Below are 230,000 nucleotides of genomic sequence, written 5' to 3'. Positions count from 1 at the left end.
TGAGATGAGTTCAGATTTTTTGTTGAGAAGTGTTTGTTTGTCGGCGTTGAGGATGCAGAGTTTTTCAGTTAGGCAGATCTGATTGGCCAAAACAATAAATCAGATGATATGTAGTCTGGAGTAATAGTTTTGCAACACAGTTGACATAGCCATTTCCAACGAGGGGCCATTTTAGACCATCATTGATATAGCTTGTAAACGTTGTTCTATTCAAATACCTATTGCTGTCAATTCGCCGTACTCTTCCCCAGCCTTTGTGTAATACTCCTTTGATATATTGATTGCAGTCTTGATGTCCTCTTCAATCTCTTTCGTTTCATCTTCAGAAAGGCTTTCCCCGTGCATCTTGTGGTTAAGCTGCTTTGCCCGAGCCAGGATGTAATGATCTGATTGGTCAAAACAATAATTCAAATTTGTTTGTTTGGTTTGACCCATGTACAAATCATTTTATTGGAGTTTAAAAAACGATAAACAATGTCTATTATTTCCATTTGTATGAGACACATCTTTTGTAGGGGTGGGTTGTGGTGGAAACACAAACCATTGAAGTAACAGTTGTCAAGAATATTGTGAACATGAGTGTCACCATAATCATCAGAAAACAATTCTGTGTGATTGATTTATAATCTGAAGATAATTCTGAATCAAACAAGCAAAGCGGCTCACACCATTAACAGGAGTATTTACAATGGCAATACTATTTCTTACCTTGAAAAGACCTTCTAAAGTAATAATATAGCCAGATCCATGCAAACTTACATTTAGCAATATCTATGTCAGAATTCTTTTCCTCTTCTGAACAGAGTTTTGAATAATGCTCTTTGGCTGTTTTCAAATGGGCAAGAGCATCTTCTGTTTTGCCAAGTTCAAGGAGATTCCTGCCAATCAGGCACTGGGCTGCGTGAAACAAATAAGAAGGAACATTTATTAGCTAAGCTACAACCAAACTTCTTTGACTCAAGTGCCCTGTAACATTGGGCAAACTAGTCTTGGTATGGATATAATTACACATATTAATTAACATATTATACACATAGCACATAAATTAAAAAACACACCAAATATACGACATACACCCCATCTCTTATTCACACATACATACCCACAATTCACAAACAAGGTCACATTGATCGGTTGTCAGGGACAACATGGTTACGTCATTGATACAGTGATAAACGGTCTGTTTTCCCATTCTCCCAGGACTGGTGCATTGCTTTATGTCGACGATATTATTGCATTTTAATACAATATTAGAGAAGAACGTGACTACTCATCTATGTTTGATTTTTGCTCATTTAAATTTAGTCTTACTGTATCTCTCTCCAATAGAGAAAATCGTGGAATGGAGATAATCTGATTATGAGCATACACTATTCAATAGTTTACTGATGCCATCAAACCTTAAAGTAGATGATCGGATGTTAAGAGTGTCAAATGATCGACTGTTTTTGAACAAGATTGCAAAGAAAAATAATCCTGTTGATATACCAAATCTGAGCTATAATATGATTGAAATAATAGCGTTTGCTCGATGGCGGTCCTGCAGTGGTGATGGCAGTGGCGGCGATGGTGGGGTTGGGGGTTGGGTAAAAATTGAACTCACCATTTCCAAGTTTCCTTGCGCTGCTTTGGGGATCTTCTTGTGTGGTGAGTATGGCTGTACATTCGAAGGCTTTCGCATACAATGCTTGCGCTTCCTCCGGTCTCGACTTAAAACACTCAAAGTAGAGGGCGGCAGCGTTGAGGAGTGGTATTGAATCTTTGATTTTATCTTTTGCTGATTCTAGCCATTTCTTTCTCAGGTTACGAGAAAGACATTTCACATGCATGACAATCTCTTCCTGTAACTCTGACAACGGTTTACTGCGACGAGTGAAATTTCGGTGAATTTCTTTACAATCTGTGATTAGGTTGTTGAGCAGTTTACTCGCACAAGAAATGACTTCGATAATCTGCTTGTCATCGATCTCTATCTTGACTGCTTTTCTGACCACTCGATGGATGCTGAAGGTATGTCTTGACCGAGCCTTCTTTTGGGGTTTTGGTAATCCTTCGACCAGTGTATATCTACGTAAACATTGCAGAATGTCATCTAAATTTCTTTGAATTTGTAAATGTTGGTGGTGCAAACTTGGATAGTTGTTCACATTGGCCTGTAGTTCCTTCTTCAACTTCTCCAATGTGATGAATTCTGCTCCTTTAATGATAATGTTCTCTGAAACCGTTGGTGTGAGACAGGCACAAAGCTGTAGTAACTCCATCGCTGCAGCGCCATGGGTCTTATCAATAATCTTGCGAAAGGTAAGTTTCCATGTCGCCAGGACTCCCTTTCTGCAGTACATCCATTTGTTGATGTTGATATCATGACTTCTTGCTTCCATGAATTTCGTGATTTCGTCTGCGTCCATGCCATCGTTCTCCCAATGGAGGTCTTCTTCTTTGAGTTTTAAGAAAGCCGTCAACGAGTTCTGTGTTTTCTTCCTTAGTTTCGTGGCATACTGAACCAGACCAATATCCCTCAGCCAAGCCTTCAGAGGATCGTCTTCAGATTCAGGGAATAGCAGTGGCGTCAGACACGACTGTGAGTACTCTTTGTACTCCACGAAACACCTGTTGTTTTCCTTCATATACCGTGTGGCGGTGTTAAGAGCCAGGGGGAGACCATCCAAACCATCTGGGCCGGCAAGCCAACTGAGTGCATCATACTCCTCTGGGTCTTCCTCTTTCATTGCTTGGAGTTTCTGGTTGGCCTCATCTCGACTGATGACGTCCTCACCAGCTTCTTCGAAGTAGGATTTGACCAACAACATTTCAGCATCTTCATATTTCAGCGGTTGAACATCAAATGGCGCCTTAATTGTAGGGTAAAGTGAAGACTTGAAATTTCTGTCACGTGATGTTATGATGATGTGTCCACCATCAGGAAACTTTGGGAAATAGTCGTAGATGCACTCGGCATCATCAGCATTATCCAATACGAGTAGCCAGTCAGATTTTTCTTCCAGCCAATCGATGATGGCCTTCTTTCTGTAGTCAGTACCAAAGTCGACATTCGTTTCAAATTGTTTCAATTTCTTATACTGTAAAAGAATAATATCTACTTACAATTTCTTCAAATTGATATTATTGGCAACATCGGACTACAGAAAATGTTTAATGAATGAAAGAGTATGAATGAATGATTTCTAAGGGACTGATTGAATTTGTTACTGATCATTTGCTTAAATACACTACTCGTGATTATAAACTCATATTAGATAGCCTAGAATTCAATCACTGGTTTTAAGATCTCTTGAAGAAGACATTATATAAAGAATAACCTTTGAGAAACTGACAGAGTTATAGACAGACTGTATGTATGTATGTATGTATGTATGTATGTATGTATGTATGTATGTATGTATGTATGTATGTATGTATATGTACGTCTGTCTGCCTGCCTGCCTGCCTGCCTGCGTGCATGCGCGTGCCTGCTTGCCTGCCTGCATTTGTGTCAGTGAGACTGTGTGGGGAAAGTAAGCAATCCAACCTGCATTCAGATGGGTCCATAAAATAAAGTCATCTTTGGGTATGCCATAGTAGAATAGAACCTCATAAGGCATGTATGAACATAATTCATCAAAAGACTTACCGTCTGCTGAAATGCATAGTCCAGTGTGTCAGTAGAACCAGCAAGAATCCATAATATACCACTGGCATACAGATTGAAATATTTCTTGACATATTGAATCGCTATTTCTGATTTGCCACATCCAGCAAGGCCGTTTATCACCTTGAGATTTGATGAAACAAATTTAAGAATATTAATATATTAAATATTTAAATGACACAAAAATGACGGAAAACAGTATCACACACTCTATACGATGCATATATTATGTTGAGTATATAAACCTTCATGGTGCATACATGATATTGATTGTATCAAATTACCCGTATGTAACGTATTCGGCTATATATGGAAATCTGACATGAACAGATATCTTTGAACGTCAACAGCTGATATGTTAATTTTATAATGATTTTCCTCACACTTGTAGATAAAGAGGTGTACCTAAAATAGTAAATTTAAAATTACTAGGTTCGCAAGTTGAATGAAGAAAGTGATTGGCAGGCCTTCCATCTAATCTACTGTAATGGACACATTCTAATAATCTATTTTGGTTTTTTATTTTATTGGCAAATGTGAAACATTCTACATCATAATCTTCTAAAGTGTTGGTTATCTCTTCCAAAATTTTCACTTCACAAGTGAAAAATACTTCTAAACAAAATAATTGTTATCCCAGATTTTTGAAATGTTGCATTTTCTATCAGCAAGATATCATATCAAAAACCCTAATTTTGATCAGAAGGTGTTGACGCGATGTATGGGACAAAGTTAAAGAAGGAACTGATATCATGTCATGTCATGTCATGTCATGTCATTAATGTCTGGTTAAACCTTTCAGTTGCACTTCGCGACATTCATGAACTTCAGTCGTGGGTCCATTAAAAAAGTCGAGTTTAATGCATGACTTACATGAATAACAGTCTTTCTTTTAGTTGGATCGATGCTGTCTCCTTCTGGTTTGTTCTTCTCATAAGACTGATGAATCTTATCTATGATATCATCACGTCCAATAAACAAAGGATTTGCGTCTCTCATCCATTCAAGTAAATCTGCATTTGTGGAGGAAACAAGGTAAGAGTTTGGTGTAGAAGACAAAGGCAAGTAACAAAGTGTAAGCTTATTAGTTGCTCAAAATGTATGTTTTGCGCCATTTTCGCTAACCAGAGGACTGAAACAACTTGGCGCGCCTTGTACAGTTGCCGTAAATAAGTCTGTGGTTTTGTCTATTTGCCGTAAATAGGCTGTGCAGTTGCCGTAAAGAGGTCTAAGATTTTACAGCGCTGCTTTTACTCACAAATCACAAAAGCTTGTGAAGAAAATATACATACATAAAATATACATACGTTGCGACTGAAAGCAAGAGCACACTCGTTCTTCAAATATATAATATAATAAATATTATGTATACAGACAAGATCGTGTTTATCTCGTCCCATTTTCTTCAAGGCTTCAGCAAAATATATAGTAGAGAATTTACCTGCTGCCTTTCGAGCAGAAATAGATAATTTACGGCGGCTTGCAATTGGAGAGAACTGTTCATATTCATCATGGTAATACGGCTCTTCTTCAAGAGCTCTGGGACTGCTTAGGTCAAAAGCCGACTTTTTGCCGAAACGAACTACAAAGAGAAGGAAGCCAAATCAACATTACCTAACAGCTAAGTTTTCCTAAAGCTAACGTGAAGGGAACCTCGCAAAGGAATGAATGAATGAATGGATGGATGAATGAATGAATGAATGAATGAATGAACACACGAATGGACGACTGAATGACTGAACGACTCTAATTAAATATTGAATGAATGAATGAATGAATGAATGAATTAACGAATGACTGAAATAATCAATCAATCAATCAATCAATCAATCAATCAATCCAACCAACCAACCAGCCAGCCAGCCAGCCAGCCAGCCAACCAACCAACCAACCAACCAACCAACCAACCATCAATTCTGTGACGGTGATGATGATGATGATAATGTTTGTAATACTTATCCCCAAAAATGGAAATTTAAATACTTACAACGTTCTTCAATCTTCTTCTCCACCGAATCTTCAATACAAAACGAATAAGAATTTCTGTATCCAATTCAATTCAAGACACTTGTACGACGTTAATAATAGAATTCACATATATAGGGCTATGCCCTCATAATACCATACCACCTAAAATGTGCAACTTCTATACATTTAGTGTCATGGTAATACTCACTGAATATACATGTGTTACTTGTATGTCCCAAGGATGCTAACTGCAGTAACGAAACATTATCAACGCGATTTTTCCGAACACTGTTTGTTATTAGTACAATCAACTTACCAAGTCTCTCTTTAAGATCGTCACGGTCTTTGGCAATTTCTGTAAGAGCAAAGATGGATAAATTTAAGCAACTCCTCTTTACAGTTTAATAAAGTGATTCTGTTTAAAACCTGTATTAACTGCAACTGGGACATTTTGTCATCAAGTAACCAAAGAATATATTCTCTAAACATTGTCCAATTACTTATATAAACACATTAGTGTAGTGGCAAGTTTAAATCTTCAGCAAAAGCACGGTTTTGAATCAATCACCATGATAAAAATGGACTAGTTGTAACCGGAGTATCATTAAATTTTTCGATCAGACAAACTCAATATATTGACCATTATGTACCATTATGTATACAGCTACAGAATACGTGCACTCACCTGTGATTCAGTATTATTCACGGTGTACAATATTAAGAGTACAGTTATCGTATCTAACAAAATGTTTATTTACCAAAAAAAGTTCTAAGTTCAGCTAGTGCTGCTGTAAAATATTGTTATTTTCAACCGATCTGTATTAATTTTTATAATGATATCTAATCAAAAGATATGGCAATAGGGAACTTGCAATCCAGACTGAGCATGCTCAGACACAAAGGACTGTGGGATTATCTGTGGTTATCGCAATACTTAATCTTGAGTAACTGATAAAATTAACCTCCCACAATTGTCTGGGCAACTATGAATCGATTATGTGTGGTTACAAACAATGTGCCAACATTATTTACAATACTAATTTGATTAGTATTCATTATCACATTTCCCATGATGCAACATTCAACATGGCGGGTTTGCAAGTTCCCTTAGTAACTCACCTTGTATCTGTTTCTTGAAATCCTGTTCTAGGACAACTGTAACGAGAATCACACGAATTAAATGGTATCATAAACCCCCAACCCAGTGATTGTACGGCTGCAAAATGGTCATGAAATCAGTGAAAACTGAAAGCGAGCTGATCATGTCTGATAAACAGGACACGAAAATACAAACAAGAAAACAAACGAAAAAGGATTCTCTGAAATAAAACAAAACAAGCAGTTACAACAGCAAACAGTTTCCATGAGAGATAAAAAAAACAAAAACAACCTCTGTCATGAAACGCTTATGTGATTGATTGATTTTTATTACCTGTACAAGAAATAATTACAGATCACTTGGAAAAAAATATATATACACAATTTATACAGACAATTGGAGTCAGAAAATAGCTTTGCTAATCAAGTCTGACCCCTTACATTAATGGTTAGAACTGAGATTGTTCCTTAATCGGAATAAATAACATTGAAAACTACTTACATTATGGCCCAGCGTCAAAGTGTTTTCTATACATGTATATAATGAATTTAGTATGATGATGATACACATCTAGTGTTTGTAGCACTGTACGTTATACACAAAATATATTTTAATGAAACTAGCTTTCCATGACGAGCTACTTACCAAGTTTCTCTTCAAGTTCTTGTCTGTCTTTGTCATTTTCTGTGTAAGAAAAATCACGAGATTGAAGGAATATCCTATAGAACGTCATGATCATATCACAAGCTCCTTTTTTTAGTCGTATGCTCAGACTGCCTCCATTTTATTATCAGAATTGATATTCATACAAATAATTCGCAACATTTTTGTTTACTTTCAATAATAGAATAAATAAATACAGTAAATAAATAAAGTAAATAAATAAAGTAAATAGAATATAAAATCGAATACTTACTCTCTTTTTGTTCTCTTAAACTCTTTTCTAGTGCATCTATAGGAGTGTAAAATAAAGTAAACGTATTGTTGATTTGAGGCTATTGTAATTTGAATGATATTTTAAAAGTGACACAATTAGTTTATAAATCATTTTACTCAAGTGAAAATACTTACATAAAACCTTGATTAAACTTTTCTAGTATAATATTACTGTCAATGCACACCTTCTATGATATTACATTTGTCTTCTGGTATTCATTAGAATAGTTGATTGCATAGTAGGATTTCTTTGACATTTTTTAGACGTATAATCACAGTCCCTCTACTACGTGATAGCTGGACTGTGGCATAATATATTACGTCATCGGATCGTTATAAGTTATATCTAAATACCAGGTTTGAGTTGACAATTGCAGGTGGTGATTAAGTATAGTTCAGAAAGTAGAATCCTGCGATTGATTGATTGATTGAATGAATGAATGAATGAATGAATGAATGAATGAATGAATGAATGAATGAATAAATAAAAAAAAATAACATAATAAATAAATAAATAAATAAATAAATAAATAAATAAATAAATAAATAAAATGATAGATAATAAATAAATAAATAAATAAATAAATAAATAAATTAAAGGTAGACTAATGAAGGCAAACCAGTGTAACTAACTGACTAACTGACTGACTGACTGACTGACTGACTGACTGACTGACTTATTTATTTACTTACTTATAGATGAATGATGGATGGATGGATGCCGGAAATGATAAACAGATATCTAATTTCTTGATGGGCGAGTTTTAAAATAACTTTTTTTCAGCAAAACTTGAAACTTATTTTTTCAAAAAATAATAAATAACAAAACACTTTTACCTTTGCGGATTTTATCATAGAAGACGTAGAGGGCGATTAATACAGTACAAACAGACGTAACTATTGCTGATCCAGTGGAGTTGTCCATGATGATGATATATTTGCATTAACACATCAAAACGCTGTGAAGAGTGACATTTGACTTTCATAAAGGCATCATTTTTGTGTTCTCTGTCTGTCTGTCTGTCTGTCTGTCTGTCTGTCTGTCTGTCTGTCTGTCTGTCTGTCTGTCTGTCTCTGTCGTATGTATGTATCTATGTATGTATGTATGTATGTATGTATGTATGTATGTATGTATGTATGTATGTGTGTGTGTGTGTGTGTGTGTATGTATGTATGTATGTATGTATGTATGTATGTATGTATGTATGTATGTATGTATGTATGTATGTATGCATGCATGCATGCATGCATGTATGTATGTATGTATGTATGTATGTATGTCTGTCTTTCTGTCTGTCTCTGTCATATGTATGTATGTATGTATGTATGTATGTATGTATGTATGTATGTATGTATGTATGTATGTATGTATGTATGTATGTATGTATGTCTGTTTGTCTGTCTGTCTGACTGTCTGTTTGTTTACATGTTTATATTACGCTATCCTTGAAACCCATGGTATTCCACCTCTTTCATAAATATTAAATGTTCTATTATGGTATGAGTTGATATGACCCTACATGGTTAGTGAAAGTGAAAGTAACTGAAATCAAAACATTTTATGTCTGACTACACCATATACATCAGATCTACGTCCTGTAGGTAAAAAATCATAAAGTGTTCACCTCATATGCCTACCCACACATAAAAGGGGTGCTCAAGGTTTTGTGTGAATGACATGGATGGCCCAAGATAAATCAAATCATGAACAAAACACAAAATAAATATTTTCGTACGTTCGTAACTTTCGATAAACAAGTAAGAGTTGAACGAGGGGTTACATTGCGGTCATTGAAGTGTGTAGTATTTCTGGTCGTATTCAACACGCAAATGGTCTCTCTATTAATATCAAATTTAGCATATTTAAACAACAAGTGACATTAGGAGCTTGTCCCTCCCTACCCCTACCCCTCCCCCATTCATGTAAGATCGAATTCAATGTTTCCCTATCTGCAGTGAGTCACATGTGCCACTAACTGTGTCAGTACTACCCTACCTGTTCATCCCTGTACAAACACACAAAATGGCGCCGAAGTGTCACCCCTCATTCGATGGATCACGCATACACTCCGTACACTCAACTTAGGGGAAAATAATTCCTTCAGCAACGAATCTTAACCAGTTTCCACAAGTGGTTGAACGGGGAGATTTTTCAGACGACCAATGGACTTGTACGTAATGAACAGTATGAAACGACAGGCAGTGCGCATGCGTTCATTTCAAACGCTCGGCAAGGATTCAAAGAAAAGGGTTCAAGCAAGGGCCATATTTACTTTGGAAAGGAGATTAGAGAGAGAAACATTCCGAAGCTAATCTCTAGCTAAGCCATCTTTCGTTGTAATCAACATATAAGTCAGACAAGATAAAATCACTTTCATTGTATTCCACGTATGAAACTTCGTTCCGCTTTTTAGCATCGAGGAAATAATACGCGTGCCACTGTTCAGGTCGCGAGACCAATTCCTTCCGAATAGGGATGGGATGTTGCATGGTTGTACTTATAAAGACCAAAATATTTAGATTTCTCACTTAAGTGTGCGATACCAATATTATAGTTACCTCTACATGGGCGAATTAATGCTTGTTGTATAATTTGCAACCTGAAAATTTATCAAAACTTCGCCGCGTTGTTTTCCCTGATTTTTTAAAATAAAAGTGACCTACCCCCCAAAACATCTACTTATATACTATTGTGGTCTGAGATATATATGAATAAGAAGTACACCTGACTGCAGAGACCACGTCATGATTTGAACGAAAAGAAAGTAGGATGCATATTATGTGTTTGTTTTGTTTACATGTCTTGCCAAGTCCAACGTTATCAACGACCTTTGACATGTTGTTAAGTATCAACATAGGTATGTATGCATTTAATACCTCTGTTGACGACACACTACGTTGATCAAGCAATGAGTCTTCTCTGAAGCCATTCAAGCTGTTTGTCGATTGAAACCTACAGGTTCGTGACGTCGTCATGGTATCGGCTTACAAATTTACATGTACCTGCCACCACGGGACAGTATTTCAAACCATGTACAAGGTTTGAATTCATAATTTGGATTTGATGTAGTTTACAAACTCAGCTAATAAAGAGCGTCGATTCTGTTGCTCAGTTTTCTTGCCTATAATAGGAACGTACACGTACCATTGGTGGGTGATACATCATATTAGAGTTCACGCTGGGAAACACAGATTTAGTTCCTTTCAGTCAGAAATGGCATAATTATAGTACTATCAACCTTGAGTGACCTTTTCGGTCAAAAGTCTGGGGGTTCTACTCCAACCATCCACACTATTTTGCATTCTACAATTAGAGTAGAATCGGTAGGTGTATCTGGGTATTTGTGCAAAGTAATTACATTTACGAGACATCTCAAGTCACGATGACCCACAAATGGCTGGTATGTTTGTGAGCTAGTAAGTCTACTATAACGAAGTCATAACCTCGCAGGTTTCGATAAACAAAAAATACTGTACATGCATGCTGATTGATTAACGAAGGGTTACATCAAACATTCAAATATCGAGCAGAATCCACGAACCTTTCCTCACAGTCAACATGTGTATGCCTAAGCTTCTTTTAGAAATGAGCAAACCTGTGATATTCCCGGGAGCTAGGCAATTCGAATGATGATGATGATGATGATGATGATGATGATGACGATGATGATGATGATGATGATGATGATATATCTTATACACCGTTTACAGTTTAAAGTTTATTTATTTTATAAAACGCTATTTCTATTTTTCAATATTGATTCAAAAGCGCGGCACATAATATAATAAAACATGGTGAAAACATTAAACAAATAACAGTACAACAAAAATGGCTGAAAATGACTGCAAAGTATAACACATATGGAAATAAAATTAATATAGAGTTGATAATACCATTTAAAAAGATGTGTTTTAAGTTCGCATTAAAACACATCTGGACAGTGGACCAGGGACAGGCACGAACTCTGCGATTTATTTTGTTAATGAGATGATACCACGACAACAGTCGTCACGTGGTTTCATCTCTACCTATCTAGTCAGAAAGCTGGGAACACAATGACACATACTATGACTGTTAAAGTGGTTTGGAATTTTATAATACTCCACGCAAGAAATATTCACTTCATACTCAGTCACTTTTAACAATTATTAGTCATTTCAGCTTTATGAAATAATCATTGAAGTGTACTAAACAACTTATAAAACAAGGTTCTTCCTGTGAAATTAATATCCAAGTCACCTCTATTATTTGAACACGTTAACAGTAACCAGATGACAAAACAATGACTTAGTGTGTGTTCCTTTCATCTTGTATGAGTCACTGTTTGTTGGCTAAACACGCCACTACAAGAGTCCGATGGCTTCAAGTGTCTATGTAGTCTCTCTGCCTGACCCTTCGGTGACCCTAAACCAACGCAATGTGATAGCCATAGAAAAGGATAACCTTTGGTAACCTCCACCTGATAGAGTAGTGTTTGGAATACATGAGAAATTGCTGTTTGCAGACTTTTTATAAAAGACACAATCAATGCCTTACAAATTGCGTTATTACATTTTTTGTCATTATGATTTACATTTACTACATACATAACAAGGCCAAAGGTCAACTTTTTTTATCTAAATGCATACATCTGATAGGTAAGCATAAACATTCTACAACTTACTACACAAAACTGAAGACGACTACGCTTCTGAAGATAATAAAACAAAGATATTATTCATGTTCAAAGATTGAAAAATAGGTGTTGCTACCACAGTTCTGTTTATAGTACATATTTGAAATAAAATGATGTCCAATTTTGCTATATTGATATCACATTACATTATAATCATGTGTTCGATCGTAAGTGTGGTCTTATAGCCTGTTTATGCTATATATTCCGTACATTAGTTATGTGCTTAAGTCTGCTCGACTAAAAGCCTTACATGTCAGAGTTAGAGACAGAGAGATAGACCTAAATGGACGACTAAACTAAAGGAGTAATTGTAGTTAATGTCACTACTTTTTTATAGTCATTCAAGTCCAAACTCTTTTCATAGTGGTGTCCATCGTTTCAAACGCGGTCACCACTTCTATCCTATAAGTTATAACATACTGTTAGAAATGTTCTTTCTACACTGTTATACGTTTTGCAACGTGACTGTGTCCAATGTGAGTATCGGCTCTTTATATATAGTATACAGAGTTCGTGGGCCTTCCGGTTATGTTCCTCATATGCTTCGTGACCACAGAATGACGTCAGGTGGGTAGGCTAGATGTAATCAAACGAAAAGGGAAAATCAGTTTATCATATTTTTTATAAGACTACCACTAGCTACGTACGTGCACTAGTGTCTACTGAAAAAAATATTCAAAATACACAACACTATCAAACAACGACATACACTAAGACTGGTCAATCTGTAATGTTAGGCTATGCTACTGCTTGTGTTCAAACTGCACTGCGCTATTTCGATATACAACCGTAGTTATTAACCTTTGATAAACGTGTTTGGACATGGTAAGTAAATCTTTATCAAGTTGGAAACAGCACTGGAAACTTGTAATTCTTTTACCATCTGTAATTTTCTTTTGCAGTGTAAATGAGATTGCACATATACGGATTTTAAGCGTGCAGTCTGAGTGGGGTACCCTGTTGAAGACGATATATCAAATCCAAACATCAAAATACCTTTGTATGGGTCGCTAGCCTCGAACAGTTCGTCAAATGATCCTTCGGTGTCCACTTCCTTCAACATTTTCCTGTATCGCTTCTCCTCATCTTCCTTTTCTAGTAACATATACAGTCTCACCAGGTAGTAAACCCCTGAGAACACGTGTGAGAGAGCATATCAGGACTAATCAGACGTAAAAAAAGGAATTAATCACACTGCAATGAACTTGCATAGTAAAGCTAGACAAGTCGTCGTAGAAGACAGTCTATTTCAAATACTTTACTTCTGTGTGACAATGGTGACATGATTTGATTTTAAAGAAATTGGTTACAACAAATAAATACTACAAAGTGTCTTTGATGTGCAAGAATACATGATTGGTTATGGACGATATAATCATTGGTTCACTTCATTAGTAATTACATTCAAATCATCTTCTGAGACAAAAATCTTATTAATAAATGTTGCTACATGTTACGTCTGGCTTGACCAAAACCATTCTTTTCATTATCTGGAGTAAAACCAAAAAATCTTACCAATATTGCTACATTTTCTTTGTGTGAGCTACGATTCTCTTAGCAGATCGTCACAAAAATATGTACATTCTAACAAACACCCTTTTTCTGACATTAAAATTGTAACAATTGTACTTCAAATGTTTGCCATGCTAGCCGATATGTAGCAACGTTAATATATTTTTGTGGCGCCAGACAATACGTATATACGATTTAGTTACATCATGTGTGTTAAATATTTTGTCCAGGCAATCAATAAATTGTACCAATATTAGGTAATATTTTTGTTTAGTCAGACGATGGTTTCGTTCTACTGAACTGTCCTCCATTGCCAATATTTGATGAGTGTCAAATTTGCTTCCGCCCTTGACCTTGAGTCGCTGAACTGAGGAAAATCACCTGCTGGCCAGACAACGTCTTTAAAAAAAGCCCACATCAGAGTATATTGTTGTAAATATTTACAATTACCTAATTGCCAGCTTTTAGACTGTTGTTTATGCGGCAAAACGCACTCTTTCATCTTCAAAGCCTTCAATAAGAGATCCTCTACTTCGTCATATTTAGTACCATCTTGATTTAGGATATAGAACCGTGCCAAATCCGTCATACCTAGAAGAATATGAAATCACCTTAATAATTATGTAACTATGGGCATATAGGTTGACGTACTCCGTCACAATTATATTGCCTCAAGATATGAGTGAGTAAACAAACAAAAAGCCGAACGAACAAATAAGTGCAAACAGTCACGCAAACAAACCACCACAACAGCAGAAATCTACAACATAGATAAACTTTCACACAACGTAATAGGGAGATGCTTAATGTACCTTTTAAAATGTATGTGCTTGGGGAGTTGGTGCAGTTTATTGATCAGTGATTTTAGACATGTTTTTCGATAAATATCAGATAATCGTCAACTTTTCAATCACACGTATATGCCAAAGATTTCTCTTTCTAGACATACCAATAGCAATGCTGACGTGTTCTCCACCTTCTTCAGTTCCCCAAACACTTTGTTTTATCTCCAATGATTCGTTCAGCAGACTTTCTATATTCTTCATGTTACGTGGTCCCATTTGAAGACGAAATAATGCTAATTCATGCATGCCTAGATATAATGCGAAAACAAAAGGATAACACTGCGTACCATACCCATTCTGAAGAAGCACTTCAGACTATAAGACTTTATGGTACATAATTAGCAATATTGTTACATGAGCGACACACCAACTGCAAAATAATTCTGTACCTCGCTATAACTTACACTGGTTTTAATTAAACATTGTAAACATCGAAAACTCCACTATCACATGGTATTTACCTCGGAAATAAAAGTCCAAATCTGTTGCCGCGTGTTTGTTCCCAAAAGGAAATCCCCCCCCCCCCTCATTCTCAACTCTTGTAATAGAGGTCAAAATAATACCATTTTAATTAGAATCCAATATTGTCACCGACCATGTGTTCACTCCGATGGAAGATAAAGACGACGAGCCCTGATTTTTCTTATTATTTCAGCAGGACCAAGAACAAGCTTTAATTTCATGTCAAGGTTTGAGATTTCAAGAACTTTGATTTTCATGGAAATTAGTCAAAGAGGTGCATACTAAAGAGAGAATCAAAATAAACACATACTAATAGCTGTCACTTCGCCATATTCTTTGCCAACCTTCGCATAATATTTCTTAGAAATGGAGATGGCTTTCTCGACATTTTCCTCGATCTCCTTCTTGATGCGGTCTGGTGGAGGTTTATCAAGTCTCAAGTATTCGGATTCATGTGCTCGTGCCAAGAGGTAGTGATCTGTTTGACAATGAAAAGCTGGGGTTATAATCGAAATTAGGAGAACAGAGAAATGTTTCGTGTATTTCTCAGTGATAAAAACAAGGCAACATATTAGCCTGACCGTACTTCTTCCTTAAATAGTCACCGTCGAATGAAAATTTTAAAGACCTAGTTCACGTATTGATAAAAACTTATGGGTGAAAGACAGTTGCCTTATATAACTCTACGAAGAAAAGAATGACATCAACACTGAGATATACTAGTAAATAACACTACTAAGAGAACATGAGAATGGCCTTTAAGAGTGTCGACAGGTTGTATGTTAAAGATCGGTTGTTATTAGTTTTTTTAAACACCAGACAATGTCATTATTTAATGGGCGAGCTTAAAAGACAAAACGTTTTCCCTTTTTGAATCAGAATTGTATCGAGTGTATTTCTCACATATGCAAATCCAGTGTGATATTCAAGAATGTATTGCAGTGTAATTGTACTCCTTGCAGACATGGGCTGTACTATATCATATATTGATAAAAACTAAATGTCATTCGATAAAAGTTGGCAAAGCCCTGTCTGAAGACAATATTTCACCTACAGTGCATAAGTAAAAGCTCTGAAGTATCTCAGCTTACATTTAGCTACATCTATATCACTGTCATATTCTTCATCATCAGAGCAACATTTCTTGTAATGCTGTCCGGCAGCTTCTAAATGAGTTAACGCCTCTTTTCTCTCATCAGTTTTGAGGAGAACTATCCCTAGTTGACACTGTGCTGTAACAAAGAAATGAGTCTATATGATGAAACAGACATGAAGAATAAAAATGTGGATTAAAAATTGAATATCTGGTTGAAAAAGATTGAAATCACGTTAATGATGAATCCAGTAGCTAACTACAACGAGTCAAAGAATTGAGGGATTTACATACCTTCAGAGATGTTTTTGCTCAGGATAATTGTTATCCTGGTTTATTTATTCACTAAATTAATCATTGAGTACACATATCGTCTGATCATATATACAACCAATGTTACGTCATTCTAAATCACATGTTGTCATTCGAACTCACCATTTCCAAGTTTTCGATATCTTGTTTGGACATCCTCCGTTGTTGTTAGTATTGTGGTGCATTCGAAAGCTTTTGCATACAATATCTGAGCTTCTTCCGGTCTCGATTTGAAATTCTCGAAGTATAAAGCAACTGCATTTAGGAGTGGTACAGGATCTTCTATCTCATTCTTTGCTGACTCCAGCCATTCCTGTCTTAGATTGCGTGAAAGAATCTTGACATGCATAGAAACCTCTTCATGTATTTCCTGAAGGGGCTCATAACAACGGGTAGACCTTCTTTGGATTTCATCGGCACTGGGGATGAGACCGGTTAGCAATTTTATGGCACAGGAAATGGTTTTGATTACCTCTTCTTCTGTTAGATTTACCTTGATTGCTTTCCTAATCACCCGGTGAATGGTAAAGCTACGTTTTATCTGGCGTTTTCCTTGGACAGTTGGCAAGCTTTCAACCAAAGAATATCTTCGCAGGCATCGCATGATGTTGTCTAAATTCCTCTCAATTTGCACATCCTTATGCGACTGCTTTGGGTAACTTTTGACATTAGTCAGCAGCTCTCCTCTTAACGTTTCCAGTGAGATGAACTCGGCTCCCTTGACGATGATGTTCTCTGAAAGTGTAGGTGTCAGGTAGGAGCAGAGTTGCAGTAACTCCATGGCGGCACGGCCATGTGGCATGTCATCAATCTTTCGGAAAGTAAGACTCCATGTGGCAAAGACACTTTTTCGTTTGTACACCCATTTCTTGACATTGACATCATGATTTCTCTGTTCAATGAATGTGACGGCTTCAGTGTCATTCATCCCGACATCTTCCGAGCAGAGATCTTCTTTAGTGAGGTCCAAAAAGGATGTCAAGGACCTCTGTGTCTTTTCTTTGAGTTTGTCGTAATATTGCATCCATTTATTTCTTTTTAACCAGGCATTTAGTGGATCCTCCTCCGAGTCCGGGAAAAGTTGAGGCGTGAGACACGTCAGAGAATATTCCTTATATTCCACAAATGATCTGTTGTTCTCTTTCATGTACCTTATGGCTGTATTCAGTGCTAGAGGGAGACCATCTAGGCCATCTGGACCAGCAAGCCAACGAAGAGCTTCGTATTCTTCTGGGCGATTTTCTTTCATGTCTTGTACCTTTTTGGCTGCTACATCGTGACTAACAGGGCCTTTACCGGAAACTTCAAAGTACGATCTAGCCAATAACAACACAGCTTCTTCTTGCCGTAGCGGTTTCACATCAAACGGAGGTTTGATACTTGGAAAAAGCGATGACTTGAAGCTTGTATCACGTGATGTTATGATGATATGTCCTCCATCGGGTAACTTCGGAAAGTAATCATATATGCACTGAGAATCATCAGCATTATCCAATACAAGCAGCCAATCAGATTTTTCTTCCAACCAATTGGTGATGGCCTTTTGGATGTAATCAGCCCTGAAGTCTTTTACCCCTTCCACAATCTGCAGTTTTTCGTACTGCAAAAATAATACACAATACCTTTGATTAACTTCAGGGTCCATTATACACATTAATTCCCGGGCACGTATTTTTTTACCTAGTGGCCTGTCTACGTCATGACAACTTGGGTCTGCCTCATTGATTATATGGACTTGGTGCTCGAAATACCAAAACGTTCCAAATCGCCTTTATTTTACTCGATTTTCCATAAAACATGCTTGAGAAAGTATGATTATAGCTTATTCTAGTGTACACATTTCTTCATTCAGCCGTAAAATGCTCGTGACCTAAGGGTTGTTTTTCTCATCGTCTACCGCTTTGTTCTGACCATGACCCTAGTGTTTTCCTCGGCCAAACAAGAGAATGACATCCTAATAATTCCTTGAGTGATTTCAATGGTTGGAAATGGAGATAAAATGATGAAAGGATAAAAGGATAGAAACTGTCAATACGCATGAAGGTGATCATGATTTCATTTTCAGGAGGAAAACTTACCGTTTGTTTCAAGGCATAGTCCAATGTACCAGTAGAGCCTGCAGGAATCCATAACACACCACTCGTGTATTCACTGAAGTATTTTTTGACATATTGGATAGCGATTTCTGATTTGCCACATCCAGCAAGACCATTTATTATCTGGTAAATATAGTTTCGAAAGTAAAAATCGTTAGGCTTACCAGGGAAATCGAAATAGCAAATATTGGTCGTTCATTTTTTCATGATGACAGCCGCTATGTTTTGACACCAGAAGTAGGACGTATACGTCACTATACCGCTCGAGAAAAATCTATAGTGGTCTGAGGACGTATTGAAACATGAAGACCAAACGCTCATTTTCATCGAAATGTTGAAAATGGAGCCTTTTTTGAAAATAGAAGTAATAGAATAGAATATTCGTTTATCTGTTCCAAAATTAATAACATACGCACTTGATGCCAAATGGCTCAACAGCATGGGTTTGTCGACACGGGTTGGCCATACCACAGGATAGTATACAGTCTCTAAACATCGAAAAAAAGTTCGAGGTAATACTACTTGGATTCATAAATTGATAAGAAGTAGGACATACATGTACAACTGTCTTTCTTTTGGTTGGATCAATACTTTCCCCTTCAGGTCTGTCCTCTAAATAAGAACCGTTAATGTTGTCCAATATGTCATCACGTCCAAAGAACTGAGGGTTTGCGTCCCTCATGAACTCAAGCAGACCTGAATTGAAAAGAAACAATTATCGTATTTCGCGGTTATAAATGGAATGGAAAGTAAGCATTTAGCTAATATGTTAGTATTGGTATATTGTATGAAATGTACTCTGTGGAATATAAGTTAAGCAACACGAAGGATTGAAGGGCATTCCAACAGACAAATTGTGTTCATCAGAACACCACAGTCCAGGGTCTCTGCTGGTTAGAGGGACTGTGGTTAGACAAACCTAACCACTAGGTGGCGATGTGATCAAGTTATTGTTATTCTCACCAAACATGAGCTGCCAAAATTGCCGAATGATTTTGATTGACGATAACAATTACAACATGACGATAGAACTTTTGCTATTTCAAATTTGCAGTCCACTAGATATAGACTAGTGTACTTTGACATAAATATCTACCGTTGTTGGCGCTCGTGTTAACCATTAGTTAAACAACTTGTAATGAGTGTACATAACGATGAGTCTGGTTAGTTACCATGATGATTTTTATAAATTTTACAATTCAAATATGATTTCAATTCAATTGGTGATGATCTGCCTTAAGAATTGAGAACTCACCTGCTGCCGTCTTCGTGACTGAAATCTTACGCATCCTAGGACTGAGATCGGTTACAATCGGCGCGTCTTTCCCTGGACTCATTGGTGTTACAAATCGTTGGCCTGATATTTGTTTCAAGATAGAAAATATAAAGGGTTACCCTATTATTTTTTTTATGTTTCTCATTACCAAATATAGATTTTATGAAAAAAGTAAAAATATCACCTTCATCATGTGTCTTCCTCCCGTTTTAATCCACTCGCTCTTTTTTTTATAGGATTCCTGGTAACAAGCCCTTTCCCAGCTTCTCTATATAATTAGCACGTTCCAAGGCCCTCCCCTCCCTACTTGAATAACTTCCGTCATGAAAGAAATGCTTTGTTCTTGATGGACAAGTGTCGGCGCTGCCACCACCATGACCGTAGATGACTTCGACAGTCCAAACACTTGCATATTCTTGCCAGAGAGGGAGCTGTTCCGCAAAATATTAAGGGCGGGCGAATTTTTCTTTCTTTTTTCTTTTGATGTCGGTGCTCAAAATTTTGGTCGGTCGGGTAATGAGAAACAGAAAATAAAACAGGGTCACCCTTTATTATAAATTAAACCTAAATGTCCCAATACATAGACTGTTGCCCTCATACGATCATGAATGATAATTTATTTACTGACAAATATTTTAAATTAATAAATTCTAGTCATTGAGCTGATGTTGACATCCCAAAGCAACATTTTTTCTTTTAAGAAAAATAATAATAATTTATATGTATTTCAGTAAAACTTACGATTATCAAGGTCTTGTATCTCTTTTTCTAATGCGGCTGTAATAACGAATGGAAACATTTTTAAAATTAAGAATAGCAAAGTTAAGCATTTCTGAAATTCTAAATCTTATCTGTCCAGTTTGAAATAAAATCGCCTTTCGCCTCAATTTTGATTTGAGTATTTGAATTGATGTTAATGCACTGACAATGCAAACATTTCGTTCACTTTTAATTACAAGTAGTAAACACAAGAAATCAAACAATTTATACATCCATGGTAATGTTTCAATATATGGAGAAGTGACAAACGCAGGCACAGACAGACTGGACGTGACGTGACGTGACGTAGTGATTACTAAGCCTTGTGTTTACCCAGTTTGGTTACAAATCACTTTCTTAGCACAATAATAACTTTAGTTTTAGTTTATTTCAGTAAAACAACAAATTGACAGCACAGATGTCAAATAAAAACTATATGTTAGATTTGGTAACTTTGTTATAAATAAATTTGTGATACAAATACAGACTCGGACTATGTTGATTTACGACATTTTTCGAGTACAGTAGAAAACACAGTCAACTTGCTTTACTGATTAAAAATATATACAATTCTCATCTATATGAACGATTTTCGTACTCTGTGTGGAGGTGACGGATGTGTTCCTTCGTGCAGAACATTACATACGTACGTACATACATACATACATACATACATACATACATATACACACAGCACATTGTAATGCAAGACTAGGTTCTATAAAAGTAGTTAACTTACCAAGTTTCTTTTTTTCATCTTCTCTGTAAACTTCATACTCTAACATAAATACAATATACATAGAATATTATTGTAGAATACATTATATATGTTATACTGTCATTAGTCTGTAATGTACGCCGTGACGGGGTGCCCTCACTCATCGGCCAAACCCTGTCACAGGCCGGTGAAGGCGGAACGACACGACATACAAGTATCTCACAGTCTACGTGTACACTCAGAAGACTTATAGGGGTCAGAGGTGTACATGAGCTGGAATCAAAGTTAAGTTCCTTTTAAGTGCGTGGAACATTAAAATCGAGTCACTGAATTGCTTGAATACATTCACTAGTAAAGCTCAGTTCGGATTAGAATGATACACAGTAGGAGTAACGTATGCGGGAACAAAAAAGTCAGAACAGATACAACTGTCCGTCTCTTGCAGAGGGTGAAGAGATAGGTATATATATCGTCGATAACTTACGAATTTTCATCTCCAGTAGAACCTTGTCAATGTTGTCTGTAACGAAAGAAAAGGGAAATTTAGTTTGCTATCAGTCAGGTTTCTACTGTGAAACATGTAGTATTGAAGTAGTGATAACTAACTGAAATGTCATCCACAAAGAGACTGTTTTAGAGTAAGATTTGTTCATTGAAAGTTTCAATTATTTACCATTCACGCTTACACTCATTTTACGATCCGTATTTTCGGTAATCACATACAATATATGTCAATTTGCATTGATGTGAATATATATAATCGTTGTTGAATTTGAATTCACTGCCACCAAGCATCATATATCAACAAATTGCAGTCATATGTTCAATCGCTACTTCGTTGTGTTGCTACTCACCAAGTGTTTTCTCCATCTTTTCCTTATGAAGGTTATTTTCTGTGGAAATTAGGAAGGAAATTAAAGAAACTAAGTCTACGTTATGATTAGAACACACCTGATTGTCATTATTTGGTGGCAGGGGAACTATTTATGTTTGTCACACCTGTTGTCACCGTGTGTAAACTTACATAAAACAATCATATCATCAAATGCCTTAGATTTTATCGAATGATTGAAAATCGCACCCTGTCATATAGATGATGGCTATTTATTAACTACCATGGTTCAATTACATTCTCCGACACACGCTAAATGAGTATATGCAACCCACGCTTATGGTAAGCTTTTACATAACGAATAATTGGCATGGCAGATGGACGTCGACACCCTCTTTTAAAACCCTTTCATTTATTCGTCTAGTACACGTCTACGTTTTACACCTCATCAAATTCTCTTGGAAGTATTGTGATCGACGAGTATCTTATGGTGGGGGTCGAAGTAATGTTTGTTTTTTTTTAAATCAAAAGTAAAACAAAATAGAATTCTGACCTCTTCCTACCCTTTTTACGAAGTCATGTTATCGGAAATAATTTTTTTTTTAATTTGCCTAAGGACAATTATCCACACATTCCTTTGATATTTGTTCTCCCTTGTTTTTCCAATCCATACTGAAGCGAACAATAAGGATGGCTTCAATTAAATTCTAAATTAGATCAACTTACGGTTGGTATGTTCTTGAAATCCCATTTGGATAGCAACTGTGAAATAAAAATAAAGTTAAGTTGCTTTAGATTTGTGGTAATGTATACACAACGAACCTTGTACTTCCCAGTGTTAGGATGTGATCATATCCTTGTGCTAAGAAGAAGAGCACAGCTATATACCAGCTACGTGCCTCACAGCCCCGTTACAGGGTATATTTTTCCACAGCCCTGGTATACATGGTTGTGAAAAATATGCCTGTTGCATGGATGTAGAATACTGGTTATGCACATTCCAGCACCATAGCCGTGTACTGTACACCTAAGCACACAGTTGTGCACATACATATAACAGCCATCATCATGGTGGAATAATACCCTGTAGCAACCTTTTGTTAATATCTGACTAACATTTCTCACAGCTGGTACATGGATGTGGGAAATACTGCTGTTACAGCAATGTCGACCGGGAATGTTGACACGGCTGGTGGATGGCTTTGGGACATGCCTATGTTACAGCTATGCTAACATAGCTGGTACATAGTCCATTGTACTATTAAAATGTTATATAAAATATAAGTATTAAGTATACTACGAGTCAGGTCCTGAATTCGTATTCCACTAGAGGTTAGGAGTCCGGAGGTCCGGAGTTTGTATTCCACTAGAGATTGGGAATTTTTCTGTAGTAAGATCCCACCACATTGATAGCTTTTAAAGGTATTTGTTCTTTCCCACTATTACCACCTCTGTGACCACTGTTCCCCCTTTACTGCTAGTGAGACCCACTGCTCTCCTCACACCACAACTAACTTTTAATTCTGATATTATATTACTTTACAATGGTGGCAGTGGTGGGATGTGATAGCAGTAGGATTTGGAACTGGTGGCAGCGGTGGGATCATGCAAAAATTACAAAATAATGCAAATCTAGATAAAAAAAGTGAGTCAAAGTAAAAAGTGACCCCCCCCCAAAACCCCCCCCCCCAAAAAAAAAAAAAACCCCAAACTTTCCCGGCCCTTCTCTTCTTGTAATTACTGCAGACTCCCTAACGATTTGTACACACCAAGTTTCAATTGAGCAGTGACATTAGTTCTTTATGTAGAAAACAAAATTCATGCAACTTACCAATTTTTTCGTCCTGTGCCTTTCGTGTTTTTACATGTTCTGTCATAAGAATAACACATTATTAATTTCCATTATGATGACAAACTTCTCAAAGCAATTACTGAATTTTTAAGGTGGATTATATATATATATATATATATATATATATATATATATATATATATATATATATATATATATATATATATATATATATATATATATATATATATATATATATATACAAACTTGACATCGTGATTGCTTTGTTCATTTATTTAAAAATCACTTCCTGTTCATACAATAACAAACTTTGATTTAGCTTTAGCTTTTTATTGAGTTACACACATAGAGTCTTTGTTCACATTGCTTCTCTAAGTGGATACAAAAAATCATTGTCGATCGACCTGCTTTATTTATTACAAATCTTAAATACCTACAACTCACTTTAACAAATATTGAAAAACAATAATAAAAAAGTAATAAAAAAATAATAAAAAATAACAAAAATTAAAATAAAATAAAATAAGATGAAAGATGAATTCGATCACAAAGCAAATGCATTTATCTGAAAAACGGTGGCAAATCAATTTACCTCTCCAGATGTTATTATACAAGACGTAGAAACAAGTTACCAAGGCAATAATCATAGGTACAGTTACGACTGATAATAGCTGGAACAGTACGGTGTACATTTCCATGTCCATGGTTGTCAAACATTAAAACTTCAAATTTCTATAAAAGAAAATACAGGTCATGTACATGTCAATTTTTAGAGGGATGACTGTTGAAGAATAATAACACTATTTAGTGGTTTTATGAATGGTCATTTTCAGCGACTACATGAACACGAAGCGGTTTGCCAAATGAGATCTTCGTTCGTGGTGGGAGTGGGGGTGGGAGAGGGAAGAAGGATATTCTTAAATACCCACATCTCATCTCAATGACATGTACCGATACTGTAACAAAATTGGACAGCTCATAGGTTTGGCCTGTATATTTGTGACTTGAAAGATGTAATATTTTGCATTAAAACTAATCACAAGTTTAATAAGGGATCAGTCTGTAGCATTATGGTGAAATATAGTGAAATATACTTGTTTCATTACTCCAACTACAAACACATGCTAAATCATGCCTTGGCTAGGCCACTGATGATGTTCTCACCAAGTATTCGAGTATGATATAAAAATGACATTGACATAATATTATGGTCACCAATAAATTCGAAAAAACAATAGTCTCAGTTATCAAACCTCTTTGTGCATACTGAACAACCATTGTATAATGATTTGTGGATGTCAGTTTATACAGCGAATTTCACAATGCCGTTCACCTTTTCTGTTTGATACAACCTAAACCAGTAGGAAACTGAATGAATGAGTTGTTTCTTGCTACATTTTGTCTAACTGAAATGAACTACACATGCCACCATACAGACATCAAATGAACAAAGGACATTTTACGCTCCCTTCATCGGGGTGTTTGATACTAAGAAAACCATTGGCGCCCGAATGTCTGCATAGAGTAATATATTTAAAGACTAAAATGTACAGTAGCGATTGCCATTGAAGTGTGGCATATGCAGTTTCTAGTTGGTTTCTGTATGCTTGTATCAAACAGAAAAGCTGAATGGTGTTGTGAAATTCACTGTAAGTGTTTTTTTTGGGGTGTAACTTAGTACATATTATGTACATATTTTGTACACCGACTTTGGCCGAAAATGGGACCACAGTTACAGACTGTACAACTCTTCACGTCTCCTAGTACATGTATAAAGCTTATGTGAATGAATAACCTGTTGGTGTATATAGGACATTGACATGTGAATCAACAGAGATGAAGTAGGGCGCCTATTAATGGTAGACAAAGATGTAAACGGCAACGTTATCATAACAGCATCACGATCTCATTATTTTCGGAAAAACAACCACGGGTTCAGAAAAAGGTTATCCATTGATTGATTAGATGTGTCATCGGGTCATGATAACAAACTAATACAGACGAAAACGACCACTGCCTTAAGTACATTCATCGCGCAATTTACTGTAGGTATTCACCGTTATACGGATAGAACTGAAAGACACTGAACTTTTTATGATCATGTATCCTCATCAAAGTATCACTTCTTTTCAAGTTAAAACATTTATTTAATCACTTTAATTTGCGAAGCTAAGGTCTGGTTGCCAATGTACTATGAATTAAACGTTGTGCAACATTACTGTTTGCTTAAATATTTGTTGGTTTCGAATTCCATGCAGTTCTATAATATTTTCATTAAGAGAAGCCAAAATAATGTAATATACATGACCCAAATTAGAAAATCTTGTCTCGCGAGTTTACACCGAAAGGGAGGCATGGTGATTGTAACGATCATATTCCATTTCTTAGGAACTGACATAAATTAAAATCTCGTCGGGATATTGACAAACACGTCACGTGCATAACGAACCATTCATGATGTAACGAATTTGTGGGGTTTAAAAAAATGTACCAGTGGTTGTGATACAAATGAAATACCAACGTTGTAATTTTGGTTTAGCAGACCATGCAGTGGAGAATGCTTGTCTCTCGATAGCTATGTGTTGGCATTTAATCTAATATGTTCAAACAACCCCCTCCTCCGCACGTATCAACAGAATGATAAGTTTGTCACGCCACACCACGCCACGTCTGGTTATAGATGACGTCATCATTATACAATGCAAAGCACGATTAATGCTCAACAGAATGAAACGAAAGCTAGAAATAACAAAACTGCCAAAAAGTGGTGTTTTAAATTTGTGACGTCACCAAATGTAAATTATCATTAGAATGACGAAATACCATTAATTGGAATATATAGACATAATTGCGGGGTATACGTATATCAAAATTAGTCTGTGAGATACTAACTTTGCTTATTTCCCATCGTCTCAGAGAACAATGTGCCTTATACGTCAGAATTGGCAATTATAAAATTATCCAAGTTCTACGTCAAATGTTGGTTTGACAGCTGCTTGAATTCCTTGGAATGTTAACCCCTACCATTGCCAGTTTCTCCTCCACTGTCTTTGCCCCTACATATCTCCTTTCATAAGGATTACGACAGCTGTTTATTTTATATAATTGTATTTACATATGTACTCACGTGAACGAGTCCTCTGATACATAAGCTTACCTATGATGTGTGACGTTATCCCCTCATTGATTAACAATTATCTGGTGTCTACTGTAGAGAAATAATTCAAATTTAGGTTATTAGTATCTAACGTATTTATTCCAGGGCATCAACCATGGTGATATGTCTGGCATGTCTAGACTAGTCTATTTTTTAAAAAAAAACTCCCATTCCCACGACAGCCATTTTGAGTAAACTACTAACATACAGTCAAGACAGGTGTTAATGTAGGAGAGTTAACTGGGCATAAGCGTGTACTTCATGATTTAAATGTTGACCTGAAACACACTATAATATTTCGAATTTGTTCTAAAACTACATTACACTATTTTAACCAAGTTTCTCGAAGACTTATTCAAATCGATTGTTGTTGTCAAACTTTAACGGATACTGCAACAAAAACATAGTGTATGCCATAAGTGGTTTAACTGAACGTGATAAAACTTACACACGTTTGTGGACGTCGACATCGACAAGAACTTCAATATTTACGTATTCTTACCTGTGTAGTAGTCATGTAAATATCTTCCAAGCATGTCTAGAGAATCCAAAACGGCTAAATTACTCGAACGTACGATGTCATTCTCTGCCCACACTTTGATACTATGTGTTTACGACACCTTCTGCTGTCAAAATGATCCACATGGTATAGTAGTCTCGAGTACCTGTGAGTCACAAAGCCTGACCCGTGTTGACCATTTGTTTACGGTGCACGTAGATACTGTGAGTACAGATGGTGTTAGGTTGGGGATATTAAAAAAATAAGCAGTACAATACCGGATTGAATCTTCGACTAATTTCGCACCTATGTTTTTTTTTCTCTCAAGAAGTCCGATTCAATTTGATTTATAGGAGCAATATCAATAGTTAATGTAGGATGAAAAACTAAATTATTTTAATTGGGGTGGGGAGGGGGTGGGCCACTTTAGTTCTCATCCTACAAAATCATTTTCACTTTTAATGGGTGTTTTGTAGCCCTAAATACAAACATTTTTAAATGTCAAATTGAGAAATGAAATTTTTTATGCTATCACTAAGATAAAGTGTCAACAAAAGAACTATGTTTTCCTCTCTACGTACTGGATATGTATTCATAGCACTACATACTTACTGGTTTGAAATTGATTATGCTGTTTGAAGCAATTTTCAATTTTATCCAAGTTATTTAGAAGGGGGTGGGGGGTTCTGAGGCTTAAGTATAAGAATTCAGTTTTTTATCCTACATTGATCTATCTGTTGATCTCGCCCCTTACAAGGTGTCATTATATATATAGATATTGACCAAACCCGAGTGTAAGTGGATGATAAATTTAGGGTTTAGGCACTATGTTTGCTATCATGGATGACAGTCGCCTCGCCGTTTTGTCTTCTTGTGTTCTTAACAGGTATTTTGGACAAGTGGACAGGGACTCACACCCATAAGTGATGGTTATAGGGTTAGAGGTCACAAAGTTCGGTCTCGGGTCGGTCAGTTCGACATCATTGATTTATATGATACGTCTACTAGCACACACTGTTGTGTTAGGCAAGAAAAAATAATTTATTTCCAAACCGTGATCTTGCACGCAATTTCCATGCGACCATAAGTAGCTATGTAATTGTGTGCGAAAGCATACACAAACCAGACGGCACTTTTCAGGGCCACCACGTATTCCAAAAAGAAAACTACCATATACCCTGCATATACCGAACTGACCCTTTACTATAGTTTGCCTTTCGAACGTTGAGTGTTATATCGTAAGACGGATTCTGATTGGCTACTCGTATGTACGGGCTTGGGTTTGGCAAAACCTATGGTGCATAGTATTGTGTCATATGAATGTAAAGAGCGCTCACAAAAGAACAGAATCGAGCCAAATTTGTTGATGCATGTCACATAGATGACTTGGGCCACTTGGGTGTGCTTCGGTCCGGGATTGGCTGATACAATTTCATTTGTTACAATATTCCCTCATGTGACATTTACGTTGTATTCTATTTACCCGACTTAGGCAACTTATAATTTAAGTCCCATAAAAAATAAATAATCAATCAATCAATCAATCAATCAATCAATCAATCAATCAATCAATCAATCAATCAATCAACACAATGTAGTTTTCGGTCGTGACAACGTTAATCAGTCACGTGATATTGCGTGTTCATTTCTCTCTCGTCATTGCAGTACCGGGTGTAGAACACACGTTTGGTATTCGTAAACATGTCCGTAATAATGTATAGATAATGTTTTGAATTTAATCAGGGTGGTTTTAAATTGTGGACACATGAGTAATATATGTGTAGCAATGTCTGGATATCAATCATAAATGTAATCATACATTGGCACTTGGTAGTAATGTTATTTGTGTCAATTTTGCCAGCTGCTTTCAATATTGGTTTATAGACTAGACTTATGAATGTTTTTTTTTCGTCCGACAGCGTCGTCGTCATTAGTCTTACTAGCACCACAGAGCCAAAGCAAATCGAGCCAGGAGATATCAAAGTTGAGACTAGTATCAGAAGGTATGTCAGACATATTTCAGGTATCAGTCACATATTGCAATAACTTTATGTTATTTCTTTGTGTCACTTGTTTATGATCATAGTTAACATGCACTTACAACAACAACAACAACAACAACAACAACAACAACAACAACAACAACAGATATGGTTAACAGTATTATGTTAATCATACCAAGCACATTATTTGACCAGATTTGTTTAAGTTCCAAAGTTAACAGAACTTTGCTTACTTTGAGTAATGTCATTTTGTAAAGTGTATCATCTTGGTTATTTCTATAAATTTATTCAAGTTAATTTTATCTGCTGTGTATGCATGGCTATATTTTATTATGATCCATACAAATGTTTTTGTTTTATTGTTATAGCTATCATGCTCTCCGTATCTGCCCCACATGTGTATGGATGGATGTTCATCCAGAAGTCGACAACCCTTGTGATCCAACTGCCGTTTATGAGGAATACTGATTAGAATTTAACAAAAAACTGGTTGAAACAAAAAAGGTGAAAAACGAAAAACACATTAAATTGTACGAGGAAGTCAATGACCTTCTCACTATTGAGATAGTAGAAATAAACCTAAAATTCAAGATTTGAGTAGCTGGGAGCATGCACAACAGTCCCATATGGATATATTTATGAACGGACAATCTATTTTTCAACTTATTATATTAATCTTCTTCAAGACCAAACATTACCAAGCTCCTGTATATATTTGTTGGTTTCAGTAACACAAAATTCAATCACTTCTCTTTCTGCCTACTTCTAGCTTGGACCATTTACTAGGTTGATCTTGACTATGTCCTTGTAACACACTAGGATTAGTGCACTCTAGACTTAGATTACTATTTCATGTAGCAATGACAGCCAATGTGGGTACCACAAATTTAATTAGTTGTGATATTACCATATCAAACATGTTTCTCTATCTATGATTGGCTTATCTGTTCTATTGATGCAGTCTTTTGGTTGATAATTCATTCAAACTTGGCTTGTTTTTTAGAAGACTATTATGGCTCAGTAATAAATTAAACACTTTATGGGGACCATGGGCTGTCAGTTGTACTTTCAATACTTTATTTAACATGGAGAAAATAAATAAAAATAGCATCAATGGCATTGTAGCACAACTGTACAGTTGTCAAAAATGTTTACCCACATGCTGATGCATGCTACATGTGGGTATAGGTGTTCACTTGCTGAATGACTATCCAGATGCCTATCCAACCCTGTTGTTATCTTTGCAATATATGTGATTACTTGACTGTTGCTATGGGCGGGGTCATGTTGCTAGACATATTTGCATACATTTTTTGAAGGTTCGTTCACTTGTCTATGAATCCCTGATGTTATATTTGCAATATACATAATCATTTGGCTGTTGCTATGGGCGTGGTCTTGTTGCCAGATATATTTGCATATATTTTTTCAATGTTTATTCATTTGTCTATTAATCCCTGTTGTTATCTTTACAATATATGTGACCATTTGGCTGTTGCTATGGGTGTGGTCATGGTTGCTAGGGTTATTTGTATACATTTTTGAATGTTTACTCACTTGCCTACAAGATGATGCTGTTATTTGACCAAAATATACTGTCATTTGGTTGTTGCTAAGGGTGTGGTCATGGTTGCTAGGGCCAATTGTGTCAAAATGATTTGAATAAATACTGCAGAATAACACTTTTAGAAACATCTCACCAAGTTTCAGTCTCACTGACCAAGTACTCGAGATAATATTTGGACCAAAATTCACATTTTTACACCTAATTTGCATATTACTAATGAGATCATTATATGCTTAATATTTCATCATCTATACACCCCTAGATGCATCCCCATTAAATTTCAACCCATTCTGCTCAGTAGGTTTGGAATTAAAGATTTTTGACCAAAAAACCCCACATTTTTAGCCCTAATTTGCATATTACTGATGGAATCATCATGTTGTGAACAATTCTTTATCTAACCACCCCTAAGAATGTTTCCACCAAATTTCAGACCGATCTGCCAAGTAGTTTTTTTAATTTTTAGGTTTTTTGACCAAACATCACATTCTTTAACCCAAATCACACACCGGTGGTAAAATCATTTTGATTTGAACAATATTGCAACTAGACCCCAAATATCATGGCAATCGGTTTGGCGGTTTTTGACTTTAAGTTGTTCACACACACACACACACACACACACACACACACACACACACACACACACAAATCCACAGACAGACAGACACTTAGCAATGCCTATAGAACTACTGAACCTTATCAGATAAGTTCAGTTGTGCTAAAAATGAATATATATATATATATCCTACACTAACAACCCACAAGCAACTAGAAAAAGAACCCGCCAGCGTAACATCATCTGGTTCAACCCACCATTCAGCTCTAACGTGAGAACAAGCATTGGAGGAATATTTCTAAAACTCATCAGGAAACATTTCCCAAAGAAATCAACCCTACACAAGATCTTCAACCAAAATACAATGAAAGTCAGTTGCAGCTGCATGCCAAACGTCGCCAACATCATCAAAACACATAACAACAAAATCGCGAACAAACAATACAACGACCAAAGAGAAATCCTGCAACTGCCGAAATAAAAGTACATGCCCCCTACAGGAAAGCTGCCTGACCACCAGTATAATCTACAACGCAGAAGTAAAAAGAGAGGAATGCAACCAACCCCCCAAACTGTACATCGGCCTGACTGAACATGCCTTCAAACAAAGATACAATAACCACAACCTAACCTTCAGACACGAAAAATACGCAAACAGCACTGAACTTTCGAAATACATCTGGCAGCTGAAAAGAAATAAAAAAAACGTTCAAAGTAGACTGGTCTGTATCACAGAGAGCACGCCCATACAGTAACGAAACCAAACGATGCGACCTCTGCCTAACTGAAAAACTCTGCATCCTCAACGCCGACAAACAAACACTTCTCAACAAAAAATCTGAACTCATCTCAAAGTGCCGACACGAAAACAAGTTCTCCACAGCGAACTTCAAAAGTAACATCACCTGACAAATCTTAGGACCCCTTGTATGCATAGAAACAATACACAATTAACTGTCAATAAATTCTTTCACACCATACACATATAAATACAGTAACACAACGAGTAGCTGCCAGTTGTCTGATGAACGCATTGAGCGTGAAACTCGGAGTTACAACTAAGCACCTCAAGTTCCAACCAACTTACTTTGATTATATATATATATATATATATATATATATATATATATATATATATATATATATATATATATATATATATATATATATATATATATATATATATAAAAGATATAAATATATAAAATGTATCATCTGCTTCAGTTTAGACTTTGTAACATGTATTAAACTTCATTTGTTTTTTTCATCTGTTGACAAAAGAGAACCTGATATTAAAATTAGAGACATTGACTTCAATTCAAATCACTGCTGAGTAATTTCACGGGACAACTGTGGAAACTGTTTCAAAACAAAACAAAAATATAGGTGTGCATGCAAAATCTTGCATATTGAAGTGTTGATGTGATGGAACAAATCAGATGATTTTTTTACTAATTGTCAATCACGGTCAACCAACAAGAAACCCCAAAACGCCAATCAACTAAGTGTGCTGATGAGTATTTCTTCACACTGATACATGTAAAAGAAAACGTTTCATTGGTTGCAAAATGAATTAATCAACAAAGCATATAATCACAAGGTTGGATTTTCTATGATAGTGAATTTAATGTACGGTGAGTGTGTACAAAATTTGCAAATTACATCAATAAAATGGAATTTATGCCTCACTATTAATATATTCATGCACTTAAGGGGAGAAATCAATAGTTCGATGTAGGATAAAAACTAAATTCCTTTAGTTAGACCTCGGACACCCCCCCCACCCCCCATCTAACTGAAGTGGCTAAAATTGATAATTTTTCAGCCAGCGCAGTCAGTATCAAATCAGTATGTAGTAGTAGATAGTACAATGCCAGTGTGTATTGAGAAAATTGCTCTTTTATTAACACTTTCTTGTTTTTGTAAAAGGCTAACATTACAACTTTAATAACAACAACAGTAGCGAACCAGTATACAACTGTGAAAATTCTGCTAAGATCTCATGGACGGCCTCAAAAATACTTTTATTGCCGAGTTCAGAAAGTACTTTTTATGGACGGCATTATTTTTTAATATTGATTCCCCAGGGCTTGTTTTTTAGAGTCTCTCAAAACCATTTGATGGCGTTTTGTACATCGTGTTAGTAGAACATATATATACATGTACATGTACACCGGGACTGGTCAAATGACTTGCCAAAGTTACCCGCTGTCCCTAATCGTCCGTCGTCCGAACACAGATACAGCGACATTGAAAAGAGTGAGACATGTGCACACGACTCGACGTATCATCCAGCTGTAGCGAGCTATACAATCACCGGTCGTAAAATTTGAGTCGTAAATTCGTCAGTTGAATGTAAGCATATTTAGTGTGAAACAAAATTAAACCTCTTAGGTTATACTATTTGATCTTATTATATTTATGAGTTATTTAAAACGAAATGTTTAGTAGAAATGTGAAAGAAAACGTCATTTTATGTTATGAATCCTGGGCTATGAATTACTGAATACGTTCATAATTTACGTCGCAAATGTAAACAGATCACAATGTATAAAACTTCGTGTACGTCGCTTAAGGTTGTTGTATAGGCTATTTTTCATGTAGCGAAAATCTTACTCTTATCCGACAATGAACTATCGATTTCGCCTCTAAAGCCTCACCGTTCAGGTCAAAGTGAGGCGATCAGAAGTTGTAGAAATACAGTACATGAATCAGAGTACGTTATTATTACCTCGATGACGTGTAACATTTTCTTATTGGCTAGAACGGTTTTGCTACACCCGGTAAAAGGTTACGCCGTACTTTGGGACATTTTCAACTCGCCGTAACTGTCACAATAATTCATCATTTTGGATACTATAAAAGCGAAAATCTCGACTGATATTTCTCCCTCTAAAATGTAGACTTTTGACCCCTATTTTTGAATTTTCGTAGAGTTTGTGGTTGTAATTTTTGCCCACCACGGTACACATGTATACCCATTACCCACCCGAGTACCCCCCCCCTCCCACCCGGGACTAAAATCAGCAGCACTGCACTCACCTTTTACCTTTTCTGCTCACGAGTCACATACAAACACAAAACATCAAAGCAAAACGTTGATCAGTCCGCGTCTTGTCATTGGGAAAGACAGTACACGTAGTCAAGGCGAGAATCGATGATGCCATCTTTGCAGTTAACCGATCAGAGGTTAAGTACGTTTGTTCTTAATACATATCATTACTCATCTCCTTGAACTTTCTGTCTGCATGTTCGAGTACTTCATTGACCAGTCGCGTCGTTCAGTATGGTGTATGGTTCGTGGCTTACGGGAGTTTTCGTGGCTGAGCTGGTTAAAATCAGGGTAATTATGGTGCTATTGTTTCTCAATTTTAAATTTCGCTCCCTGCTTCTTGACGCCTTAGAGCGCATTGTGGCTGGTTGAAGGGTTTATATATATTTTTGTGTCGGTATGCCAATACTAAAACGAATTTCGAGGTCCGGTTTTCGAGTTCGAGATACGTTCGAAGCGAACATCGAGTAAGTCCAACTCATGTCAGCTGATTACATGTGCTTCATACTACTGAGCACGTCACTTTGTCTTATTTGAACACTTATATCCCGTTTCAAGTCTCCCCATGCTATAAGAATTAAGCAATAACCCCCGCCGAAGGCGGGTATACACGAGATTTTGGTACAATTCGCGACATATAGCACGAGCCGAATGGCGAGTGCTATATGGAGCGAATTGTATCAAATCCAAGTGTATACCCGCCTTCGGCGGGCGTTATTGCTATTATATTATATCAAAATATGTATCTATTTCTTCTAAATGTGATTCTGTGGTTATTTATATGCCCGAAAAGGCGAATTCGCACGTACAGAAAAAGATCGTCGGTAATAGATCGTCGGGAACGAGCATATTTTGATGAGTGGATACGTTCATGTGCCCCCCCCCCCCATACACACACACAGTCACATACACTGCATGAACACAAACCATACACTGCATTACATTGTATTGATAAATTACTTATTTAAAACGAAATGTTTAGTAGAAATGTGAAAGAAAACGTCATTTTATGTTATGAATCCTGGGCTATGAATTACTGAATACGTTCATAAACATAATTTAAAGTCTTACAAAGCTTGAATGTGGTTTTAAAATACCAGAATTGAGAGACAATTATGACATGCAGTACATTTTATCTGGCTATGAAGTGTATTTTGTTGTGGCAAAGCTGAAAAATATTTTGCAGATGTGGTAAATGACTTCTCCTGAACTCTAATTTGATTCCAAAAAAAAATCATGAATAAAGAAAGAGTAAAACATTTGAAGACTTTCAGACTATCAGACTTTTGATGGCCCAATGACTGCCCTTCCCATGGTCATAAAGTTTTGCTCATTTCGTTTTAATAGTGAATATTGGATATGCAACAGTTTAATTTTATCTCAATTCATGCTTGTATGCATCATCAGAGCCAAGTAAACCACTGATAATACATAAGTTGGAATTGACTCAAATGTATATTGTTACATGTACCATTCAGAAAATATAAAGAAATTCCCTTAATTTTGAATCAAAGTGTGCATTTCACTGACATGCAAGGCCAGCATGAGGATATTTTGCCCATTACCAAAAAAAAAAAAAAAAAATTGAAATGCCAAAAATATGGGTAGGTAGGGCCCGTTGAACAGCTTTTTTTTCTGGCCTTAAGCCTCCGTAGTAAGCCAATGGCAGATGCCTACGCTTTTCCAGTCTGGGCTTTATTTTCCCCCAAAAAATGTAAACATGTATCGCGAAGGTCAATTCAAACAAAAATACCGAGATAAAATAATAATGAACGATTAGCCAACATCTACAACGGATTTTAATCCAAAACCTCAACAGAGGGGCATATTCTGACATTGGCATAGCAGATGGGTATTATATCAATTATTATGGAATGGATGAATACCGACACGTACACAGACAGGAATATATAGCATTTTTAGGACGTATATATATTTGCTTGCATAGTAATTAGAACACAAACTAAAGCTTTCAGGGCAAGGTCACCCTTTTCCTTTCTGACCACAAGCTTGAATAAATGATGTCATCAAATGTCACCAATTCGATGACCATTTAATGAGTTTTATTAAAGTAAGCAAAAGAGCACAGCACTATAATGTATCTACAACTTTATTTGATCCCTATGCGTAGGCATTCCTTCCTATTTATTCACCACATTCTGAACATTTTAAGCACTTTACTACACTCAGGATGTACATAAACTATGATGACTGATGGTTCCTGTCGATTCGATGGTGGGTGGAACTTCCATGATTCGAAATACTATGGCTAGTATTTTTACATAAGTAAACAACATTACCAAAACAGTATCACGGCGCACTGGTTCAATTTGTACAAATCAGACAAAGCGTAAAACACCATACTAATGTAGTATTGATTTACTGAGGAGACATTCTCTAAGCAGCGACGTTTGGCTTGTCCTCGGGCTGGTGGAATGAACTGTCACGATGTAAAACTACTTTGGGTAGTTCCCAAGAGCATTTATAAAGGGCAATTTCTCACTTTGCTATGAAACATTTGTAATTTATTCAGATATTTAAAGGGAAATATACAAATCTTTATTTACTTTGAGCAATTTCTGCTCATCAGTTACTGTACTAGAAAAACAAAAACAAACCGTCACAGATGAAACGTGGTGGACAATGTACTGATACAAATCAGCTATACAATTTACGCTGATATAAGAACAGAACGTAGTATTTCGTAGGGTAATGACAAGACTTGATTAGGTTTTGGTAAAAATCCCGTGAATATTAATGAGCAATTTACGTAATTAATGATTTTCGGTAATTAGGCTACATTTATATATCAAGAATGCAGGCTTCAAATTCATTATAACTTGGTACATACATTTGCGATACCAAAGCGCACCTGTCCTGAAAATATTACTAATGTAGCTTTTAGTTTTGATAAGTTATTGGCATATTTTCGATTGGCCACAAAAAAGAAAAAAATAGTTTCTCGTCAGAAAAGGTTGTCTAAAGTGGTGCGACTTTATCACCATTTTCTAAAACACGACTGGCTCAATTCAAACGAAATTTATTGCATGTGTTCTGTTGGGTAGTGACAAGAACTAATTAGGTTTCGGTAAACATCCCAAGAATATTAACGAGAAATTTACATAATTAATGGTTTTCGGTAATTAGGCTATATCTCAAGAATGCACACTTCAAATTGAATATAATTTGATACATGCATTTGCGATACCAAAGCGCACTTGTCCTGAAAATATTATTGATGTAGCTTGTAGTTTTAATAAATTGTTGGCATATTTTTGTAGGCCACTAAAAAAGAAAAATAGTTTCTCGTCAGGAAATGTTGTCTAAAGTGGTACGACGATGAGCTTATTTTTTTTTACATTCTCAACAAATGTCACAGTACATGTTGTGGTTGGCCAGGAGATCACTATGACCATTTAATGAGTTTTATTAAAGTAAGCAAAAGAGCACAGCACTATAATGTATCTACAATTTTATTTGATCCCTATGCGTAGGCATTCCTTCCTATTTATTCACCACATTCTGAACATTTTCAGCACTTTACTAGCCACAATTATTTTTCTCCGTAATTAAGTTCTCCTCGTAATTCTGGCAAACTATTTAGGTCTGGGTCCACTGTACAAGATTTTACCCACAACGCTCCCTGATTTGTACTGTTGGACATCAGCTCATTGAAGTCAGACAAATCTCACCTGTGTACAGGATTTTGTATGAATATTTTTGCCATTTTCAAAACGTAGAATTGACACTGATGAGTTTCTGAATATATGTTTTCATTGGTTTTGGTATCAATGATTTATTGTAGAGGGAGAAGCAATTTTAGAAATTTGTCAACAGATTTTCTTGAAAGACATGCAAAATATTTTCCACAAAACTAAGGAAAATATATGCACCTGTTATGACTTTGCCAAAGATATAGATTTATTTGAATAGGTATGACAAAAGAAATTTACATACTAAAACACATCATACACACTGTCTACCCAATATATTGATACTTTGACATTGAAAAGTGTTTTATTTACAGTTTATGTTTCATTTACTTGTTAGCACATTTTATGCAAAATTTAGAACTTTATTTTTGATTCCCCAAACGTACTTTTGTTACATATTAATTAAACGTAATTACTATGCTTAAAATGTTGGCAAATATGGGTTATTAAAGAAGTTATAAAATAAGGAACTTCCAAGCATACCAATCAGAGAGAGTTGTGGGTAAGATATTGCACAGTGGGGTCGTACTCTTGCATTTCATTCTTCAGACCATGGAGGATTCCCTTACACTTCCATGTTCAGGCATATGGTTTCTGACTTCGCTGGACTTCGTTAGTGGTCTGAGTTTTACTTGAACTACAAAGATCAACCCAATTCACACCTTCTAAATCCCCCTTTGTCTTACACTATCCAATACTGATAAGACTTCAGCAGCAACTCAGACAAGGAGTTGGTTATACCCTGCTACACAAACTTTAATATTAGCTCCGGTAGAGGACTACTAATCCTGTACATGTCAAACACTGAGTCAACATTTTGACAGCTAAAGGGTATAAGTCAGGTCATGTTGTTCTATGTCATTATGTAGAGGTCACGAGTCTCACAGTAAGTGATAAATTACAACTTAGATGATATCAGCTGCTGTATTGATACGGGTGTTATTATGCTGTTGTTTGTTTTCTTAATCTATTAAATCAACTGTATTGTATAAACATTTTCCTACATAGGGAAAGAAAGTGATTGTTTGTTTCAAAAGGATTGTTTATCAACCATATTTGTATTATGGAATTAAGAAATTCTGATTTTGGGATTCGAATAAAATGTGGAATTTAGATATACACAGAGGTTGTTCCTTGTGACAAGAGGCTATCAGAGGCAAATTCACATACAACAGAACGTTGTTATTTTGACTGTAAGTAACTTGAAGAACTGAGTTGAAATTGTCTCATGAACTATTCTGCGTATATTTACTTTCACCAAACGTAAATCTCGAGTTGTGGTGAGTTTTTCCTCAGGTCCTAATGAAGAATCCGGTACCGCTAAGTGTGGAATTCAGTGTGGTATGTAAGGAGTTTATGATCGGAACGCACAAGCCACAGGCAAACCCAGACAAAGCGTAAAACACCATGTAGTATTGATTTACTGAGGAGACGTTCTCTAAGCAGCGACGTTTGGCTTGTCCTCGGGCTGGTGGAATGAACTGTCACGATGTAAAACTACTTTGGGTAGTTCCCAAGAGCATTTATAAAGGGCAATTTCTCACTTTGCTATGAAACATTTGTAATTTATTCAGATATTTAAAGGGAAATATACAAATCTTTATTTACTTTGAGCAATTTCTGCTCATCAGTTACAGTACTAGAAAAACAAAAACAAACCGTCACAGATGAAACGTGGTGGAGAATGTACTGATACAAATCAGCGATACAATTTACGCTGATATAAGAGCAGAACGTAGTATTCCGTAGGGTATATATATATATATATATATATATATATATATATATATATATATATATATATATATATATATATATATATATATATATATATATATATATATGTATATATATATATATATGTATATATATATATATATATATATATATATATATATATATATATATATATATATATATATATATATATCACTTGCACCAGCAAATTATCTATACAGTCCGTTAACCATCAACTTTTTGACAAGTATTGATAAGCCACTCTGAAATTGTTTCTTGAAATATGAAAATCAACATTTTTTGCAAAATGATATGCAAACCAGAATAATTAATGTATGAATTTCGCTCAAAATTTATAGTTACTAGACTTAACTACATATTGTATTTGAACAATATTTCTTGTTTCTGTGTTACCACTAAAGGCATTTACGTGACTCTCTAATCATTACATATAAATGAATATAAATGAAAATAAAAGATACATTATGTGTCAATAATTGCATTGTATACGTCGTAGCATAACATCATAAGTTTACCATTAGGGACCGGTCAGTTTCTTCGGCGGGGGGGGGGGGGGCGGTGGATTTGAAGGGGGTCACCCTGTTTTTGAAATTGGCAGTAGGGGGGTCATGCTGTTTTCGAAATTGTGGATAGGGGGTCATTGTGTTTTGGATTGTGATGGAAGAAAAAATCCTTTTTCTACAATGGCATATAGCCTTGTCTGAAATGTGATACATGTAAATATTTGTTCTTATCCTGATTTCTTACATGAATTCTTTAATATTACTTATTAGTTCAAACATAATTAGACATATGCACAAATCAAGATTGAAGGGAAAAGCCCTGCTAGCTAAGTATGTCCAAGTACATGTATAGGTTACAGCAGGGAGATTCTCCTTGTAATACCCACGTCTATTTGTAAAGAAATATCATATCACATATGGATCCTGAAGTCGACTGCCACTGTTACTTAATTTTGCATTGTAATGTAGTTTGTCATACATTATTACAAATCTCCAAAATGCAGGATTATATCCTGAGGGCACCACTTCCACCATATCAATTCAATCTTTATCGACGAGTCTGTTGACTATGCAATACTTGATATAGCATGTGTTCCCATTATTGGAGAAACAAAACTCTACTGTGTTTAAACACATACTTACATGCAACTCATTAATATCCGGTGATTGACTGGTTAAAGAGTTAATCAAATTGAAATGGGCGTAAGCACGTAATTGATCGATCGATCGATTGATCAATTTATTGAAATTTATTATTTCTTTGAATGATTGACTGTTTGAATGATCAATTTTTGTGGTACAATATAATTTAATTTGTGTATGTGATATTGATCAATTGACTCATTTTTATGGTATAATTTTTTTTTCTTTTTTCTGTCCACTTTGCTCTTTCAGTTTTAAATAATTCTCTCTTTATTGACTAAATGAAGACATCTTGTCCATTCTTCTCCTCTTATCTAAATTAAAACACCCCTAATCTCATAACTAGCATGAATCTGTTACCGCGAAAAATTGCTACTCTTCTGGGAGATTATCACACCAGACAAACAGTCAATCATGCACACACTCTCTTCTATATTAGTTAATGCATAAATAATTGTGATAATACCCCAGAAGATAAGAGATAAAGCAAACAGTTAATGTACGTGATCTCTTGCTAATTGAAAGAGAGTAAAGTGCCCCCCCCCGGCCATAAAACTGATCGCTCCTTAAATTAAATGCCTTCCGTAATGGCAAAGTCTTTAGATTTTCTTTCATACACACAATAATGCAAAATTCTTACATTATATACCCTTTTAATGGCAATTAAATACACAGGGAAACTTATATCTGTGTTAAAATCTTATACCTAGGACAGGGTTGTGTACATAGCTGTACCAGCCCTATGGAGCCACAGTGGCTGTACCAGCTATGTGAAAAACATCCCTGTAACAGTTCTCGCCAGCACACTAGGTGTAACATATCTAGATTTGACAGATCGATGTATATCGTATGTCAACATCAACGTAACATGGAGTGAAAAATGGTAATGCAGCATAGTTTTTATAACACCCATGTACAATAGCATTTTCCCCACAGCCATGTACCAGCTGTGTGAGCACTGCTGTATAAGGGGCGTTATGGTGAGGCACCAGGCATATTTTTCACAGCCATGTAACAGAGCTGTCGAAAAATACACCCTGTAATGGAGCTGTTTAACACATAGCTAGTACATAGCTGAGCAAAAGAGTTTTTCATTATCATTGAGTTTGTCGTTGGTACAAATTACAAATCAATTATTGAGACAGCAGCATATACAGACTAGATCCCACATACACGACTAGTAATAATGACACATTCAGACCTATTGATGTGTATTTAGTTTTACTCGTTGATCTTCGCACTCAGTTGGAAGATCATGTAACTATACTCGAATCACTATCACACCCTAGACTGTGTACCAGGATCACTTGGACTTTAGAGAATTAGCTCAGACGACATACAATTTTCATGGTTAACTTGGATCATTTTAGAAGTAGCCATATTCCAACATGACATTTTTATAAACATAAGATATATAATACTCAAATGATTGGATGATAACATAATCGGCACCATAAATGAATAAACCGAAGTGTTGTTGTTGCCGACAATTTTGAAAACTAGCTAAACAATGTGATCACGTCATTGTTCTGCCAACTGTAATCAGTCATTATTGGACATTGCTGATCTTATAATACCTTAATAGTGTCATCTTAGAAGAATACTATTCGCGATATGCAAACATTTGTTCTAAGTATTAATTCATGACAGCTGAGAGTTCAGTGACCTCGCGTCACATCAAAACTTTGTGATTATTAGAAAATTGTGTTCTGTCATCCGTAAGAGTAGCTTGTTATTTTTTATGTATTACACGTCTAAGATATGCTCCATGGCGTGAAATGTTTAACTGTAAGTTAATCAAAAGATCGTGTTTTCTCGTACAATTCCAATTATTCAGGATTCACAGTTTAACAAATATTATGCTGTCTTTGCATTCATTATTACAAAGGTAAAATATACAAAAATACATCTTGTAAAAAGGCAACTCGTCTGTCAAATTCCTTTCTGCCTATCTATATTTTCTACATAAAAAGCGATAACTCTATTGTTCGCAATAATCTATCGGCTATCATTCCGAAGCTATCGATGTTGTTGTCTCCCGTTGTGATCTTCATCATGTCATTAAGTCCGGGATGCATCGATGTTAATCGTGTTTTTCTAGATACCCTGTTAACTTCATCGCATTATTAGGACTGGTATACGCTACATCACATATGCACGGTGCTTCGATTTACGATGCACGATTCATCGTATACTTCGTGACCATAAAATAACATCGGGTGGATATGCTAGATAGAATCGAGAAAAAATATTGTCACCATGGTAACTGATACTGCAAACGTGTAAATTTTTGAAGCCTTAAGGTAACATTGTTGAGTAAAAGATACGTGTTTTACAGCGGTTTGGAATGCGACGACATATATTTGAAATTTCGCCAGAGGGCGTTTATTCACTGGTATGATGTTACTAGATTTTCAGCGGGAGTTCAAAAATCAGGCAATATAACATCGATGCCTATATATGTTTTTACTTAAGTTAAAATTTGGGGAATAGTTTTTTGTTTGTTTAAATTCACTAATATTTGTGTAAACAGAAATTTACAGTGAAACATTGAAGTCTATCAAAAGGTAGTAAAATGTATACCTTTGTAAGGATCACTGACTTCGAACAGTTCTTTGAATGGTCTTTCGGTGTTGATTTTTTTCAACTTTTCCCTGTATAGCTTCTCATCATCGTCCCTGTTAAGTAACATGTACAATCGTACAAGATAGTACACTCCTGAAAACAGACAGAATAGACACACTGTATTATCGTGTATTAAGATGTTACACTTAGTACACCTTACTTGGTCATCATCCAAGGGAATACACTTTGGTAGTGGTGGTTGTGATGGTGGGGTTAATCGTATTTGTCAAGAGGGCCTGACTCAATAATATATACTACGTATTGACAGTTCATTTGCATGTATGGGAATGTTACCTTGAAATCTTAAAAGACAGATAACATAACTTGCTGCCATGTTTTGCTACCACCACGTCCTCAGAGATCTACCTGTACGTGGTAGAAAATGCCATTCGTTTTATTTGCGCCTTCTACATACTATATGACAGTATTATGTAACAGATACCTGAGGACCCGTGGGTAAAGATGTTTTCTTGCAAGGTCGATAATTGAAGTTCTTTCTTCATGGTCTTTTATGGTTTACCATCAACATTTGTACCTTGTATTGTTACAGTAATGTCTTAATACTCAGGAGTGGACGGTGGGTGTTTCTATTCTAAATTTTTTTTTAATGAAATACAATTACCTAATTGCCAGCTGTCAGACTGTTGATATTGGGGTAGGACACGTTCTTTCATCTTCAGTGCATTTAACAGCAGACCTTCTACTTCTTTGTACTTGGTTTGGTCTTCGTTCAGGATATAGAATCGTGCCAAATCAGTCATACCTACAATATAAGATATTAGATATTTCACACCAAGAATAAATGTGTGAATTCACCACCAAACCAAGATATTATTACGTACCAATTGCAGTGCTGACATGATCTCCATCATCTTCATCGCCCCATATACGTTGTTTTATCTCTAGAGATTCTTTCAGCAGTTGCTCGATAGTGTGCATATCTCGTGGTCCCATTTGAAGACGAAATAATGCTAACTCGTGCATACCTAGATATACGAAGAAAAGCCAGAATATAAAACACTACCATGACAACTTTTTATATGCTCCACAAGCCAAGTTAAAGTAGTACCTCTAACAAATCTCCTAGATACTTGATGACTGCATTTTGATCAGGTCACAATTACAAGACTCGGTGCACACTTTTTATGCATCATTGTTCATTCGGTATGAATTGATAATATATAGGTAACATAGGCATTTGTGCCCTCGGATATCGATCTGAGCGTTGTTTACTCGCTCTTTGATATTGATGCTCAAATGCTTATATTGGGCATTAAAATGTAAAATCGTCTCTTCCCCGTACTTAGCGCAGTCCATTCGCCGTAGTGTTCCTCCCGGTTGGTGTGATATTTCTTGGAAATGCTAATGGCACTCTCAATCTTGTCCAAAATCTCTGTTTTGACATGGTCTGGAGGGGCTTTGTCCAGTTTCCAGTATTCATCTTCGTACGCTCGTGCCATTAGATAATGATCTGTTTGAATGGAAACATGACAGACAGACAGACAGACAGACAGACAGATATTCGTTAAAAAAAACTAATTCTATGTGTATGCTGCTGCGACCTAAATTTGTAAAGGACTTAAGTACGAGGCATATCTCTTTTGCAGTGGTGATATTCATCATTAAACTTCACCCCAACACTTATTTTCGTATATATTTTCACTAGAATAAGAGATTAGTCCAGTCACACACGAAGAAGACGTGCTGTGTAATGGATAACATGCATACGACCTGGCATAGTAGAGTCTGTAACAGAAGGATATCAAGCACTCCACGCTTACATTTGGCCATGTCTATATCACTGTCACTGTCTTCATCTGGACAACATTTAGAGTAATTGTCTCCAGCAGCCTGCAGATGAGAAAATGCTTCTTTTCTTTCGTCAAGTTTTAGGAGAATCAATCCAAGTTGACATTCAGCTGTAACAAAGAAAAAAGGGTGGGACTCCTTTGTACATCAGTATTACGAAATGTATGGGCAAAGATATGTAGACAGAATGAAGGACGAGTTATTTTTCTGTCGTTATTTCAGTTTTTTCCAAGTAATCATCTAATAATTGCTGAACCAGTGCAGATATACATTCTGCTATTGGATAAAAAGCGTGAAAGAAACAAGAAGAATGGTTAAACCGATATCAGATGTATTCTAAAGTAGCTGGGTAATGAACTTACCATCCCCCAGTTTACGAGATCTGATCTTGGAATCCTCTGCTGTTGTAAGTATTGCAGTGCACTCAAATGCTTTTGCGTACAGCTTTTGTGCCTCTTCTGGTCTTGATTTGAACAACTCAAAATAGAGAGCAGCTGCATTTAGGAGTGGTACGGGATCTGCCATTTTACATTCAGTTGATGTAAGCCACTCCCTTCTCAGGTTACGGGAGAGAATCTTCACATGCATGGCAACCTCTTCTTGCATTTCTGGGAGTGGTTGGTAGCGACGAGTGAAATTTCTGTGGATTACCTCAAAACTTGGGATTAGGTTAGTTAGGACATTTACTGCACAGGAAATGGTTTTTATAATCTCTTGCTCGTTGAGTTTGATCTTGATCGCCTTCCTAACCACTCGGTGAATGGTAAAGCTACGTCTCAAATGACACTTTTCTCTACTACGTGTTGGCAGATTTTCGATAAGTGAATATCTGCGTAGACATTGCAGAATTTCATCTAGATTTTTCTGAATTTGTACAGCCTTCTTTGATGATCTTGGATGACCCTCAACATTCTCCAGAAGCCTATCCTGCAACTTCTTAAGTGTGATAAATTCAGCTCCTTTGATAATTATACTTTCTGACAGCGTTGGTGTAATATAGGCACAGAGCTGTAGTAACTCCATGGCAGCAGGCCCATGGGCCAATCCAATGATCTTGCGAAAACTAAGGCTCCATGTTGCAAGGACTCTCTTCCGTCTATACATCCACTTGTTGATGTTGACATCATGCTTCCTTTCCTCCATGAAGGTTTGTACTTCTGAATCCTCCATTCCAATGTCATTTCGTAGGTCTTCTTCAGTAAGTTCTAGGAAAGATGTTAATGACATTTGCGTCTTTTCTTCGAGTTTTTTGTGATACTTAACAACACTTAGTCCACTCTTACGTAACCAGGCATTGAGAGGATCATCTTCCGAGTCAGGGAAAAGCTCTGGTGCCAGATTCGGTAGACACGAATATTCTTTGTATTCTTTGAATGACCTGTCGTTCTCTTTCATGTATGTGATGGCTGTATTTAGAGCCAGAGGGAGACCATCCAAACCATCAGGACCAGCAAGCCAACGGAGAGCTTCGTATTCTTGTGGGTCTCCATCTTTCATCTTTTGAAGTTTCTGACTTGCCACCTCTCGATGATCTGGATCCTCACCGGCTTTTACGAAAAAGGATGTCACTAATAACAGCTCGGCATCTTCTTGTCTTAGAGGCCTCACATCAAATGGCGCCTTGATGGCTGGATAAAGTAATGACTTGAACTTTCTGTCACGTGACGTTATAATGATATGACCACCATCTGGAAACCTCGGAAAATAATCATAGATGCACCCAGCATCATCGGCATTATCCAGTACGAGTAACCAATCGGTTTGCTCCTGTAACCAATCAGTGATAGCCTTCTGTATGTAATTAGCTCGAAAGTCCGTCTTCTCTTCCGACAACTTCAACTTCTCAGACTGAAAATTTAAGAAGGATGTGATATTATTACATAACGAAATCGGCGATGTTGATACCCTAAGTAACAAGAATTCAGAACTTCGAAAGTTGCTTCATTTTCACCAACCAGCTTTCTTAGTATGGAACTACCCTATTCATTCATATTTGAAGGTCTGACGCTTATCTAGATCTGCTCTATCATTGTCATGAGAAAAGATAACTTACTATTTGTTTCAAGACATAGTCCAGCGTACTTGTCGAACCAGCTTGAATCCACAACACACCACTCATGTATTCACTTGAATATTTGTTGACGTACTGAATGGCAATTTCAGATTTACCACATCCAGCAAGGCCATTGATTATCTGTGAGAAACAATAAACCTGGTTATCCTATGTTGGTATTCACATTAAACCCTAGACTGGCCGGCTTGTGCTGCATCCCCTCAAGAAATTGGATTAAACTTATCAATTATCCATGAATGGTCAATATCAGTCTCACTAGTAGCAACAGCTCCCAGTCAGTTCTTAGTTTTCAAGAAATATACCAATGTTCCAAAGTATAACACTTCAACTTTTTTTGCAAGCACCTTTTCCGTAATCAAGCACTTCACAGTCGCATGGGATTTCGCTCTTAGCCGAAAACTTAAAAACTGTGACTTAAAGGTCAAATTTTAGTCCTAAAATAAAATAAAATGTTTATAAATGAAAAACCGACACTGCCAGAGTGTCCTAGGAGACAGACTGGAGTACCTTTGCTATTTTCGTTACCCTCTTACCTAAGAATTTAAAATATTTCTTCTTGTTTCAATGCTGTAACAAATAGGCAATAAATAATAATAATAACAACAATAATAATATCGTACACTTTGAATAGTATTGAATCACCTAAACGTATTTTTGTAGCTGACAGTGTATACACGCTAAATAAAAAAAACATTAATTTTTGGGTTCGCAGCCAAAACGCAGCTCTCTCAACTGTTTCTGCACTGCTTATTGATAACGTCGACCACAGTTTAAGATGTGCAATGTATGTTATTGGTATTTTAAAACTTTTCTATGAAAATAATATGGTCGTCTGATCGAATATTGATACTCCACTTACAACTAGTACAGTTTTAACATAGTGACATATTCAAAACCTAGCTTTCGTTCACGTTCTTAAACTACGGATAATCTTGACCACTAATTAACAGGTATAATTTTTTTTGTCCCATTTGTACCTAGCTGCATAGTGCACGTTTAAGAACGTGTAAAAATGGGAATCTTACTTACATGAACAACAGTCTTTCTTCTAGTCAGTTTTGTAGCCTTTCTGTCCTTAATGTAAGATTCGTGAATCTTGTCCAAGATATCATCACGTCCAAGGAACAAAGGGTTTGGGTCTCTCATGTTTTCACGTAGGTCTGCATTGAAGAAGAAAGACAACACAGATTATACCATGTGCACGAGCCAGGTTCAATAAAAAAAAAACATGGAATATATAATCTGGTCGTTTTACGTCACGACAGCGCGCGTCTACGCCATTGTTCTGCTGTGTTCAAAATGAGTCAAGACGCTCAAAATTGCCCTTAATTTACCCGTTTTTTCTTTCTCGTATTACTGGCGATGGTATAATTGTATCATTCCGCCGGAAAAATACTCGTGACAAAAGAGTCGTAACTACTCGTCTAGCGACTTGTAGTGACAAGGGCCCCTTAGATTACTAGTATTTCCCTTGGCTGAACGAGGAATAACATTTGGGTTTAACAGCTAATTATAGTGTGCGGACATACACTAGCCCCATGATAATAGACATGGATGTTTCTAGACTTATATTTGTATTATGTGTTTCATGACTGTAACCGTCTGGTATAAATTCCAAGTGGGTGAGTTAAACTTGTGGATGGGTATCACTCCAGATATGCTGTTGATCTCTCACAGTTGCTATTTCCTTTTCTACTACAGGAGGACTAAATCTCAAAGTTTAATCATCAATCATACAACCCCTCCCCCCCCCCATATTTTCCAGTGTTGACGTACAACTCTAGTTTCTTACTGGTTACTGGTAGGTTAGTGGCAGTGTCAATGAACTTGGGTGGAGGCTAAAGTTAAAATCAGAATACTAATTAATTTATCAATTATCAATTGCAGCCTCTGTAATTAACTAGCACAAATACTGCAAAAAGAATTTAGCATTCACTTTTACTAAATGCAAGTAATCGTGGCTCGTGTGTACCCCTCTTCATCATTTACCTGCCGTCTTAAATGAATGCATTCTCGCCCAAGGATTTTCCAGGTGACCCATTTCCATCTCTATTTTGCTGGGACTAAAAGGTGTAACGGGTACTTTGTCTGCAAAATAGAATTTACAATGGTATAGACGGTATGCAATGAAAAATACAATCTATTTTACAATATGATATATATATATATATATATATATACATATATATGTATATATATATATATATATATATATATATATATATATATATATCTGTGTGTGCGTGTATGTATGTATATATACAATGTGTGTATATATAATATGTGTCTGTGTCTGTGCCTGCGTCTGTGTGTAGATTAATAGAAGACAAAAAGAGTGGATCAGAAAGCAGTAATGAGAACGTCTAACCGAAACCTTTCTCACATATGTAGGATATGAAGCACTTTTTCAATGAAGAAGTCTAAAATCCCGTCAACAATGAAAGGACAAAGAGTCAGACGTATAGACACAGTTGATGATAAAGTCCAACGGCGGTGACAATTGGGTCCACATTATGATTATTATATAACGATGTACACAAGTCAATACTGGAGTAAAATGACCAAAACTTTTATCATCTTGGAAAAAGTAAATGACTTACACAGGTTATAACGCACAATTAGCTCAAAGTCTTGGTCGTTGTTTCTCATCAGAATGACAAATTCCATAGTTAAAGCTGACCACTAGGTGGCAGTATGATCAGCAGATTGCAGATGTTGGCTAGTTCGATCACCCCCCCCCCCCCAGTCGCTATCGATCTTTGGATTGTAGCGTCTGATATTGAAAGCCTCCCTGATCTTTCTTTAAAAATTATGTGGATAAAACATTGATATATGATAAGAAATTGCTAACTTACTTTCTACTTGTTCGTGTAAAATCGTTTTAACTCCATCTGTAGACAGGGGCAACGAAAATGTACGTAGTCACGAGAAAGGATTAAAATCTGATGTGGTGAAAGCGGCTAGATGCCTATATTTACCTCTATTTCCATCGTTTTGTGTTGTTTGTTTATTCCGAGTAATCGGGAAGGCGGCGATCACTTGGAACAAAACAATCGACACAAACGATGGAAATAGAGGTAAATAAAGCGCTTTCAGATTGGAGAAAAGGTACATATTAATACACATACCCTACATCCTGAGGTTGTGTAGGGTGTATAATTAAAATAAGGGCGCGATATTTGCATACTGCTTTCCTTCAGAGGTAAAATCATCTATCGGTATACGGGAATTAACAAATTGTGATAATTTTTATAATATATTTCAATGAGAGAAATTGCACTTGATTTCATATATTGTTTATCACATGATAAAGAACTATGGTGATATGTTTGCTGCAACCATGTAGCTGTCAGTGCGACTTATAACTTTCATTTGGACAACCTACGTAAAATATAAACATTTTAATTATATTTCCTGGAAAATCGTGGCCAGGAGTTCCGCTATAATCTCTGTACATGTGCGTGGAAAAAAGTGATACTTACCAATTCTATCTTTCATTCCTGTTTAGAAGAAAAAATAAGTCGAAAGAAAGTTTGGGATTTGGTTTTTATATAAAATATTACTTAGAAAATTACCAATATGCTGGACATCTGTCTGTCTGTCTGTCTGTCCGTCCGTCCGTCCGTCCGTCCGTCCATCCATCTCTCTGTCTCTTCGTCCCATTCACCCCCCCCCCACTACTCATCTTCCCACCAACCCGCAATGTACAATTACAAGTGAACCTTTTTTTTCAATATTAATTCAACTTGGATTGGGCGTCTTTATACTCACGATTTTCGATTAGTTCTAGTTGTTCTTCAATTACACCTGAAAACAAAAACTTTTGGTTTAAAAAAAAATACTCGAATCATGACATCGAACGAACAAAACGTTGTCTACAACAAGTATCGTTATTCGTCATTGGATTCACAATACCCTTGATAACAAATTCACAAATGTCGTATATATGTTCCTACACATTGCAATTGCAAGCAAGAAACCATGGTCTTTATTTATAAGCAAGTTTGAAAAAATTGCAACTCACCAAATCGCTTTTCTTGTTCTTCTCTGAGTTTTACATTTTCTAGGAGAGAAAAAAAAATCACAATGGTTACCTTCAAGGTTGTTTCTCACGACTATTTAAACATTTCTTATAATTCCATAACTAAAAAGAAAGAACAATATAATTAAATTTAATTTAATTTAAAAAAATTATTTAAAAAAACTAAAAAACAACATTTTTTTATCATAATTCATAACAGTAAGTTTTTTCTTTACAAATACTCACGATTATGTAATTCCTGTAGTCTTTCTCCAAATAGACCTGTGGACACAAATGAAACCATACATTTAAGGTATAAATACTACTAACACAACAAAGTGTTCATCATACAATTATCACAATATTTTAAGTTAAGTAATAAGTTTAGTTCCATAGCAAACATTCACAATCTCGAGCTATAAGTTACCTTCGCGAAACCGGCTCATACTTTATGACGAACAGAGAGGTGCAAGCGATAAAACATTATAGACAAGCTTACTAGTTTCAACACAGAACCAAATATCATATACTACTGAGCTAATGTTGGGGGGGGGGTTGTAGCTGAGGTGCAAGTGACAAGATCTATAGCATGTGTATATTAAGCATGTAATTTGCATATTTGTTAAATCAAATATTTCATTACAGTTACAAACTAAATTCATTCAACTTACCAAACCCCGTTTTCTTTTCTTCTGTAAGTTTGTCATTTTCTGGTGGGAAAAAGACAGAAATCATCTCTACTATCCAAGGAAATGAAATATGAGTATAAGCGAACTTTATTCAACAATTTAAACAGGCTTTGTTCTGTTGACATTTTCCAGACATTCATGACATAAATGAGAATCAAGATAGATCGAAATAGAAAGTGCACTGTGATGGCTTTTACTACCGATTTTTGTAGTTTTACGAATTTGTACTGTTTTAACGAAATTATGTGTACTCATACACACACTCACACACACACACACACACACGCACACACACACACACGCATGTATAATATATATTATTAATATTATATTAACATATATATATATATATGTGTGTGTACACCTATAGATATTCACACATACATACATACATACATACATACATACATACATACCTACCTACATACATACATACATACATACATACATACATACATACATACATACATACATACCTACCTACCTGCATGCATGCATGCATACATACATACATACATACATATATACGTACGTACGTACGTACATTTCAGATCAGTTTAGAGGAAATGACGTTTTTTGCACATATTTTGATACACAAAAACTTAAATAACATGATGCCGCGTCACGACCTTACAAATGTGTGGCCGTTTTTTTTATTTATCATGTTTATTGGTACATAGCCACAACAGTTTGTCTATGTCTGATAACCTAATGATACTCTCTGTTGATAGCATGACATTTTATTTGGACAAACACCCTTATGTTTATCACAAGATAGGAACATCTGACGCCATACTTGTTTGTCGATATCTTAGTCATTTACACAATGTATGACATGGTTAAAGTTTTACAGACAGAAACGAAAGCTAGGGAAGGAATAGAAATAACGAATGCTAACGTGAAATGTAAATCTACGATTCGAAATAGAGAAACGATAAACATCCATGTTGTTTTTCTTTCCAAAACGAAGAGTCCCCTTCCCATATTCAACCTGCAGTAAATTAGGCCAAAGGAAAGAAAACATTGTTTCTGGTCAGCGCACACATCACTAAATACCCTCGGCTCGGTCTTGTTTTGTGTGTTTGTCCAGCCCATGCATTGCAGTCTACAGATCTGGGGGCAAAGACAAAATTAGCCCTCCCTACTTCAGTGAAGACAACTGCAGAGACAGTCATGAACAAGCAAATGACATCTGTTCCACATACACATTTGCTCTAAAGTACTAAATAAAAAGAATCATAGTAACTGTCACAAATAGTAGACATAGTAAAAGGTTTGCTGAGAATAAAAAAAAAGAAATTCTCGTCGTCGCACCACTTTAGACAAAATGTCGTGTCAGACTAGAAACAATTATGTTGGGTTTTTTGGCCTTAGTACAAGCACTGCTTGAATTTCCATGTCGATTCGCTCTTATCAGGTATTGTATCGAATTAGCATTAAACACGGGGAAACGCTTGTCTTCACTGAATACCATACACATTGCTTGGTGCCCGTTTGCGCACTATCTCGTTTCTCATCGCTTTAGTATTCAGGATCATCAAACATGAAGTGGACGTGAATTCTACGAGAGAACAAATTTACGCAAATTGCAAATACAAAAATAGTTTTATGTTCAACATGGAATGGAAACATTTTTTTCTGATCTTGTACATGGACGCCCGGTCGTACTGCTATCGAGTGCAATAATGTTAGTGAAAATGAAAACATTGGTAAATGAGAAAGATTTTTTTTTTTCGAATGTACATGGGTCGATCAGACGTGAAAACTTGATATGGAATAGTTTTAGCCTCTAACCAACAATTCGATGTAATTATAGAGCAGTATGGAAACTGTGTGCAAGAACACGGTTAGCAGATCACATCAAATAATATATAAATGATGCAAAAATAGCATTTCCGAATCAACATATAACTGCATAGTCCACTATTTATCTAACGTGGGAATTGGTATTTTTGTGGGATATAATTATATTCCTGTGCTTTGACCAATTGTTTCATGTGTTAGCATACTTGTACCAAACTACATTTCTCGGTATTGGTGGATGATTTTTGTTTAATCTTCACCACGTTAAGTGCTTGGGCAAATAAATTATTTTCTGTTGCCTAACGATGTGTAGTGCTAGTAGACGTATCCTATAAATCAATGATGTCGAGCTGACCGACCCAAGAACGAACTTTGTGACCTTTGACTCTATTATAACCATCGGTTATTTGTGCATGAGTACCTGTCCACTTGTCAGTTAAGAACACCTTAGAAGACAAAATGGCGAGGCGACTGTCATCCATGATAACAACGCAAAATGCCAAAACGTCAAATTTACCAAGACATTTTAACACCACGTGTAAATGATTTTCAGAGGTATTAGATTATTTGGTCCTTTTTTGTAACTCAATAAATTGCAAAAGATTGATAAATTTGTAAAACTTTTGTTATTAAGTACAATAACAAACTTCATTACATTTTTGTTATCTTTTTTGCAATTAAGTTACAAACAGACTTGTCTATGTTGTTTCACACTGCTTTTTCAATTTGGAAGCCATGAGAAAGCCACGTTGTATTGATTAAAAAAATCAAAATAAATACCGATTGCTCGCCCATGTGGCCACTTTAAGTATATAACACTGATTGAGTCACAAAAGACAAATCGTGAAAATCAGGATAAGTTAATAAAAGTCTACAACACGTAATATGAAGGGTGCGAGATTTCACGTTGCTGACCGGTGTACGTGATAAAAGACCGGGACTGGTAGGCAAACGATAGATGCAGAAACCTTAAGGGCTTGACGAATAACTATGAGTTCAACCTAGGGTTATCATTTGATCGAATGACAAATCGTGCCATTTTGAATGATGTGGGTGATCATGTTGAAAATAGAGACTTGTAAAACAAACACATCAAAAACTTCGAATTCACGTCCTTCTTGTTAGGGAAACGTTCGATGTTTTTTTCCCTCCAATTTCGAACCATGTCATGCATGAGAGATATTTAAACCAGCACGTCATGATTGTTCTATATCAAGGGTAATGAAACTTTAAATAGTAAGCTGTTCTCGGTATTTAACAACAACAAAAACGTATTCTTACCTCTGCATTAGTCATCTAAATCACCTTCCAAGCATGTCTGAAGTATCCAAAAAGGTAAACTTACACGACTGTAGAGGTGATTCGCTTTCCCATACTTTTGGTGACCTGTGTTCACGAGAACCTTTGCTTCCAAAATGATCGTGTCAACAAGGGTGTTTCGAGTGCCTATGAGTCACCATACAGATTGACCCATTTTGACCCTTTACACTTTGTTAACGGAACACGTGGATACTCCAACTTGAAATGATGTGTGGTTGGGGCATATTGTCAACGTTAAATATAAAAATAATTCAACATTTCTTGAATGGTTGCTAACTACATAATTCCATTGACAGTAATAGAATACTGATTTTGATGGTACCTAGTGTTAAAACCGGGTACAGAATTAGTGCAGAATACATGAATTGAAAACAGTTATCCATCCGAAGTCTTACATTGCAATAACCTTGTATGGACCAGGGCCAAATCTGGACTTGGACGTCTTATACCGTATTTGTGTTGAACAAGGCCTAAAACTATGATACAAGTTTCAATGAATAATTAAAGTTTGAATAAAAGGGACAGAGTGGTCACGTGTCTAGCGGTCTAATGGACAACTCTCTCAAAAAATTGAAATGTTTGAGTTAGATTACTTTAAAGGTGGTAAAGTTGTCATTAGATTGTTTGTGAAGATGAGTGTCATCCTCGAAGCTGGGAGAATATACATTGGTCGCTTCGTACTGTCAAGAAATTGGATGTCCCAATTCATCATGGACATATACAAATGAGCAACTGTTGATGACATGACTGATGACATGTTTCTTTGTTTGTAGTCTCGTAATTGCCGGAGGTAATTTACTAGTTTATGGGCTTGATTTCTACTTTTCATCTTTGGAAATGTGTGGAAGACTTTGTCTGTTGCAAGCAAGATGGTGATGTTTGTAAGCAGAATGTCTCATTGCCTGCAAAAGTTCGTTATTCGCCGACATGAAGTCGTTCGCCCTCATATTCTGCCAGGTGCAAGGAACTGGCGTGGCCATGAGAGAATTCAAAGAATATGTCTCCTATCAGAAAGTCTTTGATTTTTTCTTTAATACTCTTTAGCATAGTATTTTAGTTTTAATGAGTAATTAGCATAATTTATGATTTTCGGTAATTAGGCTATATCTTAAGAAAGTATTAAGCGTCAAAGTTCATATGATTTGGTGTATTCATTGATGGCAACAAAGTTCACGTTTGTTATAGATTATGATAGTAATATTAAATTCTTTTGCAAAGGTAATGAACCATATCTTTGAATGCAAGTTTCAAATGTCATATATTTTGGTACATCGCACATCATAACAAACGCACATGTGCTATCAAAGCTTGTTGATGTAACTTTTAATTTTAAAGACAAATTTGCATAATTAATTATTGTCGGTAATTAGGCTATAACTGAAGAATGCAAACTTCAAATTTCATATAATCATAAACAAATATGCAAACGTGTTTGATGTAGATTTTTACATAGCTTTTAATTGTGGTTTGTAGTTTGCATACACATTTCTGATAATTAGGCAATATAGATAGAATGTAAGCTTAGTTTAGTACATGTAATATATGTACTTTACGATTATGTTGGATTTTCAGGCTAGCTGGCCGTGCTCACCATGGTCTCTAGCTGCAATAAATGTAGCGTTGGTTTTGATTTTGAGTTGATTTTTGAGTTTTTGTTGTTCTGTCATTTAACCGCAAAATAAACACTACAATTCCTGCTGGGCAAACTCAATTATTAAAATGGACGAGATCAAGCTGCAAAACGTGAGCGAGATGTCAATGTATTACCCGTTTCATAACACTGTAGTGTGTTGCTACTTATGCCGATTTTGACGAGATTGGGGTACCTCTGTATATTTCTTGTGCTTTGAAGTCTCCGTAATTAGGGAGCGACCAGTTTTTTTACGGCTGGGGGTGGGCCGTCGACTTTTTGTTCGTGTTGTACGTACAAATAGTAACCCCCCTGCAATTCATCCACAAAACAATCCACCCCCCCCCCTCTGACAAATAAAAAACCACATTGACCCCCTCACCCCAATCTGTTGACAAAAACGTTCACTCTATTCTCAAAGCATAATACCGCACACTGCATACTTAATTTTACATGTTATCTATTTGCGATTGCCTAGCAGGAATTGTAACACTTGTTTTGCTGTTACATGACGGAATAGGAAAACTCAAAAACAGAAGAAGAAAACCCCACCTCAAAATCAAATCTAACGCCACAATGTCTTACTTGTCTGTGAATTATTGCAGCTAAGAGAACGTTAATCTTGTTATATAAACGAAGACCACATTGAAATACTTATCGTCGGCAGCTGTCATTTGTATGTACAATTATGACAAAGAAGCGTTCATAATCCTTCTCCCCTAAAACATCCATGTTTAGACAAACTGTCACATCTTGCTATATTCATTCAATTTTGCTGGTTTTTTTAAGTGCAGCATGTGCAGGTACTTATTGGTTTCTCAAACAGTGACAATTACAGTGAATGGGCTAGCACATAACCAGCATAGTGACATATATTCTGACCTTAGAATAGAACATCGGTATTATCCAAGGTATTACTGAGTGGATGAATACCGAAAACGACTGATACATGTAGCATTTTGAGCGTGTACATAAATTTGCTTGCATATTAGTTAGAACAGAGACTAAAGCTTTCAGTGGGACGTGTAGGCTCTCGACTCATCCTCCTCTCAGCCATGCGCGCTCTAATTGGTAACTGTAACCTTTAACAAGGACCGGTCAGTTTCTTCAGCCGGGGGGGGGGGGGTCACCCTGTTTTTGAATTTGGCAGTAGGGGAGTTATGCTATTTTGAAAATTGTGGATAAGGGGGTCATTGTGTTTCGGATTGTGATGGAAGAAAGAAATCCTTTTCTACAATGGCATATAGCCTTGTCTGAACTTCGGTACATGTATATATTTGTTCTTGTCCCTGTTTCTTACATCCATTGGATTCTTTAATATTACTTCACATAAGAGTTCAAATATAACTATACATATACATATACATATACATGTATTACCTACCTACCATACTTGATAAAGAATGTCATGTAAATACTTGACTGTTTCACAATCAATGCTTCACTTATATTGCACTTTGGGGCAAAAAAGTGAACTTGAACGTTTCTTTATGTTAATCTTCAGAGATAGTTTATAAAAGAAGTTAATCTAAATTTGTCTACTATTCAGTATGAACTTGTCAGAAGGGATTAATACACTTTCTATTTCAGACACTACATGTTATTGACACTACAAATCATCACAGCTTATTAGATTCCAGTTTCTATTATACACTAGGTATGACCACCTAAATTTATCTTTTGAACATACCAGTGACTTTACTGCAATATCAATGCCCCTATACCACGTGTTTTTACGTGACATTGGAACCTCATTTAAAACTTACATTTACGTTAGCTTTTCAAAGCTTGGAAATATCACCTCAAAAGCTATGAATAACCTAAAGATTGCCTTAATACAAACAAAAACCTCCAGATCTGCCAAGGGGAATGCACCTCGGACTCACTCACCCCACAGTTCACTCATGCATTAAACCAAATTCAACCAACAATCACATGCACCAACCTTTTTACTGTAATAATGGTATTAAACTTTTCTTAAATATTTTCATCATATGCTAATTTGAGACGATATTGTCTTTTAAAGATGTGAAATGTTTGCCTAGATAGTCTAAAAATTGCCTTAAAACTGAAAATCTCCCTACCGATGATACTGCCATTAGATGTGCTGACATTTACTATAAGTATGCCATTTCGCTTTTTAAGAACATATTTCAACTCTATGTAAGTTAGTTATAAAGAATAGTTTCTGATACTTGATGGTGCCGTCTTGTAAAGCTTGGAGGTTATTGCCTGAAAGCGTCTGAATAGCCTAAATTGGCTTTAAGAGTGAAAAACTCCAGAGCTCCAGGGGAGACCCCCTAGGACCCTGCACACGCGGTATACATATCCCAGTCTCAAGCTCTTCCCCCTACCTCTTACTGTCGAGGTGCTATTAAACTTTATTTTAAAAATATTTCAACTCCATGTAGTTGCTTTTAACATGTTGGCGCTGTCTTGTAAAGCTTGGAAATTATTGTCTGAAAGTGTCTGAATAGTCCTAAAATTGACTTTTAAGAGTAAAAATCCTCCAAGGCTTCTAGGGGAGACCCCTCGAACCCCCCATGAGAGGTGTACACATTCCCTTCTCAAGCTTTTCTCCCTGTACTACCTTTCACTGTCAAGATGCGATAAAACTCCTTTTTGAATATATTTTCCCTGTGTAGTCAATAATTATATGGTAGTGCTATCCCGGGATCTTATAAAGTATTTGCAAGACAGTCAAGCAGTCGACACTGAGTCACTCAAAAAATACCTGTCATGAGAATATGATATATGGGGGTCATCATGTTTTAGAATTAAGTGAGGGGGTCAGCCTGTCGGTCTCCCCCCCCCCCTGGCTGGAGAAACTGACCGGTCCCGAATCCCTTATTGTTCACCTTTGAACGGTACATTTCATACATTGACTGTGAAAGCGCTGTGTCATTTAGTTAATTTTCATTATAAGACAGTTACATAGTTAGACACTACAGGAAGGTCACCCTTTTCCTTTCTGACTACAAGCTTGAATGCACAAATGACAGCCATTCGATGGCCATTGAGTGAGTTTTCAGTAGCACGCAAAACAGCAAAGCACAATAATATAAATATACCAACAACTGTACTTGATCCCTATGCACAGACGTTCCTTCCTTTATTCACCACATTCAGAACATGTTAGGGACTTTGTTATAATCGGATTACATGTGAATAAACTACGATGACTGATTGGCACCTGTCGATTCGATAGTGGGTGGTTCTTGCATGATTAGATATACTGTGGCTATTATTTTTCATAGGTACCCAGCTTCTTTTTTACCAAAACAGCAGCACATCGCATTGGTACACTTAGTGAAAATCCACATTAAGCAAGCAAATAATGAAGCAAGCAAATAAATTGAAGGTAAGGATGCAGGCAGTTAGTGCATTGACAACATTGTACTCGAGTTTGTTACAAAATATCTCGTTTGCGAAAGGATCAATTATCAGAAAGTCTTCTTGCTGCATGCGCAGTTACCGGCGACAGTGTCCGGACGGAGTGTGCGTTTGTCTGGACGATTTTTCACACTTAATTTGACGGACAGACTGAAACTGGATGTTTCGACCACAGCGTTTATATCTGCTGCCTCTTCTGGCGTCCGGCCATAACGTTTGAGACGAAGTGTGAAGTGATTGTCATTGTTATGTATTTGAAACTACATTCTCTCTCGAACGTCATGACTACATACCTGCTCAGTTTAGTGGGCTGAAATTCCTGGTAAAATCTAGAATGTCAAACCATGTCATAACAGTTTGAAATTGTGAAAGCATTTTGAAATTCGGAATCACTCATAGCTTGACCGATCATTCACACCGTCATTATAGCTACGAGAGTGGGCAAGGGATATTTTTGTACTTCGTAATCGGGCCATTTCATTTTTCAAAATTTTTGTAAAACATTGCAGTATAGTCTGTAAAATTGTAATTCAGTGGTTGGCGTACTGCGTAATCAACTGTTTACTTTGGAATCCGTGAAAGCATCACTTTTTTTTCAAACACGTAACAGAAAAATACATACAGCTGTACCGTAATTGTGCAACGTTAAAAGGATTCAATTCAAGCAGTAATATTGTTTTCAATCTTGGTGAAGCATCCTTTGTAGCCAAGTTCAATGCCTGACATTATATTAAAGTGTATGAAATTTGTCCAAGATATTTAGAACACAAAATGTAGATTTTGCCTAAATATTGATATTCTATTGAGATTTATCAAGTATATCACTTGGCCACTTTTTGCCATGCATTTGAATTTTCTCTGTATTCGAATAGACTGTAAACGCGGGACAAACTGTACACACTCCAATTCTGTGTTTCTATGCTGCCCTTGTGGTCTTGGACGTACGTCCTCTTGCTTCCACATTACTTCATTAAAGCTCATTCTCGAAAAGGCAAGATGTAATACGTGTACTCTGATGTTACAGCTGGCGATCATTTGATTCTACCTGCAAGCCCACAATGGTCATGTGCACTGTCACACAGTGGAAGGGTATTGAAAAGTCGTTTGGGGTTTTATTGTAGTTGGAAAATACTCCAATTATCCAACTGCTACAAATTTGAAACAGTTTTATGAAATCGGTATACCGGTGCAGTCGTTTTCAAAGTATTCAGACCTTACAATATACTTTGGTTGTTATCATCTCTCTAGAGCTCTATTGGATTGACCACGCCATTCTCAAAGGGTACCTACGAAGCATCGAGCATCTGACAACCTAAGCATTGCCTGATGTCTTGCTGGCCGAGTTCATTTACAGGCCAACTTCGCAACTAGCTGAATTACTGTTGTTATTCGAAAACAGACTATGTTGATAACAGATATGAATTCATATTGCTATTGTGAATTAGTTTCTCATCAGAATAGCTGGATGCAATGATTGGCAAATGCGTACACAACTGATGCATGGGTGTAAAAATGTGTATATTTGCCAAATGTCGTGCATATGTAATTAGCGTCCTAGCAACAATAAGTGGAGCATACCCAATCAAAGAACATAAAAAGGATGTGATATGTTTATTGTGTTTACAGACCTGCAAGGAGTGAGGATTGCTAGTGTACTCTGAGCAAAAGTGTTGAGCACAATTGCAAAAGACTTTGACATTGAGAATCCCAAGTTGTCATCCAGACCACAGTTCTGCCCAGATCCACTACTTTGTCACTCTTATAGTCCTACATCAACATGTGGCGTATTGTCATCAGGGGTGCGAGAATCGTGAGATATCCAAGTAAGCGCTCACGAAACAATTGTCGTGAGCAACACACCATGCTTGCAATACCAAGGGAGGAGGAAGTGGTCAGATTCGACCCTTCTGTACCAATTGACAAAGCATTCACCCCTCCATCTGAATGGTAAGCTGAGTTAAACTTAAAACTAGTAAGATCTAATATCCATACACGGACAGGAAGACTACTACACAACCAAAAATGTACACATAAGTTTTAGCCAGAGTGCTCACGACTTGGAGTCGCTCTTTTACGTCAACTATAAACGTAGCAGCTGGTCAAAATACTCTCCAAGCTTGCCTTTTTTCATTATTTTTTTTGTATTGCACTTTCTTTGTTTATGACATCATTTATATAGTATTTAGCTGTTTTCTTGTGTATACATGAACCTCTAACAACAGGTGAATGACTTGGGTTTACTAGTTGTATATTGCGAGTGCACATGTAACTCTTGCCTGATATTTTGCGGTGGGAATTAAAAGAGAGTGACATCAAAGGTAGGTCAAAAGTATGTCCTCATTCGGATGTGAAAGATTAATTGACAGAGGCAGCATCAACCGATGTTTCTTGGTAGGTACAGTACAAGCCGGAACTCGGTAACACGGCTCTTGCGTCTTGGGCGTAGACGAGTTCTCTCGAGCTGTACATTTATCCACACCGGCTGTGTCCTGTCTAGTCTCACGAAATTACGTTCATGCTACACGTACTGTTGCGTCGAAGAACACGTAGTGAGCACAAAATGTAGTAACATGTCCTTGACCTACTTGACCTACAGCGGAGTGCACTAGTGGTGCCGATCACCAAGTGTATGGTGGACCATAGGAGGGTCTATAGGTAGACCACTGCCAGTTAGTGTTTAGTTTCGACACAAAAATAAGTATTCATAAAAGACGTTCATTGTGCATTCTACATTGTGTATTGACACACGTAAACTTAATCGCAATCACAGGTATGGTATAGCCTGACGAGACATATGAATATTGGGGTTAACAGAGTGTCGAACTCTTCATAATTACGCGATTTATTTCGTAAAATCGGTATCACGTATTATTATTTATACAGATAAGTTTATCTGAAAAATACTATTTATTCTAGCTGGATCGGTGTAATTACTTATTCTGAAATATTTTATGATAAGGACGAACAACAAAACGTAGAACATCGGATGTCATCCGGCAAATCTAATTTAAAATCAACATCAGACAACGGCATGAAGTTTTATACACAGAGTTCGAACACATCTATGATATATATTCATATATATTAGCGAGTCAATAAATAAAATTCGTATTCAGAAAACACATGAACGCATTTCTACTAGTGGTTGAATATTCGATGCCGTTTGTGTATTTTGACACATCTACCCATCAAGTCGCAACTGACGTGCAAAAATACATGTCGAAATAGTTTATAATGATTTGTATGACTTCTATTTCAGCATACCTTGAATAACAATATCTTAACACTTACTGTATATACAATACAAACTGTGTAACGACCCGATCATTCACAACATTTCACGTTCATTTGACATTTCTAAGGGAAAAATGAATGAATGTTCGATGTTCAAGGAACGGATTAAAGAATTTGGTTACCTCCCATGCAACGATATCGATGTATATTCATTGAACTGTTTGACCATGGTTTGACCCAACATATAATAAAATACAATATAATGGCGTGATATTCAGATTATCATATCCGCCTACCGACGCTCATTACTATTAATGTTATTCTTAAGAAATACATAACAAATACTTTACTAGCAAATTATTCTCCCACTAATAATAGTTTTCTCCATTGATTGATCACTTGCCTTCTTTTGTTATTCACGTTTTATTGTATCAATTTGGAACGCTGCCCTTTGTATCTAAAGTTGTAAAGTTGGTTTTGTTAAAGTGCTGGGTTAAAGACAATAGAAACCATTAAATCCTGGATGGATTTAGATAAAAGATATTTTAATTTCAACTTAAACTAGGCAAATGTGGTAATATGACCATAGGTATGCCGTTCCGTTTGAAACAAATGAAAGTAATCTGGTGTACAAAGGGGTATAACAGTGATTGAACAAGGTGTTTCATCTTATACAAAATCTAGTCGTTTTTTTTGTGCCGTTCATGATACTGTTTATTAATCTTTCCATGTCAACCTCCGTACTTCGAGAAAGGCATGCACCATGTACATGAACAATAACAATAAATATATTGAACTTTGGTCAAGCAACGGTAGTGATCAGAGTATTCACACACATTTATGAATTTGGAAAAAGTTTATTTTGAATTAGACGCAGTAACACACGATGCTCGGGTCGTGAACTCTCCATGAAATGTGATATCCACGATTCCGTTATTTAGTTTAGTTTACGATGTATGCAGCAGAAATCATCGATGTGAATTTAAAAGTGACATTTCTGTCAAACCATGGAAGTAGAACCCCGGGGTTCTACTTCCATGGTCAAACATAGGACGGGTATACGTTTCACACGATTTTGAACAACGTAATTTTCTAGCTGAAGATAACGGGTTTTGAATGTGGCCTTGCTACATTGCGGTAAGAGATTTACGCACTGGGCAAGGGGATATTTCGACATTCATATAGTACCACTTTGTTTCGTGATTTTTATTAATCTTTGCTTGTAAAGATGTGGTGGAGATGCTATCCAAAGGTAAACACAGTTTAGCCCGCAATGCCACACGTTTGCCCGTCAGTGACAATTTTAATCGCCCTTTTGTTATCCCGATTGACACCTTGTGTTCAACTAAATGACTTCGCCCGCGACAACACAGTAGTGATAATCTCATGAATATTCCAAGGCGGACACGGGCGGTTTTGGACAACCTCGGGCAACACAGGTGATTACCGCCAACTTGAATAAGATCACCTCCCTTACCTGCATGACCTGTGCTTATATGATTACAATAACACTCTATAACGATTTACATTGACGTATGTACTAGTATTTATGGATTTGTGAATGATATGCCAACACATTGTATCATGGAGGATTCTCAGGACTGAATGAAAGATGATTAATTGTAAGAGTGTAAATGAATTGATGTTTCATTATGTTTCAGGTACACAACTCCAGAATTCTATGAGTTAGAGAAGAAGACTATTTTTAGAAAGAACTGGCTGGCCGTGGGTCGGGTAGACCAGGTTTCAAAGCCTGGACATTACTTTACAGGTACAATAGTGAAAATATAAATTATCATCTTTCTGAATCTGAGCCTTCATCATGATCACTGAACTATATTATTATATACACACATACACACAATACGTTCGCGGATAATAATGTCGGACATGCATGACAGACAGACAGACAGACAGACAGACAGACAGACAGACAGACAGACAGACAGATAAATAGATAGATAAATAGATAGATAATATATATATATATATATATATATATATATATATATATATATATATATATATATATGACAACAGAAATTTACAAAATCTCTCATATATAGTAAAATAGGTTTATGATTACCTTAAGTCTTCAAAAATATAATTTTATTCTCTGAGTTATGGCATATTTAAGTTGAGGTACCAAGGAAAGACATGAGAAATTCAAATCCATTTTGATGTTCCATTCAAGAATATTACTTTGCACAATGCTTTCATAACATGACAATATATTGATAACTAAATTACAGCTGATATGGTTGGCGAACCATTGTTAGTATGCAGAGATGAGAAGGGGAACCTGAAAGCGTTCTTCAATGTATGTTGCCACCGTGGTATGCCAGTAGCGAAAGATGACGGCACAGTTGATCAATTCACATGCTCTTACCATGGATGGGTTTATGCACTTGACGGTAGACTTAAGATAGCTAGAAAGATGAAGGGCATCAAAGATTTCAAGGCATCAGACAACGGCTTGACATCTCTGCCTGTAACCACTTGGGGCCCAATGGTTTTCGTGAAGATGACACCCGGCCAATATCAGACTGGAGAAAATATGGTACACCTGAAAAAGTTGGAAAACCACTTGGAAGAATTCGGCTACTCACAAGGTAACGCCATCTTCGTCGAAAGTAAGATACACCAGATCAAGAGTAACTGGAAGGTAGTTGTTGAAAATTTTAGTGATGGAGGTTATCATGTGGATGTCACACACAAGAAATTGACTGATGAATATTACGATGCAAAATCTCTCAATATGCTTGAGGTGAACGAAGACTTCACTCTTCAAGTCCTAAGAAGTAAAGCCAATACTCCGAAGGCTTTGAACCGCATTGGCGATTGGTCATCGTACAACTACATCTATCCTAACTTCATGATAAGTCGATATGGTCCCTGGTTGGAAACGATCATGACTCTCCCTCGTGGCTACGGTAAAACAGATTTCGTCTTCAATTTTTTCTTGGATAAAAATTATATGGAAACGATGTCGAAAGAAGAAGCAGGAGAATATATTAAGAAGAGCACAACAGTGGCCCATGCTGTCCAAGAAGAAGACAACGTCGTATGCGAAGCTGTTCAAAAAGGTCTAGCATCATCTGCATACACGGCTGGTCGATATGCACCATCAGTAGAAAAGTCGCAGTATGTTTTCCACACCAGGCTTGCCAAGGAACTAAGAAGCGTTTATCAATATTAACATGCTGCCATATCTTTGACTCGGAAATGAAATGACAAGTTTGAGAATGGGAAATTACGTTGACTTCTAATTTACTCCATCTCAACATCGAAATATTGAAGTCGGGAATAGATAAACGTCTCGAGAATAGTTTTGGAAAACATTTCTGTTACTGGGTAATATACGAAATAGAAATTTGATATTTACTTCGATCTAGATGCCAGAGGAGTTTAGGATGACATGACATCACAAGTAGGCAGTTTTCACAGTATTCTTTGTGGCAAAAGTTCCCTAAATGGCTGCACACAGTGAAACTCAACATGGCAGAGTTTTGACATTTCAAGTCGCATAACCATAATACCTTTCAGTTTATTACTCACATATTGATTAAACACATAACGAAAAGCTAAACTTAAAGTGCAAAATGTTTGATTGAACCTTTCCTTAAATTCACATTTTAAATTTATGGAGACACTTGGTATAGAAAATACCGGTGGAAAGATAATCAACAAAGCGGATCTTTTTATCTTTCCACGGGTGTCTATTGTACATATGCCCGACAAGTTCACAGGATAGCAGGATTAGTCCATCTCACCCTTGCTAGACTAGGTGATGATAATACACACTGTCTCACCCCTTGCCAGGCTAGGTGATGATAATACTGAGATAAAAGTGTACACATTCGGATAGGGACACACAGCATGCAGTGTTCACGGCGAAACAATTAAATAAGCCATGCAACATTCACAAGCCCTGATAGGGTTGAACAACGAGACGTGTCTTATAGTTTAGCTCATATGAAAACCTGTGTAAAATTAGTTTTTTTTAAATGTTTACCGTTTCTTTTGAATGGTAACAGTTGTACTCTTACTGTGCAGTCACTACTAAATTCATGATGCAGTAGTATGAGTTATTTTTAATACTACTCGCCTCAACAACAATTTTTCCGTAATTAAGTTCTCCTCGTAATGTTGGCAAACTATTTAGGTCCGGGTCGTACTCTTGCATTTCATTCTTCAGACCATGGATGATTCCCCTATACTTCCATGTTCAGGCATATGGTTTCTGACTTCGCTGGACTTCGTTAGTGGTCTGAGTTTTACTTGAACTACAAAGGTCAACCCAATTCACACCTTCTAAATCTCCCTTTGGAAGTACACTATCCAATACTGATAAGACTTCAGCAGCAACTCGGACAAGGAGTTGGTTATACCATAGACCCTACACCAAGTAGGGTCTATGGTTATACCCCGCTACACAAACTTTAATGTTAGCTCCGGTAGAGGACTGTTAATCCTGTACATGTAAAATACTGAGTCAACATTTTGACAGCTAAAGGGTATAAGTCGGGTTATGTTGTTCTATGTCATTAAGTATAGGTCAAGAGTCTCACATGAAGTGCTAAATTATAACTTAGATGATATCAGCTGCTAAATTGATATGGGTGTTATTAAGCTGTTGTTTTCTTAATCTAATTAACTATTGTATAAACATTTTCCAAAATAGGGAAAGAAAGTGATTGTTTGTTTCTTTCAAAAGGATTGTTTATTAACCATTTATGGGATGAAGAAATTCTGATTTCGGATTCGAATAAAATGTGGAATTTAGATATACACAGATGTTGGTTTTATTTTGGGCAGACTTGGAAGGATGCTACGGAACACTGTGCTCCTTGTGGCAAGAGGCGATCAGGGGCAAATTCACATACAAAAGAACGTTTGCTATTTTGACTAAGTAACTTGAAGAACTGAGTTGAAACTGTGTCATGAACTATTCTGTGTATATTTACTTCCACCAAACGTAAATCTCGAGTTTTTCCCCAGGTCCTAATGAAGATTCCGATACCACTAAGTGTGGAATTCGGTGTGGAATGTAAGGAGTTTATGATTGGAACGGACAAGCCATAGGCAAACCCAGACAAGGCGTAAAACAAGAGCATTTATAAAGGGCAATTCATCACTTTAGCTATGAAACATTTGTAATTTATTCAGATATTTAAAGGGAAATATACAATTCTTTATTTACTTTTGATGACAGAGAAAGTGACAACAGTATGATTCAAATTAACACTTGCACTAGTCGTTGAATCATTTGACAGATGTATATATGATAATAGATTTGACAAGCTGACCGAATGATAACACCCCACTTATGGGTAAAATAATTACGTGTACCTTACGTCTGGTATAATACTAATGTTGCCATGCCTTCGATGACGTCTACTTGGGTCGGTAAAACAGTTGACAATATACTAGGTGAAACTTTATCCGATCATCTATTTTGTTGTTTACGAAATCCAAATGATCCAAATGACAAAGAAGAAATATCTTATTGTTATGATAATGCAAATTACTTATAGTAAGAAACGCCGATTTGGGTATGGGTTTGAAGATAAGACGTGAACCAAAAATGTTACAGGAAGTTAGTTTCTCACGACTTAATTAACTTGAGGTTGAATTTACTGATATATATATATATATATATATATATATATATATATATATATATATATATATATATATATATATATATATATATATATATATATATATATATATATACATAAAAATGAAAGAAGACGAGTCTGATATTACATAGTGGAATTACACTACGGACCGTTTCACCCGAAGGATCGTCAGGTGTAATAGTGTGGTTTAATAGTATTCGTTAGCTATACATCCTGCATTATGTACATAACTTGTGTGTGTTCACTGATGGCTGTGTGTACACAAAAAGATTGACAACAAAGGTTACGTATTATTAAGTAAGAACTTGTTAGCGTGCCGGCATTTACTGATTAATTCAGTTCTGCTGTTCAAGTTCGTTGATTTGTCGGCAGTTATAATAAAATATTTTTCCCAGAGGCATAGTTGACATCGTTTGGTAACGTTAGAGTATGAGGAAGCCTGCTTGAGAACTGACCAGTGTACGTCGTAATTAATGTTGCTGTCTTTTAGGTGCCAAATGTATTTACTGAGTGCAGTGTCTTTCTTCTTGTGATCAAGTTTAAATGAAGACTTGTGGTTGTTAAACCTGCTTTTGAATTCTGTGTCACTAACGTCTATGTATGATTTGTGATCTTGATTAGTGGTGACTGTTGCTTTGTAAACAACGCTTTTTTTGAGGCATTTTCCTGCGAGAGGGCACTCCTTTGGTTTTCTGCAGTTACAGGTATTTTGTTGTGTTTGCTTAGCTTTTGAAAGTATGGCTTTATTATGACCGCTGATTAATTTACCCATGTTGTCCATGCAACTATAGCTCACTTTGGTATTATTACGGTTGAAGATATATATATATATTCTCAAGAAGATAACTGAAGCTAACCAGGTTCTACTCCACACCTCACAAAGAATGAATAAAGTCATGCCACAACTACCCATCATAGCCTACCGTAAACCTGCCACTGTTGGTGATATTCTACATCAAAACAAAATAAGACACGCCAAATCCAACCAAATTACATGGGGGTGCAAACCTTGTAACACTGCAAGATGTTCCTGTTGCTCCGTTATGCAAAATACCAAACATTTCACGGCTACTACAACTGGTAAAATATTCCTCATCAAAGATGGTGTTAACTGCAAATCAAGTAACGTAATCTATGCTCTCACTTGCCAGAAATGCAACGTACAATATATAGGAAAAAAACACTTAACCATTTCACAAACGCATCAAAGGTCATCGTTCTAACATAAGAAATAACAAAACTGATAGATCACCATATGTAGTTCCACACTTCAGGACACAGGACATTCACCCAAAGACAACGCCCTCAAAGCTACAATACTTTGTCTTGTACGCGGTTCGGATGCAGACATAACTAAACAACTGGAGTCTGTGGATTAATAGAGCTGGAACCCTACATCCCCATGGACTTAATGAATACGAATCATCTGGCATACATATATATATATATATATATATATATATTACTTTGACAGAAATACTATCCGTAAAAATATCATCGTCTTCATTCATGTAGCATTCGTCTTAGAATTACTCTGTCAGAATAAATTCTTCCATAAATAATAATTCAACATTGACTATATAATTGTTGAACACCAAGTAGCCTAGTTAATATCATTAAATATGCAAGGGCTTTATTGAAAACAAAGATATCACCGATAAAATCAACTTTTGCCAAGTATTGATAAGCCATTCTGAAATTGTTTCTTGAAATATGAAAATCAACATTTTTTGCAAAATGATATGCAAACCAGAATAGTTAATGTCTGAATTTCGCTCAATATTTATAGTTATTAGACTTAACTACATATTATATTTGAACAATATTTCTTGTTTATGTGTTACCACTAAAGGCGTTTACGTGACTCTGTAATCATTACATATAAATGAGAATATAAATGAAAATAAATTATATATTATGTGTCAATAATTGCATTTTATGCGTCGTAGCCATAACATCATAAGCTTACCATTACATCAGTATTATTTGGGTCTATATCGACACGTAATTTCAGTTATATTCATACCACATAGCCGGCTACGTAAAAGCCATGGACAAAATGTTGTTTATAATTCATACGTATACTACTCAACCGATCGCCAGAGGAGCGGCATTCATTTCAACTATAGCTAAACGCGTTGGGGTCAACGCACGTCTGGGTCAAAGTTGAATATGAGATTGCCGGGGCCCCACTGACCTCTTTCAATCTAGACTCTGTACCCTACACCGTGTACTCTGATCCCTTTGATCAGAGTGTATTGATACCTAGGTCCTTGCTACACCCCTACTAGTACGCTGTCAAATTAATATGCGGAGGTAATCTATAGTATAGAGCTGCTCTGTACTGTACACGCTCCTGGTACACGCTCGCGACGACTGCACATACACGGGTTTACATTCGGCAATATGTCTGGCGCTAAACGGCTTGAGGGCAAAGTGGCAATAGTGACAGCCTCAACAGACGGGTAAGACACTATTTGGATTACATTTCGGGTAGTTGCTATGTGGATATTATTGTAGAATTTGTGTTGTTTTCTTCTCACTGAGTGCACAACAAGTAGACTGGCGCACTAAGTTGAAGCAGGCAGACACAGGCAGCAAACAATGGAAGCAGGCAGAAATGACCTTTGACCTTGAACATCGAACCCTCTAGCTTACTGTCAAATTACTGTATAGCAAGAAACAAGGACTTTACCTTTCTTTATCAGTTTCACAGACTTTCAGAAGTGATAAATCATAGAAGTAACATAATATAAGACATAAATGAAAACCCGAAGTAACTTTTTAAAAAAAATTGAGATATTTACATGTTGTAAGTATTAACCAAACAATTATTTTCTCCCCATGCAAGAGTTACTGTGTATTCACCATGCTTCAAAATACAGCTCTATGAAATCTGTATTATTAAAGTTGGTTTTACCTAAATTTTTTGTCTTTTATACCCTTCAAAGAGTTAACTATAATAATGGGAATGTTACTAATTCATGGATTTCACGACTTCTCCTTGCAAACCAGTGTTCACACTATTCACATAGTATATACAACACTGTATAAATGATAAAAAAAATTCTACACAGAAACATGCGGTGCATTATGGGATATTCCATTATTTCATACACAAATCAAATGCTTTTTCATTTCAAACCATTCAGTGTGCACATTATTAAATCACCAATTAGGCCTAGTAGAGTACTATGTATGCTATAAAAAAGTAGGTATTTCATACACACATTCAAAGGTTTTTTTTCTTCCACACCATTCAGTGTGCAAACAATACAAGCATTAGGCCGAGTACAATAATATATCAGCCATCGTATTATATATGTGACTTTTGATAAATTTCGTCGTTCATACCCAGCAGACACAGAAAGATGTGATGCATTATGGGAAATTTCACTATTTCATACACAAATCAACCCCACTTTTCTAGCAAACCATAGAGTGTGCACACTATTCACATATTAGGCCTAGTACACTACTATATGAGCTATCAAATGATATATGTGACTTTATATAAATATCGTCTTTCATACCCAGCAGACACACTTTTATTTAGGAAATTATAGGAATATTTACAAATTTTGATGAAACTACACGTGCGTTTTCTAGCAAACAATTGAGTGTGCACACTATTCACCTATTAGGCCTAGTAAAATATCATATCAGCTATTATATGATATATGTGACTTTATATGAATTTCGTCGTTGATACCAGGCAGACACTGAAAGATGTGATGCATTATGGGAAATTTCATTATTTCATATACAAATTAAATTCACTTTTCTAGCAAACCATTGAGTGTGCACACTATTCACACATTAGGCCTAGTACACTACTATATGAGCTATCAAATGATATATGTGACTTTATATAAATTTGTCTTTCATATCCAGCAGACACACCTTCATTTAGGAAATTATAGGAATTTTTACAAATTTGGATGAACTGCACATGTGTTTTCTTGCAAACAATTGAGTGTGCACATTATTCATATAGTAGGCTTAATAAAGCTATATATAAGCTATAACATGATATATTTCACTTTTCATGAATTTCGTCTTTCATACCCAGCAGACACAGATGTATTTGGTGCATTCTGTGAAATTTCACTATTTCATACACAAATCAAACGCACTTTTCTAGCAAACCATTGAGTGTGCACACTAATCACGTATTAGGTCTAGTACAATACTATATCAGCTATCATGTCATATATGTGACTTTAAATAAATTTTGTCTTTTATACCCAGCAGACACGCTTTTATTTAGGAAATTATAGCAATATTTACTAATTAGTTGAAACTTCATGTGCGTTTTGCTTGCAAACAATTGAGTGTGCACACTATTCGTATGGTAGGCTTAATACACTTATATATAAGCTATAACATGATATATTTCACTTTTCATAAATTTCGTCTTTCTTTAAGAATACCCAGCAGACACAGATGTATTTGGTGCATTCTGGGAAATTTCACTATTTCATACACAAATGAAATTCACTTTTCTAGCAAACCATTGAGTGTGCACACTAATAACGTATTAGGTCTAGTACAATACTATATCAGCTATCATGTCATATATGTGACTTTAAATAAATTTCGTCTTTCATACCCAGCAGACACACTTTTATTGGAAATTATAGGAATATTTACAAATTTTGATGAAACTGTACATGCGTTTTCTTGCAAACAATTGAGTGTGCACATTATACATATAGTAGGCTTAATACAGTTATATATCAGCTATAACATGATATATTTCACTTTTGATAAATTTCATCTTTCATACCCAGCAGACACAGAAAGATGTGGTGCATTCTGGGAAATTTCACTATTTCATACACAAATCAAACCCACTTTTCTAGCAAACCATTGAGTGTGCACACTATTCACCTATAAGGCCTAGTACAATATTATATCAGCTAATGTACTAGGCCTAATAGATGAATAGTGTGCACACTCAATTGTTTGCAAGAAAACGTACGTGCAGTTTTATCAAAATTTGTAAATATTCCTATAATTTCCTAAATAAAAGTGTGTCTGCTGGGTATGAAAGACAAAATTTATATAAAGTCACATATATCATTTAATAGCTCATATAGGAGTGTATTAGGCCTAATATGTGAATAGTGTGCACACTCAATGGTTTGCTAGAAAAGTGAATTTCATTTGTGTATGAAATAGTGACATTTCCCATAATGCATCACATCTTTCTGTGTCTGCTGGGTATCAACGACGAAATTTATCAAAAGTGAAATATATCATGTTATAGCTTATATATAAGTGTATTAAGCCTACTATATGAATGATGTGCACACTCAATTGTTTGCAAGAAAACGCATGTGCAGTTCATCAAAATTTGTAAATATTCCTATAATTGTATAAATAAAAGTATGTCTGCTGGGTATGAAAGACGAAATTTATATAAAGTCACACATATCATTTTATAGCTCATATAGTAGTGTACTAGGCCTAATACGTGAATAGTGTGCACACTCAATGGTATGCTAGAAAAGTGAATTTGATTTGTGTATTAAATAATGAAATTTCCCAGAATGCACCATATGTTTCTGTGTCTGCTGGGTATCAATGACAAAATTTATATAAAGTCACATATATCATATAACAGCTGATATGATATTGTACTAGGCCTAATATGTGAATAGTGTGCACACTCAATTGTTTGCAAGAAAACGCACGTGCAGTTTCATCAAAATTTGTAAATATTCCTATAATTGTATAAATAAAAGTGTGTCTGCTGGGTATGAAAGACGAAATTTATTTAAAGTCACATATACCATTTAATAGCTCATGTAGGAGTGTACTAGGCCTAATATGTGAATAGTGTGCACACTCAATGGTTTGCTAGTAAAGTGAATTTCATTTGTGTATGAAACAGTGAAATTTCCCACAATGCACCACATCTTTCTGTGTCTGCTTGGCATCAACGACGAAATTTATCAAAATTGAAATATATTATGTCATAGCATATATATAACTGTATTAAGCCTACTATATGAATTATGTGCACACTCAATTGTTTGCAAGAAAACGCATGTGCAGTTCATCAAAATTTGTAAATATTCCTATAATTGTATAAATAAAAGTGTCTGCTGGGTATGAAAGACGAAATTTATATAAAGTCACATATATCATTTAATAGCTCATATAGTAGTGTACTAGGCCTAATATGTGAATAGTGTGCACACTCAATGGTTTGCTAGAAAAGTGAATTTGATTTGTGTATGAAATAATGAAATTTCCCAGAATGCACCATATATTTCTGTGTCTGCTAAGGTATCAATGACAAAATTTATATAAAGTCACATATATCATATAACAGCTGATATGATATTGTACTAGGCCTAATAGGTGAATAGTGTGCACACTCAATTGTTTGCAAGAAAACGCACGTGTAGTTTCATCAAAATTTGTAAATATTCCTATAATTTCCTAAATAAAAGTGTGTCTGCTGGGTATGAAAGACAAAATTTATATAAAGTCACATATATCATTTAATAGCTCATATAGTAGTGTACTAGTCCTAATATGTGAATAGTGTGCACACTCAATGGTTTGCTAGAAAAGTGAATTTCATTTGTGTATGAAACAGTGAAATTTCCCAGAATGCACCATATCTTTCTGTGTCTGCTTGGCATCAACGACGAAATTTATCAAAATTGAAATATATTATGTCATAGCATATATATAACTGTATTAAGCCTACTATATGAATAATGTGCACACTCAATTGTTTGCAAGAAAACGCACGTGCAGTTTCATCAAAATTTGTAAATATTGCTATAATTTCCTGAATGAAGGTGTGTCTGCTGGGTATAAGAGACAAAAATCTATTTAAAGTCACGTGTATCATATAATAGCTGATATAATATTGTACTATTCCTAATACGTGTATAGTGTGCACACTCAATGGTTTGCAAGAAAAGTGCATTTGATTTTTGAATGAAATAATGAAATGTCCCATAATGCACCACATCTTTCTGTGTCTGTTGGGTATGAAAGACGAAATTTATCAAAAGTGAAATACATCATAATATAGCTTATATATACCTGTATTAAGCCTACTACATCAATAGTGTGCACACTCAATTGTTTGCAAGTGAAAAACATCATATGATAGCTGATATTGTACTGTACTAGGCCTAATAGGGGTATAGTGTGCACACTCATTAGGTTTCATTATTGTATGAAATAGTGAAATTTCCCATAATGCACCATATATTAATGTGTCTGCTGGGTATAAAAGTCGAAGTTTATTCAAAGTCACATATATAATATGATGGCTGATATATTATTGTACTCGGCCTAATGCTTGTATTGTTTGCACACTGAATGGTGTGCACATGTGGAAGAAAAAAAACCTTTGAATGTGTGTATGAAATACCTACTTTTTTATAGCATACATAGTACTCTACTAGGCCTAATTGGTGATTTAATAATGTGCACACTGAATGGTTTGAAATGAAAAAGCATTTGATTTGTGTATGAAATAATGGAATATCCCATAATGCACCGCATGTTTCTGTGTAGAATTTTTTTTATCATTTATACAGTGTTGTATATACTATGTGAATAGTGTGAACACTGGTTTGCAAGGAGAAGTCGTGAAATCCATGAATTAGTAACATTCCCATTATTATAGTTAACTCTTTGAAGGGTATAAAAGACAAAAAATTTAGGTACAACCAACTTTAATAATACAGATTTCATAGAGCTGTATTTTGAAGCATGGTGAATACACAGTACTCTTGCATGGGGAGAAAATAATTGTTTGGTTAATACTTACAACATGTAAATATCACAATTTTTTTTTAAAAAGTTACTTCGGGTTTTCATTTATGTCTTATATTATGTTACTTCTATGATTTATCACTTCTGAAAGTCTGTGAAACTGATAAAGAAAGGTAAAGTCCTTGTTTCTTGCTATACAGTAATTTGACAGTAAGCTAGAGGGTTCGATGTTCAAGGTCAAAGGTCATTTCTGCCTGCTTCCATTGTTTGCTGCCTGTGTCTGCCTGCTTCAACTTAGTGACTGGCGCGGGACTGGCAACCCTTTGTCCCGACCCTTTGCACGGTGACCCCCGGATTGGCCCTCTCAGACGACTCAGGCTGCAATAGTACAGTTCACTTATTTAATACACTGTATGAAGAATAAAAAATTATGAAGGCTCCCTTTGTGTTGGTGTTCACCAATGTACAAGCGAAAGGGAAAGGGGTTGGAACCGTTGGATGAAGGGTTGAAGGAGCGTTATTTATTTACGATGACACATAAATAATGATATTGTAGAGTTGGTTAGAGGGTCTTCTTAGACTCCCTAGGGTCACAACAGTGGGGTTGACTTTCATAAGCGCGACTTGACTTTCGCAACACTGGCTTCGTGAACCTATTTGTGAACATTTACAAAGAAAAGTCTTCCCTATAGTCCAATTTCGAAGTTCAATTTACTTGAACGCTCTGCCCGCGAAGAGCAGTTAGTCTAAGATCTTGTGTAGCCGATGAGGGCGCACCGTACAGGGAGAGGGAGAGAGAGAGAGAGAGAGAGAGAGAGAGAGAGAGAGAGAGAGAGAGAGAGAGAGAGAGAGAGAGAGAGAGAGAGAGAGAGAGAGAGAGAGAGAGAGAGAGAGAGAGAGAGAGAGAGAGAGAGAGAGAGAGAGAGAGAGAGAGAAAATGTACAATGAATTCATTTTGCCCTTTCCCACAATTGTATAGAATTGGACTTGCAATAGTCCGGAAGTTAGCGCAAGATGGCGCCAAAGTGATGTTGAGCAGCCGAAAACAACAAAATGTTGACGCTGCTGTAAATCAACTTAAATCAGAAAATCTAAATGTATCTGGTGTTGTATGTCATGTTGGTAAAGAAGATCACAGGACGAAGTTGATTGAAGAGGTGACAATATATATATTTTTTAAAAGACTTTTTTTTGTATTAAAAATTAGAGCGCTATTGCCAGTTCAGAGGGAAAAATGTAATCGACTATGTACTACTATGTGGTAAGTTGGTTCTCAGAAGCGTTATGATTTATTTCCGGGATGAAGTCCGACTTTCGAAAAGAAACCCTACAAGCAGTGTACATCGTAACTGTTGCGTTCGTTCTATAATACTATCTAGCTCGTGTTCGTAGTTTTCATTATTATGTTTTAGATTTACTCGTGTGTGAAAATTCATGTGTTATGTAACCACTTTCACAATTCATGGAATAGCATTTTCATATTATGATTTGCTTGTTTTGCTATTCTGAATTACAGACTGTCAAACAATATGGTGGCATTGATATCTTGGTTTCAAATGCAGCTGTCAACCCAACGTTTGGACCTGTGCTTGATGTGAGTAAAACATTGATCAAAAGTATTATAAAATGTACAAGCATTCACTTTGAATCGTTTACGACATTTGCAAATCATTCGTGCCCTCATCCGGGATATCATGAATACATGTTGATACATACTTTATACTTTCACAGCAGCTGAACAAAGGCAAAATATGACAAAATGTTCGCGGGACGTGTTTCCGCGAAAAAAAGCTTATCCAGTTAAAATAAATTCTGCGTCAAAAATGTACGACTACAGTACATCATTTATTACTTTAACTTTAGTACCTTGTTTCGTAAAGCATGTGAGCCATTTGTAAAGCTAAAACCCAAGAGTCCACATCAAAAGTAACATTTATCGAAGTTCTCCCATATATTTCAAAGATAATACATTGTGACAATAGACCGTGACTGAAATATTCATCTTTAGTAATATTGTGCGTGTGGGCGCCCTCAACTTTCAATCGCTCCCATAACGACAAATCATTCAATCGGTACAGAATCCTGTTAGCCAACTAATAAACCATACTGATATTCAATGCCTATAATTGTGTGATAGTTGATAATTATTCTATGTCAATTTTTTTCTGTTGTTTTTTTTAAATGTAGACTCCGGAGCAGGCATGGGACAAGGTATGTAAATATATGAAATATTCATTATGCTTCACCTTTTGTGAGACGATTTAATAGGTTAAAGACATCACTTCTTGCCACTAGTTCTGTCTGTATTTTTTATTTCTATGAAGTTTGAAGTGACAAGAAAGTGAAAAAATTACTAACCTTAAACGAACACACTCTCGACACAGATACCTGAACTTGAAGGGACGATTGTAGATGAATTTCTCACATTTTGACTCATAATTGAATTGGTCTCTCTCTATATCTCTCTATCTCTTTCTCCCCCCCCCCTCTCTCTCTCTGACATGTTTTCTCTGTTTTGATTTTTCAGATATTTGACATTAATGTCAAAGCCACTTTTCTGCTAGTGAAAGCCATAGTACCACACATAGAAAAGAGAGGGTGAGGCTATTAGATATGTGTATTATAATAGAAAAATGTATTTGTGATTGTAGAGGGGATGGTCGTCGAAGGGTTGATGTCAATGACTTTTCCAAAAAAGAATTGTTTAACCCCAGTCTAACCTCTTTAATGATGTAGACGTCTTTCCCCAATGTATTTTAATCAAACACTGACAATTTACCTCGTGGAAAGGTTCATATTTTGTTACACCGGGATTCGTGGTTGTGGTGGGTAAATGGAAGCTACGTATACTTTACGACAATTTAAAATGGGTTGCAATATTCCTGACGTACAGATATTGAAAATCACTCTGAGTATCAAACAATATTTGATTAGCATTTGGATTTTATTAATCTAGCGGTGGTGCCATTGTCTTGGTGTCTTCGATTGGTGGTTATAACCCTTCACAGGTAAGCACATTTAAAGATGAGAATAGTTGTTTGGGGAAAATATTGCCAAGAGAGAACAAATGAGTTTTTCTATTCACTCGTTTAGTTTCTCATTTTGTTTATGTGGGTTGTCACTTTTGTTTCCACTCCATTTGTTATTTGAAAGTCAGATTAACGCAGGAAATAATTATAAAATGCAAATATTGTTCGATTTTTATGTGTTTGCAGAGTTTGTAATAATTGAATTATGTGTCAATTTAGTTTTTAGCAGCATACGGAACGAGTAAGACGGCCATGTTTGGAATGACAAGGGGTTTGATGCAAGAGTGTGCAGATCTGAACATCCGGCTCAACTGTATCGCCCCCGGGTTGATTCAAACAAGATTCAGTGAAGCAGTAAGTATAAGCAGAGCATAAGAATGCCACCGTTGTCACACACACGCATACACACACACACACACACACAGAGGCAGACACAATAACATACAACCACATACATACATACATACATACATACATACATACATACATACATACATGCATGCATGCATACATGCACGCACACACACACACATAAATACATACATACATACATACATACATACATACATACATACATACAAATGTACGTACGTACGTAAGTACGTTTGTGCGTAACGTGTATGCTTGCATTTGTGTGTGTACCTGCTTGCGTACACACATGCATGTTGATAGACAAACAGACAGACAGAGAGTAAAGAAAAAACAGCGTTCTGTAACATACTTCTGCAGGATGTATACAGCAACCTAACTACTAGTACAAACCAATGGAAAGTATCCAATGTTCAACAATAAATTAAAATATTGCCTAAAGATTATGAATCAAATTTAATGTAACTTTGGTATTTCAACAGGGAAAGTTTTCTATATAATTATGTACTTCACCGGGGTTCACCGACATGTTTTCGATGAAATTGCACCCCCCCCCCCCCGTGTCAACAAAGTATCAAGCAACCTCATTGGATTCCAAAATGGGTCGATTTTGTGACTCCTATTTATTTTCTCGATTTCAACTGAGAATGGGTTTCAGATATCTTTAACAAAGTAACAGCAAAAGTTATATATAACATACTATAAGCCATGATATCACTCTATTTTTCATATAGTTATGGAAAGACCCAAGTGCAAGAGAAATGGCTCTCAGTACTATTCCAATGAGACGGTAGGAACTTGTTCTGTGTAGTTTATTCTTTCTTTTCCTAAAAAAAAGCTAAGTAATATAATTCATATACTCGATAAATTTGTTTTTATTGCCAGTCATACCTTTTTTTTAGACTATTGTCTTAGAAATGGAGTGTGAGGGGTACATTCGAAGTCCCTTCCAATGCTGGCATTGGTCCAGTCTGATGTAGTGTACACAGCGCGAATTATTTTAGGCTGTTATGTTTGCTGTCGTTTGTTCTTTTGTACATACATCTGACACCATAGGTTTTCTCGAGCCCCTCGAGAGCGCTCATTTGAGAGAATTAACTCATGAGAATACGTAATGTGCCGAAACTTATGGGTACAGTACTTCAGAGCACTCTGTTTGAAAAGGGCACTAACACAGATCACAGACAACGATGTTTATTGTTATTTGGTGGTTCTTTTACTTTCAATCTTGAACGTTAAACAGCAAATATGTGTAAATAGTAATCCTCAGATTAAGTATATTTTCGAGTAGCTAGACTTGATTAGTCTATGCATGACTATTTCTAGCTACATTTCCTACAATTGTCGTCACACGTCCAATTGAAGTGGACGAAATTGTCACTGTCGTTGCTGTTGTTATTTTGTTTTGTTTGTTTTTCGTAGGAAATAAAGTTATAAAGTTATAATATATCGTAAGACAAGATTGGGTTCGGGAAAACCTATGGTATTGTGACAAGTACAGATAAATGTAAGCAGTGCTCACAAAAGAACAAACGACGGTAAACGTAACAGCCAAAAAGAAATCGAGCCGTGTACACTTCATCGGATTTTAATCAGATTGACATGGGCCCTGGTGTGCACAGTTTCTTGAGATCGTGGTTAATCTTAGAGGATCTTAGGATCTGTCAGTTAGCTTTTACGTCACCTCAGTTTTTCATGCGCACAGCTCTAATTTTATGTTTTCTATAACAGACTAGGACAACCATCAGAATGTGCGGGCGCTGTTTCCTTTCTTTGTTCAGATGAGGCATCCTTTATCACTGGGGAAACCATCGTCATTGCTGGCGGCGTATTTTCAAGATTGTAACTTTATGGAGGTGAAGTAATCTTAATTTCTTTCAACAAAAGTTATTCTTTACCACTTTTACAAATAAACTATAACATAATTAAAACATTACTGTTTTAGGGCGATTTACCTAAATTGCATACATTTGTGACGCCAGAATCATCGGCCGAAGCTTGTATAAGTGGCTAGGCGATCCCGAACAGACAGTATGTCGCCCTCTATGTCGTTTTGTATAAAGAAAGTACTTGGCGCCAACGCGTAGCTTATATTGCATTCAGAATGTAATACATTAGAGTTCATATATGGGCACACAGTGATTATTAGAAATGTGATAAAGAAGCCATTATAAGGAGTTTGACAATATAATTTGGATCTGTCAATAATGTAGTACCCCACTAGATCAGTCCTGCGCAAACTCAGTGAGATACTTCAATTTATAAACCTCACTATGACACCTTGTGCTAACATAAAAACCCTCACAGCCGCGAAATATTTCAACGTGTTCATGATGAATTTTTTTCCTAATCAAAATTCAGCAAACCCGTGTAACGTATGTTTACTATTGTTCTTACAGTTACAGCACTGAAAGGAGCTGTACACCATGCCAGTGTATATGGCCTACTCATGAATTCCTGTCAACAAGTGTGTTGCCTTCATTTATTCACGAAAAATTCATCCTCCACGTTGGTTTGATACAATTCCTTTCTCGTCATATAAAAAATCGTTAATGTCTGCTACATGTACTCCTAAAAATCCAAATAAAATCCAAAAATCAGCGAAACTGGTGTAAATAATAAAGGATACCGCAGCTGCTTGGAATAGTTTGTCAAGAATGCTCATTTGCATCAATTAGGTTGCCGAAGATTTTTCAACTTTGACCATTGATGAATGTCGTTCCTTTTGAAGATAGATTTTTATTTTGACTAATAAAGTTCAATTGGTTGGAATCTCATTGCTATTTTTATCATTCATTCATTCATTCATTCATTCATTCATTCATTCATTCATTCATTCATTCATTCATTCATTCATCTATGCAATTTCTGTGCAAATCTATGACGTCATAAGATTTCAGTTGCAAGAGAAATAATGGTTACCAGGTTATAAGATCTGTTATTTTCCCCATTTGTCATATTTCTTGCAATATCAGTTTTGAATTCGAAAAAATATAGAATTTGCTTGAACAACACAATTACCGAGGTGTCAATGACTTCCCAATCGACCACTGTAAAAAGATTAAAAGTACACATTGTTAAGTTTGGACTTTGATTGTTGCATTTATTATATTTGGAAACCAAAAACTTTGTTAAAACTTTATACTCCGTTATTGAAGACACTGGTCCTACCTCGGTGTCTGTAGAAAGTGAGATCAACGGTCAGTATAAAGGCCAAAGAAAATTGTTCTGGTCAGGACATTTTGTCTAAAGTGGTGTGACGAGGCGATTTTGTTTTTGTTTTTATTCCCAACCTGTCACTAAATCTACTATTTATATATGACAGTTACTGTTCTGTTTATTTAGTACTTTAGAGCAAGTGTGTATGTTTGTGTTTATTTATGATTTTGCTCTGCAGTTGTCTTCATTGAAGTAGGGAGGTTTTTTTGTGTTTTCCCCGGATCTGCTTGATGCAGACTGCATGGGCTGGGCAAACACGAACAAAAGACGCGAGGGTATTTCAATGATGCGCGCGCTGACCAGAAACAATTCTTATTTTTTAGCCTAATCTTGAAATGTATCACTGAGTCAGACATTGTCTTAATATTTTTACTACAAAATACACCCTTGTGTCCTAACGGTTCACAGTTTTCCCAAGGACACCTAGAGACAGAAAAAGAGAAGGGTATGTTGGAAGTCGAGAAATAGACCAGCCTGACCCCAGATTTACATGCTAAATTGTGGATTGTAATGACAGAGAGAGTTACCACAACATAGTGAACTCTAACAAAACGAAACTGTGTGAAAATACATTAAAACTGCATAACACAAAGACTGCAAACATAAAATTAGTTGAAATTTTGTCGTTTTGCAGACAACAAAATATTGCATGTGAAGTACGTCGACTTGACAGAATCCTAAGAAAGGGCTCTAGTATTTTCTTCCCTTTCATCGAAACCTATATATTGCTATCATGATAAAATACAATAAATCTCTCCACGATTTAAAATACAAGTGAGTACACGGATGAGCATAGCATAGATACAAAAATTCGTGAACTTCAAGGACACTGAAATAAGTACAAGACCTTCTTCTTTAAAAGATTGCTTCTCACTAATTATATTGGTAACAAAGCACCGAAAGAAACAGTACTGTCGCTGCTCACATCCCAGGCAATCTAGATCAGAGTGTGTGTGCTGGATTTGATCCCATCATAGGCACTGTTGATTGGTTCACTGCATTCCATATCTAGTCAATAAGCGTGGATTGACGAATAGAATGATGCGTACTAGTGATATACGAATTGAACTGCGTATAGCTCGTGAAAGACAGCCGATAACGACGATTTATGCGATTCATTTTAGAAGGATATTCTCATTTCTACCGTGGGAAATTAACCCCCGTCGAACGTAGTGAACGATTTGTTTCCATGGTGAAGAAATAACTCCCTTAAGCTTTCGCCAGCCATCTCTCCGTCATACTTCGTCACAAGCCATCCGTACTGTAAATGCGATGACTCATTTCAACCATGGACAGTCATCAATTTTTCGACGATCTCGAAACTTTCAGTCGGAAAATGTTTGTTTCCCATCCGCCTGCGACTCGTAACTTTAATGTAACTCGTAATGTTTTGTTTCGTTGGACGATTTCCAAGGTAAGAAGGAACTAGTTCGGTGTGACAACTGCTTACCCATCATTTTGTTTTTTTATAAATGCTCCAAATTAAAGTACTTCAGTCTCTATTCTTATAGTCCAATCACATCAAAAATAGTTTTGGTTACTCTTCAATTTGATTTGATACAATTTCGTATTCACCTTTATGTTTGGTATTAATGTCGAAGCAATCTAACGCTATTTCCAATATTCTTCGTCACTAAAGGTAAATACCAGTGACGTCTATTAGTAAGTGGCCTTGTCATTTCCAGTTGAAGACGAACTATTACAAAAGCTTACGTCACGAATATTTTCCAAATGTCTGAGTAAAAGAACACATTTGAGAATAATATCATTATACCTGAACAAGCATAATTTCTGAAAAATTGGGAAAATTAGTGGCTACTTTGACTACTCTCGAGCACGTAGACGCGATTTGTCATGACGTAGAACTACTAGGCATAATTTCCATATTTTTTGTTCGAATTCGTTCACGTTCTCTTGCGTTTGATGTTATGCATATATTGACTTCCAAAGATGTAAATCAACAGACTGACCATTTTTGTGATCGGACTTCAATCAACAAATTTGCATATTTTTTATTTGTGGCCTCTAGTCTTCTAGTATAAGATCTGTCGCCTGTTGCTTGAGGCCACTGTCATCCATCGCTTTGACTAGTTTATCCAATGTAGCATTCCTCCCTTCAGATTCAATAAACTTTCTGATCATTTGGTAGGACTTCTCTTCTGCATCACGGTTCTCAACGTCGATTGAGTCGATAGCTGCGTCGGTCAGAAATCTGCATCCCGACAAATGTAATCGCTGAGCAATACGTTTCCAATTATTACCACCAATCAATGTACTGAAAAGTATATGTTGTTTACGGCTCACTTGTTGACCTCGAAAGTGCTCTAATGTATAAAACAAAATAAAACAAACTAATCAATTTTGAAAATACACACCCAGCAGCAACCACGGAAATTCTGCAATTGTGCGTCCTAATTGAAGTGGGACATGAAGAGAATGGGGGATATAAAAACTGTGTACCAACACACGTAGATAAAGGGAGATCACCATGAATGAATGGCTAGTTAGATTGCTATGGGAGCAAGTAAACCGCTAGGCACACTATATGCACGTGGACGTACGTATATATGGACATATGAACCAGAGTTTTGCATCATGATGCTAGCCTTCTCAATAATTCCCCATTACCTTCTGTCCGCTAGGAATTATCCACAGCACAATTTATTTATATATGGTTTTCATTACAATTCTGAAATGCTGGTAGATTTTGTAGATAGAAGTGGGATAGTCATGCTTACCATAGTCTCTTACATCTTCTTTCGGCCAAGTTTGTTGTAGATCCAATTTGGCCATGCTATCACTTAAATCTGTTAAAATGCCACCTTTCTGAGGAATAGCGCCCTGGAAATGAAACATCCACGTCTGTTAAGACTGAATTTAATTGCCTAAGTAGAGTGATGACAATACCTATGAAAAAAGATGTATTAATCAGCGCAAATAGCATTGTAGCAAAACTGTATAGAATATGGGCAATGATTGCTGATGTAATTTTCAGAGGGTTTGATTGATAGGACACGATTCTATCTTGGTAAGTTGGTTCATACTCATCACTGATATCTTTGTACAGGATACTATTGGTTGTTGCTATAGGTGTGTCCATGGTTGCTATGTACATTTGTGTTTATATTTGAATGCCAGGGTTATTGTACATGTTATCTTTGCAAAGGGCACTCAGTCTGGTATTTGGCTGTTGTTGTGGTATTGGATGCCAGGCATATAAATTGTGTCCACTGGCGTATCCATCCCTTCGCAATACACACTGTCAGTGGACTGTTGCTATGAGCTTGGTCTTTTTGCTATGTATAGGCCCTATAATCGTTCATTTGTCTAATGTTTGTCCACTATCCTATGCAACACTGTCGTCAAATAATTGCACTCTGAGTATGGAATTAAAAACAAGTGAATTTATTTTACGGTAATGGATTGCCAGATTTGTAAGGCATACAGCTCACACTACACATACTATACTGCCAAGGTTCAGGAAAACACAGTTTATGCTGATATTGCAAAGGGTACTCTACTTTGGACTGTGAATAATAGTTTTACATCTGTTAAACTTACCATCCCTATTAAAGTTAAGAGTTGTTCTATGCCGATAGAAGGCGGATCGGTGGTTTTTAATTCCGTCCCTTCTTTATACAACGTACAACACAATACGTTCATTCCTGTGCATGCGTTTAAAGCCCTCTTAGGTTTGCAGTCTCGGAAATGTCCCTGAGGGTGAAGAAAATCAAATTAATTGTGCTGCCAAAAAGTGTTTAAATGATCACTACTGACAATATATGTTTTAAAGGTAATGTTGTGATTTAGTTATACATCCTGTTGAGTCTAATATCAACAGAATCAAACTATTATATGTGAAAACTGGATGGTCTCAACAAAACCCAACTCAAAGAGTTTCCTTTCGCCCTGTTAACAGAGCACCATCAGGTCAGTAAGTGAGAGAACAACAGTAATGCAAAGGAAATCTAGGACGTGGAAAGCTCAGTAAGTGAGAGAACAACAGTAAGTAATGCAAAGGAAATCTAGGACGTGGAAAGCTCGGTAAGTGAGTGAACAACAGTAGTAATGCAAAGGAAATCTAGGGTGCGAAAGACATGAAAGAGGTGGAACTGTGAAAATAGAAATTAACACACACACACACACACACATACATACACACACACAATGCATAGGCAATATTTTCTATTTGTACCCTCTAGTTTTCAAGTATAAGATCTGTTGCTTGTCGTTTGAAACCAGTCATCCATCGCTTTGACTAGTTTATCCAATGTATAATTTGACCCCCCGGAATCAATGCACTTTCTGATCAGTTGGTGGGATTTATCTTCTATGATTCAATTTTTATTAGGAAGGCAAATATTATTGCCACATATCACGGCCTGTTCTGATTCCGTTTACTTTCTACTTTGTCTACAATCTATTTGAAGACAATTCTTCAGCGATGTTTATATAGTATACAACGATGTATATTTATTTGTCTGTCTGTCTGTCTGTCTGTCTGTCTGTCTGTCTGTCTGTCTGTCTGTCTGTCTGTCTCCAAAATTAGATCTTCAACTTACGGTTAAAAACTCTGACGCCACAGATTTGGATTTAAAGACTAGAACCACTGACACCTTATCTTCTCCTGGAATGATGTCATACACTTCTGGGTCGGGATTTTTCGTTGACTTGTGATGAAAAGCCTTAAGAATTCCTTTTATTACTTTGTCTCTCTTTTGCCCATCTTCCTGGAAAGCGTCTGTAAGATCTTCACTTTTTATATTAAGATTTAAGGAACCATGAAGCCATGGCCGGTCTGAGGAATCTACATATTAACAAAAGATTTGTCAAATATTTACTCATTCCTAATCTTTTTTAAATGAATATGCAAAACTTGATATCATAAGGTGGGGGCGTCATTTTTTGTATTGCTACCAAACCAGAGTGACTATATAGAGTTTCAACTATAAGCAGCATGGTGTATTTTACGTCTAACCTCAGACCACAATAGTATAGGGGTCTGAGGTCTAAACACGTACGCTTTTTGTTACAAATTAAATATCACTGACAGCGCGCAAACATATGAAATGATACATTGTATCTCACTGTAGGCACAAATCAACATCACTGTCGGGTGACACACGGAAGATGCACTGTTTATTTGTGTTAAAAGTGAGATAAAAATATAACATGCCATGTTCGTTTTGCTTGTATAATTTGTAACAAAACACGTCATGACAGACGTAAAAAATTTCATGCCGCCTAAATGAAACTCTATACTGTTTCTGGTTTGGTAGTATGTTCTAAAAATGTATGCATACTAATTAGATAGGTAACAGGATATTTCCGCAAAAAGCCATATTTACTTGTATCTCGCCATTATTCAATTTCGCCAGATTATGCATTGAAAATGTATAACAAAGAAAATTAATTTACCGACTGTTTCAGTTACAGCGGAGGCATCGGATGAGACGGTTCTTGGAAGTTGTCTAGAAGCCATTTCTTGACAGTAGACCATCAACTAATATCGTCAACACAGAAAGGCAAAATGTAATTAATTCAACCATGAAACATCTTTAATATTTCACTTTCCCCGTTTTCAATTATCAACGTCAAGTAATGATGCTGGCATATTCATTATTTGTAGGCCTATGCAGTCCATACCTTGGCCCAGGGTCAATGAACTATTATGGCATCAACATACCAATAGGAAGCCCACAGATTTTGAATATGTGATACCAATTCATGTTAAGAAGCAATTATTGCACCCACGTGTTTTGATTTTCATTTGAAATGATTCAGCACCAGTGTCGAACAGTATATCTGGTATTATCAATGTTATCACTCTACAGTATGTAGCAGCAGTACTTAACAAAATTCACGTTGACGTTCTTTTGAAATATGTACGTTTTGTTTCTTATCTTGTATTTTCAATGTTGTCAACGTACAGATACAAAAGCGGGTTCCACACACACTCCCGGTACACACTATACATGTCCCATGTAAGTAGGTCAGACACTTGAAAGGTGAAACATGTCAGGTTGACACTACTCCCGGATTCAGTTACCGTGTTGTTTGTCGGTGGCATTCTGACGTTTTACTAGCAATTGTTCAAATATTTTCCAGATCTCCAACTTGTGGTTTTTTCCTGTAATTATCTACACATTTTGCCTAAACACACATGATGTAATTTTATCAGATGGTGTAAATGTTATGGACAAGAAAGAGTTCGCTGTTCGGTGCAAACAATACATACATGTACAGGATGTGCGGCGAGTGTAAACTTTGATCTACCGTCCGGCACTATGACAACATATACACATTCAAAATAACCAAGGCGTGTTAATGACACTATTATATGGTATGTGATCAATTTACGTGTAAAGAGAAGTATGTCATACATGAACTGTACATAATTGACATCAGAGAAGATTACTTTACCTTGAAAGTGTCAAACCAGGAAGTTAATACCTTAAATGACCGATTCACCCAGGATGTAAACTTATATGAATTGTTTCCGGGTCAGGAACACATTTCTGAGAATATATATTTTTGAATAGTTGCCTATGGTACCTCGTTGTGCTAGGCGTCCCCCCCCCCCCCCATTAGAAGTAACGCATCTGTAAGCGAATGACGAGTTCCCCTAGATGTTTATAAGAATTCTATTTTTGACATGTGGATAGCCTACGACGTACTGTATTCTAACATTACTTACAGCACTAGTTGTATTTACATGACCTGGACAAGTAGATAGGGCTACAAATAACCGACGCCCTCACAGTTCAAATCGGTAATACACCGACTCTTTGTCTTCGGCTTGTAGCGCAACACCGGAAGATGTATTTTTATGCGGTTCAGTACATGTATGATATAAATAAAGCAACTCGACATTAGTTTTATATTAGTATTGACTGTACCAATCTGTCCAGATTCCCGCACATGTAACTGTAATAAAAGAATTGATATGGAACTAAGGAAAGTCAATATTTGTCCATATGACACATTTTAAAGTTATCTCTCCCACAGCCATAAACAGATCTAGACTTCAGACACTAATACATAGCCTAGGAACAGGTGAGTTGAAACATTATTTATCACTGTGAACGTGATCATATCAAACTTGCCTTGCCTGTTCCAAGTTTGATACAGAAATAATATGATGTATATATTCATTTACATTTTTATTTTTATTCTATTTATTGTTTGAATCAGGCCCCAAGCCCATGTAGAAATTGAAAATATGAAAATATACAATTACAAAAACAGTCACAAAACAAATCTACAAATGGATCAGAGGAGAGCAAAAGTCATGCAATATGATGCAATGCATCTTTACATGTCTCTGTGCTATAAAATATATGTAGTTTGTTTATGTCAGTCATTGCACAAGTGTGTGTGTGTGTGTGTGTGTGTGTGTGTGTAAATCGGGTGACAGTCCGGGGAAATAGCACAAAATACATGTGATACATTTAAAACATTTCTTTACATTCTAGGGTTGCACAAAATACATTTTAGATTCTAGAATCCAGCGATTGTGCAGGGAGCTTGTACGAAATGCATTTAATACATTTAACACATTTTTTTATATATATTCTGGGGTATTTTATGCAAGCTCTCCGGACAGTCGCCTGATTCTAGAATGTATATCATACAACCCGAGAATGTAAAAAATGCATTAAATATATCAAATGTATTTCGTGCAAGCTCCTCGGATCATCGCCCATTCTAGAATGTATTTCGTGCTATCCTAGAATATAAAGAGTATCAAATGTATTACATGTATTTTGTGACAGTTCCCCGAACCATATTCATACAAGTTCCTCGAACGATCACCCATCCATATAGTATATTACCTGTAAGTCTTCTTCATGACTACCTACCATACTAGAATATATTTCGAGCAACCATAGAATGTAAAACATGTATCAAATGTATCAAATGTATTTCATACAAGCCCCCACCAACAACGCCGGATTCTAGAATGTATTTTGTGCAACCACAGTATGAAAAAATGATTACTAACTTTTCTTCAGGTCCTAGAATATAAAACATGTATTAAATGTATTGAATGTATTTCGTGCAACCTCCAAAGCCCGTCGCCCAATTCTAGAATGTATGTCGTGCAACCCTAGAATGTAAAAAATGTATTCAATGTATTTTAAAAAATATTTCGGGCCGTCAGCCGACCCTAGAATGTATTTCGTACAACCCTATGTGATTTCTAACTTCTATTAAAAAGTATAAAACATGTATGAGTAAAATGTAAAAAAAAATGTATTTCTTGCAAAATATCTGACTTCTGGCCATAGATGACTTGCCAGGTCACACAATACACGTGTGTATGCATGGCCTCTCACGCACCCAAGATCATAGTCACTACTCCCTAACCAATCTGATTAAAATCTGAGGTGTCTTTATTTACCATCGTGTTGTGACATTTGTTTTGTTCTGGGAGTCGCTTTCTCAACTTTAGATTTTAATCGGATTGGTCCCTAACTCACACACCCACAGACACATTCTTTTAAAGAATGAACATAGAAAACTAAAGTGAAATATGCTGCAACCAATTTTATAATTTGTTTCGGTTCAAATGACCTTCATATGCACATAGTTACAAGTAACGTTTGAACAAGATCTAATTGCAGGAGAGATAGTTCTAGTGTGTTCTCTTTGAGGTACGTCTCAACAACGTATAAAAAAGTCGAAAAATAATGCGTTAGAACATTATAGTGAAAATTTTGAAAAGTCTTTTCAAAAATGAACATCTGGCACAATTGATGGAAATGTCATATTCATGGCGTTATCTCGTCTGCTTATTACATACACTACACATTTGTGACTAAAGGCTATAAAAGTAGTTTGCCATCTGTCTAAAAGCGAAATGCTTCTCTTTAAAACCAGATGTAGTAAACACGATCGATTTATATACCTCTATATTCTTCCTTTGTTTTCCTCTGTTTTCGATTTTGCTGTCCTGAGAGTGATCGCCTTCTTCCTAAATCGGAGAGCGCTAACTTTCAGAACAAAAAAATCCAAAACAAAGGACTATAATCGAAGGAATTAGTATGAGGTAAATAAAAAACTCGATCCGTACGCGTATTCACGTTGGTTGTGTATGGTTTTGGAACCAATTCTTAAATGAAAGGCAAATATTACTTATACTAGTAATCGTGAAAGAGAACTCAGCTTTGATTTTTAACCCCCCTAAAGGAATACCTTTTTATGAAAAGTATACCATGAGGGCAGTAAAAAATATATGTATAACAGTACAGTATAACGATCGCATCTAGAACAGCGCCCCCTACCATATCATTGTCTATTGGCGTTGTGGTGCTACGCGCAGGTGAGTGGTACACGCAAGAGAAATTCCCACACGGCTGATTAGGAAACACAATGTGGTTTCATAACAGCTGTAAACACTTATTGTCACTGCGACTGATCATGAGTAACTCGGGGTTGTCTAGTAGGGAAGTCTTACATGGAATGAAATCCCAAGAGACTCGTCCAAAAAAATGCGCAATACATGCATGTACATATATCTGGTTTGAGACAATACGCAGAATAGTTATTGTCCTCCACTGTCTAATAACGTAATGCTTAAACTAGTACTACCCGAATTATATTCTCATCACGCGAAGTATCGAGAACGAAAAAAAAGAGAAAAGCACGGTGGACGAAAAAAGATGAAACGAATGTCAAACCGTGACCAAAAACACGGTGGACCTACTTTTTTTTTCTTTAAAAGAGAGAGAAGAAGCTCGTGCAGACACTGACTTACAATAAGGTTCTACAGAATCACTCTCGCTGTCAGTATCTCAGGGTATTTGTGAGGAAGTTTGGTCGGTCGCTGGTCTTGTAAGTTGATCTCGATGACTTCATTGCAAAGCACCTCAAACAGCCTAAAACCCCTGAAGGTTTCAGATTGTCCAAAGAATTTAATAGAAATGGGTGGATATTTTCGAATACTGATATTATTTTACTATAAATACCTTTTAACTTAGTATCAAGGTTATCAACGACAAGAATATGAAAAGTTCAAGTCGCTCAAAACTCTTCATAGCGTAACAATTAAGGGTGAAGTCTAGTGATCGAGAGGCACAGTATTCCAGACCCGCTCTAGGTCACGGTACAAATGATTGAAACTTTATTTTTTTCACACTTATAGTTAAAAACAACTAGGTGCACAATTTTACAAAACCAAAAAGAAGTCCTTAAAGTGGTATATTGTGTCGTTGAAGTGGTTTACTAGTCAAAGGACAGTTTCACCGTAATGCAAAACAACATTTCATCTTTTAGTAACAAGATAATCGCGATTTGAGGAATAAATTTTATACACTGTAACGTTATATTCACAATGATTATTACTAGAAAAATAAAGTGTAAGAATTTATTCTCGAGTAAGTCTCTAAATATCGGTGTTATACAAAATTATCAGCAAGGCTGTTTAAAAAATAGAGTAGTCCGAGTATGTCCAGTGGCTCTCTGCCGGGAACAATTAAAGTTTCTTTGCCAAAAACTTTGATTCAGATATCATCCAATCGATTATCACGATAAGAAATGGTAAACTCCCGTGAAATTGTGAACTTAGTATCCCTCCAAAATGTTAATTACATCTCTATCTTGTCGTATCGGGGTGAACATCACGCGAACGAACACGTCATACATGGAAAACAATACCGACATGTGCAGAGAGTAGGTAGGTCCGCCGACGGTGTAATGATTACGGTGTTCGACGAAACATGAGGGAGGGAGGGGATGTCTGTCAACCGATGAATCGAGAAGTCATTCAACGACACAAGGCAATTTTCACATAAACATAAATGTAAACGGTCTTTCCTCTGTATTAGCAATTTTCAACACTCCCGAATACCAGCAATGAAGGAAGAATATACAAAGTTTACACAAAACATTAAATAATGACTTAGATAAGGCCATGTTTAAAAGTTGCAGCCTTCATCGTCCTTCTGTACCATAATTAAAATAGATCGGTTAGGTTTATTCTCGCCCCGGTGGATTTTACTGTACAACGATGCTAGAGATTTGCAATTTGAATGCATCTATGAAACTAGTAGCTGGCTTCAAATCTGTCATCTTTTATCCAACTAACAGATCGCATTTTCTTAGATATAATTATTTACCTGTGATATTTTACACCTGGTGTCGAATCACCTGTGAATAAACGTATTTGTGTAGGAGTTATCACACTATGGCACAATATATACATTCAAATTTATTTTGGGGTCCTCACCATAAAATCAGCGCTCCCCTCAACGCGATCACAATTTCGGCCTGTTAATGTACAGATTATGGACGAAATTGGCCTCCACTTAACATTTACAATGTCTAATTATTGGTATTTTAACAATTTTCGCTGAATATATTGTTGGTTGACTGATCGAAAAAAAATAATACTCCATTTACAGCTAGTGCAGCTAAATAATATTTAAAAATAAATAATATTTAATAATTATTATTAATATATAATATTAATTTAATATTTATTATTAATAATGTTTAATATTTATTTTTATTTAATAGCTAAATAATATTTAGTGCAGCTTTAATGGAAATATCATACATTCATAACACATCATCTTTGATTGCGTAGTGTATATTTGAGTTACTTTAGTTGTCGATAAATATTCAAAATCTTAGCTCGGTCAAAGTTGTGAAATATTTATTTAAAACAATTTGAAACCGAATTCCTATTTGGTCAAAATTTTAGAACTTTATTTTTTCAAGAGCATGAAAAATGTCCTCATCGAAAAAAATTACATATTCTCACAACAGATATCCCAATGCACTAATCTTTTAACAGTGAACTTTATACACACTATGTGTCATGGAGTTTTCCAGCATTATAATTTCATCATATTGTTGACAACAACTCAAACTAAATTTAAATATAACTCAAGTGTTGTTGGATTGTTGTTTGTCCTCTGGGATGATCGGGTTAATAAATTTCTTCCGTCCCATAAACTGTGGCATCCAAATAATTAGAATGATACGATATGACATGATAAAACCACCGTGGACATGCTAACCAGTGCCCGGTCAATTATGATGTAAACACCATGTCGTACCAGGCCAGGATGAAAGTCACGCGAACGGATATATGGGAGACAATATTAATGCCGACACGTGCAGCGAGTAATCAATGAAGGAGGGGGACGATCGATAATATGTGGTCACGGTACCTGGTTCCGTCATTGAAGTAATGAATGGAGGGGGAGGGGTCTTTCGGTTAATAGCAAATCGGTCATGAACTGTTCATTGAATACTAATAATCAATTTTCAGAGTCCAGGTTTGCTTCCTGGAGGACTAGACTTCTGCAACGGTGTTTAAGAAGTAATTCTTTCGTTAAATCTACGAAATCAGTTTTTACTACATTTTTTTACATGTACTGTGTATACAATTTCGGGGGAGGGCGTGTGATCTTTCTTGTGAGTTCGATATAATTTTGTGTTCAGTATAGTTTGTCCACTGGCTACGCTCTCTTCGCCAGTAATTATATGATAAGATATGATAAGACGTTGTGGAATTTCAACTGACTATCGATCCCAATGGGTTAATTTGTATCTATATGGTGCCATATACCGGGGTGAACATCACGCGAAAGAACACGTCATACTTGGTAGACAATGCCGACACGTGCAAGTACGAAGACAGGTGGATTGATAGATGTATACGACAAAACATGGGGTGAGATGTACACAACGGTACAGTTACTAGGCAATTTTAACCAATTTAACGAATTCTGGATATAAAGATGTTTATCAATTTCGGAGAGGTTTTTAAAGGCATAAATGATAATAGTTCATTTTATATATATATATATATATATATATATATATATATATATATATATATATATATATATATATATATATATATATATATGTGTGTGTGTGTGCGTGTGTGTGTGTGTGTGTGTGTGTGTGTGTGTGTATACGGTATATTCATATAAGTGTCTCACTGAGAGAACACATGCACACATACACATGTGTCTGTGTGTGTGTGTGTGTGTGTCTGTGTGACGGCGTGTTTGTGTGTGTGTGTGTGTGTGTGTGTGTGTGTATGTGAGACATTGTGTGAAGTGTGAAATTATGAAATATATCGGTCACGATCAGATTTTAATAATCACACACACACATTCATGAACAGTTACGCCCCCCCCCCTCCAAGAAACCGTCTGTTCAAAGAAGATAATGTATCGCAACTAATATATACGAAAACTGTTTTTTTTTATGAACATACTAATTAGATGCCTTAAATTGTTCAATTGGTGACTCTGATATAGTTTCATTATTAAACTTGTATTAAAGTGACACAAGCCGAGTTTGTGACTTTTTACTCAAGTGAAAATACTGAGATGATAACACATTCCAAATGTTAATGTCGATGCATACCTTCTATAATATTACATTTGTATTCTGGTATTGTTAGAACAGTTGATTCCATAGTGGAGATTTCCTGATCATTTTTTATACGTATGATAAATTACGTCATCGGACCATTTATGATTTATATCTTAATACCAGGTTTGAGTTCTATTCAGTCAATTGCGAGTGGTGGTTAACTATCAATCAATCAATCAATCAATCAAACAATTTATATAGCGCCTGAATCCATTACTCAGAATGTTCAAAGGCACTTTACAGGACACTAAAAATAGTTCTTATCAAAATGTTCTCATAAAAAGATGAGTCTTAATGTCTTTCCTGAACTTGTCCAGGGTTGGTGATTGACGCAGAGCAACCGGAAGACTGTTCCATAATTGCGGGGCAGCTCGTGAAAAAGCACGTTCACCATAGGATTTAAGTTTGCAGGGTGGGATGTGTAATAGACCTTTGTTGTTAGAGCGAAGTACACGTGGAGCATGCTTATAACTGATCAGATCCGATATGTAACTAGGTGCAGCATTGTTGAGAGCTTTGTAGGTCATCAAGAGTATTTTGTAATGTATTCTGTAGTAGACTGGTAGCCAATAGATCCTTGAGAACTGGGGAGATATGATCTGATTTCTTGCGGCGTGAAACAATTCTGGCCGCTGTGAAATTTTTAAACTATGCTTCGATATGTACAACACTGCGAGTACCTCTAAAATATGCAGCAAATAAAACACACTCGGACACGTACAGACTCAGTTTTATGTCCCTTTAAACACCCTTTACCAGAAATACTTGCGTATTACAAAAAATGATCTTAGAATACATAATGTCTTTCTGGTAATTTTAGTTGTCTGTAAAAATGTTGACATTTGCTTCTATGCAGGGATGAACGATGTTAGCTCGGTCAAAGCAATCGAAATTTCTATAAGAAGTCTTAGTTCAAAATTAAAGGACTTTTCTTTTTAAAATAAATCAATGTAGAATTTTTCAATAAGAGCATGTTTCTCTCTCGCCTATGCTCGAGTATAGGAGACCCAGTATGCTTTTAAGAGTGAACTTTATACACACACAGCTATGACAGAGAGTTCGTCGTAATGACATGGACGACATCGATTTCCCAACATACCGGAGTATAAACTGTACACTCGAGATTTCAAGTGGGAACATTGTAACTTGTATAGTAAATTGGCTTTTTGTGTCAATGTCCTTAACCAAAATATGTGTTGTTCACTTCAATCAGTGTAGTAATGGAAACAATCAAAATATGATAAGCAGTATCATTTTAAACTAGTATTGATTGCGTTAGTATCACCCAATCGCACCACTGTATGGCAGCCAGTATCATACTGTATAGGGGTGACTGTCACTCGAACGGTACAAGGTATATGGGAGACAATACCGACACGTCCAGCCAGTAAGGTAGATTGATGGTAGATTGATAAACTCAAAGTCTTAATGAACTGTTACAGTTACGGTATTGTTTTCGTCAATTTTACCTTTACTGGGATAAATACATTTGATGGTGCGATATGACCAGCAGAAGTGGTTAACAGTCTGAAAAAAAAATAGTGTAGGTTATAAACGAGCGGAGGGGAGGCGGAAAAGTGGGCTAACTATTAATGAAAAGTTAACTTTCAAATTTCGTCAATATGAATTACATTCAGCAAATTTAGTTTAAAACCAGAAAGTGTATACCCTACCCTATACTTCAAAAAGCAACGGAGTGAAAGAGTTATTTTCAAACCTGTTTCCCTTGAAAGATATTTAGCACATTTTTTCCGTAACTCTCCATTTTAACATACAGGTTTTAACTAAAATCAACTTTGAGATGGAACTTACCATTATAGTTGAACTTTAATGTTGAACAAGATATAAATTATCATGGCATTGACATGTCATTTTCGGGGTTTAATATTTTGCGATGCCATTTTACAATTAAAGTACTAGTAAACAGAAAAAAAGAACAGATTAAAAAAATAACCGTGACTGGAAAAACTTATTTTTTTTCTTTTCTTTTTTTATAAAAACCCCACAAATTGAACAAATTGTTCGTGTTATCAAAATGTTACTTCCCAGCTAAGCAAATCGTTTTCTCAAGAAACAGCATTGTAACATTATTGTTTGTTTGTCTGTTTGTTTCTTACTCGACAAATAGTGATGAGAAATCATAGTAAATATTTTAATCATGACGTCAGAATGTCAAGTGGTAGTTCATTAGTCGACAAATATCGTAGCTGTTTTTTATTAAAATGTGCCAAATATTCAACCATTTTAGACCAAATTTAAGGTTGCACATTAAATGAATATTCATAACTATTTATCTGAACGTAATATATAATAAGCACGGAGTCGTGAATATTCATTGCTCATCTAATGCATATGTATGTCTGCTAAGTCCCATGTTGCAACTATGCCACTATGTGTACAATTAATGAGAAATAGATGTGAAATCGTTAAAATACTCTCCGTTGCCCAAAGTTTGTGAAAATACCTTTATTTCTTGGCGTAGCTTTTAAGAAATGACTATATGACGCTAAACATGATACAGTCCCAAAATACCACAATATCAAGTCAACTGAAGTCGTATTCTCTTGTTTATTAAAGGATCATACATTTGTAAGTTTAGTCTGTACGTTGTTTTTGTTCGTTTGTTGGGTTGTTTATTTGTTTGTTCGTTCGTTCGTTCGGTTGTTGTTGTTGTTGTTGTTGTTGTTGTTGTTATTGTTGTGTTTTGGAGTAATTCTGTACATTAACATATACCGGTTATATTCTACGTACTGAACTATAAGTAACCACAACTTGTCCTTTCTAGAATTCAAACATTGGACACAACTCAATGACATAATTTACTATACGTATATTAAAAATGTCGGGGAAACCGCTAGTATGCTATTAAGTATGCTAACAACGCTAGAATACGAGTTCAGTAAAATTGGAGACATAAATCGGCAGTAACATTATATTAGTAAAGTTCTGTAATGGTTTTATGTATTAAGTATTTTGATCGTTTTGACGTCTATGCTTGCGAGACAAATCCGCTATAAACTCGGCTTTGACTTTAATAAAAACATACCAACCCAACCGAGTAATTACAATGATCATAACAAGATATGATAATAGTTCAAAAATTCAACGAGTATTGATCCATACGTCCATTCGTATCTCTGTATCGCTGCTTGTACCGTACCGCGCCGTACCGGGGTGAAAATCACGCGAACGGACACACCATATATGGGAGACAATACCAACACGTGCAAGAAGTAAGGTAGGTCGTTAGAAGTGTGTTGCAATGAAATGTTACGTCAGGTTTACATTTTGGAAAGAATCTTGGTGCTAATATAACGAATTCATACAAGATATAGTAAGGCAACACTAAGGGGAGGGGGTATTGGAGATTGAACGCAACCATCTCAACTTTTTGTTTCACTGAATTATCGGTTTATCGAGAACAAACCCTACTCCCCACCCCAACCTCCCCACCCAAGAGACATAAACGTTACTCATCGTCGGAGAATTCAACGAAAACTAAACTAATAATCGTGTTATACAAGTTTTTAGCCAATTTTAAAATGAAGGGAGATAGATTTTAGACTCTGTTCTCTGACGACCATAAACTTATGGGTAGAATGGACACACTGAAGGTCAGGGTATGACCGTATGGACGACATATTCTGAGTCATGGTAGTAAACATTGCTACATTGTATTATGTGGCGCCACAAAAACGTCACTGGCTTTGCTTCATTGTATCCTATTGCATCATCTGGCGCCACTTAATTATTACAAAAATTGTTACATTTTATCGTCTGTTCCGACAAAATTTTTAATTTTTAAAGTCCAAGTTTTTGTTACATATGAATCATTTAAAGCAATTGCTTATTTCTTTCGTATTCATTTTGTCTATTTGTAACATGCACGTGTTTCTTTGAAAGTGCAGTTTATTTTTGTTATCTGGTGAAGTAAATTTCATTCATTCATTCATTCATTCATTCACTCAACAACTCACTCACTCACTCACTCACTCACTCACTCACTCACTCACTCACTCACTCACTCACTCACTCACTCATTCATTCATTCATTCATTCAATGAATCACCAGAAGATACATATAGCCTATGCAAAGAATATGTAGCGAAGTTGGTAAGATTATATGATGACCTCATTTGGATCAAATCAGACTAAATATATTGTGTTGTACATTCGAAATGTTAAATTCGAATCCGAGACAACTGAAAGCTCGATTTTTTTTTACATTTGTGTAGTTAGTACTACACATGATTGTCTTCTGAAATAGAAAACCCATCAAAATCAACCTTACTTTTTGTACTTAGTACAACTTCTTACCAAAGTTTGAAATCGGCAAACATAATAAGAGTTTAGTATCGTAATGGTCATGTGTCTTCATTATTGGTAGCCGACTTTGGAAGGTTTGAACTGGTTAAGGGCACATCGGGAGAGGCGGTTCTGTCCCTGTTCAAAATATCGTGCCGGTTTGTGCCAGATCAACATCAAACAATAGCTGCCCTTAGAGTGACCTGTACATTGTAAGATAACCATACCGATATGTGGACGCGTAAATACACATCGGCATAATCCTTATTTTTGTTGCTATTTGGCGTGAATCTATTTTTGTTCAAAGACAGTCTAGAGCCCAATCGACAATACAAATCGCCAATATCCAAGATTTCACTATAATATTTTATTTTTTTATCAAATATGGTTATGTGATTACACATCTTTAAAACGTACCATCCATTTCGAGGCTTTTATTTCGGCTGGGGTCCAACCAAATATATTCGAACATGACTTGCTCAAATAGTTCGTAACTGTTCACACTGAGAATGAAGTGAAAGTTTTGATCAGAGAATTCGATATCTACACAAAGAAATATTAGAATTTGGCGCTTCTCGGTGAAATCAGTGTCGACATCACAACCACGCCATCTACTGTTTTATCTAAACAAACAATGTCGGAATGTACGATATATATATATATATAGTTTGTCCTCAAGCGAACACACATGACATTTTATCTAAGATAAGGGAGCCTTCAGTTATTACTTACAGAGATTGAAATGCGTTGGTGTCACTTTTAACAAATCGGTTCTCGGAAGTGCTATATTTTAGAAAATGGAATCAGGGGAGGATGACATTTGTATCTCACTTAACTTTATTTTGTTATTTTGGCATCCCACCACGTACTACCACGTCTCATTGCTGCAACATCCCACCACTGCCACTAAAGTATCGTAATATCAGAACAAATATATATATATATACATCACCGCTGACAATCATACAATGAATCAGTTTTTAGTTGTGATGTGAGGAGACCGGTGGGTCTCACACGAGTGATGGGTGAACAGTGTGGTAAGATAACTGGGGATAATCAGCTTGTCTAGAGGAAGACTGTCACAAAACAAATATCGGTGTTGGGATTTAGCGACAAAACGCCTCACGACTGAGTAATTCATTTCTTTGTTAAAGTTTCTGGTATTCATTTGCTATTGTTTTAATTTAATCAATATATTGGAACAAAAACGAAACAAAATCAATAGACAAGTTTTCAGATTTTCAAATGGTTTACTTTATTTTTATGATGGCATCCAGAAAATGCTGTGGTTAATACAACAATAAAGCATTGCGTTACTTTACTGGCCGCTTTCGAGCCCCTGTGGTAAAGATTAGCATATATGAAGCAGGTGCTATAGATCTCACAACAATTTTTTTATGATCAAATTCATAAACAGATTGAAAGTATTGACAGGACAAACTTTTCGACACACTCAGTTTTATTAACCATGGAAAGAAATATACAACTTTGTAATATTCACCATGGAAAGAAATATACAACTTTGTAATATTCACCATGGAAAGAAATATACAACTTTGTAATATTCACCATGGAAAGAATTACACAACTTTGTAATATTCACCATGGAAAGAAATATACAACTTTTTTAATATTCACCATGGAAAGAAATACACAACTTTGTAATATTCACCATGGAAAGAAATATACATAATTTTGTTATATTCACAATGGAAAGAAATACACAACTTTGTAATATTTCCATATTGTCACCAACTTGCTCTACTTGCCAGACACTGCTTGATATAGTATGCGCATACAGCTCGAAATGGAGATTAAAATTATCCGATTCAAAAAGTCGCATTATAGTTTTTGGAGAAACCAAAAGTGAACACAAACGATTGTATCAACACAGGAACCTGTCCTTATATAAATCTCGTATTACAGAAGTTGACTCAATTACGATCGTTGGCTTGCAAATTTCAAATACGTCGTCAACAATGGAACGTACACTTTCTGCTTGTAAAAAAGGCAGAGGTTTGATTAATTCTCTTCGAAGTGTTGGGGTTGGACCACATGGACTTAACCCAATCGTCAGTGCTGAATTGTGGAAACGCATGTGCCTCCCAGCAGCCTTACACACCTGTGAACTGTGGACATACACTAACACTGAATTAATAATGCTTGAAAAGTGTCAGCGTTACGCTGCGAAAATTATTCAAGGTCTACCTCCGAGAACTTCAACAGATTTAACTTTAGGTGCTCTAGGTTTAATGTCAGTAGGAGCCTATATTGATAAGTGCAAATTATGCTTTTTTTGAACTCTATGCAACAGTGACAATTCGTCGACCAGGAACCATATATTTCTACAACGTCTTTTTGAGTTCAAACTTTCTTCAGTTAAAAGATGTATGGGTTTCATTCCTGATATTGTGGAAATCTTGTCAAAATACAATCTTTCATGCTTCCTCGATGAATTCTGTACAACAAGCTATTTTCCTCCTAAAACAATATGGAAAACCATTGTAAAGGAAGCCATTAATGAAAACGAGCACAATCTTTGGAGACAGAGACTAGATAGTAGAGACGAACTATTACTCTTCTCTCAATTACATCAGAGCCTTGTACCGTTTCATCTGTATTTCCAATCACGTAAGTTTCCTCGTTACAGGCCAATAGTTTACAAAATAATGAAAATCCTAGCCTCTTTAGGACAAACTGAATGTTCTAAATGCCAAGAGCTCGTTGGAGATTATCTAACTCATTTATTGACTTCATGTCGTAATACGGTTGTACGAAGAGACATTTTCTGGTCAACTATGTTTGATAATATCAACGTTAACTTTGCTGTACGTTTGTACAACTTAAATGAAGTTGATTTTACTATCAGCATCTTAGAAGATAGCAAAAAACACTTTCAGCAACCATACGAATGGGAAATATTTCAAGATATAGTCTATAAGCTTATAGACACATGCTTAGACTTTTGATTGGATTATGATGTCTCGTCACACTCCTATTTCTTACTGTCAATTTTTTAGAAGACAGTAAGTATAAATTTCAGCAACCGAACAAATAGGAAATATTCAAGATAAAATCCTTAAGTTTATCGTTTAACTGACTAATGAAGTCATGCACTCTATAGTTATTTATTTATTATTTTGTTTTTTGTATATTTCTGAACTGAGTTGTAACTCTTCTCTTTGAGGAGGAATACAGAAACAACAACAACAACAACAACTCAACAACTCACTCACTCACTCACTCACTCACTCACTCACTCACTCACTCACTCACTCACTCACTCACTCACTCATTCATTCATTCATTCATTCAATGAATCACCAGAAGATACATATAGCCTATGCAAAGAATATGTAGCGAAGTTGGTAAGATTATATGATGACCTCATTTGGATCAAATCAGACTAAATATATTGTGTTGTACATTCGAAATGTTAAATTCGAATCCGAGACAACTGAAAGCTCGATTTTTTTTTACATTTGTGTAGTTAGTACTACACATGATTGTCTTCTGAAATAGAAAACCCATCAAAATCAACCTTACTTTTTGTACTTAGTACAACTTCTTACCAAAGTTTGAAATCGGCAAACATAATAAGAGTTTAGTATCGTAATGGTCATGTGTCTTCATTATTGGTAGCCGACTTTGGAAGGTTTGAACTGGTTAAGGGCACATCGGGAGAGGCGGTTCTGTCCCTGTTCAAAATATCGTGCCGGTTTGTGCCAGATCAACATCAAACAATAGCTGCCCTTAGAGTGACCTGTACATTGTAAGATAACCATACCGATATGTGGACGCGTAAATACACATCGGCATAATCCTTATTTTTGTTGCTATTTGGCGTGAATCTATTTTTGTTCAAAGACAGTCTAGAGCCCAATCGACAATACAAATCGCCAATATCCAAGATTTCACTATAATATTTTATTTTTTTATCAAATATGGTTATGTGATTACACATCTTTAAAACGTACCATCCATTTCGAGGCTTTTATTTCGGCTGGGGTCCAACCAAATATATTCGAACATGACTTGCTCAAATAGTTCGTAACTGTTCACACTGAGAATGAAGTGAAAGTTTTGATCAGAGAATTCGATATCTACACAAAGAAATATTAGAATTTGGCGCTTCTCGGTGAAATCAGTGTCGACATCACAACCACGCCATCTACTGTTTTATCTAAACAAACAATGTCGGAATGTACGATATATATATATATATAGTTTGTCCTCAAGCGAACACACATGACATTTTATCTAAGATAAGGGAGCCTTCAGTTATTACTTACAGAGATTGAAATGCGTTGGTGTCACTTTTAACAAATCGGTTCTCGGAAGTGCTATATTTTAGAAAATGGAATCAGGGGAGGATGACATTTGTATCTCACTTAACTTTATTTTGTTATTTTGGCATCCCACCACGTACTACCACGTCTCATTGCTGCAACATCCCACCACTGCCACTAAAGTATCGTAATATCAGAACAAATATATATATATATACATCACCGCTGACAATCATACAATGAATCAGTTTTTAGTTGTGATGTGAGGAGACCGGTGGGTCTCACACGAGTGATGGGTGAACAGTGTGGTAAGATAACTGGGGATAATCAGCTTGTCTAGAGGAAGACTGTCACAAAACAAATATCGGTGTTGGGATTTAGCGACAAAACGCCTCACGACTGAGTAATTCATTTCTTTGTTAAAGTTTCTGGTATTCATTTGCTATTGTTTTAATTTAATCAATATATTGGAACAAAAACGAAACAAAATCAATAGACAAGTTTTCAGATTTTCAAATGGTTTACTTTATTTTTATGATGGCATCCAGAAAATGCTGTGGTTAATACAACAATAAAGCATTGCGTTACTTTACTGGCCGCTTTCGAGCCCCTGTGGTAAAGATTAGCATATATGAAGCAGGTGCTATAGATCTCACAACAATTTTTTTATGATCAAATTCATAAACAGATTGAAAGTATTGACAGGACAAACTTTTCGACACACTCAGTTTTATTAACCATGGAAAGAAATATACAACTTTGTAATATTCACCATGGAAAGAAATATACAACTTTGTAATATTCACCATGGAAAGAAATATACAACTTTGTAATATTCACCATGGAAAGAATTACACAACTTTGTAATATTCACCATGGAAAGAAATATACAACTTTTTTAATATTCACCATGGAAAGAAATACACAACTTTGTAATATTCACCATGGAAAGAAATATACATAATTTTGTTATATTCACAATGGAAAGAAATACACAACTTTGTAATATTCACCATGGAAAGAAATATTCATCACATTGTAATATCCAAAGTCACGTCAAACATCTTGTTTTCGAAATGTTATACAATGTGTCTAATTACTAGTACACGTGTATGCTAATTAGTAATTATCTTTGTCCCTAAAATGTTATTCAGGATCTGTGGCATATAGTCCGTTCGCAGTACTAGTGACCACTAATCTATTCCCTTAAACATGGTCGAGGTGTGTAAATCTTTGACTGCAATGGGGCATGGCTAATTTGACTGCAAGGTAACCGACCATTCTTTGCCCGCAGTAAACAATCTCAGCATTTCCAAACAGGGATTAGATCATCACACGGAGTGATCAAATCGTTAGACTATCAAAATGTATATGCGAATGACCGATTTTGAATGAAAGAATGTATGCTTTTCTAGGCCAGGCCACCCCCACCCCCATCTCCTCACCCGCATCATGTACATCTGGTAAAAGTTCACTCTGATAACAAACAGAAACGGTGATTAATTGTCTTTTCAAAATGTATATGCGAATGACCGATTTTGAATGAATGAATGTATGCTTTTATAGGCCAGGCCACCCCCCCCCCCCTCACCCGCATCATGTATATCTGGTAAAGTTCACTATGATAACAAACAGAAACGGTGATTAATTGCCGACCTGTTCACAAGCTTTTTCTAGACAAAGCTTGGGTTCTCCCTGACAGGAGTAACCTCACGTGTATATCTTATCGACATTACCAAATGTAAATCGTTATCTTTGTAAAGGTATTTTATCTTCTATTTTTATCACCTCCTGGGAAATGACAGGCTTTGAAGCTCGTATAAGTCAACATGGTGTATACCCGTCTGTACACTCAGCATTTACAGTGTACAGAAGCACTTCTAACTTCGTTTAAATCATGATACAGGCAAGGAGACTGGTGGGCAAGGTGGCCATGATTACGGGCTCAACTGACGGGTAAGTTAGCAGTTTACTATCCACATGTCAAAATTGTACATGTATAAATTTTACAAAACCGAAAATAAAAATTTATCCATATCAAATTATCATAGTAGTGGCACATGAATAATAAACTCATTTTGCATAGTACCATTCATTTTAAGTTTATAAATCTGACGTTAAATAATATTTTTTATGTTCGTCATATATATGATTAAATATCAAACTTCTGTATGTGTCACGGCCTGCTCAATCACTAGCAAAGTACCACGCGTCTGTCATTATAACAGTTATCAAATGGAAGCAAACACATACCATAATCAACCAAAAACTAAATCTGTCAGTAACCGTTTATTCATTATATCGCCACATTCATTCATTCGTCCGTCCGTTCATTCATTCATTCATCCGTTCTTTCGTTCGTTCATTCATTCATCCATTCATTCTCCTACCCATCCATCCGCTCAACCACACACCCGCTATCCCACCCACCAACCCGCTCACTCACTCACTCACTCACTCACTCACTCTCTCATTCGAATGAATAAATGAATGAATGAATGAATGAATGAATGGCCAACATTTTTGTATGAATACCTGGATAAATAGACCAATAGATACATAGATGGATAAATAGACCAAGAGATAAGTAGACAAATGAATACTCTGATTTATTTCAATGGATGACATTATTCATATTCTATACTTTTTAGTATCGGGTTCGGAATCGCCAGGAGACTAGCGCAAGAAGGTGCCGATGTCATGATATCAAGCCGTACACAGTCAAACGTTGACGATGCTATAGAAAAGCTGAGATCGGAAAAGTTGAATGTATCTGGCACGGTTTGCGATGTAGCAGACGACAGCAACAGGAACAGACTTATCAAAGAGGTAACCTTCCCGCCGAAATTACTAGGGGGAAATACTATTTTTTTTAAAATTGTTTGGCTAATTTCGATTTTTATTTACATTTTAAATAAAAATGATATTGTTTACCAAAAATATTATTGTTAATAATATTTACATTTACAAACTTTATTTATCGCATTCACCTTGTAATGCGATAAGGTTGCAGTGTGGATAGTTTTGGTCACGTGAAAGGTGTTATTAATAGGACTGCCGTGCACACAGTGCAACAACCTTGAAAGCCTAAAGCCACTTGTAAATGTGTTTATGTTTATTTGGAATTATTAATAGCAATGATATAATCCAAGGTCAGTCTATAAATCAGTGTCACACACGCCAACGTTGTGTTAGAGTAAACATCAAATGACCTTGACTTTGTTTTTAACCCACAGACCTTGAGAACGTATGGAGGGATCGATATTTTAGTCAACAGTGCCGTATACACACCACCAGTCAAGTCAATCGTTGAGGTATGTGTAAACTGCCAATGCACCCATAATCTTTGCCTCGCGTCGTTTTAGTGATTGCTATTTACCCTGGGTTATGTGTGTAGAATAGAATTAATCTTTATTGTCCACAGTGTATATATGGAAAATCGCTTTCAGTCACTCAGGTCAAAGACTGACATACAATAATCAAGGAACATAAATAACAACAAGACAGGCTAAAATTACGGAGACAATGCTGATCAACAGCTAGTTAAAATGGGAATTGGATGAGATAACAGCTATAAAGACGACATAAACGTGAAGTTAAAGTTCCCTGGAATTTAAAATTGAAATTGCTGATGGAATAAATGTGTGTGTGTGGGGGTGGGGGGTGGGGGGGGTCTTTTCCTTTCATCTCCCCCCAATCTGCCCTTCCCTCCTCCCCTCTTCTCATCTTCATCCCTTCGTCCTCCTTCCTCCTTATGCCGCTCTGTTGAGTAGACTATATACTTTTAATAGACACTACCGTGATCTTAGTTATGATAATGTTTCTTCCCGGCCACTGTAGTTATAGGACACACTTATTGAAGTGTAGATTTGATCAATCTTTGGTGCATTATTGATTGTTGATGCTCTTCTTTATTCGCTATTTGTGTCTTCAGTAAGTCATTAGATATGTGTGTGTTAAAAGCTACCTTACAAGTTTACCATATTTGTCAATTCGTTTATATTGAGAAAATACCGTAGAAAATAGAGATAAATACGTGCTCCTGATTACAATACATTTCTAGCGATGGGAACATTATAAGCAATTTTTTTTGAGTAAGTTTGACTGACGAGTATTTTGTACATTATCAGTCACAAAAATAGCAGAACACACTTATGGTTTACACAACTCAACTCGCGCTTTGAACGACAAAGTCTTGTTGCCTTACCTGTGTGACCTTTCTATGACCCCCTGATAGAAACACGTCATTGGAAATATTTTTGTTCAATGAATTTAATGGCAAGACATATTATTTTATGAGAAAAGGGGTACTTGGTTGGTTTTGAACTCTTTTCTCTATAACAAAACAAACAAACAAACAAACAAACAAACAAAAGGAAACTTTGAAATCAGTATTTCGTCATGATTCCAAGTTCTTGACCACTGTCAAATAGTCGAAGCGTTTCTCCTATTTTTCTTTAATAATCTGACAATGTTATAATTGTTTGGTGATCCTACATAATCTGTTTCCATGGTTACGAGCATCAGTCCAGTTTCCAGGTTTTTTTTATCTTCAGTCAAACAAATAATTTATTTTTGGAAATCCTAGTTTTGCATATTTAAATCTTCCATACATTCGGATAAAAGCTGCACTAGCTGTAACGAGAACGTGTATTCTTTTACTTAGTTTGCTAGATACGATGACTTAATTGTAATAACCTACACCCTGAACAGTATTGAATCACCTATGAGTACACGTATTTTGTCGCTGTACACATATCGTCGGGTGCAATACATCCGCACCCAAAACCAAGTGTCCCTAATGCGATCACGATTTCAACCTGTTGCTGTACTATGGATGAAATCTACCTCTAACTAACATGTACAATGTCTAATTATTGGTATTTTAACAATATTCAGTGAATATATTGTTGTTGTGCAAACTAACATAGTGACTAAATTTCAAAATTGTATATTTTTCCACCAGACAACAGAAGAACTGTGGGACCAGGTATGCTATTTATGTCTTTGTTTCGTTAAAAATTAAACCAGTCCTGTAGTTATGTGGTGATACTCATAAAGTTTGACCTTTACCCTAGATTGGCATTCAGTCGCTGTGAGCTTTGGTATTAAGGCCTACTACATTGGTGACTGTGCAATGTGTGAATTACTAGTTTGACCCAGGATACAGTTAGAAGTGAATTGCAGAATAGTATGGGGGACATGGTATTCTTTAGCCTTCTTGTCAAAAAGACGCCGTTTCACAACTGTGTTCATAACATCAAAAGATATACGTAGACTGCAAACGTACAAAGATATATATGTAATGTATATGCAATTAAAAACCATGCCACATGAAGTAGAGTGACTATTGGTTGGACAAAATCTTACAAGTAATTTTTTTTTTAAATTTTAATGTCTGGTTCGAGAAAAAGGTCTGCTTGCACTACATATTCTTTTCATGCAATATCACCTTAGATAGCAAATTGTTAGACGATTTGGCGACCTCTTGAGTAAATTTCTACGTCAGTAACTACGGTATTTTCATGATTTCAGAAGACAACCGTGTCGATTTTTGGCCAAAATACCCGTAGCCATTGCGTAATTGCTGAGCGGGAATAATCATGAAACTATACAAAACGAGATAACTAGCTCATGTTACGACACAGTAACCGGCGTCTAGTCTGCAGACTAATCCCTCAGAGCAATATCCATGGGTATTTAGGCCAAAGATCGGCACGAAAATACCGTCGTTATTGACGTAGAAGTTACTCACTTGTGTTTTAGACTGGGCACAAACATGTTTTACTTACGTCATCGCCAGGCATACACCCCACAAATATAGCAATATTGTAACATTGGATTGTTTGTAGCGATTTTAGCCGGACAACGTCCTGTTTGAGGTGACACAATTTTGATTGTAAAAACTGTGAACAAAAGTTGATGAAATAACACCAGTTTGAATTAGAACCTCGATGACGTCATTTGTCAATAGCTTTTCTGACGTTGAAACATTCTCATCAATTTGTACAGGACATGAAATTCGAAATGACCGATGAATACTCGAACTTCAAATTTGAGTCAAAGGAAAATTTTGATTTTGGAAATTATACAAAAGAATTCCTTATTGTTAGTAAAGTGGGTAAAGCTCTATACACCTAATAATATAAGTTGTTTGTGTTTTTGACAGGTTTTTGATGTGAACTTGAAGGCATCCTTCTTTCTTTCCAAGGCTGCTTTACCACATCTGATCGAAAGAGGGTATGTTCTATACAGTTCTCTTGAATGTTTTTGGGAAATTACATTTTAGACCTAAAAATAATTGTTTGGTTCCGGTTGCCCGACCCCTACCTAGCTTTCTACTGCCGACCCTAAACTTTTTTTTACGTATTTGAGAAAAAAATAATAAAATCGCAACATTTGTGAAGTCTCACGAGAAATAGTGGATGCGGAAAATGCCATCAACTATAAAAGACAAAATAAAACTATTCTTCCAATCTGTAATGGCTGTGCATCTGATAGGAAGAAATAAATAACGCAGAGACTATTTGGAAAACAATGTAAAACCTGAACTAAACACTCACACAGAAAAAATAAAATAAAAAATCTACCTACCCCAAGTATTCGAAAATTGAGAGTAATCGGAACCACACAACTTTTTTATTAGGCCTCAGCTAAAAATGTGCATGGTGGCATGTTAGTTCATTACATTTAAACAAAATGTAGCAAAAAACTGTATTCACTCAATCTTTATATTTTTAAAGTGTAGCGCGTGCAGTTTCTGATTTGTTTCTGCCAATGCTTGCTTCAGTGTAGCAAACAGAGACTGTGAACAACAGTAACCTACTCCGCGCTATACTGCATTTTTTGGGTCAAAGAATCGTTGTAGCTCTATCTAGTCTTAGACTAGTGCTATCCTTTATCGTATCTCAAGATGATTCGTTGACATCCAAACTACAATGTACGTTGTATAGGATGTCATAGATTTAGCCAGTATACAGTTGATGTCAGTTTACACAAGTTACACTAGGTATATTCTAGAATTCTAGATTTTGTTTTATACGGCCCAAGTTACATTGGCTCATGATGTTGTTAACCTTTCAGTGGCGGTACCATTCTGTACGTTGCATCTGCAGGAGGATATCACACAGGGCAGGTAGGTCACTGTGTTAGTTTGTAACACTGTTATGTTATCTGATTTTAAAGGGTCGGAACTAAAAATAGTAACAATAAAGAACTAAAAATGTGCTTCTGGTCAGCAATTTAAGGTTGGTCACATGACTACCGGTCTAAGGTCGAAATAACAATGTATCCTTGGACATAAACACGTACGTTCTCAATACTAGTATAGGGACACCAAATATGAATGAAAAGTTTCTTATCCACACAACGTTAATTAAATCACAAGACCTACGGACCTAGGGTCAAATTAAACACCCTGTAGCAGCCTGTGGACGTTTTGACATAAACTAACTTAATATTTGACTGGAATCATATCAGTAATACTGACTAGTGAATTGGTGAGAGAGAGAGAAATCATGTTACTTTCCCGCCAAGAATGTTTTGACAAAAATTTGTGTCTTTCTGTAATTTTAAGCACATCTTAACTTAATTTTAAATTAGGATAATTGAAATAATATCTATATATGTGAAATCGACGTCACTTGTGTATTACTATATTCAAATTTGTGAAACTTTAAAAAGGTAATCTACACCTTTCTCTCATGCAAATCTATAGTAAGGGGTAGTTATGGGTACTAACACAGAGGTAAGAAATGTGCTACTAAGCATCACATTGTGTCACCATTTCGTATTATGTGTTCGGTGTCTGACGATACCTTAAGACAACCGAGGGTGTTGACCTGTCGAATTAGTTCTATGACTCCTTAACATTATTTTGGTAGAATATTGGACTCAAAATACTGACCCCCAACTCATTCCGTATCTTTGCTATTTTCAGCACCGCAGTGCATTTACAGTCAGTAAAACAGCAATATATGGATTGACAAAGGCACTTGTTCCTGAATGTGTTGGGGTGAATATTCGAGTAAATTGTTTGGCCCCCGGGTTTATTGAATCTGGGGAATCGGATGAGGTAAGGGTCAGTACACTATATGTCTGTGGCTATGTTAGTTGAAAGATAGAATATGACAAGAACGACGACGGATTTGGAGCTACAACAAGGAGACATGACATAATTATATATTCTTATCCACGTGTGAACAACAATAGATACCCTGTGTGCATGCATGTATGTATGTATGTATGTATGTATGTATGTATGTATGTATGTATGTATGTCTGTTTGTATGTATGTATGTATGTATGTATGTATGTATGTTTGTATGTATGTATGTATGTATGTATGTATGTATGTATGTATGTATGCATGTATGCATGCATGCATGCATGCATGCATGTAAGTATGTATGTATGTATGTATGTATGTATGTATGTATGTATGTATGTATGTGTATGCATATGTGTATGCATATATGTATGTATGTATGTATGTATGTATGTATGTATGTATGTGTATGCATATGTGTATGCATATATGTATGTATGTATGTATGTATGTATGTATGTATGTATGTAATTATGTATGTATGTAAGTATGTATGTATGTATGTATGTATGTATGTATGTATGTATGTATGTGGTCAATCTAGTAGTAATAATCAGTCTTACTTTTCATTAAAGGGGCACAAGCTGAGTGTATACGCATTTGGGCTTAGTTTTTGCCGCATATTAAAAAGGTACTCACAGTAGTATTGTACTTACAGAAGCACTTGAAATTAACTGAACTGAAACCTAAGATTAAGATATAACCGATAAACGATCCGATGATGTCATTTATCATAGGTATCAAAAAATGTGGAGGAAATCCCTACTATGCAATCAACTATGCAATAGTACAGTTATAATGTTATAGAATTCATGCATCAATATTAACATTATACTGGGATGTAGACCCATTGAAGTAGTTTTACAACCCTTTATCTAGAAATCCTCTTGATCTGAGCGTTGTTCTATCAGTAGTAGTCAATTAAATCTGGCTTTGGAGGTGTCGAAAAGTCTCCTTATCACACTATGTTAGCAGACATATATTCATACAATATAATGTTGGGTGTCTCTGAACTCAGTCCACGCCATGTTTTTATCAGTTTGTTTATGTCTGTGAAAGTTAGTCATATTGCTATATACAATATGTCACAACTTTCACAGACATAAACAAACTGATAAAAGCATGACATGCATCTAAACATATTGTTTTTGTATCACTGTATGACAATGACAATGTATGACAAGGAGAAAACTTTAAGGTACCTACAAAGCCAGTTATAATAGTCCGCCACTGATGAAACGACGTTCTAGTCAGCAGTATTTCTAGACAACTGGTGCAAAGGTAGTACTTTTAGTAAATAGCTTCTAAACTCAGCATGTGTCTCTTTAATCCTACCAGGTGGAAGAGAACCCTTTGGTAATGAAAAAAGTTGTAGGCCGGATACCAATGAAAAGGTGAGTAAACAATATATATAACCTCACTGACCTGATGCATTAGTTGTCTTGGTTTCACTGTGACTTGAATTGTATATTTTACACTGAAACTCTAGCATCTCGCGAAAGTTTGTAACGCGAGATTAATTATGTTCTTCATGACGTAAAACAATCAACGAACGTTATGTTACAGTCTCCATAGAAACTCATTAACTTTTTTCATAAGATAGCAGAAAATATTTCGAAATTTTAATAAAAAATATATCATGTCTTTTTTTGTATTTGTCTTTAGGCCTGGTACAATAGAAGAATGTGCTGGCGCAGCCGCGTTTCTTTGCTCTGACGATGCGTCCTACATGACCGGGGAAGTTCTTGCTCTATCCGGAGGTGGTGCGACGAGATTGTAATGTTAGATGTCTCGAAGAAACACGGCAAAAGATTCGAAACTTTCCACTTCACAACATTGACACTGCATTTCTGTTTTGAGAAACGATGTGACGAATAGTCGTGGAAGCAGACATTAATTACGGGGGGGGGGGAGGGGGCAAGATCGAAAGGAGTCGAGAAGCCACCCCGAGCCGCGTTGATGCATTAATTCCATAACATTACAAAGATTCAGATCTATTAAACGTGGTCTCTAACTGAAACACCAACTTACAATCGGCCCGGCCCTTGAATGAACCGCTCCAAAATCTACCTGAATGACTTGCACACCTTAGCCTACGTTAATCTGAAGTTCGTTCTGAATATCAGCATTTGAATTTTTATTTAAAAACTTTGTCAGAACAGAATGATGTACTTGTTACTACCAATCTAGAGAGAGTATAGACATAGACTCTGAGTGTCAACGAAGCGGCACGGTGGTTTTTCTTAAGTCTCCACAGCGTTTTTTTTGTTAGAAATTGTAAAAACAATATACAAACACTGATAGCCCACGTCCACATAAAACGTTACATTGTATCTCATTGTTAACAAAAGAAATAACTGTGTGTTTGACGCTTCCTTGTTTCATCCGATATTGATGTTGATTTCTCACGGTGTTGACAGTGAGATAAAATGTATCATTTCATTTGTATTGCTTGCTGGGTATCAGCTTCTTTTAGTGGTTTGAGGTATCAGTGTCTGTATTTTGTTTGCGCAGTTCGTAACTAAAACATTGTTTGAGACCTATAAAAAAACACCATGCGGCCTAATTGAAACTCTCTTGTCTCTCTAGTTTGGTTGTAGCAGAAATTTCATGATTATTTAAATACAAAATTGTTTGTCATACAAAATTTTTTTTTTTTAAATAGAAAATTGTAGTAGACATATCGACCGACGTTTGTTGCTAAGAAACGAATGAAAGACTTAGCAACGCCGAGGAACTGAGAACTTTTATTTGAACACCAGAACTTTGATAGAAACAGTGACGATATTTGACATGTTGTCAAATTTAATAAATAGCTTTTCTTTTTAAGAATGTATTTTTTGGAGTGATTCAGTAAAAATCAAAGATATGCCAAGAATTTCACAAATGTTCACTAAAACATCATTTGAAATATCGAATCAACATAAAACACGTATCCCAACCTCAAGTTTAAAGTAGACTGCATTTCGGGGACAAATTTACCTGAAAATAAAAGTTTTTCAATCTCTCCAAAGTTTGCCATATAAAAATTTGGCCCCCTTTGAAATGATACAAGAAATTTGGGGTTTCACCATCTTGTTTTCAAGGAAATCATCAATCTTTTAACATACTATTCGGATTGGATTCTAAATTTTGATATCATTTTGAACGGTAACCTCAGATTGTTTGTATTGATTTTAACTGAGAAATAAGGTGAAGTTTTCTTAAACAAAGTATACGTAGCAACAGTTCAAAGAGTTTATGTGTGGGGTACTGTACAGTCCAACCTTTTAAGTTACACAACATTAAGAAATGATACAGATAAGATTCGAACGGAAACAATGACATCTTTATAACTATCTGCAATCCAGTTCTACTTTTCAAAGAAAGAACACTTTATTATTCGACTATAATATTTTTTTTTTCATTATATTTTTTTCATTGTCATATTTTACCAGAATAGTTGATGTTCAGTTTGTATTAGCCACAGATGTGTTTGTCAATGAAACTGTCTTTTTGATAATAAAAACTCCTTTTTTGTATTGAAAGTTGAAATTAAAAAGAACGTATTGATGTGTGTGTGTGTGTGTGTGTGTGTGTGTAATGTGTTTGTTTGTTTGTTGTTTGGTTGTTTGGTTGGTCGTCTAAGGTACTTTATATATATATTATATATATATATATTCATTGGATCAAGGTCTATTGTACTGAATGGTAACAAGAATCACATGACATATTTTGGGTCCTCGTTTGGTTACCCACTCATTAATTCATACTCACTTACTAAAAACCTGACTCACTTCTCTCACTCACTGACTCACTAACTAACTAACTAACTAACTAACTTAACTTCAGCTTGAACCAAAATATGTGAATTTGCAGTTAGTGTATGTGCAAGAAAATGAGCGTACCAAAGCCAACTTCTCCTTGCGAAGGTAGCCCAACATTTATACCTAGACATAATCAACTCGTTTGATTTATTAAACACGACCTACTTAAGTCTCAGTGCATTGTGCAAGTAACAAAACAAAAATATAAATAGCTCAGCAGATTTGATCATAATTATTTCCATTCATAAAATTGGCTAGTCAGTAGATTGAAATCAAACTCGACAAAAATCTCACAATCCAAAGAAAGCCAATGTTGTTCAGCCCCTGAAGTGCGAGTGGTAGTATATGAACAATGAAAACACCAACAATTACATCTGACATTTGACCCATGGGCCTTGCGTGTAATCAAACAAACCTGATTTTGGGCCTTGTATGAAAAAATGTATGTCGGTCAACGTGAGGCTGAGAGCATGATAAGATATAGAGAAGGTTATCTTTGAATGACTACTGACAGACTGAGATGTTTGATGTATGTGGTCAACTATCAATGCTGAGCTGGGATAGAGTACAGCATCATCGAATGATTTTATCTATGGTGAACGGTAAACTTCAAACGAGTGAGTGGGTGGGTGGGTTTTGAGTGAGTGAGTTAGTTCTTTGAGTGAGTGAGTGAGTGAGTGAGTGAGTGAGTGAGTGAGTGAGTGAGTGAGTGAGTGAGTGATCATGAGTGAGTGAGTGAGTCACGGTGAGCGAGGGAGGGTGTGAGTGAGTGAGGGAGGGAATGGACAAGTTGAAAGCATTTTCTTCTGTCTGTGGGATAAAAAACTAAATTCTTTTACGGGAGGGGGGCGAGCCATTTTAGTTCTCATCCTACAAAATCGATTTTACTTTTAATGGATGTTTTATACCCTTAAAGACAAATATTTCTTTAAAAATGGCAAATTGAGAAAAGGAAGAATTTTCGCTACAGTAAATGCATGGCATTAAAATAAAGTAAAGTGTCAAGAAAAGAACTATTTTTACTCACTACACGCTGACTTTATATTCACAGTACTATATACTACTTCACACTGATTTGAAATTGATTGTGTGGTTTGAAACATTTTCAATTTTGGTCTATTTAGTTGCAAGGGGGTGGGAGGTGGGGTCTGAGGCCTAAGTACATGTATACTAATTTAGTTTTTTGTCCTACATTGAACTATTGATCTTACCCCTAACGCCGCTACATTTGATGGTCTGGCTCAACAAAAATCTTATCAAGATTGCTACATTTTCTTCGGCGAGAAACCTTTAGCCGATCCACAACCTTCGCACTATTTGTAAAGCAATATAGCTCTAAAGAAAACATTTGTCGCGTCAGACGATAAAATGTAGCAATATGTCATATTTTTGTAGAGTTCAGATGCTACATTGTTACAATGTTAGTAAGATTTTTTGTCGAACCAGGTGACGTTCTGTTTCTAATCAGATAAACTGATTTCTAATGTAACAAGAAATGCTGAAGAAAACTTAGTTTTGTCTAATAGATGAACGATAAAATATAATTCCTGTGGAACGGTAAATTGGAAACAAATGTGATATTTTGATCTATTTACTACGGACCTTGATCACTCAATGGTTTAGGATATTCAGCATTAATGTATCTCTCCGAAACATGCGGAATAATATGTCCGTAAATTGACGGTAGCTGGTATCATTGGTCCCTGTTCATCAGGATGCATGGGTCTTCTCTGTCTGATATAGATGGTTTCCTTTACTTTGCGTTTTAACCAGTCCTGTTCTCTGACTAGAATCTTGGTGTTATCCCATTACACATTGTGGCCAGTCTTATTGCAGAGGTCCCGAACTTTAATATATGGTTTCTAAACGATTGCTGCTGTCCACGATCAAATTCTCCTATCTATAAAAGTTGAATAACAGGACAGACGTCACTAAATGTTTCTCCTTTTCAAAAGCAATCTCCATCGATTGCATCTATCTGTGAGAACTGTTGACTTGCGAATGTCGGCGTGAATTGGTAACAGTTACGATCCTCCAACCTGCCACCAGCGCGTGATTTATACCGGGATGAATAATTGTTTGCATACCTGTATTTGTGATAAAGGCCACTATACATTATTACGTACACGTGAGATTTATTTGTTGGGTCAGTCGGGCGAAGTCTGGAGCCAATTGCTAAATTTAGAATTCTCATTACGCTTTGTCGGTGGCCGAGTGGTTAAACCACTTGCCTCTTACCACTGTGGTCGGGGTTCGAACCCATTCATGGTTCGATTAAATTTATCCCGCTAAAGTAAGAAGACTGTCGTTCAGTTTACCGAACAACGCAGGTTTTCCCTGGGTACTCCGAACCCATGGGGGATGGCCCTCACTGGACTTCTTGGGAGACAAGTGTTTATATGCTTAAAGAACTATCCAGTATAAATAAAGATTATTATCATTTATTATAATAACAAAGACAGTGACATATCAATGTGAGTTATTGCAAATTTGGAATACTCCCTGAGATTTGTGTTATGAAAAACATTGGTTGTAGTCACGTTGTTAATGAGAGACAAAAACAACAACAAAACACACAACAATGAAAAATAACACATCAAAATACGTGAATCCCAGTCTATTAGTACGAAGTGTATACACTCTTCAAGTAAGGTCTCAGATGTGTTGCTTTTCATTCATTTGTGATTTTCAGATGCATTATATAAAGATTTGAAAATGGAATATATGTAGAATTGGTATTTATCAATTAGTTATATCATCAAACAGTCCTGTTGCTAACGTGCCATTAGGGCACAATTAGGGCAAAGCTAATCAATTAAGGCCTAAGTCACGTGGCTGACAGCGGCCAATAAGAAGGAGCGATAGCATCGCATATATATATATAGATGACTGAAGCCTACTGAGGTTTATTTTTAAGCACACCTGTGTATACTGAAAGATTTCGACAGGCGTCAATCTACCGAACAACGAAGAAAAATGCAACCAGCAAGAAAACTGATCGAAGTGCCTTCAAAAAGATTCCTCGGCAAAGTGGCCATGGTTACAGGTTCTACTGAAGGGTAAGCAAGGACCAACCACTTTTGTCTTTCACGTCATTTTTTTTCTCAAGTGAAAATGACATTTTCCACAAAGCACCTTTTTATTTTTTTTCTCCATATAAATTATTGCACTGATGTATACGATTTGGAGCTGACGACATTGAATTTTCAACTCAAGACCAATCTCGCATCACCATATTTGACTCGGAAACAATTCGAAGAGGATTGTCAACTTGAGTTGCAAAATTGAATGGATTTTGGGTGATTAACACAAGCTAGACTTACTGGCTGAAAAACCTGGCTTCACGAAGACAAATATCATGCGACTTGCCTTACAATGTTATTGCTACATGTTATTCTGGCGCGACAAAATTAACACTGCACCTTTTCATCGTCCAGCTTGACAGAAAAATTACTGATATTGCTGCATGTTTTTGTCTTTCTTTACCTGGGCTACCTATCCGTATCATATCAGACTGGCGCCAAATCATATACACTGTAACAATGTAAACCAGGCATGTCAGTAGATTAAAATGTAACAATTTCCATTCTTTGTTGTGCCAGACGACAAGATGTCGCAATATGTCGATACATATTGGACTTTGTGGAGCAAGACAGACGTAAACATCAATAAAACGTTGCAATGTTCTGATGTTTTTCGAGCGAAACGATCAATGTTTCTATCGTAACGTATTTGGATTCGACGAAATTGCTGACTATGTACAGACCAATCTCGTTAATGCATTTGACTCCGAAAACAAATGTTCAGTCTGTTTGATAGTAGCAGCCCATGCCCAGACACAGTTATGCCTACTTATCGCTGTATGATAACAATATAAATGGTGTCATTCTAGAAATTGTCATATATCATATATGCATACATAATTGTGCCCGATAACCAATCATCAAGAAGGTGATATCAGTACGAAGTGGTTTAGGGTGACGTGAGTTGTCGTCTGCATACCAAACAGTTGACCCTAATCGTTAGCGATATATCTCAGTTCACTTCATTGTCCAATCACAACAAACAAAACAAAAATAGTTTGGGCAATTGTCCAACTGCTATGAACAAGACAAAAATAACTCAGACAATTTCATTCTACATGTCGCAATATTTAAAGCAACATAAAAAATAACCTAGCCATGTATTGGATGTTGAATTGCCAAAGTCCAGTAGCCGATAGACTATCGGCTAGACCACATATTGTCGTATTGTTATTCAACAAGTGGAAGTATTGCGTTCTCCATTGTATTTGTAATACCCGAAGAATTTTCAAAATAAACTTATATTAAATCATGTGACCCTCGCGTCGGTCGCTTTTTTTTGTGTTTGTCCAGTCCATGCAGTCTGCAGATCTGGGAGAAAGCACTTGAACATAACCCTCCCTACATTAATTGCTACTTCAGTGGAGACAACTGCCGAGCCAATCATGAACAAGCAAATGAGATCTGTCCCACGTCTTGCTCCAAAGTTCTAAATAAAAAAGAACATTTTTAACTGCCATAAATAGTAATTTGAGTGACAAGTTTTGACAATAAAAAATTCGCACCGTCGCACCATTTTAGACAAAATGTCCTGACAAGAAACAATTTTTTTTGGCCTTATCTTAGCAGATCATCACCAAATCATATGATATTTTCCTACTTCGCAAAAAAATGATAAATGCATTAAATGCAAAAGTAGAAATGAATAGTGGGGTTATTTTATCAATAAAACAATTTCCAAATTAAAAACTTATTTGTCATCCATATGGTCATTTTAATAGTAGTAATAGTTTTGGCGAGCTATACGCCAATTGGTCCAACTTAAATCTACACTAACTGCAACAGGGAAATTTTTTCATCAAATAACCAAAGATATATTCACTAAAATTGGTCAATTATTGATAAAAAGACGTTGTATCTGTTAATTAGTGGTCAATATTATCTGTAGGTAGTATAGTGACAGGTTTAAATCTCAACTGAAAGCTTAGTTTTGAATCTTTCACCATGTTAAAACTGTACTGCTTCTAACCCGAGCAGCGTGCGAAATTAACGCCGGTCCTTCGGCCCGAGACCAACAGATTTCCGTTCGGACCGACAGTTTTTCAGAATTAGAACAACGTATCGGTCCTTATGACCGACTGAAATTTGGAGTAAATAATAACATTTATTCAAAGATATATCCAATTTAACGTACATGAATCTGATCTTGTGTTACCTATTTTACTCTCGACATCTCGTTCAAGTCAAGCGACACAGAGCTAGCTCGCTCCGTGTTGTTGTCAATGTTGATATCATGTCTACATACATGTATGACGTAGCATACAGCATTTGCTTTATGAAATTATGTTAGCAAACACATGGTTGGCTGAATTTCTCTAATTATTTTTGTCTTGTCTAATCAGAACGTCTTAGACATTCAGATTCATTTTACGCATTCAGCGCATGCGTCTTTTTCCGCCATGACATCGTAATCATTTAATCATTGTTGTAAAGTTTACTGTTCGAAGTGTATGAAACTTTTAACGTGCTTGAGACAGTTCCACGTTGTATTTATAAAGTATGTGGCGATATTTAATGAGCTTTCGAAGAAGAAAACGAAACAGACACTGTTTTTTAAAGGCTGGATTAAAGCCGGTAAATGTTAGCGGGTTTCCCGATCAATTTACCGGATTCCCCCATGTGTGCGGCCATGATCAAAACAAACTGACGGAAAACATATAAACTACTCTGAAAATGACGTTTTAACTAATAAAGAAGGCAGGTACACTTCGTAAAATATCTTCAGTACGTTATTTTTTTGTTGTAAAAACAGTAAGAAAATGCGTAGTCTGATTGCTTTCAATTTGATGAATATGATGATGTACGTCCTGTCATGTTGTAATCAACGTAAAAACTTAGAAATGTTGCATTTTTGTTGCCATTGTTGTATCTGGAAAATTACTGCATCATGCCAAACACGGGTTCATAGTGGATGACACATTACAGTACAGTTACCATATCACGTTCTCACGTCCAAAAAAATCGCACTGCACTGTAAGACATGTTTAGCCATGATACATGTAGTTCTCTTCATCATGGTCAGATTTCTTACACAAACAACCAGTGACGATACTCAATACACCACGGTAGGGTATACGGGTAGGGCTTTTAAGGGGGGGGTGGCCCTTCTGTACATATTTGTAAAGACTGAAGGAAGACGAAACCGCTTCGTGTCATGGAAATTGAAATAAAGCAAATACACAGTTTTCAAGAGGGATAATTATGCGACAAAACCTTCTGCTATGATGAATTTTTGGGTCTACGTTCGCTAAGAGTTGGAAAGTTGTACTCTCTTTTACTTTTATATCTAAAGATATGTTGTATCATATTAAAGTTCAAAATCATTTAATCTGTAAATGGGGGGGGGGGGTGTAGATACAGGTCGTGAACGTGAACTGCATTGAGTATGGACCAGCAGTTTTCCTTAAGGACCAGCAGCATTTGCTACCTGTCGGTCCTTATGACCAGTAGTCATTTTCCCTTAAGTTCACACACTGAACCCGAGTATAGTTCTTAGATTAGACAACCACAATATATTCACTGAAAAGTGTTAAAATACAAATAATAACACATTGTACGTGTTAATCAGTGCTTGTCATTATCCATAAGAAGTACAGAAATAGGATAAATCGTGTTCACCGTTGAGGGCATTGATTTTTTGGGTGCGGACCTGAAAATCATTTTGGTTTGATTTATCGTGTCTACAGCTACAGAAAAAAACACGTTTACTCAGAGATACTAGTACTATTCATGATGTACGATATTACGGTTAAATCATTGTGCCTATAAAAACATTTTCAAAAATAAAAGTTGCAGCTAGTACACATTTACTTGAACTTTACGTTATACAATGAACATATCACAATAATACATGTACAAGTTTTGATGAGGGATTCCAAATCATTTTTTTCCTACCTTTTATTAGAATTGGTTTTGGCATCGCCCGAAGATTAGCCCAGGAAGGAGCCGATGTTATGATTAGTAGTCGAAAACAGGAAAATGTGGATGAAGCAGTTGACCGACTGAGATCAGAGAACCTGAGCGTTGAGGGCGTGGTTTGCCATGTTGGTAATCAAGAGCATAGGAAACGGCTTGTACATGAGGTAGGTACGACGGCTAAGATTGTCGATAGCACAGTTCTGTGTTGACGTCAATATTACAGGAATTGAGCTTTTCGACCTATTGTAAATTCAACGGAAGCTAGAGAAAAAAAATAAAAGATCGAACTCTAATGTGTTGCCTTGCTTAATGTAAAAGTTACAATTACATCATTATATCTTGTATGATTCGGGTACTACAAAAATTGAAAAATGGACAGCCATTTGTGGAGTGGAGAAAAAGTAAACAAACTATCGGAAAATATCCTTGGGGCTTTTGAGAAATTTTGGGGGTTTTACATATGACAAAAACAAACAATTTGTTTTCCACTAGGCCGTTTTCTCTCCCTAAACCAATTATAATTCACGTTTTGCTTGATGATCTATCTTCAGAATTAAGGTTAAGTGCTTTTTGTGAGATCAAAATCACACATGAACGAAAACAAAATTATTTTAAGTGAAGAATCACAAAAAATTGGTCTTTAGGCCCTTTTGGCGCCATTAAACTCTTAAGTGTATACTTTTTCATCCATTTACATGCGTGAAAACAGTGCATCTTGTTACAATGTATCTGATTTGGCGCCAGTCTGCTGTGCCGGATATAGTATCCAATTTTTCAATTTCGAACATTGTGAACCCTATCCTTTCTGTTTCCTTTCAAAGTGTTTCTGATTAGTAGAGGTTTTTGTTTTGAAATATATGTGCAATTTCGAGTATTCTTACTGCAACAGTTCTTTCTTTTGTCAATGATATACGAGCTGCGAAAAAACACTGGTGCATTTGTTTGCTTGTGGTGAGCAGGAATGACTTAAAATGTAACTATTGTCGGTAACTTATCAAAGTAATTTGTCTGGATAGCTGCAGTTAGGAAATGTACACAATTTACGGTTAAACAAATGTTGTAGCTCGTCTCACCCTCTCTTCTCAAAAACATATTAAGCCCCGACAAATGAAACTCAGGCATTATTTTCGCCACCCCTTCTGTCTCCTACACTACAGTGCAGTGGAAATATAAAATTATATGATACAATGATGCATTAAAATAACAGTGATTGCCAACTACAATAATACTCCGAACGAGATTACTTTTACTACTTTACACAGGATGTGGATTTCACATGCATAAGGAGATGTCTCTAATTAGCTCTAAGGCTATATAGGGAGATAATTAGCCAAACACCTTCAATTTTGTTATGGGAGAAAGACAATTATCACCTTGATTGCTACTGATTAGATGGGAGACAACTCCAAAGGTGAAACAAAATTGAAAATAACACAGTGTAGGAGGCCATTTAGAGGCATAAACTATCAAACCATAGACATAATTTAAAGTCTTACAATGCTTGAATATGGTTATAAAATATCAGAATTGAAATTGGTGCAATCGTGCATTTAAAATGTAGAAAAATACTAATTTACATAAATTTGCATGTAATTTACATAATATCTATTTTAGCATACCCAATTGAATATCATATGTAAGGACAGAAAAAATATAAAATGCTGGTCAACGGGTAACCTAACTCATCACATTGGGCAAGTAGGTCGATTTCATTTTTCACACTGCTTGACAAAGATAAAACAAACCATATATAATGATAGCAAAATATTTCAGGTCGAGTTTAGATAGAACTTATTCAGTCATCTTGATACTATCTCATGCAATTTGTCTGTATAGCTACAGTTAGGAAATGTACACAATTTACGGTTAAACAAATGGTGTAGTTCCTCTCACTCTCTCTTCTCAAAAAATGTTAAGCCCCGTCAATTGAAACTCGAGCATTAATTTAGCCACCCCTTCTGTCACCTACACTACAGTGGAGATATAAAAGCATATGGCACATTGATGCATTGGAAGGAGACAGCTCCAAAGATGAAAAAAAGTGAAAATAAAACAGTGTAGGAGGCCATTTAGAGGCATAAAATATCAAACCATAGACATAATAAAATACCAGAATTCAAACGATTACGCTATGCATTACATATTATCTGGAAGTGTATTTTGTTGTGGCAAAGCTGAAAGGTATTATGCGGATGTGCACATGCTAAATGACTTCTCCTGAAGTTTAATTTGGTTTCAAAAAATCCTGAATAAAGAGCAAAACATTTCAAGGCCTTCAGACTTTTGATGGCCCAATGGTCGTAAACTTCTCTTCAATTCTTTTTAGTGCACAGTGGATATTTAATCTCAATTCATGCTTGTATGCAACATCAGAGCCAAGTAAACCACTGTATAAGATATTATATAATTTGGAATAGACTCAACTGTATATTGTTACATGTACTATTCAGAAAATATAAAGAAATGTCCTTAATGTTAAAAAAAAATGCGACGCCCGCATGAGGATATATTGCCCATCACCAGAAAAAAAATATATGGGTAGGTTCAACAGCCTTTTTCTTTTTTTCTGGCTTAATGCCGTATCTTTCAAAGTAGTTGCCGAAAAGATGTCACATTCAAAGTAAAAAAAGCTTTTAGAATAAAAAATAATTTGGATGGTGCTTTCTCAAATAAGTAACATAACAAAATAATCCTTTTCTCCACCCAACTCCGAAAACTTGTATGGCGAACTCGGTGGATTCTCCTTGTCATTATCATTATAATGGAAATTGAAGTTTGGATGTTGATGTCGAAGCCTTGGTACAGCTCTGTTTACAAATTCAGGGTCATTCTTTCCATAGCAAATTGTCGCTTCAAAATGAATTGCAGAATAACGCTAGTGTCAGTGTGCAGTGAGATAATTATATCAAACAACATTTTAACCAAAAACAACGTCGAACACAATTATTGACAAGAAAGATCTTCAAAGAGTGTATCTTAAACTGCGTACCTAGTTTAATAGTTTTTCAGGGCCACCAAATATTCCAAAGAGATATCTGCCGCTTTATCAGTAAATGTTTTAATATAAGATGTAAATGAGATCGAGCGCATCTACGGAGTCACTGCTAGTAGCAGTCGATCTCACGTTGAACGACTTTTTCCGTCTTTTTTTGAGTTTCACTCTCTGACATTATTGCGACTTCCTGTCTTCAAATAAAGGAAACTTTCAAAACTACTGATACTCGCGGAAAATGCAGACTGCATGTGCGCACTTCTTTTGTACTTTCCCTCACAAATAATTTTTACTTTACAATGTAAAAAGTTACAATTTTTAACTGGACACATTTTTATTCAAAGTTAGACCAGCGTAAAATAGAGATATAAGATACATATTAGCAAGGAGTCAGTGTACAGTCACTGTTGACTTTAGCGAACCATGAATTTTAATAGCGTATGCTAGGAATCGTCACGTAAATAACGATTTTAATGACATCGCTATGTATTCAAAAAGTAGCTTTTTTTCTTTCTTTTTTCCAAAATCTCAGGGGGCAGTTGCCCCCCCCCCCCTTCCCCGCAGGCTACGGTACTGGTTGTATTGTTGTTTTCAGTTACCTAATATTGTCTTTGCCTGAAGTCTATCCCTGCTCTCTTCATTCAAACAAACGCACTGGTGTTTTTTCGTGAGTGATATGAGCGAACAGTTGTCCAAAAGTTCCATTAATATGTATTACGTTTTCTTTCTCCTAGACTGTAAAACGATTTGGTGGTATCAACATATTGATAAATAACGCTGCGTTTATGCCGATATTTAGACCAGCCTTTGAGGTGAGTCAGTGATTATAGGTTTCGTCATAGAGCGTAGGCAGTAACTGTTGTTAATTAACATGAATATTTAGAGCCAGTGGAGACAGAATTCCTGTACATGTGAAAAAGTACAATGTGATCAATCAAATAATCAATCAATCAATCGATCAATCAACCAACCAACCAATGAACCAACCAACCGAAAGCCAACAAACCAATCAACAAACCAACCAAGTAATCAATCAATCAATCAAATGCAATGTAGTAACAGTGTCAGTTTACATGTAAATATACGTGGTGGTACTACAGAGTTTAATGTCGAAAGCTCTATAGAAAAAAGGTTTGAGATTTTTCTGAAGGCATTAGCCGTTAGTTAATACCGAAATGATAATCCGAACACTGTCAGAATAGTCAGAATATGAGTACTTCAGTGTATATCGCCCTACAAGTGTAAACAAACCTGTCATTACATGAAGGAAACGCCGACATTGTCCATATATATATATATATATATATATATATATATATATATATATATATATATATATATATATATATATATATATATATATATATATATATATATATATATATATATATATATATATAGGAAGCCAAGCACTTTGTAGACAACACAGTGTTGCTGTTCAATAATGAAACGACATTTACATAGAATTTGATGGACTGACACTTATTTTTGGCGGGAATATAATGAATTTGTCTATAAATTTCTTTGATGTGAGATTTTCAAAGTTTTCTCTCTTAATTGTTTCTATTCAGACTACAGAAGAACTTTGGGACAAGGTAATTCATTTTGCTTTGTTTTACTTCATTACTTACAGTACTTCATTTAATACTTCTATCTAGCATGAGATACTATAGACCTTTTTTATTCTAACTGGACGTGTGTTCCAGCTTGTTTCTATAGACATAAAGACATGTATAGGATAAACTACGACACTGAATTGAGAAAAAAATTACTGAACTTGGTATTAACAGATATATCATCGCGGCGCAGATTGCCGCCCTCTGTGTCAGGTTTCACTAAGTCATATACTTTCGTTTAGTACAGTTCTCGCTAGATCTCGTATTGCTGTATTTCGTCAGTATCTGCTTGACGTCATTTCTAAAACAAAATAATGACGTAATCTTCAAAGGTTTTACATTAGGTATACTATCAGATATATCAAAAACAAAACGTTTTGTCATTTAGGTAAATTAAATGTATAACTATATTGCAAATTAAATAAGAAATCCTTGTCTTTGTCACGGATGCAAAGAACTAAGAGGCACGTTGAATATTTCCAGCCTTCGTCGTGAATCATTGAAGGTATATGTTGTTACGATACTACGATTAATCTCTCTCTCTCTCTCTCTCTCTCTCTCTCTCTCTCTCTCTCTCTCTCTCTCTCTCTCTCTCTCTCTCTCTCTCTCTCTCTCTCTCTCTCTCTCTCTTTCTCTTTTTCAGGTCTTCGATACCAATGTTAAAGCCCCTTTCTTTCTAACAAAATTAGCAATTGAACATTTAGGAAAAACAAAGTAAGTTCCCCAATCGAGTATTGTAACTTCAATTCCATATAATCATGTTCTTAATGGTGCACAAGCCATGAATTGAAACATTTTACGGGGAATTAAGGGTCAGTGCTAGCGCTGATTGTATTAAATGTTTGACATGTAGTATTGTACTAACTGAAGTTGAGCAGCATCACTTCAATTTGCTATTGGCAGATTCAAGCTTGATATTCGAGCATGATACGTAAATAGTTCGATGACGTAATTTATTGTACGCATACTAAAAATGTCGAAGCTTGAAACCATTATTACGCATCCCAGCAATTGTGCCAACATCATCAGAAGTGATGTTATTGCCTTCGAAGACATTCATCAACTTGAACATTACACTAGCATATTGTAATATTCTAGTGTAATGAAAATGTTGAGATTGTTCATCGAAGTATAATATATTGTGAACTGAGTTTGTGTCGTGTACATTATGTCAATGTTTTGATTCAAATAACAGAATTGTGACATATAATCTATATAATCTCAAAACTAAATCCGATTCTCAAGTAACCATGGTAACTGTAATGAAATGCTGCATAATATTTATAGAAATTGACACATTTAGTTATTTTCTATGACCATACATGTAATATAAACTAATAAACAATTTGTTTTACAGAGGCAGCTCTGTCTTGTTTATTTCATCAGTTGGAGGCTATCACACAACTCACTACGTAAGTAGCCATACATTTCTTAGTTTATTATATCTTGTGTACATTGGTTTGAAGGCCTCGTTGCGCCACAAGTGTTCTCATTGAACTGCTATGACTCAAAACATAAAGCTCAAAGGTCAAATACCACCAAATAAAATTGTAGGCTGAGATACGTCGTGTCATTCCATCCTCATTGAAAGTTGTATTTTCGTTAGCGAGACAGGGTCGATGAGACAGGGCCGATGAGGGGGCCCAACACGGCGTACACGACGTACTTTTAATATTATCGTTGACGTTTCAGATCCAAAACTGTCTAGAACTTTTAAAGTAACCAAGACAACACAATGTTGATATTCTGGGCTTAAATTCTTCTTCTTTTGTACTAATTCTAAAACGCGTGACCTAAGGGGGCTTGTTGTCACTACCAGTCGCTAGACCTTTGGGTCACAAGTACTTTAATTTCCGACTGAACAAAGAAAAATATTCGGAAATAATGTAATTACACCACCACCACCACCACCACCACCATAGGTACGGGGAAAAACATAATGTCAACTTGGAAATTTTTGACTCATATTTCGAGTATCGAAGAACCAGTAACCTAAGCAGAGATTGTTGTGACGGAGACAGGGGTTGTTATGACGTAGAACGAACAGGGTATATAATCCGCACCCAAAACGCACTGCCCCAATGCAATAACAATTTCAACTTGTTGCTATGCTGCTTTTGATATATTCGACTCCTTAACATGTACAATGTCTGATTATTGTATTTTACCAATTCCCATTGACTATATTTTTGGTTGTCTGATTGAAAAAATGGTACAGGGCAGCTTTAAGTTTCAAAATGTAAATTTTGTGTTTGATTCAGGCTCGTAATAGTTACACAATGAGCAAAACGACGCTATTTGGTATGACAAAGGCACTAGTACCAGAATGTACAGCCAGGAACATCAGAGTCAATTGCTTAGCCCCAGGACTGATCGACACCAAGGCGGCGAAAGAGGTAAGAATAACATTGCGTGTATAGGTGTGGGGGGTGAGTCTAGCGCATAACGAATGGGTCCTCAGACTGGCTCAGATCGGTTTGATACAACCATGCTGAAACCAATAAGATAATGCACATGCTACACTTAAGACAGCAAGGTTGAATGAAAATAGTTTCTTGCTATATTTTGTCTAATATAAACTAAATGAACTAACGGACGCATGCATCAATTTACAGTCAGACATCAAAACATTGGCGCCTGCATGTCTGCGTCTAGTTGCCATATATTTAAAGTTGTTTATTTCATTCAGACAAAATGTGGCACTGCTGTCTTGCTCGTAGAGAGTAGAATGTGCAGTTTCATATTGGTTCAAGTTCTGCTTGGCAGTATCAAACAGAGCCAGTGGAAACTAACATGAAATGGGTTGTAAACACAGAGAGTGGATGTGGTGATGTTGTGTTGATGACGTTTACAAAAATTTGTGCCTGTCAATTTAGTTTCATTTTTACGATTAAAAAATTAATTCTTTCATTTCTTTTTCAAAGTTCATGAGCAACGACCAGCTACAAAAAAATATGCAGCTAATACCAATGAACAGGTAAGAAACATTAAAGTCCTTGTTATATATAGTTTGATTTTTTTTTCAAAGTATAGCTCACACTGAAAATGATAATTGCAAAAACAGGATTTTCATTGAAATAACTGATGCAGTTAAAGGATATGACTAAAATGTTGTAGAAGGACTTCAAGAAGTTTTTTGTGAGGCTCCTTGATCGATGATTTTCACCATTGGTTTTTATTATATAACATTGAAACCTAATTAATTTGCATATTTCATTTCAGAATGGGATCAGTAGAAGAGTGTGGAGGGATAGTGGCCTTCCTCTGTTCGGACGACGCCACTTATATCACGGGGGAGGTTGTCTGTGCTTCAGGTGGTGGATCAGTTAGACTCTAATACCCGGCACTGTACACGCAGAGGGGTTCTTGTCTTTACGTCTTTGAACTACCTGTATTGCTCAACTTACTTTAAGTACAAATGGACGACAACACATTCCACGCCAGTCAGATCCCGAAAATGTTAATTGAATGACGAAAACACCTAAAACATTTCAGTCGTGTAAACTGGCTACAAAAACAACTGTTGCAGTGTAAACTTTTTCTAAGCTTGTTTTCTGAACCAACTAAATTTGCATGTTACTGGAAATCAGCATAGGTATTCCAGGTGTCCAGTGATTAGAGGTTCTTCCAGATTGGTTGAATAGACTGATTTACTATTGAAAAATAGATGTTGAGTAAAACTGTCAGTTTAGACTTATTTTCATCGCCAGTTTATTTTAGATCAACCTTTCTTTAACCAATTAAAAAAAACAGGGATGAGGAAACACCTTTTACTATGATCTAACATCAAACGTTTTTGGACGTAAAAGATGTCAATATCACAACAAAATGTAGTTTAACTATTATATGTGTAATGTCGCACTTAGTTGCTTCGAAATGTTTCCCTCCTGTAGTATAAGTCTGAGGTAAGATGAATGTAGCAGTCTAGTGTTTACAAAATTTTATCGAGTCAGACGATGTCCTATTTCTGGTCAAATGACCTCTAATATAATTTACTGTTTTTGTGATAGAATGAACAATGGATGACAGATTTGGGGCGATGTAGGTTTGGACTATACTAGTTATGATGACCTCATTTGGATCAAATCAGAGTAAATATATTGTGTTGTACATTTGAAATGCTAATGCGAATCCGACACAACTGAAAGCTTGATTTTGTTTACAATTGTTTAGATAGTACTAGTATTACACATGATTGAAAGCCCATCAGACTTTACTTTTTGTATTTGTTGAGTTGACAATTTCTTACCAAAGTTTGAAATCAGCAAAAAAAGAGTTTGATATCTTAAAGGTCACGTGTCTTCATTATTGGTTGCCGACTTTGGAATTTTTGAACTGGTAAGCACATCGGGAGAGGCGGTTCTGTCCCTGTTCAAAATATCGTGCCGGTTTGTGCCAGATCAACATCAAACAATGGCTGCCCTCAGAGTGACCTGTACATTGTAAGATAACCATACCGATATGTGGACGCGTAAATACACATCGGCATAATCCTTTTTTTTTTTTGCTACTTGGCTTGAATCTATATTTTTGTTGAAAGAAAGTTTAGAGCCCAATCGGCAATACTGTAGCATTCCAATATCCAAGATTTCACTGAAGTCTTTTAAATTTTTTATGAAATGGTTATGTGATTACACATCTTTAAAACGTACCATCCATTTCGAGGCTTTTATTTCGGCTGGGGTCCAACCAAATATATTCGAACATGACTTGCTCAAATAGTTCGTAACTGTTCACACTGAGAATGAAGTGAAAGTTTTGATCAGAGAATTAGAATTTGGCGCTTCTCGGAGAAATGTCACACCCACTCCATCTACTGTTTTATCTAAACAATGTCGGAATGTACGATATATATTTATATATAGTTTGTTCTCACGCGAACATACGGTAGACGCGTGACTTTTTATCTAAGATAAGGGAGCCTTCAGTTATTACTTACAGAGGGGGAAATGCGTTGGGGTCACTTTTAACAAATTGGTTCTCGGAAGTGCTATATTTTAGAAAATGGAATCAGGGGAGGATGACATTTGTATCTCACTTAACATTATTTTGTTATTTTGGCATCACAACACGTACTACCACGTCTCATTTCTGCAATATCCCACCACTGCCACCAAATCACCGCTGACAATCATGCAATGAATCAGTTTTTAGTTGTGATGTGAGGAGACGGGTGGGTCTCACACGAGTGATGGGAGAACAGTGTGGTAACTTAACTGGGGATAATCAGTTTGTATAGTCTTCTTCCGGAACGAAAACAACACAAATATCGGTGCTGAGATTTAGCGACAAAACGCCTCACGACTGAGCAATTCATTTCTATTGTTTTAATTTAATCAATATCTTGGAACAAACACGAAACAAAAACAACGCACATAGACAAGTTTTCAGATTTTCAAATGGTTTACTTTATTTTTATGATGGCAGCCAGAAAATGTTGTGGTTAATACAACAATAAAAAAAAATTATGTTACTTTACTGGCCCCTGTGGTAGGGATTAGCATATATGAAGCAGGTACTATAGATCACATATTACTGTAGCCGAGCAGACAACAATTTTTTTATCAAATTCATAAACAAATTGAAAGTATTGACAGGACAAACTTTTGGACACACTCAGTTTTGTTCATCTTGGAAAGAAATATATATCACCTTTTAATAGTCACCATGGACAGAAATATACAACTTGTTTAATATTCACCATGGAAAGAAATACACAACTTTGTAATATTCACCATACAAAATAATATACAACTTTGTAATATTCACCATGGAAAGAAATATACAACTTTGTAATATTCACCATGGAAAGAAATATACAACTTTGTAATATTCACCATGGAAAGAAATATACAACTTTGTAATATTCACCATGGAAAGTAATATACAACTTTGTAATATTCATGATGGAAAGAAATATACAACTTTGTAATATTCACCATGGAAAGAAATATACATCATTTTGTTATATTCACCATGGAAAGAATTACACAACTTTGTAATATTCACCATGGAAAGAAATATACATCACTTTGTAATATCCAAAGTCACGTCAAACATCTTGTTTTCGAAATGTTATACAATGTGTCTAATTACTAGTACACGTGTATGCTAATTAGTAATTATCTTTGTCCCTAAAATGTTATTCAGGATCTGTGGCATATAGTCCGTTCGCAGTACTAGTGACCACTGAATCTATTCCCTTAAACATGGTCGAGGTGTGTAAATCTTTGACTGCAATGGGGCATGGCTAATTTGACTGCAAGGTAACCAACCATTCTTTGCCCGCAGTAAACAATCTCAGCATTTCCAAACAGGGATTAGATCATCACACGGAGTGAGCAAATTGTTAGACTTTCAAAATGTATATGCAAATGACCGATTTTGAATGAATGAATGAATGAATGAATGAATGAATGAATGAATGAATGAATGAATGAATGAATGAATGTATGTATGTATGATTTTCTAGGCCACCCACCCACCCCATCCGCATCATGTATATCTGGTAAAGTTCACTCTGATAACAAACAGAAACAGTGATTAATTGCCGACCTGTTAACAACCTTTTACTAGACAAAGCTTAGGTTCTCCCTGACAGTAGTAACCTCACGTGTATATCATATCGACATTAGCAAATGGGAAGCGTTATCTTTGTAAAGGTATTTTATCTTCTTTGTTATCACCTCCTGGGAAATGACAGGCTTTGAAGCTCGTATAAGTCAACAAGGTGTATACCCGTCTGTGCACTCAGCATTTACAGTGTACAGAAGCGCTTCTAACGTCGTTTAAACCATGATACAGGCACGGAGACTGGTTGGCAAGGTGGCCATGATTACGGGCTCAACTGACGGGTAAGTTAGCAGTATACTATCCACATGTCAAAATTATACATATATAAATTTAATAAAACTGAAACATGAACATTTATCCAAATTAAATTATTACAGTAGTGGTACATGAATAATAAACTCATTTGGCATATTACCATTTATTTTAAGTTTATAAATCTGACGTTAAATAACAGTTTTATGTTCGTCATAAATATAATTATATATCAAACTTATGTATGTGTCACGGCCTGCTCAATCACTAGCAAAGTACCACGCGTCTGTCATTATAACAGTTATCATATGGAAGCAAACACATACCATAATCAACCAAAAACTAAATCTGTCAGTAACCGTTCATTCATTATATCGCCACATTCATTCATTCGTCCGTCCGTTCATTCATTCATCCGTTCTTTCGTTCGTTCGTTCATTCATCCATTCATTCTCCTACCCATCCACCTGCTTAACCACACACCCGCTCACCCACCCAACTCACTCACTCACTCTATCACTCTCTCATTCGAATGAATGAATGAATGAATGAAGGAACGAACGAACAAATAAACAAACGGACGAACGAACGAATGAACGAACGAACGAACGAACGAATGAACGAATGAATGAATGAATGAATGAATGAATGACTTTGTTGGCCAACATTTTTGTATGCCGGAATACCTGGATAAATAGACCAATAGATAAATAGATGGATAAATAGACCCAGAGATAAATAGACAAATGAATACTCTGATTTATTTCAATGGATGGCATATATATTCTCTACTTTTTAGTATCGGGTTCGGAATCGCCAGGAGACTAGCGCAAGAAGGTGCCGATGTCATGATATCAAGCCGTACACAGTCAAACGTTGACGATGCTATAGAAAAGCTGAGATCGGAAAAGTTGAATGTATCTGGCACGGTTTGCGATGTAGCAGACGACAGCCACAGGAACAGACTTATCAAAGAGGTAACCTTCCTGCCGAAATTACTAGGGGGAAATAGTTTGTTTTTTTAAATTGTTTGGCTAATTTCGATTTTTATTTACATTTTAAGAAATGATATTGTTTACCGAAAATATTATTGTTAATAATATTTGCATTTACAAACTTTATTTATCGCATTCACCTTGTAATGCGATAAGGTTGCAGTGTGGATAGTTTTGGTCACGTGAAAGGTGTTATTAATAGGACTGCCGTGCACACAGTGCAACAACCTTGAAGGCCTAAAACCACTTGTAAATGTGTTGAATGTTTATTTGGAATTATTAATAGCAATGATATAAATCCAAGGTCAGTCTATAAATCAATGTCACACACGCCAACGTTGTGTTAGAGTAAACATCAAATGACCTTGACTTTGTTTTTAACCCACAGACCTTGAGAACGTATGGAGGGATCGATATTTTAGTCAACAGTGCCGTATACACACCACCATTCAAGTCAATCGTTGAGGTATGAGTAAGCTGCCAATGCAGTCATCTTTGCCTCGCGTCGTTTTAGTGGTGGCTATTTGCCCTATGTTATGAGGGGGGGGGGGTCTTTTCATTTCATTTCCCTCCAATTGCCCTAATGCCCTTCCCCTCCTCCCCTCCTCCCCTCTTCATCCCTTCGTCCTCCTTCCTCCTTATGCCTGTTGCGTAGTAGACTATATACTTTAGACAATACAGAGATCTTAGTTGTAATAATGTTTCTTCCTGGCCATAGGTCATGTTGAGACACTTATTGAAGTGTAGATTTGATCTATCGTTGGTGCATTATTGATTGTTGATGCTCTTCTTTATTCGCTATTTGTGTCTTCAATAAGTCATAACATATGTGTGTTAAAAGCTACCTTACACGTTTATCATATTTGTCAATTCGTTTATATTGAGAAAATACTTAAAAAATAGAGATAAATACGTGCTCCTGATAACAATACATTTCTACTGATGGGAACATTATAAAGCGATTTTTTTTATTTTTTGAGTAAGATTGAGTGACAAGTTTTTTGTACATTATAAGTCACAAAAACAGCAGAACACGCTTGTGGTTTACACAACACAACTCGCGCTTTGAACGACAAAGTCGTGTTCCCTTACCTGTGTGACCTTTCTATGACCCCCTGATAGAAACACGTCATTGGAAATATTTTTGTTCAATGAATTTAATGGCAAGACATATTATTTTATGAGAAAAGGGGCGTTTGGTTGGTTTTGAACTCTTTTCTATATAACAAAACAAACAAACAAACAAACAAACAAACAAACAAACAAACAAACAAAAGGAAACTTTGAAATCAGTATTTCGTCATGATTCCAAGTTCTTGACCACTGTCAAATAGTCGAAGCGTTTCTCTGATTTTCCTTTAATAATCTGACTGTTATAATTGTTTGGTGCTCCTACATAATATGTTTCCATGGTTACGAGCATCAGTCCAGTTTCCAGGTTTTTTTATCTTCAGTCAAACAAATAATTTATTTTTGGAAATCCTAGTTTTGCATATTTAAATCGTCCATACATTCGGATACAGCTGCACTAGCTGTAACAAGAACGTGTTTTCTTTTACATAGTTTTCTAGATACGATGACTTAATTGTAATAACCTACACCCTGAACAGTATTGAATCACCTATGAGTACACGTATTTTGTCGCTGTACACATATCATCGGGTGCAATACATCCGATCAAAGTTGAATTTTTGGTCCGCACCCAAAACTAAGTGTCCCTAAATGCGATTACGATTTCAACCTGTTGCTGTATTATGGATGAAATCTACCTCTAACTAACATGTACAATGTCTAATTATTGGTATTTTAACAATATTCAGTGAATATATTGTTGTTGTCTGATCGGGGAAAATACTCCAGTTACATCTAGTGCATCTTTAATGTATTCCTTGTAGTAAATATATTAATATTGGGTGAAGCATAACTCGATAATTCATGCGTGCAAACTAACATAGTAACTAAATTTCAAAATTGTACATTTTTTTCTCCAGACAACAGAAGAACTGTGGGACCAGGTATGCTATTTATGTCTTTGTTTCGTTAAACATTAAACCGCGATACTCATAAAGTTTAACCTTTACCCGAGATTGGGACTCAGTCACTGTGAACTTTGGTATTAAGGCCAACTACATCGGCGACTGTGCAATGTGTGAATTACTAGTTTGACCCAGGATAGAGTTATAAGTGTACTACTACAGTGAATTGCAGAATAGTATGGGAGAATTAGTATTCTTTCCAGTAGCCTTCTTGTCTAAAAGACGCCGTTTTCACAACTGCGTTCATAACATCAAAAGATATACGTAGGCTGCAAATGTACAAAGATATATATAATGTATATACAATTGAAAACCATGCCACATGAAGTAGAGTAATCTATTGGTTGGACAAAATCTTACAAGTATTTTTTTTTTAAATTTTAATGTCTGGTTCGAGAAAAAAGTCTGCTTGCGCTACATATTCTTTTCATGCAATATCACCTTAGATAGCAAATTGTTAGACGATATGGGTACCTCTTGAGTAAACTTCTACGTCAGTAACTACGGTATTTTCATGATTTTAGAAGACAACCGTGTCGATTTTTGGCCAAAATACCCGTAGCCATTGCTTAATTGCTGAGCGAGAATAATCATCAAAATATACAAAATGAGATAACTATCTCATGTTACAACACAGTAACCGGCGTCTGCGGACTATTCCCTCAGAGCAATATCCATTGGTATTTAGGCCAAAGATCGACACGTTGTCTTCTAAAATCACGAAAATACCGTCGTTATTGCCGTAGAAGTTACTCACCTGTATTTTACACTGGGCACAAACATTTTGTACTTACGTCATCGCCAGGCGTGCGCTCTTATAATGGTATTGAAGACCCCCCCCCAAAAAAAAAAAAAAAAAAAAAAATATATATATATATATATATATACTCGGTGAGTATCAATCTGCTAAGACAGTGCTCTATACCGCAGTGGCAGAGCGCAATAGTTTTGGTAGTACTGGAACTCTTTCTTGGTTGTAACTCGGAGTTTCACGCATTGTGCGATCATCAGACAACATTCTCATCAATTTGTACAGGACCTGAAATTCGAAATGACCGATGAATACTCGAACTTCAAATTTGAGTCAAAGGAAAATTTTTGATTTTGGAAATTATACAAAAGAATTCCTTATTGTTAGGAAAGTGGGTAAACCTCTATACACCTAATAATATAAGTTGTTTGTGGTTTTGACAGGTTTTTGATGTGAACTTGAAGGCATCGTTCTTTCTTTCCAAGGCTGCTTTACCACATCTGATCGAAAGAGGGTATGTTCTATACAGTTCTCTTGAATGTTTTTGGGAAATTACATTTTAGGCCTAAAAAATAATTGTTTGGTTCCGGTTACCCGACCCCCACCTAGCTTTTCACTGCCGTCCCTAAACTTTTTTTTCGTATTAGAAAAAAAAATCGCAAAGATTGTGAAGTCTCACGAGAAATAGTGGATGCGGAATATGACATCAACTATAAAAGACAAAATAAAACTATTCTTCTAATCTGTAATGGCTGTACATCTGATAAGTAACAAACAACACAGAGACGATTTGGAAAACAGTGGAAAACCTGAACTAAACACTCACACAGCAAAAAATATATATGCAATAAAATAAAACAAAAATCTACCTACCCCACGCATTCTAAATTGAGAGTAATTGGACTCACACAACTTTTTTATTAGGCCTTAGCTAAAGATTTGCATGGTGGCATGTTAGTTCATTCCATTTCAACAAAATGTAGCAAAAAATGTATTTTTAAAGTGTAGCAATCGCAGTTTCTGATTTTTTTCTGCCAGTGCGTGCTTCTGTGTAGCAAACAGAGACAGAACAGTAACCTGCTATACGCTGTACTATATTTTTTTTGTCATAGAATCCTTGTAGCTCTAGTCTAGTGCTATTCTTCATCGTATCTCATGATGATTCGATACCACGTTGACATCCAGACTACGTGTATAGGATGTCATAGATTTAGCCAGTAGACAAGTTACATTTTATTTGGTATATTCTAGTATTCTAGATTTTGTTTTGTACGGCCCAATGTTACATTGGCTCATGATATTGTTAACCTTTCAGTGGTGGTTCCATTCTATACGTTGCATCTGCAGGAGGATATCACACAGGGCAGGTAGGTCACTGTGATAGTTTTGTAACACTGTTATGTTATCTGATTTCAAAGGGTCGGAACTAAAAATAGTAACAATAAAGAACTAAAAATGTGCATCTGGTCAGCAATTTAAGGTTGGTCACATGACTACCGGTCTAAGGTCGAAATACCAAGGTATCCTTGAACATAAACACGTACGTCCTCAATATATAAGGACACTAAATATGAATGAAAAGTTTCTTATCCACACAAACGTTGACTAAATCACAAGACCTACGGACCTACTGTCGAATTAAACACCCTGTGGACAGTTTGACACAAATTAACTTAAGTTTTGACTGGAATCGTATCAGTAATACTGACTAGCGAATTGGTGAGAGGAAAATCGTGTTACTTTCCCGCTAAGAATATTTTGACAACATTTTTTGTCTTTCTGTAATTTTAAGCACATCTCAACTTAATTTTAAACTAGGATAATTGAAATAATATCTATATATGTGAAATCGACGTCACTTGTCTATGACTATATTCAAACTTGTGAAACTTTAAAAAGGTAACCTACATCTTTCTGTCATGCAAATCTATAGTAAGGGGTGGTTATGGGTAGTAACACACACAAGTAAGAAAATGTGCTACTAAGCATCACATTGTGTCACCATTTCGTATTATGTGTTCGGTGTCCTATACGATACCTTAAAACAACCGGGGTGTTGACCTGTTGAATTAGTTCCATGACTCCTTAACATTATTTTGGAAGAATATTGGACTCAAAATATTGACTCCAACTCATTCCGTATCTTTGCTTTTTTCAGCACCGCAGTGCGTTTACAGTCAGTAAAACAGCAATATATGGATTGACAAAGGCACTTGTTCCTGAATGTGTTGGGGTGAATATTCGAGTAAATTGTTTGGCCCCTGGGTTTATTGAATCCGGGGAATCGGATGAGGTAAGGGTCAGTACACTATATGTCTGTGGCTATATTAGTTGAAAGATAGAATATGACAAGAACGACGACGGATTTGGAGCTACAACAAGGAGACATGACATAATTATATATTCTTACCCACGTGTGAACAACAATAGATACCCTGTATGTATGTATGTATGTATGTATGTATGTATGTATGTATGTATGTATGTATGTATCAATGTATGTCTGTGGTCAATCTAGTAGTAATAATCAGTCTTATTTTTCGTAGGGGCACAAACTGAATGTATACGCATTTGGGCATAGTTTTCGCCGCATATTAAATAGTACTCACAGTAGTATTGTACTTAGAGAAGCACTTGAAATTAACTGAACTGAAACCTAAGATTAATATATAATGTTGAGGAAATCCCTACTATGCAACCAATTGTTCTAACAATGCCATAATACAGTTGTAATGTTATAGAAGTCATGCATCAACATTAACATTATACTAGGGTGTGGTTTCATTGGAGTAGGTTTACAACCCTTGCATGAGCTAGTTATCTAGAAATACTGTTGATCTGAGTGTTGTCTTAGCAGTACTGGTCAATTAAAACTGACTTTGGAGGTGTTGGAAAGTCGTCTCCTTACCATAATATCAAACAGAGATATATTGATACAAAATAACATTGTGAGTCTCTGATGTAAGTTCATGCTATGTTCTTATCAGTTTGTTTATATAGACATGTTGTATATGGCAGTATGTCTAACTTTCACCGGCATAAACCAAGTGATAGAAGCATGGCATGCATCTACACCTATAGTTTTTGTATCAATGTATGACAATGACAATGTGCGATATGGAGAAGACAGTATGAAGGCACCTCCAAAGCCAGTTATAATAATCCACCACTGATAAAACGATGTTCTAGTCAGCAGTATTTCTAGACAACTGGTGCAATGGTAGTACTTTGAGTAAAATGCTTCTAAACTCAGCATGTGTCTCTTTAATCCTACCAGGTGGAAGAGAACCCTTTGGTAATGAAGAAAGTCATAGGCCGGATACCAATGAAAAGGTGAGTAAACAATATGTATGACCTCAATGACCTGATGCATTAGTTGCCTTGGTATCACTGTGACTTGTATATTTTACACTGAAACTCTAGCATCTCGCGAAAGTTTGTAACGCGAGATTAATTATGTTCTTCATGACGTAACGCAATCAACGAACGTTATTTTACAGTCTCCATAGAAACTAATTAACTTTTTTTCATTAGACAGCAGAAAATATTTCGAACATTTTGATAAAAGTTCTTACAACTACAGCCTGAATTGAAATAAATTGATAAATATATCATGTCCTTTTTTGCATTTGTCATTAGGCCTGGTACAGTAGAAGAATGTGCTGCTGCAGCTGCGTTTCTTTGCTCTGACGATGCGTCCTACATGACCGGGGAAGTTCTTCCTCTGGCCGGAGGTGGTGCGACGAGATTGTAATGTTCGATGTCACGAAGAAAAAAGATTCGAAACTTTCCACTTCACAACATTGACACTGAATTTTCTGTTTTGAGAAACGATGTGACGAATAGCCGTGGAAGCAGACATGAATTATGGGGGGGGGGGACAAGATCGAAAGGAGTTGAGAAGCCATCCATAACATTACAACGATTCAGATATATTAAACGTGGTCTGTAACTGAAAAACCAACTTACAATCGACCCGGCCCTTGAATGAACCGCTCCAAAATCTACCTGACTGACTTGCACAGCTTAGCCTACGTTAATCTGAAGTTCGTTCTAAATATCAGCATTGGATTTTTATTCAAAAACTTTGACAGAACAGAAAGATGTACTAGTTACTACCAATCTAGAGAGAGTATAGAATCTGAGTCTCAATTAAACGGCACGAGAATGTATTTTTGGGATTCAGCAAGAATCAAAGAGATGCCAAGAATTTCCAAGAATTTCACGAATGTTCACCGAAACATCATTAGAAATATCGAATCAACATAAAACACCCATTGATCAAATCTATATTGTGAAATATCGAGTAGAAAACATAAGCAGACACGTATCCCAACCTCAAGTTTAAAGTAGAGTGCATTTCGGGGACAAATTTCCCTGAAAATAAAAGTTCTTAAATCTCTCCACACTTTGCCACATGAAAATTTTGTTTCCCTTTGAAATGATATAAAAAATTTGGGGTTTCACCATCTTGTTTTCAAGGAAATCATCAATCCTTTAACATACTATTCGGCGGCCATATTGAATTCTAAATTTTGATATCATTTTGAACTCCATTTTTTTTTTAAATGTACGGTGACCCCAGATTGTTGTTATTGATTTTAACTGAGAATAAGGTGAAGTTTTCTTGAACAAAGTAACAAGAGTTCAAAGAGTTTATTTCTTGGGTACTGTACAGCCCAACCTTTTAAGTGACACAACATTAAGAAAGGATACAGATAAGGTTCGAACGGAAACAGTGACATCTTAATTATTTGCAATCCAGTTCTACTTTTCAAAGAAAGAACACTTTATTATTTGGACTATAATATTTTTTTTTCATTTTCATTATATTTTTTTCATTGTCATATTTTACCAGAATAGTTGATGTTCAGTTTGTATTAGCCACAGATGTGTTTGTCAATGAAACTGTCTTTTTGATAATAAAACTTAAGCTTCTTTGTATTGAAAGTTGAAATCTAATGGAACATATTGATGTGTGTGTGAATGTGTTTGTTTGTTTGTTTGTTTGTTTGTTTGTTTGTTTGTTCGTTTGTTTGGTTGTTTTTTGTTTGGTTGTGCGGTACTACATATATTCATTGGATCAAGGTCTATTGTGCTGAATGGTAACAAGAATCCCATGGCATATTTTGGGTCCTCCGTTTGGTTCGCCACTCATTAATTCATACACTTACAAACTACAAACCCCACTCACTCCGTCACTGACTCACTTCACTGACTCACTGACTGACTGACTGACTGACTGACTCACTCACTCACTCACTCACTAACCAGCCTGAACCAAGATATGTGAATTTGCAGTTGTATGTTCAAGACAATGAGCGTACCAATGCTAACTTCTCCTTACGAAGGTAGCCCAACATTTATACTTAGACATAACCAACTAGATTAATTTATTAAACACGACCTGTAATTAAGTCTCAGTGCATTGTGCAAGGAACAAAACAAAAATATAAATAGCTCAGCAGATTTGATCATCATTATTTCCATTCATAAAATTACCTATTCAGTAGATTGAAATCAAACTCGAAAAAATCTCACAATCAAAACAATGCCAAGATGTTGTTCAGCCCCTGAAGTGCGAGTGGTAGTATATGAACAATGAAAACACCAACAATTACATCTGACATTTGACCTATGGGCCGTGCGTTGTAATCAAACTAACCTGATTTTGGGCCTTGTATGAAAAACATGTATATGGGTCAACGTCAATGCGAGGCTGAGAGCATGATAAGATATAGAGAAGGTTAGTTTTGAATGACTACTGACAGAGATGTTTGATATGTGGTCAACAATCAATGCAATATTTGGATAGAGATGGGATAGCGTGCAGTATCATCGAAGGTTTTTATCTATGGTGAACGGTAAACTTCAACCGAGTGAGTGAGTGGGTGGATGGGTGGGTGGGTTTTGGTTTTGAGTGAGTGAGTGAGTGAGTGAGTGAGTGAGTTCATTGAGTGAGTGAATGAGGGAGGGTGAGAGTGAGTGGGTGAGTGAGTGAGTGAGTGGAGGGAGGATGTGAGTGAGTATTAAAGTGAGGGAGGGAGGGAGTGAGCGAGTGGACAAGTTGAAAGCATTTTCTTCTGTCTGTGAAAAAGTAATTTCCGTTTATAACAAACGAAGAAGAACGTCATCATAAAAATGGCTGGGTGAGTTCAATACGATAGTAATCTTTGACCTTAAACGGATCATCGTCTGACACCACAAGAATCTTACAATTTTATTAAGGGGTGAGATCAATAGTTCAATGTAGGATGAAAAACTAAATTCTTTGGGGGGGGGGGCATTTCGATTCCCATCCTACAAAATAGATTTTACTTTTAATGGATGTTTAATACCCTTAAAGACAAATATTTCTTTAAAAATGGCAAATTGAGAAATGCAAGAATGTTTGCTATAGTAAATGCATGGCATTAAAATAAAGTGTCAGCAAAAGAACTAATTTTTTTACTCACTACATACTGGCTTTGAATTCATAGCACTATGTACTACTACATACTGATTTGAAATTGGGTGACAATGTGTGGTTTGAAACATTTTCAATTTTTAGTCTATTTAGTTGCAAGGGGGTGGGAGGTTGGGGTCTGAGGCCTAAGTTTAAGAATTTAGTTTTTTGTCCTACATTGTACTATTGATCTTACCCCTAATTAACGCAGCTACATTTGATCGTCTGGCTCAACAAAAATCTTATCAAGATTGCTACATTTTCTTCGGCGAGAAACCTTTAGCCGATCCACAACACTATTTGTAAAAACAATATCGCACTTTGAAAACTTTTGTAGCGTCAGACGATAAAATGTAGCAATTTGTCATATTTTTGTAGAGTTCAGATGCTACATTGTTACAATGTTAGTAAGATTTTTGTCGAACCGGGTGACGTTCTGTTTCAGATATACTGATTTCTAATGTAAGGGTGACCCTTTTTTTGTTTCTCATCTCCAGTGGAATAGTCAGGCGGGGCGTGCGGGCGAAATAAAACAAAGGGGGCAAGGAAAGGTCTGTATTTTTTCAGTTCTATTCTCTGTCCTTTCTGTCCTGTCAGTCTCTCTACAACTCATTTTCTCTTCTCTTTATTGAATTCCTTGTTACAGGTCTATTTCCTTCATTTTAGCAAGGTTGACAAGTCCGTAGAACAACTTTGTAAGAAGATGAATACTTATCAGCCTGATGGGTGTATATCTGTAGCCATGAAATATTGTATGATTTTACCAGGAGTACTTAGTCTAATACATTCGTCCTATTAATCAAAGTGGCGTTGACATCGCTAACAATTTTTTTCCAAGTTATCCAATTTGAACTTTAGTATGTAACTTTTTGAAACACTAATTGCGTGATTGTCATCAGTGTGCTCGAGGAATTTTCATTTATATATATGATTACTTCTATGAAACATTTTCTTCAGTGTGAATTTGTCAAAATAATCCACCAGATAACATTAACATGTAAACATTTCTAGAACTCAGGACTCCTTTGGGATTTACTGTTTAAAAGTAATTAAAAGTAATATTGTAAACATCGGTAACATGCCATGTTCTGCCAAGGTTTCCAACAAGTGGGGACAAAGACCCCTTGGTTGCAAAAAGTAGGGTCATTTGACAGGGAGTGGGGTCAATTATTATTGTCTATGAAATATATAATCATATATATTACCTCAGACCACTATAGAGATACTGTGGTCTGAGATATTCCATTACACAGAGACTATAACCTAGCTACATAAAACAAAAACCCAATTTTAAGTCATTTCTACAGAGTATATTATATATTGTTTCGAAAGATTGGACAGCCAGGTAGTCACAATTTTTAATCTGAACACCAACGAATAGCAGTGCTCAAATTTATAATTCCTTTTTTTTCAGACAAGGACAAAGAACAACTTCAAAATAAGTCACAGTGAACATGATTGAATAAAAACCTTGAGAAATCCTAAACTTGTAACCACTTGTTTCATTTTTACCTACCGTAAGGAAGGTCTTAATATAGCGATGAAGTCTGTGTGTGTGTGTGTGTGTGTGTGTGTGTGTGTGTGTCACGATTTCCGAAAAACGGCTGCATCAATTCAAACGAAATTTCATAGACATCTTCCATAGGGTAATGGCAAGAAATGATTAGGTTTTGGTAATAATCCAATGAATATTAATGACCAATTTGAGTAATTAATCGATCACACGAGTATAAAGTTGGTGTCAGATTCAGATTCAGGTAGAGTTATCTTATGAACGTTATATTGGGTGTCAGATGGACTCAGATCCGAAGACACCCAGACGGACTAAAACCTGAAACAATACCATTGAGACTACAGGGAAGACTATGTATGATCGTTACTGGCTGTGTATGATCGTGATTTGGTCCTGCTATATCAATTGACGACATTATTAGTTACATACCGTAAACTTGATTCGGAAAGCTGACATTAGGTACGTGTCATTGAAACTCAGAAATCTTGAACTAAAACTATCAACGACGTCAAAGTTGGGATGCTTTGTAAAAACCACTGTAATTATGTTCTGATTTGCACAACAAGTTCATTCTTCATGTCTGACCGGGCGCACACGCACCGGCCGTCTATAGTGGCCATGCCAGTGATCACGGATTGATTCAGTGCCCAACATTCACATATGTCACTGTGAACATCATGCCACACGATCCCCTAACACAGCTCAAAATACATACGTACTCATTTTGTTTCCATTAATCTAACCCATCAACAAATGAAAATCACATGTTCCGATTTCCGGTAGCAAGTTCAGTGTTTGGCACACATCAGTGAGTAAGTCAGAGGTCGCGATAGTGATGGTAGACAAAACATGTGACGAGAGACGTCCAGTTCGATGTCTCATCTACTCCCTCTAATGTTTCAATTTGTAGATTAAGTTTATCAAAGTTGATCTTTTTGTGTCATTTTTTATGTTAACAATAGAACTATGCGTTGTCACTGTATCTTATATGATGTCAACAAAACTTTCCTTTACGGAGTCAGTATACTTCGTGTGGGATTGACATCAGGGCTTTGCCGCGGACTTAAATAATTTTGATGTCTGCCATGCCGTAAAATGAATGTGCCAAAGCGACGCAACATGGGGAAATTATTGCGTCATTTGTAATTTTAGGGGGGGGGGCAAGGTCGCGGCCTCGGCAGAACACTGGTACATGGTCGAAGACGCCATGAGGAACGTTTGATGTTCGTTCGAACCTTACAATCTTGCTGTGTTGAACCCGGGGGTCGGTCGGAAATTTTTTTTTAAAAAAGGGTTTTTTCTGATGTCGGAGCTGCAAATTAGGGTCGGTGGAGAGAAACAGAAAAATAAAAAGGGCTGCCCTAACAAGAAAGGCTGAAGAAAACTTAGTTTTGTCTAATAGATGAACGATAAAATATAATTCCTTTGGAATGGTAAATTGGAAACAAATGGGCTGCTTTGATCCTTTTACTACGGACCTTGATCACTCAATGTTTTAGGATATTCAGCGTTAATGTCGCTCTCCGAACCATGCAGAATAATATGTCCGTAAATTGACGGTAGTTGGTATCCTTGGTCCCTGTTCATCAGGATGGGTCTTCTCTGTCTGATATATATGGTTTCCTTTACTTTGCGTTTTAACCAGTCCTGTTCTCTGACTAGAATCTTTACTTGGTTTTTATCCCATTACACATTGTGGCCAGTCTTGTTGCAGAGGTCCCGAACTCTAATATATGGTTTTTGTCAGAAAGCTATTGATTTGCGTTACGTTGGCGTTTTACCACGTATAAGGGTGTATCTAAACGATTGCTGCTACCCACAATATAAATTCACCTATCTATAAAAGTTGAATACAGGACAGACGGCACTAAATGTTTCTCCTTTTCAAAAGCTGTCTCCATCGATTGCATTTATCTTTGAGAGAACTGTTGACTCTCGGATGTCGGTGTGAATTGGTAACAGTTACGATCCTCCAACCTGCCACCAGCGCGTGATTTATACCGGGATGAATAATTGTTTGCGTACCTGACAGTGTATTTGTGATAAAGGCCACGATACCTTATTGTGTGCACGTGAGATTCTTTTGTTGGGTCAGTAGGACGAAGTCTGGAGCCAATTGCTAAATTTAGAATTCTTAATAACAAAGCCATTGACATATATCAATGTGAGTTATTGCAAATTTGGAATACTTCCAGAGATTTCTATTATGGATAACATTCATTGGTTGTAGTGACGTTGTTAATGAGAAACAAAAACAACAACAAAACACACACAAAAAAATAAAAAATAATACATCAAAATATGGGAATCCCAGTCTATTGATACGAAGATTGTACACTGTTCAAATAAGGTCTCAGATGTGTTGCTTTTGATTTATTTGTTATTTTAAAACGCATTATATAAAGATTTGAAAATGGAATATATGTAGAATTGGTATTTATCAATTAGTTACTACGACTGTAATTCACCGTTGAACTGTGTCAAACAGTCCTGTTGCTTACGTGCCGTTTGGGGCAAAATTAGGTCAAAGCTAATTAATCTCGGCCTAAATCACGTGCTGGCAATGGCCAATAAGAAGTAGCGATAACATTGCATATATATAGATGACCGAAGCCTGCTGAGGTTTATTTTTAAGCACACCTGTGTATACTGGAATATTTCGACAGGCGTCAATCTACCGAAGCACGAAGAAAAAATGCAACCAGCAAGAAAACTTATTGAAGTGCCTTCAAAAAGATTGCTCGGCAAAGTGGCCATGGTTACAGGTTCTACTGAAGGGTAAGCAAGGACCAACCACTTTTGTCTTTCATATAATTGTTTTTCTCAAGTGAAAATGACATTTTCCACAAAGCACCTTTATATTTTTTTCTCCATATATTATTGCACTGATGAATACGATTTGGAGCTGATGACATTGAATTTTCAACTCAAGACCAATCTCACATCACTATATTTGACTCGGAAACAATTCGAAGACGATTGTCAACTTGAGTTGCAAAATTGAACGGATTTTGGGTGATTAACACAAGCTAGACTTACTGGCTGAAAAACCTGGCTTCACGAAGACAGTTAACTTGCGGCTTGCTTAACAATGTTATCAACATTGCTATATTGTTGTTCTGGCGAGACAAAATTAACACTGCACCTTTTCAACGTCTCGCTTGACAGAAATATTACTGATATTGCTGCATGTTTTTAATAATAATAATTAAATAATATATAATAATAATAATAATAATAATAAAAATAATGTTTATTTATCATATATATACGCTACTGCAAATACAACAGACAAGCACACAGAATAAACAAAAACAAAAACAAAAGACTACGAAAAAACAATACATTTACATAGGTAAAAAGTTAAGCTAGGCGAAATCGATGCACTCTCGAGATACTTAGGTTAGATTCGTTTAAGGTTCTAACAGCTGTGGGATAAAAACTGTTTAAAGATCGATTGGAACCAGACTTGAATCACTTGATTGAACGATACCGTTCACCAGAACGCATCAATTGAAACAAATTATGTGCAGGGTGGTGCTCATCACGGACGATAGACAAAGATTTTTTCAACACTCGAGCCCTGTAGAGATCGTCAAGCGACGGGAGACTGCATCCAATGATTTTACTGGCAGTGTTGACGACCGCTTGAGTCGCTTCCTGTCATCCATTGTTGCATTACCATACCAGACAATGAATGAGAAAGTCAAGACACTCTCAATCACTGCCCGATAAAATTTAACCAACAATTTCTGACTTACACGAAAGCTCCTCAATCGTCTCAGAAATAATAATCGTTGCTGTGCTTTCTTAACAATAAAATCAACATTAGTCTCCCATTTCAAATCGGCAGAAAGATGTCTTTCATTGCCTGAGCTCCTTTCAGTATCATATCAGACTGGCGCCAATTCATATACATTGTAAAAATGTAAACTTTTTTCAGGCATGTCAGTAGATTAAAATGTAACAATTTCCATTTCTGTTGTTGTGCCAGACGATAAGATGTCGCAATATGTCGATACATACTGGACTTTGTGTAGCAATATCGATAAAACGTTGCAATGTTCTGATGTTTTTCGAGCGAGACGATCGATGTTTCTATCGTTAAAACGTATTTGGGATTCGACGAAATTGCTGACTATGTACAGACCAATCTCGTTAATGCATTTGACTCCGAAAACAAATGTTCAGTCTGTTTGATAGTAGCAGCCCATGCCCAGACACGGTTATGCCTACTTATCGCTGTATGATAACAATATAAATGGTGCCATTCTAGAAATTGTCATATATGCATACATAACTGTGCTCGACAACCAATCATGAAGAAGGTAACATCAATATGAAGTGGTTTTAGGGTGACGTGTCGTCTGCATACCTAACAGTTGACCCTAATCGTTAGCGATATATCTCAGTTCACTTCATTGTCCAATCAAAAGACAAAAATAGTTTGGGCAATTGTCCAACCGCTATGAACAAGACAAAAATAACTCGGACAAATTCATTCTACATGTCACAATATACATAAAAATAACACAGCCTTGTATTGGATGTTGAATTGCCAAGGTCCACTAGCAGATAGACTAGGCCATGTCTGGTCGTGCTGTGTAAGTATTGCGTTCTCCATAATATTTGCAATACCCGAAGAATTTTCAAAATAAACTTATCTACGTGTAGATCACGGGTATTCATGTACACGTCTATGGCCAATTCAACGTCAGGTTTCACACATGTTTGGAACACGGTGTACGACTCCGCTTAACATAACGGGGACAGGCGCCGATCAAATGGTTACACGAGTCTGGGGAGGGGTTGACGCCATGGATATACCCTGCCTACTAGTAGAAATACGGTAACAGATTGAGCAGGTGCAAATAATAAGACATTTTACATGTTAATCAGTGCTTGTCATTATCCATAAGAAGTACAAATATAGGATAAAATCGTGTTCACCGTTGAGGGCACTGATTTTGGGTGCGGGCCTGAAAATCAATTTGGTTCGATTTATCGTGTCTACAGCTACAAAAAACACGTTTATTCAGAGATGAATCAATACTAGAACTCTTCATGGTGTACGATATTACGGTTAAATCATTGTACCTATAAAAACATTTTCAAAAAAAAAAGTTGCAGCGAGTACAGATTCACTTGAACTTTATATTATACAATGAACATATATTATACAAGTTTTGATGAGGATTTCCAAATCATTTTTCCTACCTTTTATTAGAATTGGTTTTGGCATTGCCCGAAGATTAGCCCAGGAAGGAGCCGATGTTATGATTAGTAGTCGAAAACAGGAAAATGTGGACGAAGCAGTTGACCGACTGAGATCAGAAAATCTGAGCGTTGAGGGCGTGGTTTGCCATGTTGGTAATCAAGATCATAGAAAACGGCTTGTACATGAGGTAGGTACGACGCCGGGCTAACAATGTCGATAGCACAGTTGTGTGTGGACGTCGATATTACAGGAATTGAACTTGTTAACCTATTGTAAATTCAACGGAAGCCAGATAAAAAAAATATAAGATCGAACACTAATGTGTCGGCTTGCATGTGCAAAACATACAAACACAGTATACCTTGTATGATTCGGGTAATACAAAAATTGAAAAACAGTTGAAGGGCGTAGTGCATAGTGCCGATAGGACAATCATTTGACGAGAGTGGAGAAAAAGCAAACAAACTATCGGAAAATATCCTTGGGGCTTTTGAAAAACTTTGGGTTTTTTAGATATGACAAAAACAAAAACAAATGTTTCCACTGGGCCCTTTTCTCTCTCTAAATCAATCTTAATTCACGTTTTTGCTTGATGATCTTTCTTCAGAATAAAGGTTAAGTGCTTTTTGTGAGATCAAGATCACAAAGAATCACAAAAAATAGTCTTTAGGCCATTTTGGCGCCATTAACCTCTTCAATTTTTACTTTTTCATCCATTTACATGCGTGAAAGCAATGCATATTGTTACAATGTATATGATTTGGCGCCAGTCTGCTGTGCCGGAGATAGTATAGCAACTTTATAAGACCATTTTGGCATGCTATATATTTAATTTACTTTAAAATAATAATTGGTTCTTTAATTTAGCATATTTTACCCCATTTTTCAATTTGAAACATTGTGAACCCTATCCTTTCTGTTTCTTTTCAAAGTGTTTCTGATTAGTAGAGGTTTTTGTTTTGAAGTATATATGCAATTCACAGTATTCTTACTGCGACAGTTCTTTCTTTTGTCAATGATATACGAGCGGCGAAAAAACAATGGTGCATTTGTTTGCTTGTGGTAAGCAGGAGTGAGAGAAGGAAAGACATACAATGTAACTATTGTCGGTAACTTATCAAAGTATAAACACCACAGGAGCGACAGATCCCATGACTCTGTTTACTGATAGAACACTGCATGTTGTATGACTGTTACTAAGTGTTACTTTTACATTGTAACTTTCACAGATGTAAACAAAATCACAAAAGCACCGGTACCGTGTAAAACCTACATCACAGGCACTTGCTGCTGTTATTGTATCAGTTATAGTGTTGTTTTCAGTTACCTAATTTTGTCTTTACCTGAAGTCTCTTCATTCAAACAAACGCACTGCACTGGTGTTTTTTCGTGGGTGTTACTATGAGCGAACAGTTGTCCAAATTCCATTAATATGTATTACGTTTTCTTTCTCCTAGACTGTAAAACGATTTGGTGGTATCAACATATTGATAAATAACGCTGCGTTTATGCCGATATTTAGACCAGCCTTTGAGGTGAGTCAGTGATTATAGGTTTCGTCATAGAGCGTAGGCAGTAACTGTTGTTAATTAACATGAATATTTAGAGCCAGCGGAGAAAGAATTCCTGTATATGTGAAAAATTACAATGTGATCGATCAATCAATCAATCAATCAATCAATCATTAAATCAATCGATCGATCAATCAACCAACCAACCAACCAATGAACAAACCATTCAGTTGGCCAGCCAACTAGCCAACCAACCAACCAACCAACCAACAAACCAAAAGCCAACAAACCAACAAACCAATCAACAAACCAATCAGCAAACCAATCAACCAACCAACCAACCAACCAACTAATCAATCAATCAAATGCAATGTAGTAACAGTGTCAGTTTACATATAAATATACGTGGGGGTACTACAGAGTTTAATGTCGAAAGCTCTATAGAAAAAAAAGGTTTGAGATTTTTCTGAAGGCATTAGCCGTTAGTTTATACCGAAATGATAATCCGTACGTTGTCAGAATAGTCAGAATATGTGTACTTCAGTGTATATCGCCCTACAAGTGTAAACAAACCTGTCATTGCATGAAGGAAACGCCGACATTGTCCATATATATATATATATATATATATATATATATATATATATATATATATATATATATATATATATATATATATATATATATATATATATATATATATATATATATGTATATATGTATATAATAAGCCAAGCACTTTTTAGACAACACAGTGTTGCTATTCAATAATGAAACGACATTTACATAGAAATATATTTTGGTGGGCTGACACTTATTTTTGGCGGGAATATAATAAATTTGTCTATAAATTTCTTTGAGGTAAGATTTTCAAAGTTTTCTCTCTTTCTTTCTATTCAGACTACAGAAGAACTTTGGGACAAGGTAATTCATTTTGCTTTGTTTTACTTCATTACTTACGCTACTTCATTTAATACATCTATCTAGCATGAAATACTATAGACCTTTTTTATTCTAACTGGACGTGTGTTCCATCTTGTTTCTATAGACATGTAGACATGTATTCACTCGTAGGATAAACTACGACACTGAATTGAGATTTTGTAACAGATATATGTATCGCGGAACAGATTGCCGCCCTCTGTGTCAGATTTCATTAAGTCATATACTTTCGTTTAGTACTGTTCTCGCTAGATCTCGTATTGCTGTATTTCGTCAGTATCTACTTGACGTCATTTCGAAAACAAAATAATGACGTAATCTTCAAAGGTTTTACATTAGGTATACTTTCAGATATATCAAAAACAAAACTTTTTGTAATTTAGGTAAATTAAATGTATAACTATCTTGCAAATTAAATAAGAAATCATTGTCTTTGTCACGGATGCAAAGATAAGAGGCACGTTGAATATTTCCAGCGTTCGTCGTGATTCATTGGAGGTATTTGACTGCAAAGTACAAAAATGGTTACAAGTTATAACGAATGTATTCTATTTACATTAAAAAGACATTAAATGGATGTAGCATTGACTAACATATTGTCGTATATAAAATTAAGGTTCTGGTAAACGTTTACGCTCATGTTGTTACGATACTTCAATTAATCTCTCTCTCTCTCGCTCTCTCTCTCGCGCTCTCTCTCTCTCTCTCTCTCTCTCTCTCTCTCTCTCTCTCTCTCTCTCTCTCTCTCTCTCTCTCTCTCTCTCTCTCTCTCTCTCTCTCTCTCTCTCTTTTTCAGGTCTTCGATACCAATGTTAAAGCCCCTTTCTTTCTAACAAAATTAGCAATTGAACATTTAGGAAAGACAAAGTAAGTTCCCAATCGTGTATTGTAACTTTAATTCATGTTCTTAATGGTGCACAAGCCATGAATTGAAACATTTTTCGGGGAAGGGTCAGTGCTAGCGCTGATTGTATTAAAGGTTTGGCATGTAGTATTGTAATAACTGAAGTTGAGCAGCTATCACTACTTAATTTGCTATTGGCAGATTCAAACTTGATATTCGAGCATAATACGTAAATAGTTCGATGACGTAATTTATTGTACGAATACTAAAACGGTCGAAGCTAGAAACCATTATTGCTCATCCCAGCAAATGTGCCAACGCCATCAGAAGCGATATTATTGCCTTCGAAGACATTCATAAACTTTCACATTACATTAGCATATTTTAATATTCTAGTGTAACGAAAATGCTGAGATTTTTCACCGAAGTTAATACCATACATGCAATATAAACTAATAAACATTTTTTTTTACAGAGGCAGTTCTGTCGTGTTTATCTCATCAGCAGCAGGCTATCATACAGCTCACTACGTAAGTAGCCATACATTTCTTAGTTTATTACATCTTGTGCACATTGGTTTGAAGGCCTCGTTGCGCCACAAGTGTTCTCATTGAACTGCTATGACTCAAAACATAAAGGTCAAATACCAGCAAATAAAATTGTAGGAAAGAGATACACCGTGTCATTCCGTCCTCATTGAGAGTTGTATTTTCGTTAGCGGGACAGGGCCGATGAGGGCGCCCAACACGGCTTACATGACGTACTATTAATATTATCGTTGACGTTTCAGATACAAAACTGTCTCGTACTTTTAAAGTAACCAAGGCAACACAATGTTGATATTCTGGACTTAAATTATTAATAGTAGGCTATTGAAACAGAAAAATATTCGGAAATAATCCCCTTAAGCAAGATTTACGAAAATCAGTGACATAGACCGGAGTTGTTGTGACGTAGACAGGGGTTGTTATGACGTAGAACGAACAGGGTAAATAATCCGCACCCAAAACACACTGCCCCCAATGCAATAACAATTTCAACTTGTTGCTGTCCTGCTTTTTGATATATTCGACTCCTTAACATGTACAATGTCTGATAATATTGTATTTTACCAATTCCCATGGACTATATTTGTTGTTGTCTGATTGACAAAATGGTACAGGTCAGCTTTAAGTTTCAAAATGTAAATTTTGTGTTTGATTCAGGCTCGTAATAGTTACACAATGAGCAAAACGACGCTATTTGGTATGACGAAGGCACTAGTACCAGAATGTACAGCCAAGAACATCAGAGTCAATTGCTTGGCCCCAGGACTGATCGACACCAAGGCGGCAAGGGTGGTAAGAATAGCAATGCGTGTATAGTGTGTGTGTGTGTGGGGGGGGGGGGGGGGGGGGGGGTTGCGGGGGAGTCTGGAAATGAAGTGATCGTCACATGACGAATGGGTCCTCAGACTTGTCATTACCACTCGTTTTATGTTAGTGTTCACTGGCGCTAGATCTGTTTGATGCAACCAATAAGAAAATGCACATGCTACACTTAAGACAGCAAGGTTGAATGAACATAGTTTCTTGTTACATTTTGTCTAATATCAACTAAAATGAACTAACGGACGCATACATCAATTTAAAATCAGACAACAAAATAATGGCGCCCGCATGTCTGCGTCTAGTTGCCATATATATTTAAAGTTGTTTATTTCATTCAGACAAAATGTGGCACTGCTGTCTTGCTCGTAGAGAGTAGAATGTGCAGTTTCATATTGGTTCAAGTTCTGCTTGGCAGTATCAAACACAGCCAGTGAACACTAACATGAAATGGGTTGTAAACACAGAGAGTGGATGTGGTGATGTTGTGTTGATGACGTTTACACAAATTTGTGCCTGTCAATTTAGTTTAATTTTTACGATTCAAAAAATAATTCAGCAATTAATTCTTTCATTTCTTTTTCAAAGTTCATGGACAACGACCAGCTCCAACAAAATATGCAGCTGATACCAATGAACAGGTAAGAAACATTCGTTATTTTAAAATAAAGTCCTTGTTATATATAGTTTGATTTTTTTTCCAAAGTATCGCTCACACTGAATGATAATTGCAAAAAGAGGACTTTCATTGAAATAACTGATGCAGTTCTGGGATATGACTAAAATGTTGTAGAAGGACTTCAAGAAGTTTTTTGTGAGGCTCCTTGATCGACGATTTTTCACCATTACTTTTTATTACATAACATTGAACCCCCCCCCCCCTAATTAATTTGCATATTTCATTTCAGATTGGGATCAGTAGAAGAGTGTGGAGGGATAGTGGCCTTCCTCTGTTCGGACGACGCCACTTATATCACGGGGGAGGTTGTCTGTGCTTCAGGTGGTGGATCAGTTAGACTCTAATACCCAGCACTGTACACGCAGAGGAGTTCTTGTCTTTACGTCTTTGAACTACCGGCATTGCTCAACTTATACTAATAAGTACAAATGGGCAACAACACATTCCACGCTAGTCAGTTCCCGGAAATGTTAATTGAATGACGAAAAAACCTAAAAACATTTCAGTCGTGTAAACTCTCTTTAAAAAAATAGTTGCAGCGTAAACTTTTTCTACGCTTGTTTTCTGAACCAACCAAATTTGCATGTTACTGGAAATCAGCATAGGTATTCCAGGTGTCCAGTGATTAGAGGTTCTTCCAGATTGGTTGAATAGACTGATTTACTATTGAAAAATAGATGTTGAGTAAAACTGTCAGTTTAGACTTATTTTCGTCGTCAGTTTATTTCAGAAAAACCTTTCTTTAACCAATTCAAGAAAAACAGGGATGAGGAAACACCTTTTACGATGATCTAACATCAAACGTTTTTGGACTTAAAAGATTTCAATATCACAACATAATGTAGTATACTAGTAACTATTATGTGTGTAATGTCGCATTTAGTTGCTTCGAAATGTTCTCTCCCTCGTCTAGTATATGTACAAGTCTGCATGATACGCCATGTAGGGACGCCCTCATCGGCCGTATCCCTTTAGTGTGGAAGGACACTTAGTGTACGTATCTTATGTGCGGGCGACACTTTAATCTTGATTATAAAAACAGGGTTTTTTTGCTGTTTATCAGTGTTTTTGGACTCTAAAAGGAAAATAGTATAAACACATTTTCAAGAAAGAGTTGGTGTCTTGGGGAAAATGGAGATATGACGGAGTTATTACATAAGTTGACAAAGGTTATGCTTCTTGGGTCTATTTTATTCGGGATATTTCATAGTTTTTTCATTTGCTTCAATTCATTTTGCTTCTCTACAGATAAACGGAAAATTGTTCTTGTTCAAGAAACCTGCTGTAAATGTAGTGTAACAATAAAAAATATTTATCACTTTATGAATATATTACATATAATTTGTAATGTTTGTGGTTATTTTTTATGTCAAATGTGTATGTATGTATGTGTGAGTGTGTGTGTGTGTGTGTGTGTACATGTATGTATGTATGTACATCTGCAGAGGCTTTTAACAACGTATATTACTGGTACAAGCCTAGGGCAGAAGTAACAAGTTTTCTTATGGGTAATGTTGGTACAAGTTTTGGATGGTTTATACCAACTCAAAATGTTCCCTTACACTTGTATCCGATTGCATACTATGGTTAGACACTCGTGTATTTCAAAGGTAGTTCTATACAATCATTCATATTCCACTTCACTTGTGGATTTAATGTATAATGGGGGAGACAGAGTCCCTTGTGTATACCATGCATACAGGGGGTGACACAGTCATATTCTATTTCACTTGTGTATGTCAAGCATACAGGGGGTGACACAGTCACATTCTATTTCACTTGTGTATGCCAACCATACAGGGGGTGACACAGTCACATGTTCTATTTCACTTGTTGTAGGCCAAGCATACAGGGGGTGACAGTCACATTCTATTTCACTTGTGAATGCAAAGCATACAGGAGTGACAGTCACATGTTCTATTTCACTTGTGTATGCCAAGCATACAGGGGGTGACACACATGTTCTATTTCACTTGTTGTAGTCCATGTATACAGGGGGTGACACATTCACAATCTTTTCAGACATAATACTTTCAACAGGTCCTTTTAATGATGTAACTTGGTCAACAACAGAAAATGTTGTCGATGGAAAATAACATTAGAATTATGAATCAAATAATTATTATAGCAATAATATGGTAAATGAAGATGACAATATGTACACATATATAATATATTAAACTCCAAGCTCTGGGAAATATAATGACAAAAATGATCATCAGCGTGAATTTATGACTGCAAGTCTATATTTTACTCACTTTGTATTGTCTTGAATTTATCAAAATTTACTGAAAAATATTCATGAAATAATGCGACATGAACGAACAACATGCTTGGGGAAAGATAACAGTATTCAATGCCTATCAGTCAAGTGTTAGGGTCATGGGTCAAACTCAAGCTTCACAAACCTTTCAACACATCTCATAAATAACACAATTGCTGATTGGTTAAAAAATCACAACTTAATATCACTTCACCAATCAAACTACTTGTTATAGGGGCCATTAGAAGGGAGGGAAACTAGGTAGGTACGTTGGGGTTGACACTGAACTCTTCTGTATTTTTCACTCATCGTTTCTGTTACAAAAATTTACAGGTTGCATATCAGAACTACAAAACATTGAAATTTCACCTTTGACCCAAACATATCTGGCTGGACATGGAATGTATGGAAATTATACTCTTGTCAAATATTTCATTTTTTGACTGGATAAATATTTGCCCTTTCTGCTGTTTGTTTTTTTTAACAAAAAACTCTTTGCTTCAGTCACAACATTCAAGTTTTGCTCTTGAATTCAGTATATATCTATTGTCCAAACAAAAGAATCGACAGCATTTTTAAAGGCAGACATTAATCCAAGAACAATGTAATATTTACATACCAACTGTAAATTCAAAAACACAGAATTTTTTTTCTGAAAATACAGTTTTTGCCGATTATTTTTCTTTCAACAACAACTAATGTATCTAACAAGTGTACTCTAAGAGTTCGTGAAAATATAAAAAGGTTCATTAATATATTAATATTTAGTGCCAAGTAATACTTTTATTTTCTGAAATGCATATATATTTAAATACTTGAAATTTTCGAACGATTCGATATGTCGCATTTTTCAATGACGTACACTGTTTGATTGAACTTTGAACTTTTCCTCATTCTTTTGAGGTAATATTTCAGTTCAATATAAACCCTGCTACCGTGATATTGTGGCTACAATGACAAAATGATAACATTGAAACTTTCTGGCAACAGCGCAATGAATATTTCTGCAAAGTTGCGCAGTTGAGTTTTACCCATAAACAAAAGATTTGTCTATCTGGCCACAGAGGGCAATAGAAACTGAAAAAGGTTAGGCTTTCTGCCTAAGTGTTGTTTTTAAAAAACAAAAGATTTGTCGATCTTCAAATAGAGGGCAGTCATCATTCATGAGTATTACAGTTATTGCTGCAGCTAAATACTCAAGCATTGTTGAGTTTGTTTTGTGTGCGTTCCCAAATATACACTTTTATGTCCAAGCAACATTCCACATCACAAAACAGCATCCCTGAATAAACAAAGTAATGACGATTTTTTCAAGTAAGTAAAAACCTCTGTCAACAATTTCAACTTGAGAACTTAAATGCTTGACAAGTTGTACACGCATAGCAGTGGCCATATTGGGGCAAGTCGGTATATGTTTATACCGTGGTTACATAGACGAACTGAAATTTTGCAACCAAAGTCTTAAAACATTACATTCACATTTATAATATTAACTACCACATGTCAGAAACATGTTTTTATAGCCATATTTTGTGCAAATTTTGAGCGGTAATCACAAACGAATGTAACCAAACGTATTTTCAATTTGCAGGCAGCAAGAGACAAATAAATAATCATTATGATTTTGGTTTTGAAAGTCAACATATAGAGTTTTCATACGTGACAATTCTTCCAACACCCTTGCACAGGAATGGACTTCATCAAGGGTTCTCCCCATAAGTAGGTCACGCTGGGCAGTACAGTCAACTGTCGGGATATGGGGATGTCAAAATCATGCTGCGACAAATCAGTTCCATTATTTACGTAGAATGAATCTATTTCAATGCAAAATTAGATTCAGCTATGTAAGCTCTAAGTTTAGATCCGAACCACATATAACCGACCAGCAGTGCTGCAAACGGGGAGAACCCTGCTTGCTACATATCAAAAAACGTCTCAATGACATACCATGATAGCATTGTATGCACTGTACACTATTTATACAAAGTAAATGGTCTCTCCTTTCCCAGTATATTCAACATTTGGCATTGGCATTTCAAAAAAATACAAAATAAAAATAAAAATAAAATAAGGACATGCAAAATGTGACATACAACTTGGGTCTTCCAATCACATACTACCATCCAACACAAAAATGACTGAATCCAGAACCAAGCAGATCCATGCTTTTAACCAGAAGGGAAAAAAACCCAACTGATTTAGCATTATTTTGTATCCTTGTTTCTGGCAGAAAATGGCAGACTTGTCAATCATCTTAACTTATTCGACGCTATTATGAAGATCAAGAGCAAAGTCTCCCAATCTAGTATTTACAAAGCAGCAATTATTATTCAGTGATGTGAACTACTATTGCTCTGGTGTGGTTTTTTTACGAAAACAACTGAAAGTGTACGATAAGTGCCTTGAGGTGAACAAAATTGGCACACATAAAACAAAATGGCGGCTCATGACAACTCCTTTTAAGATGTCACCAGAGGGCGCTCTTCCATATCCCTGGCAACCTTCATAAAATAAAAAGAAACAACTTACTCTTGTCATTTGCACAACACTATATGAAGGTAGGGAATTATTGTCCATTCACATTGTGGATTTTTATAGAATATAACTTGAGGTTAACAATATACCAATAATTTTTTCTCTTCATAAATTACTTTTTTAATGCATCACCTAGATAGGCTGTGTTTATTCTTTCTTTATTTACAGTGGTCAATAATTTTGTTTTTGTTTCATCTACCATCGGTGGTGCTATGTTTCATGGTAGTGGTGGTAGTGATAATGATGATGGTGTTCGTGATGGTGATGATGTTCGTGTCTCTGAACAACAGACGAGACATTTGCAGCGGGTTTCTCCTGCGTCTGTTCCTCAGTGTACTCTTGTTCGAACTTTGTGATTTGTTGCTTGACTTGATCCCTGTGCCGTGAACGTTTGTGCACTGTCGGACTCGTCACAATTTTTGCCGGATAGCTTGTTGGTCGCACAGTTGCCATGGCAACTTCGTTCCCATTTTTTGGCAATTTGAGTCCGTGAACATGAGGCCCTGATTTCGCCCGTTGGCTTTCCACAAGTCTTTTATATAACTCGCTCGACTTGAAGTCATTTGTCTTGGTGCGCACAAACTTTTCGTTGACTTGCACACTCGCAGGTTCATGCGACTTTGACCTGTGGTGACCTCTGTGCTGTGATTGGTGGTGATGATGATGATGATTCCCGTTGTTACGACCACAATGGTGGGACTTAGACCTGAGGTGACATTGTGTTAAGTTCCTGGGCTGCATCATTACTGAATTGTCTTGTAATTTACTGGTGTAGTTTTCCACACCAGCAAGGTCCAAGTAATGATTCCGTCTATCCCTACTTTCTCTATCCATAATGTTATCCCTGTTATTGGCATATTTCTGCCGTCTGTCCGTCTCCATCGCTGAGGCACCTCTCTGGTCACTGTGATGTCTCCTGCAAAGAAACAAGACAAGACGCGATAATTTCACTGTATGTACAGTACTACAGATTTCCTGGCATGACATTCTTCTTTAACTGCATGTACATGTATGTACCATTGTATATTAGCCCTAAAGCAATCACTTTGTAAAAAAAAACAAAAAAAAAACTACTTCTTTACATAACTTTGCTCAGAAAGTAACTGCAATCTCGCAACAAATTAAATCTCATGTAACATTAACAGGTAGATTCAAAATGTTCAAAAGCTTATGGAAAACAAAAAAATAGGAAGAAAGGAAAATGAGGGCGCTTTGCACTTTGAAACCACAAAATGTTGTAGTAACTGTACAGCTATGCAACAAGCATCAGTTGGGAGATCTTCCTTCATCGGAAACAACCGTGTGCAATGCTTCTTTTGGAAAAAGGCTGCAGTCGGTGACTGAATAAATTTTACTATGAACTGCACTAGTTTGCCTCACCTTAAATGACTAGTTCTGTGCGGATGTTTATCTTCGTTCCGATGCAGCATGTCGGTCAATTCATGCCTCTGACCTGAGTCTGACCGTGACCGCCTTCTCTGAATCGGTGATTCCTCCTCATCCTTGCGATCTCGCTGACGGCGTCCTCTATGGAATTTGTTCACTGATCGCAAGACAACCTTTTCAGCTGATTTTCTTTCCTTGTTTTCTTTATCCTCGGTTGTTTTATCTGGTGTCTTCCCTCCTCCCCTTTTGTGCTCTGGGACAACAGAGAGCCGAAGCTTTAATGTTTTACTTCCAGCGGGAGGCAGTTGGACTGTTGAACCAACCGTTTCATAGACTGAGTGCATTAAGCTTGCAAGATCCTGTTAATGGAAGAATTGTTGAATTAAAACAAAGCTTTTTTGTAACATCTTTGTAATATCACACAGTGACTATAACCTCTCCTGAAAGTTCATGAAAAGAATTTGATTTGAAACAAAGTTTAAACAGAATTTTTTCATTGGGTGAGAATGCAACCAACTGTTGCAATGAAACACTTGGAAATAAAGATTTTTTTTTAAGGGAGGCTATAGTACTCAACTATTATGACCCTCACTTGTTTAGGAACAGCACACCAAGTGGCCAAACTACACAATCTTTTGTCTTTCTCATAACCAGACTGTGGCATATTGAGTGACAGGTAAAATGAAAGATCAGCCCATTGAGGGCGCTCTTCTGATCCCCTTTCTTTCAACTGTGTAACATAAACACATCTACTTACTTCTCTTGTAATTTTTCCATGGCCATCAAAATCATAAAGAGTAAAACACCATTCTTGCTTATCCGAGTCATCCACCGATACATCACACTCTAATTCCTGAAATAGACAAAAAATGAAAAAAAAATATGAACAAAACTTTGCATTGTCTCTTCTCAAAGATGGATGAACAATCAACAATGTCTTTTCCTACGACTTTATAACCATTGACGTACGGATGTATGGGGAGGGAGACTTTGGATGTATGGGAGAGGGGAGGGGGGATTTCGGAAATGTAGTGTGTACAACACATAAGGGGGAGGGGGTGGGGGGTGGGGGTTTGTATGTAGTGAGGCAAGGTGGGGGAAGGTTTTGTAGAATGAGAAACCATGTGGAAAGCCGTGTCAGTACTTTCACATTTATACCGACTTATGATCTTAAAATACAAGACAGACTACTCAACACTCCTCGGTATAAACCACTGTATTTGCATTTCATTTGCATAATTTTTTTTTCATTGTTATATTTCTTCCATACGAAAACATACTTTCGATACATTCACTGACAACCTGCTTGAGACTAAAAAAAATCCTTTGCACCACAACTCTTCTTGCTATGCCAACATCTGCAGTTATTATTCCGTGGGTCACTGGTGGCAAGTATTTCAAGTTGTAAAGGGTAAAAGTGATACATCGCGACAAAACCTGATACTGTCACCCTACTCTTTATCAAAACAAATCAGTTAATTCTCCTCTGAAGACAATTCTTCCGCTCATCACACAGTATGGAAGAGCCATTTACAGTTGCTGTAACTCACAAATTTTTTCAAAAATTTTCATCATTATCATATTACTCTGTAACAGGGATTGATTCTCAAAAATATTTTGATAACTAAATATCAAGGTAGGGTGGGGGGGGGGGGGCATCCTACCCTGACCTTCCCCATCCCCTCACAATAACTCAAATACAAATGTCTTCTGTTCATAAAATATTTTTTGTTTCTGAGGACCCGGGTTGAACTACGAACAATAACGCGCATTAATGACGTGTCTAAAAATCAACGTTCGGTATCTTTAGAGACAGTAGAGTTGCGAGTACGGATGTTTGGATACGAGAGGTGTTATACATTTATACAAAGTTTTAAGCACCAAGGCTGTATATTCACATATAATGCAACTTTCCTTGACGTCCAAACGAGTGACAAGCCAACTCTAAATTTTTAATGCCGCTGATTTCATTCTATATGGACCACCATTGTATCTGTAACAAAACCATGTGACTACTTGAGATGTCAGTTTTATCTACATAAACAGAACATGAAATATTGAACAGAAAACTCTTAAGTATCATATTCAGGCCGAAATGAGAACAAATTCTCTAGATAACATTGACGGCTCTCAGCGTATGCTTTTATACTACACACCTGATATTTTTATTGAACCACTAAAAATCAGGTCGTCAAATCGTTACTGGCAGTTTGCCTACACTACAATGCTATAGATGTACCTCCCAATTACCAGCAATGCTTGAATATGACTGATAAACTGCTAATTCTAATCCTGTGTACATAATACATTATATATTTTGAGTCATATTGAGTACCTTGCTATGTATTCCTGTATATAAATATGTGAGGGGACAGGCCCAGACTAGATGTAAGCTATTTCCTGACTCCCCATTTACCCACTGTTAAGTGTTTATATTATATCATAATATGCATTAATTACTGAAACAAAATGAGTAATACCATGCACAAACCAAGTTATTGTCTTTGAACAGAAAATATGGTTTATATACCCTGATTGTGTAAGTCTGCAAGATACAACATTTGTGCCACGCTATCAGCTACCTGCCACTCACGTGAAGCCTGATATGGCTGAACAACATGGCATATTTTACAGTCTACATGGTCGTTCTACATCAAAACAACCTGTGACTACGTCACTGGTTCCATTCTGAGGTGATCGAAATATGAGGTGATATGTTCCAAATCATTCTTATTTTCATGATTTTTTTTTTTTTATAAATTATGCTTGAGGAGGTATAATAATATTATTCACTAATGTTTTCCTTCATTTAGCCAGAAAACACGACAAAAAAAGGTTTGCATCTATAAGTCACTAAACGAAACTCCTTCGGTCGTTTGTAATTCCCTAGACTATATGAAGAAAAAATATTGGCAATAATATCTACTGCTGCATATCAAACAAAAATAACGTAAAATAAATAACCATTCAAAATCAGGCCTAACTCCCTTTAATTAATGTTAATTATGCTACATATTAATGAATATGTTAATTTATTTAATTGAGTTATTTATTTTAAACAGACTAGGGTGACTATAGTCTGTATGATATGACATGCCACGCCTATCAGCTTCTGAAAGAGGTTGGCCACTGCACGAGGGCGCCCATCATGCCGTTCTTTACACTAAGTTCACTACAGTACCAAGTAATTATAAAGAAAACTTATCATTTCAAGTTTGTGTTGATAGCTATTTTCAAAGCATTTCTGCACAATCTCAAAGGCCTCTTAGATTTTTATCGGGCACTTGCAAAACCCTCCGACTTTTTCTTTTGTTCGGTATTACAATATGATTATTCAAGTCATTCCAAATATAGTTCGTTTTGAGAGTGGAAAAGAAAATCTACCTCATGGTTAGAGCAACCTTTGTCAATGCTCACTGATGAGAAATCGTACTTGTTCTTTCCTTATGGGTCATAAGTGGGGGCAAACATCTCAACTCAGACACACACAAACAGTGCTTCATCATCTTAACAACACCACTCCATCCTCCTTGGCAGCCAAGCCGAATATACAAAACAAGCACACACCTACGGGCAAGGCCAATCGGAAACACTTGGCGATTGTTAAACGCATCTCTTCACACACACATATCAAACACTTGAAAACTTTGACAATATGAGCAAACAGATTCTGTAGGTTTTCCCCCTCTTTTTCAAGCAGACATATTGCAGCTGTACAACATGTGTGAAGAGCTCTTAACGGCAGAGTATTTTGGGATTCACACAAACTTACGATTAGAAAATCTCTTTAAGTACTTCTTTCGACCCCGAGTTTGAATCGGCATTGTGCTTTGCAACAAACACACACACGCAGCATACAATGGTAACACTATAAAAGAGTGGTTGAGATCTATCCAAGAAATAACTATTGCAATGTATGAATCTCACCCCTGTGGCATCGTTACCATAACAACTATTTCTGAGAAACAGTCCTATTTCATAAATTCTATTATTGAATTCTTGAATTCTTTTTTAAGTGAGGGTAAAAATCTGAAAATGTCAACAAAAGACAAATGATTTTCTTAGAAGTTATCGTTATATCTTGCTGTCTAATGCTGCAATACTAAATATTATTCTTTAATCTCTGACCTGACCAATCTTTTCTAAAAATTGGCCCTGTTACGATTTCAACGAAAGCATCTTTAAAAACTTTCGTTCTCTGTGTAAAACTGCCAATCACTACAGGCCACATTATCATCAAATATCTAATTCATCAGAAAAGCGAGTAATTTGGTCACTGCAATCCACCGCCTGCCAATTTAATCAGACTAAACTGACATTGAATTTGACATTTGCCTACTCTAACAGCTAGTTTTCCTCAACAAGCCATCTTCAGAGGAAGCACTTACATTCCTGGACTTGGTACACCACTGAGACACTTGGAATGCTTGCTTGTCAAATGAGGTTCTACTGCAAAGCACCAAATTCACTTGGTATTTGAGCTTCAAATGTTGCTATTTTTGATCTTTTCAAGTCGTTACAAGGCACTCAAGACAACAGTATGAAAAGGCCTCGCCACTCAACCCACACTACACAAAACACTATCAATGCTATTTCTGCATCACCCTGAGTATTCCCGATAAATGGCCTAATCCCCCAATTACCGAATCCAAACAAGAGTTTATCCACAAAATCTTAACTTTCACATTTCTTTTTCTAAAACCACTTTGTTCATTAGAATTCCACTGAGGCCGAAGACCTGGACTTCAGAGGGGTCATTTTGTTTACAACATGACTGGTGGTCTTAGAGATACTGGGGATTCCCAAAGCTAAATATTTCTCTTGGCTGTTGATTCACAGTACGTGTAAAACTAAGCAACGAAGAAACTTACACCAGTTTTTGTCTAATACACGATCTAATTCATGTGTTGGGGGAATCGGAAAAGGTAAAATACAAACACATGTTGGTGGCAAGCATTCAGCTTGTATGCAAGACATCCAATTTTCTTTACGATGAGTACCCCTTAGCTCTAAGACCTACAGCTATCTGACTTAACAATGTAGTTTACCAGTATATTGAGACAGATAGCCATGTCTCTGGGCTATGTATCCCTAAACCACAGTACAGGCAGATTTGCCACGACAAACAATTGCTAACGTTAAAGGAAAGCAACAAGCAATGGATCCTGTTAAAAGAAAAGCGACAGACCAAGTTGTCATAGTGGGTACTTCTTTAATTTTCACTCCTTTTATAGAGCAACTTACTTAAAAGATGTTCCCACACTGATGAGTCTTTCAGAATATGAAGTAAATGCTTGCAGTATTCTCTCCCAAAATTTCATTGGAACTGGCTCAACTGCCAGATGAACCTCCTGTATTTGCCGGTCTTAGAGACCGGACAGCTGGTATATTGAGGGTCTGGTGTTTGCTTTGATGCCAATTTTTTGCTTAAAAATGAAGTGGTTGAGAGTATGATGGGTATTCAGAAATTTCAATCTAGAGGCTGGCGTCCTTAATTGTTACTCCGTCAGAAAGAACATTTACCAACTCTGGAAGGACGAGAGTTCAAAAGACTTGAAAGAATATATTTCCAAAGCAAAACTGCATCAGAGTTACCCTTAGTACATCATGTAAAATTAATAACAGTATATTGGTTTCTGTCAAACATAAGCAAATCCAAATATACCTATAAATAATGCTACAACACAGAATCATATCATCCCTTCCCGTAACCCAATAGATATATATCACACTGTCTTCGCTGACATCAACATTTCATGAAGCATAATGCTTAACTCACGTCATTTCTAACATTTGATCTAGTTGTTGGATTAAAAAAAAAGCTTGGCTGTAGATTAAAAAGTTTTAATCCTACTCTTTTTGCACTAATCACCTGGCTGGCTTAGTGGTGAATTTAAGACGCAATGGATTTGTAAAGTTCATACACGTAGCTTCTTGAAATAAATCCCCTATCGTGTGGTTTTGACAAAGGGTGGCTTTTGATTGCCCGTCATGTTTGACTTTACGTAGTATGAACCATAAAAATAAGTCTTTGACTTTCCTTGTTGAAAAGTCCAACCCATTTCTCAGCAAAAATCAAGAAAAAAAAATCGTGAGTTTTCATACAAATTTTCTAAATAGCAGTCAAACTGATATGAATATTACAAAATTTTAAAATCCAATATGGCTTCCGAATAATTTGCATGTCATTTTTTCTAACTCTGGGGGATTGTCAATTTTATTGAAAACAAGATAGCAGAACTTTCATTTTTCATTTCAAAAGGGCAACCTTTCATAACAATGATTTCATGAACTTAAAGATTTCAAGAAATTGGTTCTGTCATTCTTTTTAATACATCAAATCTTTAAAATTGGGAAGGACTGTATAAATACCATTTTGTGTTTAGGGAATTTACTAGTATTAGTCAGCCATTTTGTTTAGAAGGTGCGATATGCAGAAATTTAAACACGACACACAATTCTTTCATAGTCATTTTGCAAAAGTGAAATTTTGAGAAATTTTCATAAAAATTTCTGAAATGCCAATCAAATTTGACAGCAGAAATTGTCAATATGTTTATTTTTAACTCAAATTTTCTAAAGTACACATTTTTTTTTCCAACAAAATAGTGATGCTTTGTTTGACAACTACAACCTAAAGATGGGAATATGTAGTTTCATCAACGAGTCAGCCGTTATTATTATTGTCAATACTTTTAACTTCAAATTTTATAGACATCAGACTACTGAAGGTTGACCTAAGGGTGTGGGCTTGTTGTTTTATCAACAAGTCAGTTGTCATCATTATTGACAAAACTGAACAGTTGGAATTATTGATGTGACTTTTAACTTCAAATTTTATAAACTAAATATTTTATTTTTCATAAAACTACAGACAGTTGATAAGTATGACCTAAGGGCGTGGGTTGTAATTTCATCAACAAGTCAGTTGTCATCATTATTGACAAAACTGCACAGTGGAAATTGTCGATAGGGTGACTTTTAACTTAAAATTTTATATAAACTAAACATTTCCTTTTCATCAGACTACCGACTGTTGACCTAAGGGGGGGTAGGTTGTTTTATCAACAAGTCAGCTGTCAGCATTATTGACAAGACAATCTGTCGCTTGGGTTAACAAAACAAAGACACTGAGTGAGAAAGAGAAAATCCATGTTTCCCAGTGGAGAGATACCGGAAGACTCTCCGTGGAGAAGCTGAAATTTGACAATGTCATGGGAGAAATCATGGGGGGACCATTTCAAATGATGATGTGTACACAGGGAAGATAAGTCACAGGCCTAATTACATGTGGTCTTCATGAGGCAACAGTGACTTTGAAGAAAATTCAGAAATGTTCGACTCTATATTTATGAAATCCGACTTCAGATTTTGACAAAAATTACAGAATATATCAACATTTATGAGCTTGTGACATTATTTTGTGTCAATTTTGTTTGTAAACTGAAGACGTCAACAAAAACCACCAAAATTTATAAAATCATGACGATTACATTACTATTCAACATGTTTATCAACTTCAGCTGTTTGCAAATATCTTGAAATTTACAAAAATTGACTGATAAAAAAATTGAAAGTCATCGAAAGTTACCACAAACGGTTAATTGACTTTTGCCAAAAATAAAGATAGAGTATCAATAATGTAAATTTTATGTTCATCAATAACCTGGCCTAGTAAATCGATACTTTCCAATAATCTCTGATAACATGGAACAGTAAATTTGATACTTTATGAAAACCTCTGATAACATGACCCAGTAAATTGATACTTTCCAATAATCTCTGATAACATGGAACAGTAAATTTGATACTTTATGAAAACCTCTGATAACATGACCTAGTACATTTATACTTTGAGATTATCTCTGATAACATGGCCCAATAAATTGATACTTTCTGATAATCTCCGATAACATGGCCCAATAAATTGATACTTTCCGATAATCTCTGATAACATGGCCCAATAAATTGATACTTTCTGATAATCTCCGATAACATGGCCCAATAAATTGATACTTTCCGATAATCTCTGATAACATGGCCCAGTAAATTGATACTTTCCGATAATCTCTGATAACATGGCCCAATAAATTGATACTTTCCGATAATCTCTGATAACATGGCCCAGTAAATTGATACTTTCCGATAATCTCCGATAACATGGCCCAATAAATTGATACTTTCCGATAATCTCCAATAATTATGGCCCAGTAAGTTCATATTTTGAGATAAACTCTGATAACATGGAACAGTAAAATGACACTCTCATAATCTCTCATAACACAGTATAGTAAATTGAAACTTTCCGATAATCTCAGATAACATGGTCCAGTAAATTTATACTTTCCGATAATCTCCGATAACATGGTCCAGTAAATTTATACTTTCCGATAATCTGATAACATGGCATAGTAAACAGATACTTTCCGATAATCTATGATAACACAAGCCAGCAAAAGGGAATCTCAGCCAATACTTACACTAATTCCTGATCTATCTGAGCTACCAATGGGTGGCTTACAATCACTGTCATTGGAACGGTCAATTGTAAAAACCGCTACATTGGCATGGTCCGACAATGTTTCCGGTGGCAGTGCAACTGAGAACAAAACATAAACAGACGCGTGTTACCTATTAAACAAGGCAGAAAAATAAACAATTCTACTGATCAGTACTCAAATTCTAGTAGCCACTTATAATTAATTACACATTTATGGGAATACAAACAAGATTCACAAACTAGTGAAAATTCGGGATTCACTGACAATTTTTTTTTTTTTCATTTGTAAGGTTTAGACACGATGCAGTGTACACCAAACAAACTGGAATATTTTTGTCAGGCTGAAAACAAACTTGTTTTTTAGATTTGATTTTCATTGACTTTTGAAGTTTGAAACATACTAATCATTTTTTTTTCATTCTTTCAACAACCAACATTTTTTTAAATTCGATTTTGATGCATTTGGTAGAAATAGCAATCACTCAAATTTCTATCATCAAGATATAGAATTCTTTCAGCAGACGATATAATTCGGGAAAAAATAGCAAAACTACGTTCAGAATCAAAATGAAAAAAATCCAACACAAATTATTCACAAATAGGTAAATCCTACAGATTTATAATGTTGAAGTACACACAACGAGAAATTATTTTTTAGATACTTTTAATCCAATTTTGAAAAATATTTTACCAAGGGAAGAAAATTTAATTCCTAGCTGACAGGAATACTAATATGTACACTGTATGAACCCGATAGCCAGGAGAAATTGATATATACATTAATAATGTTAAAAGCCACAATAAGGAAGGATTTGTTTCCATTTCAACAGATATTCCCCCTTGGGCTATGTAGTAAGTTTTTACAATTTCTGACTATATATCGTGTATTGCATTACATGTACATGTAGATATTATAGATGACAAAACAGACTGGAGGAACGTTTTTTTTTGTCTTTCTCTACAGTTCTGTGTTCAAACCATCTGTGCTCGGTTTTTAGGCTCAGTTTTACTTCATTTTTCGTCAGCCACAAAATTCCGAACTAAGCGGAAACTGGGTTACATATCCTTGTTTGCAGTTTAAATAAACAAGACACTGTACAAAGATATCGGATCCTTTCTTGTGGTAGATAGAATACAACAACCGCCATTTCAAACGCACGGTCTGATTCTCTGTATCTAAAAAGCATTGAATTTAGTGGTTTGACTGTTTACTGTTGGGAAAATATGATGCCTATTCAGTAAAGAGAGAGAGAGAGAGAGAGAGAGAGAGAGAGAGAGAGAGAGAGAGAGAGAGAGAGAGAGAGAGAGAGAGAGAGAGAGAGAGAGAGAGAGAGAGAGAGAGAGAGAGAGAGAGTGTGTGTGTGTGTGTATGTGTGTGGTGGGGGGGGGGGGGGGCTATTAACCTACACATAACTAGATGTACATGTACTGTATTGTATTGCACTGCACTACACTACACTGTACTGCACTATACTGTACTGCACTGCACTGCACTGTGCTGTACTACACTGCTGTGCTGTGTTGTGGTGTGCTGTGTTGCACTCCACTGCACTGTTCTGAAGTGAAGAGTAACTGGCACAAAATGAGGTTAAAAACAGCATGCAACTTCATAGACATCACAGCCCATCTACAGAGCACAAACTCTGATTTAGCCTTGTGGTAATGTAAACTCTGAGCTAAGCCAATGTGTATACCCAACCTACACTGACTTTGAAGTATACCATATTTGACAACTTAAAACTTTTAGAGCAATGAATGTCTATGAATAAGATGCAAGCCTCTAGCATTTCAAACCTCTGACCCAAATACTAACCTTCTAATCTGCATTGGTCTTCCGCAAATCCAACTGGCTTATCTTCATCTCTTTCATCGTTCCCCATTGGCTGTTGGTTCAACAGAAAACATCTGGGATTAGTCATTTATCTCACTTCTCATTGGATGAAAACAACACATATCTGGGATTAGTCAGTGATCTCACTTCTCATTGGATGTATACAACAAACATTAGTCCGTTTACACCTGGGCAAATGTAATTTGTTTGCACATCTTTGTTATTTGTTTATTATCACATTTATAACTCACATCTGTTGAAAATGAGTTTTCCATTTGTAAACAGATGTTCAAATCTGGTAATATTTGAGTCATTATCAAAATTTATCACACATACACACACACACACACAAACACAAACAGCAGCATTACAGGTTCAAAATGTTTATCTTCCACACTCAGCAAGCAGTTGCCAAAAATAAACATGAAAAGCGCCCTCTAGAGTTCAACTCATTAGTCTTGTATTAAAGCGACCACCATATTTTTTCAAAAATGCTTATTTTGGGTTCTATGTACTAAAATACAACGACTTCTTAAATATGATACTATTCACTGTATACTGTGTTTTTCAAAGAAATGCTGGTCGAAATGTTTTTTTTTTACTCTGCCAAATGAATTGTACATAATGTATTTGTTACATGTATACTGTATGCGAATGAGATTAATACATTAGAATTGTATTTTCTCATGAATACACATGGTCAATTTTATATATCATTGTTGGTTTTTTGTTTCAGCTGTATGTACACATTATACTATGGGAAAATTCAAAACCAAGCCAACAGAAAATGACCATATGACATAGTGACATCTCAAATTTTCAAAGTTATTTTTGACAGACTTTTTTCATGAGAACTGGGCAATAATTGTGTAATTCTGATATATGACAGTTTCAAATACATAAAATCAAACTTAGAAATGGTCAAAGTGTAACTATTCTAAGGAAAGACAAAAAAAACTTCGAATGTAAAAAAAATGTTTTCGTTTCCAGTAGTGCTTGCCGAGTTTGAAATGTGTTTCTCAGTATGTTGTGACATCCTGTGTCAAATTCATCTATTTTTTTATTAATCTGCATAAAAGGTGTTGTACTTTGTCATATATTTTCACTTCCTGCAACAAATTCATTTTTACATTATTTAATTTTTGTCAAAAATTCATACATTTTGTGTACTTAAGTTGATTTCCTGCATTAAATTCATTTATAAAGTGTTCAACTTGTGTCAAAATTCATGTATTTTGCCGTTTATTTTGACTTGCGTCATCAAATCCTTTTTTTATTATCTTCAATTTGTGTCCAAACCCTTTTGTAGCATATTTTAGACTTCCTGTATCATATTCGTTTTTATCACATTCAATTTGCTTGCGTCAAAATTCTTCTAATCACCTACTTGGTTTATGTGGTAAACAAACTCGTTTGGCGAAGGTCAACTAAAGGGCAAGGCGAACAATGGCCGTGATCAGATTGAAGGGGGTTCTTGAGATGGAAATAGCTTAATCTATGATGACAACAAAGCCTTGTACAAGTGGTGCAATTCATTGAGTATGGGACATCTCCTAAACCAGATAATCACGGTGAAATTATTGTCAGTAATTAGTGGCAAGATTCTATAGCGGTCAAGACTGTATTTGTTACTGAATAGACTAAATCAATATGGTGAACCCCATAAGACTTTCAAGGTAAGCTAAAGCCAGCCTAGTCCCTATATGGTATCGTTATCATTTACACCTCCACTCACACAGTCTAGTCAAAGTTGTCACTCTAGAAGTCCTGATGTGCATGAGATGAAATTTAAAATTCATTCACAGCCACCCACACAGTCATTAACATCATGACTTTGTTAGTCAATCACAAAATTCTAACCAATAACACAGTCCCTCATAAAGTTAGTGTTTGTTGGGGCAGTCATGTAATGTCCAAATATGGTATATTTGTCAGCTCAAGATGCTACTTATACACTATTAACATCACTATAACACTTGGGATTCACTGACTGGATGAACAACTTTTTGTGCTGATTGTGGGACTTTTGACCAGATGTGGTCTAACTTTTAACTATGATGCTATCTACATGTATGAAATTGAACAACACAGGAACTCACTAATATTTCATCACACAAAACTGAGTCCAAATATTTGTACCCTGACTTTAACCTTTAATTCATGCCCGTCTTGTTTTACAGAATTTTAATCTCTAGAAAAGAATGGCCCTGTCATAGCCTGCATTGGTTGCAAGCTTTAAACATCTTCCAATAAAACGCTACATTTAAGCTTGTATTTGACTGGAATGCATACCCCTCAGAAACATAACTGTGGAGTTTCCACCAATAATAGAGCCCTTCACTTGCCTCTTTTCCCATAAAATGACAAATTTTACCTCTAGAAATGGTTTTTGCTAAACAAGGAACAAATATCCCTTGGCTATAACCATATTTTCTTTCAAATAGGAGTCAAAAAAAAAAGAAAGACAATTTTTTTTTCACTCATCGGAGCTTCAAACATGCCTGAAATGGCCAGAGCTGAAACCATGCTGAAAATGTGCTTGCAAAGCAATACTGTATAAGCTTGGCTAAATTCATTAAACCTCTACCAACTTCACTTAGGGTTTTGTTTTGAAAAAATGGAATTGTTTACTGACTAAGAATAAAGGGTGGTCGATTTAGCTGCAGTTTTAGCAGTGGGGGCCATTGCATGAATGTAAATTCTTTCTTTGTCCTCACAATGCATTTCATACATGCTAAAGCTCCACTCCTAGAGGAAAATGTAGGGTTTTCATTCGGCCTCACAAAAGAAACTACAAGAAATTCAACGAAGCACGAGATCTATTCGGTTAGACCCACTCAGACATAGTCTTGCTTTGAGAGTCTTCACTGCTTCAGGCACATTTTTTACTCTAGTAGAAAAACATCGTTTCATGCTGTTTGCATGTTGAGATCTGTGAAAAGAACCTCATCCACAAATGAATCACGATGTAGGCCACAACAGGAAGTGTCCTCTCCCTCAACCACAAAAGAACACTTTCCCTCCCACATTAAAAATCTCCTCTCTCCACATTAAAAGGGTCCATTTCTCCAAAACAAGTGTCCTCTCCCCCAAGAAAGTAACCTTTCCTCAAAAACAATGTTCTCTCCCCCAAGAAGGTATCCTTTCCTCCAAAGCAAGTCACCCCACCCCTCTAACCACACAACATTTCCTCTCCTCCACAAGGAAGTATTGTCCTCTGTCCCCACAACACAAGAATGTTCCCTGACCCCCAATTCTTCATGTACTACATACTAGCCATCATAAAATACAACCAAAGCATTTGATTTTTCTGTAAAAAATTTATGAACTCCTTTTAACATGTCTTTTTTTGAAATTCATTCAAAATAATGTTTAAAACAGTAATTCATTCGTGAATGTAAAAGATTTAGTTTTAGATGAGTAAAAAAAATGTAGTATCCATATCAGATACCTGTAACAGTAGTACTGTATGAAAACAAAGTGACAAGCAACACATGGTTTACATGTATCTCTTTTTTTCTCATTTTTCAATATTATTCAACTGTCAACTATCCTGACTTTTACACCAATATTTTGAAGAATGTTCCTACTACCTATTTAAAGTTTGAAAATGTTTCAAAAATATATAAGAATAACTGCCACATCATGACGGCGCTAATAATCCCAAGTTTTATCGGTTGATTCCTGCTTGCAGATTGAATCTGTCAGGACTCGATTCTGATTCGTCTGGCAAAGAGTTCTAGGGAATGTAAGAATCAAGTTCCAACTTCAATACTCCCATCTGCAAGCACAGGACTAAAGTCGACTCTAGAATTCAAATGGCCATCAAAGCAGCACTAAGTCAAATCTGGAACCAAAATGAACTTGAATTCTGCTCTTGTTCGTAGGTTTTCACTTCATCATGATCTACCATGCTTGCCAATTTCTGAACTGTTCGAAAAATAATGCCTAAGACATAATAGGAAGTAAAATCTATTGGGGGTTCTACCCTATTGGGAAGTAATTACAGTTATCACCTCGCCTGGCATGTCTGGAATGGCAGCACTAACTTGAAATCTAACACACCATCCTACAGTTATACTAAACAGTTTTATCATTTTTCTCTCAGTTAATATAATGAAATTCCTTCTTCCCCTTCTTTTTTTGACAAACTCATACCATAACTTTTCAAATTAAGAAGTTTACAAAACTTGAAATGAACAGTACATGAATGGTACTTAAAAAATATCTGTTCCAAAGATGGACAATCACTTTTAGAACGAGAGTCTTCTTTGCATTTGACAAACTCAATGTCTACAAAAACATACTCTTGTTCATAGCCATTCAAGTATTACACACAGTGTGTACTGTGTTTTAGACTGCAGTTAAAAAAAAAAAGACGGAGGAACACACTACAGTTCGAACTGTGTTTACACAGATATTGTTCTCCATGCTTGGGGCGCCCCATGATGGGATTAGAAGTACCTAGCATGCAAGGAACTTGCCAACACCACATAAGCTGGTGCCAAACTGGTGGGGGGTTCCTTTACACTACTGATCAACCGATCAACGACGGAATTTGGCGGCGAAATAGCCAAGGCTGTTGTAAAGCATCTAAACCGTTGCGCACACAGCTTACTACTGTGTAGTTTTCTGCGTTCAAACAAACATACTTTCCTCCCCGACTTTGCTGAACGTATTACACAATTACAGTATATGGAATGCAAATGAAGCCTTCGTTAAGCGTAAGCAACATGGTAGCTATTGGGAGTTAATTGAAAAACTGCATAATGTGATGGCTTTCACCCTTACTGACAGCACTGTTTCTTTGTATGCGGCTTTTGTCGTTTTAACATGCCAAATGTGTGCATGTCAACAAACAACTCTTTCTAAGCCTTTCAGATAGACCTGAAAGACTAGCTAATTGCACCTTGGCCACTGTCGTCACACACAACAGCCAACATCATTTCATCCTACAAAATGCACCAAGTTCAATTCCACCACAAACAGTATCAAAAACATCAAAAAAACTCTCCATTTTCATGAATTCTGGACTCTGATCCCTAAAACTTCAACACTGTTTTTAAATCCACAACGTTGTCTAAACTTCTGTCAGAAACACAAAAATATTAACTGCTGTGGCTGACACGTAATAGCCATAATGTAAACAACTGTACATGTTGAACCAGCATAAGTGACACTCGAGTATACTTCATTTTTTTTTTACTTTACAAAAGCTGTTGATATCATATTATGCTGTAATCATTACAAAACTCAGAACTGCGACATGAGTTATGTTTTTTGTTTTATTTGAAATATGAAATCAGATCAGTGGCATATATTTATCCTAGCTGCTCCACTTTGACAGATTTTGCTGAATATCTACATTGTATGTGACACCTACAGCAATTAAACCCAAACATTTGGTTATTAACCTGTGATACCTCATGTTATGCCTTAACTATCAGTTCATCCACTCAACCCCCCTTCCATTCACCCCCCCAAGTACTTTTTCTCATTTTGGCTAACAAATACTAAATGGAGCATGATTGAAATACCAGCCTGTGAATGATGTGTGTGTGTGTGTGTGTGTGTGTGTGTGTGTGTGTGTGTGTGGGTGGGTGGGTGGGTGGGTGGGTGGGTGGGGGGGGGGGGGGTTACTACATGGATGTGCAAGTTTACACAGCCTCATTTATATAAGAATAAAATGTAACAGTAACAGAGGTAATAGTTCAACATTTTTATATTCCATACTGCTGACCTAAATACCATGACTTACATAATACATAAAACCAGAGATAATGAATAAAAAATTATCTAGTTTAATCGGAACAGCAGTTGTGCATTCTTTTTAAACTTGTGTGATTATATAGTTTATGAGTACATACATGTACAGGCGTAGAAAAGAGGAATTTTCTTACGTTAACATGAAGACAATTAATTTGCCCAAATATTCAAATTCAAATGGTGTACCGATAAAATCTTACACAGAAAATTCAAATGGTGATGGACGATTTGATATATTATGCACATGTGCAATCATACATGCAACTTAGATTTTACATGCAAAAAAAAAAAAGAAACAAATTTGTTCCAAATTATATACACTGTAGTCGTGACAATATGTGGACATATTTATTTTCACGATTCAATATTCACTTAATGTCAGATTGTTAACAATAATTCGATAGAACTCACTAACAACTACACTTTAATTTTGTGGGTTTATCCCTTTCATTCCTAGAGACGACATTGGAATAAATAGAAACTTGATTGTAAGAACATTTTCTAAAATTTAAGAATATTACTTCATTGGGAAGTAATATTTCTTGAATTCTGATCTAAAATAAAGTTGATCTTTTTCCAAAAATTACAGAGAAACAAGAATTATTGTTCAAAAATTTTGGCGTGAAAGTTTCTAGTCCTGAAAGGGTTAAAACGAACTATGAGCAATAAACATATAAGGCCACCACTGACAAGCAATTTCAATAAATCAGTGATTGGGGCCTTTCTCTTCATATATACGGTGACCTTCAATTGGTGCAAGCATGTACCTGGATAAAAGTCATAAAAAATTTAGTGTTTTACAGTCCCGTCTGTTGCAAAAAAAAGAAAAAGAAAACCTTGCTTCCTGAGTTATGGTGCTCATTCAGTCACTTATCATGGCCACATTCCATACCAAACCCTGCAGAATTCAACAAGAAAGGGAGGGGAAAATGCCACACTTGTAAAAAAAAAAAAAAAAAATCTCCAAGTCGCCAGACCGAGATAAGACACATAAAATTTTTACTACCTTTTTCTGTATGTGACTAATGGACCCACATAAAAATGACGACACGTTTTTATTTTGCTGATCACATCACCTGCTTTAGAAAGATGAATAATAAATTATCTCTTTAATTTTCTTCAGCTTTCAAAAAGAAAAGGAAAAAAAAAGAAAGAAAAATAATGCACCTACTCCAAAAATTGTGATCCATAGAAATGGAAAAAAAATTAATTACAATTTTTATGTTCCCGCCAGTAAATTTCTAAACAGGTACATGTATGAAAAATTCACTTGCTGTAAAACCTTTTTTAATGGCAATGAAATGATATAACACACATACAGTCAATATAAAGTTATATTATACGATGTACATGTATTGTTCAAATCTGAAAAAGAGTGTAGAAATAAGGGTGCAATATCATCCGCATAGTTTTCAAAAAGGAGAATTTTGTGAATAATTTCTCTGAGTCCTTGTGATTATTAATGGTGCATATTCCGGGTTATCTTAGGAATACACTTTCTGGCTTCCAATATCTTGGTGGGTGGTGGTGGGTGGTGGGTGGTGGTGGTGATGGTGGTGGGAATTAAATTCCATCCCATCCCACCACAAACAACCTCATATCTTTACCCATCCATGTTATACAATATGCACACATATGCCCACCGCCATAAATTCCACAAATGTACCCACACTATCCCACCCATAGCTCAGTACCACACTACTACTACCACCACTCCCTACCTTAGTAGTTTAGTTCTTATACAGTACCGTTACCATTTACATTGTACACCTCCACTCACGCCAGACGTGTTTTACACCACACTGACTACATCCCTACCCCAACCCCCCAAAACACAACCATATACCGTAATATTCATTCCATGATATATATATATATATACAAATGTACATGCAAATATATGTTAATCAATTCCACCTATACAAATGCACTCGCACCAAACAAACCACCCATCCATACCCAAGTACCGACTTCCCTCTCCTATTCCAAGTACCCCTCCAATCCAAACACACATCTAGCAAAACAGAAAATATTCTCCTTTTTAAAATGTGTTTATAAATTGAACTGTCAAACCAATACATGAATGTCAAAAATCAAAATGGAACCATATTACTTCCAAACCATTTACAATATCTATTAAGCTGTACATTAATGTTAAATCCTAAGGATAAGAGATAGGAAGGGATTTTAATACCTATATAAAGAGGATTACCATATGTTTCATATTACACTTTATAAACCCTCCCCCCCCCCACCCAACCCACCTTCAATTTACACAATCAAAATCATAAATTTTCAGTTAAATTATTTATTTGTTTATATTGCTAAATTGTTGCCATATATAATAACAATTAAAATCAAATACACAAAACACAATTTTTTTTAATTGTGTCATCATCTCTGCTGGCCTGTTCGACACGAGTTATTGTTTACTTTTGCAGTGTATGGTAACAAAAGTGTCACAGGCATGATCATAAAGTGCGTGCAACGCCCAAACTGGTCTAGAAAGCAGATGTCGAATTTTGGAAATTTTACAAATTTTGGCATTTTTTGGATATTTGCACAATTTGTAGTTATTCAGAGTTTTTCCCTTGTTTCGTAAATATGACATGTACACGTGTACCTACTGACTGTGGTCTGTCTAACGTGTTATGAGCACAAATAAAACAAAAACAAACATGACAACACGCGATAATAATTTTTTCCCCATTGCGTTTCCAATCAGTTTTAATTGTTCAATTTACAACATTTTTTATTGAATTTCGACAATGATGCCATACGACCACGTGTGACTTCCATAATTAGCAGACTCAAATTCCAACTTCTGCCACTATCACTTTTTCTTATCATAACTTTATTAGCAAATCATAATCATTACTTGATTAATTTACACGAAATATCAATTTTATCATAATGAGTCATGAAGGCTCAATTCAAATTATGAAAATGAAATTTGTAATTGTCACGAGGATACTTTCCTTTCATTCGTCAAGGTAGAGTGCATCTAAAAGACAAATTTTCCTGAAAATGAAACTGTTCAAATCTCTCCAAACTTTGTCGTATGAAAGTTTGGCGGCCATATTGGATTCTAAAATGGCTTAATTTTGATAACATTTTCAACTCTATTTCAAAAATTTGTATGTAGGGAATACTCATTTTTTTATAGTTTCATCTGAGAATGAATTAAGGTTTTCTTGACCAAAAAAAATCAGAAGTTTAAGATATTTATTTTCTAAAGTGTATTTACTTTACAACATTTTGATGTTACCAGTGCTCTTGCAGACAAGAAACATAACTGAGATGAAGTTGTACATTTGTACAAAACAATGTATCAGTGTATGTATCTAAAAGAATTTCACATGTTCTATGAATAGGAAACCATCTTTTTCTATACATAAAACAGAAAAATGACTAAAAATTCCATTCAACTCTAACAAACAGAACGCAGTCACTCTGGTGGCCCTCAAAATATTAAGGACAATAGTTTCCATTTAGGGAAACAATGAAATGAAAAACAAAAATTGCAGTGAATTATACAAAAAGAAATTTTCTACACATAAACATGTTATGATTTCTAGTCTCTGTATGCTAACAAAAACACAGATTACAGCTTGATATTGAAGTAGGCTAATAACTCAAACATTCCATAAAATGTGTGCAAGCTATATACTACAGTTTACTCAAATCATAACGTTGAGTACTGACTTCTCCATACAGTTGCATTAGCGCATCAAGCTCCTGGCAGCACAAAATGGACATGAGTAATTGATCATGATGATTCATTCTCTCTACTAATCTCTTTAGGACTTTTTCCCCGCCAAAAAATTCATGATCAAATTTTACAAAAAAATTCAAATTTTCAGAAAATTACACTTTAATTTTGGAGAAAAATAGAAGAATATGTAACACAATACATGTGTAGGTAATCATTTTGGGTTTTTTCCAGTTTGATATTTTTTTTTACCAAATACAAATAATTGCATGTAGGTTGGTGGTATTGCTATGAAAAGGTTACATGTTATCTTGCGATCCAATTGACTCGACCCATTCAATAACACATATCGCACATTATTAAATCTGATTAATCTAAATAACTTTTCGCAGTATACGGATTCAAGGCAAAGCCAGCAATTACACATGGCAGCTGAAGTCTTGCATGGACTGACTACTTAAATAGTCAATTCCACACAACAATGGCATGTTTACTTTACACTGGCAAGGAATTATTTGAGGTAAATTTTCTCACAGCCATTTTGTTTCAACTTTTTGTTTTTATAACATTTCAATTCCACATAACTATGGCTAATTTACTTCACACGGGGCTATGATTTATTTTGAAGAAAACATTTTCTTACAGCCATTTTGTTCAATTTTTTGTTTTTACATAGTCAATTCCAAATAACAAATTCATGGTAAATTTACTTCACACACGCTACAAATTATTTGAGGAAAATTTCCTAACAGCTATTTTGTTTTAATTTCCCTTTGGTTTACAGAATATCTTTGTAAGATTTCTCAAATCGTCCTCTGAATTTGCTCTTGAATATATACCAACCAGGCTTTTCCAAAGGTCGTGAAATCACACACACAGCAAAGAGCTCAGGAAAATTGTGTAAATTTAATGCTAACCACAAAATTTTACGGGAATTCCAGTAAAAATGCCTCACAAACCTCTTCCTACTACCATTATCAAAAATGCCAATGTTTATGAGCTATTCACATAAAAATTCACCTTTTGATGTTCGTAAACATGCAAAGACCTTGAAATTTTCATCTTTTCTCTGATATTTGTGGTTGTGTTGTTGTCACAGAAAAAAAAAGAAGGGACTTACACCAACAGACTAATCCAATACCTTCCAGAGCTTAGTGAGTTGACCTTTGACCTTACACATCATGACACAGGAAACCATGTAACCTATACCAAGGTCACCTTCATCTTTTCACTGATTATCCAGTCAATTTAGTTACACATGGAAAATATTCACAGCTACAAATATATGTCAATCGGCATTATAAATTCCGGGAAATTTTCTATTGTTCCACATTTTACCTAAACTAGGTCAATAAACACACGGATAAAAGCGCATTTAATTCACAACTGCGCAACTCTGATCATGTTTTCGTCGACCTCAAATTCACAGCACATGGTGGACTGATGTATGGCAAGGTTTAAATGTGGGTAATTAAAATGAAGTACAAAATCATGGTGTGGATTCTACATATGGCTAAATATGGAATTTACATACACACAGGCAGAGAAGTAGGGCAGTGAATATTATAATGGTACTAGAATACAGGAGCCAGCAAAGGTGAATTTAGGTTCATGGCATAATATATACACGCTGCAGTGATAGTGCTCTACTATTTGATTTGATTTCGTAACACCCGAAAAAGATGACAAAACTAACACATCTTCTCAATGGCCTGGTTGTGAGTCACATGTACCAGGAGGGTTCAAAAATCCCATAAATCATTGCTGCTGACACTGTACTATCTTGATGTTCCGTTGCCATGGTGATGGTTATTGCTCACCCAGTCTGAGTTGGCGGCCATCTTTGATACACACTCGTCCTCTATGCTGTTCAATATTGGAAGTTCAAAACTGTCATGTGATCCATTACCGATAATTAATCATCATGCACTGACACAATTGTATCTATCCAAAACACCGGTATTATCAAGTGACATGTATGAATGAAGAAACTGAATGAAAACCGCTGATAGCTCTAAGAAGTAGAATTTTATCAGTTTATATCCACCATTACCTCTAAATACACTCTAGTTCCACTCTCATTCACAGTACATCTCTTTGTACACCATTTTTTTCTTCAAATCCCACTTTTCATACATAATGAGTATTTTTCCACGTCGTCTTTTTAATTAATAATATTGCTCAACTATAACAAGTATAATTCCTAGTTCAGAAAATAATGTCACCATTATATATATAGCCTCAATATCAGCTAAGTGGGTCGCAATTTGTTTGTTGAAATTTAATATTGGCCGCAAAACCGAATTTTATAAATTTGTTTTTTAATGTCTACAGTTTGAAATAACCATGTTTGACTATTTGAAGAATAATGAATCATTATTTGCAGCAGCGAGTACTGAAAAACTACATCTAATTCATATACCATTCTTTAACCCCTCGCCCCCCTCCACCCCACCCCAATCAGCAGCTTCACCCCTTCCTCAACCACAACATAAACCAACCAACAGAGAAGACATATTAGCTCTCAAAGCACCAGTAAGGTGGTTTCAATGGAAGATAAAAATTTGAATTCTTTTAGTTTAAAGTTTGGAGGGGTAGGGGTGGGGGTGGGAAATGAACCATTCTTGTTCTCATCAGACAAAAGCAATTTTACTTTTTAATGGGATCAGTTTTGTATTTCTGAGTGCTCAGCACATGAGAAATGAAGAATTTTCGCCATGGCCCATAGTACATTAAATGTAAATGCATGGTACTATATTAAAGTGGCTCACTATACACACACACACTGGCTTAGTATTCATAGCACTACACATACTACTACATACTGATTGGAATTTGATTGTCCTGACTGAAACAATTATCAATTTTGGCCAATTAAGTTTGAAAGAGGGGGTGGGGGGTCTAAGGACTAAAAGAAGTTAGTTTTTTTTTTATCCTACAAAGAACTATTGATCTCACTCCTATGTGTACGTTCTACGCTCTATCTTGTTTTTGACTTAATTTTGTGTTTTATATTAAATTCGTTTTACTCATTGAAGCTTGGTAATCACCATACCCAATCAAAACCCAACAATTTTACAATATTTGAAGAACACTTCATGGATCAATATTTGTTTCAGACCTATTGATTTAAGGACAAGCCAGTATATGTAGTGACATCAATAGATTAGTAACAAGGTAAATCGTAATCCAGCAAATCTGAACTAAACTGTTCCAAACAAAATGTTTGGAGAATGTTATTGTACAGAAGGCCAAACAAAAAAAATGTTTGCTTCCAGTAACCTGTGACCCAACCTAGGTTTTGACTTCCAATCTGAAACTTTTTTATAGGTAATTCGAAAAAATTATCGAAAAATCAAAAAAATTTGCAGTCACGAGAAATAATGAGATTTGCAGACGGCATTGGTGATCAAAACAACATGGCAGAATATAGTGTACCACATCATGTCTTCTGCATATCATACAGAAAGTGCAATCACATCGATGATTTAAAAAACGAAAATCCCACCTACCCACCTATTTTGAAATTGGGTGTTATCAGAACCATACAATTTTTTGGCCGAAAGGAAAATATGAACAAAAATTCAAATATCAAAGAAAAAAAAAGTTACTGCGTACAAAAATAGTGTCTATATGTGGTGGGTGACATCTCTGGAAAAGTTCATTGTGGAACACTTGCTCTAAATGAAAAAGATAAAGTTCAAATATCTTGACAATGAAACCTCACTGATAGTAAACCAGCGCCAACATTCTTTGAACAAAATCCCATGTCAGGAGTACAATTTGACGACTCTACTGGGGGTCTATGGTCTTTTATTGGTTTTCTAAATGACAAAGATAGATTACTCCGAAAGTTTACATACGCTTACTCAACAAATGCAGTAATTTCTGAAATTCAAATGACTAATACCCTACTTCCTGTATACAAATCATCCAATGCACCTACATGTACCATCAAAGCTAAATTTACTAAATTTGTCCAATATTCTCAATACCTTCAACGACCCTGTTCATATTTTTTCAGGAAAAATCAGAGCACACATTTGCTATCAAAATCACATTTATTAGTTAAATATAAACACTTCCATTTTTTTTTGTACGATTTAGTCAAAATTAGCGAGTTTCTTAAAGGCCTAGGATTCAATCCTAGATTCTCACAGTGTTATCTTATCAGTGGAGCCGTAAGGATTACTTTAGGATTATTCACTTGTGCTGGGGCAACTTTTTCCATGGTTCTCCCAGGCAACCATTTTTCACACACGTAAAATTTAATACTACAGTAATTCAATAACCCTCTGATGCTTAGCGATCTAAAATAGTGCACTACATTTTCCTTAAAATAGTACATTTTAGGGGTTTTATACCCTGTAGTCTGCGAATGAAATAAAGATACATGTATTTCTACTAGTCTACTTTGACATTAAGAAGCCATGGCATGTCTCAAACAACAGACTGCATTCAAGTTCCCTCAGTTTACAGAGAAGGTTTCCTGCTGTCTCTCTGTCCCTAATATGACTAATTAGAGACTTCCTTTGTTTCCCCAAGTTGTATAATGAGCCCCAAAAAGCCAGTATTTCCAGGGCAACAATTGCCCCTAGGGGTTTGGACCTTATTAGTACAAGTCTAACGATAGTGGGCTGCTGCCCAGCTCAGTCCACGGTATACTCTGTAAAGGATGTATCATGATGCCACCATATCAGCTACCACTTCAAAGAGAAGGCCGAGTCTGGTTGAACGGCATCATGCTGCACAACACGATGTTGAACGACGCAACATAATATTCGTATCTTTCGATCCATACAAAATGTAGTACAGTCAGTTTTTTTGAATCTGAGAGTTCAGTATTCATACCTGCTATGTTCCAATATACTAGATATCTAAATGTTGAAACTCGACACCCAAAATTTCTGCTACAAAATCTTAGCGATGTCCACATTAATTAAAACCTTCTAGTCACGTTCGCCAATCAGCACTCACAGTAGGTACACATCCACAATACATGTACATGTACATGTTACATGCAGGAATGTACTTTTCTCAGTGGTTCCACGGAACAAACGAAAAAAGAAAGTATATATTGTTACTTTATTTTGCTAAGAAAGTACGGAATTTAACGATGAAGTCAATGAAATTTCAAACACATGAAAGCTATCAATTGCATTGGACTTTCTTCAGGCATCATCGCAAACTACGACCGTTTTACGGTACCGTTTTTTAACGAGCCGGTTCAGGTCAAGTCCATGTAAAAGATAATGGCTGCAGTGCCAGGATTAGGGGTACAAACTCCCAGAATTCATTTACTCATAAAATGAATCAAACGTCTAGTATAATGTGCACTGTATGCTAGTAGTAGTAGTAGTGGTGGTGGAGAAACAAAACAGATAAAAGTAATTTTAAATCGGCATCAAATTACGGTGTCCACGTTTTATAGATATTTTGTAACCACTGATACTATTATGAATTGTCACGCCGACCTACAACAACAACCCAATATCACAGGCATGTGAAAACTAAACACTGGAATTTCTTTCACTACGAAAACAAGATCTGTTAATGAGTTCGGGTTCACTTTACACATTTCATATCAAGTTCATATTTTGAACTTAAATGTAAGTCAACCCATTTTTGTTAAATATCTGGACAATACAAATTCACTAGGTGGACCCAATATTTTGTGCACGCCTATCAACTGTTTTAGGGAGGTTTGGTAATCAATGGGAAGGGGGGGGGGGGTAAAACTTGCATAGATCCCATATACTCTATTAAAATTTTGGTGGGAACTCAGGTAAAAACATGGGGAACAGATATATACATGTATGCACTTTTCTACTGCTCTTAAAAAAAAATATTTTATATCGGTACGACGTAGGGACACGAATATATCTCACACAATTTCTGTGACACAATTGCAATGTGTTTTTGTTGATAATTTGAGTTCTTCTACTACAAACCCTGACATATTGACTAGGCGTGTTGTCAACTTTCCAGTACAGCCCCACAAATTTGATAATCGGATTCGTGATTTCACACACGCAGGAGTTTATAAGATCTCCCATGATCCAGATACATATATGATATCAATTCAATGACATACTTTTGATTGAACCGGTTCTTAATCTGTACCCAAATACCTAGATTATTTTTGAGTGAATAATGCAACAATAAATATTAAGAATTTCAAATTAGGTCATATACTACATACATCTTGGGAAACAGAAAATTAATAAAACCTTACCCTTTTTTTTATGTACGAAAAGTAACTAAATCCTGTGTATGATTTACCATTATCTGGTCTGTTGACACTGCCGACCACTGTGAGTGAAAAGGTCAGCATTTTACTGTATCACTTACACTTTGCATACATTAATTTCTGATACTACAATGTATAAAACAGTCACAATATTCACTTCACTCATATACATTAATAATACAGTAAACATGGAAATTTTCACTAAAAAGACGAATTTTCGCTTATTTCACGGAAAAGAAACAAAATTGCAGAAATAACTAGTGACTGAAATACCTGTTTGTACATGAACCAGTCTGGTAATTAGTTAAAATTAGTCTTTGAGAACTAGCTGAAGTCTGTAAAATTGCAAAATTTTGTAGTACCGAAATTTACAGTATATGACATGTTCGAAAATTGTAGTAATGGGGTAAAAAGTGTAAGGTTGGGAGAAGTGGGGTACTAGGGACATGAAAGTTGGGGAGAGGGCAGTAAGTTAAGTGGGGGGGGGGGGAGAGGTGTACTCAAAAAATTCAATTACACTATTTGTTAAGCTTAGGAGCCTGTGAAACAAAATCTCATAAATAAAGAATAAAAGCTTCACGGGGAGGGGAGGGGAGGGGGGGGAGGGGGTTTAGAGAATGAAGCACCCTGCATGTTTGTTTAATGCAAAGAAATTAGGTACACTGTAGCATTACTTGTAACATTTCAAAATTTGCATCAACAGATTCAGTTTTCCTATTTGCTGACCTTTTAATTCTATAAACGAAATGTCACATATTAATAATAAAATAAAAATTAAAAGCTTTTTTTTTGAGGGGGGGGGGGGCTGGATAGAATGAAACCCAATATATTTGCTTAAAACAATGAAATCAGGTATCGTGTAGCGAATCACGCAACATTTCCCAATTTGCATCGGCAGATTCAATTTCGCTATTTGCCAAGCTTTGGAGCCTGCTTGACATTTGGCGTGTGATGCAAGTCTACAACTCTCAGGATGGTAACTTAATAAATTTGTTGGCTCTACAGCATATATGTAATGTGATCTCTAATATTCAAATGACAACAGCTTTTATCTGCATAAATGGAGAACTCCCCCACTTAGTAAACCATGTTTATACTTAGAAAGCAAACTGTAGAAGAGAAAGATTACAAAAGCATGTACTATAAACTCTATGCACACAAATTTATGTTTGACATACTTTTTGTATTTTAAATGTAACACTTTTGTCGGAGATCACAACCAATTTTAATATTTTAGGCACATAATATACTTAAAACACACATATTTACCTTTGGCAAGCCTTTTTTGTTTGTTTAAATACACTACTTTTCACGTTCAGAGTTCATAACCAGTTCAAATATTTCAAGCACATAATAATAAACTTGCATTCAACGTTACTTTTTTCTGTTAAAATGTAATTTGTTTGCAGTGAAAATTAGTTTCAAATACTATAGCCACATAAAAAACTCAACACACATATTTTGAGTTCGACACATTGCTTTTTGGTTTACATGTACATACATGTAACACTTTCATATATTTGCATTCCACATAATTTTATATAGAAATGTAATACTTTTTGCACATATGGGGGGGTCAAAACAAGTTTAAAATAATTGTTGGTGCATAAAATCTATTTCGCCTATCACAGCTAGCAATATTTTACAGGGAGCACCATGAGCAGTTCACACATATATATGCATTCCACATAATTTTTTTATAGAAATGTAATACTTTTTGCACATATGGGGGGTGGGGGTGTCAAAACAAGTTTAAAATAATTGTTGGTGCATAAAATCTATTTCGCCTATCACAGCTAGCAATATTTTACAGGGAGCACCATGAGCAGTCTGAATGGCCATTTTTGCCAATGCACATCTTTTTTTCTTTTTTCTTTTTTGAAATGCAACATGTTGAATGCATGGACCAGTTTGGAAATACACTTTGTGGATTATAATATCTCTCTTTGTTATTTTTGGATTTATATAGACATTTGTTATATACCTGAATACACAGCTGTTCACACTAGCATACTTTTGCAAATATACATGTAGATATAAATTTTTATGTTTGTTGTGCATCAAAACTAGTCTCAGTGTAGTTTGGGGATAAACCAATTTTTCTTCTCATATACAAATGTAAGTACATTTGATTTCAAAGGATATCACACGTTTTTTGAAAATCATGGGGGGGGGGGGGGACACGTACATTGTAACTAACAAATCTTGAATTTTTTAATTCAAATTTCCAATAATAATATACATGGTCAACATTCCCTTTTTTTGGATATATAGTATTTTGGCTAGAGGTTTGGGAGCCCTGGTAACAATAGGAAGAGAGTGCTGGAAAAACCAACACTTCAAATTCATATTTCCATATCTTATACAACAAATTTGGAGAGAAATCCAAAATTTTGGAGAGAAATCCTTAGCTCATAGATTTAATCTACTCACTGCTACAAAACCAAATTATTGTTGTTGACAACAATGCACATCCTATTGAAACCATCCACTTTCCCGCTAAAAGCAAAGTGACCAAAATTTCAGATTTTTCCATAAATTTTTCTATATATCTCTGCAATTTTAGTCCAAAGGCCAAAAAACAATCTTAGTTAATCCGCTGATGTACAAAATTTAGGTTAAAACATGACGACAATAAAGTTATTCTACCAAATAATCTCCCTTTAACGGTCCACATGTTCCAATAAAGGGGGCTAATTGCTTGGACATTGAAATTGAGATTCTGTGAAGGTCAAATAAAAATGAACACCATACTTGCAGTGTTATTTTGCTAAGGTTTGGTAACCCCGGCAACGAGATCTGGTAAACCTTACAATGACTTGAATACATTTTATTCTAATTGAAATTGGAAACCCTAGTAAACACCCTAGTGAAGTCAGTCAGACATAACATACTTTTAATACCATCCTCTTAATAAAAATACTTACTTGACAAAAATATTAATCACATTATCTTTCAGTACCTGTCTTTCCTGCTTCTAATAATTTTCAAACGAGATATTGTAGCTGTTCTTTTTAATAGGTATATATATATATACTACAGAATTTGAAATTTAATTTTGGTTAATTTAATTAATATTTATAATTTAAAACCTTGCTCAGAATTGTGAATTTTCAACTGGGATACTATGCATACTTTTTGTAAATTGATGAAAGAAGAAAAGAAAGAAAGAAAGAAACTGAAGTGATTTTCATTCCTCAATGTTGTTATTTAACAGAGTGAAAAACACAAAAAAGTAAAAAATCTATTTCTCATCAATTTTATTTTTACACTTTGAAAAAATCGTAACTTTTAGCTGTTAAAAAAACCACACAGCAAAGTTTGAACATCATTCTGGACAGATTTTATCTATATTTACCAAAGTAAATGAATGTTATCAAAATTGATTTTCTCACCATTTTCTACTAGTTTGATAAGACCTAGAAAAATAGAGGTCAGGTCAGTGGCCTTTCACCTTTGACCCAGCTTCCAGTAAACCCAGGTTGATCAAAACAAATACTAGTAGTTTACATTGAGGAATATTGATAAAATAATGGCTCTAGTGCAAATACAACATGACATTTCACCAGTATACATTATTTATTATCTTGTTTTCTTATTATTTATTAGACGTAAAGTCTTGTAGAGTGTGTACAAAATCAGAGAATTTAGATAACATTTGATTGATTATCAGACACCATTGTTTATGTAAGTGATAAAAAAAAATATGGGTCAAAATTTGATATGTCATTCATTATACCAGCAATGGATTATTTCCAATGACACTTTGTTAACTTTTGACAGTTTCTTATCTTTTTTCTGTGGTTTGTCAGTTGCACAACATGGCTTCACAGCATTGTATTCAAAATACTAAATTGGTCATTAATTCATTACACTAGAAGTCAGTTCCTCTTGATACAGAATATTGTCTGGCTCAACAACATTTTATAAACATTGCTACATTTTAACATCTCAATTTTTTTTTGCTAAATTGCTACATTTTATCATCTGGTGCAAGAAAAATTTACTAACTTTGCTACATTTTATATCATTTTAAAGTATAATTGTTTATTATAATTTTTTTCAGATTTCAGATCACCTACATGTAACATACACAGAAAAATGTAGCAATGTTGGTAGGATTTTAGTCTAACCAAACAATACAATGTAGTGATTTTAAAAAGATGTTTGTTGTGACAGACAGTGTTCTTTTTTCATGTGTTAACTGGCTTCTATTGTATCTGAATGTTGGCTAGATATTGACAAGGACTTCAATGATTTTTTTACTGAAAAATACGGAAGATAAGAAAAATCCACAAGTATTAGATAAAATACTTGTAGACTTGTCATTCACCCATCAATCAATTCTCGACCCCACCATTGGCCTTATTTTGAAGATCAAACCTTCAGCATGTTTGCAGTCATTCATTTCTGTACCACACCAGATAAAAAGTACAAGATGCAGGGCTCAAATTATTGCGCAATAATTCAATTTCAAAGTATAGCTTAGCTGATTATTGCTTGTCGCCCACTTGATGTCAGCCCTCAATCACTGTCATGTATGAAATAACTACATTTTCACAATTATTTTTGAAAACCCTACACTACATTTTCACATTTTGAAAACTCTACATTTTCACAATTATTTTTGAAAACTCTACATTTTCACAATTATTTTTGAAAATTCTACACTGCATTTTCACAATTTTTTCCCAAAACTACACTGCATTTTCACAATTATTTTTGAAAACTCTACACTACATTTTTACTATCATTTTGGAAAACTCTACACTACATTTTTACAATCATTTTGGAAAACTCTACACTACATTTTCACAATCATTTTGGAAAACTCTAAACTACCTTCACGCAATTATTTTGGAAAACTCTACACTACAATTTTGCAATTAAAAACGCTACACTATATTTTCACAATTATTTTGGAAAACTCTACACTACATTTTCACAATTATTTTGGAAAACACCGAGTCTCTTTTGCATTGCCCCTTATACATGCATGCTTGAGATGATTGCAACTGAAATAATGCACACACATTTATTATTTGGGTCACTACTATACATTCTAAGTCAGTAACATATTAAAGTTATACATGTACATGTGCTATATTATAATTTTTTATGAACACAGACTCGTGATTCATTATCATTTTCAAAATACCCTTTTCCCTGACCGTCTATGTGCACTGCACTTTTTTAGTTCCATTTACCTTGAAGGAAAAATCATAATATTTTGATCGTATTTGAAATTTTTTACGAAAATTTGAACAATTTTATCTGCACTGTAAAATTTTGCAAATATGGGTCAGGTCCAGCACCCACATTGTTAAGGTAAGGTATGTACTAACCTGTGTGTCCTCTGCCTCAATTTGACTTTCCATTTATGCCCAAGAATTTCTTGCGACACACACCAACACTTTGGGTTCCATATACCAAACTACATATACTTTATAATGCAATCTTAATTTACATCATTATATTAGAAATGGTTTGATGTTTATGGGTTTTTTAGCGGAACTAAATACACGAAACTTCAGTTCTGGACACAAATTATTTGTTTTAATTTAGTTTAAACTGCAACATCATGGCCAAAAAAAAAACAGTTTTCTCCATGGCATTTACTACTGGGTAGTAAAAACTGTTAACTGTACACCATGCTTTAACTTTACTTTCAACCTCTGCCCAAGTGCATGTATATATGTATATATGCATCAGAGTTCACAATGACGCCAGTGAGACCAACAACATCGTATATAGTTTGACTATGCTGGATGTGAATGTCGCGTTGTGCCACAACTGATAAAAGCTTCTCTGCCTGCCCTTTCAGCCATCATACATGGTACATTGAGGTACATTGTTTAGTGCTCCACCTAAGTCTTAGCATTCATAACTTCCAGATAAAGCTTTTAACTCCCACAAATTTCCATCTAAGTCTTTCCCTGGAGTGCATTTACTACTGCTTCTATTAAATTCTAGAAGTAATTTTCTGATGTGCCTTTCACAGTTTGATACATTCCAAACCTACCAATTCCTCTAAGAACAACTCCCTAGCTACTTGTCTCCCCCCCCCCTTTTTTTTATATATAAATATTTACACTCAATGAACATCATGAATGAAAAATTTCAGAAGTCAGTGAATGATGAAAAACCAAATTGTCTCCTTATCACTGTTCATGTTAGCTCAGCTATATACAATGATACCCTATTATTTTGTTACGTCATGCAATTATTCTGATGTCAATATTACATGTATAACTAGTACATGGTGACCTTTCGGTACCACAGCAAACATTATAACTTTGACATTGAAGTTGACACGACACATACATGGTTGTAGTAACCTTTGAGAAACTGATACTACTAATGACCTTGCTGTTCCATGACCTTGACGTTGACATTCAATATTTTGTTAGCTACCAAACCAATGGCATTTTAGTGAACCACTATGGTGGCTTATACACACCTATGCTGCCACCCAGTACAACACCTCCATGCTATACATCAAGACCACCCACCAAGTTCCGAGCTACGAGCTGCTCGTATTTAGAAATGACCTGTATAACATCCAGCCTTGGGCTGACTCCCCCTATTAAATGTACACTCTCTCTCAAGCCCCTAAACCACAAGAACTTAATACACAGTACACTGGCTCTTTCTCTAACTATTACTACACACACACACACATACTACATCCCACACTAACTACTACATCAATAATCCTCTAAAAACTTTCCAGTTTTTCTAAACTCCAACTTGATTCATTTGCATACAAATTCTTTCTCAATTAGTGCTGGCTGTGTTCACTTGACTTGCAAGAAGAGTTGGTTGAGTTTTTTCAAAGACGCAATATATGGCTGTCAATCTGTATACGTGTCTGTAAGGTTGCAGAAAAACCCTGGTAACAGATGATTGAGGACCCTAAATTCTTGTAAACTATGCCCTGTTGGACTACATGATCCTTGTACTGGTAACACACACACACACACACACACACACACACACACACACACACACACACACACACACACACACACACACACACACACACACACGCACGCACGCACGCACGCACGCACGCGCACACACACACACACACTCACTCACACACAAACACACACACACACACACACACACACACACACACACACACACACACACACACACAAATCTGATAAAACTAGTTCCAGTTCCCATGTCTTGAACCAAAAGGGAAACATGTTATGCCTATTTTAAAATGTACATCTTGCATGTTAGAAACACTAGAGTTAATGTCATCCCTATGTTTTTTTTCCCCAACACTTACAATTTTCATGTTGCCATAATTCTTATACTCATACCCAAGTTCACTTCTTCTACTTTTGATTGAGACACAGACATGTTTCGAACAAATCACTTGTCCTTCTTACTGGTTTGGAAGTGCCTCGGGTTTAAAACTCAATTAAAATATTGTTTCAAAGGTCAAAATTGACAACACTAACACTTCCGATTTGTATATATTTCTTGTTAATTAAAAATGTGGAGTTCTCTTGACATTCTGCTTACCTACAGATTATGTATTACTAAATCCACTGACTTGTAAAGAAGTTTGTTTACGTCACTTTATACATGTTTCCTGTATGTATATATAAATCTTTGTACTAAGTTCCTTCGACATCATTTTCATGCGCTAATAATCATGGTCTGTGACTGAATGAACCACACACATTGGATGTGCTATGACATAAACGTCAATGCTAAAAAACGAAATACGAAAAAAAATGGAAAGTAAAAAAGCTCAACATTTGTAGAATTGCTTCTTTTTACAGTAACCATTCTGTTAAAGACATTATCGGTTACCTGCAATCGGCTACATGTACCTCCAATCACGCCTCCAATACCACAGTGGTTTTTTTTTGGTTTTGGGGGGTTTCACGCCTGTCATGTGCTTGTGCACGTAGACTTTTTTGTTACACATATACATGTATACTACAATCTCGGATGGTGACGAATTCTCAAAGTTTGGTAAATTCCACACTGGAGTGGTAGATAACGTCAACAGACAAGGGGTTCATGCTTTCTGCCGTATTGCACACACTGTGTAAATTGATGGAGGTGACGGGGCACATACAACGATGGCTGGTTCACTGCCAATGAATTCATACATCCATTTGTAAGGCATACTTGAAGCTCTCTTAAGTGGGAAAGACATACTTGCTATGTTACAGTACACCCATTAAATGGAGTTGTCAGCTAACACTCCATGCCGAAAGAAACAAATATCACTCCACACTCCTAGACTTCATGAACAATGACGGAATTCTTTCACTTTAGCATTCAAGTCTTAATTCCCTAATGCTTGTTGATACCACTGACAATTCAAAAAAAAATTCACTTCATAGTAGCTTTTTTCTAGCGTGTGTTTTTTTTTTGCATTGTGGACGGCATTCTATATACACGTATGTCCAATACAAATTTTTTTTCTCAAATTGATTTCACCTCTATCATAAATACAAATGAGGAGTTTTGGATTAAAATTAAAGTGGATAAAGAAAAAGTTAGTCCAGAACAAAATAATGATGCCATGTAATCCTTAAGACTTCACTGACACAGCTAAAATGATGTAGGCTTGGTGTTTCACTCATGTGACATGACACTTACAGCTAAAATGATGTAGGCTTGGTGTTTCACTCATGTGACATGACATTTACAGCTAAAATGATGTAGGCTTGGTGTTTCACTCATGTCACATGACATTTACAGCTAAAATGATGTAGGCTTGGTGTTTCACTCATGTGACATGACACTTACAGCTAAAATGATGTAGGCTTGGTGTTTCACTCATGTCACATGACATTTACAGCTAAAATGATGTAGGCTTGGTGTTTCACTCATGTGACATGACACTTACAGCTAAAATGATGTAGGCTTGGTGTTTCACTCATGTCACATGACATTTACAGCTAAAATGATGTAGGCTTGGTGTTTCACTCATGTGACATGACATTTACAACTAAAATGATGAAGGCTTGATGTTTCACTCATGCAACATGACATTTGTTACACACATGACCCACGAGGGAAAAACCAAGCCAACACCGTTTTAGCTGTAACATAACACTAATGTGAGAATTGATTGAAGTTCTGGCCTCTAAAATCTACAAAAAATGACAACCTTTTTGCACACTTTTGTGTCTTTTTAGCATAAAAAGTAATAAAATTAATAAGTGTATGTACAACTGTAACTGATATACAGCTTTGTAATTAGCATCTCAACTGAAAACATGGCTGGTTTAGTACTCACCAGGGACTGTAGTATCAACAAGGAGCTTTTGTTGCCTAATATTAGTAATAACTTTACAATTCACTTTGTTTACAATGAAATTAACCAGGTTCAACTTTTTATTTGAGGTGAAAAAGTAAGGACAGCATGTATTAGAGATATTTTTTTATTATTTTGAAATCTAACCTTTGACCTTTACCGAGAATATTTCATCAGATGAAGCCAAACATTTTGATGTATTCTGAAGTGCGGGTGATTCCGATTTTGCGAACAAGAAAAGTTACGTAGTAAAAAACATTTGGGAGCATATCACACAGTCTGTATGTTTCAATCCTGGGTCATCATATTAGTGTTACCTTAATAAGGATTACACACAAAAAAAGGAATTGTTTCTGGTCGAGACAGTTTCTCTAAAATGGTGCAACGGCATTTCCTTTTATGTTCAACAAATATATCACTAAATCTACTATTTATGACAGTTACTTTTCTTTTTATGTAGTACTTTTAAGCATATATGTGGGTATATGAGTGTATATGTGGGGCAGATGTCACTTGCTTGTTCATGATTGGCGCTGCAGTTATCTTTACTGAAGTAGATAGGGTTATTTTTGTGTTTCCCAACGGATCTGTAGACTGCATGGGCTGGACAAACACATACACAAAATCACTGACGCTAACCAGAAACACATTTTTTTGGCCTTACATGGGATCATTCTTTTTTGTTCTGAACCAACTTTTTCTATAGCTCTACCAAGCAACCATACTTCGCACATGGATTTTGATACAAATCGGAATATTGGCCTGTAAACCAAAACATTTGTTTGTTTATATCTACTTTGCATATATATGAATATTTAGATCATACACACATCAAAGTCAGTCTTGTCTACAAGCTCTGGATTGTATACAGTATACCAATAGGAATGCTATCACTGAGATCTGTGCAATTGTTGTGTTTGACAACTTACAAGTATGTACAACCTAATTTGTATACCAGTGATGAGATTTTGCTAACCTTGAATTTCAGCAAGTTCTCACAGACATCCAAGATCTGGTTATCGCCCCCTCCCCACCACCTCTATGTACTTTTAGGTGTATATCTTTTGACCAAAAATTATATTTTTAAGACAAAATATACAATGTAAACCATTTGCCACAAAACTAATCAAAACTGTTGTTTTTAAATTAACTAAAGTATATCACAGTCAGTCATACATGCATACATACACGCACACACACACACACTTCTAGAATACTGGTGAACATTCCACAGTTGCAGTATTGTGCTAGAAATATGTTTAAAACCTATACTTGGATCATGAGAGGAAATGCATACAAATCAAATACAATTTCTGGACTTCAGATGAAAGTGGGTTTTTTTTTCTTCAAATTTAGCTTTCTTTCAGCCTCGGAGCAAATGCCACAGTGGCCTTATAAACTGATGTCCCATTGACAAAATGTTCTCATCAACAGGAACTCACTGTATTGTAGGACAGTTTGTTGCATTTGTGTTCGGCTGACAGCAGGGGTCCAAAATCTTAGGATGTTGTTCATTCACGATATAAATAACAAAAGGTTCCAAAACAACTTGCAGCAAACAACATTTTTGCTGAGGCAATGTCTTCCATTTGCCCTTTATACAGACTCCAGGCCTCCTCCGGCATTAAAAAAAAAAAAGTACAAGCATTGGACGAGAATGAAAAAGAAAAAAAAAATTCCTTCACATTTAGATTGAGTCTTTGTGGGCATTGACAATACACACCAGGTAACTATGCCAGGAAAGGCAACAAATACCATTGAAATACACTGAAAGGTAGTCCAACCAAGTTGTTATTCACCACTAGAAACTCCGAAAATCTTTACACGGAAAAGGTGCATTGCAACAGATCTCTAATAGTAGACCTGAAAGTGACAATCTCACAAGAAAACAATGTTGTGTAACACCCCCTCTCATCAACACAGATCAATTCTTCATTTTATTTAACTCTATTCATTCCTTCCTCTAATGGAATGTAGCACAAAATTCCGAACAACCGACACATTTTGTAGCAGACAGATTTACTTTCAGGCTAAAAAAAATGACACAAAAGAAATTAAAAAAAAATACACTTGAACAGACAAACCTACACCAAACATCTTTGATAGTATTTATTTATCATTTCATCAAAATCGCTCATTTTTCAAACAGAAAAAGTTTCGAACAAATCCAAAAAAACGTCAAATTAATATTTGAAGAAAATTTGGGTATAAAAGCATATACGGTGTTTCAACACGGGAAATATATACGAAAGAAATTGGAGTCAAAAAAATTTAGGTACATGTAAGTGCATATAGAAATGCATGAAATCTCCATTTATTCAACAACAAAATATAAGAAAAACGAACAGTGTAAAAATAGGCCATGATTTCAGAGCAATTTACGAACATCATGTGTTCTTAACAATACATGAACATCCACTAATAAAATTTAACTATCTTCTCTGGAGTCTATAAAAGCTTAGGTCACGTGACTGATAGTACACTATAATATGTTACAATGCAACACATAAATTCATAACCCCTTTTTTTGTCTTCACCGATTCATCTCAATAATTTCCCAAGCTTTTATATACGTAAGAAAACAGAGATAACATTAGAAATATGGATACTCGACAAAACAGGTGAATGTAGTATGATGCGTTTAAAAAATTATAAACCAGACAACAATAGTTTGCTCTCTGATTATGTTTTTTTTTATCTAAATTGTTTTTGCATTCATTTTCCGAGATAGAAATTACAAAGATTAATTCTAGTACAATCAACTGTCTAGCACTCGTCCACAAGACTGTATGCGAACATGTACACACACATATATGGACAGTCACCTGATACATGCAATAAAAAGTCGATGTTGCTACATCAGAGCGAAATAAAATTTTATGGCTTAGAAAGTCTACCTGGTTTCATTACTGCAGTGTTGCTTATCTTTTAACCATTATAGGGTTAGGTATTTTCACAATCTAAATGACAAAGGCAGTGTATTTTTTATCTGAATTCAAATTTTGAAGGAAAAAAACACCACGACTGATTTCGTAATCTTGGGCATTTTGAACACGGTAGTTCACCTGATGGGAGTTTTATCGTGGAGAACTGTGAATAACTAAGCCAGTCAGCAGTTTTCTATTTCCTGTACCCATAATGTTACACTCGCCATGAACATCAAATTGCTGTTTTTTGAAATACCATTATCTTCTTTCAGTGCTGGAATTACAGGAAACCATCTAAAGTTGATATTTTACATATGCACAATCATTCTGCCTTCTGCATACAAATTTCAAATTGTTATGTTTTTCGACACAAGAAACAGTTTTTACTGTCTGAAAATAATCACAATTTGTCTGTATTGCAGCATTTATAGTCCGAAATCTTCCTCGCCAGTTTATTTTAACAATCCTATGTTGAAGCGAAACTTTGTCTGATTTCAAAGCCATTTCAAATACTCGTAAATACTCCAACAATGATTCCCATGTTTAACACATCCACACACAGCGGATGGTATTTGCCGCGGCAAGGTCCGCAAAAGATAAGTCGACAAGTCACCACGATGAGTTCATAGCAGGCATTCAATACAGTGCTCCTTAAGAAGCACACACATACATCTAAATAACTCGCTACAGTCACCCCACAATTATTAAAGAATATAAACAAGCAAGCCTTTGATGCAGACCGCAAGATAGTGTTGGGGTCATTGACATAGATTATGGGGTCGGCCCCAACGCCTTCTTCATAACTGTTCATTTATTTGACAAGGTCAGCCTTTACATATAAATATATCTGGCCAAGCACTGAAACCTGATCAGATTTTCAACAAGTATATATGCCGACACTGCTTTCAGCTTACACATGATAAAACTATACTTCCTCACATCTTCAATGTATTCTCACTGCATACAGCCGAGAACCTTCCAACTTTAATCTCACTGCCTTGTTGAAACAATCACATCAAAAACATGTTTACTCCAACTTTTTTTTTTTTTAAATCTCTTCAATTAAGCCAGAAATCTCATTGATCCAAACATCATAAAGAGCCCTATCATTATTCTAATCACATCAAAAACACTGGATACCAACAAGGTTGCTACAAAAAAAAAAACACTAGTTCAATGTTTGGCCAGGTTTACGGACGAATACTCAACCACAATGAAAAGAATAATCAATCAATACACTTGGTGAAAAAGAATTCATCACATAATTATTATTACATTAAAGTTGAAGTGGCCCCCCTTTATTTCAATTCAATCTTGGAATAAGTGAACTCATTAATTTTCATACAGGAATAGAAAGCAGAAACTCGAACATCTGAAGTGTCTCTACCACAATATATTTTCTTAAAGTTGGTAACTTCAAGCCTCACTACTGACTTGTTCATTATCAGATGGTAAACACAATTCAAAGCATACAATTTCCTAGTTAATCTACTAACCTATTCACTAGCAAACAATACGGCATTAATGATTAAGTCACTTTGTGATAGAATTTGGTTCACCAAGATCGATCAAAACAACGTATTTCCTCCAAGCACACTTCCTAACCATCTTTCTAAGTACAGAAGCAACCATGTTTTCTCTCTTATTTGCATGATAACTACCTCACATAACTTAGAGAAAAAGAAAAATTCCTGGATCAAAATTTTCGATACAAATGCATTTAGAGTTTGACATTACATTGCGAGCTTAAGTATAGTACACTAATTTGGAGAAACTCTACTTTGGTGATACAAAACCCATTCACAACAAAATTTGAACAATTTCATTTTATTCGTGGCAGTCAAATTTCCAGATAATGAATCTCCATGTGGGAAGGCAGTGAAATTATAGGAGAAATAATAAAATTTTCAGAGCAGTCCAGGCAGTATGCTAAACTACTTTGCGTGCATCAAGTTTGACCCTTTGGAATGGGTGCATGCATGGTTAAGGTGATGATAGAACACCATGTTATGTAACTTAAAATGTCCAAGTAAGCCTTCATTACATCAACTAATATAATCATCTCACCAAAACCCCACAATGGTTCAAACTGTCAACCTCCTCAGCTAGACTGACTCAGTAACCATACATCATTCCATCTTTTGAGAATGGTCTTACAAATAAACTTTATTACTATATTAGTAACTTGTTTACTTGTATTTCATGACTCATTCATTGACTAAAAAACTCTGTGTCAGAAGAGAGCATCATTTTCTTCCTGGTCTAACTAACATTAGCCCATAAAACATTGTTGAGAGCAGAATTCAGATGTAAAATACATATCTCGCTCATAAAATTGGTTTTGCTCCAGAGCGCAAGTCTTTTTAAGTTTAAAGAGAGGGAGGTCAAGGTGCAATACATTTGAAAGTAGAGTGTGACTGAGCAACATAAAAAGGTTCATGCTGTAATTTGGGTAACAAAAAAACGTAAATGCAATGCATTCAGCGAGTCGAATTTTTTTCCCACTACCATGGAAACGAATCTTTACAACGAAACTTGCACAGAATTACTTCAATGTCTATTTTTTTTTTACCTACAACTTTCACCCGGAATTGGCACACACTGAATACGTAGCACTTCAAGTGAAACTTTAGTTGAGAGATTTGACAAATGACCCTAACTTCAATTTGGTCGTCATGTGCTACTTATTTTCTTGCACACTAGCACACCAATAAGGCGCTAAACAAATAAAGCATGCTGTTGGGGCACTCACGCTGTGTCATGTCTCCGAGAGTATTGCCTGCACAAACACAGGACGCATTTGGTGTACTGTTTATTTAAGTCCCTAAATCCACGCCTAAACAGCCAATTTCTTGCACGGCAAGCACACTGTTTTACTAAGAGATTGCGCTCAATACAACTTCAGAATAGAGCATCTCCCTTTTAAAACTCTTTTGTTGTGGTTCTTAGCGATTACATTTCTTTTTGCATGAATTCACCTTGCCCAACTACTGCTCTTTCATGACGAACAACGAATGGACCAAAGGTTTGTTACGTTTGAACTCCCCCATTTTCTTTCCAAAGAAATAAAACCGAACTCCCATACTGTCAACTTCCGCCCTGGTGTTTTCTTTCCTGCCACCGAAAAACTACAAGCAATCCCTAGCTCTATTTAACCCCCAAAGCAAAATCCGAACCCCATCTCGTAACACGCTTTGCGCCGTGATACATTATAAGTAAATAAATATAGATTTAGGATGGTTGTAACCTCTTTTAAGATTTCAGTGCCACAGCGATAACTTTGATGGCAACTCGTCAGATGAGATTTTACTCTTTTTAAAGAAAATTGACAAAGTATACCGAACACATATACGCAGGAAAACACCCTCCACAAAAACGCAATCGGTACCCGAAGTACACAAGTTACGACTGAATAGTATAGTGTTTATCGAAAGTACGGTAGTAAATTCTAAATGGCTGTGAAATAAAATCCTGGTGGAAAATTCTACGTAACGAACGACCTTGGCTCACTATAGGTTTTACGTACGTACGTACCAACTCACTGTAAATAACAATATCGGACATTCACAGATTGGTCTTGATAACAGCGCTTCCCTGAAGCTCTATATCTGGAACCAACATAACCACGATTTGACAAACGTGATTTGCGTTCTGAAGTTCAAGGTAAATGTTTACGATCGGAGTGTATGTCACTCTATGAGTGAATGCACTTGTCATTGATACATTCAATCTATGCGTATAGAAATGAGAAATTTCTAACGTATTAAAAGTGAGACTTCTAAACTACGATATATGACCACACGCATGTAAGACCATCTCCACGCACGCGAACAGCTGAATTTTCCCATACATCATGTACAGACGACCGATCAACAAACAAGGGGGTTTCCTCCCCGTTTTAGCATCATGTGTGGCCACTACAGATGTAAACACTCGATAAATCGGCTCGAGTTCCGCGATCGCTAGAGACTAAAATACTTGAGAGAAAATTGAAAACAAGCAGGATCACAAAATGAATGACCACGCTGTTCTGATCTTACTTACCGGGGTCAATCGGCACTCTTTATAGGTGGCCAAATTCCACCCCGTGGCCGACTTCTGCCGATTGTATTCCTCGAGATTTCTGTACTTAGCGTTAAAATTTCCGTTGAAAACAAACGTCCCACCTGCCAAAGACGAAAAGAACGAGACACTCACATTGTCAACATTACGGACGAAAAGAAGATGAACGGGAACAACCAACCCTGCATACACCCGCCTTCCACACATCTAATACATTCGACGATCAACGTACGTACGTATGTACGAAAAAACTACCGACAAAGGCTATATATGTATGCGCTTACCTTCCGGACTTTCGCGTTTCTTGTTGAATGGGACAGCTGTTTGATGAAATGTCCAAAGCAATAACGTCCATGTGGAGAGAAGAAAACGAATTATCAGTGCTACTAAAATAGAAAAAATTCATCCAAAAGCGCGAGTAAATAAGACAAAGGGTAGAAATTATATCGCAAGTATATAGTGCAATGCACCGTATCTCTCCGAACCGTGAACGCGCTCGTCAACACATGTTCCGGAAACCGCTTGAAAACATACCGTGTTTGCTCTGAAGTTTTCCCATATTCTTCAGATTCGCGAACACTACACAGTCGTGATGAAGTCACATCGAAATATCCACTCACAAGGGCAAAACACACTAGCGTAGATCCATCCAAACTAACAATCAGCGAGTTGCGTGTACCCTGTACTTAGCTTAGCGAATGAATGTAGCAAGAAGCGGTGTTCTTTTAGAAGGTTTAGCGTTTATGTCGGCACTCTTTGCTTTACTATAGCTAGTCAGGGGTGGGCGGGGTCAACACCTCGACTGTCAATTTCTGATTGATGGGCTAGTACAATAAAAGCACCCGCGCTCTAAACACACCTCTCATTGGCTTTCTCTGAACTTAATTAAACCGCTATTGTTAAGGATCTTTTCATTGGCCGGCAGTTTCGGGGTTGACTTTGTTGAGCGCGCTTCGGGCTGTGACAACGGGCAGAAAGCATTGCCGAGAAAGTATTTTTGGAGGTCGCAAGTGTTTAGAACGTTGGATGGTCAAGGCAAGTACGACTCAAGTAAAAAGATGCCGACAGTCCTTCCTAATTGTATTGGGCGGAGTTACTAGGGAAATAATAGCGACGTCGTACATTTTTGCATCGCTTCGTCGTGACCTCCGCGCTCCTCCCCTCACACACGGTTCATTCCGTAAAAAAAAAGTGTATGAAATACATTCAACCCTATGAACAGCGTTTAGCACTTCATAATAAGCCAGATAAGTATGGTTTATTTCTAGAAAGCGGGCAGAATTAACAACAACAACAACAACAAGGTCATCGAGCAAAATTGGGGCATTTATTTCAGTTTCCGCTTTTAATTTCTTTTAAGTTTTACACGAGTCTGAGTTAGGCTCTTGGCATGTGGGTGTTAGGTGAAGTACATTCAATAATGATTGAGGGACTGTGGTTCACCTTTTGTTATGTGCTTGTCCCGCTGTATATGATCACCTCCATTCATACAGTTTACTTTACAGGAAATCCACTTTGTAAACTTTTGAGGTTGCGTAACAGCGGCGTAATTGTGGAATTACGTCCATTTTCACCTTGCAGTGTATTTAACAGCTGTGAAGTCGAATTTAGCAAAATGAGAAAAAAATAAACAAACTCACTTTGGCGGATAATTTACAATATTTATGAAGTATGGCAGCAAGACGCTGTCTGAAGCCCACAACATGATCACATCTGATTTTAAATCATCCTCAAACAGAATAAGATGGCCATAAAAATCATTTTGCTTTGAATGTTAAAAGATTGTACAATTATACAATCTCGAATTCGATCATAAACGTACAAAACTACGAAGCCCGCTTCTTCACTATCCTTACCCCGCCTCTAGAGGGCGCTATAAAATATCACGGCTGAGCATCACACCACGCGCTGTTGATAGGAAACCACATTCGGGTACACACGGTACTGAGAAATGCAATGCGCACACTTTGACCTTATAGAAAACTCGATCTCCCTTGTTTTACATGCCTATGGCTTATTTTTCCATTTAGTTTGTGTGTAAAGTAGACGTAAAGGTCCTTGCATTGCAGGCAGAAGGATAGAAGTTGAAATTAATTTCCTATGTGACCCTTAGCAATGACCTCAGGGAGTCAGAATTCTGAGGAAACTTTTACGCCAAAGTAAAGAGAAAAAGCACCCGTATCTTATACAATCGTTCAAAGAAGAAGAAAAAAAAGGTATAGGGGAAGGAGACTGCGAGTTTCCTTTTCCTCGACCACGTACTTCGTCGTATACGAGCTGGTTAAAGACTCACTCTGCATCGATCCAGCCGCGGCACAGGGCGGTAAGACAGTCAATTATCTGCCCACGGTGCAAAGCGATTATTTCGGTCCAAAGACAGAACGATCATTATTCGTTGTCGTCTTGGCGGATGAAATTGTAGAGACACCGCGCGACGACCGCCAGCAGCAAAAACCGAAATGTCGCAGTGCAATCCATTCTCCTCATCAATTAATAGGATTTTTCTCTTTTTCGAAGTTTGCCGACATCATATTTAAATCAGAAGTTCCCTGTTTGAAGACTCGCCGTGTGTCCCCAACACGTGTCTGTTTGCTATTTTCCAACAGTCTAAGGGTTTCATACCTAATACCTTGAACCTAATACCTAATAGCTTGGATGAATGAATCAAACGTCTTCAGCTGAATTGGAGACATGCAAATCGGAGATGTATCACTTTATTAATATTCTGAGCTTTGTCTTGACTCCAAAAAACTAACCACTGCTATTCTTTGTACTTTATCACAATATGTGTTATGATCGGAGGGAGAGAAAAAAAAAGTTACTGACAAAAGAAAACACGTTGAGCCATTTAATCTGTGTAATACCATACCTGAAGAACCTACTCCAAGTCCTCCACATTCACCTTGGTGCTGACCTCGCAAAGGTCAAAGAGCAAATATGCACGGTATTGTCCAACTGGACGTCACAAACAACACAAGAATGGCTCCGATTACTGTGTTTATTGTAGTAAGGCTTTCTAAACCACTGGAAAAAAACTTTACTGTATACTGTACTGATTCAAGGACAGTAATGTGAGGGCTATTGGATGTATATACACAGGCTGACAAAACAGTCAAAGTACGTAGTACACACCAAATACAAACACAATGTGTATACATGTATGTATGTATGTATGTATGTATGTATGTATGTATGTATGTATGTATAGATAGATAGATAGATGTATAGATGTATGTATAGATGTATAGATGTGTGTATGTATGTATGTATGTATGTATGTATGTATGTATGTATGTATGTATGTATGTATGTATGTATGTATGTGTGTATGTATGTATGTGTGTGTGTGTGTGTGTGTGTACAAGTATAGCTATATAGATAACTATACTAGCATACGAATAGAGTTGTGCCTGACCTACAGTTCATACGGCAATTGGATTACGTTATGTATAGGAGCAAACTCTGATCTTAATCTAACATGTTTATGTTCTTATTAATTTAATTTTAATCTAGCAAACGTATGTTCAATTTCAATTCATTGAACCAGATAGAGACAGGCATAGGAGTCACAATGTAGGTTTGTAAATAGTTAAGAAAACTTGCATGGACCTCATGTATACTTCATAACAGTATAGTCATCTTCTAACAGTTGCTACGTGACGTCATCACGTATCCTTCGATAAAGCTTTTCGTGACTGACATCTTTGAATTCCTGAATACCCATTATCTGCCTGCAGATAATTGGAACTTTTGGTCAAACTGATTAAAAAGATTACATTTTAATATCAATTAATTTATAATTCGAGACTCTCTCACCGACTGCTCACAGTACGAAGTTCTTGGATCATTTACATCATGTGGGCGTGATTCGTTACAATCTTACCCTGTGTTCAATTATTCTGTTTAACAGCAATCTACCAAAAGACGCACGATACAACTTGTTTAACACGGTTTTAGGTGGGCTGACGATAGCTGAAAGCATTTTAATGTTCTTTCTCTCTCTCAAGTATTACGGTTTAGTAAGATCATAGAGTAATTACGTCGTTTCGTCTGTACCGCAAAGCATTCCTAACCGGTTTGTGGTATGTAGGGAGAAGGGTATAGTTTCTCCGACGACGACTGCTGACTCGTCTTTGCAAGCATCGACGTGCACACTGCGCTTTCATTATTGGCGGTGTCCTTTCATATTGTACGTGTTATATGGATTTATTTGGCATGATAGCCAGGAATTTCGTATCTCGATTGATTGATATTGTTTCTCTTATTAGGACCAAATTCCACCAAACATCATAATTACAATCCGGATAAAATTGTTAACTTCTACCACTATAAGCTTAGTGGAAAATAACCTTCAGAAATCAGAAATAAGAAACATGTACTCGCTAAATCCAATTTTTATCAACATTCACTCATTTCGTACACATCCTTGCCTATAAAACCTTGTTGTAGATGCTTACTGGGTACAAATATGTAAAACACACCGAGAGGAAAGAACCCCCCCCCCCCAATATTTTAATTTGCATTGTGATAAACTACTCTCATCGAGGCTCAGACCACTAAAAATAGTTAGTGGTCTGAGATCGAGGTAACCCTTTTAGTGACGTCCATGGAGAAATTCCTATCATATCGCTCGAGAGGTTACCAACCTCTACACGTTCGACGCCGCCATGCATCAAAAGGAAATAGTTGTCTGTTCGATCGAGAGTCGCAATTTTTTATCACAATCTTTTTAAATGCTACGGATACCAACTATGATAGCTAAAGGTTGACATTTTAACTTGTTTGTCTTCTCCGAGGGGAGCTCACGCCGCTACGAGGAGAGTACTGCATGTAGAGAGTCCCACGGAAGCAGAGAAGAGCACTTGCACTTTTACGACAAATGTGACCCAATCTCTGATACTGCTAAGTTTCCGCGCCTGGAGATTTAATAAGAGAAAATGTGTACTTCCCTTAAATTACCTAGGCAAGCGGGGAAATGTTTTATCTCGACTTGAGACTGCAGAGAGTAAAACCGAGAACGCCCCGTCTTACACGTAGTTGTTAGTGACTAACTCGTCAATTATGAAAAGTAGCCCTAAACGTACCTGCTCATTGTAAACGTACGAGTGGGTTTAGCAGATCAACGGAATCTCGGCTCTTGACGTTTTGGTTTTTTTTTCTTACTTTGAATTTTAACTCGGACATGATATATATCACACAAGGGTGAGAAATGTATAGAATCTATTAAATTTGTTTTTGAGTTGAAAGAAAACAAAAAAAACGCCTTCGTGTGAACTCAATAAAAAACAGAAAGAACTCAGACAATGATCCATGTCTATCGCCTTGGAGGATCACAGATAGATAAAGCCAACAGTGGGATGTGTAAAAGTCTCTGCTTGTGATTTTCATGCTGAGATGGACTAAATCCGCGAAAATCTGTCTCACACTTTCACACATCGCTGAACATATTAGCCACGCCCATTTCTCACTTCTTTCAAGTTCCCTTCTACCCCCCCCCCCCTTCTGCTAAATGGTCTATAGCAGACCGAAAGCATATTCTTGTTGTTTTTAAACCAACACGGTGATTTCATCTCTCTCTTCCCAAATCTTTTGTTCCTTCACCCCCTTTGTCTCCGTGTTATAGCACGACCATTGAAACCTGTGTGAGAGCCCTGGTGAGAGCCTTGCCCGCTTCACTTTTAAAAAGTGCGTTGTCGAATTTTCAACTTCCCGTCACAGCGGCATCATCTCCCGCCATTTCTCACCAGGTAGTCCATAGTCCTGATTCGTGATTGATGGCCGCATACACTTTGAGCTTACTCGTCTTATGAGCAGTGACTCACGATCAGAGAAAAGCGTCTAAATGTGAAACAACTTCAAAAAGGTAAAAGGACTATATCCGCAAAGGACATTAGTCATTAGTGTTTTTTTCAAAATCTCTTCCAAATGCATAACTTCAGAGTGAATAATTATATAATGACCAATTATATTAGTTTTACAGACAGTATTTTTATTTACACTTACAAAATGTCAACTTGAAGATAGAGTTTCAAATTTTGAAACATTTTTTGATCATTTTTTTCGAAATTATACACACATAGCAAAAGTAATGTTAAATTACAATCTTGATGGCAATATACTAGTATATAAATTATACAATCTATATAGATTATAGATATATTATAGATAGATTGTATATATAGTTTATATCTATAGATTATTTATAGATAGATTATATATTTTATTGATTATAGATAGATTATATATAGGTAATATATATAGGTAATACAACAAGCCGTGTCTTGTAAGGTAATATTTTAGGTTCGATGCTAACTACTTTCCTAGTATATCTATATGATAAACCGTGTTCAAAAAAACAAATAATGTAGAAATATGTGAACGCACATATAAGTTATAGTATGATAAAAGATGACCTGATGTAGAATATAAACGTACACAATTGTAATTTTTGAAAGTATAGATACAAATTATACGAGTTCGCCGATGTAGAAAGAGATAGAAAACAGACATAACAGAATCATGTACACGTTAATGGTGGTGTTCGTGATGATGGATCAATTGATCACTGAATCAATTAGTTAACCTTTATCGTGTCGTCAACCGTTAAATCAGTCGACAACAGTGTACCCATAACGATGGAGAGAAAATATGATGATGGTAGTGTTGGCTGTGGTGGTGGTGGTGGTGGTGGTGGTGGTGATAATGATGACGATGGTGATGGTGGTGGTGGTGGTGGTGGTGGTGGTGGTGGCGATGACGATGGTGGTGGTGGTGGTGGTGGTGGTGGTGGTGGTGGTGGTGGTGGTGGTGGTGGCGATGACGATGGTGGTGATGATGATGATGATGATGATGATGATGATGATGATGATGATGATGATGATGATGATGATATTAAGTATGGATTTCGGTTCTGTTTGTTAATTGTACTTTCTAATTACCCTGTCTATTACATCACCACCAATGAGAATTTCTAGGTTTGGGTTTAATAACCATAACTTTAGCTACTTAAAATTGCACGTTTCATCATATTTCCCTACAGACTGCACATGTTATCACTGCGTTTGTACTAAGTTTAAAAGCCGAGTTTGCTTTACTTCTTTCCTTGTCTCGGTATCCCCTGTAAATAAAAAAAATATATATAATCACACGCGCAACATGTACTGGGCCCAATGCTGTATATAAGTGACCACAATTCATCAAATACCTCTATGACCGTCATATTACAACGTACGTAATAAGATCATTAAGATCTCTATTGAATCCTCCTTTGTAGTCAGTTAGCTATCAAAGAATTGCAGCCGTACAAGTGGGACGTTGCCTGTCTCATCCAGGAGCTAATTAACCACACACCTGGCAGTTCTCCATGAATTTTGAAAAGCTCCGAAGCCCGATGAAGACCTCGGGGTTTCGTGTGTGAATTCGTGATCGGCTTGAACAAAGAAAGTATATTGATTATTCGAGTCTTTTGATGCAAGAACCACGGCACGTCATCTTATGATCCAGGTGGGCGACCGCTAGAGGCGATCGGCCGTGGCAAAAGTGATGAGACCGAGGATCCGGAACTTCGCTACTCGAGGTTATCAGATCTAGAGTCGGCGCACTGCGGAACTTGTGTTCGGCGGTCACGAAAGAAAACTCGTCGTGACGTTAGCGACGTCATGCCCTAAGTCGTAACGAGTATGGATTGTACAGCTTTTTACCTCTTGCCAGTATGAGCTTAATTGGCCAAAATCCGCAGCGCATAGAAGAAGCTAGGGAGACCCATTATTTGATAAATGTCGAAAGCCTAAAACAATCGACCACAAATTTCCCCATCTTTGACCTTTAGAAGATTTTTAGTTTTGTGTACCTAAAAGTTAACCAGTCAACAATTATTTTTATGGTAACAAGTTGCAATTTACGTGACAGCGGCGGGTACGTCTTTGATGTACGTCATTTTTCGACTGGGGAACCGAATATTGGATATAGAAAAGTCATCACGTATCACTATTTATAGAGTAAAGTATGGATCCTTACATACTGTGTTGTATTGATTGGCCATTTGCTAGTCTATATTGTAACGCTATACTTATATACAGCTGCACAAGCTATAACTTGGGTAGCATTTCTTTTTTATCAGAAAACCAACATATTCACTGAAAATTGTTAAAATGCAAAAATAATTGTCAATTTGCGATCTAATTGATATATAAGTAGTATAGTAAAGAGTTGAAATTGTTATTCACTGGGGACACAGTATTTTGAGTACGGACCTAAAATCAATTTGATCGGATATATAGCACCATACGATGTGTACACCTACACAGATATGTGTTACTCACAGGTGATTCGATACTGTTCAGGGTGTGTGATGTTACGAGTAAATCAGTATATCTAACCAAACAGTTTCAAAAACTGTCCCCTTTGCAGTTAAAAACAGGAATATCTACATAATGACAGCTATCGCATGTCAGTTTACGAATAAGATACTAAAATCTGACTCAAACTGAATCTTATTAAGAATCTTGTGCATCATTTGTTGATACTTTAATTTACACAAGAATCATATCCACAGGCACTTGTGACCTAATAATGTGATTAGATGCAATTAATTATCTATAATATTGGACAGGTGGATATCGTCGCTATTATGTGAAACGGATAGAGTAACAGAGGTATCTCAGAACGCGCAAACCACTATAGGTTTTCCACAACGGTCTGAGCTCAGACTGAGTGAGTAATGCCACTGATGGGGACACTCACTATTGAAAGCTCGAGTGCTTACAGCAGTAATAACCATACGCGTTTTCAACCGATTGTTTCCATGACAAATATTTCTACGCACATATCTTCACTTTTGTAATGGAAGAGGAGCGTGGGGTTTGGGAATGGGTGGGGTAGGGTTGGGTGCACGTGGGGGAGGGGAGGTGAAGTGAGGTGAGGTGAGGTGAGGAGGTGCAGGATGGGAAGAGTGGAGGAGAATGATTATGATGGTTGTGAAAACTGTTGTTGTCGGTAGCGAGTGTGTATGGTAAAGGTATGCAGAAAGATTGATCAGCGTAAAGTGGCAGTCCTTGGTTTAAACCTGCTATTTCACATTCAAGACATACTCTCCAACCCACAACGCGCTTCTCCTTGATTTGCTCCAATCCTTGAGATACAAAACATCGGAAGGCCAAAGAATCAGTATTCTTACAAGTTTCTGAATCTTACTTTTTCCGCTCCACAGCATCCAATACCTTGTTGCTATGCAACCACCATGACACTATGAACCCACTCACCGTCCACAATATAATAATTTCCCCAACTGAAATAGATCAGAAGTATATGCTTACCTGTATTTTATCCAAAATCTCCGTGAATGTCGAGTTTGTCGGATTTTGTGATTTGTAAGAATTAGCCATTCAGTTATACATGGATACTGGACAAGATTGACACGTCATCTAACTGATTTCTGTACTTATCCTAATATGGTTACCATTATGCAAATTAGATATTAGTATGCAAACCAGACCGTGAGGTGATTGTAGATTTAATGAAAGTGAAACACATCGCAAACCAATGGCATACTGTTTTGACGGATAGACATACACCCTACTGCACGCTGGTGGTGTACAATTGTATGGTCATCAATATACTACATTAAAGTAACATTGACAGTCGATATGCGCTTCACTTTAAGGCAGGTTTTCTCTCAGTACATATCATAAGGTTCTCTAACACTAAATATATGGAGAGAGAGAGAGAGAGAGACAGAGACAGAGAGACAGTCAGACAGACAGACAGACAGACAGACAGACAGACAGACAGACAGGTAGGTAGACAGACAGACAGACAGACAGACGGACGGAGACAGACGGAGACAGAGAGTCAGATAGACAGAAAGGTAGAGACAGACAGACAGACAGACAGACAGACAGACAGATAGACAGACAGACAGAGACTGGAAGAGGGGGAGAGAAAGGGTGCAGGTATGCATACATACATACATACATACATACATACATACATACATACATACATACATACATACATACATATACATACATACATAAATACATACATACATACATACATACATACATACATACATACATACATACATACATACATACATACATACATACATACATAGAGGCAGAGGGAGAGAGGGGGAGAGACAGAGAGACAGAGAGAAATGCATGTATAAGAGATATTAAGGTAGAAACAAACGCACATGTCCTCATGGCTATCACCTGCCTCATAATTGAATATAGCAGCGAAGCCGCGAGCAATTTTGCTAATGTGCAATTTAAATGACCACTCCTGAAGTTTAATATGGTTCAAGGAGCCATAGATCATGAGTAAAATATTTCTTCCACCCCCATCTCAAGCCACCATAGTTTCAAAGTCCCCTCACCTTTACAACCAAAATTGTTTTGTGTGCCCATCCATATTCTTCTCACCCCTCACCCCACACCGTAACTGTGCTCGTTCCCTAAACAGCATTGAACAACGCACATTATTGAAGAGTTCTATGCTAATTGAAGTCGAAAAAGGCATAATTTTAAAAATTAGAATACATTGCACCCATTGCTACTTCCTCTGTGGATATTTAGTGACGATGTAGCTTTTATTTTACATTAATAATTTGCATAATTTATGTGATATCACACCAACTGTTGCCGGGAATTCCATCTAACATATATGGAATTCATGTCTTGCATATATCTTAGTAATTTTTATAATTTACTCATTAGGAATAACTCATCATTTGTTGCTCAGAATATTGTCAAACATATACAGGTTATATTTGATAAATTGGGGATGTTATGACTAAAATGTCTTATAAACATGCTTGATTTGCATATCATATCAATAATTTGCATAATGAATGAGTTTTACCGCTTAGGTGATATCTCATAAAATTTTACCATAGAATGTCATCCAATTGATGATATCAAGACACGTATGTCCTTTACATAGGATGGGTAGGGTTTGCTTGTGGCTAATTTGCATAAAGATTAAGTAAGTAAGTAAGTAAGTAAGTAAGTATATTTATTATCTAGAGTACATGACTGTATATGTCTTCATTCTTTATCAGATTTTCATGAAACACAATGGACACATTAATGATGTCTGACTGATACGTTATATAGATATTATGTACGAATTTGCATAAATATCATATTTACCAATTATCAGAGATGTCGATAAGCGCCAGTAGCTGGCAACAGCAATCCGTTACCTCTGTAATATTTTACTGGCTACAGTTTCAGGAATTTATTTGAAACTTTTATTTTCAACCAATTTGTTTCCATCTTTTGGGTAGATTCATGCGTCTTTTCATATTTTACAGGTTACTTTTAAAACTAGCTACATCCCTGATGCGTGAATTAGAAAATATACATTAATTGTAGCTCAGAATTTCATCAAATTTTGTTGAAATATTAATGGTTACATGACATGCATGTTTGATATATATATGATTGATGCCACTTTCATTATAACGTTTTTGCATTATTAATGATATTTACTAATTATAGACAGTATTTTCTCTTGGTGTTGTTATTCCACTAATCAAATGAAACAGCTTGTAGACCGGAAATTAAATTGCATAGATAATGTCATACCACATAATAATCGTGCGATTATGTGTTCAATCAAGAGAGGGCGCTGTTTTCATTCCGTCACACTTCAATACATGTACAGGCAGCGTGTGAAGGAACAACAATCAAAAGTCTTGCCTTTTCATCATCCGTATGGAACTTGGTATTCAGTTTACACCAGGTTAATATTAACTTCTCTGGACCGAGACCACTCTATTTAATCCTACCGTATTTTAGCAAGTCATTCAGAAGCTTATTGCCACATTGCGGTCTTTTTTTTTATATTTCATATACACATGTACACATATATATTCACTTTATTGAATTTCCGGAATATGCTGGTGACCGTCTTCCTATTGCGAAGCTGCCATGTTCTCTATATTTCCTCAGTAGGAGACAAACTATATATCAAAGCTCATCAAGGAGTAATTCTATATTCAATACAGATTGTACCCGATTTGATGCGATTTCAAAGTCATTTCGATAACACACTTTCAATTTCCATAGATTTTTGCGGATTTATGTATGAATAATTTCAGATTTGGATATTAGTTATAGGTAAGCTAGAAGGAAGTACGACAAGGGGCTAAATGCCTTATGATATTTCAAGTTCCTGGTCTCGCAGCCGCGATGTTTAGTGATGTCACTCGGCAAGTGAACTTGCCATTGGGTTTCGCTTCAGATGGAAGGGTCTGTTTGAAACATTATGTTTTTTAAAGCTCTTTCCGAGATTTGTATAACTAAATTCCAATTGTTATGTTACAAGTATTATCCTGTTCAAATGACACCACGTTTTACAGGGGCACACGTTTCAAATTGCAGATTTAAAAACTGAGTTAATAACAAACAAACAAACATAAACAAAAATGGAAAATATTTTAAACGTCACTTCCTGTTTACATTTAGACATGTCTTGCATTGAGCTTGCGAATCTACCGTGAGTATCCATCGCATGTGTACTTCAATATAGTTCATTCTACTCTAGTCTTTGCATCGATGCTTTTCCAGAAGACTCTACTACTCTGAAAAAAAAGTATAGCGCGTTTGGTTTCCGTGTAACATTTCGAGTAAGTCCCCTGAGTTTGGAGGAGACCGTTTGATCCTACTGCAAAGGTGTTATTGCGTAGGAGCGCACAGCCCATGAATCTATATGAGTTTTTGCCGACATGCACCCTTGCGTTTTGCCGCCAAAATGACAACTAGAGAAAAAATAACATGGGAATAACACATAATTTGTAGATATTGCAGTGTCGAAACACTATAAACGAGATGGATTCACAGAATAATAGTAAAATCATGGGAAATTGCCATGTATCTAGCAATAATTACACACGTTATATATATATATAATCTTAGACCTAACTTCGAAGAAAAACTTAATATATCTATAAACACTAGGGAAATTGATAGAGAATTTGATTAAATTGAGATTCTTAGATTGGGGTTTATTATCTTAGGCGCTACATCAATAAAATGATGGAACTGGCCGAAACAACACACTCAATGAAGGCGGCAAGATACAAACGATAGTTAAATCGATCATCGGCGTACGGGATGCCCAAAGAATGATTAAAATGAATATTAATGCGCTGTGCATTAAAAAACCACAGGCGGTGTTAAGTGATGGAGAACGCGGAATAAACGCAAGTTCAATGTTCAGTGGTGAGATGGAGACCCGTACATGCAACATATAAGGATGGTTATTACGCTTGCTTCGAAATTCTGTCCACCTTCACCTGCCCCCGTTTAATTTTAATTGACACCCACGAGAGTCAACAAAACTATCTAAACACGGAAATGAAGAGCGTATTATCGAGCCTTAACTATACACACCGGATTAGCTAGCCATACGGAAAGATATAAAAGAAAATACTGACTTGACTCGGAAAGGCGTAGAAAATTAACCTATCGTCTGACTTTGTAGTCTGATGTTGCAATTAAACAAGGAAAGTAAATTTAGTCGGATAGGATTCTTAAGTTGTATAACCACAGTATAACTAATAATGTTACCGGGATCATCTTGCCTGTCATACAAAATTATACATTTCTTCTTTATATTTTAGTTTACCTAATATGTTTTCATCGTTTCCTCTCGGGAAAATATGCACAATATATTACATACATACATACATACATACATACATACATACATACATACATACATACATACATACATACATACATACATACATACATACATACATACATACATACATACATACATACATACATATTTGAATATTAATCGAACTTTTCAAAGAAAATTTTGTTCACGGTTTCTTCAATTCCAGTATAATCCTTAATTCATAAGACTCATTTTAAAATAAATTTCATAACAAGTAAACTCAATGCATACCGGTACAATTGACTTCAAGTCCATTTTTTATTTGCAATTTCGGCAGATAGTCTAATTCAATAGTGCACTATATATATATGATACTGTTAGTATTGTATTTCTTCTCTAACTGTCTTACCTTTATGCTATGAAATCGTATCGGTAAAAAGCTTTAGCATTCAACTCTTTGGCAATTGTCTGTATACCGTATACGACTAACCTCTTCTGAATCAATGTATGGTTCGTGTCTTTTGATAGTACATTGCAGTTAATGAGATATCGTAGTATAACCTACGTTCAAAGTCATCTTTTAGAAGGACAATTCTGAATCTCAAGCGGCCAAGGTGGTTAAGAACGTAACGCGCCAAGTAGACCATTCATGTCACCGCTAAGCTTAATTTTTAGTATATAAGGAGGCCACATGATTACAAATTCGTGCCTCGGTTTGTTAAATTTCACCCCCGGAATAGAATTTTCCCCTTTTTAGAGATCTGAAGCGGTATGTAGTTCCACAAAACAGATTTTTCTCATCGTAACCGGGAGGCTAAGGCAGCGGTGTGACTCACTAGCGCAGAACAACTATAGCATCGAACAATGGGCTTTGCTAGATAAAGTTCCGACATCGCGATTTTCTTATGGGAGATCTTGTTTTTACTTTCAATGAATCGAAATTAAGCGGCATATACTATATGCAGTGCAACAGAGTTTGCCTTGAGCGCTGCAGCTCGCTGTAAATTTCAAGTAACCAGCCTGTATTAGACATTGCCTTTGTCGGCAAGTCGACCGGCTTCGGTGTAATCCCATAAACAGTACTTGGTACGACTCAGTCCCCCCAGGTTAGATCTATTAGACGGAGAGAAAATCCTAGACAATTAGCCCGACACGGAGAATTTTCCAATTTTCATATTCAAGTCACTGTCCTTCGATTTCGTTCGTTTTCGGTCATGTGATTCGAATCCACGACCCCGTAAAAAATAAAGAGCGCGCTCGGACATCCAGGCGTTACCATAGCAACCGTTCGTATGATATTTTTTTTTTACAAAAGCAATCTGAAATCAGAGATCAGGATCAGTTTGCTGTCATGCTTGTTACGACAAATCAGGTAATTTCATGTGCACAGATTGTATTTTAGTACTTCCGTTTTCGACCCTGTCTTTCGGAGCGTTTAAAAGACATTGCAGCCGCACGCAATTATAATTCTTTTTTTCAATGTAATGCTCACCATGCACTTCTCTTAACAGTCACTTCTCTCTCTCTCTCTCTCTCTCTCTCTCTCTCTCTCTCTCTCTCGCTCGCTCTCTCTCTCTCTCTCTCTCGTAAAAAGAGGAATCGAAGTTATAGTGTTTTAATGTTATTTGAACGGGAAGTCACATTTTTTCAACGTTTTTAATTGAAATGAAGATTTTGCTCTCCTTCTGTTCAAAACGCATTCACTTAGTAAGTGATCCCTTGACCGGCCGCGCCGACTCAAGAAATCCACTGTGCACCACTGTGAATAAATGAAACTGAAATGACACGACTTGACCCTGACCTTGATTGCTTTTTTTTTTTTGATTTGCATCGAATTTCAAATCTGAAATTGGTTTAATGTAAAGACCAATCCAGGAGCTGAAAAATGCCGTCGCACAATATCGTTGATCAGTTAATTTTGAGATGTTCGCATTTCGAGGACATTGCCCACAAAATTGGACCAAAATAATCGAATTCCCTTGCTCGGAAAGAAAACAAGATTTATTTCACATTTCCGCTTTGAATTAGCACTTGTTCGTTGCAATTTAAATAGTGAAATAAACGACAATTTCAACTCTTCAAAAGTGATTGACATTTTAATTAGATTGTAGATTGTTTGTAATTATCTGTGAATGTATCATCACCAGTCATCTCAGTTATCAGTTTAATTTTATAACGTAGTGCGTAGTCACGATAAAAAAAATGCTTTATTGATGTAAAATATTCAAGTCCAATAATTTTACCGCCAAGCCTGATTTTATCAGGCTGGCACAAAATATTGAAAAGCGATTCACTCAAAGCGTTTTATTTGGGGTGTGGTGCTTTTTTCATGTTAGAATCAGTCTGTCTGTCTGTCTGTCTGTCTGTCTGTCTGTCTATCTGTCTGTCTGTCTGTTTTCTTTTTGACGAGTTGACGCTATGTCTCGCGCATACGCAAGTCTTAGTTACAATTTTACCCTTGACTTTATTGTTGCCGATTTCCTTTAAAAAAAACACACAGTGAAGTGAACCCCAACATTTCTTTGACTATTTCAAAATGACCTTGAAGAACAGGCTTTCACATGTGTGAAGAGATTTTAAGAATTTTGACCTTAAAGGAAATTGGTCTCCAAGGCACTTTCTACCCTAAGTAATATCCCATGATCGATGACATCATTTCTTACACAATGTTGATAAGCGCTACTTCCACGTTATTAAAGCGGACATCATATTAGAAATGGTATAGAGTAGTCAAAAAAATGAAGACAACTGATACCTCACGACTTGGTTATGAAACAACAACAACAACAACAACAACAACAACAACAACAACAACAGCAACAACAACCATTAATACATTTCAAAGTCACGACATTGAATACCAAATAAGACTTAATAAACCGGAAATGAATTAATTAAATAAATAAGCAGAATGAAAAAAATCAATTTGGTTGTCTACCACGACAGAATGTATAATGATGAAAACACTTGATGGGGACGGACAATAATTGCAATGGTAGAGTGTCCACACATGCATGAAAAGAGTAAACCCACATATAACCAAAACCTGCATACGTAATACCTGAACATACATACATACATACATACATACATACATACATACATACATACATACATACATACATACATACATACATACATACATACATACATCCATAATGTACACTGGAGACATTCAGTGCAAGTGTTCCAAGTCGTGATCTAGCGCTCATCAGTTGGTCATGAATGCAGTTGATAAGTATATCATCTGTAAATTTGAGTGTTCTAACGAGTAACATTCGTCGTTTTATTTTGCTTCGTGCGGTTGGCATAAGTTCGGTACTTATGATGGTCTATACTATAAAATAGTCGATTGAACAATTTCTTTGCATGTGGTATATGATTTCAGATGAATAATTGATTGATCATACCGATTTAGACGGCCCCTGCTTGGATGGCGAGATAGCTAGTGGTGTAACTCCTTCATTGGAATGTATACATTTTACCGCAACGTTGTTGAAGTTGCGCAGTCTGTAACTGGGGCCTCAGTTTCCATGAAATCAGAGTACACAATATAAACCCAGAATACATACTTACAATCATTTAGAAGCATCGACACTGCATGATAGAGGTGGCAAAGAATACAAAAAAGTGGCTTGATAACCGAGACTTGCATTTTGTGATTTTTGGTTACCAAAATATTATGTCATATATTTCTGATATTTGAATACATTATCGGGTTCTAACAGTTACTAGACATGTTTCAGTAATTACCAAAAAATGAGAATATTTCAAAATGACATAAAAATAATAATTAAAAAAACCCGTCTCAGTTGAATTAATAACCCCCAAAAATATTGAAACTGCGATTATCAGGTAGACGTATCCCTTTAATTTGGCAATAAACAGTCACCGACAATATTGTTCGACTATCCCCACAACACAGAAATACGATAAATTAGAATTTATACACAATAAACCGGAATATCATTTACCTTTTAACGACTCAGTTGAATTAATAACCCACCAAAATATTGAAACTGCGATTATCAGGCAGACGTTTCATTGAATCATGCTGTCGAAATTGATATCGCAGTTCATACACTGTAAAGAAAAGACAAACTGGCAATTTATGCATTAGGCAAATGAAGGGTATTGGATTAGTATATGCTATCGCTGAAATGTGTGACTATCTGCCGCAGGGCAAGTAATCTTTCGCCCTAGCGGAGGAGAGCATAATGGTCTTACTTAGTATTACAAGATGATGCATAGTACATGTAATAGTTTACTACACCGCTCAAATATGGAGATTTGGAACACTTTCCCGCCAAAATAAATTGACAGAAAATTCTTGTTTTTCTGTAATTTTCAAACAAATCTCATCTTTAATTTGGACTTAAATAATAGTAATAATACTATAATTTAAGAATTTATGAAAAAAAATTTTCCCGCCGAAATAATTTGACAAAAAATCTTGATTTTCTGTAAATTACTGGCAAATCTGATCTTTATTTTAGACTTGAATCATAACAATGATACTTATTTGTGAATTAATGAAAGAATTGTGTTATTTTCCCGCCGAAGTATTTGCCAATGACAAAAAATCTTGGTTTTCTGTAACTTTCTGGCAAATCGTACTTTTATTTTAGACTAGAATCATAGCAATGACATGTATCTATGTGCCACTTTCCCACCAAATTTTTTTTTTTTAAATTCTTGTTTTTCGAGAAAAAAAATTGCAAAATGCCATTTTATGCTATAGTGGAATCGTAGAAATAACATTTCTTTTAATTAACTAATACTTGAAAATGGCCAGATGTACTATAAATCTTCCGAATATAAAGTCTTCAGACGTTTTGAATAAACTACCTTGACACTGGAGAATTTAAAAGTGAATTGTAAATTGATATAAATGATACATTTGTAATTCTTGAGTAAAGTTATTTATTCCAGTTACCAAAAAACCTCCATTGACTCGGAAACATTGATCAATTTTAGGCACTATGGGATGATAATAATGATAATTGATTTGGTGGTATATTTTTAAAATAGAGAAATCAAGTGTAAGATATTTCCCAGTAGTACTATGAATACATACGAGGTAGTAAATATTGTTCAAAGTCTGGAGAGGAAAGGCTATGTTGATGGCCATGTTTTTTTTTAAATAATCGTGATGACCCAAAGATTTGTTGGCGAAAATCTGAAGTCTAATTTTCTTGTGCGAAATATGACGTTTCGTTAGTGGAAAGCGGTCGATTCTCGACAAATGATCGATAAATATTGACACAAACTATACTCATTAAAATTTCGGTGTGGGCAGTCGAGTCACTTTTGTATTGAAATGACGCCTGTGTTGCGAATTGCATTATGTTGCTGAATGAAATGTTACACTTCTGAAGAACAAAATAACAAAACCTTGTTACAAAATAAATATGTATGGTGAATATCATTCTCAGACAATTTTGGCAGTGATCCCAGGGTAATATGACCCTGAATTTACCGCTTTGCTCTCCACCAACAAAATGGCTCAAGTGGAAAATTGGTCAAAACGGAAGTAACTATCAATCTGAAAGCGAGGCTGTTGGACTATTAAAGTCGTCTGCTCGTTGTACTCTAATAAATACATACTCATTGCTTTCTTTACAGGTCATCGGCCTCACCACCAAGCTTTATATATACATCTTAATATGCCATTTTTAGTGCTGATTGGGTGTACTGAGTTTATTGGATTCGTTTCGGTATATACTGAACTAAAGAAAATGGTAAAAACAGAGTGAAGTGGCTTGTACTAAAGTAGAAGAAAGTGCCTCGAGGACGAAATTTCCTCAAAATCAAAATAATTCAGAGCTCTCGTATATGATATTTGCCATATGAAAACGTGTTCCTCTTCCTTTTGAAATGAGAAAATAAAGTTGGGATTTTTCACCTTACTTCCGGCCACGTAAAACAGGAATCTTTCATTTGCATGATGACCCCGAGTTTTTTCTTGATTTTAACCGAGAATGGGTGTGGGTTATTTTGGTTTTTTGGTTGTTTTTGGTTTTTTTGCAGTAAAGATTTATATTTCCGTGGTGGATACTCCAGAGTGCATACTACAACGCTAGAAGTGCAAAAGCGACACTTTATACTCTTGGTCGCATATTAGTATGGCTTTTGTGAAAGGCAAACTTCTAATCATAAAAGATCACATAAATTGCAAACGTAACAAAACATGCATTTTGTGTACAAGAGAAATGTGCATAAACTCCAAAAAGATGTCTTTTCTGTCCATACTCATGTACATTGTCTGGATTTGGCCTTACTTTTGAACTATAATTTTGGGACGTTTTAGTTAAAAAATACCAAAGCTCCTCACAATTTTCAATAAAGTCATCCGATGCACCTCTGCGGTCCAACCCTATAATAACCTAGCCAGTAACTAGGGACACTTAAACTTGTTTCTAAGCAGAAAAATTCCATGATTTATAAAAAGATATTTCCCCTACGCGAACTCTGACCTTATGCAAATTAGCCAGCTTCAGCGTGGTTGTTGGAACTTTTAACGCTAATCATAGTGATCTCGTCGCAGAAAGAAACTCTTCAACTGCGCATGCGTATCAGACGACCAATGAACTTCAAAAATACCACGCTATATTTTGAAAAGTGTTGTGTTGATATTCCAGATATATCATCACCTTCTCTGTTTCCATTCCGACACTGTAAACATGTCTCACTTCATTATACAACGAAATAGTATTGCATCAAAATTGATTCATTGAAAGTTAATATACCCCTTTTAGAATTAGACGTTATAAGCTTGATATTTGTACCGTGAATGATGGAACCCTGACACTGCATTCTTGATAGATCGTCTCTCCCTCTCTTTCAAATGAATGGAAAACTATTAATCACCACTAAAACTGTCAGACACTTCAATACAGCGGGAATATTTCACAAGGTAGTGTAAAGGGTTCGTCAGCATATCCCCTGGAACCTGGTGGGATCACATTTTTTGACGTTGTTATCCAAGAAAAACGGTCTCAAACAATTCAAGTTGGCAAATATAATCATACTAAGCTTATTAAAGGGAAACGGCACGTCAAAAAAGAAAGGTCGGAGTAATTTCGTGATTCCACATCACATACATTTCGCAAGAAACACCAAAATGAAATTCTGTTTTACCTTCATTATTCTAGCAGTGCTCCACTGTTGCATCATGGGACTCAGACAGACATATGTATTAGATGAACAATGAATATTCATGACTTCTGACTGCTTATTACCTTCAGATAAGTATTCATGAACATTCATTGTTTATCTCATCCATATACATGTTTGCTAACTCCCGTGAGGCAATAGTGGACCGACCAATGGGGGTGAAAAAGAGATAAAATTTGGTGTATCTTGGCAATCGCTCGAAATGTATGTGGTGTGAAAACATCATCATCATCATTATCATCATCATCATCATCATCATCATCATCATAATCATCATCATCATCATCATCATCATCATCATCATCATCATCATCATTATTATTATCATCATCATCATCATCATCATCATCATCATCATCATCATTATATAATGCTAAAATTGCTAAAAGTACATCAACATTATGGTAGTACTATCCATCAATATTGGATTGGTATTTGTGGTTAGGTCATAGGTCAAACAGAATATAGCACGGTGAAAAGTTCACGATTATTTGGTAATAGGAGACGCGTGTGTGTCCTGACTTAATGATATGTTTTAGTTATTCAACTCATCACTGTTTCCTCTTTATACATTATACATATATTTTATCGTCTACCTCGACAAAACTTCGCCATCATTGCTACATTTTATCGCCTGCCTTGACAAAACCTTGCCATCATCGCTACATTTTATCGTCTGCCTCTCGACAAAACCTGGCCATCATTGCTACATTTTATCGCTTGCTTTGACAAAACCTCGCCATTATTACTACATGTTATCTGCTTTGACAAAACCTCGCCAGCATTGCTACATTTTATCTGCTTTGACAAAACCTCGCCATCATTGCTACATTTTCTGTAATCCACATCCTTAAACGGATTAAAATGTAACGATTTCATTTAAATTTTTGCCAGATGATAAATGTAGCAATGATAATAAATTGTTTATCTCGAGTTCGAGTTAGACGACTCGGATGTTCCCTTTCAATTTAACCAGTCTAAACTGTCTGCTATTGTAGAAATGTGACGACACGTTTTGTCGCTTTGTTTGTCCAAACAGAAAGGTCAACGCAAGGTCAAAATACTTCGACCTTCTCAAGGCTACAACTTCGTTGCTCTGTCATCCGGAAAACCTCACCTCTCTATCAGCGTAAGATTCGAAACGCTCTGCGTATTTGAGTTAAACGGCTAAGTCGTGGCACACAGGCGAATTACCAAGAGCGTGCAGGCAGCTATTTTTTGTCGTCGATCACGAAGATTATCACCACACATACCCGCGGGGAAGATCAAAGACGCTTATTATTGTGCGACCTTCTCAAACTACTCGAAATAATGAATGTAATTTTAAAGTCAGAAAAAAAGAACTCTAAATCTATAGGTTTTCAGCATTTAAATACTGTACACGCGTTGTTAGTGTCAACACTTATGGCAAAGCGATTCATCATATTCACAGAAAAAAAAACGCAGTAGAGAAATCAAAATTACCACTGCACGCTGTATCCTTACACAAACTATGTTTCTGCTTTCTATATATACCATGCAGTGTCGGTTGATACTAAGGTAACACTTAATAGCTGATTTTTCGTTACAAAAGAAAGCAATTTTATCGCCGTGAGGTGAACTCTTTTTAGAGCTTTTAGCTTTAATGCGCAAAGCTTCGGTGGTTCAAACTCTATTGTGTTAATGAAGTAAAGGTGTCATGCCAGGCTCTGTAATCGCGGTTTCGTCCAATCTGTTGTTTTCTAAATGTATCCACCACCGTACATCGCATAAAGAATGTTGGTTCATGTCATAGCATATAGAGCCCATTTAGATTTAACAATGGTGTCATTTCAGCAGTGTAACTCTTTCATCCCTTTTCTGTTTCTATCGCTGCTTCTTTCTTTCTTTCTTTCTTTCTTTCTTTCTTTCTTTCTTTCTTCCTTTCTTTCT

At 36.0% G+C, this 230,000-nt stretch overlaps 10 protein-coding genes and 1 pseudogene across 15 annotated transcripts in view; 6 read left to right on the top strand and 5 right to left on the bottom strand.

The window, feature by feature from the left end:
* The window catches only part of LOC144437277 (uncharacterized), a 17,414-nt gene extending 7,581 nt beyond the window's left edge, over window positions 1-9,833 (bottom strand). Inside the window, exons 1-13 of the mRNA XM_078126198.1 lie at window positions 9,649-9,833; window positions 8,490-8,611; window positions 7,633-7,668; window positions 7,362-7,400; window positions 6,737-6,772; window positions 5,934-5,972; window positions 5,637-5,666; window positions 5,091-5,231; window positions 4,523-4,662; window positions 3,632-3,772; window positions 1,604-3,080; window positions 760-897; window positions 219-386 (exon numbers count right to left, since the gene is read on the bottom strand). Of these exons, the coding sequence (XP_077982324.1) occupies window positions 219-386; window positions 760-897; window positions 1,604-3,080; window positions 3,632-3,772; window positions 4,523-4,662; window positions 5,091-5,231; window positions 5,637-5,666; window positions 5,934-5,972; window positions 6,737-6,772; window positions 7,362-7,400; window positions 7,633-7,668; window positions 8,490-8,577 (2,473 nt within the window). The 5' untranslated portion in view covers window positions 8,578-8,611; window positions 9,649-9,833. The remainder of the gene's footprint in view (window positions 1-218; window positions 387-759; window positions 898-1,603; window positions 3,081-3,631; window positions 3,773-4,522; window positions 4,663-5,090; window positions 5,232-5,636; window positions 5,667-5,933; window positions 5,973-6,736; window positions 6,773-7,361; window positions 7,401-7,632; window positions 7,669-8,489; window positions 8,612-9,648) is intronic.
* Window positions 9,834-11,427: 1,594 nt separating this feature from the next.
* LOC144437200 (uncharacterized) lies at window positions 11,428-35,007 on the bottom strand. 4 transcript variants are annotated; one of them, XR_013481006.1, is made up of 20 exons: window positions 34,874-35,007; window positions 27,706-27,924; window positions 27,204-27,254; window positions 24,639-24,778; window positions 24,065-24,103; window positions 22,960-22,995; window positions 22,256-22,294; window positions 21,886-21,921; window positions 21,423-21,461; window positions 20,666-20,701; window positions 19,904-20,005; window positions 19,205-19,344; window positions 18,631-18,771; window positions 16,676-18,152; window positions 16,239-16,379; window positions 15,458-15,625; window positions 14,790-14,933; window positions 14,291-14,431; window positions 13,325-13,490; window positions 11,428-12,904 (listed from the first exon to the last, which is right to left on the bottom strand). XR_013481006.1 is itself a non-coding variant. In XM_078126089.1 (20 exons), exons 4-20 carry the CDS (start codon window positions 24,748-24,750, stop codon window positions 12,864-12,866), a joined length of 2,967 nt encoding a protein of 988 aa, XP_077982215.1. In that variant the 5' UTR covers window positions 24,751-24,778; window positions 27,174-27,254; window positions 27,706-27,924; window positions 34,874-35,007; the 3' UTR covers window positions 11,428-12,863. The 4 variants fall into 4 exon arrangements, 3 of the variants coding, with proteins under 3 accessions (XP_077982215.1, XP_077982214.1, XP_077982216.1); XM_078126089.1 differs by having other exon boundaries at window positions 13,325-13,459; window positions 27,174-27,254; XM_078126088.1 differs by having other exon boundaries at window positions 13,325-13,459.
* Window positions 35,008-42,770: 7,763 nt separating this feature from the next.
* Window positions 42,771-55,921, bottom strand: LOC144437299 (uncharacterized). The gene is made up of 17 exons (XM_078126222.1): window positions 55,802-55,921; window positions 52,700-52,738; window positions 52,275-52,310; window positions 52,032-52,070; window positions 51,779-51,814; window positions 51,490-51,507; window positions 50,863-50,898; window positions 49,997-50,095; window positions 49,037-49,167; window positions 47,987-48,127; window positions 46,296-47,781; window positions 45,906-46,043; window positions 45,428-45,595; window positions 44,967-45,110; window positions 44,747-44,887; window positions 44,083-44,217; window positions 42,771-43,727 (listed from the first exon to the last, which is right to left on the bottom strand). The coding sequence occupies exons 6-17, from the start codon at window positions 51,503-51,505 to the stop codon at window positions 43,684-43,686; spliced, it is 2,679 nt and encodes an 892-aa protein (XP_077982348.1). The 5' UTR covers window positions 51,506-51,507; window positions 51,779-51,814; window positions 52,032-52,070; window positions 52,275-52,310; window positions 52,700-52,738; window positions 55,802-55,921; the 3' UTR covers window positions 42,771-43,683.
* A 6,750-nt stretch (window positions 55,922-62,671) lies between these two features.
* On the top strand, window positions 62,672-67,296 carry LOC144438023 (uncharacterized; annotated as a pseudogene). The gene is made up of 3 exons (XR_013481022.1): window positions 62,672-62,810; window positions 65,759-65,868; window positions 66,350-67,296. The product of XR_013481022.1 is annotated as an uncharacterized LOC144438023 (transcript).
* Window positions 67,297-71,956: 4,660 nt separating this feature from the next.
* Window positions 71,957-83,618, top strand: LOC144437206 (dehydrogenase/reductase SDR family member 4-like). The gene is made up of 10 exons (XM_078126099.1): window positions 71,957-72,207; window positions 78,474-78,651; window positions 79,011-79,088; window positions 79,682-79,705; window positions 80,022-80,092; window positions 80,451-80,502; window positions 80,743-80,877; window positions 81,627-81,682; window positions 82,624-82,748; window positions 83,292-83,618. The coding sequence occupies exons 1-9, from the start codon at window positions 72,149-72,151 to the stop codon at window positions 82,736-82,738; spliced, it is 768 nt and encodes a 255-aa protein (XP_077982225.1). The 5' UTR covers window positions 71,957-72,148; the 3' UTR covers window positions 82,739-82,748; window positions 83,292-83,618.
* Window positions 83,619-83,986: 368 nt separating this feature from the next.
* On the bottom strand, window positions 83,987-90,571 carry LOC144437725 (uncharacterized). Its single transcript, XM_078126733.1, has 6 exons — window positions 90,535-90,571; window positions 89,530-89,614; window positions 88,674-88,918; window positions 87,673-87,825; window positions 86,850-86,952; window positions 83,987-86,435 (listed from the first exon to the last, which is right to left on the bottom strand). Exons 2-6 carry the CDS (start codon window positions 89,609-89,611, stop codon window positions 86,137-86,139), a joined length of 882 nt encoding a protein of 293 aa, XP_077982859.1. The 5' UTR covers window positions 89,612-89,614; window positions 90,535-90,571; the 3' UTR covers window positions 83,987-86,136.
* A 17,432-nt stretch (window positions 90,572-108,003) lies between these two features.
* On the top strand, window positions 108,004-115,993 carry LOC144438022 (dehydrogenase/reductase SDR family member 4-like). The gene is made up of 9 exons (XM_078127055.1): window positions 108,004-108,062; window positions 108,758-108,935; window positions 109,343-109,420; window positions 111,073-111,096; window positions 112,276-112,346; window positions 113,190-113,241; window positions 114,046-114,180; window positions 115,552-115,607; window positions 115,879-115,993. Exons 1-9 carry the CDS (start codon window positions 108,004-108,006, stop codon window positions 115,991-115,993), a joined length of 768 nt encoding a protein of 255 aa, XP_077983181.1.
* Window positions 115,994-120,995: 5,002 nt separating this feature from the next.
* Window positions 120,996-133,091, top strand: LOC144437762 (dehydrogenase/reductase SDR family member 4-like). Its single transcript, XM_078126778.1, has 9 exons — window positions 120,996-121,078; window positions 125,007-125,184; window positions 128,747-128,824; window positions 129,584-129,607; window positions 130,272-130,342; window positions 130,986-131,040; window positions 131,890-132,024; window positions 132,553-132,605; window positions 132,851-133,091. The coding sequence occupies exons 1-9, from the start codon at window positions 120,996-120,998 to the stop codon at window positions 132,963-132,965; spliced, it is 792 nt and encodes a 263-aa protein (XP_077982904.1). The 3' UTR covers window positions 132,966-133,091.
* Window positions 133,092-136,423: 3,332 nt separating this feature from the next.
* On the top strand, window positions 136,424-143,989 carry LOC144438021 (dehydrogenase/reductase SDR family member 4-like). Its single transcript, XM_078127053.1, has 9 exons — window positions 136,424-136,482; window positions 137,253-137,430; window positions 137,837-137,914; window positions 139,440-139,463; window positions 140,679-140,749; window positions 141,551-141,602; window positions 142,394-142,528; window positions 143,513-143,568; window positions 143,875-143,989. Exons 1-9 carry the CDS (start codon window positions 136,424-136,426, stop codon window positions 143,987-143,989), a joined length of 768 nt encoding a protein of 255 aa, XP_077983179.1.
* A 6,865-nt stretch (window positions 143,990-150,854) lies between these two features.
* Window positions 150,855-159,931, top strand: LOC144438020 (dehydrogenase/reductase SDR family member 4-like). Its single transcript, XM_078127052.1, has 7 exons — window positions 150,855-150,971; window positions 153,421-153,598; window positions 154,869-154,946; window positions 155,823-155,846; window positions 157,914-158,048; window positions 158,664-158,716; window positions 158,984-159,931. Exons 1-7 carry the CDS (start codon window positions 150,889-150,891, stop codon window positions 159,096-159,098), a joined length of 666 nt encoding a protein of 221 aa, XP_077983178.1. The 5' UTR covers window positions 150,855-150,888; the 3' UTR covers window positions 159,099-159,931.
* Window positions 159,932-163,623: 3,692 nt separating this feature from the next.
* Window positions 163,624-208,003, bottom strand: LOC144437849 (protein naked cuticle homolog 1-like). 2 transcript variants are annotated; one of them, XM_078126877.1, is made up of 8 exons: window positions 207,816-208,003; window positions 207,566-207,601; window positions 207,264-207,385; window positions 175,252-175,321; window positions 173,419-173,537; window positions 165,696-165,791; window positions 164,933-165,297; window positions 163,624-164,468 (listed from the first exon to the last, which is right to left on the bottom strand). In XM_078126877.1, the coding sequence occupies exons 1-8, from the start codon at window positions 207,838-207,840 to the stop codon at window positions 163,763-163,765; spliced, it is 1,539 nt and encodes a 512-aa protein (XP_077983003.1). In that variant the 5' UTR covers window positions 207,841-208,003; the 3' UTR covers window positions 163,624-163,762. The 2 variants fall into 2 exon arrangements, with proteins under 2 accessions (XP_077983003.1, XP_077983004.1); XM_078126878.1 differs by lacking the exons at window positions 207,566-207,601; window positions 207,816-208,003 and having other exon boundaries at window positions 175,252-175,343; window positions 207,264-207,391.
* Window positions 208,004-230,000: the final 21,997 nt, after the last annotated feature.

The sequence above is a fragment of the Glandiceps talaboti genome, chromosome 7 (genome assembly GCF_964340395.1).
Source record: "Glandiceps talaboti chromosome 7, keGlaTala1.1, whole genome shotgun sequence".
Taxonomy (NCBI): Eukaryota; Metazoa; Hemichordata; class Enteropneusta; family Spengelidae; genus Glandiceps; species Glandiceps talaboti.
This window is presented reverse-complemented; position numbering and strand designations above follow the sequence as displayed.

Coding starts and splice junctions, on each gene's coding strand:
- LOC144437762 (XM_078126778.1), top strand. CDS start 120,996: ATGCAACCAGCAAGAAAACTGATCGAAGTGCCTTCAAAAAGATTCCTC. Junction 125,185..128,746: donor GGAAACGGCTTGTACATGAG/GTAGGTACGACG, acceptor TCTTTCTCCTAG/ACTGTAAAACGATTTGGTGG. Junction 130,343..130,985: donor GAACATTTAGGAAAAACAAA/GTAAGTTCCCCA, acceptor TTTGTTTTACAG/AGGCAGCTCTGTCTTGTTTA.
- LOC144437725 (XM_078126733.1), bottom strand. CDS start 89,611: ATGGTCTACTGTCAAGAAATGGCTTCTAGACAACTTCCAAGAACCGTC. Junction 87,826..88,673: donor TGGCGTCAGAGTTTTTAACC/GTAAGTTGAAGA, acceptor CTTCACCCTCAG/GGACATTTCCGAGACTGCAA. Junction 86,953..87,672: donor TCTTAACTTTAATAGGGATG/GTAAGTTTAACA, acceptor TTTCATTTCCAG/GGCGCTATTCCTCAGAAAGG.
- LOC144438021 (XM_078127053.1), top strand. CDS start 136,424: ATGATACAGGCACGGAGACTGGTTGGCAAGGTGGCCATGATTACGGGC. Junction 141,603..142,393: donor GAGGATATCACACAGGGCAG/GTAGGTCACTGT, acceptor TGCTTTTTTCAG/CACCGCAGTGCGTTTACAGT. Junction 143,569..143,874: donor GGCCGGATACCAATGAAAAG/GTGAGTAAACAA, acceptor ATTTGTCATTAG/GCCTGGTACAGTAGAAGAAT.
- LOC144437849 (XM_078126877.1), bottom strand. CDS start 207,840: ATGGGAAAACTTCAGAGCAAACACG. Junction 175,322..207,263: donor AAGAGTGCCGATTGACCCCG/GTAAGTAAGATC, acceptor TTGAACCAACAG/CCAATGGGGAACGATGAAAG. Junction 173,538..175,251: donor AGACCAATGCAGATTAGAAG/GTTAGTATTTGG, acceptor TTTTGTTCTCAG/TTGCACTGCCACCGGAAACA.
- LOC144437299 (XM_078126222.1), bottom strand. Junction 47,782..47,986: donor ACTATGTCTTGAAACAAATA/GTAAGTTATCTT, acceptor TTAAATTTTCAG/TCTGAGAAGTTGAAGTTGTC. Junction 46,044..46,295: donor ATCTCGTAAACTGGGGGATG/GTAAGTTCATTA, acceptor TCTTTGTTACAG/CTGAATGTCAACTTGGATTG.
- LOC144437200 (XM_078126089.1), bottom strand. CDS start 24,750: ATGGACATGGAAATGTACACCGTACTGTTCCAGCTATTATCAGTCGTA. Junction 20,702..21,422: donor AGATGAAAAAAAGAAACTTG/GTAAGTTAACTA, acceptor TCGTTATTACAG/CCGCATTAGAAAAAGAGATA. Junction 18,153..18,630: donor ACTATGCCTTGAAACAAACG/GTAAGTTTTCCT, acceptor TTATTTTTGCAG/TACGAAAAACTGCAGATTGT.
- LOC144438022 (XM_078127055.1), top strand. CDS start 108,004: ATGATACAGGCAAGGAGACTGGTGGGCAAGGTGGCCATGATTACGGGC. Junction 108,063..108,757: donor ATTACGGGCTCAACTGACGG/GTAAGTTAGCAG, acceptor TATACTTTTTAG/TATCGGGTTCGGAATCGCCA. Junction 111,097..112,275: donor CAGAAGAACTGTGGGACCAG/GTATGCTATTTA, acceptor TGTTTTTGACAG/GTTTTTGATGTGAACTTGAA.
- LOC144437206 (XM_078126099.1), top strand. CDS start 72,149: ATGTCTGGCGCTAAACGGCTTGAGGGCAAAGTGGCAATAGTGACAGCC. Junction 78,652..79,010: donor GGACGAAGTTGATTGAAGAG/GTGACAATATAT, acceptor TCTGAATTACAG/ACTGTCAAACAATATGGTGG. Junction 79,089..79,681: donor CGTTTGGACCTGTGCTTGAT/GTGAGTAAAACA, acceptor TTTTAAATGTAG/ACTCCGGAGCAGGCATGGGA.
- LOC144438020 (XM_078127052.1), top strand. CDS start 150,889: ATGCAACCAGCAAGAAAACTTATTGAAGTGCCTTCAAAAAGATTGCTC. Junction 158,049..158,663: donor ACACCAAGGCGGCAAGGGTG/GTAAGAATAGCA, acceptor TCTTTTTCAAAG/TTCATGGACAACGACCAGCT. Junction 158,717..158,983: donor CAGCTGATACCAATGAACAG/GTAAGAAACATT, acceptor ATTTCATTTCAG/ATTGGGATCAGTAGAAGAGT.